Here is a 288,358-nt window from a genome sequence, read left to right as displayed (position 1 = left end):
GAATCCATGGGAATCCTTGGGCATTGCCAAAAGGACAAGACTAGCTCTGTCCTCACAGTGTCTAAACAAGCAGAGTGAATACATGATTTTTTCTTCTGGCTCTATTGCCAATATCTAGGTGTGAGGGAACAAAGCTTGCAGGCACAGTTCTAGGTGGGGTGGACAGTTTCCATTGGCTTGAGGTTTGGTTTTGCTGCAGAAATAAATGGAACCAGGACTTAATTTGGAAGAAGTTTTCAGGAATTTCCAGGGGGGTTCAGAGAATTGTTAAGACCAAAGGAACCGATTATGCTTCCTACAGTGTTTAAAGCCTCCAAAAGGCAAAAAGGTGAGGGGCAAAATTTGGGATACTCCATTCTGAAGGTCCTAAAAGATATGCAAGTGCATGCCATACTGTAAGCTGGCTTACAGTTTTTAATCCCTTCTGCTCTAAATAATTAGAAGCATTCAGGAATCTCTGTGCAAGTAGCATTCAGACTGTGTAAAAGATCCAGTGCAAATCCAATATGTGTGGAAGCCCATTTTCACTTTCCTTTCCAGAGACAGAATCATGATCAAAGAGCTTAGTACAATGATGGCGAACCTTTTAGAGACCAAGTGCCCAAACTGCAACCCAAAACCCATTTGTTATCCTCGGGTGCTGGGTAGGTGTGGCCCATTGGGTGGGTGTGGCCAATTGGGTGGGCATGGCTGTGGTGGTAACAGCAGACTTGGTGGGACTAAAAAGTTCAATCAATTCCAACTTTGCAAGATCTTTTTTTCCCCACAAGAAATTGAAATTGACTGATTGATTGAACTGTTTTTTGTTTGTTTGTTTGTTTTGTACACAGCAGCGGAGGCCTAAAGCAAAAAGGTTTTATAAAACCTAGCTGAAGGCCTAGGACTGGGGCGATGGCGTACGTGCCCACAGAGAGGGCTCTGAGTGCCGCCTCTGGCACCCGTGCCATAGGTTCGCCACCACTGGCTTAGTACTATGCCAAGGAATAGACCAGATATTTATTTGTATGTCCTGACATATGCAATAAGCGTAACATATTCACCACAAGCTGGGAAGCCCATAAACTGGACTGAGTTGATAACAATGAATGTGACAGCACCCTTTCTCTCATGCTCAACAACTGGAATATAGATGCATGCTGCCTCTAACTGCAGAGATACCACTGTCTACGATGACCATCAATTTGTGAAATCCGCTTTTAATTTTTTTTTACTTTGGTGGTCTTTGCTGTATACTGAGGAAATAAATTCCACAGTAACTAACAATTGTCTGCCATGTTACTCTTGCCAAATGTTACTCTCTGCCAAATGTCACTTCCTTTTTTGTGTTCAAGAGAGATGGTGGGATTCAAATATGTGAACAACCAGTTCTCTGTGTGGATGCCACTTCCAGAAGTCCATTCTGGGCCTGGGCAACAAAAAATTAGCTACCGTTTCTGCTGAAGTGGTGCGAATCAGCTGAATCCTACCACTGAGTTCCCATTATCTCAAAGATCCTGTCTCTTCCTTGGGCTTCTATTATTCTAACTATGGACTTATTCTATAAGTTCCCTAACACCTCCTGGATGATACCTTACCATTCCTTAAGCACATATCCTTGCCATATAGCTTTCATCTTATACCCACACATAGCTTAGACCAGTGTTTCCCAAACTTGACAATTTTAAGGCATGTGGACTTCAACTCCCAGAATTCCACTCGCTGGCTGTGGAATTCTGGGAGTTGAAGTCCTCATGCCTTAAGATTGTCAAGTTTGGGAAACACTGGCTTAGACCATTTAATTTCATATTTTACTAATCCAGTTTTAAAGTGATGTTTCACATTTTTTTTCCTGACATGAGCCTTCCTATTTCTTGCACTCCAGGAACATACGAGGTGATCATGCACTGAAGAATTGAGATTTGGCCAGCGTCTATTGGTCACTTTCTACTGCAACGTATGTACTTCTTTCTCTCTGGTTGTGGATTACTGTCCTTCATAATAGTTCTGCTTTGTGCTGCTGAAGTACATAACACCTGGCTTCTTCAGGCATGAATCCGGTCCTATGTAGGTGCTTTCTTAACCCACGTTCCCCACTTTTGTGAAAAACCTCAAACCTCTCTTTAATAATAGGCATAGAAAAGCAACACCATCAAGATCACAATGAAGATTGACAACAAGACAACTTGAAAAGTGGCACAGGACATTTATTTAGCTTTAAATATGAGTGTTAAACTGTCAGTAAGGCTATAATAGCTTCTGGAAGAAAGAGAGTGCCAGGTCCCTGATTTGCAGGCTCCTGTCATCAAATCCTGCTATACTGCAGTGCTAAGGAGAATGACTGGAGATTATAGTTCTACCCTAGTAGGCAGGAGTGGAAATGAAACAGACAGGGAGAGACAACCACCAATTGCTGCCCTTGTCACATTATTCATCAGCCTATGCCATGTCAGGAGACAGAACATTCAAGCAGCTGTATGAATGAGTCTTGAATGTTTTCTAATTACTCTAGTCCTTAGCTCAGCATTGCTACAGCAAAGGATCTTCTCCCTGTATCTTTGTATATGCATCTTCTGCTGTAATGTTTCATACTGTCTGATTTGCCCATTTGAACTACCCCCATGCTCCTGTCCACATCTTCTGCATACTTGAAATTAAAGAATTGCATTCCCTCCATTTTTGCCTCTTCCAATAAGGTTTAAGCAATCCATCAAAGCTTGGCCAGTCTCACCTGGACTCTTTTCTCACATGCCCCAGACATTTTCCATTAGAATCCCTCTGCTTCAGCCAAGTGATATGGGAACCATCTCCTGTTTTGGGAAGAATCTTTTATTACAAAAGCCAAAGTTTTTTGGTTTGCATTTTTGAAGTCTTCATTTTTTTGCCTTCAGGGTCTACTTTGTGTGGGTCTCATGTTTTCAAACAATCAGAATAGAGCTGGAAGGGATCTTGGAGGTCTTCTAGTCCAACCCCCTGCTCAAGCAGGAGATCCTATACCATTTCAGATAGGTGACTGTCCAGTCTTTTTTTAAAAACCTCCAGAGAAGGGGCGTTGTCTTACCTGAACACCTTTTCTCAGCATGATGATGGATAATCCACAGATTGGGGTTTGGGTTTCCTGAAGTCCCTTCTACCCTTCTGAAGTCTGAGAGTTAGCCACACCTCCTGCTGGGCCGTGCTGCCCCAGTTCTGACAAAGGCAAAGCAGCAGACAAAGTCCGACACATTGGTCCCCCTACCCCTGACACAGGACCTGACAGTCACCAAAGAGGTGGGAGTGGATTATCCATCATCATGCTGAGAAAAGGCGTTCACGTAAGACAACGACCCTTCTCCAGCATGAGGATGGATAATCCATGGATTGGGACATACCAAAGCCTACACTGTCCCTATGGGGGGGGAACAATCAGGGCATGTGTCCCTCTGGACGGCACCACACATTTTAGCACCCTCCGGCCAAAGGAGGCATCAGCGAAGGCAAATTTATCAATTTTGTAATGCCTGATAAACGGGGAGGGAGACGACCAAGTCGCCACCCTACAAATCTCACCAATGGGCTCATGAGTCACCCAAGCCACTGAAGTTGCCACACTGTGGGTGGAAAGAGCAGTGATACGGTGAGGAATGGACAAGGACTGGGATTGGTAAGCCTTGGCTATACAGGCCTTGATCCACCTGCCAATGGTGGTCGATGAGACCTTCTGCCCCATGGAAGAGGGCTGGAAGGAAATGAAAAGTGCCTCCGATTTGCGGAAGGCAGAGATCTGCTTGATGTATCGTCTTAATGCTCTGCACACATCCAAGATGTGCCACTGGCGCTCCAGGTTGTGAGATGGACGAGGACAAAAACTCGGTAGTATGAGTTCTTGTGATCTATGGAACAAGGAGTTTACCTTAGGAATGAACATTGGGTCCTCACGAAAAACGCATAGATCCTCCCTGACAGAGAGTGCTGCCAGCTCGGAAATGCATCTGGCTGATGTTACTGCCACCAGAAAGGCTACTTTCATTGACAAAAAACTCAAATCACAAGACTTAAGTGGCTCGAATGGTGGTGTGGTAAGAGCATGTAAAAGATCCCATGAGGGGTATCTATGGACCATGGATGGTTTTGTGTTGGTCGCCCTCTTAATGAAGGAGCAAATCATCAGGTGATGTGCTAGAGAGGAAGAATCATCACATGCCAGCACCGTAGCCAGACCTGCTACTTGTCTTTTGATGGTATTCAGCGACAGACTTTTGTCAAGCCCCTCCAGCAAATATTCCAAAATATTTGGGACAGTGACAGATGACATGTCAATTTTATTCCTGGTACACCAGGTGGAAAAATTCCTCCAAGTGGAGTCATCAATCCTGTTGGTAGACAGGCATCTGGAAGCCTGAATCATGTTGATCACTCTCGGTGGGTAATACTCCTGAGTCAGGCATTGCTGCTTAAGTGCCAGGCAGTTAGCTGGAGCCATTGCGGGTCCAGGTGTTGGAGAGCTCCCTGGCTGAGTGCAATGAGATCTGGAGGGATCCTCCACGGGGACGAGATGGAAAGGCTCACGAGGTCAGCAAACCACGGACGCCTCAGCCAGTGTGGAGCAATGAGGATGACCTCTGCCCTCTCCTGCAATATTTTGCATATGACCACCGACATTAGAGAAAGAGGGGGAAAAGCATACAGAAGATCCCCAGGCCACGGACTGCAAAGAGCATCCATTCCTTCTGTCCCTGAAGACAGGAAACAGGAGAAGAACCATGGGAGTTGTGAATTCTCTGGAGACGCGAACAGATCCAGAGCCGGGCATCCAAACCTCTCCGATATCTCTGTGAATAGAGCTGGAAGCAGATGCCACTCGCAGAGGTCTATCATTGCTCTGCTCAAGGCATCCGCCTCCCTGTTTGTCTCTCCCAAAATGTGAGCCGCCTTGATGGAGGAGGGGTTGGTCTCTGCCCAGAAACATAGTCACCTGGCCTCTGTCGTGAGTGACTGGGACCGGGTTTCTCCCTGCTGGTTCACGTGGGCTTTTGCCGCTATGTTGTCCATGAGGACTAGAACGTGCTGCCCCTTCACCTTGTGTCCAAAGTGCTGTAATGCTAGATGTATGGCTTTGAGCTCCAACCAGTTTATGTTGTGCTTCAGGTCTCATCAGGACCATCATCCCTGAGCCAACTGGGATTGAAGATGAGCTCCCCAGCCAAATAGGCTGGCATCCGTGGTGAGAGTGAGTCATGCTGGTTCCTTGAAATTTGCACTTCCAGCTACCGTTTGGGAAGTCCACCAGCTGAGTGACTTCAATATTTGAGGTAGCACCCATACTTTCCTGTTGGAAGATGTGAGTTACCACCTTTGAAAGGGAGGAGAAACGACTGTAGGGCCCTGGAGTGCAGCCTGGCCCAAGGCACTATGGAGATGCACGGGATCATTTTCCCTAATAGTTGGGAGAGGGTAATCAGGGGAACCACATGGTCATGTTGCACCTGATGTACCAGTGTCCAGATACTGACCTGGCGGTCCGGTGACAAGTAGAACATGCACTCTTCCATATCTATGACCACCCCCAAATGAAGAAGATGAGTGGAGGGAACTAACTGGCTCTTTAGGAAGTTCACAGAGAACCCGTGGTTCTGAAGTACCTTGATGGTGAGGGCTACATCCGCCCTTGCTGTCTAAACTGACATAGACTGTATGAGAATGTCGTCCAGGTAGCACTGGATCTGTATTGGAACCAGCCTCAGGTGGGCGGCTAGAACCATCAAGATCTTTGTGAATACCCTCGGAGCAGATGACAGGCCAAATGGCAGAGCTCTGTACTGATAATGACAGGATTTGTAACAGAATCTGAGAAATCTGCGATATTTGAGAAGGATTGGGACATGTAAGTATGCTTCTGTGAGGTCGATAGACATCAGGAAGTCGTGCCTCCTGATGCTGTCCAGGATGGATTGTAAAGTCTGCATCTTGAATTTTTTGTACAATAGGTAAGTATTTAGTTTCTTTAGATCGAGAATGGCTCTCCATCCTCCCGAGGCCTTCGGCACTACAAAGAGGATGGAGTAAAAATCTTTCCCTATCTGTTCGGCTGGGACTGGCTCCACGGCCTTTATTTCCAAGAGATAATTTATAGCCTCGTTCATGAGGTTTCTCTTGGTTGGGTTTAAGGAAGTTGGGCACTGGAGGAATCGATCCAGTGGTCTGGATAGGAACTTCAATGACATACCATTTTCTATGGTAGATAGAACCCAAACGTCTGTGGTGGTTGCTTCCCAGCTGGGAATAAAGAGGGAAAGCCTGCCAGGGGGTCCCTCCCTGGAGTCATTTATTCCTCCTAAAGGGCCGGCCCCCCGCACCTCGAAAGGGCCGTTTTGATTGAACTTGTTGTCTGGATTTGGGTCCAAACCGGTCCAATTGATGCTCAACCTTGGGGGGGAGGAGCGGGGTGGTTGAGACCACTCTGTCCCCGAAGTGTTGCGAAAAGTCTGTTTTTGATAATATGGGCTGGCTTTCCTGTCCACCCGTCTGGCCTGGTGTACTAACACCTTCTTCTTGTCCTGGTTTTCCACCAAGTATGGATCGAGAGCTTTCCCAAACAGATGACCCCCAGTGTAAGGTGTGGTGGCCAGACGCCATTTGGACTTTAAGTCCGCCCGCCATTGTTTCAGCCAGAGCAGCCTGGCTCTCATACTGACAATTTACTGGCTTTCATATACCGATTTGCTTATATCTTTATACATGGTTAGCATGATCTAACAACTGAAACACCACCATCCCCTCAGTTCTTTTCTTTTCTGTTTCCTGAATGTCTTATATACTGTGAAGCTCTTCAGCCTCTGAATGCAAACATCTCCAACACCTCCTTTCATTATGAGCATTCTACACTTTAGTTTATGTTCAGAAAATAAGCTACGGTTCTCTGTGTGTGTCTCTCTCACACACACAAACACACACACACACACATTCTCTCTCTCTATTTCTCACCAAGTTTGGCACCTACTTCTTTTTTAAAAAATTTCCTTTCTATCATAATGGCATTTCAATTTTCCTTTTCCATCTCTTTTTTTCCCTCCCTTGGTCGTAAATTCAATTCTTTCAAACATTGTCCCCATAGTAAGTTGCTCAGTTCTCATTTTTATGGTGTCACGACACTTCTTTCCGATTCCTTCTTTTTTTAGCTGAAAAACTTTCTTCTATCATGCCTTCAAAGTGGTCTCAACTTTTCAATTATCTCCCGTTAGTTTGCCAATTAATTCCAGAAAATGTCTTCACAGCTCTTTTCACAGAACCTTTACAAGCAGAATGTCTTTTGCTGGATCACTAGATTTATGACACACCACAGCTTCCTGTGCATGTGGAGCAGTGTTTTTCTTGAGAATTGTCATCTTTCATGTTTTTGGCTCTTCAAAAAAAAAAAAACTAGACAACAACATTGAAGCCTTTTGTCTTCCTCCCTCCTGCCTTCTGTCCTCATCTCCACTGATCTTGTTTTATGTCAATTTTCCCGGCTCTGGACAGAATTGTAGCATCAGAATTTGTATGGCCTGACTTCATGCTATTGATTAGGCTGCAATTTCATTCCATCTGCTTCCCTCTCGATGAGATTTACAGTCTGCATAATTTCCTCACTGAATGAAAAGTGCATCATCGTCATCATCAATAGATCCAGGCAAATATTTATGGCTCTGGGGAAATCTGAATTGGCACAGGCAATGCAAGTTACTGATTTTGGGGGAAAAAAAGGACCACATCATGAATGCATTTAATGTTATCTATTATAAACACCTTTGCACAGCAATGAAGGCATTTTTTAGCATGATTGCAAAAGCTAGAAGTGCAGGAACATCTCTCAAATATCAGCACAAACAAGAGAGATTATGTCCCTTTTGCCTCCAGTTGCACCTATGGATTGGGGACAATAGAGATGAAAAGCAAAAATGCTTAATCGGGACGGCTGAAACAAGAATGCTAAAGATCAGAACTAAGAAAAAAGTAAAGGTAATCACTGAGCCAAGTTGATTTCTTAAAACAACAACAAAAATAATGTTCTATTCATTTTGTTTTGTAGGGCTTCAAGTTTCAGTTGTATGGGTGGCTCAGTTGATTGTAGGATGAATAAAAAATAAAATTAAAAATTGTGTGATTTGGATAGAAATGTATCATAGACTAGCTAGCACTATGAGAGCTGTGATTGAAGTGCTTTGCAGCTGACTTCCTCCATATATTGCCGTACAGTTGCACGTCACAATTTAGATAGATGATTGATAGCTAGCTAACTAGATGGATAGATAGATAGATAGATAGATAGATAGATAGATAGATAGATAGATAGATAGATAGATAGATAGACAGACAGACAGACAGACAGACAGAGATAGATAGCTAGATAGATGATAGCTAGATAGATGATAGCTAGATAGCTAGATGATAGCTAGATAGCTAGATGATAGATAGACAGACAGAAAGACAGACAGACAGACAGACAGATAGATATCATATCTCTCTCACACACATACTCAAATTTGTATGCTGCATCTCATCAAAGGTGATTTTAGGCATCATACTGACATTGAATAAAATGCGGAATAAAACATTAAAACAATAAATAAAAGATCTTAAATTTAAAAATTCAATTAAAATAAAACTAATCAGGAGGTAGAGAGAGGGAACAAAGTGTGCATAGAGAGGAAGCAGGATGTTCTTTTCTCCATTAACCACCACCAATGTGACACACCCATGTAGCACCCCAGGCTAGTTGACATAGCTATTCCTTTAAGGCCTTTTGGAAAATCAGAAAGATGGGAGTAAATCTGAACTGAACCCATCTATAGCATTATCGTGATCATTTATTCTAGAGAAAGCTAATTTCAGAAGAGTATAACTCTACATTTTTTTTAATTTAATAGTGCTTGCAATACTTTCTGTAACTTCAGAGTTACAAGAACATTTATGAAATATTTTCTTTAAACATAATGCGCAGTCATACACAACAGATTCTATAGCCGAGCCCTCTCTGTGGGCACGCACCGTCGCTCCAGTCCTAGGCCTTCAGCTGGGTTTTATAAAACCTTTTCACTTTAGGCTTCCGCCGCTGTGTTCAAAAAAAAAAAGGTTCAATCAATCAATTAATTTCAATTTCTCGCAGGGAAAAGAAAGATCTCACAAAGTTGAAATTGATTGATTGAACTTTTTAGTCCCACCCAGTCTGCCATTACCACTGCACCCATGCCCACCTAATGGGCCACACCCACCCAATAGGCCATGCCCACCTGGCACCTGACAATACATAAGTGGGTTTTGGGTTGCAGTTTGGGCACTCGGTCTCTAAAAGGTTCGCCATCACTGTTCTATAGCATCACAATGGAAATGTCAATCCCACTGACCATGTTACCATATATTCAGCTATTGTCGAGCAAAGCGATACTCATTTATCTACTCACAGTTGCCCACTTTTGAACTGCTGGTCAGCAGGAGCTGAAGTTTGTGATGGGAGCTCACCCTGTACTCCAGCAGCAATCTAGTTTCAAACATGACCTGGCCAATTGTCAGCCCAGCATCCTAACCTCATGAGCTACCACGCCACAAGGCCAACAAGAAACGTCAACCTCATCACAGATGCTGGCTGAACTACAACTTCATTCTCTATTCTATCCTTCACATTCTTTTCCTATGTTTCATACAAAACTCCCAAATGAGAATTTTCAGCACATCAGTTCACACTTTCAAATAAGATCCGTCAAATGAGGAAAGAAAAATGTCACAAGGTATAGTAGTAATGAACATTTCTTTTGATTAACAATCATTTTTGCACCATTTTTTTTGCACCCTGCTGCAAATTATCTCTTCATTTGCCAATTAATTCCATAAAATGGCCATACAGTTCTTTTCTCATTACTTTTCTAGGCAGAATGCCTTTCTAGATTGTCCTGGATTTCTGTCATGCTGAAAGCACTGGTCAGTGGTACACCTTGATAGGCGCAATATGAAATGCAGGAATATCCTGATCTCCAAACTTTCTGAGTTTTGTAGCCAGAACGTCATGGTGAATTTTAAATTATATCACCACAATAGCGTGTTCAGTAAATGTCTGTTAAAAATCAGGCAAAACAATGAGTACTCTAAAAAGGATGTTCCATGGTGTATTATTGGCATTGATGAAAACTCTTTATGGAATTACAATTTTAACTTAACTACAACAATGCCAGGCAAAGCTGAATAAGTAGGCTAGGAAAGAGGAGTTGCTTTACTTCCTTTAAATTTGGTTGCTCCCTAATTCTGTTTTAAATATTTAAAACAGCACTAGAGAGCAAAAATGAAACCCAACAATGATAACTTACTTCTCTGCAAATGTTAAATGTTTATGCATCGCATCTGCTTTTCTAAACTTTCTGCAAGACTTCAATTGGACAAGATAAGATGGGTTTTGGTCCCATCTTATCTCCATGACAACTTAAAACAAATTAAATTAAATGCATGAAACAATGTTAGTCTCTACATAATGAGTGTTATGACCCAGGCTTGGCGTGCAAGCAACACAGGCATTGCGGGGGATTGTCCACCTTTATTTAACCAACTTTTCCCCCAAAATCCCCACAGTTCACCCTTCAGTCAAGGAGCAAGGCTTGAATACGCACACACCTCAGGCAGTTTCTCGATACTAGAAGTCCAAGGGAGCAGCACTACTCCTGGAGAAAAACAAGCTCTGCAACTTGGCAACGTGGGTCTTCACAGTACAGAGAGTTCGGCCGCGTCGCTGCGCACCCACAAACCCACAAGGCAAGGGAGCAAATTGTTGGCAACAGCAAGGATTCTGAAAGTGTGGAAAGTGTTGCTGAAAATTACAACACTTGTTCCCAACAAAAGTCCCTCCCCACAGCATCTCTCTAAATCCTATTCCCCAGGTGAGCCTTGTGAGGAGGGACAGGGCGCCCTCTTCCCGACCCAAGTAGTCAGGTTTCCCTGCATTGACTCCACCTCTTCTCCATTCTCCACGCTTAGGAATCGGGCAGGGGAGGCAATTGCTCTGCTCCATTGCCTGCCTTTTCCATCTCCTCCCCCTTCACTTGGTCATCCTGCACTCTCTCTTCCTCTGTGCCTACTCTTCCAAAGCCCAAGGCACCGGGGACTGCCTCATCCTCCTCCCCAGGTTGTTCCTCCTGGGCCCTAGGGACTGCGCCATCCCCCAGCTCCATCTCCTCCTCCTCAGATCAAATCTCTGATGGGGCCATGGCAATGAGTAAGAATGGGGGTTAAAAATATAGTTCTTCTATTTCCTTTTCCACCTTCCTCTTTTTTTTTCTTCAGAATTCATAATCATGGGAGGAAGCAGCTCAACCCAACTGCAACCAAAATGTTTCAACCAAATGAATGTTGCAGTTAAAAGTAGAATTTCTTGAATATTCCAAATTCTCGTCTGTGACTATAATAAAAGATTGTTTTAGTGAATATTTTTAATTTTTGATCAGACAGACAAGTCCTGCTCTATACAGGATTAACACAGGACTACTTCTTTTTTTAAAAAAAATCTTATTTAAATTTTTAATACATATAATACTTTCCATACATTATATATAAAACTAAAAAAAGAGAAAAATACCTTTAAAATAAGACCTTAGGTGTCGCTCGTCTATCTCCCCCCGACTGCATCCGCCCTCTCAGCCTTCCTTCCTTACTTCCCTATTCCCTCTCTCCTCTCCTCTCCTCTCCTCTCTCCCCTCACCCCTTCCTCCCATCCAACTTCCTTCCTTCCCTCCTCCTCCTCCCCTCTTATCCCTCTTCGAATACAGTTCAGGGGAAACACCCGAGCGGCACCTCCCTCTAAATTACTCCATCTATTTCATACTTTAATATTTCTATATATACTTAATCCCACCCCTCCCCTCCCCCCTACCCCCCTCACTTCCCAGAGCAAAATACAGGGTTATTATAAACAAGACTAACACAATATATAACTTTAAAAAAAAATTCTATACAATAAACAAATTCATACATTACCCTTAACTCTCTCTAAACTTAAATATATATATATATATAAACAAATCTACTATAAATCAAATATTATCAGAATCTATAAATAGTAATTATAACCTCAAGAAAAAAATTAATCATAAAATAAGTGGAACTTTAAAGTTCCATATTTGTTCTGAATATTATCTATCCACCTTCTCCACATTATAATAATTTTTTCTTGTGTATGGTCCTTTAAATAAGCAGAAATTTTTGCCATTTCCGCTAAAATAGAAACCTTAAGTATGCATTCTTCTAAAGTAGGCAGCAAATCCTTCTTCCAGTATAAACCTACAAGTAATCTTGCTGCAGTTATTAAATTCAACATTAAAATAGTTTCATTAACATCTAAATCCATAAAAATATCTAAATCCATAAAAAACATAGGACTACTTCTTTAAATGGTTCCAATTTGACAAATCATCCCTGCTAATTCCCCTCTGTCCTTTCAGCGTTATCTTGCCATCCAAAATAATTTTAATAGTTCAACATAAAATTCATGCCAAAATACTCTTAGTTGAACACATCACTGCTTTATGATTGCTGAATCATAGCTTGAGGTAGATCTGGGGTATGCTCAACAGCTGATAAAAAGTTTTAAGGATTGCCTTTCATAGAGAACCAGGCACAAGCAAAATGGGGTTGAAAATGTCAGGATTGCTCAAGTGACATTAATAATTCCTCATCTATTTAACCATTTTGAACACTTTATCAAGGTTGATACAGTAGGCTGTGCCAAAGAAAAATTTATGGAACCACAATCAAAGCCACAGTAACATTTGCGGGTTTTTGTTGGTTGGATTTTAGGGGTGATTAGCTTCATAATATAAAAGAATAAAAATAAATGGAGGACAAAGTATGCTAAGTGAAGGGAGGGGAGAACGCTCAAATCTCCCTTTCTCACTCCCGAAGTCACATGAAGAAACGGGATAGAAAGGGCAGCAAATGTTAAGTGACTATTTATAGCTGAAGTGGATTTTGAGAGTCAGAATCAGGTCGGGGGGGGGAAAGTCGTGTCAAAAAACATCTACGTTCAAGAGAAAAATATGGAGAATTTTCCATTGTTTTAATAGTACCCTTCAATATTCTTCCCATTTTTTCCCCCCAGACAGAAGGGAAGGATAACATGTGCCATGACTGCTCAGTTGCAGGAGAGTAAAACTGTTCTTAAGTGTAGCACCACTGGGTAACTGCCAAGGGCTTCTGCTTTTGTTCTTTCCCATCCCCATTTTTCATTTATTTTTACAAAATACATATTATAACTTAATAAAGTTTAAAAGAAGATTTTAAAATACTGCTAATATAAGTTTAAAAGAATTTTAAAATAAATGATACAGATATTTTAAAAAGCCAATATAAGCTTTTTTTTAAAGCTTTTAAAGCTTGGAGTATTTGACTCTCCTGTTATTCCCTGGTTTCTTTTGCACTTTATGAGTATAGAAGCTGTAACAGATTGTTCTGCTTCTTGGCAAGCATAGATATAGGTTTCAAATCGGGGAGGGGAGGTGTCGGGTGAATTGGCACCAGCGACAAAATAAGGAGAAAAGCCCATTAAGACCCATTAAGAAGGAATCGTGCCTATTTCTTTCTCCTGGCCCCCAAACAGTATTGTAGGGTATCACTCTCTATATAATCATTGTCAGCTATATGAACATTCCAGTGAACTAACAAGACAAGATAATATTGTACTTCATCCTATGGCCTCATTGAAAAGGAGATAAAAAATATGCTTGCACGGAAAGACAGAATACATATGCATCTTCTCAAGGAGGACAAATCACTTAGAATTTTTCTCAAATTCTAAATTCTCAAAGGCTCAAATGCATTGACTAATAGAAGATTAATAGAAGACTATTAGTCTTCCCATAGAAAAGAGCATATGCCGTTCAAGGTTGAATTGTAGAATCCTGAGTGTTCTCTGAGCTTGATCATTTGCTTGCAGATATTTCATTATCAGATTAGGTAATGCCAGAATCTATTGTCTCCAACAGCCTACATTTAGATCAGCAGGAATTAACACCAGACAAACAACCAAGCAGAAAATAATGCCTTAATCAAGAAACTACCAAGGAGAAACTCACATCCCCACCAATACTGGCAGCTACTATATATAAACAGGTATAATGGAGTAGTGAGAATATTTCTATGTATGCAGGGATAGAAATGGCACCTGCAGGGACACATACATTAATGAGCAAGTGGGTCACTGAGGTGGCAACTAGCATGTGGTCTAGGAACTGGAGAATGATGCAAATGCTGGCTGTTTCTAGGGAAAGGATTTAGCATACATGAGCCTGGATACTTCAGGATTAATGTAGAATGTAGAAAGGAAGCTCCGGTCAGGATTTTTTCAGCAAGATGAACTGGAAAAATATAAAGAGGCAACTCAAGATGGGGTGTTATCAAGAATGAAATCATTTCTGGGGGGAAAAAGTGTCCTTAATGGGGAAATCTAATGACATCATTTTCCTTTGGGCAGTGCCATCTAGAATACAACACAGATTAAATGCACAAATATCATTTTGGGCTTGGGAAGAAAGAGGTTTCAGAGTCTTTGCAAATACTGCTGCAGAAAGGTCAAAGACCTGTTCTTGAACAATATCAACCAGTGAAATGAAAAATTGAAATTGGTCTCATGGTGATCCGGTAAAAGAGTCATGTAAATTTCAGTATATCAACCAATACAGGCCAGCATAAAAGTAATTTATGGTACAAACCTATATAAGATACAAAATATTTTAAAACACTAAGAAAAAAACTAATATTTTCCTTGTATGAGTGGTGGGCAACGGCAAGTAAGTAAAAGTATTAATTTTAGATTCAGGGAATTTTTTTAGTGAGTTTGTTAAAAAGGGAGGGAGGGAGGGAGGGAGGGAGGGACGAAGGAAGGAAGGAAGGAAGGAAGGAAGGAAGGAAGGAAGGAAGGAAGGAAGGAAGGAAGGAAGGAAGAAGGAAGGAAGGAAGGAAGGAAGGAAGGATTATTTGCTGTAGATCTGACAACAACCTGAGGCTTGTAAACTTTTTTTAAAATGCCCATATTTAATCAGAAATATTGTGAAGGGTGAGATTTTCTCCTCCACCCACCTTAAAAGCATCTCAGAAAAACAGACGCACTCCTCCGACCTAGAAGCTATCAGTATCTGGTAATGTGTCCTCCTCCTTAGAGGGAGGCCACTTCTCCTAAAGAAATAAATGTGCATGACTACAGCAACAAATGAAATATATGAGCCCATATTTTCCTGCAGAATTAAATACATGAAACAGCAAGCAAAGAAGGCAGCATCCTTACTGCAACAATTTGTATTCATGTATCTGCTTAGGTCAGTTTCTATTTTCTTCTCGTGACCAGATTCTGTCAGAAATTCCCCAGCTGACAAATACTTAGTTTGGTTGAATAATAAAGGGCATATTAAAGTTCCTCTTCAATGGAAACATTGAATACTTTCATCTGTACCAATTTGCATCACTTTTGCTTGTAATACGGCAATTCTCCTTTAACTCCGAATACACAAACTTTAGATTATCTAATGTATCATCCAGACATTTTAATATGGATCTTGATTTTCCATGCTGTGCAATATTGGCAAAAGTTTCCATCAAGCTCTTCTTGGTACAAGTGAATGCCAATCATTAAACACATCTATCCTCTCTCCTGCACTCCTCGGCATCACCTCTGCTTGTATTTCCATTTGATATCTTGTAATGGCTAAGAAAATCATAAACATAAACCTCTCCAGAATTCTATTTCCCCTCCAAAACAGACATCACTTATTGCTTACATCCATTTTGTTTTGTTCTAAATTAACTGCTTCAGAGATGACACATTATTTGCTGTGTAAAATAAAATGGCAAGAGATGGTCAGGTAAAGAAGGCAAATTACAGGAATAAAATATCTGTTGCCATGCTCAACTTGCAATAAACCCACGAAGCCTAGTACAAGTTACTGATGAAAAATGATGCGGATGTTGGTGATATTTCCTATATTAATAAAGAAGCAAAGAAAGAAGCAAAGAAAAGAGTGACTAGATTCACACATTATCCTAAGCTATCATGCAGTTATTGCATTAAGCATAATATTCACAATAAATCCAGCCATTGTGGTTTGTAATCCATGATTATGAATCATTCAGTATATCATGGTTGAACAAACCATGGCCTAGGGTGTACTCTGAAATAAATTACTGTATTCAGGGCAACATCTTTTTTTTCCCCTCACTGGCTAACTAGCTCCCCAGAGAAGCCAACACAGGACACAAAGACAAAATCTTTCTTTTGGGCCACTGCTCCTAATGGAATTTGGGCTAGGCAGTATTCGGGCTTAGAATCCTTTGAAATGACAGAAGATGATTTCCTGGAATCATCTGGCAGCTCTGTAGCACTCTTCTGAGTTTTTAGGTTTACACCAAGTTTCAAAAAGGCTGGGATCTTTTGGTACTTTTGTTTACTTGCTCAAAGGACTGAGCTATAGTTCTGACAAACAACAAGTACTGCCTGGAATAATGTTTTCCAGGAACTTCCATCTTGAGATAGTAATAGGAATAGCACTTATATACCGCTTCATAGTGCTTTACAGCCCTCTTTAAGCAGGTTACGGAGTCAGCATATTGCTCCCAACAAGTGGGACAGGATCAAACAACTCACAGTGGGCAGAGTTAGCCTGCAATACTGCATCCTAATCACTGCGCCACCTTGGCTCAAGATAGCTCTTAATGTATTAAGTGCCTCACTTGTTCTAGATTGTAATTAATTTATTGACTTAGTAACAGGAGAAATTGTTCCCTAGTTACTTACAGGCTCAAACTGTAAGAGATTGGTGCAAGATATGAGATCCTGTTTTAGATTCACAGTGTGGTCCATTTTCAACACAACTGTCAGGATCTGTCATGGAAAACTATGAAAGGCAACAGCACAATGGGGGCACTTAGATCCATGGGATATACATGTGTAACATATATATCAACAATCAATAGAATAGCCACAGTGCAATTATAAAGAATTAAAAGAATGTTACATGTGTGAAGCAAACCCCAAATAAACAGACAATCACCATATTAAATAAGACATCCCAATGCTTGGGAAACGTCCCAGGTTTTTAAAGATAGTTCTTGTTTAGTAACCCAAATTGGGACTGGCAACTCAATCATTAAGTGAAACAATCGCCAAGTGTCTGCTTTCTAGAGCTGTGAAAATTGTAAATGCAAGAATTGGTCATAAAGTTATTTCTCCATCATTGTTGTGACTGCAAACAATCACTAAACAAGGCAGTTGTTAAACAAGGACTACCTATAGAAAAGGCCAGATTGTACTGCTGAAGTTCATGACAAGTAGCTAAAACCTGGAGGCAGAGTTTCTACCATAAATATATAAAAAAATAAGATGTGATAGGGCCATCTTAATATGTTTTTAAAATAAGGAAGGACCTCCTTGTGTGAAGCTATATTCCTCAAGAATTCCTGTTTGCAGTTTTCTTGGAAACATTACCCAACTGGTTTGTCTTTGCCCTCTTTGGGATGTCGTTCAACATATCACTTTAGCCAATGTAGGCCTGAGTTAAATTAAAATAGACAACTTCTGAAAAATTGCCCCCCCCGTTTTGTGTGACATCATGAAATCAAGTCTCTTGCATACTATACCCATGCCTACCAAAAACATAACTATAAAAGCACAGCCCACTGGTTTAGGAAACATGTTTTAGCTCTATCCTTTGAAGTGTTATCTCTAAGAGAAAGGTGTAACATAACTGCTGAAGCTCATAGTCTGCGGAATAAGAAGAGTCTTGTTGTTTTTAATATTACACTCCTCCAATTTTCATTGCCTGCTCAAGCATGACAAAAAGAACACTGCTTTTTCTTGAAAAAGAAATGCATCTCTTCTATGGTATGAGTTATTCTCTATAGCAAAAGCTGTGTTAGAAAAACAGAAATTATTGTTATCTTGTGCTCACTACATTTAACTAGTCTCAGCATTTTTATCTTCATTTCTCTCTTCTTTCTCCCCCCCCACCTCTTGAATCAATTCCCTCTGAAAGAATTACACCCTCTTCATTTAAATAAACATGCATTTTACTTACTGTTCAAAAAACACCAATGTGTGCAAGGAGATAGGAATTGTACTATGAAAGGTGGGGGGGAAGGGGCAATAAAAAACAGAAGTTAAAAAAGTATTCCAAAACCTGTAATCACCAAGGGACTGTTTAACTTATGCAAATTAAGAAAATACAATTAACCCTCCCCCTATGTATGCATTCTTTTACTTATTGAAATATTTGTAAGAACCACAACTCGGACCAGCAACTCCATCAATAAGCAATATGGTCATGAAGCAAGACATCAAGTGATCATGATGGACTTACAACTTCACTTCTGCTGCAGTTGTTAAGTGACTCAGCAGATAGATAGATAGATAGATAGATAGATAGATAGATAGATAGATAGATAGATAGATAGATAGATAGATGATGGATGATTATTTAATTATGCCATAGTTGGGATCTATATATCCTAGCTTTATCATACCATTATTGCAGAAATATCTAAGGTGCATACCTCCCTGCTGCTTTCAAGTGCCATCTACAACATACGATGTTGTCAGATTCTGCCAAGCAGCATTTAAAATCCATCACATAATGACTTGTGCCATAAGCTAGGGCATCTACTTCATTATACCAGAGTGCTCTGTAATTTGAGAGACATAGACTGCCACATACTAAGCTTTACACTTCCTTATAACTATTTAATGTTCTTAATTCTCCCTTTAGATTTTTGCATATGAATAAAATTATTATTTTAGACTATGATGTGTCTTTTATTTTTTAATTATTTGTACTGCACCTTCTTTGTGCTGGTCTATGACCATAATAACTTTGACTACATAACTTTCAATTTTGTTTCTATTTTTTTCTAGTCATAAAACCCATACATAATAATTTCATTTTTTAATTTTGTTTTGTTCAAAAAGCTTGGAAGAAATTTCCAACTGGCATTAAACTTAATTAGTATCTTTTCTCTAATCAAGGCTGTCAGTTTAGCCATCTGTGCAAGCTCCATCATCTTCAGCATCTACTCTTCCATTCTGGGTAACATCAAATCTTTCCATCGTTGTGTATATAAGAGTCTTGCTGTAGTTATCATATATAAAAACAGGTTCTGTGAGTGTTTTCAATGTTTTGTCAATAAGATTCCAAAGAAACACATGTAGCTTCAGCTATATAGTAATATTAAAAATCTTCTGAATTAATGTATGTATTTGAATCCAATTTTTTAGCTTTTTTCCACATGCACCAAGCATGACAAAAAGTCCCCTCTTGTTGCTCATATTTTAAACATTTTTTTTCCTGGTGACAAAAACCAACGAGACATCATGTTATAAAACTTCTTTTTTAGAAGCACCCCAAATCTCATTCATGTGACTGCAGGGACACTGCAATGGTCATACATATTACTTTTTCAGCAACATCATAATTTTGAACAGTTGCTAAGCAGGCCAGTCATTAATAAAGGACTATCTGTATAGCCCAGTGGTGGCGAACCTATGGCATGCGTGCCAGAGGCGGCATTCGGAGCCCTCTCTGTGGGCACGCATGCCGTCGTCCCAGCCCCACCTCCCCCCATGGCCCCCTCCTCACCAGCAGCCTCCCCGAGGAGAGTTGCCCCCAGACACGGCCTGCACAGAGCAGAGCAGCCAAGCACATGGCAGCAGGGACAAGACTCTGTCCTCGTGCCCTGTCGCGTGCAGATGATGCTGCAGGGCACGGGTGGAAGGTGTGGCCGCCATGGTGCTTCAGGGCCACTGGGCAATCTGTGGCAGGCTGTGAAGGTGGAGGGTGGCCCTGCAAGGCCGGGTGGGTGGGGCCGGGCAGGCCTGGGGCAGAGCAGCGGGACCAGGCAGTTTTGGGGCACTCGGTCTCTAAAAGTTTTGCCATCACTGGTATAGCCATTCATCTTTTGATACATAATCCTGGGTAGTTCACAATAATAAAACAAAAATAAAAAAACATTAAGCAGACACCAATCAAAACATTCCTGGCATCCAAAACAAAATACATCCTCATACATATCCAGGCAAACTATAGAGATTCCTTGGACTTCAACCTTATAGTTTGAAGTGGGGAAAGCCAGGTCTTCACATCTTTTTGGAAGATCAGGAGGTGATGGACCCATGCTGGATCTCAGAGGAAAAGGTGTTCAAAGGGAAGGGGATGCCATTGAGCAGGTATGCCACCTAGGTCCTGGTAGCTAACAACATTTTAGGGAAGGGACCTGTAGTCTGTCCATCCTGTTAGACCTAGTTGAGTGGATGGATACCTTCATAATGAGGCAGTTCCACAAGTACCTGGACCTGTGCCATGTAGGACTATAAAGGGGATCACCAGCATTTTGAATTGCACCTGGAAGGAAACTGGAAGCCAGTGCAGCTCCTGCAGCGAATGTGAAACATGGACAAACACCCAAACTTGTGCAAGGCATTGGCTTCTGCAGTAATGATAATTTCTGGATGGTCTTCAAGAACAGCCCTGTGTGACTTAGACCAACCTTGTCAACAACAATTAACAGTTAACAAGTTAACCTTCAATTTAGTGCAACCATCTGGTGTCTTCACAGCAGCCTGGACACTTCATACTCTACCAAACAGAAACGGGTACCTGATGAACATCTGACACCCAAAACTGCTGTCCTGTTTCCTGAGTTGTCATTGTGGTTGCGTAATTTCCAAACCCAACTCCATCAATCTCATTTGAACCCCATGATTCTAAAACCAGGAATCATTGACTGTTCTGCCCAAATGGCTGTTTAATCTCTCTGAACAGTTACTGTACAGCATACAAAATGGGTTCTTATACCCAAGGAGGCAGAACCACCATCAAAATTTTTATTCTTCATGTATACATATACACATGCACACATAATTAAGTTCACTGGACATTGTATCAAACTTCTGCAACTTGATAAAAATGTTATATACTAAGACCACAAAACCACCAGACTATTCCAGACTTGTCATGGGGTAAGCTATACTTAAATATGCATGTACTGCTGGGCCAGCTGGCAATATCAAATGTGTGACACTGTGAAATCAATTCCAGCTACAAATGTGATTGACAGTTGAAGGAAACTAGGCTCATATATCTACAATGGCAATGAAGTACTTTTGGGGAATAAGAAACTCCAGAATCTGTTGCACCTGAAATAACTCCATATAAAACAAGGGTAGGAAACAATGGCCCTTTTATGACTTTTGGACTTCAACTCCCAGAATTCCTGAGCCAGTATGGCAAGCTGCTTCAAGTGCATGTGCCACTGAAGACTTCAACCAAGCAATTTATTCAATGGATTGAAGATTTGATTATACAATACTTGCTACTTATGAACAGATTGCCTATAGATAAAAGCTTCACATGGATATGTATATGAAACTCATTTATACAAAAAAACAATATGTTAAAAAACATGATAGTTACATAAGTCTATTAGAAATGTATGTACATGCATGTTGTTTTTATTAGATAATTATATAGAAAAATATAAATGTATAGTGTAATAGCATGTTACGCCTCATATTATTTTGCGGAGGTTTTCTGTTGTATTTTTTCAATCATTTTAAAGTACTTGTATCGTACTTCTAAAATTATGTATGTATTTTTGTGTTTTGTTCCTTTTGTTTTCCTTAATCTTCTGTTAATTATTTTAAAGGCAAAAAAAATACTTTAAAAAAGATTTCATCAAAGCAAATTAACCTATCAGAGAAAAACAGAACTGCTTGAGCATTCTCTAGCTCACGGGTGTCAAGCTCGATCATGGGTGTCAAACTCGATCGCATGACGTGACATATTGTGATGTATCGTGACAGTTTTTGCCTTTGTGGTGCCGGGTGGGCGTGGCCTGTGTGTGATGCATCCGGCCTGTGGGCCACCAGTTTGACACCCCTGCTCTAGATGGTTGGGCAGACATTTAAGCTCTGCAAACTATTCCTTTACCTGTAATAAATAACCATGTGGAGACAAAGTCTTTTAACAGCAGTTTCCTGTTTGTCATTAATATGGTATTAATGGTACAAGAGCTTGATACATTTCTTCTCTCCTGTCATCATCTCCTATATCTAGTGGGAGGATACAATACTTCAAGCTGCTCTCTATCTACTGCAGGCAAACGGACATGAATTTCCCTGACACACATGAAAGCATTTTCATATTAGAAGCAAAACCTAAATTAAAAAATATTCTTGCTTGACTAGTTTCTTCAGCAACCTTACTGGGAAAAAATTATCCTGCCAAGTGGGTTTTTAAATAGTTATTTCACTCAGAACCTCTTCTTGTGAAACATGATTTTTCTTTGAAAATAAAACACTTACTTTCCTCAAACACAGTGTGCCAAAATAATTCTCTTAGCAAGCGTAGCCAAGAGGATGTAGGAATTTAAATTACAATTTATCAGAATATAACTTGTATACTAAATCAATAAATATTGAAACAGCAGTATAATTCAGGAGTAACAGAAATCATCCACAAATATTGTAAATAACAAATTTCTTGGAGATAAGCTGTACGAAAGCGTGAGCAATGCCATGCCTGAAGTGCAGTACATGCCATCCTTCAAATTACTCCAATGTAGTTAAAATAAGAAAATACAGAAATAACTGTTGATGGAGCATGAACCCTTACTATAGTTACACATCTAAACATCGGTAGGTAAAAGATGCCCTGATAGCTCCCAGTTTCCTTTTACCTTAATGCTATAAGACACTAACTCATCTCTTGCTACTATGAAATCTAATTCAAACAGTATAAGAACATAATTTTTACATCTAGGGAGCCAGAAATATCACACAAAAAATTATGCAACTTGCCATCTATATTGGAAACGTTTAAAATGTACTAAAATATTTTTAGAAAACCTTTGTAAGGTACGGCTATATTCAGCCTACACTGTTGTCTTGCAGATTTTAGGCCCAGCATATAAATACCTAGAGCATAAGGGCAAAGATTTTTTCTCCATAGGAACCTAAGATCCATGAATCAAGGCAAGCTAGACGTAGTCAAAAAAGAGATGACAAGACTGAACATCGACATCTTAGGAATCAGCGAACTAAAATGGACAGGAATGGGTGAATTTAACTCAGATGACCATCAGGTATACTACTGTGGGCAAGAATCCCTCAGAAGAAATGGAGTAGCCTTCATAGTCAATAAAAGAATAGGAAAAGCAATACTGGGATACAATCCTCAAAATGACAGAATGATCTCAATTCGAATCCAAGGCAAACCATTCAATATCACAGTAGTCCAAATCTATGCCCCAACCACTGGTGCTGAAGAGGATGAAATTGACCGGTTCTATGAAGCCCTACAGCACCTTATAGAATTAACACCAAAAAATGATGTCCTTATCATCATGGGGGATTGGAATGCTAAGGTAGGAAGCCAAAAGATAACCGGAATAACAGGCAAGTTTGGCCTTGGAGTACAAAATGAAGCAGGGCACAGGCTAATAGAATTTTGTCAAGAGAATACGATGGTCATAACAAACACTCTTTTCCAACAACCCAAGAGACGGCTCTACACATGGACATCACCAGACGGTCAACATAGAAATCAGATTGACTATGTGCTCTGCAGCCAAAGATGGAGAAGCTCTATACAGTCAGTAAAAACAAGACCAGGAGCTGACTGTGGCTCAGATCATGAGCTTCTCGTTGCAAAATTTAGGCTTAAATTGAAAAAAGTAGGGAAAAGCACTAGGCCACTCAGGTATGAACTAAATCATATTCCTGATGAATATACAGTAGAGGTGACAAATAGATTTAAGGAACTGGATCTGATAGACAGAGTGCCTGAAGAACTATGGATGGAAGTTCGCAACATTGTACAAGAGGTAGCAACTAAAACCATCCCAAAGAAAAAGAAATGCAAGAAAGCAAAATGGCTGTCTGAGGAAGTTTTGCAAATAGCTGAGGAAAGAAGGGAAGCGAAAGGCAAAGGAGAAAGAGAAAGATACACCCAATTGAATGCAGAATTCCAGAGAGTAGCTAGAAGAGATAAGAATGCCTTCTTAAATGAACAGTGCAAAGAAATAGAAGAAAACAACAGAATAGGGAGGACCAGAGATCTCTTCAAGAAAATTGGAGATATGAAGGGAACGTTTCATGCAAAGATGGGCATGATAAAGGACCAAAATGGCAGAGACCTAACAGAGGCAGAAGAGATTAAGAAGAGATGGCAAAACTACACAGAAGAACTATACAAGAATGAGCTTAACATCCCAGATAACCACAATGAGATGGTCATTGACCTCGAACCAGACATCCTAGAATGTGAAGTGAAATGGGCCTTAGAAAATCTGAGCAACAACAAAGCTAGTGGAGGTGACAGTATTCCAGCTGAGCTATTCAAAATTTTAAAAGACGATGCAGTAAAAGTGCTACACTCAATTTGCCAGCAAATTTGGAAAACTCAACAGTGGCCACAGGATTGGAAAAGGTCAGTTTACATTCCAATTCCAAAGAAAGGCAATGTCAAAGAATGTTCAAACTATCGCACCATTGCACTCATTTCACATGCTAGTAAAGTTATGCTTAAAATCCTACAAGCTAGACTCCAGCAGTATGTGGATCGAGAACTACCAGAAGTACAGGCAGGATTTCGAAGAGGCAGAGGAACTAGAGATCAAATTGCCAACATACGCTGGATCATGGAGAAAGCTAGGGAGTTCCAGAAAAACATCTACTTCTGCTTCATTGACTATGCAAAAGCCTTTGATTGTGTGGATCACAACAAATTGTGGCAAGTTCTTAAAGAGATGGGAGTACCAGACCATCTCATTTGTCTCTTGAGAAACCTATATGCGGGTCAAGAAGCAACAGTGAGAACCGAACACGGAACCACTGATTGGTTCAAAATTGGAAAAGGAGTCCGGCAAGGCTGTATACTGTCGCCCTGCCTATTTAACTTATATGCAGAGCACATCATGAGAAAGGCAGGGCTAGATGAATCAAAAGTTGGAATTAAGATTGCCGGGAGAAATATCAACAACCTAAGATATGCAGATGATACCACTCTAATGGCAGAAAGTGAAGAGGAACTAAAGAGCCTCTTGATGCGGGTGAAGAAGGAGAGTGCAAAAGTTGGCTTGAAACTCAACATTAAGAAAACCAAAATCATGGCATCCGGCCCTCTCAATTCCTGGCAAATAGATGGGGAAGAAATGGAGGTAGTGACAGATTTTATTTTTCTGGGCTCCAAGATCACCTCAGATGGGGACTGCAGCCAAGAAATTAAAAGACGCTTGCTCCTGGGGAGGAAAGCTATGGCAAATCTAGACAGCATTCTAAAAAGCAGAGACATCACCCTGCCAACAAAAGTGCGTATAGTCCAGGCCATGGTTTTCCCAGTTGCAATGTATGGCTGTGAAAGTTGGACCATAAGAAAGGCTGAGCGCCAAAGAATTGAGGCCTTTGAACTATGGTGCTGGAGAAGACTCCTGCGAGTCCCTTGGACTGCAAGGCGTTCAAACCGGTTGGTCCTAGAAGAGATCAATCCCGACTGCTCTTTAGAAGGCCAGATCCTGAAGTTGAAACTCAAGTACTTTGGCCACCTAATGAGAAGGAAGGATTCACTGGAGAAGAGCCTAATGCTGGGAAAGATTGAGGGCAATAGAAGAAGGGGACGACAGAGAATGAGATGGCTGGATGGAGTCACTGAAGCAGTAGGTGTGAATTTAAATGGACTCCAGAAGATGGTAGAGGACAGGAAGACCTGGAGGAACGTTGTCCATGGGGTCGCGATGGGTCGGACACGACTTCGCAATTAACAACAACAACAAGGGCAAATGAAAAGCATTTGAGTTGGGGAACAAAAGGGCACCAAGACAGATTCCAGTCCAGCTGGCAAAAAAATTGATTGGTGGTTAGTTTACTTACTTAAAATGCCCGTATATTAGTTATTACAGGTTATTGGAGTTTCGACATTGTTGAAAACATTCTTTTTGAGTCTGCCATTGATATCTCTCCTGTAACTGAGATAGAGAGATATGGGCAGTGCAGAATTAATAATTTTGTGTTTGACAGTTTGCATGTCTGAGATTCAGATTAGAGTATAGCAGGAAGCAAGGGGGAAAAAAATAATGTTGTCATGCTTTCCCAGTCATGGGATCTGCTATAAATATCAAAACAGGATTATACCAATTAAATAGTGAAATCATTTGACTTGAGAAACCTATGGTTTGCCAGATGTTGTTAGATTATAACACTGCCCTTGATAAATTCTTGATGAGATTTGGGTTCTAACAACATGTGAAGGAAATACACACAAATTGAGTATTTATCAGAGTAGGAAAACATTCTGGGCTCTCCATTTTTCCACAGAAGCAAAGTGAAGAGAAAATGCTCATCCAATTCTTGAACAACTGGAAATCTTAAGCCACTTTAAATTAAATAATTTATTGCATGACCTTGATATGAGCAGTTCGGTGACCTAAAGGCTGAGTTCTTGCCTCACAATCAGAAGGCTGTGAGTTCAATTCTAGGTAGCAGCAGATATTTTTCTCTCTGGGCACAATGAGTAATTGTCTGCTGTGAACTCCACATAGACATCAGGAAGGGCATCCAGCCAGTAAACGCTCAGCTCCAATCAGTCCCCTGATTCCACCTCAATGCAAGGGATTACAGAGCCATTAAAAGAAAAAAAAATGCATCCCCTTGGTGTCATAAATATAAGCCTCATCCACATCATCTCACGCTGAAGTTGATTTTCACGTTCATCTAACTGGAGTAGGCCACAATTTCCCAAATAATAATAAATTCTATCTGAGTTTTTCAGTGGTAAAGCAACTTTTGATCTGAAGGGTAAGAAAGTAATATTAAGATTCATTGCAAGATAAAGAGCTGAGATAGTAATAGTAGTAGTAGTAGTAGTAGTAGTAGTAGTAGTAGTAGTAGTAGTAGTAGTAGTAGTAATAGTAATAATAATAAAGTTGAAAGGGACTTTGGAAGTCATCTAGTCCAACCCCCTGCTCAGGCAGGAAAGCCGATACCATTTCAGACAAATGGTTGTTCAGTCTCTTCTTAAAAATTTACAGTGTTTAAGAAGAGATGTTTCAGCATTTTTTTTCTTTTTTTGCATTTTTAAGTTTTTAAAATATTTAATTTTTTTTAGGAAAGTTAAACTTACTGGTGGCTGAACTCACCCATTTGCAAGAAATTGTGGTACTGTCATTTGATAGTTTGGTAGCATTATCTTCAGAGCATGTAAGGCTAGGACTAAAGGTGTAAGCAGAAACAGACAGGAATATTTTGGTTTAATCATAATTAATCAGTTTTTGGAAAGAATATGATAATGAATTAAGAAAGCTACTATTAATATAGCAGTTCTTTATTACAGATTTTGGGCCTCGGCTGTTTTATACTGAGACAATTAGTGGAAACCAGAGAGTATCACAGATTCTCTTTTGCTACAATTCCATTAACTCTATAAATTTTCTGACATCTAGACTTGATCCTATCACAATGATACATACAGTACATAAAAATGAAAGCCATGCAACTCAATACTAAAAGTATTTTTAAAACCCTGAAGTGTATATTAGACTGTGATGCAAAAAATGTCTTTATGTGCAGTGGCTGTTCAGTCAGTATTATTTTTTTTTTTTAAAAAAGGCCTCAGTTAATTTTTATAACTTGCTTTTCAACTCTGTTTTATTATTTTAATGTGCTTTGATAAATAATCATTGATTCCAAAGCAGTCTAGGACTATTTTTCCCTCAACCTTTTCCTTTTTAAAAAATTCCCTGTACTCCTATTTATTTTTATTTAAAGAAACAATTGAAGTAGCTCCTTTATGATATTATTGAACATCTACTCTATGTATCACATTATGTAGAAAAATGTATAGGCATCTGTTTTATTTCTAGTCTCTTAGGACTGCTGATCATTATAGACTTTACCATAGCTGGATAGCAAAGACTTCAAAAAGAGTTTTGTAAGAAACTTTTCACTATTTTAATTTGAGGTGAAATTTGAAGGGCAGTTTTAGAAGATGAAACAAAATTTGACAGGTATGTGAATTAACTTTTTGTAGAAAGTGCCCCAAGTGAAATTTATTAATTCTTTAAGGAAATATTAAGTTCTCCCTCACCTTAAAAAAATTAAAAACCAGCATGTCTGTATAAACATCAGGCTGAAAAAAAAAGTGATATAAATGGTCTCTCTTTGGATTTAAGTGAGATGGGCAGTATATAACTTTAATAAATAAGCAAAACCTTTTTCTTGTTAAAGTTAACTTTTGTTCAGCAAAAGCCACTATCACGTGAAACCATATAAGGGTGAAAAGGTGAGAAAGGCATACATTATGGAACAGTTTGTTAGTTGCAAAAGGTGCTACCAGACGCCTCCCCTCAGCTGGAAAAGATGCTGATTTTATGCTTCTATCTTTTAAGAAAAACCTTCTGCAAGTGAATCCCCTCTGTAGTTTCCAATCAACTCCTATCTTTTACATAAGGGTTATGTAAGACCACTTGCTCGTTTTCCTGTGGGATGTAAGAATGCACCTGGTGTGGGTTAAAAAAGAGTTTGAACATTATTTAAACAAAGCACAAGCAAGATCCCAACAGTTTTTTGGACTGTTGTATGAATTAATTGTTATTACAATCTGCTAAAACCTTTGGAATGTCTTTCCTCTTGTTCTCTATTTTTTATTGCAGATGTAAGAGGAAAGATTTCAATTTGAGTTAAGACTTTTCTTTCAGGAAATATCTTGGACACGCCGGCTGTGTGGCCTACAGCTGTTCACCATCCTCTCTTCCTTTTAACAGTGTGCAGCAGAAACTTCAATAAGTAAGGACTAGACTTTAATCTTACCTATTACAGTTGCTAAGTAACTGTTATAATTAGAATGGAAATGAACAGGAAGGTCTGCTTCTTCCGATTCTCTGGAATTATGATGAGTACTTATAGCCCCATCCTGTCCTTGTTATCTCTGCTTCCATATTACAAGGTCTTATTTTATAATAGGGTGATGATCCCACATTTTGCATGCTTGGTGGAACTGTGTTTGATTGCTTTTCTTAGCAAATGTAACCCAGATTAGTTTGTTACAAGATTTTAGCCTCTCATAGCAGCTCAGTTGTTAGAAGTGAACTTTACCATATAGATGAAGTTCGGCTTGACCTGCAAGAAATGTAGCTTGAGGCAGCTTTTCATATTCTCCTGCCTGCAACTCAAAGAGTCTCAGAAATCAAATCCTCTTCTGACGTTCTATGCAATTACTGATAATAATGTCCTAGGTTATCAGGAGGAAATGGAGAAAATAGGAAAATCTCATACATCTCCTAGCAATGAACTATATTTTATGCATCGTCATGCCAACCAAAATATTTTGTTCTCAGTGAGGCCCAGTCAGCTTAAGCTTCTTACCAGATAAACCGTACAATATAAAAGCTCAAAAGATGTCTTATAATGTGTACAGTGCTTGAAGCTGAAAAAAGCAGCCATTCTTCTCTTTCCTCATCATCTATTTAATGTCTAATCAGGCTCTCCATAAGCACCCAAATTATCCTCAACTGCCTAAACAGCTTTCATGGATAGAACTATACTGCCAATAAAAATGTTTGTCCACCATACATGGGTAACATCTAAGTCAGGGGCAGGGATAAATGTGTCCTCAACTCAAGGAGATGTCCATACTCTGCATAATACTTCAGGAAGATTAATGTCAGTATAACTGATGTCTCACTTTCATCCTGTTTAATTGGTAGATGTGGGAAGATAGCAAACAGAATAGCACCCTATCCTGGATTTTCATCAGCCCTGGACCCCTTGGCATTTAATTTTTTTTTCTACCAATGGTCCGGAATGTCGAGGCATAGTGGAAAATTAATATGATGTATTGAAGTAGCCTGAAGCATTTCTCCTATTTAGTCCATATCTGGGGGTTAATCAGAATAGTCTGTTTCAGGGGTTAGAGTAATTGGGCAGAATAGCTGAAAAACAATGAAGGGTGTTTTATGAAACTCTCTGCTGATGGACAAACCAAGGTGTGGAATAGTAGCTTTGGAACCAATTACAGTGTGTTCAAATATTTCTTTCTTTTTCCCTGATGAATTATAAGATTCAACCTGCTACTATTTTGTTTTCTATCTTTGGGGATGTTTTATTGTGTCTCTTTTTTATTTGAGTCCTCCTCCCAACAGCAAAACAAAAAACAGTGCTAAATCACCCAACCTCAGTGATTAAGGAAGATATATGGGAGACTTTGACATACCCAAGATGAATCTCATAGCTGAAATCCAGGAATCCACTGTCAATGACAACAATCTACTGTCATTTGTTTGCCCAAATGATAAGCAAGATAATCATAGATAGCAATATCAATAGCACTTAGACTTATGTACCACTTTACAGTGCTTTTATATAGCCCTCTCTAAGCAGTTTACAGAGCCAGCATATTGCCCCCAACAATCTGGGTCCTCATTTTACTGATCTCAGAAGGATGCAGGCTGAGTCAACCTTGAGCCAGGATCGAACTGCTGGCAGTGAACAGTGACTTAGCCTGCAATACTGCATTGTAACCACTGTGCCAGAAATATAGAAATATTTTTTATAACCACCTATCTCAACAAGTGTCTCTGGGCAGTGTATATCATAAAAACATGAAACAATTAAAATAATACAGAATAAATGTATACTTTATGGTTGCTGAATAAAACTATTGCCATAGATGTTGATAATACCTAAGAAATGAATCCTTTAACAAACTTGGGGAACCCAGATTTGGGCACATAACATGTCTTCAGATCATCCTGATCTCCTAAGGGAAACTATTCCAGAGGCAGGGCCTGTTGCAAAGAAGTCACATCTCCTAGTCCCAGTCTAGGAATGGGTACAATTAGTGCACAATCCAGAGGTTTGCAAAAGCCTTTCTATTCACAGCTGCCACCTCTCTTCTAGCAGGAGTTGTGATTTCAGAAGAAATTTTGCATCAGGTCCATCTGGGACAGTGTCATCCTATCCAAGAACAGAAGAACCTTGTCACCAGAAGACCCAAATATACTATTGAATCTTACCTGAGTCAATCTGAAGCCCATTACACCCCATCCAGGACATTCAGAGCATTGCTCAGGCATCCCGGGGTAGAAATATAAATCTGCATATCATCCCAAAGGTGCTTTCTTCAAAAGACAACTGGACTTCTTGTTTTTCCTTGAAAATATTTTGCTTCTCATCCCAGAAGCTTTTTCAGTTCTCCAGACAACCATACCTGGATGACTGAGAATCTCCATAGGTATCGGAGTATCATATTGATATTTTGTTGTATATTAAATACCTCACACCAAACTGTTGCATCACCTCATTCGGCAGTCTCTTGTAGATGTTAAATGGAAGATGAGAGAGTACTAAGGCACTGCATAAAGCAGGGGCCCAGGGCTGGATTGCTCCACTATCAACCCTCCCGCTATATTTTAAAAGACCTGTAGCTGTGGATGCAGCTGGCTAGCACTTTTGACAGTGTACATAACATCATTTCTGTTTGAACCTGTGGGTGGATTCTTTCTTTGTTTGTGTCAGAACCACATTCAAATTATAAACATGGAGCATTCAACACTGAGCAAATAATATAGGTATAAAATAAGTCATAAAAATATAGCACATGTTTTAATTATTATTTTTTTTTCTTCTCCTTTTTCTTTTTCTTTTTTGAACTCCTTTTTTTATTTATTTTTATTTTATCATAATGATTCCCTCTTGAAGGATTTTTTTTTTTGAATTTATGGAGCTAATTTCTTATTTTTCTTGCTTAATTCTTGCAATTTTTAAGAAGGAGTAAAGTTTTTTTTTAAGATGGCTCCAAATCGTCCAGTAATCTCTACAGCTTCCAAGGTGACTTCTTCTTCGGTGTTATCATCAGGGCAACAATCTAAATTAATAGTTTCACCTTCTTCCTTGCCACAGTCAACAATGGTGAAGGACTTGCAAGATATGATGGGAGATGCTATACTTCAAATTAGGGGAGAAATGAAAGAGATTTTAGAGGAAAATAATAAGACTTTGAAGCAAGAGATAGTTTTGACTTTAAAAGGAGTTGCCTCTGTTCTTGAAAAGTTGAATTCTCGCGTAGAAGAGGTAGTAGAAAAATTGGAATTGATGGAGGAAAAATTTGAAAGTATGGAAAAAGAGATGAAAAACTTTCAAGATGAGATTCTTATGCTTCAATATAAACAAATGGAATATGCCTTAAGAATCAGAGGTTTACATGAGTCTGTGCAAGGAGATTTGAGAGAGATGGTGGCAAAGGACTTTGCTGTGATTCTGAATAGAGAAGAAGAGGAAATACTTAGTGGAATTGATCAGACATTTAGAGTTAACTCTGTGGTGGCAGAGCAAAAGAATTTGCCAAGAGATGTGGTAATTTACTTTGGGGAAAAGATCCCTGCGCAATGAAATTATACAAGCCTTTTATAAGAAGAGGTTCCAAATTGCTTCACAAGATGTTATAATTTTAAAGGAGATCCCACCAAAAATTTTAAGAAGAAGAAAGGAGTTTGCTTTTTTAGCAGACGAACTTAAAAAGAGACAAATTTTGTTTAGATGGGATGTTCCGACTGGAATGGTGGTGAGCTACCTGGGGATACGTTATAGTCTTAATACTGTTTCTAAAGCAAAAGATTTTTATACTTCGGTCCTGGGGGTATGCTCATCGTCACCTACTACGCTTAAAGCTTTGGAAGAAAAAAAGGCAGAATTGCAGTTTGAGGGGCCCCAACAAGTAGAGATGGAGGAGCAGAAGACAACCTGTGCAACATATAATTGTAAAGAAAAGAATCAACAGAAGAAGTTTAAGGAAGTTCCACAAGTATTGGTTTTTGAATCTGAGGGAGAAGTAGGATTTATAAATTCTTTGGAGCAACCTTTAATGCCAGAATTGCAGTCTGAAGAGTCTATATTAATTAAAAATGGGAGGCCTCAACAAGTAGAGATGGACGAGCAGAAGATAACCTATGCAATATATAACTGTAAAGAAAAGGATCAACAGAAGAAGCTCAAGGAAGTTCCACAAGAGATGAAAGACCAGAAGACAACTTGTCCAACATATAAACGTAAAGAAAAGGAGGTTGAGGAAGCTTCACAGGTATTGGTTCCTGAGACTTGTGTAACGTATAAATGTAAAGAAAAAGTAACATATAAACGTAAAGAGAAAGACCAACAGAAGAAGGAGGTTGAGGAAGCTTCACAGGTATTGGTTCCTGAGTTTGTGGGAGAACCAGGACTTACAAATTTTTTGGAGCAATCTTCAAGGGCAGATTTTAACGCATTTCTTTCGATGCTTATGGGCAAGAGAGACTGATAAGGATTGTGTTTATAGTGGACGTAACCGGTTATTGGACAGAAGATTATGGAGACTGAATGAAAATTTTAGATAAGAAGTTTAAGTTTAAGTAATAGGTTTGGAGGGAGTTTATAAAGAATGATGGAATATAAGTATGACATGAAAAGGTTTAGAGTATATTATAACGTGTTTAATGATTGGATTTTTTAATTATTATTGTTATTATTATTATTTTTAAGAGAAGATAATTTGTTTAAAGTTTAAGTTTAAGTATTTAGCTTAAGTATTCAAAGAGTGTTTTGTTTCAATGGTATAATGAAGGTTTATATGTTTATTTTTTTGTTTTATGATAAAGAAAGAGGGAGAGATTAGATTTATATAGATGTATAGATGTTCAAAGAAAGTAACGTTTAAATTTGTGTCTTGGAGGGAGTTTATACAGAATGATGAATAATATTATAAGTATGATGTTAGAAAATGTTTAGAGTATATTATAATGTGTTTAAGGACTGTAATTATTATTTTTTTAGAGAAGATAACCTATTTAATTTAAGGTATTTAGATTTGTTTAGGATTTATATGTGTTTTAAGTTTTTCTTTTCTTTTTTTTGAAAAATTTTAACTAAGCCTGTACTCAACTCTGGGAAGGTTGGGGGAGGGTTTGGGAGGTTTGGGGAGGGGGGGAGGGTATGGGAGGGTGGGGGGGTTTCGGGGAGGGGATTTGTTTTGTAAAATTTAAAAAATTTTCAATAAAAAAAAATATAGCACATGTAAAAAGTATATACATTAATAATGATTAAAACTAAATAATTAAATGACATTATTGGCCCATGTTGACAGCATTTTCTCTCACCAGCATGAAATCTTCTTCTGTACATGTTGAAGGACATCGTATACACCAGAGGTCCCCAACCTTTCTGGATTGGCAGCCCGGAGGGAAAGGGAGGGGCTGGCACCTTTATGCACATAGGTGCACATGCAAACAGGGCTGTGAGCAAGCACACAGCGCAAACAGGGCTGCGAGCACCTGAGCAAGCTTGCGGTGACACTAGAGCCCTCATGATGCTTGCAGCACCCATGCGATGCTTGCAGCAACACTAGTGTGAGTGGGGGGTGAGTGCGTGCATGCGCGCACGCGCACACACACACACACTCTGGCCAGCCACTCATGTGACCTGGTAGCCAATAGGCCACAGCTAGGTAGTGGGTCGTGGCCCACAGATTGGGGACCCCTGATATACACCATAGCATATGTGAAATAGATTGTTCTTCTCCATAGTCACACAGATATCTTCTATTGGGAAGCCGCATTTTCTTACATTGTTCTTTGATCTTCCTAACCCAACGCATAGTCTATTTAGCAATTTCCGTACAGACCAAGATTGTTCTTGTCCATGTGGCAGAAAGTCATGTGGTTGTGCCCAGTTGCCTTCCATACTTGCGTACTTCCTTACTTGCCTTCCATTGTTCCAGGGTAGTATGTGGTGGCCAATTACTAGGAGGGCTGGAAGTTTTAAGGAAGCTGTTTCTCAATCTCACCCAATACAATTTGGGCTGAGTTTAATAATCCTAGCCAATATTAATTGTACTTTGGTTCAAATGATACGTGCAAATTGGCCTGTCTTAAAAAGGCAAAATTGTAGAGAGGGAGGGGCTTGCCATAAGAAGCTACTCTAATTTAAGCTTCATTTAAGACCAGTCCTCTATTACAGCTTAACATTTCATACAGAAAGAGGTACAGTAACAAGGAAAGGAGCTGAATAAATGCTTGTTTTCGTTTTCAGCACATAGAGCCAGGAAACCAGCTGTCCAAAAAATAATAGGGAACTTGATGCCAGTTGTTAATGGAGAAACTGTGCTTTCTGTAGGTGAGGAGAATCTGCTAAAGCTGTAGCCAGAAAACAGATGGATTGCTAAAAAGTTCTCCCATCAGGACCACAATTCCAACATATTCAAATTATTTGTTTTAATACAATAGTGTCTTATAACACTGGGTTGCAGACTACATCCTGCTAGGAGTTTTTAATTACAAATATTTTAGGGATGTTGAAGAACGTCGGAGTTTTGGTTGCAAGCTTGGCAATGAAGGGCTGGATACCGAGCTACCAGAATAGGAGATTTCAATGCAGGGTTTGTGTACGCTGGAATGGTCTAGATTGCAGAGATTATGACTGCAGGGAATAGATGGAGTAATAATAATACTGAGAAAGGAATTGCAAGAGCGGGGGTCAGGACAAAATTGCAATGGGGATGGTTGGGAGTTACTTGTGCTTGATGGACTGCCTTTTATTTTAAACAGACTCCAGAGACCGGCAGCCATAGTGCTATTGTAAAATGCAGCTCACACAGATGTTGCTGGATCCACCTATTATACAGGGCAAGATGTAATAGCAAGTGAGAAAGGCCTTGGGAAAAAGGGCAAAGAGATGCCACCTAGAGAAAGGTCAGAAAGGAGACAGAATAGCCTGCAGCTCGATAGTAGGCAGTGCAAGAGGCTCAAAAGTGACCCTCCCTCGTTTCTTGGGCAATAAAGGGGATGGCGGGGGCAGGGCAGGCAGGGAGAAGTACTTCAGGCTTGCTAGATTCTGTCAATGTAGCTTTACAGTAAAGTAGAATTAGCTTATCTGGTCATGAGGTGGCGCAGCAGTTAGAGTGCAGTACTGCGGGCCACTTTAGCTGACTGTGTTCAGCAGGTCAGCGGTTCAAATCTCACCGGCTCAAGGTTGACTCAGCCTTCCATCCTTCCGGGGTAGGTAAAATGAGGACCCAAATTGTTGGGGGCAATTTAAATATATATATACATTGCTTACTGGTGTACACCAGTAAGTGTACACCAGTAAGCAAGTGCTTGCACTACTGCTTAGAAAGTGCTTGCACTTAAAGCGGTATATAAGTCTCATAAATAAATAAATGTTTCCCAGCTTGTCTACCTGATAAAGGTGACACATGGGCTTGCCCTGGCTTCCAATAAACTTAAATTTAAATTCCTGGCTTTCTGCTATAAAGGTTTGTGTATCTTTAGTACCCAAATATCTTCACAATCACAATTTCTAGATAGAATCAGTCCAACCAAATCCATTGTCCTGGGAGAAAGTGTTGGTAATGCTCAGACATGCTTCTTTTTCAGTGATAGTAATACCTGGTTATTTGGCATGGCCTGCTGGTTGAATGTAAACTGGTGAACTGCAGTGATTCACTATGCCCTCCCCACAAAATTCACAGTTTCCATTATTTATCCTTTTCACCTAGTAATTGTCATAAGCAAATTCTGTTAATACAAGAAGCATTTCAGAGACATCATCGACATAAATTACACTCTGATTCTGGTGATCTTTAAATGCTACAGCATTTATTCTAGCAAAGACTGTAGCTCCCTTTTTCAGATATCTAGAGCATTATCTTGAGAAAGGGAAAATTATATTCACATGGTTGAGATTGGTGCAGACAATTATATCAGAAGAAAATGAAATTGGTGTTGTTCAGCAAATGTCTGATTTCGACTCCTTATCTTGGGTCATTCCGGACCCACTTTGTCCATTGAACAGCTGTCCTATATAACAGAGTGTGTCTCAAAAAGAGCCAAAAGTAGAATAAAAAGCTTCTTTGGATTCTGTTTACTGAGGGTGGAGGTTCGTTCTCTGCCCTCATCCTACACCCAAGCTACAGATATTCACCACTATCGCAAATTCTGTTTACTCAGTATGTATCTCTTGTGCTCCTTCAATTTCTGTGCAAGACACGTTAGCATGCTATGATAGGCAAGGCTTTTCTACACAAGTTAATATCTTGAAGTTTGTCTATAATTTTAAATAAGGTTACTTATAACCCCCACAATCCAGGTTTCTGATATCTGTGGAGGTGTTAGAGCAGAGGTCCCCAATCTTTTGAGCAGCAGGGACCAGTTCCATGGAAAGAGGGTTTTTTGTGGACCGGAGGGAGTGTGATTTCATGTATTGCCTGCATCCCGCAGATGGGGCTTTACTTGTTTGCACAAACCGGTTTCTGGCATGCCACGGCCCAGTGCTGGTCCACGAAACAGGGGTTGGGGACCCGTGTATCAAGGGCCAATATCTGTGATTATGTTGCTATATAAATCCTCCTACATCCTAAATGTATTCACATTTAGAATTTCCCGGAACATTGGCTAAAAAATGTTATTTCAGTGTGTTTCTTTAGCTAGAAATAGAAAGACAAATTGGCATCTTTTCTTGCCCAGCAGTTCTAATACTCCAACCATCTATCTACTGAGTTTATAAAGACTTGGAGACATTGTTTCTATTTTTCTTCCCTTAACTGTAATCAATCTGTGAAGAATTCTGCATAATGAATGAGAAGTCACATATCTTATGTGGATTTTTTTTTTTCTGGAATAGCAATCTTCCCCAGAACAGTGCAAATCCGATAATATTCAGTTCAAATAATTGGTATAGTTTAGATTTAAGATCCAATTCAACTTAGACTTCTAAATCAATTGGGAAATCAGTATGATTCACACATCCAAATTGTTTCAGTCTGATTCAGACTTTGAACTGATCTTTAACAATGTTTTTCCCCAAGCGTATAAATTGTCAAAATCATTTGGAATCATCAGGTTCCATTTGATGAACTGAGTCTTTGAATTACATACTGCGAGCAACAACAGAAGAGAAGGAGAGGCTGGTCGTTGCTGCTTTGGAGACTAGTGGCCATCTGAACTTTGATTATTGCTACTTCTGCAAGTTTTAGATATTGTGGGGGAGCTGCCCTGAGGGACGAGCTGTCACTGCAGAATGCTGGCTGCCTTTGTTCGTGTTCCTATCACTGCCTGGAGCCGGGGTTTTCCCCACCCCATTTGTTTCCAAACAGTCACTGGGACATCATTGACTATTGCTGCTATGACTGCCTGGGGCTGTTAAACACCATTATGTATTGACCAGGGGCTAGGGACTGGTCATCTTTGTTCCTGAAAGCCCCCCTTTTGATGACAAGAGTCTGCCACCCCCTCACTTCGCGTGAGCTTCTGCCAGAAGAGACATTTTACCAACACCTTGAGAGCACAGCTGCAGAGCGTGACACAGGGGAGCGGAACTGGAAGGGCCTGGGATTTGGCGGCCTTTGAGGGGGTAATGCTACATACATATTTGAATTACATATCTGGCATCTCCTGAATAGGATAGGATGGCAACTCCCAGAATTCCCAACATGATGTAATTGGGGGAATAACAGATTGAGAAAGCTATTTATTTATTCAGTGTTATGCTGCCCAGCTCCAAACAACGCTGGGTGGCTCATAAAACACCAAAACAATATATGAGAAGCAAACAAAGCCAAAAGAAAGACAAGGAAAAAAATAGAAGAGCAAAATAGGATCCTGGCAAATATCATAACATCCTACCAACAATTAACATCCAACTAACGGGGCACCAACCACTCTAGCCGAGGACAACAGCCAGTTCTTTATGGACCACTAATGGGGCATAAAGATCTCAAAGGAACCTCATTCCACAGAGCAGATGCTGCAATGAAGAACAAAAGAGCTCCATGACATTGTTTAATCAAAATAGCCCATCGTGTGCTAACCTTGTCGCCTCAAATCAACTGGGCAGTCATCACAGAAAATAGGTGGACCCTCAATGATACAGATATTATGCCTCTTGTATGTAAGTTTACAATGTTCCATATGCACACAAATATGTGCTGTATTAAATGACTATATATAGTGGTGCACAAAGAGCTGTGATGGCACAATGGTTAGAATGCAGTATTGCCAGCTAACTCTACCCAATGTCAGGAGTTTGATCTTGACTTACTCAAGGTTGACTCAGCCATCCATCCGAGGTCAGTAAAATGAGGACAAAGATTGTTGGGGGCAATATGCTGACTCTGTAAACTGCTTAGAGAGGGCTGTAAAGCACTATGAAGTGGTATATAAGTCTAATTGCTATTGCTATTGCTATTCCATGTATACAGTATGTACCCTCTAATGTTCCAGTTAAGTTAGAAATAATGTAAACAAGTGTACTACTCTTATTCAGACCAGACATATACTCAGAGTGGCTCTGCTGAATCTAAATAGGATTGAACTGTAAATCCACAATTACTAGTTTATAAGGCACCATGGAACGGTTTACAGTTGAAGTAGACTGAAGACGTTTCCCATTGATTTGCATTAAAAGTCTTTGTAAATAGGATCAGCCAATCTCTGAAGTAAACCTTTCAAATGACATATTCATTACCAAAAGCAAAAATGGCAAGAAGCCAAAGCCTGTATTATTATGTTTCTTAACTATCACTCTTTAATAGAATATTTCTCTGTGGAATGAGCTGTACGAAATCTGAAGAAAGGATTTCATGGAACACACTGGCTACTTCCTAAAGGTGATAAAAACCTTGTTCTCACCAAAGTTTCTGGATCAATTTAATTGTGTAAATAACTGAGGCCCTAAGATTCCCCCACACACAGACACACTAAAGGTGTTTCTTTAATTATTATCAGACCACTCCAGTATCCTCAGAGCGAGACTTGTATGCTCACTGTATGAAAAACCAGCCATGGAGGAGATTCTCCGCCAAATTCAAAGAAATAAAATAATAACCCTGCTTCAAGGAGCAAATAAAATAATGCTGGTTTTCCTTGCTTTCTATTTTTTTTATCATTTAGCAGATAAATGATTTAAAAAAAATATTTCCCTTTTCTTCAGGGCAGTAAAGTACACAGTTAAGCCAAGTTTCTGTCACCTTTCCATACTTGTTAATAGCAACTACAGAATAGTCACAGGAGACTATTCCGGTTTCATAGCCAACCCTGTTGACTAATGGAGACTGTTATAACATCATCACACTTGTGATGCAGTCTAGCTATTGAATTGACAGCAGGAGCCAATGCCATCTGAAACAGTTTCTCTGAACAAAAATGGTAACAATCGATGTCAAGCTGTCACCTCAATTGGGCATTGCTGTTTGGTCTTGTCATTGCTAGACTCTCCCCATAATATCCTCACATTCTGTTTTGCATTTCCTTTCCCAGAACTGAGCCATATGTTGACTATATACAGTAATCCCTCTTATACTAAAAGTTATATTTAGCCAACTTAGCAAGAGAAGTCTGGGCTGACTAAAAGGATCATGGAAAAGGCTGTGGATCTTTCTCCACTAACAGGAATTGACTGCTCTCTCCTTCTACAAGAGAGAGCTTTTTTTAACCCATAGTATTAAGTTCCACCTCAGAGGAATGTGGCACAAAATTAAAAAACCTTTCCTAAGATTCAGGCCCTGTGAAAGCTTCATAAGAAGCCTGGATAAGTGAGGGGCTTCTTATACAGGTAGCCCTTGACTTACGACCACAATTGAGCCCAACATTTTTGTTAAGTGAATTTTGCCCCATTTTGCAACCTTTCCTGCCAGAGTTTGTTAAGTGAATCACTGCAGTTGTTAAGTTAGTGACATAATTGTTAAATGAATCTGGTTTTCTCATTGACTTTCTTCTCAGAAGTTCAGAAAAGGTGATCACATGACCCTGGGACACTCCAACCATCATATATATGAACCAGTTGCCAGGCATCCAAATTTTGATCATGTGACCATGGGGAGGCTACAATGGTCTTAAGTATGAAAAACAGTCATAAATAACTTTTTTCAGTGCCATCGTAAATTCAAACAGTCACTAAATGAACTGTTGTAAGTCAAGGACTACCTGTGGTAGGTTAAGCATTCAGATCCATGCTGTGGACAACGCTTGATGATTTCCAAGTCTAACTGTGAACCCTGTTAATTTCTAACCTACTTGTTTAAAGTGGCCCTAGGAAATATCCAGAGTCTGTTACGAACTCTTCCACAAATATACCTGAAAGTACAAACAAACCTTAATCGAAAGATGCTTTTTCACGAGGCAACTGGACTTTCTTGTTTCTGAAGAAGCTTCTTGGATGAGAAGCAAAACATCTTCAACGAAAAACAAGAAAGTCCAGTTGCCTCATGAAAAAGCATATTTGGGATGACTATGACCTGGATGACTGAGAATCTCCATAGACAAACAAACCTTAAGATTCCAAAAGCTTAAACTGACTAGTACCAGTGCTTTTTTTGAAAAAAAAAGAAGTGTCGGAACTCACACATGTCATACAATCCGCCTTGCCTATCCTACAAGGTTCCATCCAAAAAAAGTGCTGGAACTCCATTCTGGGTGTTCTGTGACAAAAAAAGCCCTGACTAGTACTGAATTATAATGGTTTATGTTGGTGTCTTGCCTTTTTTAGAGGTTTGGATGAAGTCTCCCTTAATTTTATACCCACATCAACTCTGTGGGGGAGGTAGGCTAGAAATGGAAGTCTGCTTCACTTCAACACAGATCAAAATCAAGATTTAGAAAAATGAAGCTTCCTACATCTTCCTGAGCTGCAAAAGCTAATCCACAAGGATAGCACCTTTTGTTTCTCCTTAATGCACCTAGATGAAATTTGAGTAGTCATTTTTCTGCAGCTGCATCTTTAGAGCTCTGTTAATTTTGCTTTTAGATGCACTTTAAAAACCAATTTTGTTTTAATACATCTTGGCTTGCATCAATTTCACTTTTTCTGTGCAGTTTCTTGTACCCTCCAAGGATTATTCTAACAAATTAGAATTATGTAAAGTTGTAGGTGAAATGAAAACCAAAAAACCATAATAAGAAGTTCTCTTCATTCAAACAATTCCTGCAAATTGAATGAGCAAGTCTGCATTTTTTTTTCTTTTTATGACTCAGTAATCCCTTTATTATTAGGGTAGAGTCAGGGTGACTGACTGGAGCTGAGCATTGACTGGCTGGATCCCCTTCCTGATGCCTATGCGAAGTTCGTAGCAGATATTTTCTTTTTGCACTCTGATATAAAAACACCTGTCACTGCCTAGGATTGAACTCTCAGACTCCCAAGTGCGAGATTAGTGTCTTCACCTCTAGGCCACCACACCACTTAAATGAGAAACTCTGCAAAATGTTTAAAATCTCATATTACAAATAAGAAAAGGCCTTCTTTAAATTCTTACTCAGCTATGAAGGTTACTAGATGAGTTGTGGTCAGTCACTATCATTCAATTTAACCTATTTCCAAGACTGTTGTGAAGATGAAATGGGGGAGAATCACGAATGCAACCTTGAGCTTCATGCAGAAAAGGTAGATACAAATGTAAAACATAATAAATATAACTTACATAAAATGCAAAGTAGTTTGCAATTCTCCCTGTAAGAGAATTTAAGACCAAGCAAAACCATTTTGCTAAAGGTTGCTAAGTATATATACAAAACTCGACATCAGATTCATATTCCTTCACTGGATTGTATTAAGCAATTTCCCATTAGACATGAATAAAGAACATTTGAAGGGCTGCAATTGGCTTTTTTTTTTTTCTTTTGGAAGACCAGGCAATGGTGCATGTCATTCCCCAGCATATACAGGTAGTCGAGGTACGAACCTAATGGAGCCTGCCCATTAAGATTGTAAGTCAAAAAATTTGTCAAATGAATCAGACTCAATTTTACACATTTTTAAAATCAAATTCATTAATTGAATCAAATGGGTGGTTAAATGAACAAAGATCTGACATTATTTCCCCCAATTTGTTAATTGATCGATGCCATGTTAACTGAACTGAGAGGTTGCCCATCAGCTGTTTCCAGTGCAGCCGGCTGAGGAACTAAATTGTCTCTAAGCAGGGCTTGCAGCCATTGCAGCTGCTTTTTTTTAAAAAAAAAAAAAAACCTGCTGCTAGTCAGTTCAAGCATCTTCAGCTACCCAGAGAAATGGGTGGGGGAGTTGCTTTAAAAAAAAAAAACACTTGCCACTAATTAGCTTAAGAGTCTCCAGCCAGGCACTCAGAGGGAGATGGGGGAGGGATCTGCAGAACTCTCAGCTTGCAACAGTAACAGAAATGGAAGGGACCTTGATGTCATCTAGTCCAACCCACTGCTCTCACAAGAAAGCATTTCTGATAAATGCCTATCCAGTCTCTTCTTAAAAGCTTCCAGTGATAGGGCATCCACAACTTCTGGAGGCAATTTAAATTTAAAACTTACAAACTACAGTAATATACACTAATCTCCAAAATAAAAGCAAGGAAACAGAACCGTTAGAGAATGCTTTGTGTAGATCCTAGCTAGCATTTCTACAAGCAGTTTCAAGGCAAACGTAAACAAACTTGATCGCTGCAAAGTGTAGTATTTAAAAAGCAGAGCAGTTCCCAAAGAGAAACTCCCCCAAAAATATTTTAAAATACTTACAAAAGCAGTTGTAGCATTCCAGTCCAGGCAGCAGCACATCCTCCACCAACACAGAAAAAACCAAAAACAAACTTGGTCCAGCTGCAAAAATCACCTGCTCTTCTTTGGCCATGTGACCAGGGGCAAAAAAACCCTTCTGGCTTCAGGAAATGGCATTTGTAACCCAAAGGGCCCAGACAAGTCATAGAATTAAACATGGCCACCGCTGCAGCAGTGACTGAATCCAAGTCACATGGCTACAGAGGCCTCTTACAGTTTTTAATTTCTAATATAAGTACCCTTTCTGAATAAATTTGTTGTTGTGAAAACTCACTAAAGGAACATTGATACCTGGGGGATTACCTGTAATTTGTGTATATACTGTTGTTGCTCCCTAACTCCATATTTCTATTTTTCCCAGTTTTACCCATCTGGTTCCTTTAATAAAGTATCCAGATTTATGCACATGGTCTGTTTTATTGGAGGATAGGTGGGTTTAGCTGCATGTCAAGCTGCACATAGAGTAATGTGTAGTGAGGACAGAGTAATGTGTAGTGAGGACAGAACAGTGCAGATGGGTGAACCTGTATTTCCCATGTGGGTAAGGGAAATGTTCTTTTTATATTTTCCTTTTGTTTCTTTTTAATTATAACTAATCTATTTTAAGGCCTATGCAACAGTTTTCAGAAAAAAACTGCTGATAATTTTGGGATATTATAGTTGTTTGGGCCTTCATCAAACAAAAAATTGCAGTAATAAATTGAGGTGATTTTGAGACACCAGGCTGCCCAATTTTAGAAAAACCTACATATGCCTCCCTTCCCCCTTCTTTTATCATTTGTCTTGCGCTACCAACAACAAAATCCATTAAAGGTGCCACCAGACAAAGCAATTACACCTTTCCTTTTTCCTCTGCAAAGCAAATTATAGATGAGATAAAGAAACAGGAGAGGTTTACAAGGAATTCAGGTAACACTGTCATTCAGATAAAATTCCATGACTAATATGCATAAATGTCATCAACACAGAATAAATGTTGATCGTTAGCAGAAGAGTTGAAAGCACTTTTAGAAATGGAAAGCAATCCCCTTTGGATCTTGGACTCCGCTCTAACCATGCCACTATATTTCAGTTATACAATTTCCTAACTGAGATGGAGTCCTCGTAGCCCGAAGAGGTAGACCTGATCTTGTCAGCTTGGAAAGCTACACAGGTGATGCAGCTCCAAGAGACAGATGGGGCTTGGCTCAGCAGCAGATGGAGAGCAACTCAAAACAATGAGAGGCCAAATCTTGATGTGGTGCCAGGCTCAAGAATATGCCAACAGCTAAAGAGGGCAGAGCGAATGCACTCGGTCATCTCAAGAGGAAAGGACGGCATATCTCCTAATTAAACCATGCCCGGCAACTTGGAACACAAGCAAAAGATTTTTCTTTTGCCTTTATGTCCTGCAAAAATGCCTGCAACAGAAAATGCCACTGTTCGGATGGGATTATGCCAACCTCTAGGCCAGTGGTTCTCAACCTGTGGGTCGGGACCCCATTTGGGGTCGAACGACCATTTCACAGGGGTCGCCAAACAACACAGTCCGCCATTTTTTCCCCTTTTCCTTAGCTGTGCTACTCCCTTTTATTCTATTGGCTTTTGAAAGCCAATAGAATAGACTCTCTTGAATAGAGTCTAATTCTATTGGCTTTCAAAAGCCAATAGGAATTGTCCAGGCTGTCTCTGCCCTGCTGAGCCCGCCAAAAGTCCCATTCTGCAAACAGTGCTGCACCAGTTGAGTAGTCCTCGACTTACGATGGGTTGAGTAGTCCTCGACTTACGACCGGTTGGGGGTCGCGGCATTAAAAAGGTTGAGAACCACTGCTCTAAATAAATGCAGAATACATTCCAGTAAAGACCCACTCTGGACCTTATCCATTTTTGCATCCCTAATTCAGCAAGAAAGCTCTTGGCTGAGGAAATACACTTTCAGAATAGAAGATGTGAGGACCACCAATTTCTTGATGTGGTCCCAATTACACCCACCCGTAATAAATATATTTTGGATTCCCAAAGTATCTCGAGTCTGAGCTATAAACCTCATGATTGTAATATTAGTGAAGCTAATTTTTCATCCTTTTAGTGTTTCCCTATCCCTTGTATTTTCTAATATCCTACCTGAGGATCACATGAGGTAGAACTACATAGTCAACCTTGGCTGATCTCCGAAAAACTAACCAAGAATGGACCTGGTTACTGCCAGGAAGGAAAATCACATTTTCTTGAGAAAATTTTCAATCTAGAAAAAGAAGGAGGGGAATATAAAATCAATATATCAATATAAAAGTCAGGGGAAAAGAAGTGGAAGGAAATGAACCTTCTCTCCCTTGCATTTTAAACAAACCCTCCACATAGCAAAGGGTTTTTTTCCCCTCAAAGTGAAAGTATTTGTTTGAGTGCCAGACAGCAGAGTATAAACTCTGACATTTTTTCTAACTGTTCCCTTGTTCCTTAAAATTGCATTTCTTGTGAATGAATTACAGAGCTTCCATAAATTAATAAATATCTTTCTACCTTCCATCACAAAAACAAGGATGCTTCTAAGATTCTCCTACATAACATACACCTACGCACGTCACATTATTTGTCTTCTGCCTTGCTGTTGGATACATTGGTTTTGTGGTTTTCAGGATATTTTCTTCCCAGAAAGGTATTACAAAGATGGCTGCAAAGAAAAAAATATATATTCTTTAAACCATTAATGGAAGAACAATTACAGAGCTGCCAAGAGGAGCCTTTGAAGCAAATGGAGGATAAAATCACTCACATTCTCTCAGAGCTGGATGCCAGCTGAGCAAGTCCTATGGAAGTGATTAAGTCTACTTCTTGGGTGGTTATCTGAAATGAACTTGAACTAATTACTCCTGAGAAAGTGGACAGACTTCTGCATGACATCAGCTTGGCCTGCATCCCTGTCTTTCCTGAGGGATGAGTTCTTCCAGAAAAACAACAGGAAGCTGGGTCGGGCCAGTATCAAATGCATAATTGAGAAGGTACAGTACTTCATGTCTGCCCTGAGACCTACACCGGATACCGGTTTGTTCCAGGTACAATTCAAGATGCTTTAGAAACCCAGCAGATCTGAGGCCCTGGGTACTTTCAACCACGTTATCTCATAGGGTTGTCCTTGTGGGGAAAATAGGAGGAGGAAAATACGTCGGATATGTTCACTGCCTTGAGTTATTTGTAAAAGTAATAAAGATCGGAATACAAATAAATATATAGGCCCAAATAAATATAAATTTTCAGGAGTCCTTTCCTCCCATTACTTCTGCCTGTCCGATAATTCTCCTGATAAGATCAGGAGAAAAGGATGCCTTTGGGTTCCATCAATCAGGGAAAGCCATCGTCAGGCCTACAGAGGTGGGACCTGTTGTTGTTTTTTTAATTACAATTACAAAAATAAAACTAATGCTACCTTTAAAAAAGAATAAAAATTAAAAGTGCCGGAAAGAATATAAAAAATAGAAAAGAGAGGAAAAAATAAGATTAAAGAAAAAGAAAAGAAACATATAAAGAAATTACTTCCCCCTTCATCACAACAACTGTAAACAAATTTTGTAACTTATTATCACCTTCTCTTAAAATACTATAAATTATACCTTCCCATTTCCATCTCTTATCTATAAATGAATCCTTCAAGCCTCGTCGTTTCAGTCCTAATATCAGCAAAAAGGCTATTAAAGGTTACTAGAGATATAAAACATACCTATTTTAACCTCAATCAGATAAACCAACTTTATATTCCTTTTTTTTTTACTTTTTACAATCTTGAATAATGTCCTGGAATTTGATTTCTTCCCCAACCCCTTTGCTCCTTTTCAATTTCTCCTGCCCCCCCCCCAAAGAAAATCTAGTCCCCTGACAACCACACAGCTACAACTTTGCAAGACTTTAAAAAGGCAATTAAAACTTGAGTTTTCCAACAGGCCTTGAGGGAAAGATATGTTATAAAGTGTTCTTTCTTGTTCTGTTTGAACTGAGTTTTATTGTCCCTGGCATAGAATGCTGAGTTATCTGAAACGTCTTTGGAAGTTTTCTATGCTTTTTTAACCTTATCTTCCAGAACAGAATATATAAGCTGTTCAGAGTTGGTTACAGCTGAAGCAGAATATAATCCAAGTAAAAAAATAAATCAATGTACCGAGAAGACGGAAAAGCTGACGGTACCTGATCTGCACTGCTGAGTATCTCTGTAAAGGTAGCATTGTAGTGAGCTTTGTGAAATGTGGCTTCCCAACAATTCCTGGGACAGTAGCACATCAGCAAAGCAGTATGCAAAGGATTTTCTTGCCAATAGAGATCACAGTAGCAAGTAACCAAACTGGGCTAAACAAATTGTTTCCCAGGAGTAGAATCTCCAATAGTCAAACAAATACCCAGAAGCTCAAACTCCTAGTGAAATTCTCATCTTGGAATTGGTTTTTTTTTTAATGAAATGCTGAAGAACTAGAGTTTTAAAACTGGGAATTTATCTCCAGTTCTGCTTGCTCAAAAGCAACATGATGCAATTGGGGGAAATGCATGCCAGTCCAATCCAGCTTAGAATTCAAGTGGTAGATCTCCTTATTTCAGATGCTAAAATACATTTTTATAATTATTATTATTATTTCCAAAGCTCATGAATTATAATCCTGGGTTTATTTAAAACATTATCTGAACGTATGCATGTGTTATTTCCAAATGATGCATACATTCTATTTCAATCAAAAAAGTAACTAGAAGCAGGCATTGTTGTTCCTTATGGTTTCCTATTTAAAATATTGCTAGTTTCTTGATACATTCCCACCATAAAACTTAACAGAGCAGTAACCTTTATTAAAATATATAGTTTGTAAGCTACCCAGAGTCACTGTGTATGAGGTGGGAGGCCATATAAATTTAAATATAGTAGCAATCTATATTAAAATAACTATAATATTAAATATATTATAAAATATATTAATAATATAGTTAATGAGCTATAATATAGAGTATGTAACCTGCTACTTTAGAGTTCAGTGGCTCCTCCTGAAGCCACAGCTTGATCAAACCTATTCCTCCTGTCCTTGCTGTTATTGATCATTAGACTCTACTCTGAATCTATTGATTGAAGAAAACAGGAAACCTCAAAAGGAACACTTTAAGTTGCTAAAAATGACTTTCCAGTTTGCAAGAATATGTCACATGATTAGTGTTCTTTTGATGCATATATTTTTGTAGACATTTTTTCCTAGTAACTGCATGACCAAAAAATTATATCAAAATGAGTGGTTTTAGGTTTTTTGTTTTTGTCTTTCCTAGGAGATATTTCTAGGGCATTTTTCTTCAAGAAAAAGGAATGCAGGTTTCTTCACCTAGTCTTCTCGCTTTTCTGAAAGTTCTTCTGTTAGTCACTGGGTATTGGGAAAGTTAGGAATGAAGTAGTAATTTTCCCAGACATGTCCCATGTTATAAGAGATGTATTGGACATATTGCTGCCCAGCAAGCTTGCTACTCCAGAGGTCTGGAATAGTCATTTGAGTCTGTCTGCTTGTCCATTCAAAATAAACCTTGTTGGTGGTTTCAGAAACTGAAGATTAAATGCCAAGCAAATTGCAAGCAAATTAAAAATTGTCAGGAGAAAAAACACTGCTTCTCACAAGGCACGGATTCCTCAGTTACTTCTCATTGCTGCAGGAGAAATGAAACAAATTATTTACTCCTACAGTTGAGAGTGAATCTGGTTTCAAAATGTCTTCAGTTTAAATCCTATCAAACCAAAACCAAACCAAGTACTGAGCCCAACAGCACCAGAATTGTGGTTGGTCCTCAGTTATAACTGCAAAGTAAGAAACAGTAATATAATAAAAGAATTACCCTCATATTTGTAGGAGAAGGAATGGCAGAGCAGGAGTGGGGAGCAAAAAGAAAAATCAGTTTAGAATCGTTTTGTAGCCACAAACGAAGTCCAATACTCCCTTGAGTGCCCTTGACTCTTAACTAAATCCAACCAGGTACTGATCATTTGTTGAGAAGATTCCTGTACATAGGCTGTTAGCAATAAATCATTTAAGTTGAACCTTCATGTGTGAATCTGGTTCTCCATGCCCAACAATAAGACTCTTATGTTTTAAATAGAATGGTTTAAAACTAGGATTAGAAATCCAGTGCAGCGGTGATGTTAGATTAGCACTATGGCCTAAGTGACCCATTTAGATCAATCAGTCACCTATAGCACAAACTATCTCATCGGATTGCTCATATAGGGGAAATGGTATGCTCCATTGAGCAGCTGAAGGAAAGGCAGGATTGAATTATAACAAACAAATAAAATAAAATACATAAAAGCAAGACAACTTGTTCGTCTGCTGTTGAACTTTCCCTGTCTTTCCTCTCACCACTGAGGTTTAAATCTTCTTTGTAGCATTCCCAAACCACTAAAGAAGGTCTTATTCTGTCAGTTGATAAACTGGAGACGATACAAACCAAAAGGTTTTATGGATTTAACGACAACCTGAAATATGGGGCATCTGATACTTTTAAAAGCTACATTTGACGATTTCAGGTACAGTACTTCTCCAAACTTATCCTTTTGAAAATGAAGAAAATGCAGGATCTAATTTGGGTCAGTCACCAGGACCAGAGGTTTAGTCTTCACAACCAGGCACCATATAAGTAACACTACAGAGAATAGCCCAAAGCACACACTCTGCTAGAGAGGCGTTCCCTGAGGATGGGTTCCAGCACAAGTCCAAAAGCTCAGAAGACTAAACCTCTGGTTCTGGTAACCGATCCGGATTGGATCCTGCAACATTTGCCTTCATTCATGAAGAAAATGATTCAGTATATGACTGATCATTGATCACACAAACGGCTTTTAAGTTTCATCAGATTTAAAATGTTGTAGTCCATGGGGGTTCATGCTCGTAATTTCATAGCTAAATTCTGGGAAGGTGTATTAACTATTCCTTTCCAGAATTAAGCTGTGGGATTAAGTTATTTCCTAGTTTGGGGACAGGCAGTACCTATCTAGATCTCCAGTTAAAAGGGTATTTCATAAAAAAGATCTACCACGTTGAAGGTGCCCTATCTTAAGAAGGCTGACAATTTCATTTCATGAAACAGCCCCTTTATTATAGAGCAAAATATATTCAGAATAGATGAAGATGCTCAAACTTATCCTCTCTTCCTCATTCATTCCTAGAGCCAACTTTGAACTTTCTACTTGGATAAACAAAGTTCATTCTTGATCTCTGATTCGAGGAGATGCCATTTCATAACTGTAATGGTTTGAGATGGTGACTTGATTTCTTTAAAACTGTGTTTATTTAAAGGTTACTACGGATGAGAGATGCTCAGCACGTGCAAAAGAGATTTGCTATTAGGCGATTAGCTCCATGGTAGGCTTGCATGAGGCCATTTATCTAGGTAGATTTCCCTGTCAATTCTGCATTTTCTGTTTGCAGTAGCACAAAAGAGGTGGCAAAGTGACTGACACCTAGTTTGGTGTATGAAGCAATTTTCCAGTGGCTGACAGCCTAAAGACATGGTTTCACCGAAGTGTTTTCTTTCACAGAGCTCCAGAGGAAATTTAGTGAGATTAGGAAAGACACGGTGAACCCATTTTTTTTAGGATAAGTGCATATTGTAAACAAGAGTGACATCTTATGGACCTAGGCAAATTTTGATTGAGCAATTGAGCTTGTCTTTCCAGAAGGGAAGGTTAAAATGGGGCTACAATAGTGCTGGTACACGTCATCAGCAGTTACAGTGGGGGTTTAGATGTGTCATTATTAGTGTCAATTATTAAATATTCATTTTTTGTAAAAAGTGGAACATGAGGAAATTAAATTTCAACATGTACAAGGGAAGCATCTTTCTCTGTCTTCCAATAATATAGGTGGGCATAAACATTTATGTGTATAAATAGGTAACTCGTAAGTGAACTGATTTCATGGGTAAGTATCAAGCAGTGACAAAGGCAAATTGATATCAAAGTTCTTCTTCTCTCTCTCTCTCTCTCTCTCTCTCTCTCTCTCTCTCTTTCTCATAAACACATATCTATACCACCATAGATTCTTTCTACCTTGGTACACCTCCAACCCTATGAGGTATTCTCAAAGATGGGGACTTTTTCATTCCCTGAGTGTACTTAGGGAAAGGTTAACCTAGAAAACCATTGTGTGTCTATTATGTAAACCAGGACTGGCAGCAAATTTCCAAGACCTCCTTAGAAGTCTTCCTTTTTTTTCTTTTTCTTTTAAGGACCTGTATCCCAGGCTTCGGGTTGGAGTCAATGGAGCTGGGCATTTACTGGCCGGATGCCCTTCCCGACACCTATGCGGAGCTCACAGCAGATATTCTCTGCACCTAGAGAGAGAAATATCTGCCACTACCTAGGATCAAACTCATAGCCTCCTGATTGTGAGACGAGAGCTCCATCTCTAGGCCACCACACCGCTCCCCTTAGGAGTCTTCCTTAATTAAGTGAAATCTTTCTGCATGTGAGCAGGTGCTCTGCCTGGAAAGGCAAATGGAAATCCCTTCATCCTGGGGACATACATCTTCATGTTTTTAATGTTCCGCATTAAAAGAATAATGCACTATGAACTATAGCCAACCTTCTAATTGTTTTAAATGTATGATGGCCCTTATATTGCTTTTAGCTCTGCATTTTCTAATGAAGGCATCCATCCCGGGAAGAGGGGCTTTCCCTCCTGCCTCTCCAAGTAAAGCTGAGTCATTTATTTGTGGTGTTCAAATAAATGGAAATGACTCTTCAACCTGCTATTTATTATGCAATGAACATAAGCACATTAGCTATGGCAAAATATAATAACTTCCAGACTTTATTCTATTTTATATTGTAACAGAATATAAAAAAGCTCTAAACAAACTAAACTAAAAGCTATAAACTAAACTAGGAGCTTTAAGCAGAAATTTGTACTTAATAGATTAACTTATTTCAATTTGCTATAACTAGAAGAACATCTTCAATACAGTTGCCAAGTTCCTATTTTCTCACATCTAATAGCACATAGCAAGATAGCTTCCAATCATAATAACTGATAGGCAGCAAACAAGAATGCAAGAGAATTAAGATTAAGGTTTGAAATTTTATTTTGAAGCCTTTGAACCCCCCAGAATTGTTTTATTATGATTCCTACCAAAATACATCCAAAGACTACAAACAAAGTCAACATTAGTGTCCTTATCAGGTTTAATATTTTCCAATCACATTCTGTTTTGTTTTCATTCTGTTTATTGAATCCTCTGACAATGTTTAAATGGAAAAATAGGGACTGCTCTTTTTAACTAGACAACACTCCCTTTTTATCACCCCATGCACAAGCTGAAGAAAGAAATGATACAAAAAAGCAGCTTATCCTACAGATGCTGTATATCGTAAATGAACAGATGCACCATTGATGCAAGCTGCATGTAATGATTTTGGCTCCTCATTCCTTGCTATTGATAAGTATCAACATGATTTCCATCTGTGGCACTGCAGTTACTTATACTTTGCTATTCCAGCCTCGACCTTTAGCCTAAGCAGCAATTCTTGTGCAGCCAATTTCTAACAACTAGGGCAGCTGCCTGTGCACATTCATCCTGAACCCATAGGAATTGCTGTGGAAGAAGGAAACATGATTGATTCTGCTCCAGAATTAACTCACTGGGATCATCTGCATAAACGGGTTGGCATGCCTGGCTTTTATTTTTTACTTCAAGGCTGCATGATGCAATTTCCTGCATTTTCCTAATCCTGCTTTCTGTTATCTATCAGCCTCTATTTTGCATTGGCCAATTTGTTTTCCTTACCCCCAAATACGGTTGCAGATTCCATATATGTAGGCTCTGTTGCTTTTGATTCAGCAGACGTAGCTGTCTCTTTTTCTGTGGCATTTTTCTTCAGGACCCAGGGAGGTATTTTGCACTCAGAAAAGAGTTTGTGCAGAAGATTGTTCTTGTTGGTCTATTCCACTGATTACTTTAGGGACTGTTTTCCTTCTGAGCTCAATTTAAAGTGTTGGTATTAACTTGAACCAGGTCCTTTGAAAACAGACATGGCCCTCTAAATGTTGGTGAATGACAGGTCCCAGAAGCCCTGACCTACATGTCAGTAGAAAGGCATGCCAGGAATTGGAGCTCAGCAGTCTCTTAATGATCAGAGAATCCTTTCCCCTATTCAAGCTACCTTGAACTTAAAACTAAGGGACTGCTGGCCTGGGCTTTAAGATCTGCACTGCCAGAATTATTCAATTGTACATTTGTGACAAGTATATTATATTCAGAAGTAAAGCCTAATTTTACCAAAAGTGTGATTATACTATAATACCTTCCAAGCTAATAACTTGTTAGTGATATCCCATCAAGTAGGTCCGTGGTGGTGAATCTATGGCATATGCGCCACAAGCAGCATACAGAGCCCTCTCTGTAGGCATGCACACCATCGCCCCAGTCCTAGGCCTTCAGTCCTAGGCCCCGTCCTAAGCCATGAGCACCTGCACCAAAATCTCTCCAGGCAAGTGGCTTTTTAAGCTGGGTTTTATAAAACCTTTCTGCTTTAGGCCTCTGCCACCATGTGCAAAAAAAAAAAAAAAAGTTCAATCAATCAATCAATTTCAACTTCTCGCGTGTTATGTATTGGTTTGAAAAGTTATGGTTGTTATGAACAGTTGTTGTTTTATATTTGAAAGAGTCTCCAACTGTTTTGGAGGGAAACTGCAGCTTGAAAATAGGCAGGAAAATATCCTTTAAACTGATTGGCTTTTTTTCCTTATCTGACTCCCAGCCCCATGCCATTTCTCTTTCGCAATCCGCCACTGCGTGCAAGGAAACAAAGGAAAGTTTTTTGGGGAAAAAAGGTCAATCAATCAATTCCAACTTCAGGATGAAGTCATAAGTGAGGTAAATATTTTGTCTGTTTCTATACTGCACCCAATTCATAAATAATTATTTTGGGGAGAAACTCTGTCTTCTGACAGGTTCAAGCATATATATCAGTTTGCCAGACAGGTACTCCACTGGATGGAAAATGGCGGTATGTTCTTGCTGGTCAAATGAAATAAATCCTGGATCCTTTTTCTATTTTTTTCCCACAAATCTTTGTCTTATTCTTTATTGTGAGTTAGCCTATCAATCAAACCAAATTGCAGCCAAATTTACATGGAGAAGGAAGGAAGGAAGGAAGGAAGGAAGGAAGGAAGGAAGGAAGGAAGGAAGGAAGGAAGGAAGGAAGGAAGGAAGGAAGGAAGGAAGGAAGGAAGGAAGGAATCACTCTTTTTAAGGAAAATTTTCTCAACCTAATATACATCATGGGTTTATACTGGTGGTCCATTGAATAGGGAAATGCATATGTGAAAATAATGCCACATTTTGACAAAGAACAGGATAACAATTAAGCCTCTTCTACCTTTATTCACTATCTTAAGGGAATATCTTGCTCTGGTTTACTTGATAACTGTTTATAAGGATATCAAAGTTTCTGTATCCTGTTTGCACTTCTCTTTTCCCCAGCTAATTTAAGTGTTGTAAATTCCATAAACCTCTGTCTATTTCTCTGAAACATTTTCAGCTTCTATTTTCCCAAGGTATTTTACCTAGCAGCGACCAGATATAATGGAATTTGGTCCTTTTAATGTATCAATTCATTTTCTGTAGCTTAGTCTCTTCTGAATAGGCAGTAGCCATCTACAGAATCATTGAACGAATGACAATTACTTTTGAAGTTGGGGAGAAAATATAAGACAGAAAATTTGAGTGTGTTTTTAATAGCATCAGAGATATAGTGATAATACAGTCACTTAGGTGAGATAGTTGATATAGAAATGTGATGAATAAATAAATAAACAATCACATTAATAATAAAAATTATCAAGATGTAGTAACATTTTGGAAAGTACTATTAAGTATCGGTTGCTGGTATTTAACTTCATTAAAGAATTATATCTAGCCACTGTCACTTTCATTCTATATTATTAAAATTTGCAAACAAAATAAAATAAAGTGCACCGGTTTTCATATCCAAAAGTAAAAACATGAACTTATGCGGCTTCAGCCTCCTAAAAGCTTACTTCATTTGTTTTTAGCTTTTTAAAAATTGTGCAGATTCAAGTTACAATTTCTTGATATAGAAGTTGTATCCAGCGAAGGCCAAATGGTTCTAGGCTGCAAAAATCTAGATAATTGTGTGATTGATTAATTGATTGATTGATTATATAGATTTATACAACTGCCCAACATGTGACTCTAGGTGACTAACAATCAAGAAAATAACCACAACGATCACAACAAATAAAGTTGCCACAGTAATATTTTTTTAAAAATTGCAAATTGAAGGAGAGGTGGCTTTCTGGACCTGTGTAACCCAGATGTGATAGCCCTAATGCAAGGCATAATGATTGTAAATGGGATTCAGCTACCTACATAATTTAACTTTACACAAAACTGAGAAACAAGCTGTCACTTGGAAAATATAAAATCAAGGTCCCACTTCTGGTATGTGCCAGCAATCCAAAAAGCTGCTTTGTGGCAGTATCTTGTTGGATTATTTATTGGTTCACATATCATTAGTCCCACTAAACCCAGATATAGGTCTTTTACTTTTAAAAACAAAAACACCATCAAACTTTTCCTGTGATCCAAACTCTATCCCTGCACTCCATAGTTCTTAATTCAGAAAGACAGGCATGCAATTAACCCCCAGTTATTTCTGCAGTCCACAGTCAACTGAAAGCTTCTCCAGTTTGCCAAGCAACTTGAAATCCAAGGGGAGATAAACAGCATCTAACGCTTAATTAATAGTTTAGTTGATTTGTTAAAGCTGGGATTTGTTCAGAATTAAAACTAATATATTTTGATAGATGCAATTTGGTAAAAGGGCTTTGCACAAAGTTCCATATATATATGTGTGTGTGTGTGTGTGTGTGTGTGTGTGTGTGTGTGTGTGTGTGTATGCTCCTAGAAGCACGAAGCCAAAAGCACCAGCCTGAAGATGACGAATGAGACTTCGTCGAAACTTTGCCAAGACACTTCCAATTTTACGTGGGAGAAAACCCGAATAACCAAAAACAATACAAACACCCGCGAAAACCTCAGACATATACACATATGTCTTTGGTTATTCGGGTTTTCTCCCTCGTCAAATTGGAAGTGTCTTGGCGACGTTTCGACGAAGTCTCATTCGTCATCTTCAGGCTGGTGTTTTTGGCTTCGTGCTTCTAGGAGCATCGTGCATCAGAAAGAGCTTTCTTGCTTCCTAGATTATGGGGATGTACATCTTCCTGGAACAAAGCCTATACATCAGGAATTATCTTGAGAACATAACAGTACTGTCTGCTGATAAACAATCACTTTGAACTGGGACTCTTTTAATCAAGGTCTTCTAATGACAGGGTGATTAGAATCTTAGGAGAGGTGACATATAAATCAATGTATAAATCAATAAAAATAAATAGAGGACAAGGCACTTTGTTTTGCTAAAGACGGGACCAGCCAACACTTGTGAACATGGAGATCAAGATGGATCACTGTCACATGTGGCTTTCTTTCTAAATAAAAGAAGACCTGTGATGTGGTGATGTGATATTTTTCCCCTTTTAAACAAGGTAAAAGTAGTAGCACTCCCTTTCTAAATAAGTAATTTGAGCAAGGGAAAAAAAGGCAAAGAAGAGGGAAATTTGAAGGAGCAGGGGAAAGAAAGAGAGGAAAGTTAAATCATGAAGACAACAGAACACAGGAACATGGGATATTATGCATCCACTATATTAATATTTGGCATTAACAAGTGATACATACAGAGAGGGAGAAAGATAAGCAATGATGGGAAATCTATATATTTCCTTCCATAATCAAAACAAGATTTATGGTAAACTCTTGTTATCATACTTATTCTATGGGTCTATGTATTTGTGTCTTTAACATTTACAAGACTTACAGTACATGAACACCTGTTCTATACAATGACCCTCAGCGACTCACAACAATCCATAAAAAACATTGTTAAAAATCCATATCTTCTGGAAAGTTTCCATATAGTGCTAGCTTTATTTCTTTAAATATAGATGTCTCTGCTGATAAAGGTTGGCAAGAGTACAGTCAGGTCCTGGGGAGACAACTGCAACTTTCTTTTTGCCATCCTACAAATCCAACTGAATTGTATATACATGATGACAAGGATAAAGCTCAGAGGACAAAACGGACTTTGATTCTGCTGATAAGTTCTGCAGCACAAGCTATACTTCCCCTGTGTCTGTATCTGTGCAGAAGTGAAAATTCTACAAGAAAAGAAAGATAAATCTCTGTTAGAATAATTACATAGCCATATGCTGTGTGGTCCGCTTTTGCCCTGGGCCCTAATGTTACAATCAAGTGATGACCTAAAAGAATGAGAATTTCACACTATTCTGTCTTGAGAAGCTATGACCTACTTGAGCATTGATGCTAGGAGCTAACCTTAACACTTATTTTTAATGAAGAGTCAGATTCATTTATCACAACCAGAATAAGAGCATTCTTTAGATTGACAGCCCACAAAGGCTTCAGGGGAAAGATACTGCTATTCACACTTTCAAATCCCAGCTCACTGTGTGACTCAGATACCACTCTCTCAGACTTCATCTCTACTTCCTATTGTTAGCATTTGAGCTCTGAGCCATTTTACCTACTGCAGCATTTAATTTGCATAATGTTTGTTTCTTCGATTCATGTATGTGTACTGTGTAGCCTGTCTCTTGTTCTTAATGTTCCTTTCCTTTCATTGATGTCCTCAGTCAGACTTCATATTATTTCATGACTTGCAATCCTATTCGGTAGAGATGGGAAACCTACAGCTCTTCAAGTGTTGCTAATGTTCAACTCCTGGAATTCCTCAGAATAACAGAGTTGGAAGGGACCTTGGAGGTTTTCTAGTCCAACCCCTTACTCAAGCAGGAAAGCCTATACCATTTCAGAAAAATGGTGGTCCAAACTCTTCTGAAAAACCTCCAGTGTTGAAGCACCCACAACTTCTGGAGGCAGGTTTTCCCACTGGTTAATTGTTCTAACTGTCAGGAAATTTCTCCTTAGTTCTAGGTTGCTTTTCTCCTTGATTAGTTTCCATCCATTGCTTCTTGTCCTGCCTTCAAGTGCTTTGGAGAATAGGTTGCCCCCCTCTTCTTTGTAGCAACCCCTTAGATATTGGAATACTGCTATCATATCACCCCTAGTCCTTCCTTTCATTAAACTAGAAATGTCCAATTCCTGCAACCACCTCCAGCCCCTAATCATCTTTGTTGCTCTTCTCTGCACTCTTTCTAGAGTTGTGTTTATTGTAGCTGCTGGGAGTTGTAGCTGAGTAGCTTTTGGATGGTCATAGGTTATCTACCCCTGAGATTTGCCCATGTACAAACCACACAGAACTCAAGTAGATGCAGACATCCAGGACAAGTCCAGATGACAGGACAACAGGTTGCAACCCCTATGCAAACTATAAAGAATAATGCTAAAGAAGAATATATATTAGCTTTGCAAACAAAAGGATTCATAGTAGTGCTACTTAAGAAGCTGCCTTTCAGTGTCAGGTATAAATGGAGTAGATCTTATTGGTTAAGAAATGGTTCTTCTCTTTCCAAAAAGAGCTTATTCTCGTTACTATTCAGAAAATAGTATTCGTTATTTTCCCTAAAAATAAGACCTGGTCTTATTTTTTAAAAAAATTGCCTCCAAAAGAGGCACCAGGTCTTATTTTTGGAGGATGTCTTACTCACCTCCAACAGCTCACCCAGCTGACCCACCTCTGCGGCCGAAGGAGCAGCTTCATTCTGCAGCTGAGAATGGAGCTCAGGTCTGCATTTGGCAGTCAAAGGTTTTTCCAGAAGGCCAAGAACCAAGCCAAGAACCAAGCTATGGATTCAATCCATAGCTCAATTCTCGGCTGCAGAGGCCTTGCAGAACCGAGCTATGGTTTCAATCCATAGCTCAGTTCACAGCTGTAATGGCCTTCCGGAAAGGCCTCTGACTGTGAAATGTAGACCTGGGGATACTGCAGAAGAAGTGGCCTGGCGAGGAGAAACCTGGCTGCCAGGTAAGTAGGTGCGGGGCACCTGGGGCAGCTCCACCCCCACCCTAGCTTGATTTTTAGATGTTTTGTTTCGCCCTAAAACTAGGGCTTATTTTCGGGGTAGGTCTTACTTTTGAGGAAACACAGTAGAACTGCCCATTTATCAAAAAGAACTATCAGATTAAATTTGTTCTACCTAATTCCACACTGAACTGTTTAATTATTAGGTCTCCTTCAATATAGTATTATGCTCTTCAGTGCTGATTCTGCAGCAGTTCTCCTTTTTTTTCTGCCATGAAAAGAACATCTTCCTGGACAATATAAGTGTGCTCATTGGAGGAAGAAAGCATGGATTTTCTTTCTAGGTGGCATTCTGCTGAACAACTGCAAGTGTTACACCCCAATCTTGCTAGAGACAGCCATTCAAACTTTTACAGTTGAAAAACAGGACCAGCTCAGCAGCGATCAGAACAAATGGCTGAATTCACTCCTTAATCTAACACTATTGCCCTGAGGTTCATTTGTTTCTTTCCTTTCCATATGATTCCACCACAGGCTTCTAAAAGGGACAAATTAGCAGCAGCAAAGCTGTACTCAGTGTTGAGGGTAATTGATGTTTAGGATCAATTTCTTAAAAAGACCAAGTACAGTATGGCAGGTCAAACAAAAGCTCAAGACATTTCTGTAACCTATCAATTTGACAGGTAGGAGAACAATTTGATCATTTCAGTAGATGGGAATTGTTCACCTTCAAACCTGTACTAACAAGGACATGGTTGTCTTCTAATGGTTCAGCATAATAACAGCAGAAGAAAAACAGTGGTATCCGAGGATATATGTTGAAAAGAGAATCCTGTGATTTTTAGATATTGCCAGACTGTAATGCCCAATAATCCAACTATGCCCTATTCTTGGTTTATGGAAAGACAGGGAAATCTTTTGGGGGGAGTTGAGGAAGAATTTTAAAGTTTTGAGGCCCCAGCAGAATAAATCAATAATGTTAAGGGGGTAATTCTTTTTATTTTCAGGTATTTCTGATCTTTTATTTGCATTTATCTAATACCTAATACACTTCCTCCTCCTATTTCCCCACAACAACAACACTGTGAGGTGAGCTGGGTTAGAGACAGTGACTGGCCAAAGTCACCCAGCCAGCTTTCATGGCTAGAACTCATAATGTCCTGGTTTATAGCCTGGTGCCTTAACCAGTAAACCAGTTGGCTCTCTACTTAGCCTGTCTAAACTATCTTCCAGTAGAAATAGTAAGAAATTACATCAGTTTGGGGTGATTTGCTGTGGAAAACTCAATGCTGTAATCTTGAGGAGCTCTGGGTAAGTGGGTGTGGTACAAACAAGGATGTGGTTTCCACATGGTCCATCTATGCATTGCCATTTCTAATCCATAGGAATCAAGGAAAACTGATTTTTCATGATTTGTTTCCTTCCATTGAATCATGTCCAGTTTTTGGAGACTGCAGTTTTCTTGGTAAGCTTTTTCTGTTTTAGGCTCCTGCAAAGGCTGGGGTCAGCCTAAGCTGTCTTTGTACATTTAATCATACAGCAACACAACTGAACGAGACAAGTTTGCAAAAACTTGTCTTTCTAACTGAACCTGCTTTTCCACTGACCCAACATATGTACAAATGAGCAGAAAAGTTTTAAGCCTGATCCTAATTACAGGGGGGTGGTGCTCATCTCCATTTCATAGCCAAGGGAGCCAGCATTGTCCAAATGTGTTTCTGTGATCATATGGCCAGCATGACATCAGGCTGCAGTCCAGGGGGTATGGTGAAACATGGGAAAATGTTACCTTCCCACCAAAGTGATACCTATTTATCTATTACTATTTCCATGCTTTCCAACTGCTAGATGGGCAGGAGCTGGGGCAAGCATGGGAACTCACCCCATCGCGTGGTGCTCGGGTCTTGAACCCAGGCTGTCAGGTTTCCAGCTAACAAACTCAGCTTCTTAACCACTGAGCCATCGCACACCCCAGATAAATTATTATACACTTGTAATTCTTATATAAGAATAGGAGATTTGTCTCATAATATTTGGTTTTTTATTTTCCAAAACATAGTTATAACAACTTAGGTATGTGAGGCTTCTCTTCCTTCCTTTCAGAAATTTCCCACTTTCCCTTTTTAAATATTTCCAACAAAGCAGGTTCAACACTCAAGTGATTTACAGTCACTTAACCTCACCCTGAGCACACAAATATTGAGACCTTTAAAGAAGAGCAGTTTCTCCTTTCCAAGATGTTCTTTCAAAAGCAAAACAATACCTCAGTAAATATGCACACCCAGCGTATTGGCACATGAGTAAGATCACTTCCCAGGCTTAGCAGAAAGGCTAAATCACCTCAGATTCCTAATTCACTATTTTAATAAAGAATTCAGTCAAGAGGAGTCTGAAACATTTGCCATTTCATATAAAACAAAGCACAGGTTCAGTACCAAAACTTAATAGGAAGCTTAATTTTCAAGGATGCTTACACATTAGTTTTCTGGGAAGCCTCAGCAGGATGAGGCCTTCACACCCTGCCAGCTTAGAAGACAAAGCAGGGTCACTCAACAGGGACTTCTTTGTGAAGGATATGAAAGTTACTTTGGGAGGGAAATTTAGACTGAGCAATCAGAGCTTTGAGTGACTTGATCAGATATCTCTCAAAATAATAGCATACAGTTGAATCATAAGAAATTTAGCCTGGAAAGTGTAATCAGAGAAGTTTTGGTCTGATTATGTACTGATATGTCCTTTGGTTAGGTCTAACAGTTGAGAGGAAGAGTTTAGAGCTGTCCTATCGATATAAATATTTTTATCTATATACCCAGAATCAACTAGCACAGATAGTAATCTTTGTCCTACAGATTGATAAATACTAAACAACTCATGCCCCAACATCATTTCAAAACTATTTCTTTACCTAAACAAAGAAGCTGAATGACATGGGTGGGCAAAAAAGCAGTGAGTCTGGGAGCAATTTCTGATTTCCTACCGGCTTCCCCATTGACTTTCCTTGTGGGACACTAGCAGGGAGCAATGGAAATCTTCCTTCCTTCTTTCTCACTTTCCATCCCTAGAATTCTTGTCAGTTTCCCCATTTACTTTGCTTATGGGAAGCTTGCAAGAGAATGCCAGTGGGAGAGACAGCAGGAAGTTGCAATTCGAAGACCAACAAGCAGGTAAGTGTCTGCTGACAGGTGGGGGAGGGAGCAAGGCAGCACAGTAGAGGAAAGGTACATAGGAGTGCGAAAAGGTGCTGCATGAGTTGGGAAGGGTACATGGATACACACAAGAAATGCTGTGTGGGTTGGGGAGGGCATACAAGGGTGCTGCAGTAAGGGAAGGCAAATGGGGTGGTAGAATGGACCAGGAAGGATGTGTGACAGTTCCTTCCTCCCTGTTGCTCTGTCCCTCCATTTACTTCCTGTCAACACATTCCATTCCACTTCCCTTCCCTTCCCTTCCTTTCCCAGCAGGCAAGTAAGTCACTGCTGCTGAGGGAAGGAGGGAGGGAGGGAGCAAGGGATTGTGAAAGTGGCTGGGAAACTGTTAACCGATTGTTTAAAATGAAGATCACGTGTCTGCAGCAGCAGCCTTGCAGCTGAAGCAGCCATAATTTTGGAAGCAGCCATTCCCGAAATTTCATTCCATTGGGAGAACTGGACCCTGGAATTTGAATGCATTAGCCCATTTAAGGTACCTTGCTTCAAAAATTGTTGCCCTAGGATGCACAGTTTCACTCAGTTATAGAAACAAGAGTTTTAGTGGTATATAAAAAGATGTATGTTTGTGTGTGCATGCATCCATATGCATGATTTACCTATATTAGTCTTGCACTTAAATAAAGCCCCAGCTGTGATTTTGTGATGTTGGGCCTGATAATCAGCTTTATATTTCCATGTATTTGAACATATCTTCTCTACTGTAGAAATAATAGCAAGAGCTCCCCCTGTTGAATTAATGTAATTCTTCTTTGCACTTATTTGATATAATCCAGAAAATATAGATCAAAAGATAATGCTAACAAGACTTTTCATTTTATCAAGGAAATCAATCAATCATTCAATCAATCAATCAATCAATTTTCAGCTTTGAAAATTCTGTAACATAACTTTTGAAACATTTGCTGGGTCTTATTTATGAATCATAGGTGAAATGTGACTTGGAAATTGAATAAATTAAAGATTGCATGTTAACAGGGAGGCAGAATTTAGATATGATGACTTGCATGCAAAAATGTGTACTTCAGGGAGAGAAAAAATACTGGATTCACACAAAATACCATTATTAAAGGATACTGTACTAGTACAGTATAGGATGTTTTATTATTGTTATTTTACTCCATTACCAATTGCTAAATGGACAGTTCATTCGTTCTTCAAATATTGTGAGAAATTGAATGATCAGATTGGATCATTTTTCAGTATTTAATGGCAATGTTATCTGACCTCTCCCTGGTTACATCTACCCAATCCCATTAGATCTGTCAGAAAAGGCACGTTAAGGGTCTGTCTATTAAAGAGCATCGTCTGACAGAACTTAGGACAACCTTTTCTGCTGCAGTGACCACCTTTTGTAACATCAATTCCTCCCTGAGGTACACTGGCCCTGATCCAGCTTTTTTTCTGAAAGGCTTTAAAAGCATGGATGTCAATGTGTCTGGGGATCCAACATTGCCAAGTGATAGATTGATTGATCCATGATTTTCACTTGTCTGCTTCTTTTGTTTCTCAGATTTAATTTTGGTTATTAATTGGGTATTTAATTTGGATTTTAAGGGAGCTTATTGTGTTTTATTGATTTTTGTATTGTGTTTATTGGTTGTTTTAAATTATATGAACTGCCCAGAGTGGCAAATGTGAGATGAACATTGAATAAATAAGCATTTGAAATGTGGATTTACAGGCGGCTGTTACGTATAAGCTGGGTTGACAAGATCAGAAATGAGGAGGTGATACGCCGCCTGGGAAAGCCAAGGGAAATCATCAAAACAATTAAAAAACAAAAATTAGAATATTTGGGACAAGTGATGCGACACCCAGAAAAATATGGCATACTCCATTTAATCCTCCAGGCAAAGATTGAAGGCAAACGAGGTCCAGGCAGAAGAAGAACATCATGGCTTCAAAATCTAAGAGATTGGTTTGGACAAAACTCAGCAGCACTTTTTTGTGCAGCTGCTGATAAAAACAGGATCGCCAACATGATTGCCAACGTCCGATAACAGATATGGCACAACAAGAAGAAGAAGATACATACATAAATGATGGAAAGCTCAACAATTTTGGGAAATGATTGGTAACTGAGTGAAACAGTGTTTAAAAGCTGGATTTTTCCATTAAATATTGCTAAATCTTACATTCCTACCAAATTCTTTTGCACAGGAATAGATAATATAAAATCATTAAAACCAATCTCCCATATTTTTCTTAGCCTTCTTCTTTCTAGAGATTCTTTTATGGCTTTTCCCAATGCTGGACTTTCTTCTGCCACACCTTTAGGGAAAATATCTGGGTATCTTTCTACAATTCCTCATCCTTTCTTCCTTTTTCACTTCTATTTGTATTGCTACAATATGCAGAAACAGAAAGAAAAAGAAGAAGGAGGAGGAATTCAAGGATGTACAAAAGAAAATGTATTTTTTAAAAAAGGAGAGAAACCTCCAAGCAGCAGCAACAGCCCTTTCCCAAAGTTGGATTGAGGGTTGAAAGCAATTCTCCTCAGTTCCTCAACCTTTCTTCAGAGTTTCAGCCTGCCTATAATACAGTACATGCAAATTCCAGGTTAGATAGTAAAGGAAGAATGAATTTTCTGGAACTCGTTGAACGAATCACTGCAGCTATTAAGTGAATCGTGCAGTTCTTAAAGCAAATCTGGCTTCTGCAATTGACTTTACTTCTGAGAAGCTGACTGGAAAGGTTGTGAACATGAACTGGATGGTCCAACCATTGTAAATACATGCTGAATAGCACCTGAATTTTGATCATGCTACCATGGAATGCTATGACCATCATATATGCAAGAACCAACTATAAGTCACTTTTTTCAGTGCTGTTGTAACTTTGAGCAGTTGCTAAAAGATTGGTTCTGAGGACTACATGTATCTAGTTACCCCAGGAATTAATCTAAGGCTAGCAGATCTCAACTGCAAACAGACACAGAAAAATCCAAGTTTACTGTGATCTAGTAATTAGATTAGATCCAGCTGTTTTGCAGGTCAAATGAGTAAACTTTGTCATTTCTCCTGATGCAGCAGCACGTATGAAGAACTTCTTGCTTGGTTAGAGTACAGTAACAACCACAATAAAATGGCATTCTTTCCTACTTTATGGAGAACAACCATTTGTTAGAAGACATCCTTTCAATAGCCCAGCCCACAACTAATTTGAGGATAAAGACACATGGTGGGAAAGGTCTTAGACCTAATGCCTAGATAGCAAAAAAACCCAAAAACAAATATACATCTCCTGGTTTTTGTCTTCTATGATACTAAACAATGTGTTATATTCAAGAATGCATCCCTGTATATAAGTTAATATTTGCATATTTTGACTGAGTGCTTAATTATCCAACCATTGCTTCCCTCACCTGCTTTTTAACATCTGTAAGATGAGTAGAGGTAGGTCCCCCATATTTGGACTGCAAAAATGCAGGCAACTATTAAATGGCTGCAAAAAGATACTGAAAACTCTAAATTACCCATGAGGGAGATTTTTAAATTTAACATTAACATTTCATTTCCTTTTAGTTATCCTACAGATTAAGTTCAGCTAGAGAGTATCGGCCCTCCCATATTTTTTTTCATGAGGTGGCAGTTCTTCACTTCATTCTATAATGTCATAAAAGGACAGACATCAAGAATGTATCAACTGCATACATTCAAGGTATATCTTCTGAAATGCATATGTCAGGCATACTGAGACATAGGGATTTTGTTTTGTTTTGTGTTGTGTTTTTTAAAGGACATAATTGTTGCACAGAGTTGCTGTTGTTAGGTCTAATCTAAAACTAAATTCCTAAAATTAATTTTAAACCTCTACTTCTTACTGTAAGAAACAATTTCCTTTGGATAAATCCTTTGTCCTGTCTCTCATCTCCTTCTACTCTACTAGTGTATTATTCCAAGTCCTTTCCCATCCATCTCATAACACAATGCTGACTTTTTTAATAGCAGCTGCAGAAGAGGAATGACACAATAGCTATTTAATCTAGCTGAACCAGGAATCTGTTTTTTCCTCAAGAACAAAAGGAGTTGTGATGAACATAAAATACACCTTTTTCCCCAATTCCTTTCCCTTCCCATCTCACTATCCTCCTCCCCCAATTTTATTTTATTATTCATATCCATATGCCTAATGGAACAATTCTTGAAAAAGTAATATTACCAAGCTAACATAAATCTAAGTTCACTTAAGAATGAAATGGCAATTCTTGCTGAGCCGCCTCTGTTCTTTTGATCAAGAAAGTAGTATTATTCTTATTAAGTAGCATTTAACAGATTGCTATATGTTTAAAATGTGTAGACATTATCTTAATAATTTAGATTTCAATATAAGATGGTATTTATTTGTTTATTATTTGTACGGCTGTCCCTCTGGGCGATGTACAGAATTTAGGATTAAAACAACAGGATAAATAACCGTAAAAACGTACAACACTTAATGGTAATCCACTCATACTTCACTAACTTCCTGACCCCAATGCCTAAGCAGACAGACAAATCTGAAGTCCTTTCTGAAAAGCCAGTTAAGAGCTAATCCATCTTTAGATGATAAGATGTCCCAAAGGGCAGGCAGGCACCACAGCTGAAAAAACATGCTTCCTGGTTGCTGCAAGAAGACTTTCTTTCATTGATGGCACCAAAGCATGCATCTCCTGACACATCTCACACAACAATAATACAATTAGAGAAAGGCAGTCCTTTAAGTATCTTGCACCTAAGCCAGGAAGGGCTTTATAGATAAACAAAGCCAGCACTATATATTGCTCGTGTAAGCCTATTGGGACTTGGGGCAATTTGTGCAGCAAAGATTTAACATGGCCAAATTAAAAAAAACTTTCATTGCCTGTGCCCCCACATTTTGAACCAACTGCAACTTACAGATGGTATTCAGTGTCAGACCCATTTAAAGCATACCGCAGTAGTCCATCCAACTGAGTGACTGATTGATTGATTCAGTGATTGATTGGTTGACTGTGTACTATGAAGTCATTTTTGACTCCTGGCAACCACAGATATTAGTTCTTCTCCGTGATCATCTATCCTTAACTTCTTCTTTCAAGTCTCCCAACTGTGCTCCCATTGCCATTGAAAATAATCAACCACCTTACTGCTGGTCTTCCTTTTCATCTCTTTTCTCCTCTCTTTCCCAGCATTTGCAGAAAGCTGGGTCTTCTCATAATGTGTCTAAAGCAGGATAATTTAAGCCTTGTCATTTGGGCCTTGAGTGAGAACTCTGGGTCACTTCATTCAATGATCCATCAATTTGTTTTCTTGGCTGTCCACAGCCTGTGTATGTTATTCTTTACCTGAATTGGGGACTGAACATCATTTGGTAGTAGGTCAAAAGCAGCAAAAAGTCTGAAGCCAGCCCAAAATTTATTGTGCCTTTCTGGTCATTAATCTTTTTTAGTGTTGTGTTCTCCAAATGGGTTGAGATTACAATTCCCAAACATAACGTGGCCTAAAATAGTTTTCTATTCTTATTTTATTTTTATTTTTAGCTGCATTTGGACCATAGACCATGCTATGCGAATGACTCATAAACTTGTGCATTTCCATTCTAGCATGTCTACAGTAGATTGGAAATATTAACTTCTCCTTTATTTTCATCCAAGCCAGGACACATTATGGTTATTTAAATAATGATCTACTCAAACAAAGCAGTAATCCAGGCAAAACAACTTTTTTTTATTTTTAACAACTCATTTATTCATTAAAAGCATTAAAACTCAGATCAGTTTTTGTATGAAGCGATTAGCCACAGTTATATTAAAATAAAAAGAATACTGCCTCTGAAGATTTGGATAGAGGGATATTCATGAATATATTAATGTATGATTTAGAGTTATATTCAGACCAGGCTATTATGTTAGGCAAGGATCACTTAACTAGTTGAGCCAAACAACCTTGTCTTATTTGATAAATCATGGGGTTATTGAAAGCTGTAACCCACAATTTATGGTTTATAAACTGCAGTCATTGGAATCACAAATGAACAAACTATTCAATGGCAAAATGCAATGTGAAAACTCAAGCAGGACATATATGTTAGCAAACAGAACACTATACAAACATTGCTCAAAGGGTATGTCTATATATCAGAAGTTCCATGAGGAATTTGCAAAATAATTTCAAATTGATGTCACAGCACAAAATTAAGGAATTTTGTGATATGAGTAGAGAGCACGATCAATAGATGTTATTTTCTTCCCTCTGTATATTGTTTCTTCCTAAGGATTACATTTATGACAGTCTCAACAATCCAACACTTAAGAGCCCCTCACTTCAAAATAAGCTCCATTGAACTCTTTGAGCCTCCTGATGAGAGATGTTTAAAGGAGCTGCACAGCATGTCATATGTTAAAGATCTCCCATTAAGTTTCCCTTTTTCTTTTCCATGAGTGTGACTTTGGCACTAGCAAAACATTACTTTATTCTTTGACAATGAGATAAAGGCTGACAAGCATTACCCACACTCCGGAATCACCTAGCTCATGTAGGAATGACAGCTTGCAATTACAATGCAGCAATTGTCAGAAGGAAATTGTAATGCAAAGAAATGCCTTCATGTAGCAATTACAGAGGCTCAAAAGGAAGCATAATTAACAGCCTTCTTAAAAGTTCAATTTAGTACATCAGATACGGTTGTTGTTTTACCAACCTGAACAGGAAACAGGCTAATAGACATCCCTCTCAATTGCCCTTTTGTGAGGGATGTAGTTCCTTTAATGATGAACACTTCCTCTGAAAGGTTAAAAAGTTCGCTGTGCAGATAAAATGCAGTGTTCATGCGGCAAAGTGAGCACTAAGGACTATGTATCTCCTCTAAAGTTTACTAATAAGGGAAACCTGTCTGTTCAAAAATGTTGCAACCTGATCCTTAGCTCAGAGAATAGCCCAACCAACTATAGAATCATATATGGAGAAAAAATAAAGTCCTCTTTGAGTGTTAAGCTCATCTCCCAATGACTTATGTAGATGCATCAATGTCATTTTCTGGCATGATATGGAATGCTTGGTTCCAGTTTTCTGTTTTTTTGTTTTTACTCATCTATTAATCTACCAACTGTGGGTTTCCCAGATGGTTCCTCATCAATATACTAAGCATGGTTAACCCTGTTTAACTTTCTAATTTGATTAAAGCCAGCTAGATTCTCAACTCATTCTGAAGAGTTATTTGTGAAAGATTGAGGTCTACATTCCTATGGTTTATTATGGAAAAAAATATAAATACAATCTAATATCTATTACTTTCAATTTTCAACCTAGAGCTGCTTCTGCTTTTAATAAAGGGAACATATGCTAAAATATAAAGTGTACTTTACACATTATGTTTTAACATACTAATGATATGCTACATTAAGTATACTTTGTAGCATGCTAAAAGCAAATCACATTATGTGTTAGTATGGTTTCAAAGAAGGCTATTACTTTAAACTATAATGAGTTGTGTTTTGGCTTGGCATTTTGTGTGAACACATTCTTTCTCAGAAGTTAACTATGTTTTATGAACTAGTGTGTTATGTGACCATAGCTAGAATAATGTATCTCAAATAAATACATCTATGCATATATATTATATATGTATGCATGTACACTTCCAAAATTATTACAGACCCTTTGTTTCAAGATGGATACAGAGATGACTTCCACAACTTTCAAATGAGCTCTATCAAAATAGAGACAGCTTGTTGTTCTGATGAAGCATTTCATAAATTAATTAAATGGAAATTTTGGTCAACTGAAGTTTGAACAATGAAGACCAATCAGGCGAGAGTCTTAATAGCTTCAAAGAGATTGTGCATATATTACTATTGTAATTATGGAAATTGAATCTACAACAACATGAATAAACAACTGCCAACATAATATAATTTCCTAATTTCTTTTTCCTTGTTCCTCCATCTCAAAGATTAGCTTTGGAGAGTGAGATAATGGTGCAATGAGTTGGTTTTTTGCACATTTTGGATCCAACCCTAGATCTGTTGTGATATTATAGAATGTAAATCCATTTTGTCACTTATAGTGGCAAAAGGCTGTTTGAGCAATTTATTGGAAGGAAAGAAGGAAGGAAAAAAGGAAGGAAGGAAGGAAGGAAGGAAGGAAAGAAGGAGACAAATGCAGCCATCTCTGACTCTAGATTTTCCAGAGATGTCAAGCCTTAACAATTAATTATATTGTCATGCTCAAGAAGGTCAAATATTAAATCCTACCACAGTTAGCAAAGTAATTCTTTATTACTTTTTTATTTTCAAAGAAACCATTATTTTTGGTATGACTCACTGAGATGTTTCAAGCTGCTTGGACCTTAATTCAAATGTCTGGGTAATCCTTATTCTCTCTTTCTCTCACTCTCATACACACACACACCACTCCTCCTCCTCATCTTTGGTTGCTTCACCATGAGTCTGGTTGCCACACTCACATTTTAAAATATAATTAATGCATCACCACCCAAAATGTATGCAGAGTTTAGACAGCACACAGAAAATACAGGTTTGCCAAATGAGTAATTAAAGCAATGTCTCTGTGTTATCTTATAGTGGTGGGAACTATATACTGCTTGTGCATGCATTACTATTGATAATGTGTGAAATAACTTCTTAAAATATGTCTAAAGCAGACATGTCAAACTCACAATGTCACCATTGCCGGCAATGGGGTGGGCGCGGCTCTGGTATGATAAAACCGGCCCACGGGCCAGCAGTTTAACACCCCTGGTCTAAAAGCAAGAGCATGACAAGTAGATGTATAAACTTATAGGGATTCAGAAGGATCTCATTCCAAGAACTGACCCAATCCACATTTTGTGAATTAATCCTTTGAGTGTTTTACCTCTTCACATTCAGTAATGCTGTTCTTAACTCAAAAACTGTATCAGAATGCATACATTAATTGCATATTTCAGGGTAAAATATTTTAAACTGCATGTAGGATGGCAAAATCAATTCAGAATTATGTATTTTAGTATTCAGTGTACCACTAGCCCAAGATACATTATAAAACAATCTTAAGATTTTCTGTCCATTTGAAAAAAAGATGGGATCATATTGAAGTTGTACAATTGACAAACAATGATACGATTACTTTCTGAAAACCAGTGCATACTTCACCCGATGCCTCCAACAAGTTGGACTACAGCTTCCATCACTAAACTCAAAACAGTCTGGGCACGCTGCCCAGGGAACCTATGAGTTACCATTGCCAAGACTGATAGGCTCAAGACAGTATCATTAATAAAGGAATTTAGCATTACCCTTATCTGAAACACTGACTTTCTGAATTCTTTTAAGTTTAATACTCTAATATTCTGTCAACACAGAACTTTTATTGCCAAGCACTTCATTTTTATCTTGACACTGTTGCTTCAAGCTTTCTGGTATTTTCATTAAAATGGGATTTAGATGACTATATAAACCCTTTTTTTATGAACATCACTAGCTGTGTATAAAATCAAATATGGCCTTAACCAGAGTACCATCCTACTTACGATCAAATAATTTTCCAGGGAGTAAGGTTGGGAAGGGACAGGAGAGGGCTTTCTAAAAATAGCTGTAACATTCTAGTATATTTCCCAGTAGACAACTTAATGTAATCCAACCAGAATCAATTTGTCTGAAAATCCCTTAAAAGTTGGAGAGTAGCATTTGAATCAGACCCTTTATACCCCCAAAAAAGCTATATAGAACAGCTTTAATATGTAAAACTATCACATTTTTTTTTCTTCCTGGGCTTTGCTAGTCCACTCCTTTACAGAGGAAGCCCACTAATACCACTGAGCTTAGCTATGTCCAGTGCATTTTTTCTTTAAAAAAAAAAAAGGTGCTGAAACTCACACGTGTCATACAACCCGCCTTGCCTACCCTACAAGGTTCCATCCAAAAAAGGTGCCGGAACTCTGTTCTGGGCGTTCTATGAGAAAAAAAGCCCTGGCTATGTCATTACCAACTACATTGTCAGCTTTTTTAATTTATATAATAGCAGATATGGGGAAGTTCAGTTTTTATCTGAAGCACATATTTCAATCTTAAATATTTCGTATCTCGTACATTAATAAAGATGGGGACTTTAAAAAGATAAGTTGAGATTGGCCCCCTGGACAAAGGCAGCATGATAGTGATAATTGTATCAAGGAGCACTATGGTACTTCAATTTTATTGCTCTGATAATAACAAATTTGGCTTATTCTCAATTTGAACCATTAAATAACCATGATTTGGACATTTCTTATCCATAAGCAATACCAGTGGCAACTAAGAATATTCTGATTCTAAAAACTGTTCTGATTTTTTTTTTCTCCCTGAATTCTCTGCAGCTTCAGATTATCCTCTGGAATGTGAGAATACTGAACTAAAAAGGAAGCCAGGGGCTTTACTCTAAGAAACTAAGCTTCTTACATGCAGTGCAACATCTTTATATATGCCATTGCTCTGGAGCTCAAAAATACACTTTGTCCAATTTGTTCTACACTTCTCAGTGTTCAACCTTCTAGAATGAGTATCTTGCAAAGGAAGAGCAATTACTTTTTTAACACATAGCCTCTTCCAACTGGGAGCTTTGTTTCTTCTAACTATAAAAGCTGCAAGAAATTAAAATTACTGACAGATTCCAGGTAATGTACTATTCTACATCTGATATAGAAAACTATGGCAGCAAAACCACAATCATTTTTTTCAAAACAGAACAATCTGGAAAATAGTTGCATTAAGTATCTGCAATGGCCTGAATTCATCATGAATGCAGGCATTCCGTCTGGCAATTCCATCATCACCATCGTCATCAAATTTATAACTTCCCCCTCCAATCGGGCTTCTCCAAGAGCAGATTTCCTTCAATGCCAATTGGAAACCAGGGTACAGCAGAAACTTCCCACTCATGGAATGAATGGGTATCCATTCTTGCCCATTCCCATTTCACTTTAGCTCTATCCCATCATCTCTCCATAATATTAGGAGAAACTTGACAGTTGCTTTCTTGGTTATACATTTTAAGCACCAGCTTTACCATTCAGCTGGTTGAGATAACTGTCTGACACAGGAGATCTGGGGCATCATGAAAAAAATAGCATTTTTGCCATGTGATTTGTTATACTATAGTAATATTTTTATTACCAAGAATGAAAATAAAACCTTGTTGGGTTTTTTGCCTCATGAACCTTTACTGCATCTTCTCAGGGATATTTTAGGTGGCCACAACACTGGAAACTTTAAAAAGATAAACATCAGAAGTTTTCTTCCAGTTTGAGCAGAACTCCATATTCCGTTGAGTATGACAACCATGTCTTTTCTTACTTTTTTGTCCAGGGTTCTGTTATCTTGCTTTTCTTTCATCAGCTATTAAGCCTGACACCAGAACACAACAGATAGTACAGAAGTTGTACATTGTTTTCTAGGTATGTGACAAGAGACTTCCTTGGGAAAAAAAAATCATTCTGAAAGCTGGCTCTTTGCTTCACAGCATGCTAAATTCCCATTTAATTCATTTGTTAATTAAAATAAAGTGTGTGTATGTGAGAGAGTATGTTTATTTAGCAAACTAGGACAAGCAGCCGGGAGAGCACCAAAGAAAGTGACAGCAGGCATTTTGATGTCTGCAGGCACCATGTTGCCTAATCCTATTATGTAGAAAACTGAAAGTGTCACTTTTTTGTAGCCAGTTCTTGTGGGCAGTTCTTTTGAACGAAGAACGGTATAATATGAACTTTATACAGAGCATGAGTTTTGAGGAATAAAATGGTCTTTGCAGTGTTATTTGTTTGAAATCTGTGGCTTTGTATCAGGAGCATGTTTGATCCCAAAAATGTGAGTTGCCTCTTTGCAGTTTGTGAATGCTTTTTTCATTTTTAATTTTCCTGCTTGGGAAATTGGAAAGGCTCCCCTGATGCAGCTTTTGCCCAACAATACACAAAAGAATTTTCTTCTTATGCCCTGTCAGCCATTTTCAGGCCATATGCTAAAATAGGTACATACAATCTTTAACAGACTTTACTTAACATTTGAATCTCACCCTGGCACAAGCGGGGCCAGGAAGAAATAAAAACTGAATTTCATTTCAAGTATACATTTAACCATAATTTTCATTTTAATTGTAAAAAATAAATGTTTCCTCTCTATGTATTTAATAAGTTACGTATTTATTTGCACCAACATTATTACTGAGACCAGTTGTTATTACTGAGGTGAAGGCTGAAAGTAGCTGTGTTGCAGTTTCTGAGGACCTAGAAGAAGTGGACCTCTTTCAGTCAGGGCTCAGGCAGCATTGATTGCATTCTTGGATGACCTCTGGCAAGCACAGGATGTCATTACTCTTTTTGATCTCTCAGCAGCCTTGGATGCCCTCATTCATGGTATCTTTCTGAAACAGCTTGGAGGGATGGAGGCAGTGGTGGAATGAGGTTGTGCTGGTTCTCCTACCTTTTGTGATGTTTCCAATTGGTAGTGTTGGAGAGAAAGGTCCAGCCCGTGCTGCCACCTTGTGGGATGCCACAGGTTTGGTACTTTCTCCACTCCACATGAAGCCACTGGGTGAGGTCATCCAACAGTGTGAGGTATCATTAGCATGCTGATGATACTCATCTTCCTATCTCCACCCCAGGCCTGAGTGACAGTGTGGAAGTTCTGTCTCAGTCACTGGAAGCTGTGAGAGTATCTGGTTGAGGCACAACAGGCTTTGGTTCATCCCAAGCAAGACCAAGTGTCTCTTGGTTTTTAGATTTGGCTTTTGGTTTTCAAACTTCCCATCTTCGGTTCTGGAAGGGGTGTCACTGCCCCTGACAGACCCAGTGAAGTGGGGGTCTGGGAGTCTAGCTGGATCTGCAGCTCCTGACTGAGGATTATGGGGGCCTTTGTACAACTTTGGGTTTCTCCCTTTCCTGAACTAAGGGGCCCTGTTCTCAGTTTTTCATGACATTTAGACTAGACTATTGCATTGCACTGTACATGGGGTGCCTTTGAAGAGCGTTCAGAAGCTCCAGCTGGTGCAGAATGCACAGGGGGTTAATTATGCTGGTTATTCAACACATATGATGCCACTAGTCTGAAAGCTGCATTTGGCTCCCAGTGTGTTTCCAGCTGCAAGTCAAGATGCTGGTAGTCACCTTTAAAGCCATTCATGGCTTGAGATCGGGCTATTTGTGGAAACTTCTACTCTACCTGTGTTATCCAGTTCAACAGGAGGGGCATGCTCTAGCTGCTGTTGGTTAGGAGTATCAGATGGCAAAGCTGAGGAGATACTTTTCTGCCAGGATGCACACCCTTTGGAACTTCATTGCCTCTGAGATTATATTACCCCTGACCCTGCTACAACTATTAACAATGTACATAATCAGTGCTGTTTCGGTTCCATGACTAGATCTGAATCCCAACTGAAAGGATTCAGATAATCTTCTGCTTCCAGAGTAAATACTGGACAAAAAAAATCCAATGCAGTTAGTGCCAGTGATGGTTTCTTGAGGAGTGGGTAAGCCAACACCAATTTATGAGACAGCAACACCAAAGAAAACTTGCAGCTGGCAATAGATAGTTCAACTGCAAAATGCTTTACTAGCTGTGGTCAGAAAAATGCTCACTTAAATAAGGAGTCAAAATGTCCGGAGATGGAAAGAACAAAAGACTTTTTATTGGGATACACAGCTACAGTGATCACTGGCTAAATGAAGGCAAAAGAGCTCTGAACTAAACAAAGTTACAGATTACATACCTCAAGAAATGTTAGATACGAGTGATAATGAAACCAAAATAAACCATAGTGTGACTTTTACAACCAGAATGTAATATCTCATAATACTATGGGATGACTTTCCCATATGGCTATCCCAATAATTCTACATTTTTTTCTACTAATCAGGTTCGAATATGTCCTAATTACAGGTATATGCCCCCCACCTTCACATCAAAGAAAGACAACCATCTAGTTTCTCTTATCTGTCTCTTCTGTCTCCAGGAAACAGTTGGCTTTAGTTTGTCTGCTCCTTTATATTTCTATGCTTGTCCTCATGCTTATGTCATATACAAGCTATCATACATGCCAGCCCTCCAGAACTCCATTGTAATAATGGAATCTGAAGGAGAACTGGAGTGGTCCATACAGGATCAGACTATCAGTAGCTACAAATATAGCTTTTTCTTTCCCCAAACACAACTTCCCATAATACTGAATGCTGGGTATCTGTGGAAGAACTTTTGCACTTTAGCCAAAGTTCATGAGATTTCAAAGCATCGGTTGGCCATTGGGTAATGATAGAATAGATGGCTTAATCCAGTTGGTTTCTTATGGCCTTGGATCCACCCCACGCAAATACTAGGCAACTGCTTTCTGCATCATTTCCAGCTTTTGGACCATCTTCAAGTGTACAACTGGATAGAGAGCATTGCAAAGAATCCCATTTTGAGTTTATTGGAGCAAGCCACCTCAGTACAGATTAGGTTGTAATTGTTCAATCTAACCATTAAAACTAGGCATAGGTTGTCTTTGCTCTAAAATCACCACTATCTCAAGAGGCAGAATTAATTCTTTTCACTGGAAATAACCAACACAGTCTTTGCGGTACATTTACTCAATAGAGTAGCTGAAGTTTCATTCACTTTCTTTATTTCTTCTTTATTGCTGCAATTCTACAAAAGTGAAGAAATGAAGGGGAAAAAAGAAAAAAATACTGTAAGAGGCAAAACAAGATACTCAAAACAAAGCAAATTCAGAAAGGGTAAAGGAAAAGAAAAAATGGGGGAAACCAACAAATGACATTACACTAGAGATATAAGAAGAAGTGTTTTTAAACTACGAATTAAATCTTGTCCACAAAGAAACACTCTGATGATTTTTTTCAGTTACATCAAACAAGAGCCATTATAAAGGCCTAAAGAACATATTTCTTTGCTGGTTTCTTTCCAATAATGTACATTAGTGTGTTTTCTCTCTCTCTCTCTCTCTCTCTCTCTCTCTCTCTCTCTCTCTCTCTCTCTCTCTCTCTCCCTCTCTCTCTCTCTCTCTCTCTCTCTCTCTCTCTCTCTCACACACACACACACACACACACACACACACACACGGATACATATATGCATATATATGATTCACTCAGAGACAAAGGAATGCTGATTCATACAGGAAAAGATAGTAAATGTGTTGGGAAATACAGTAAGGATAACACATAGAAAAGAAACAAACACTATTTGTCAGCCTTAACAGATAGAAAGCATGACCAGATAATTCTACTTTATTATAAAATTACATTGCAAGTCTGAAAGTACAATTCTCTTAGTGTCTCTTTTACAGCCTAAGGAGGGTCCCTTCTGAGCCTCTTGCCCGACCCACTATCTCTGGGGTGTCAAACTGCTGGCCCGCGGGCTGGATGCATCACGCAGCAGCCACGCCCACCTCAGCTCCGGCAAGGGGAAAAAAGTCACAATACATTGTGACATGTCACATGACGCGGAGAGTTTGACACCTCTGCACTATCCAGATGTGAACTATGTGGATCTCTTATCTGATTGTTCCCTAGGAAGCATCTCCTAGGCCAGGGGTAGGCAACCTTGGCTCTTTTATGACTCGTGGACTTCAACTCCCAGAATTCCTGAGCCAGCATGGCTCAGCTTAGAAACTCTCACTTTCCCCTCAGTGTGGCGGGCTCAAGAATTCTGGGAGTTGAAGTCCACGAGTCATAAAAGAGCCAAGGTTGCCTACCCCTGCCCTAGGTCATTCCCTCAAGGTCTTTCCCACGTACCATTATATTATTAAATTGTCTAGTTCAGCTCTAGAGAAGCCATTATGTTCTCCCCCACCAACTTTGATTCTACCTTATTAATGTGTACAATTGTAATGCAATAAATTAAGTGCCAGTCTGATTAAGTGTATACTGTAGTGTAATCCATACACAAGAGTAGCATATGAACCCCCTTAATCTCATCCTTCTGCTTCTGGTAATGTAACAAGCTAATTTGTGATTCAGTGAAATTATGTGCTAATCTCCAGTTCTAAACAAACTCCTGGAAATTCTCCCAGAACTGCAAATTATTTGAAAAACAAGCACAGATTTGTCACAGAGGAAAAAGTTCAGATATTAAGTAAGTTCCATGTGTTGGATGTAATTTTCCCCAAATAACCTTTCTTTAAACCTGGCTTTCTTAAATTTCTAAAACATAACTTTCTTAAATCTTATACATTTGTTTCTTGAAGCACTCTACATAAGGTCTCTAAATTTACTTTTTTAAATAATATTTTGAGATGGACACAAATCAAATTGGTAATAATGAAACCATTGTATACCGGATTCTGTTTCGACAAACACACCATTTCCCTTTAAACCAGTGGTTCTCAACCTTTTTAATGCCGTGACTCCCAACCAGTCGTAAGTCGAGGACTACCCAACCGGTTGTAAGTCAAGAACTATCCAACCAGTCGTAAGTTGAGGACTTTCGCTGCCCAGGAGTGCCATGCATGTGTGGTGCCGCCCCCTGCACCAGCCGAGGCGTAGCTGGCAAGCGGATGAGACGGCACAGGCCGACCACCGGCTGGGCCACCAGCTGGCCCAGCCCAAGGGAGGTAAGGCACCCGCCAGGCCCCACGCACACCAGCAACCCTCCCTCCACCCGCCAGCCTCCCACCTCCCACCCCTGGCCATCTTTTACTTACATATTTAGTAGTTGTTCAGCAGGGAGGGGTGGAAACTTCCAGACAGCTCACCTTCGCTGCAGACAACTTGCAGCACCGTTTACAGACTGGGGCTTTTGGCAGGCTCAGCAGGGCAGAGACAGCCTGGACAATTCCTATTGGCTTTTGAAAGCCAATAGAAATAGACTCTATTCAAGCTAAGGAAAAGGGAGAAAAAATGGCGGACTGCGTTGTTTGGCGACCCTCATGAAATGGTCGTTCGACCCCAAATGGCGTCCCGACCCACAGGTTGAGAACCGTTGCTTTAAACCAAATCCCCCTTCTTTATGCCTATGGCACATCAGGCCATTTCACTGACAGAAAGAATTTTCTACCCAGCAATGTGTAATAGGAAAAGCATCAGTATAAATGCTCAAGAGTAAGACTGGAAATACTTGTTTGGATTCCAATTTTTTCTTTAAATCCTTCCTGAAGAATATTTGTAGCCTTGCCTCCACTTTTCATATAATTAGATAAAAAAAGAGAAAGAGAGAGATAATGAGATCCTCAGAAATAAAGGATCTCTTCTTTTCTTTCCTCCCTCTTCTTCTTTTTTCTCCTCCTCCCCCCCCCCTTTTTTTTTTTTTTTTTTTTTTGTCAAGGAGACCAGTTTGCTTGGCAATCAAATCCTAGCCCAGGGCAATGTAGCACTATGTTCATTGTTCTCACCTTGTAATAGATTAGGATGAGACATAATGCATTCTTTCCACCAAAGCTGGGGCCTTCTCACATTCTTGAATCATTGAAATTGGTGGCTCAGAAGTTTCTTTAAAAAAGAAAGAGCTGGTCTAAGACATATTTTTTAAAAACCGTGACAGCCAACCAAGGTTATGTGCTTCTGCTATTAAGTTTTGATGCATTTTATTTACTCGTAAGCATGGCCTTGTTGGATAAATTGTTAACAATATTTCCATAGTTTTGAACATAAATATTTGCTTGATGTAGCATTCACTGGAACCGGAGATTAGAATGCCAAAAGGCCACGTAAGGTGTGATGTAAAAATGCAATGTTTTTATGCTATAGAAGTCAATGGAAGAATCCCCTCAAATACAAAATAAGTATCTCTAATACCAGTAGGAAATAAAATAAATTTCCAGACCAGAGTATTTTATTCTTTCCACATAAGGAAGATTGACTTCTGCATGTGGCAGTGGAGATCAGAAATAGGCCTATTAACCAGACAACTGAATTTGGTCAGCTGAAATTCAGAAAATGGGTTTAGAGTAAAACTTGGTCAGTTTGTAATTTCACAACTGGAGGGACTTAAATGAAAAATTACCACTGACCTTTGGATCTCTCTAAATCTACTCGTCCATATATAAATAAATGAAGCCATGTAGTGTTATTCTTCTGAATTTGGTGCCAAACAATATATGTAAAATTGGGTCTAGCATACCAACTGTAATTTGTTAGATTACTCCAGAGGATTCCCCAATGGTTAGGAAAATGATTGGGATCACCCAGGTTTACAATTTTTTTTCTTACTAGGACAAAATCCTTATTTCCATGTGCTCTGATAGCTAGAATCAAAAGAATCTCTGTTCTGATGTGCCAGTCAAAACAGGCTTAAGAAATGTGACTATCTGAAATAGAATAGAAAGGGGCATTCACCATGTCAAAAATATTTAATATCTTTCCTTAATCATATTATTGTGGCATCCAAAGCATAAAACACTGCAAGACATCATATATTTTTAAGCAATGGTTCTTAACCTTTTTAATGCCGCAACCCCCAACCGGTCGTAAATCGAGGACTACTCAACCGGTCATAAGTCGAGGACTACTCAACTGGTGCAGCACCGTTTGCAGAATGGGACTTTTGGTGGGCTCGGTAGGGCAGAGACAGCCTGGACAATTCCTATTGGCTTTTGAAAGCCAATAGAATTAGACTCTATTCAAGAGAGTCTATTCTATTGGCTTTCAAAAGCCAATAGAATAAAAGGAAGTAGCACAGCTAAGGAAAAGGGGGAAAAAAATGGCGGACTGCGTTGTTTGGCGACCCCTGTGAAATGGTCGTTCGACCCCAAATGGGGTCCCGACCCACAGGTTGAGAACCACTGTTTTAAAGGGAGGAGGAGGAGGAGCAGGAGGAGGAGGAGGAGGAGAGAACAGCTTTCTGAATCACAAGGGGGGATCCTATATGATACGGTAGGTAGCCAATAATTGCAGATAATAATGAAGGAGGAAGAGGTTCCTGAACTATTAAAGGAGGAGAAAGGATATTTCTCAGTCCTGGTAAAGCGGACAGCATGAATAGAAAAATGTTTTTATCTGGTATAAAATGGGGAAGTGTGAAATGCTGACAGGCTTTAAATATTTTGCTATTCTACTTACAATAATAAAGCATCTTCCTGGAATCCTTGCTATTTCCTTAGCGCTCAGAAACCATTATTTCATAAATAACTAACCTAGAAGAGCCATCAAGCAATCCTTCATTGGCAGAACTCTTGCTTTGTGTAGAGCAGTGGTTCTCAACCTGTGGGTCGGGACCCCATTTGAGGTCGAACAACCATTTCACGGGGGTCGCCAAACAACGCAGTCCGCCATTTTTTCCCCCCTTTTCCTTAGCTGGGCTACTCCCTTTTATTCTATTGGCTTTTGAAAGCCAATAGAATAGACTGTCTTGAATGGAGTCTAATTCTATTGGCTTTCAAAAGCCAATAGGAATTGTCCAGGCTGTCTCTGCCTGCTGAGCCCACCAAAAGTCCCATTCTGCAAACGGTGCTGCACCAGTTGAGTAGTCCTCGACTTACGACCGGTTGAGTAGTCCTCGACTTACGACCAGTTGAGTAGTCCTCGACTTACGACCGGTTGGGGGTCACGGCATTAAAAAGGTTGAGAACCACTGGTGTAGAGAAAGTCCCAAGTTGAATCTCTGGCATCTCCAGATAAGGCTGGAGAAATCCTGCAGAACCATTTCCAGTCAACTTTGCTAAGACTGGTTTAGGTGTACTCTAGATCTTGCTCCCAGATTCCTAACTTAAGCTTGTGCTCAAATGATTTTAAGTACCATTTGTTAATGTAGGGATTAGTCTGCTTTGCACGTGTTTCTGTCCTCCAACCACATGTGTTTCTATTTTGTATGTAATGAAAACAAACTAGGGAAACACACTTCCTCATGCAAGTGATGTCCCTTTCTGCCAGTCTGATCTTTCACTGCAATCCTCATTTATTGTCTCTCAATGAAGAATGCAACTGGATGAGAGCCAGAATTAATGCCTGACATAATTAATAATACTGTATTGTAGTATTTATTTACAACAAGCTCAACCACATTCATCTTTCAGAATTATTTTTCCAGATGATCTAAATAAATATTGTTTGCACTGTTGACATTTGAAAGAAACAAATCAAATGAGAGCCACTTAATTAGATTTAAATACCACAAATCAAGAATGGACATATTATTAATAGATATATTGTAGTCCAGTTTTAGATGAGTGAAAGGTATGAGCAACATGGCCTGAGGAAAAATTAGACAATGAGTGGGTTAGTGTAACTCATTTTTAACAGTTTAAGAATAGCAAAACAGAATAACAGAGTTGGAAGGGACCTTGGAGGTCTTCTAGTCTGGCTTCCTGCTCAACCAATGGACCCTATACCATTTCAGATAAATGGTTGTCCAATCTCTTCTTTAAAACCTCTAGTTTTAGAGCACCCACAATTTCTGGAGGCAAATTGTTCCACAGATTAATTGTTCTGTCAGGAAATGTCTGCTTAGTTCCATATTGGTTCTCTCCTTGATTAGTGTCCATCCATTGCTTTTTGTTCTACCTTCAGGTGCTTTAGAGAATAAGTTGTGACAGACCCTCAAACCTTCTTTGTGACAAACCCTCAAACCTTCTTTGTGACAGACCCTCAAACATTGGGAAACTGCTATTGTATCACCCCTAGTCTTTGTTTTCATTAGATTAGACATATCCAATTCCTGCAACCATTTTTCATATGTTTTAGCCTCCATTTCCCTAATCATCTTTGTTGCTGTTCACTGCATTCTTTCTAGTGTCTTAACTCTGGAAACAGTTTCATTATTAATATAATATTTACATCTAGATATATATCAGAAGTTAAAAATACATTAAATTGGGATACCAAAATTGGCCTAATACAATAAAGCTGTCAGAAATCAGCTTTATTAGATAATCCTTATAGGTGTATAAATTCTGTATCTATTTGATCAGCTACATCTGGCACCCCCAGCTACTTCTTAATTTTTATTTTCCTGTTTGAGAACAAGGGTGTAGAGGCAAGGATAAAGGGCAGCCAGTGAATTGGCTTCTGAAAACTTTTCAGGAAATTGAACAAAAACACAGAAGTTGCATTTGAACAAAGTGTCCCAGTGATGTCTACTCATTTAAAGGGTTTACACAAATTAGTAGAAAAAATGTCTATATTTCTTTGTCTTTGAGTGACCTCCTCAAGTATTGCAGTTTTCAAATTACTGACAACATGATCGTCACCAGCTCTACTTCTTTATCATCAAACTGCTTGACTGATATTTTTATTTGATTGTTGTATGTGTCCACGACACTTTATCTTTTCTCCCAAGTTCTCCTCTTCTCATTCCACACATCCAATGACAATGCTTTCATCAAACCTATTCAGCAGACACAAAGCCCTGGTTTTATCACGAATGCCTCTCTTTCGTTTGTTCCCCACTGCCCACTCAAATTGTGTCATTTCTCCCTTTAAATAACAACAGTGCTCCTTTTTGTCTGATCTTTCGGCAAAATCTTCCCTTGTGCTCCAGCACTCTGCACTTGAATACAACAATCTCTTTCACTTGTTCTTTGTTGTTCCAGTGCAAAACCATCATCTCTGTCTAAAATTCTCATTAATCTGATCATTTGGTACCATTTGTTAAAGAAGCTCAGACTTAGTAGAGGCTTTCATATATCTTGGTATTTTTTGTTGTTGTTGTTGTTGTTGTTGTTGTTGTTTGCTTGACATTACTCAGAAAACCTCGGTTCAGAGTTTCCATTTTCTTTTATATGTTGAAAAATAGCCTAGCTGATGGAACATAAAGAAAGAAAGGTGGTTCTTGTTATCTGTATACCTCTATGAATGATAAAGTTAAAGAAGGAAGTTATTCCTGTGTAAATTTAATTAATAAGGATGCTGTCAAAAAGGAGCAGCAGAATGTTGTGCTATTTAATTAATGGCCACAACCATATTGGGTAAACACATAAGGCCATGGTAGAAAAATACCCAAGATAACAAAATGGATCACACTTCTATTAAGTTGCAAAGTCATAATATATTAATATTTTTGTTTTTAAGAATCTGCCTTTGGTAGAGGAAGGGTAGAAGGAGGATGATAGTTAATTAAGTTAATTAAGAGTGTTGACAATAAAAGGAAAAAAGAAGCTTTAGAAAAATTATGCATTATAAAAATAATATATAGGTAGCCCTCAATTTATAATCACAACTGGGACCATAATTTATGTTGCTTAGCAAAGTGGTTGTTATATGAATTGTGCCTGATTTTACAACCTTTTCTGTCATGATTGTTAAGCGAATCACTGTAGTTTTGAAGTGAATCACATAGTCATTAAATGGATCTGGCTTCCACCATTGACTTTGCTTGTCAGAAGTCTGCTGGGAAGATTGCAATTGGTGATCACATGACTCTGGGGTGCTGCAGCCATCTTAAATACATTCTGGTTGCCAAGCACCCAAATTTTGATCCTAGGACCATGAGAATGCTGCAACAATTGTAAGTGTGAGAACCTGAGTTGTGTGTCACTTTTTCAGTGCCACTGTATCTTTGAACAATTACTAAATCATAAGTCATAAGTTGAGAATTATCCATATAACAATTTTTCAGAAAGTTATTCTTGAAAAATATTATTCTTTAAAAGTTTTAACCAAATTATATGCTGACCTGAAATTTTGTTCTTATGGCTGTGTGGAAAAACTAGGAAAGATACCCACCAATGTGAACTTGTTAAATACAGCTTGCATTTTGGTGCAAAATATTAGAAGAAGGGGTTATCTGTTATAGCAGACTAGCCTTGAAATATTTGGCAAACCTTAGTGATGAGAAAAATTATTCCTTGCAAAGGATTTAGGCAGAAGAGAAGTTTACAGAAAGCTGGAGATTATTTTTGATGTGCTGCAACAAAATTAAACCATATGACAGTGTTTGCCAAGAAATAAAAATTCTGTGATAAGAGTTTTCAGCTACAACTTTTCAGAAAATGTTCTTTCATGAGCATATTTCTTAAATGGTGTGCTGAGTCTATGAAAATTCTCTGGTCAAATTGAGCCTCATAGAACAATAAGGGTGTTAATGCACTCAGGGAAATTCTAAGTCACCATCAAAGAAAGAAAGAAAGAAAGAAAGAAAGAAAGAAAGAAAGAAAGAAAGAAAGAAAGAAAGAAAGAAAGAAAGAAAGAAAGAAAGAAAGAAAGAAAGAAAGAATAGTATACTCTGTAATGCATACAGAGAGAGAGATGGTTGCTGAGTATGTCATCAAAGAGCACAAGAAATAGTTAAAAGATTAAATTTTTATGAAAATTTTAAAAAATATTTTCTGAAAGTGTTGAAGAAGGCTAAATAAAGATGAATGAAATTAAAATTGAGAATGATGATTTACAGTTTTTTAAATTTTTTTGTAGTGAAATATAACAAAAAATGTATCAGTCATTGTACAAAAAAGTATAAACTTTTCAGTGAATATAAAACTGGAGGAAGAAGCTAGGAAAAGAGAAAAATAGAATTCATGTAAGTATAATTCAATATTTAAACTTAGCATTTAAACCATATCATATAGCAACTTACTGTTCCCTTTTCTCATACCTTGAATCCATCACCCAACTTTTTAAAAAATATTACAGGTCATCCTGGAATTACAGCAGTTCATTTACTGACCTCAAAGTTACAACAGCACTGGAAAAAAGTGTTTTATGACCGTTTTTCACATTTTATGACCAATTGCAGCATCCCCATGGTCACGTAATCATATATTTATGATGGTTGCAATATCCTGAGGTCCCCTTTTGTGACTTTCTGACAAGCAAAGTTATTGAAGAAGCCAGATTCACTTAACAACCATGTTACTAACTTAACAATGACAATGATTTGCTTAATAACTGTGGCAAGAAAGATTGTAAAAATGGGTCAAAATTCACTTAACAAATGTATCGCTTAGCAACAGAAATTCTGGACTCAGTTGAGGTTGTATATCAAGGACTACTGTATTTTAATTATGAAATAATATTTCTGATGAATACTTCTAATTTTATTCTTAAAGCTCAGAAGTATATGGAATGAGGAACTGAAATGAGCAAAGCTGGAAGGAAAATTTTAGAGATTTGTAAGGGAAAGATACTGAGATATTGAATCATGGAACAAATATTGTCCAAATATGTTAAGAATAAAAATAATGAAAAAGAAGTTGAAAGTATGCAAGAAACAGTATAACTGAACAAAAGGTAAAATGAAAATTCAGTTTGCTTATTTATGGGGAGTGTCAATGATTTGTTCAATGTGTGTGAAGACTGCATGTGACTGAAGAATATATTGCTTGACAGAGTTCCAACTGAAAAGTGACAGTGGAAAAAATGTGAGAGGTGAAATGATTTTATGTCAGGCAAGCCAGATTTTTGCTCTTCAGGAGGTCACTAAGAAATGCATGAATTTAAGAATAAATATTTGTCATGGTTTTTTTTTTATTTAGAGAAAGTTTATGAATAAAAGTAGGTTTTAATGTTGGAACGTTTTACATGAATGTGGAACTGAAAGTTGTTTGCTGAATCTGAACACATTTTGTATAATGGGAGTAAAGAATAAATGGAAATAAATGAATGCTTACTAGATGGTTCACCAGTGAGCAAGAATTAAGATGAAGATATGTGGTATCTCCTTAGTTGTTAAATTTATTTATGAATGATCTTGGCTGAAGCCATGAATGTATGTGTATTATATGCAGATGATCCCTTGTTATGGCTCCCACAGTATGGAACAGCTTCCCCCATCCCTCCTTCAGAGATGAGGATAGCACACACACACACACACACACACACACACACACACACATACACACTCCTGGGTTTCTGGAAAACTCTGAAAATCTCTCTATGATCCCAGGCCTTGAGCTGAAGTTTATTATTATTGGTTCAATGGTCCCCTGTTTTGTTTTGTTGATTTTGTTGTTTATTGGAGAATTTTAGTCTGGGATATTTTTATTTTTTTAATATTGTATGTTGCTCATAGACCACTGGAGTTCAGTGGCCAATAAATTTTAAACAAACAAATGTTGTTTGGTTAAGAACCTGAAATGATTTCCAGCAACTGTCAGATAAATTGAATGATAAAATGGCAAACCTCTAGCTGAAAACTGATGCATCAAAGACCAAAGTAGTTGCATTTGACAGGGAAAATTGAGTGAATGATTTCAAGTTATAGCTAAACAGTAAAAACCTAGAGGAAGCAGGTGGCTTCAAAAATGGGGAAATAGATGGGAACAAAATATAAGATGTGCAATTACAGGTAGAAAGATAAAAGACAGTAGTATGTAGCTTGTGAGGAATGCATGTTTGTTGAGAGAAGAGAAAATGAAAATTGTTGAGCTCTTTTGCTCCTTTGATGAGAATGGATAAGGATGAGTTGGAAAACCAATATGTGAAGGAAAAATGCCTTGGTTGAGGGGAAGAGGCAAACCAAGACAGTCACATCCACATGGAATTTATGAGATAATTTTAAGGAGCAAAAAGCAATGTATGAAGTGATGGGTGGACCTGGTGATAGCAAGGATGATTGGTAAGATTGTATAGAGAAGCACAATGAAGGATGTTGTGCAAACTAGTTTTAGCTCTCTTTCCGTCAACTCAGCTTCTAACTTTTTTGATTATTTTTACTGATTTTTTTTTCATGCTTAACATGTTGCTTACCCACAAGATAAAACAGCATGATAGGTATGTATTTAATTACTATATTTCCACATCTCTGACTCCTCTATAGCATGCTTGACTTGCGACAGCGTAAAAGTCTTAACAGTTTCCTGCAATGCAACAAATACTTTTTCTCAAGGCCAAAACCTCTGAAATAATAATAGTTCAGGACTGCCATCTGCTGGTACGTGGGGCAGTTTTCAGGAAGACAATCTAATGAAGAAGACATAACTTTTGGATAAACTGGAAAAATAATACTTGAGATCCCTTAGAACAGGCATATCAAACTGCCAGACCGCAGGCCAGATGCGTCACGCCAAAACTGTGCCCACCTCATTGCCGGCACTGGGGGGAAAGTCACGATATATCGCGAGTTTGACATGCCTGCCTTAAAATATTATTCTTTTCATAATGTTTATATGATTTATTTACTCATACTTTTTGTTATAAGAGTAATCTCTATTATGTTTAAAGTGGGGGGGTTTCGGACCAAATGCATCCATGCATATCTGTAGACTGCATAAATATCATAGTAAGTTTAATCATTATGAAAACATTTCTTTTTATTAATAAAAAGGAAGAAAGACTATGTTTTTTTAAAAAAAAAACTTTGTTAAATCTTATGCCCTAAAAACAGCAGTACAAATTAGCTTATATTTAATTCCTAGAGAAAAAGACAAGTCTATGATTAATATAGAAAGTTTTAATAATATGCAGACCCCACCTGTGCTGTGCAGATCAATCATGCAGAGCTTATGAAAATTCTTACACTTCACTGGCAGTTTTAGACTAACTAAAAGTAACACGTAACACGCAACCTATTTATAGTAAATGCATTCCTTCCCTGGTGCTATTAATGATGTTTCTTGTCAATTGAAGAATTCCTTCCTCTGTCTCAAACCCTCCCAGGAATCTTATCCCATAAATATACAGATAGTCCTCAACTTACAATAGTTCATTTAGTGACCGTTCAAAGTTATAGCAGCACTGAAAAAAGTGACTTATGACCATTTTTCACAGTTATGACCTTTGCAGCATCCCCATGATCATGGGATCAAAATTCAGATGCTTAGCAACTGGTTCATATTTATGATCTCAAAGTCATGTGATCCCCTTTTGCCATCTTCTAACAAACACAGTAATTGGGGAAGCCAGATTCACTTAACAACTGGGTTTCTAATTTATCAACTGCAGTGATTCACTTAACAACTGTGGCATGAAAGATTGTAAAATGGGGCAAAATTCACTTAACACATGTCTCACTTAACAACAGAAATTTTGGGCTCAATTGTGGTTGTAAATAGAGGACTATCTATATTTGTGTTCACCATGGACGTTTCCAACCACACAACTGCCAAATAAACAAAGCCAAAGAGAAGTAGTTGCTATTAGATCTAACACATCCTTTGGGTTTTCACTTGGTGACACTCACATAGCAGAAATTATCTGTGGAGTGTGAGCTTACCATTTTCGGGGTGGACAGCTGCTGCACCTCTCTGAAACACAATGTGGGGATGGGCCTGCAAACATCAGTTTGAACTTGTGCAAGGCTCATGGCACCAGAGCTCACAAAACACAACTATCACTTTCCATAATTGCCAAACAGCTTTCAAGAGTAGGTGCGTGGGAAGCTTCAGGCTGGCTTCTTGAAGTAATCCAAATGAAACCCATTGTGCATGGTTGACAATGACCACGAAACTGCTGCTAGACTTCAATGGTCACCAATAGATGAAATCTAATTATAAATAATTTAAAAGTGTTCTAGGGTCCAAAGCTGAGATCAGCTACTCAGTGTTCTGATATATATACATTACCTACATTAATTGTGCACACTGACTTACTGATTACATAAAATTATTATGGTCAGTCACACAGTCAGACAGATGTTTAAACTGGATTTGCCATTTTTGTCCATTAATCAAATCCTTCCCAAGCACCAGGTAGATATTGTTGTTTGACGGTGTTAAATGTATTGTGGTAGAATATAAGCTCCAGGTAGAGCTGCCTTTTGCAATTGACTGAGGATAACTTTATCAATGCTGATGGTGTTTAAGTGCTGCTCCAGATGTTTTTGGATTACTCCCAAGACACCTATTACTATTGGTAGTATATTTGTTTCTACTTCTATTTGCGGATCTTTGTATTTCTTGGATTCTTTCTCTTCTATTTTGCGGTGTCCAGCTACTGCCACATTCACTATCCTGACTTTTATTTTAATCTTCTTATTGTGATATGGCAGGGACATGTTTGTTTGAATCTTGAAGTCCCAGAGAACTTTAGCTTCTTCGTTTTCTATTATTTTGTTTAGTTTGAGGTATCACCAGTTCTTGCTTGCAGGCAAATGATATTTCTTGCAGATATTACAATGCACTATTGTTCTACTTTGCCATGCCATTGTTTGTAATCAGTTTGTGTGATCTTCTTGTAGACACTAATTAGATGGTCCACTGTCATCTGCTTTGTCTGTTATTATTTTAATGTACTGGTCATGTAATACTTTACCTTGCCATATCTTTTTTTCTACTCTTACAAGATTTTGATCTGTCTTGTAAGGTAGTTTGGTTTCTCCAGTATTCAGTAAACCTTCATGATTCATTAGCTTCAGTGCATCTTCTTCAGTATTCTTCAGAATTCTTCTGATGTCCTTTTTTCTTCAACTGTCTGATGTATTTGCAACAATCCATGCTCACCTATGCTCCTTGGTAAGTAGAGACTGTCAACATCACTGCAAGGATGAAGGGCATGATTTGTCATTATTTTTCTGGGTCTCCCTATGCAGGGTCTTTAGTGATGTATGAGTCCAGTCTACTCTTCCAGCTGTGTATCTGATACCTGGAATTGGCTAAGTGTTGATTGCTTAGATGGTGTTTCCCCCATTGAGTTTGGATTTTAAGATCTTCTTCACTGTCATGATTTATTCACTTCTAATTTTCTTCTTTCTTCTGTCTGCTTGAGGTTATTAGCTAAAGGGATGTCCATTTTTCACCAAATATCAAGGAACTTCAAAAATCTACTGCGGTTGTTGTTGACCCAGGTGCTGACTGATCGGGTATGGGTTTCTATAAATTACAACTCTCTATATTTTTTATAGTGGAGGCATATTTTCCATCTTCTTCAGAGCACACAAGCACCACAACTTGTCAAAATAGTGCAGTTTTATTATTAATGCTATGCAATGAACCCAGCTTCTAGATATTTTTAAGTCCACATGCCTTACAATTGTCAAGGTTGAGAAACACTGCACTAGAGCCAGAATATGAGGGGACCCAATCTCTCTCTCTGTGTGTGTGTGTGTGTGTGTATCTTCAGAAAATGTTATGTGGTGCCCTCAGTTCTTACTTGTTTTAAATTTGAACTACTTTGTTTTAATGAATTATAGATTTTCATATAGTCTTTGTATGTATTATTCTAAAGGAAGTTATTTTATTATTCATTCACTTAGTTATTGCAAAAAAAAATCCAGATGATATTACAAATAAGCCATTGTGTTTTCTGTATTACCCAACTTTACTTTTAGGGTTGCCCTTTCTTTTCTGTGTACAGGCATCCAGCTGAAATGTTAGCTTATTCATGTTGGTTGACCATAGTGGCTTTGCAATAGGTAGTGCAAGGAGATGGTGTGATCTCCACAGCTTTGTCTTGCTCCATCACTTGCTATTTATTTCCTTGCTGCACGCCATTATCGTGCATTGCCTTCATAAACACTGTGTTGTTTGTTTCCTTTCATTTATTTTAAACTCTCATTTTATCTTTGCACAAATGGGATTTCAAAACAAAACATGGTTTTGCTCCGGTTCAAGTATAAGAATAAAATAAATGACAAGCAAATTGGGAAGGTGGATAGTTATGGCCACCTGGAGAAATTGTGCAATTAATGGTCTGATTTCATTAATGCTGGTGACTAGAAGGGAAAGAGTTCAAGAAATGATTAATAAAAGGGCCACGCACAGGGATGTCAATAGCTCATAAAAAAAAAGAGCTGCTTTAAACTCTAAACAGCCTGCAGAACCTTTATAAACTAAGGGCAGGGACTGTAGGCACACTTTCTAGAATAAAGTGGAAATTATTTAGGAAGAAACAGATGTAGGCTCTTGGCAAGCTCTGCTACAGTGCTAACAGGAACACTAACACCATGTTCTGTGTAGAATAGTAAGTGTTCATTCCATGTTCAATCAATTTCAGGACAGCAAGCCCTTTGCCCCTCTAAAGTAACGTTACGCTAAAACCTGACTCTAGTTTCTTTTTTCTGCACACATAGATTTCATTTTTGTACCTAGTTCTCGGATAGCTTTGGGATTTTTAAGAATTTTTTTCTGCATTTATTTTTATGTTATAAAATGGTAGAGAAGCTTGAGATTTTGTTATGTTTTACTGTTATGTATGTATTCTCTTGGGTTTGCATAGAAGGCTGTTGCAGACTACTGGATGGCGATCACACACTGAAAAAAGAAGATTTTCACATCAGCTGCTATTTCACCAAAAGTGAAGTCCTACATTTGATATATACAGTATGAGTCCAAAAAATATATCCTCTTTCAGGCATGAAGGAAAGGAAAGCAAGTTTTCCTCCACCAAACAGACTGGGAATGATGATAGGAAAACACATAAGGAATGTTTCAGACAGTACTATTCTAAAAGGTCAGAGTGTAAAAATGACCATAATAACCCAGGAAATTAAAAATGAAATGTACATTCTAAATCATGGTGATGGTGCACATGAGATAAAGATGGAAATCTGCCCAAGCATAGCGATGTTACAGACTAGAAATGAACAAAAAGAAAAGGCTGCTATGAAAGTTCCAATTGGTGTTTTTAAAATAAGACACATTAATGTAACTGAATAAATCATTTTAAAGTAGAACACACAGCTGGTGATTACTCTTGCCCATTTGAATCATAAAAACTTGGATTTGAGCAGGGGAAAAAAGCTTAGATAGGAGCTGTGAATTTCCCTTTAATATCTAAGATGCAAAGTTAAAGTATTATCTACAAAGAGATTTTTTTTAAAAAAAATGTGACCATATCCTTTTGGTTTAAATTAACTTCATTTCCACTTCATAAAAATGCTATATATTCATTTAATGATCAATAATGGTGTGTATATTCTTTGGCCACATTTCACAACAAGTTACTTTGAAAAGTCACCCACTGTATCAAAATTTTTAAATAATCTTAATTAAGAGACAGAGAAAGGGTATCTTAGAGGAACAAATATTAACATTTTCATTCTTTATCATGATGTAAGCAATCCAAGCTTAATTCCAAAAACTATAAATTATTTCATATCTGCTTTAAAAGCCAAAGCTAGACATGCTCTTTATCTGTAAAGATTTTGGAATGCACAGATCCCATAAACCATGGATGGACTTAGCATGAAGTGATGATGTGCTGGAGATGCTGTATGACTATGAGACTTGTAAGCTTGGTATATTCTCCCTATTAATCTATCCAATGCGTGATGGTTGAGAAAATAAATGGGGAAGAGCTGATCACATTTGACCCATTGACCAGAGGCATGGTTCCATCTGGTTCATGGAATTAAGATATCATATTTTCCAGCATATAAGATGACTTTCTAAACCATGAAAATCTTCTCAAAAGTCAGGGGTCATCTTATACACCCAGTCGTCTTATACGCCAGAAAATACGGTATTTTGCCTCCTTGGACTATTATAGTAAATGCTATTCTGCCACCAGCAGTGAAACAAGAGAAACAAGGCCAATTGGACTCTTTAGCTAGAACTAATTACATGTTACTTTATACCTACAAATGCATAATTAGCATTCCCTTTCTGGTAAACAACATGTGCAGACTAGGAATAAGAAATAACAAACAAAATGAAAAAAAAATATATGAAAGGAATGAGATTAAAATACAGCTAAATCAAGTTTTGAATATACCTCTAAATACCTCTTTTTGTCAATGCAAACCAACCTCTTTACTATCATATCCATGTAATGATTCATACAGTGGCTATGACTCCACAGATCCATTATGACCTAAGATTTGTCTAGTAAGAGCAGCTAATTCATGCTTACTACCCCACATATCTTTAATATCTTTTCCAAACTCTAAGATTTGTTTCTTCTCATCTTTTCAGAGTGACCTCTCCCCTATCATCCGATTCCAATGTCCTTGCAGGCTCTACTTTCTCTGCCAACGAGCCTCTTATCTCATGCTGTAGTCTGAGCTGTCAGTAGCATCACTGTTCACTCTCTCTCCCAACAGTCCCAGCCTTTTATTTCTACAATTGCAAGATTTTGTGCACATTTTTTGTGCATAATAGAAAGTGCTCAACAACACTGTGGACTGATCATCAGAAAGGGGTGCTCAGTTCATTTCCCATATAGGTCTGAAAGCTTATATTATCAGTAAGAGTAGAGCAACATAGGTGGCCCCCAAAAGCCTTTCTGTGTTTCCCAATGGTCTTCTAATTTTTAATTAGGAGACAGGTACAACCAGGGCTTTTTTTCTCATGGAACGCCCAGAACGGAGTTCTGGCACCTTTTTTGGATGGAACCTTGTATGGTAGGCAAGGCGGCTTGTATGACGCGTGTGAGTTCTGGCACCTTTTTTTTTTTTTTTAAGAAAAAAAGCACTGGGTACAACCTTCTGCCACAAATTCAATTGTAAAGAAAGAAACAACTTGTGATAAAGCAAATACTGGGACCAACCAGATTTCTACTCCAATTCTACTCTTGAAATAAATATAAAATTAAAATCAGAAGTTTTCGTTTTAGGTTTGATGGACAAGGAAGTTGAAAGAAAATTTGGAACTTCCTTATTATATATGTTGACAGCAGCAAGAATCCTATAGGCACAAAGATGGAAAGACACATTAATTCCCACAATGAAAGAGTAGATGGTAAAGGTGATGGAGTTATGGTGAGACAATTTGAATTAAAGAGAAAGTCGTATCACATGTTGTAATGTAGAAAAAAGATAGTCCGCAGTAAAATATTGTAACTCCTTTTTCATTTTTCATTTTTTATATATATAAAATCAGATTCTGTAACATAATATTACAGTCAGGTGCCAGCTAGGCAGAAATCTTCTCTTCTGTGACAGCTAGTATGATATAACAGTGAATATGTTGGATAAGACAATAAGATCCACGTTCAAGGCCATCTTTAGTCATGGAAGTTCACTAAATCAGGGGTCCCCAACCCCTGGTTCATGGACCAGTACTGGGCCACGGCATGCCAGCAACCAGTACACACAAATAAGCAAAGTCCCATCCATGGGATGCAGGCAGCACACAAAACCACGCACCCTCTGGTCCGCAGAAAAACCTCTCTCCATGGAACCGGTCCCTGGTGCCCAAAAGGTTAGGGACCTCTGCACTAAATGACTGGAATTCTCAGCCAACTTGCCTTATAAGATTGGTGGTGAAGGGGAATGGAGGAAAATATTTTACTTATGGGTCCTGAAAGCTTCTAGAGAAAATGTGGTACATAAGTCTAACAAACAACAACCATCTTTTCCAGTGCTGACTGTTGGTCTGTAATTGTCTGGTCATTGAGCACGTTCACTCCTCAGCTTTGGAAAGGATTTTGTCCCTTTCTCTTTTTTTCTTCATTTTTCCATTTCTCTTTTCTTTCATTGATTAGATTCTCCTGACAATACAAGTTCCTCTCTTTTTTGCATGAGCAATGCTATTTTAGTTATCCAGGTATTCTGACAGACAATAAGTACACTGTAAGTTTATAAGATGCTGCATTTCTGTCTGAACAAAAGTATTGCATAATAGCAGAATATTTTCCATTAGATCATAGATGGACAATCTTTTTATCCATGAGAGCTATGTGGGAAGTTACTTTGGGAATTGAGGATGTATCTGAGCATTTAACTCTCATCCTCTCCGATTCCCTCTCACCAAGCTTCCCGCTGCTTTTTTCTAATTGTCATATGAGAGAACCAGAGTAGCAAAACTAAATTCAATAATCCTGTCCTATTGGACACTGTTGATGGATTACTAGGGAAGGTATTTTGAGCTATCCACCTTCATCCCAAAGGCTTGCCAAAAAATGTGTTACTGTGCCAGAAAACAAATTATTTGTAAGCAAAATCCAATACACAATTAAAATTTCATTTTCCAATGATTTTCTCTGGCCATTCAGAATGATGCAATGCATTGCAATGGACATTTGGTGTTCTTTTTGGTACATTCATATTCCTGAAAACACTTACATCTCATCCATTAGAGTAGAAGAGAATTGAGGTTTTGCTGGTACAATTCCTGACATCCAAGTGTCTCATTAACATGGAAAAAATAGTAAAGGGTTTAACATAGTACCACTTTAAAAGCCATCCACCATCTCTGCTTTACCAAAAGACACACTGAGCCATTCTCTGTGATTCTTCTTCTTGTTGTTGTGCCATATCCATTATCGGACGTTGGCAAAAACGATCCTGTTTTTATCAGTAGCCGCACAAAAAAGTGCTGCTAAGCTTTGTCCAAACCAGTCCCTTAGATTTTGAAGCCATGATGTTCTTCTTCTGCCTGGACCTCGTTTGCCTTCAATCTTTCCCTGGAGGATTAAATGGAGTATGCCGTATTTTTCTGGATGTCGCATCACATGTCTGAAATATTCTAATTTTTGTTTTTTAATTGTTTTGATGATTTCCCTTGGCTTTCCCAGGCGGCTTATCACCTCCTCATTTCTGATCTTGTCAGCCCAGCTTATATGTAACAGCCACCTGTAAATCCACATTTCAAATGCTTCTAGTCTCTTCAGACCAATTCTCTAGTCCATAGAGCAGGATAGAAAAAATTTGTGTGATTAGGACTTGTAAATCACTTGATTTCACTTCTCAAACTACGTAGCTGCTTTTAAAGATCAAGCACATGATTCGATCAATCTGAAGCAGTCTGAATTGCCAAATCATTTCCAAATCTTTTAAAGCTTCATTTTGGTGCTTCATAGCGATTCTGCATCACACATTGGTCTAAATCAGCCTGCTTAAAAACTTTAATGGGAATTTAGTTGAACATGATGCAAAACCCTAATTATTTCTAAGGATCTTCCAAGAAAATATTTCTTGTCACAAAACAGTTAATTCATACCAAAATGTTGGATCATGCAACTGGCTTAAATATTTTGCACTAAAATTTCCAGCTTTTACATTATTTTCCCATACGCTGAGCAATGCATAAATATCCAGATACTATAACACCTTCTTTTTTTCTCCTGGCATCATTCATAATGGTAGTCATTTGCTTTTCAAACAAGCCCCAAGAAGGAAAACACATTAAACTGATCACAATGAAGCTGCTAGAGTAATATTGTTACCATTGGAATATCAAAGAACTTTGCAAGCACCAAGGATTTATTATCATGTGAAAACATTCAAATGTTAATGATACAAAACTGCACTAGGATACTCTTCCTTTGATTAGATGCCATGCATCAATCTGACACCCTTAATACTTTTCAGTTAGACTGAGAAATGAAATCAATTTTAAATTACATTGCACAGTATGCCTGCTGCTTAATTTAGAAATAAAATTATTTCCTTATAAATCTTACGATTATCAGCTAGGCAAGTGTAAATAGCCTAAAGGAAAGTTTCTCGGGAGGACTGCACTTTTCGAGTTGGCTTTCTCTAGAAAGCCCATGAGTTTAGAACAGGATTATAGGATATGTGTGGCTACAACCGAAATAAATTTTCAACATCTTGTCTTCCTCTCTTCCTATACTATCTAGCAATATACACAGTAGTGGGATACAGCCAGTTCGCACTACTTCGGCAGAACCGGTAGCTAATTTTTTGTTGCCCAGGCCTAGAATGGACTTCCAGAAGCGGCATCCACACAGAGAACCAGTTGTTCACATATTTGAATCTCACCACTGAGTATGTGGCATGAGATAACTAAAAAACGAATGGAGGCAAATATACATGACCCAGGATAATGTTGCAGGATCTGATCTGGTTCGGCCACCAGGACCAGAAATTTAGTCTTCCGAGCTTTTGGACATGTGCTGGAGCCCATCCTCAGGGAACTTCTCTCTCTACATTCCAGTAAAGAGAAGTTCCCTGAGGATGAGCTCCAGCACATGTCCAAAAACTTGGAAGATTGAACCTCTGGTCCTAGTGACTGACCCAGATTATATATATATTTCTCTGACATTGTTTATTTTATTGGTTATTATTACAAGAAATGGGGGACTCTGCACATTTTGCACTGCTGGATATGATGGGGAGACAAAAATGAGAAAATTTGGCTGTGACCTTTGGTAATGTCCATGTACCATACTTTCTGGCGTATAAGTCGACTTTTGCAAGCGTTATACGCCGAGTCGTCTTATACGTCAGAAATTACAGTAGTTTCCGGCATATAAGACGACTTTCTAGGCATGTGACTCAGCGCCAAAGACAGGGGTCATCTTATATGCCAAGTTGCCTTATACGCTGGAATATAAGGTACCTGTGTTGCTGGAATTACATAAGGATGTTCCTCTCCCCCTTGGCAATTCTACCTATAGAACCCTTACATATCCCTGCTGGGACCACATATTCAGAATGGGTTTATCTCCATTGTTCATACATCACAGTTCAGAGGCATTCCACAGAATCCAAGAAAAACAAAACAAGCAGTGTATTGTTCCTTAATTATATGGCATGTACAAAAAGGGATAGAACTGCATCATGACACCAATGTCATTGTTTGCTGAGTCTACCTTCCCCACCCAATTTGGATGCCATGCCTTAATTGACACCTCCCTGAACATTTTATGTGGAAATGATTTTCTGACACATCTTTGGCTATTGGAATTAGCACGTATAGGTCACCTTTGGCTCTGCCATCCTATTTGAAATGTTATACTTCCCATAATTCCCTTAGAATAGATATGGAGAACCTCTGGCCTGCTTTGTTGGCCAAGTCAGACCATAGAGCAGGGATCTTCAAGCTTGGCCCTTTTATGACTTATGGACTTCAACTCCCAGAATTCCTCAGCCAACCATGCTGGCTGAGGAATTCTGGGAGTTGAAGTCCATAAGTCATAAAAGGGCTAAGTTTGAAGACTCCTGCCATGGAGTCTTCTAGAAACTACTTCCCCTGCCTCACACCGAACCTCACTTCAAGATTTACAAACTATGATGGTAGGAGCTCTAACTGGAACAATAGAAAAAGTAGCATATATGAACCAGATGATCGATAAAAATCAGAAAACATTAAAATATAACCTAAGATCAGCTAATGATAAAACAGAAAGCATTAGCTTCACCTGCCTATATTGGAAGAAAAATATGTAGTTCCTGCAAGACTATGAGAAGAAAGTTTAGAAAATAAGAGGTGTAACCTCTGGGCTTCAACTCCAAGACAAATATAACAATCTATTTAAAACAGTTTTTTAAAAAACCTGGACTAGAAGAGTAATCAGAAAAGCCCCGATGATAAAAGCTTCCCATCATGACATATCAAGAACAGAAACAAGTGGTAAATCTCATGTCATGGTACTTTGACTCCTCAGTCAAATGTGATTACATGACACACAAATTATAATGAAGCAGGATGTTCATCATAAAAGTTATATTGATCTAATGAAATATTTATGACTATATGTTATTTTCATATAGTCCAATGCCTTAGAATTGATGATGAGAAGCAGCAACATTAGGTCTCAAAAGTAAAAGGTGGGGGAAGAATCTTGACGTTATTTTTTCCCACTAAATTATTATCTAAAATCATTTTATGAAGATCAACATGACCTGTACATCAGGGCTCATTGAAGGAAGACTTAATCCTGTTGACTGAAATAATTTGTGGAATCAGGCACATTTTGCTCTCCTGCAAATGGTTTTCCCATCCTGTTATCTTGAGATTTAGAATCAGTTCCAATAGCCCAGTTTTATTGTCTAGCTAAAATGGCTGCTATACAATTGGTATTCCCTATTTAGCTAGCAAAACCATCAGAACAACTCGATAACAAGATCAAAAGAATAAAGCAAGAATAATATCTCTATGATAAAGATTATAACAACTCCATAACACTTCCAGAAACTATATAGCGCTGATACCCCTTTATTATAACAAGATTTAGTCAACCAAATCCATTCTATAAGTTATGTCTGCCATCAAACAAAATTGTTCTAAGTTTGTTTTCTGATTCTTTTGTTATAGCTTATAAGTGATAGATAGGAAGAAAGTGGGTTTTTTGCCCTGAGATAGCAATTTTAAGACTAATTAGGCCATCTTCCCAATTTTTAATTCTTAAACAATAAGAAAAAAATAAAACTGATAATTATGCCTCTTACCCCACCTCCAAAACAGGAAGTAGCTGTGACAATTAAAAAAGGCTGCCCAAAAGAGCAATTAAGGTCTTCATCACTGATGCAAATTTATAAGTAACAATACAGATGAAATTTACAAGAGGAATGCTATTTGCTAAGTGAGATTTGCCTATTTCCAAGATTATAGGAGAATCTTGACTGTAAAAAAGGAGAGGGCTGGATGATATTTAATATTTATAGCAAAAATACTTCCATTAATTTCTGCTTTGAGATCACTGGGGAAAAATAAATGGCTCAGCAGTGGTAAATGGCTCTAATATGGAACCATCTATTATCTGCGGAGTCCCAATCTAGATATTGGGAAGAAGGCAGCAGCATATGCTTTAAATGTGCTAAAGTGAACTTAAAGACTGGCCCATGGCCAACTTCAATTAGTTTGAGCACAAACCCAAATGGGTAACTGTCATTCTTCATCATCTTCCTAAACATTTGTTACATAGTTAATCAAAAGCCACACACTGTGCTGATTCATATAAAATCCTAATATAATTCAAGATCCTATCTATGAACTAATAAATCACAGCCCCAAATTCAAGGTTAAAAAGGAACTCCAGGGCTTGCAATTATCTATCCTTGTAATTATATGTCTATCTCTATCTATCTATCTATCTATCTATCTATCTATCTATCTATCTATCTCTATCTATTCCAAAGGGATTGGAAAATAATTTATTTTTGGAAATACTATAATGATCTTAGAAATATACACTCATGCCCTGACCATTTTTTTTTGTCCCCATTGTCACAAATTTTCTTTAAATTCCAATACAATAATCTTATATCCCTGAACAATATGCTTCATTAAAGATGTCATAACAATATCATAAGAAACAAAGGATTAAAAAAGAAAAAATGTAAACAAACAAGAAGGCTGTGAGAATTCAAACAAGAAATAAAAAAAAAAGCACAGGGAAAGTGAATTGGGAAATGCCCACTAAAATAACATGCATTAAGACTCAGTATGTATGCATTTCCTCAAACTCCTCATTTCTTTACATTGCAAGATCCCCAATCATGTATGCAGGGGTCCTATCTCAACATGAGAGAAAAATATGACAATCTGAACTGTTGAACTATAACTCCCAACGTTTAACCCCATAATTCTTGCTGAGTAGGATGACTGAGAATTTCAAGTTCAATAATATCAAGAACTAGTAAAATGATCCTTCATGTTTTCCACTTTCCTAACATTGATTGGAAGTACATTTATACATCTTAGGTGATTTCTTGAGTGTCATATACCAATGGTACATCATTTTACAAAACCTCTCTTAAATTATAACACAATATGAATTCTAATCCTTTTAACAATTTTCTTTCCCATTGGAAAAGTATTATAATCAAAACTCTTAGCCCATTTGATCATGCACTCTTTAACCTGTTCTTCCTTTTCAAGACTCACCCATTTTTTCATTCAAACCAAACAGCAGGCTTCAAAGTACAATTTAAAGTCAGGTAACCTAATCCTGCTTGTTTGTTTGCATCCTGGAGAAATTTATATTTAACCCTTGTTTTTTTCCCATGTCATATAAATCTAGATACATCTCTTGGCATAGTTTAAAAGGTGTGTCATTTGTAAAAACAGGTATTGCTTAGAATAAAAGAATCATTGTACAGAGTACATTCACTATACCCAGTGGTGGGATTCAGCCAGTTTGCACCAGTTCGGCAGAACCGATAACTAATTTTTTGTTGTCCAGGCCCAGAATGGACTTCTGGAAGCAGCATCCACACAGAGAACTGGTTGTTCACATATTTGAATCCCACCACTGACTATACCACAGAAAAATGAAAGCTGTACCTTTTCCTCTCTTAGTGCATCCTTCTTAATTTAATTCCAAACCTTTACATATTTATTTTGAAATAACATACAATTCTTATTATATTTAAACTATGTAAAATTACATTGTAATATGCAGATATTTTGAGAGCCAGTTTGAGATATCAGGCTGGAAATTAGAAGGTTTAGTCCGATGTCAGGCACAAAACCGGTGGATAATCTTGGGCCAGTCACTCCCTCTCAGCCCCAGGAAGGAGGCAATGGCAAACTACTTCTGAAAAAAACTTGTGAAGAAAACTGCGAGATTTGTCCAAACATTATCTGAAAATCAAAGACAAGTGAGCAAAAAGCCAAAATGGTATTTTATTATCTGAAAACGATTTTGAACAGTTAATTCTTTTTGATTTTCCATATTTTTAAAAAATCTGCATTTTTTTCCTTGTCCATTAACCTCTATATTTCTTCTAGAGAGTTTTTCAGAATTAAAACCAAATTATCTGCAAATGCTGTTAGGTTATATACTTTTTTTAACTTTCACCCCAGCAATTCTCTCATCCTATCTCACATCTCTATTCAAAAGCTCAAGAGCTAGGATGAATGACAATAGCGAAAGGGGGCATTGTCCCTTTGTATATATCACCAGGTTTTATCAATTCCCCAAAGACTCTAATATTTCTCAATAAATGAAATATATTTTTTCTATTCAACATACTCAAGCTCCAGTTAAAGTATTGGAATATTGCTGTATTTGTTAGTTTTTGAAATAAAAAGAATTAAAAATAAGCTCTGAAACATTGTATTGCTACTTGGAGCAGATGTCGACTGCCATCTGCTGCTAAGCTTGAAAACTTCTGCATGTCCAACCAGCTCCGATAAGGTTTTTTCAGCCTAATAAAATGCAGGAATATTGTATGATTTCAGATTTCAGGTGGAAGGTAGGCTGAATATTCCATCACTACCATCACCATCACGTAAATTAGCACATCCTAAAGAAAAGTTTAGTCCTTATGTGTACCTAATCATTTACTTCATATAAAAGGTAAAATCTGTCTCAAGTCAAGCTCAATTCCTGATAACTACGTGGACATAGTTGCTATATACGTCTCAGCTGTAGGTGTTTGTTTCTTATTTTCTTCAAAATTAATGTATGTTTGTATGTATGTATCTATGTATCAAAATAGAATGAATTCTATCTCAAAAAGTCAACTCTCAGCCTGGGAATTACAGTACCAAATTATCTACCATTTAAACCAGGGAAGTTGTGTAACCTGCTTCCATAGGTTTAGTAGGCTAGCAAGTAGAAACTATATTAATTGTCATTCAGGGATTCAAGGCTGAATTTAGAATGTAAGCACTAAATAGTAGCACAATTGAAGAAATGATGCTCAGCAAATTTTATGAAAAGAAAGGAAGACAGTCTAAAAGACATGCAAAATCTCATATAAATGCCCTAACATTTGGGGTAATTAGAATGTCAGAGTCCTGTTTCAGCAACCTTTCCTCTGATATGAATGTTCTCATGTCTACTATGTTTAATAAACAAACACACAACATCCCTTAGACCCTTATAGAAAAGCCTTTTCTGTCATGGCCTCTGCTCTTTGGAATATCTCCCTGCCTGAGGTAAGGCCTGTTGGCCTTCCGGAAGGGTATCAAAACCAGTGGTGGGATTTAGCGGTTCGCACCACTTCAGCAGAACCAGTAGCTAATATTTTTTGCTGCCCAGGCCCAAAATGGACTTCTGCAAGTGGCATCCACACAAAGAACTGGTTGTTCACATATTTGAATCCCACCGATTAAAACCTGTCTCTGCCAGATAGCCTGGGATCTTGACAGGGGCACTCATTGCTGAAGGTGGTTGGTAGATTAACTGAGGAGAGGTTGCCCTAGTACTGATCTTGACCTTTTTTTCCTCTTGCCTTTGTATTTAATGCTTTAAATATTTTGTATATTTAGTGATCTTAATTGTAAGCCACTCAAGAATCACTTTTCAGAGTGGGATGGGCAGCATGTGAATAAAATAAATCAATAAAGTCTTACATAGATTTCTAAAAGCCATCAGTCAGGGCCATACTGATCCGGATTACAGATGAAATGCAATAAGATTTGTAGGCTTGACACACAGCTCTATCTCTACCCATTTTTTTAATGTGTTCAATTTAAATAGTTTAAATAAGTTTTTATGTTATTTTAATTTTTAATGGGGAACCACCCAGAGTTCCTTATAAGATGAGAAGCTATATAAATGTTTTAAATGAATAAGTAAACGCTGCAAAGAGAGGATGTTCATAGCTGCTAATTTGGGAGGGTGGAAGCTTGAATCTGAGTTTCTTTACAAGCAAGTCCTTTTACAGGCTGAGGAGGGAAGAAACTAAAATGCTACTATGACTCCTATATATATATATATATATATATATATATATATATATATATATATATATATATATATATATATATATATATAAAGATTTGATCTGATAATGAGTCTTGTGGTTTGCATCTTACTCTGATTCCAGAATCTTCCTACCATTTTTGAATAAGGAAGAACAGCTCTGTCACCATCAATATCTCTAATATTTTTCCCTTAAAAAAAGAGATCAATCAAATACAGAAATGTCCCCCAGGGGAGGGGGGCAAGAAACAACAGTACTACTTCAAAGGAAAGTATGTATTTAAATGTATAAGCAGATATTTAAACACCATTACAATTCTGGGTTGCATACAAAACAATTAAAACAATTTACATGAAGTACAAAAAAAAGAACCACCAATTCTTTACAGACAACCCACAAGGTGGGGAGTGGGGGTCAGCTTCCCATTCTAGCCCAAAGCCTGGGAAGAACCAGGTCTTAAGGAGTGAGCTAAAAGTTGGAGCATATAAGTCTCTGGAGGAATCTCATTCCAGTGGACAGACATCAGAAAAGTCCATTTTCTCAATCCCATCAGGCTGAGCATTGTTTAATCAATGGGGCCCAGAGCCTGATAGATTGTTTAGCATGAACAGAAACTACAGAAGACAGACAGTAACCAAGCCCTAATACTCATTATATTTACTGAAGCCCACAGGATTTGGGTTATTGTATCATTTAAACAACCTTTGTTGCTACAGTAGTTTTTGGAAGAAAGCCAAATATCTTTCTACATCAGTTTTATGAAGCAAAAAATGGGAAACAAATAATGAGTCAGGAGCAGAGTTCAAAATTTGTGGAGCCAAAATATCCTCCCGCTGGCATTAAGTAGCTTGTCTGAATTCCAAAATCAGAAGTATCTGAAACACAGAAGAATGTGAAATCACACTGTTTATGTAGCTCAATCGAGTTTTTGAATTTATCTTTTAACACAACAAAAAACATACTACGCTCGCCGGTACTCTTGTACTTTAGGGTGCAGCAATCTCGACGGAGATCTTTACAAAGGGAGATTCATGAAGGAGCCTCTGGTGTAATATAGGTTTATTATTTTGTTGGCTGCCTCCCACATACATAACGATATATGAATGGAAACGACATTACGGTATACACTCCAATAAGGATTAATTAAGGATCTTGCTACTTTCGAAAATCTAGGCAAATTTAGTTATAAGGTGACCAACTTTTTTACAATGAGAAGGAGGACATAAATAAATTGAAGAAAAAAATATCGTAAATAAAAGAAACATTTTATTCATTGCAACAATAATACAGAATACACTATACTATGATAAATGCATATTTGTAACAATAACATTTTATATTGTAATTATGTTTACATGCCTATTAATTATTATTTAAATGAGTACTTTTCCATTGAACGAATATTTTTTGTCAATGTATCATCTTCTAACAATATATTGGAAATATCTGAACAAGAAATATCCTTCATATTGAATTTTACGGCAAGTGCTGCAACTAAAGTATCAACATTCAATCTCGATTTCTCACTTTTCCAAAAATCATTAGCAACTGAAAAAACCCTTTCAACTGCTGCATTAGTTCCAGGGCAGCACAACGTAAATTGAACAAGAATAAATAAAATTTCACATGGAATATGTTCATTTTTGAAATGGTTGAATATTTCCACCTATCTTTTATCAATTTCAACATGTTTATTTTCCCATTGTATTAATTTTTCAGAATTTAAAAATACATTCTATCTTCTAATTTCTTCAAAGAGACAACTATCATCTATTTTAATATCTGGCATTTCTTTAGATAAAAACTCAACACAAGATTCAATATCTGTCCAATATACTTGCAATGAAGTCCAAAAACACCATTGAAAACTGTTATTTCCTGTGATGTTTGTTTCAGACCATTCTTCGATATATTGAAAACATACTTGGTAAAAATTCTGCACTTCTTTGATAAACTTTTCCGTTATGCCTGGATTTGATTCCTCTAAGTCTGACAATTTTCTTTTTATAACTAAAGTAAGAAATTTTTCTTCAAATCGAGTTTTATATTGAAGGATAAAGTCATTCAAAATAACACTACTTCTGTAGCTGAAATGTGTTCACCTTCAATCTTTTGAATCATTTTGTGAAAAATAAATGCTTGATTATGTACAAAATATATTAATATCTCAGATATTTCATTATTGAAAAATGATTCCAGGATTTTAGGACATTTGTCTAAACTTAAAAAATATGAATGGAGAGGCTCAAATAATTGTAGAACATGCTCTATAGCAGTGCAAGCCATCTAACTTTTGAATATCCTAAAACTTCCTTCACAAAATTGTTTTAAAGTAGCCACACGAACAGTAAAATGACTAAAATACAAATAAATTGTAATTATTACTTCTACATCAATTGGCATGGCACATGATGCCGTGTTGATTGCATTTGACAAAATATGTGCATTACAAACTATTCCTAGTATTTTCTTTTGGAGTAAATCTTGTAATTTTACATACACATTATCAGTGCTTTTTTTGTAAAAAAAAAAAAAAAAAAGTGCCGGAACTCACACACATCATACAATCCGCCTTGCCTACCCTACAAGGTTCCATCCAAAAAAGGTGCCAGAACTCCATTCTGTGCATTCTATGACAAAAAAAGCCCTGCCCATTATTCACCCCTTTGCATCTTCACCCACCAAAATTTGTGTTTGTATTAACAGCTGTTAGTCCAACAATTTTGGATTTCAAATTGTTTTCATTTATTATTCTGTATAGATGGTTTGACAAAATTTCAGCAGTTTCGCCCTCAATGGATTCTAAATTTAAAATTTTTACTTGAATGCCCTTGGTAACATTAAAATATCTTACTAGTATTGGATACAATTTAGTTTCATTATGATTGGATGCATCTGATAAATATACATCAATATGATAAATCTTCAGAGACAATGGAAACTAATTGAATAAGAAAAATACAGATGGTGAGAGTCAGGAAGAGATTAAGGAAGTAAGATAAGGCAAAAATAGTTGGGTCTGAGAAAGGAAGAAGAGAAGCTATAAAAATATAAAGGAAATGGCTAGCCAGGAAGGTTGAATGGAGAATAAGGAAAATAAGCTGAATAAGATAAGAAGAGAGGCACATTGAATTGAAAAGCAGGAAAAGAACTTATTGTTTAAAATGGGGACATAAATATACTGAGTTTAAAATAACCATTTAAATGTCTATTTTTTCTTATTCTTATTGTATATGTGAATATGATTTAGTATGTTATCAGGAAATGTGTATAGGCGGACGGAAAGAGTGTAACCTCATACTACCTCAGCCAATGGGGAAAGAGGAAGGCTGTAGCGGCCGGTGATAGGGATGAATAAAAGAAGGAGATATTTTGGGTTAAAACTTTGGAGAGAACCAAGCTTTGATAGCTTCTCTCCCCGCTTATTGCAATAAACGAAACAAAAGGCCTTCACTGTGTCTTGGCTGGTTATTGGTCAGTGAGCTTGCCTCTGGTCACGAAGGAAAGTAGCCAGGAGCACATAACACATCAGATAAAACCGTTACAAATGCTGCAGTTTCCAAGTTCTCTGTAAGTATTTTGTCACAGTAATTTTTAAATACTGATTTAATAATAGCCTCGCATTTTGTCCTGGCACATGAAAATTTAGCATCGTGAAACTTTTTCAATAATTTAGTTGTACAATCCATACCAAAAACTTTGATTGTGAATTATGGTATGTAATGCAAATGTTCCCTCCATTGCAGCTAACTGTTTTTCATCTTCAGAATAATTTGAAGTTTTAAAAAAACTTGTTACTTTACAACTGGAAGCAGATGCATCTGATGATTGCTTATGTTTCTTGGTGGTCAAGTGTTACGTAATAGCTGCTCTGCTCCTAACTGCAATACAAAATTCTCTGCTGCAAATATTGCAGAAACCAATGTTATCCTTCTTTGATATGAGGAATGGAAATTCCTTATTCAATTTATTGTTGAAATGGCATTTCCTCTTTTTTTATTTTTCCATCCATAAATGAAATTTAAAATTAAAAATAAAATATAGAGCTATACGAACGATGCAAGCACATTCATTATGAATAAATAAAATTATTAAAACTGAAACAATAACATAAGCAAATAAACTTGTAAATAAAATTATACATATTTGGAAATTATTAAATAGATAATGAATTAATAAAACATGAATTATTGTGCTCACCTGTGTATGATTGAATATTCACTGACAAAGAAATGAGTCTAATGCATGTGTATACCATGTCATGTTTTAGTAAGAAGTAAACAAAGCCTCTTGCATGCGGCGCACTCTTGTGCGCAACGCACTCTCAAAACAATTTTCCTGTGCCGAGCGCATGCCTCTCATTATCGCATCTCACTGCACTGTACTGAGCCTTGACAAATCATCATGTCAAATACAAATACGCCACATCACACGCAACAGATCGGATGAGAATTGATCAAACACGGAGATTTACAGATTAGTCTTCAGATATTGAAAAGGAGGACATGTAGGAGGGCACTTTTCAAGAGGACAGAACTTACAAAAGAAGGACTGTCCTCCCTAGAGGAGGACAATTGGTCACCTTACCAGTTAGGATTTGAACATAAAGTTGGAGAAGTTATAATAATAAAATAAAACAAAATAAAATAAAAATAATACAGATCTGCCTATCCCAGGTTTTTGGTAAGAACTTATTTTGTTAGGTAAACAAAAATGCCAAACCCAGTCTGAACATCTGGATGATCGTGTGATGATTAATAATAATAATAATAATAGTAGTAACAACGATGATGATGACCCAGAAGGCAATAGGAAATCCTTTTTTGCCGGCCCAGCTATAAACGTTGTAGGTATCGAGACTTCCCTGAAAGGCAGGCGTGAATACGGCACGCGTCGCCCTTTCAATCTCGCCCTAATCCCGCCCCCTCTTCCTCCCTCCTCGCCTGATTTCGCAATCCGAAGAACCCCGTGACGTAATACACAAAGAGCGAATTCTTCCACAGCCCCTCCCTTCGTTTCCCCCCCCCAACCCTCACGAAATGCATTGTGGGCGTTGCGATCTGCCGCCGCCGCCGCTTCCACGTCTGCGCAGGCTCGCATCCGTCTTGTGTTTCCTGCCGCTTTCTTCACTGACGGCCTGTCGCAAATCCGGGGCATTTCTTCCGGCCGAGCTCCCTCCCTCCCTCTCGTTTCGTCACTTCACTCGTTGTCGCCCCTTACCGCTTCTCACTTGCCGTTAAGCCAAAGCGAGCGGCTCCTCTCTCGCTCTCTCTCCCCCTCAGGGCTTCTTCCCCTCTCTTTCCCCCGCCCCGAAATGCCCCCGAAGAAACAGCCCGCGCCAGCGGCAGCGGGGAATAAAAAAGCGGATCAGAAGAAGAAGGAGAAGATAATTGAGGTGAGTCTCGGGCCTGAGTCCTCTTCAGCGGGGGGAGGCTTCACGCGTTGGTCCCGGTTGTTCCTGCCTTGCTGCCTGTGGCAAAATAGCATTGACGGAGAAAAGAGCGAAACGGGGCTTCTCCTCCTCTCCCTGACATGCCAATTTTCCGAGTTTCCGTCTGGAGAAGTTTAAATGGAGAGTGGTCCGGACCCAAATAGCTTTGCCTCCTCCTTGGGATTTAGACCACTTTTAGTAGAAAAAGTGTAGAGAGGAAGCCGTCTCTTCTCTTTGCGCGTTTGGCCTTCCTTAGGGGGGCGGGAACCAGTTTTAGAAAACTGACAAGGTACATGTTGAAACTGAAATTAGGGTCTAACATCTTTATTGTCGTGCCATTAACTAGTGAGATTTGGCTAGGCATCAAGACTTTTGTGGGTTCCATTATTAAGATTAAAAAATTGTAGGTAGATAACTTTTTAAGTAACAATTTAGAAAATGCAACAGATTGTATGTTTGTCACTACAGAGACTTTCAGGGGCCTTGTTTTCTTAGTCTTAATTTGAAGACTGGGATAATGAAAAAAAGGCATGTAAAGAAGGCAAGGCATCTGTTGACATTTGTAACTGATGCTGGAATTAATTTTGGACTCTTATGAAAATGTTCCTAATTGTAGGTAGCTTTCTCAGAATCGTTCTATATCTGGCTAGTATTATGGATTTATTACCCATATATCTCAGGTTTGGTTTGTTTAGGTACTAAAAAGAGTGGCATGTATGGGAATCTCTCCTAATTAGATTCTTATAATGACAGTCCTGTGTGGCCAGTGAAGCTGAGAGAGGAGGACTTGTGCAAAGTCACCCAGTGAACTTTGTGAGTGAAGGCCAAGGCCTCCCTGGTTCTCCATATTGGCTGACTGAAATTACAAGGATTTATGAAAGGTGGTGGTTCACAAGCCCCAGTGGATCTTTTTGTAGAAGTTAAAAATTAAAAAAAACATTTTAAAAAGATTTTTAATATGCTGATGCTAAAAACTTCAACTCTGTTAATAGCAACAAAGCCATAAGTCCTGAGTACAGCTGGAGTGCTTCTACAAAGACATGGATGTAATTTCAAGGAATTAACATCACCAATTAAAGTATCAAGCTTAAAGTTCTGTTTTGTACCTGTATACAAGAGAATGCACATTGGAGTTGGCTGTAAAAGTATATTAATTATGTGGAGTAACAGTTTTCCTTCCATGGATAGATTTGTACTGTGTGGGGGGGGGGTTTCGTGGGATTCTTTGACATAGTTAATGCAATTCATTTCTGTGAAGTAATTTGCACTGGCTTTATAAAAAGCTGGGACCAGTGCTGTAGGATACAGCATGCGCTGAAGCAACATTTCCTGGAAGATATTTGGTATGTACCTAAGGGGTTCCAGGCCTTATGGCTCTGTTGCTTACTGCAGTGTTCTACTAAGACCGCCTCAGCCTAGCCCTAGAAATACTTGGATGAGTGGTGAAGGAAGAAGACTCTTCTCAGTCTTCTCCTATAGAACTTGTGCTGGAGCAGTTTGCCTTGAAGAGGGCTGCAAAGCAGTTTTCAGGGAAACTGTGCCTAAATCTTTGAAATGAGCCATCTCTTTAAAGCATTACCCAACCTTCTATAATAATCATATGAAGCCAAATTATTTTGAATGATTTTATGATTTATACTGTTAATTTATGATGTTATGAGAGGGAATAATGTATGAAGCCTCTAAAAAGTTTCAGTGGTGTAATAGTTCAGTTGCTATGTCATCTTGAATCTTGGGATAAAACTGATAGGACTTGATTTTGAGCAAAAACAAATTCTGTTAAGGTTTGTTGGAATAATAACCAAGGATAGTATAGTCTACCAAAATGAACATTGAATACAGTAATGTTTTAAGACTACAGGCTATTCTATGGGCATGGATGTATTAAGTTACTCTATAGAGCTGTGTAAGTGAATGATGCTTAACTAATAAAATATCTCAGAAGTCCATTTTTCAAAGGATTTAAAATCTAAAATAGAGACATTGAAACTACCGAGGAAAAGAACTGGAGGCATGGGAAGAATATAGGATTATTTCAATTATCTTATATTTTAGCAAAATAAGATTTGAAGGACTAATTTTAAAAGATTCAAAAAAGAAAAGACTATTATGTGACTATTATCTCTAAGAGGGAGTAGTAGAGGAAGAGTAATATAGTGAAAAGGAATGAAACATTGGAAAAAAGTGTGGTTTGATTCTGTAATAGTTAAAATCTTAATGTAAGGATTTACATCAGTCGGCATACTCAGGCTTTTTGGGAATAATTCACATATTAATGCAGATCTTTAGCTATTGCAAAAATGCTTTGAATCACTTTATATCTGATAAAATAATTTCCTACTTTGATGATGGCAGTGTTAGACATGAAAGGCTAATGATCATGCTACTAATTTGTTAAAACTGATGTACAGTTTCAGATTAATTTACTAGGAAGAAAATGTTCCTTTTACTCAAATTTTAATAGTTCTCCAGTAAAGTCTAAGGTATCATTTTTGCTTCTGTCTCTCTTGTTAATTTGTTTATAAGGTATTATACAAAATATTTGCAAAATATTTTGTTTATTATTTGTTTATAAGGTATTATATAAAATATTTGCAAAATGTTTAAACCTCAGAATAAGGCAAAGATAAAGAAATAATTAAACCACATAGTGCTATGGATATAATAATAAAAACAAGAGAGTGAGAAATTTATCTTACTTTCTTCTAACAGGCTTTGAAAAGTTTGAATATCTTACTAAAATAGAAATGGATAACTTGATTGTTGTCAAAGAAGGATTAGAGACAGTTTTGGAAAGAATAATACATGGCGTCCTTTTAGCTACTAAGGAATATATTTTTTTGCTTTATTACAGGACTGGTATCTTAAAATTGTATATCATTTGCACTCAATCCTAACAAGAATGTCATATGTAATATCCTATCTAATCAGTAGTGGGATTCAGTTAATTTACACAAGATCAGCAGAACCGGTAGCTATTTTTTTATTGCCCAGGCCCAGAATGGACTTCCAGAAGCAGCATCCACACAGAGAACTGGTTGTTCACATATTTGAATCCCACCACTGTATCTAATGTATCTTTGGCATGGATCATTTAGAACAGACATGTCAAACTCGTGATGTCATGTGACATTGCGTGACGTATCGGGACTGTTTTGGCATTGCCGGAAATGGGGTAGGCGTGGCCAGCAGTTTGACACCCCTGATTTAGAAAAAGTAAAAGTTAATACCCAGTTCACCTTATTGATAAACAATTTGTGGCTTGTTTAATATTGTCAGTTTATGCCTGGCTCTGTAGGGATTAGGGGAGACACTGTAGAGAACCACTATAATATAGTTATTAATAGCAAAAACAGCTCTTAACCAAAAATGTGGGTACAAACAACTCTCCTTTTTCCGAAAATATATAAGATTTGTTGAATCATTTGGAGTGAAACCTAACCTACAAAATGTAGGATTTAACTGGCTTACCTGTAACACTGTAGCAGAGAAAAAACAAAGAGGTATTCAGCTATATTTAAGGCTCTCTATTATGTTTTATGAGGGGAAAATAAAAATGCTTGAAGGCTTCCATCCTAATTATGCTCAAATAAATAATTATATAATGCTCCATCTACTTTAATAGCCTGATATATTGCTGTTTATAGAATTATAGGATATATACGCAGAGTTCTGTTTCATATATTTTCAGTTTTACTGTCACCTAAGCATGTTTATCTTAACCCTGAGTCTGCAGGGCTTTGAATTAAAATCTTTCAATTATTTAAATCAATTTAAAACCTCCAAATTTTATTTATGGTCCAAGACCAAACACAATAACCAATTTTATTTATATGGCTACAATCACCAGACATTGTGTCTGGACAGAAAATTGAATATATATTGCAAAAAATTGGACCGATGGATAAGGAAGAACTAAGTCTACATGTTTTCTTTTGATTGGCATTTCTTATAAAAATGATGTTTTATTATTTAAGTGGACATATTTTTGAATATAAATGTATTCTAATAAAGCAAAAAAAATGTTATAGTTTATGTACTAAAGATAAATTTCAAAAACTGGATTGTTTTACATGAATTTTGTAAAATGCAATGCTAACTCATGCAAATGTTTCAAATTTAGGATAAAACGTTCGGCTTAAAGAATAAGAAAGGAGCAAAACAACAAAAGTTTATCAAGGCAGTGACCCACCAAGTCAAATTTGGTCAACAAAACCCACGGCAGGTAAGTAAATATTTTCTAGGCTTTCTTCTTTTCCCTTTGCACATATCGTGATTTGATTGCTTTTTTGTTATACCTATGGCTATAGCCAAATGGCTATGGGTAGTATTATAATTCTATAATACTAATGGCTATAAATTATGTATATTAATGATGATATGTTCTACTAGGCTGCTCAAACAGATGCTGACAAAAAAGGAAAGAAAGACGATAAGAAGAAAGAATTGCAAGAATTGAATGAGCTTTTCAAACCTGTAGTTGCAGCCCAAAAAATAAGCAAAGGTAGTTTACTTTCTGCATTTTTTTAGTGTTGCATTTCAGGTTTATTTATTTAATCTGAAAAAAAAATACTAAACTGTGTGCAAAATTTTACAGGAGCGGATCCAAAATCAGTAGTCTGTGCCTTTTTCAAGCAAGGGCAGTGCACAAAAGGAGACAAGTGCAAATTCTCTCATGACTTGTCTTTAGAGAGGAAGTGTGAAAAGAGAAGTGTCTACATTGATGCACGAGATGAGGAGCTTGAAAAAGGTAGGTTATTTCTGTAAAATAGGTTTAAGTTAAGTTCTGTAAATTAATATAAATAATATTTATTAGGGAAAGTATTCTTCTCTTAGATGAAGTTTTGTAAGTAGCAGTGAGATCTGTTTTCTACCATTTTAACAAGATATTTCTTGGCTACCTGTTTTCAGGACAATTACAATAAAAATAATAAATAATTAAAAACTAATATTGGTGTTAAAGGCCTTCATAATAACACAAACAGTGTTGTAGTGTTATAAGTGCATCTTATTAAGCATGGGATGGTGCTTTTTGTTTATTTTTTAGATATGTTTGTAAGGAGATCAAAAACATTGGATTTTTCTTTTCATGAGACATTTTGCTGTTCTGTCTAGATACAATGGATAACTGGGATGAAAAAAAGCTGGAGGAGGTAGTGAACAAGAAGCATGGGGAGGCTGAAAAGAAAAAACCTAAAACACAAATCGTATGTATTTTTGGTTTTTAAAGAATTTGTACTAGAATTCCTTTATGTAGATTTTACATATTATTTCATTGTATATTCTTTCTGTGTAGAAGAGAAAGCCACTGATAAAATGAACTGAAATACTCACTGTGTGCTATGGAAGGCTAGTGTAATAATAGCTGATTCCATGATTCAAAAGTATAGTTTGTTTTAGCCTGGACAAATTAAGCTCAGTAATGGCATATTAACATAATACAATGGAGGGAAATATGGAATCCATAGAATTAGAACTATCTCAGGCATATAATTATTTTGCCATAGATTATTTAATGATTTCTGGATGTAATTCCAACTTTGTTTTTACTACTTCTATTTTAGACATGAAAGGCATGAAGGTGGGCTGAGATTTATATAGAGAAAACAAATCCTGTTTCAAGGAATGATACTTACATGTGTCAGTATAAAGGAATAATTTTGGAAATTTAGGTACTGTATAAACTACCTTTTCCCAATCATAAATTAAAGAGCTACTTCAGATCTGTTCGGGATTATATAGTTACTAAGTAACTATGGATATACTAATATGAACAGAAAATGAGATAACAAATGTAGTAATATCATCTGAAGGGATTGGGGTCAAATACAAAAATAACTAAGAGCATTTTAAATAAGAGAATTGTATCTCAGAGAAAAATGAATGTAGACACTTTATTCTGTGCAAATAAAGCAAACATTGACGTATTACCTTCTCAACCTGCTTTGATATTGCTCCGGGTGAATTCATATGTTTGCATTTTGTCCCCAGGAATAAGAAGCATTCTCTTGTGGGTATAAAATAGAAAACAGAATTTGATGCTAAATGTTTAATGCAGGTGTGCAAGTATTTCCTTGATGCTATTGAAAACAATAAATACGGCTGGTTTTGGGTCTGTCCCGGTGGAGGTGACAATTGCATGTACCGCCATGCACTTCCTCCTGGCTTTGTGCTCAAAAAAGACAAAAAGAAAGAAGAAAAAGAAGAAGAGATTTCTTTGGAAGATCTAATAGAAAAAGAGGTAATGTAGCCACTTACCCTGAAATAGATAGAGTGGGGGAAGGAATGCAGTTATTTGGGCAATGAGAGGATCCCATTAATTGAGCAAAGCTGAGAATGTTAAATTTAGAGATATTGTTAAATTGCAATTATATTTTTTTAATTATTGAGAAAGATTTATAGAGTTGCACGCAGTATTCTATTAGCTTACTTTAAAAAAATTTAAGCTTTTTAATTTCTGCAACATTAGACATTATGAAAATAATACTAGTATTTGCCTCCAGGGGGCACCCATTTATACTGAATATCTTTATGATAATGAATTTGTCTTGTATATGTCATTGGATAGTAATAAATAATATGAAATTAATATAGATGGAGGTTTTTTTGACCTTAATTTTAATTTATATATTATATTTCCAACTGCTTGTAGGTTCTGGAACGTACAATTTAAAAACATGGAAGTCCTGTCTTTGGTTCCAAATAAGCTAGAAATTCAAGGGATCTAAGCCATATATACTCACAATCTTGCTGAAAAGATTTATGATAGATTTCAATTTTAATGTACTAGAGAATGCGAAAGGGGTGAAAAGAAAGTCTTTTAAGATCCCGCAAAGTGATTATTTTTTATCTTGCAGCGTTCTGCCTTAGGACCAAATGTTACTAAAATTACTTTAGAGTCTTTTCTTGCATGGAAGAAAAGAAAAAGACAAGAAAAAATTAATAAGGCTGAGCAAGATATGGAAAGAAGGAAAGCAGACTTTAAAGCTGGTAAAGCATTGGTGGTATGTTCTGCTTTTTTATATAGCAAAATTATGCCATACTTTTATTAATGCAAGTTGTCTTGAAATCCATCTGTCCATAATACATTTCTGCTTAATGTTGGTCCTTTTCTCCATGGCTAGATCAGCGGGCGTGAAGTGTTTGAGTTCCGTCCAGAACTAGTTGATGCAGATGATGAAGAAGCAGATGACACCCATTATATTCAAGGGACAGAAGATGATGAGGTAAAGCAGCTGCAAGAGCAATGAGTACCGTATTTTCCGGGGTATAAGACAATCCCCGACTTCGGAGCCGATTTGCATGCTTTAGAAAGTCGTCTTATATGCTGGAAAATACGGTATGTGATACTGAGAAAAAAAATGCCCTTCACAATTAAAAAATCCTATAGTTAAATGCACATGCTAAATTCCTCCATCAGTACTTGCTTTAAGGTTGTAGTCCAGTGCACAGGCAATTGAACAAAAATATTAGATACAGAGTTAATTAATTTTTATGTATTTATTTATTTATTGCTATAAGCAAGATTAGAAAGGCTAATTACGGGAAACCATGTTTCTTCTACTTCAGGTTAATGAACTTGTTGATGTAAATGATATCGACTTGAATCTTTATGTTCCAAAAGCTGTGGATGAGACTGGAATTACTGTAGCTAGTCTGGAACGATTTAGCACATACGCTTCCGCTGAGAAGGATGGTAAGGCATTTAAAAACCTGTTTTATGCTAATGGGGAAGATTTTGGTAATTTTTAGATTCTGAATATTATCCTATATTTAACAGTGAATCCCAAAATATGACTCCTTTTGCAAGTATGATTTGTTTTGATAATTGAGTTTCTTAACTTATCCCGAATAACATAAAAATAGGTGCAAAAACATGATAAAATTGTTTCCAAGTGGGAGAGTCAAAACCTCCTCTTGAAAATAAAGCTAAAGTCCTAAATCTGCCTCCTCATAAGGAACTTTTTGCATCTTTTGCAATACATAAATTTGTCTAGAAGGTGAAGTAGTAGATTTCTGATTTCTGAGAAGTTTATTTCTAAATATAATGCTTTGATGGTTTTACTTTGTAGTTCCTCAGCTTTGATGTATTTTTCAGGTACATCAGTCACGTTTAATGATATTAAATATGATTGATGCATAAATAGGTACAACTTTGTATAGCGATCAAGCCGCTGGCTTAGAAACTGAGACCTTGAGTTTGAATCCCACCTTACGCAGAAAGCCAGTTTGGGGATGTTGGGCTAGTCACACACTCTCAGCCTAGGAAGCAAACAAGGGAAACACCATTGCCAAAATTTAGCCAAGGAAATTGCAGGGACTACTATAGGCAGTAGCCAGAAGTTAAGAGGGACTGAAAGACACACACACATACACAAATAAGAAATGTTTTATTTTTCAGACAACAAGTTAAGTGAAGCTTCAGGGGGTGGACTTGAAAACGGAGAGCAAAGTGATTTAGATTCTGACAGTGACATGGAAGGCAACCCAGAAAACGGTGTAATTGATGCTGTACCTGTTGATGAAAATCTATTTACTGGCGAGGACTTGGAAGAACTAGAAGAAGAACTAAACACACTTGATTTAGAAGAATGAACAAGAAAATCAAACATTGTCTTCAACTGGTTTATCTAAAATTCTTAAATGGAGTATTCTTGGTTCCTCATGTGATTCTGGAAAGAACGTTAAAGCAGAAACATTTCGCCAATTTTTCTGAATCAGTCTTAACCAGTTTCATAATAAACTATTCATGTAATACACTGAAAAGATTCCTTTAATATGCAGGGATATTGTAATGAAATCAAAAATAGAAGACTAATTTTCCACAGAATATAAAGTTGAATGTTGCTGTCAGGTCCTTGAGGAGATCAAAGCACAACTGCATCTATGTTAAGTGTGTTTGAATGATTTAAGTTTAAGATATATTGTATAATGATAACAGATTGAAATGGCTGTTCTCTGTGCTGAAATTGATCAGAAAGTTTAAAGCAAATATTGCTCATGGTGGAGACTCATGAAGTGACACACTAGTATGGGGCTCTATTTTCCATATTAAACATAACTGACTGACAAAAGTGTAAAATAAAGGCTATCTGGTTGAAAATATTGATCCCAGTATACATGCATGTTTTGCAGGGAACAGTAGATTTGAACAAAAGCAGTTTTGCAGATGGATGCAGTTTATGCCATAATCTCGAGGTAGTGATTCTGAATGCAAATGCATATTCCTTCCTTTTGTTGATCCAAAAACCAAACCAAAAATCCACAACTTTATTCTTGTATCAATATCTACTGTAAATTTTGTGATAGCTTAGATTTCTGCTTTGAATCATCTGTTTTAGTGGAAGACTCTAGCATTCTTTATTATCTAGAAGTAAAGTAAAAACAAGTTGCACATAATTGAAAAATGAGTTACTGTATTACAGTGGCATTCAGATAAAAATGTATGAGCCAGGTGGATTAACATTAAATATTTGCTTTGCATTTTGTTTTGACATTAAGAAGCTATCCTAACATTTGATTGCAAAGCAATGATGTAAGAAGGGTTGTCTGACTAATGTGAGCTTTGATGTGTCTTAGAAATCAGGCTTTTGTATTCATTTCAAAAGTGTTGTTTGTGTCTAGCTTGAAATCAACAGCCTATGTACAAATCCAAGAACTTATTATTTGCAAAGAGGATTATGATCACTGGGAATTAAAAATAATTTCATTGCCTGATCTAGCTGGTAAAAGGCAACTCCTTGCCCCATATCCAGAGAAGTGTGTACTATCTTTTTCATGTAAATTGATATTTGAATGTAAAATAGAAGGTTGTAGATTAGTAAATCAAATCTTCCTGGAATTCTACTGGTTTCCAATTGGATTAAGGAAAGAAAACTGATACAATGTATAGTGAAATGGCTCTTCAAGATTGCCATTATTTTTATACTTAATGTATAAATTATACATAAATCCAAATCCAGTTTCTTTGTCAGTCCTTTTTTAGATTATTCCTCTTGGGGTTTTTTGGCCTTAATTTACCAACTCTGCAGACACTTATGGACTTAAGCTTACGTTTATTTTTTATATATGTTTTTTAACATGGCATACCTGTTTGCAAAGGGAATGGGATTTTAATGTAATTGGACATCTTAATATTTCTCCTTTTAAAAAAGTTTGGAAGAATCTTCACAAAAAAGTAAACATTCAATAAGCCTATTAATGTTATTTATAGAGAATGAATTGTGATGGCTCTATTTACTTTCCTAGAGTTGTTCATTTTTGCTACATCAAACAAACTATAATGAAATATAAACTCATTTATTTTTTTAAGAGATTTGATTTTTTTGACTAATAGTTGAAGTTATGCTTTTTTTTCCAGGAATCTAAATATTCAGCTCCATTTCTGCATATATGGTAATATATTAAGCAGGTTTTCATAGATTACTAAACAGTGATTGCCTATAAAATTCTTATCTATGGTTTCGGAAGGAATATATCAAATTTGGCAAATCACAGTATCTTGCTAAATTTGATAATGCCCGAAATCTGAAAAATAAGCTCTTGAATTAAAGATAAGACAATTTTGGGTTGTAGCTAAAATCACATTTGTCACATTCGTCATTTTCATGAACAAAACTCTTCCAATGAGCCTTAGGATTCCTTGAAATATTGCTTGACAAGTGTTTAATAGAATTATTAAAATATCTATTGAAATAGATCCAGATTGTCAAGATGGAAACCATGTAAATGGTTTAAACTTTAGTGAAATAGTTTGTATTTCTAGTAAAGGAATTTACTGACAAAGCAATTTGGTCTATTTGGTACTATGAGATGGTCCTACGGCAAATACATTTTATAATGATATTTCTTAAATTAAGAGTACCTTTCAGAGTCACACAGGAGCCTGAAACAGATTGAGTTGTTTTAATGTATATAACAGAAAGAGGCTGTAGTTTTGGAAGGCTCCAAGTAATACTTCTGAATTGTTTTTGAATCATGCACAGCCCTCCAAATACTTCTGGTGTAGTCATAGAGAGACTCTTTATTTGCATGTGATTTGTTGACTTGTTTCTAATTAGTTTTCATAGTATTTCCATATGATTTCAAAAGAGGTCTTCAGGTTCTAGCTTGTAATGTCAGCACAGAAATGGAATTCCATCCATGAATCTTTGCTTACTACAGCAACCTTCAGTTTCTATAAGATCATATGGATTTGATGTTTCACCAGGGCTGACATACAGAAATATAGAAGACAGACAGAGAGAGGCTAAATTGAAAATGGTTGAAAAGTTCTTCAAAAGTCAGAACATTTTTGAAAAGGTAAGTGCATAGGCCCTTAATTTTGTATGATGTCAGGATTGTAAATAATGTACTACCTGATATAATTATTTTAGAATGCCAGAAGAAATATTAGTAACTTCATGTCTACAGTATTATTCAAGGTGACTGAAAATGTGTCCCTATTGTATGAACCTTGCACTCTTAAACATATGCATTTTTTTAGCATAGCAAGACTTAATGTAGACATAATAAATATATGGAGGCTTTTATGTCAGGAAATAATGTACATGATTTTTATTGTGAAACAAAAAACAAAAAAAAATTCCATTGAAATATTTCCTTTTATTTTTTCATGTCTGATTTGTATCCATTCTCTGATTCTTCTTTTGTCTTCCAGTTTGCTATTGGCAATTGTTGACATGTTTATAGATATGTACACCCATGTACTTACTTTGGTGCCAGTAATATATATATGTATATGTATATGTACATATAAAATAGGAATATTATTAAATAGGAAAGTTTCCTTTTATACATTTTAATGATAGTTCTAAAAGTTACTTTTTTAAAAAAAAATAATGTAATCTAGCCTAATACAAACTTAAATGTGTAATTAATGTCTGTTCATATGTACCAATGACTCAGTCCTCACTGGAATGCTGGCGTGGAGAGTATCAACTTTAATTGATCGAAATATCAACCTCGATTAGTCTCTTTACATTTAAAATGTACATTTTCCCAAACAAAGCTAATTCCACCTAAAAATACAGCAGTAACGGACTAGATATTTTTAGCATGTAATCTAAAGAAAAACAATGTGCTTTGGTCCTAAATTGGCACAAATTGTTTTCAAGATAATACGTTCACTTTAAATTAACATATGTTTGTGGTTTCAGGGGGTATATTCAATACACATATATGTGCATATTGACTAAGTAGATTTTGTGGCACTAGTGAAAACAGTCATGAAAAAGTATTGTGAAAAATTAGTTAAAACTTGTCTCATTTACCTGAACAGCTTATACTATGTTAATATTAACTTATATAGCACTTCTTCTCAAAGCTATAGTGTATATGCAAATCAGATACTTTACACGGTAAAGTACAGGATAAGGAAGATGTTTTCTAATTCCAGCATGATGTTCATAAAACTGACTTATTTCTCCCTGAAATTTCTATCCCCTAAGCTAGCTCAATCCCTGGATCTGCCTATAGTGTAGTGATGGCAAACCTTTTTGAGACCGAGTGCCCAAACTGCAACCCAAAACCCACTTATGTATCATCGGGTGCCGGGTGAGCATGGCCCATTGGGTGGGCGTGGCTGTGGTGGTAATGGCAGCCTGGATGGGACTAAAAAGTTCAATCAATCAATTCCAACTTTGCGAAATCTTTTTTTTTCCCGCAAGAAGTTGAAATTGATTGAACCTTTTTTTTTTTTTTGCAAACGGCTGAGGCCTAAAGCAAAAAGGTTTTATAAAATCCAGCTGAAGGCCTAGGACGGCGTGCATGCCCACAGAGAGGGCTCTGTGTGCCACCTGTGGCATGCATTCGCCACCACGGCTATAGGGCATATTGTACTTGCAACAGAGAAAAATGCTTTGAATAAAATATAGTAATTAACTCTATATTTTTCATATTTACTAAGAGCTTTTTCTGTAACCAGTATAGTGCAGAAAAATAAGAACATGATCCATTACTATTCTGCTGATTTTACTCCAATTGCCATTTTAGTGGCATGCACGCTGATGTGCAAAATATTTCCTTCATTTTAATTATTGCTTATTAGTCATTACACTGGAACCCAAGAAATCTAAGTATGAGGATTTATCCCATAGACATTTGTTGCTGTTGTAAGAAATATTGTAAATAATTAATGAAATACTGGAGAATGTGGCTTTGGATGTAGAATACCTTCCCTGCTTCCATGTTGTTTAAACATTGTAGAGGGAGGAAAGTTAGTGTTGCTGTTTTGCATCCCCATTGCAAGCTTGTAAAATCTAAGCATGCTAATTGATATCTTTTTTTTTTAAAAAAAAGAAAGCAATAAGATTCAGGCTCAATGAAAGATCTTAATATAAGCCTTATGATCCTATTACTGTCTACTCAAGCAATGATCCTCCCCTTGCCTCCCAAATACTACTTGGTGATTGGTAGGCCTTTTGTTAAAACAATTCAAAACAGCTGCAAACATTTCATAAGGAACTTCTAATTATTATGGGCATTCTATTATGTAAATCTATAGTATTTCAGGTATGTTTGTGCTAAAAATCTATAAAGATATATAAAATTCTGGTCAAGTGTAGTTTTCAGATCATTAGCTTCACTTTTATAGAGAACTATAGTGAAGAAGGGGGTTCTGAATTGATAGGAAACTGACTTCATCAAATCGGAGCATAATTCCATTTTGTTTAACATAGGCTACCTTACCAGCAGACCTCCAGGATTTACAAACGGGTATATTTCCTATCCATAATGTCATAGCGGACATTATTTAAAGCTGCTTTTAAAAATAAATTCCACAAAAATGGATTCACAATAGATGTCAATAAATTCATCATAATACATTGTTCAAATATAACAAATGGAGTGAACTACGGATTTTAGCATATGAGCCATGCTTTGCTTAGAAAGGGTTTTATTTTATACACTTTTACCAGATTTGAGTGCATAATTGTGGAAGGGAGAATAAAGAAGAAACTGAAAATAGCAAAGTCCATATATATTAATATGTATGCAAATTAGATTAAAATATATGGCACATTGGAGAATTTTTAAGGTATTGATTCCACTGATGTAGCTTGTTCGGTGTCCAAACTCAAGAGAGATAGTTTATTGATCATTTTGGATGCAAACCTATAATAGATTTTAACTGGGATATTATAGTTTGAATAAATATTTTCTGCTGTACTTTATGTAATATATTTATTTTTATGCCTTCTTGTATGCGAAATACATAGAAAAAGAATCTATGTATTATATTAAAATGACTGGTAATTGAGTATTTGCAAATTTGGATAAGCCTTATATGTACTGTTATGAATCCCTCACTATATTCTCCTGGTTTCAAAAAAATCAAAAATCTGTTTTCTCTGTAAGATAAATTATTATGCAAGAATACAGTAAGCTACACTATGCAAAATATATTAATTTGATAATTCTCTTGATAAAACAGCATTAATGATGGAAATACTGCCTGTGGGATATTGGTAGGCGTGTTAGGCAGTTTTTATGACAGAAAAATGAAAATCTACTTCAGGTTAAAAGTGAAACTAACTCACATATCATTTTCTATTCATGCAAAAGTCCATGTTTGGACTTGATCTCACAATATCTATATTTTTCATATTGATTATATTAACTGCTTTTTTCAAGAAAAAACTAAAAATAGCAAACAGATTTTAATCCTGTGTATGATTTGACTGAATCATACCCATACAAATATATGAAGATTTTTTTTCTGTAAATAACCAAAGGTTCTATATAACAAATATGTCAAGCATCTGTCAGTATTTTCCCCTCCTAACACTCTTGCTGTTAACTTATATTATTTTACATACTATTTTTAGACAATTGCAGGAAAACACCTAACTGTATCTTGTGGATATTTGGACATTTCCTGAGGGAAAATAAGCTTAAGGGTCATGAGTTCTGATACAGATCTAATATAACAGAGCAGAGTCACTGTTCCATTTTAGAAGACAATGGAATTGCATGTGAGTCTGATTCCCGATTCTCGTCTTTGATGAAGTTTTGATGAATCATTTATTACTGAAATTAGAACAAGGAAAGGAAAGAAAGCAGGCAATACACAATTGGTTCTTCTCAGTCCAGTAAATGAACAGGAATCAAAGCAGGTGTCACAATGCAAGATAGAGCAGAAATGTGTGGCACATAGACTTTGGGTTATTGGGGAGGGGGCTATATTTGAATGATTCTGTAGAAATCACAATCCTCTTTTCCTGTACTGTTCGGAAATGCCACAACTCATCTACATAATATATGGCCTTTTCATTCTTGTGCCTAATCATAGCAAGAACATGTCCAGATGACCTCTTTTTCTGCCACGTCCTCATTATTTTGCCTTCATCTTGTTCCCAATCCATATCTGAAATAGCAGTTTTTTTCATGGGCATAATCTGGTATTTCACCAACCATTCAGGGAGCATCGGAGTCAGATGATCCTTGGGAGAAAGGTAGCTAGTAGCGCCTTAGGCTAGTAAGGGCAGACTTTCCTCTTCGGTCTTTGGGCATTGTTTTGGCAGGGCCATTCTACTTTGAGTGTTGGAGAAGCTGGCATCTTTCAAGCCAGATGTGAGAGATTGAAGAAACTGAGAAAGTTAAGTGTAAGAAATCTAGACATAAACAATCAACAGATGGCAGAGTTGTTAGTGGCTTTTCCAATAAGTAGCAGCTCAGTCCTGGTTGCAGGACAAAGAAATTCTAAACTTTCAAACAGAGTCTACTTTAATGAATTCGGTAATGAAACTGAAATAAGCTACATTTTCCAAGATTTGATACGTTGTTTCCAATTTTTGCATTTAAAATTTTTAAAATCAAAATCTCTTTGATTTTTGCTTGTTTGATGGTGGCCTGATGAAAGGGACTTGAGGTTGGGCTGACTTTGAGCTGATCCTTGGTTCAGAAATCCAGGTCCTTTGGAGCAGCAGCTGACCAATGACTGGAGGTACACCTGAGGGTGAGAGTGACCCTCTTTTCTGTGCTTCCTGATGTGACTCTCCCCCACTTATCACAATTGCTCTATATACTTTTGAACATGGATTTACTCTCTTCTGGGAGAGTGTTAAATCCATGATCAAAAGGTCATCATCTGATAATTCCAGACTGTTTGAATGCACCCACAAGCAAGTTTTGATAGATGGCTAAATCTGGTAGCCTTAACAAGCCCTCTTCGAAGAATGACTGTAGGCGGTTTACCTGCTGGCTGGTAATGCTTGGTGGGAGATAAGGGAAAGCCTTGATGGAACACCTTTTCCCATTGAGTATGGTACTTAATTTCCTGCATAGGATTCTAAGACTTGGATTAGCAATCCCATCAACAAAATATGTTTAGGCAGGACCTTGGAGTGCCCCATCATCAGTGTTTTTTCCTGCTTCCTTTCTTTGCTTTTACTGGTTCTTGAGGAATAGGGAATTACTGAGTTCACTCTTCAGTACTGAACTAAGCAGTCCTACTCATCACTTACTCTCCCCTTTGCATTTGTAAATTCCCTAATTCAGATGTGATTGACACCCTTATAATAACGTAACTAACTGTAAATGAAAGATGCATCAGTTAAGGCTGCACAGACCAACACTCGGGGCTACATTCTGAAATATGAGAAACTACTGTAGAAAAATGTCTTCTAGAGATTAGTCACAATTAAATATCCTGCCAAAGTAATGACATTTGACATAAAGGTTGGCAGATAGTTGTAACACTTCCAATTCTTTCCAAGGGCAGCTTGTCTGAGCATAATGGAAAGTTCCAAATAAGTTCCAGCTATTTGGATGCCCACATATATTTCCGGGGAATAAATATGGTTGTCCAGCCAGCCTGAGGGTGTTTTTTTTTTGTTTTTTTTGTAAATCATAATTTAAGGAGGGGGAAGACAGGCCCAGAGGGAGACATCTAGGAATGCTTTTATGCTTGTCGGCCAAAGTTTTGAGACAACATTGGTACTTCGGAAAAAAGAAGAATGAGCCTTAATTTCCAACTTTTAGGACATGAAACCGAATGTGTATCTGCCTCATGTTATCTCCACAACAACAACCCTGTGAGGTGCGTTGTGCTGAGACTGGCTGGCCCAAAGTCACCCAGACAACTTTCATGCCCAAAAGGGCTAGAACTTACAGTCTCCCAGTTTCTGGTCCAGCACCTTAACCACAACAGAAACTGGTTTTGTTTTTCAGTAGTGGAATCAGTACTTTGTTTCCAAATTGTTTGAAATCTGTTCTCTTATTTAAATAAACCTGCTGGTCTTGAGAAGGAAGAAACCAACAGCTATGGTCCACCATAATTCCTCAAAAGAATGGCATTAAGATTATAACTAATACAAATACAAAGGCTGCTTTCTATTCAGATGATTCCTGGGTCTGTCTCACATGATGCATGGCTATCCATGATAATCTCCCATTATCAAGCTTCCTACAAAGAAATCAGTGATTTTGAAGAAACTAGTGGAGCAGTTATACTACTGAGCTGGCAATTGCCTTTGCTAATCTGGTCACACAGACTTCTGTAGCTGTTTTTAAATAAAGAATAAAGTGAATACATTTTCATCTGTTACTTAAACATGAATTCATCTAATAAGAAACATTTGAGTTTTCTGCCAGTCTTGCTTCCTACTCTTTCATACAGCTTTGTTACTCTTTTTCCTCCCACATACTAAAAACAGAAATGGCATTATAAAATAAAAGAGAGAGAAAAATGGCAGCAACTACTGATAATTCTTGGCAGGATTTTTAATATATTTATTTTCAACATTCTTAGTGTTAGGTCAGTTTATACAATAGTGTGAACAGGTGTAATGATTATGTGCCATCAATGGTGTTGATTCTTAGCAATCATGCAGATTTCTTCCATATTTTTTCCCTAATCTAATTGATCAGGTCTGAAGGTATCCAATTCTAATCCATGTCAGTTCATTGATGCCTAAGTGACTGAGGGACCCATTGCAGTTCCAAAGGCAATTGGAAATTGTTCCTGAAGTTTTGCTATATAGCCCTACTCAGACCTTGGCAACTGCTTAGAATAAGGATATTGTGCCTCTGCAAACTATCTTGCCTTATCTCCAGTGGTTTACAGAGGAGTTGAGGGAGCTGAAAAGGATCAAGAGACATCTAGAGCAGGGGTGTCAAAACTGCCGGCCCTTGGGCTGGATCCGTCATGCCGAAACTGTGCCCACCCCATTGCCGGCAATGGAGAAAAAGTTGTGATACGTCGCAACACGTCATGTGATGTTGCACGTTTGACACCCCTGATCTAGACTAGAGCATCACTGGAGGAGGACAAGGGGCTAACCTGATCAATTACCAGTTACAGCTGCTATTAAGTCTACCTCATAGCAATAAGTGACAAAATATCAAACAGCCCTGTTTAGGGTTACCCAATCCTTTCTGAATAAAGGGACTTTGAGGTTCATCTTCAGGATCATGCTGAGAAATTTTCAGTACACCTGGTGAATAAAATTACTTGGATCTGTACTCAGTTGGAAGCCCAAGTATGCATGTCCTTTAGAGATTCCTGGGGAAGTGATAACTGGGAACAGTTTGATCTGGTTGGACCAAAGAAAGTGGACAGGATCCTCAGGACTATAAGCATATTCAACTATGATTTGGATCCATGCCTCTCCTGTTTGGTCAAGACCACCTGGGAGTGATGTGTAGGTCCTAAGTGATGGTTAATTCATCCTTCAGATGAGGTATTACCAGCACCATTTAGAGTGCACCCTCTTCTCAAACCATTGCTAGACCTTTCCCTCCAGTCTCCCACCTTCTCATTTTAGAGAAGGTGATTGAAAAGGTGGTTGCACTGCAGCTTCAGAGGATCCTTGGTAAGGAGGTTTATCTGGATCCTTTCCAGTCATGTTTAAGGCCCAGATAAGGGACAGAAACAGCATCAGTCATGCTTTTGGATATTACTTCTGGTGGCCTCTGCCAACTGGGAAACACAACACAGAACAAATATAAATATCTCAGCACATTTTATTGTCGGGAAGGAGATTCCAACCATGTTGCTTCCTCATTTTGTAGCCATGCTCGGCCACAAAGCAAATTACACTAGAAGTGTGATTTTACAACTATTTCTCTGTGATATAGAAATGGTTGCTCACAAGAGCTGTACTTAACCACAAATTGTTTTTGTCTGTCCAGACTGAAACAGGTATTACTAATATTTTGTTAGTCACTTATCTGTCAGATTTAGTTAATCACTCTCCAAACCCAGGCAGGATGACAAGCATTAATTTACACAAAAGCAAAGGATAAGAAGTAAATTGTTACCCTGTTTGTCTAGACAGGAGTGTGCAGTTTCCCTCAGTTGGAGGGGCCACACCAGGCTTTGCATGGCATGGAGGGGCTATATTTTAAAAGTGATTCTCTAGTGCAGTGGTTCTCAACCTGTGGGTCGGGACCCCATTTGGGGTCGAACGACCATTTCACGGGGGTCGCCAAACAAGGCTGTCCGCCATTTTTCCCCCCTTTTCTTTGGCCATGCCCCTGGCACCTGGTGATGTATAAGTGGTTGGGGGTCACCACAACATGGGGAACTGTATTATGGGGTCGCGGCATTAGAAAGGTTGAGAACCACTGCTCTAGTGGGAATGGAAGGGAAAAAACTGGTGCCTTACATACACGTTTCTAAGGCTGAAGGCAACCTGTTTGCTTCTTCACCACCATCACCCAAACTCACAAAATGCAGTAATATAGCCAAAAATCTCTGGATTCCCACAATGTGAAGTTTTTTTAGGAATAGCAAGGGATGTTGGTGAGCTGCATAAACCCTGACCAATCCCGAATTTTTCCACTCCAGGCTTGGGATCATTCTTTGTTAGACACAGATTCTCAGCAATGTGTATAGTAGCAAAAATAAAAGGATCCCTGGCCCCCAATGGGGGGTAGTTTAGGTAATTCCTTTGCCAAAAGCCAATTCAGCATTTACTTTTTTAGAAATACAACCTCTTTAGTTAGGTTATACCCCATTAGGATATACTGGCAGTGTTTGCCATACTTAAACATGGTAGCTTTTAAGACCTGATTCATACAATTCACTAAGCTACAATGAAAGATTTGGGGCTTACGGTTAGAGGTCATTTTTGGTAGTTTCAAATGCAGAAAAAAAACACTTGATATAATATTAGTCAAAAAATAAACTGTTATGAGATTTTCATCAGATTTCTTATTAGTGTGATTGTTTTCACACATTATGTTAAGTCAGAATGTCTTTACCTGGTTTTTAATTTAATTTTTATTTTATTTTATTTAACATATGAACCCAACCAAATGGGTAATTTGGTCAATAAAAACATGACTTAAGCAAGACATTGCATAAAAACATGATTTAAGCAAGTCATTGCTTAGCATGATTAGGGATTATAGATAAAGAGTTTTGAAATATTAGGTTGGGCAGACATAACCACACAGGACTGGTTGGCTCAAAGCCAAACAGACGGCTACAATATTTTTACAAGAAGTGTAAGAAGTCCATACAGTAACAGTTCTATAATTTCTTTTCCAGAGTAATAGTGACTAAATCGGGTGGGAGATGAGTGGGAAGTGGTTTTATTGACTCAGCAAACAACTGCTTTAATGAAATCAGCTGTTTGTGACAAGTATCAAAAGATAAGTAAGTAGGGAAAATAATGTTTGCAAAGAAAACCCAGAAAGGAAAAACAATAGTAAACCTCTCTAATCTTCAGTGCTTAAAATCTTTTCAAATCTAGTATGCTTTGTTTATTTCAAGAAACATGTCTCTGAACAAATTGCACAAATAAGCAGCTGCTTGACAAAGCACTACAGTAGTTCAAACTGAAAGTAAATTCCTCAAAACTCAAGCCTTCTCACTAAGTTTGATGCAGATTTAAACAGATATATATATATAAGATCATTCAATAACATATGGTCCAGAGACTTTTGGGCTTAATGGACAAACAAATCTTATCGAACCTTGCTTTTATGTATGATAACAGAAGTGAGACTTTTATATCCACAAAGGTGGAAGGATCTACTAATATCTAAAATGGAAAAATGGATGGTGAAGCCGATGGAATAGGCAGAGATGGCAAAACTGACAGCTTTGATTAAGGAAAAGATCTGGAATAATTTTGTTTCTACTGGGAAATCGCTTTTGGATTTTTAACAAGAAACTTTAAAAAATGAAGTGTTAATTTTAGGATTTGATGAGACATATATGGGACTATAGAAATAATATAGATAAATGTTAACCTTAGAGTAAGAGTTCGGTGTACTTTTTTTTAATTCATATCTGTTCCAAAGAAAGTCAAGAGTCATTTTTTTTTTAATTCATATCTGTTCCAAAGAAAGTCAAGAGTCATTTTTTCTTGTCTTTTTGCACCTCTTTTTTCTTTCTTTATCTTTTTTTTTTTCATTCATAAAATTTTTCTTTCTTGTCAGTTTATCTTTTAAATTTGTTTTTGGAGATCAATAAAGTTTAAAAGAAGATCACTGTGGCATAGTTCTCAACTCAAGGATTCAAGTTTATAAACATTTTATTTTTCATTCTGTTGCAAGCAGTGTAATTCCTCCTTTTAGATTTACTGTTATCTGGGTCTCCTTTTCCTGAAGCCATTGAACATGCTCCTGTGTGCATCCATATAACCTGATTTCCTTAAATAAAAGGACTCCTAGTATTCAATGTTTCATCGATTGCCTAGCATTGAATCTACTGAGAGGATGACTGCATTTGCTTTTTACTCAAATTCCTAATTTACCACAAGAGTTGGAAAACTTCTTTCAACTGCCATTTCTTTGCACAGGAAAACCCTCTCTTAATTTTAGGATTTTCTAAGTACATAACATTTTCTTATACACATTTACACAAGCAATGTACATTTCACTTAGTAGTCTAGTGATTTAGTCCCCTTCTTCCTCCTATATTCTCCACAACAGCAATCCTGTGAGGTGAATTGGACTGAGAGAGATTGACTGGCCCAAGGTCACTCAGCTGGATTTCATGATGCCAGGCATAGGGCTATCTAGCCAATGTTAGTACACATCTAGCAAATGAAGCCTACCACTTCTGTCAATAATTGGGTTTCAACAATAAATTGCACTGATTATTAGGGCTATTTCTTCTAGAATTCAGTATCTGCTTTCCTGTAGTTCCATTCTATTATTCCTTGTTCTGAACTCTGGAATAAGAGACAATAAAATTTGATCTTTTTTTTCTGTGGCAGACAAGTAATTTTAAGAATGCTATCATATGTCCCCTAAGTCATATTTTTCCAGGCTAAACATGCTCATCTCCTGTCTTTCTTCACATGACTTAGTATCTAGTTTTCTAGTCTAATCACCCTTGTTGCCCTTCTTTGAATCTTTCCAATTTCTCTGAATCTTCTTAAAGTGTAGTGTACAATACTTCAGATGGAGTGTAACCGAAGAAGAATGAAGTGATTTGGAAAACATACTTTTGTTGATACAGCCTAAAATTTCATCTTCCTTTTGTTTTTTGCAACCCTATCACACAGCTGATTTATATTCAGTTTGAACTCACTTGAGTGCCCATCACTCAAAGGCAGAAAAGCACCAATAATATCATGTTTTATATGCTATTCTCTTGTTCCTCTAAGGGAGCTCAGAGCTCTTTCCCTCACTTTTATCTTTACCATTGTTCTATGAGACATTGATAGTTGTCATGGTGCTAAAGCTGTTTGTTTAATTATAATTAATCCAATCAAACCACATTATAATTAGCATGATGTGTGAACTAGCCAATGACTAGCTGAAGGTAAGGTTTACAAGGCTATATAATAATCTGCAATCAGATCTTCATACTCCAAACTAGTATTGGTTCATGTGATTGGATGATGTCAGTATGTGATGACCTACACATAGGAAATATTCAACAACAACAAAAAACCCACCCCAGACCATTTCACTACATACCCTATTTCCACACACTGCTATTCCATACACTTTATCTCCAACATTACTTCACTGGATATTATTGGAATTACAATCCAAAACATATAGAGGATACCAAGTTGGATAAGTGTGTTTATTTAAATTTAAATGGTCCTCATTCAAATGAAACTTAGACCCAGTACTAAATAAGTTAATTAGGAGGTGATAGACTAGAGATCAGGTAAAGCACATTCTCAGCAAGTAGAAAATCCCTGGCATTTCCACTTAAAAGAATTTTATGTAATTGATAGAAAAAAAAGACGTTTGCCTGTTTTGCCCAAAGTTGCAGGGTGTCAAAATAGGCAACACTGAAAGGAATGACTGGCCTGTGCTATAGCAGTTTCCTATGCTGAGTGAGAAGTAAATTCCACTGAACTCCATTGGATTTATTTAGGCTAGGTCTCAGGAAAGTATGATTAAGAGAATTCCTATGTTCTCACTTATCCCAAAGATAGGAAGTGCATGAGGGGTAGTTGCATGGCCTTGGATTGGAGATAGTAGGATGGCTTTTGACCCTTGGTACATATTATCACATTTCCTAGCAAACAATGTGTGAAAAGGCATTTTGGTAATAAGTGTATTTTCAGTTTCAACTTATAAAAAGAACCTCACCAATATGCAGGAATAATTCACTATGGAGAATTATGCATAACAGGTAGCTCATCAGAACAAAACTATAGATAGTTCTCGATTTATGACGCTACTGAGCCCAAAATTTTTGTTGCTAAGTGAAACATTTGTTAAGTGGATTTTGCCCCATTTTAGGACCTTTCTTGCCACAGTTGTTAAGTGAATCTGGCTTCCTCGTCTTTGCTTGTCAGAAGGTCTCAAAAGGTAATCACATGAACCTGGGATACTGCAACTGTCATAAATATGTGTCCGTTGCCAAGCATCCATATTTTGTTCACGTGACCCTGGGGATGCTGCAATGGTTGTAAATGTGGAAAAAACTGTCATAAGTCACTTTTTTCAGTGCTGTTGTAATTTTGAACAGTCGTTAAATGAACTGTGGTCATTTAGGACTAGCTGTAATTGCAAAAAAGTCTAAGCAGCTTTCTTCATAAAAAATGATACCATTTTTGGCCACACTTTAAATATTTAAGCTACTGATGAAAAGTTACTACTCTTACGAGTCACCATTTCATGTAGACGTTTGGGGGGGGGGGGAATCACCTGAATAATTTACCAAAGACCCCGATTTAAACCCTGCTTGTTGGGTAACGAAAAGGAACTCACCCCGGCGAACGGTAGGAAGGCACAAGTGACCACTATATTTCCTTGCGAATTGTCAATTTTGCCTTCCCCGCGTACGGCCTTTGCGCACATAGAGGTCGTGTGAAAGGTTCAGGATTAACGAAAGAAGCAATCCAGGAGACTCATCGTCCCCAACGCACTTCGAAGGGCGATGGGACGTCCAGGAACTATCCCCGTCTGTGGGGTGGCTGAGGATCGAGGGCACAGCGTTTCTTCCTCCCCTCCTCCTCCATGTAGACCACCCTGGGACTCTACAGCCGATCCAATTCGGTATGCTCATTTTCCCGATGGACAGCCGTGGGTTGCCCTGCGCATGCCCAGATCGTGCGCATAATCTTACTCTTCCCAGTTGCAACTCTCGAATTATTATTACGAATCCTATTAATAGCATTGTTTAAAAGCGTGCAGCTCTCGGCCCAGCCATCCTGGAGACTTCCTCGAGCTACCTAAGGTCAAACCCTAGTCAAACGACCGCCTATTCCCGGAGTTTAAAAAAAAAAAAAAAGGACCTCAGGATAACCCCAGCCAGTTCTCCCCACCCCCACCCCCTGCTCCGGCACCAGCGCGCGCCCGTCCCCGTTCAGCGCCCGCAGAGCCCGCGACGCGACGCTTTTCGTTCCTTCGCTTTCTTTTCCTCTCCCCCTCTTCCTCCTCCTCCTCTCTTTGGAAACGAAAGGGGCGGATCGACCTCGCTTAGGCTGGCGACGGAGGTTACTGATTTCTCCGCCCACGTCCTCGTACCCGTCCTGGGGAAATAGGGAACAAAACAAAAAGGAAGTGCTGAGCTCCCCGCCGGCTAGGAGTCTTTTGCAGTCCATCGGAGGACACGTCGGGTGATTGTGGGTTTTTTTTTTTTTAATTTTATTTTTCTTTCCCTCCGCCGCCACTGCTCGGCGTTGCCGCGGCGCTTTGCTGCTGGGCATCGGATAGGAGGAGGGGGAACGGCGGCGGCAATCAGAAATCCGGGAAGATCCGCCTCCTCCTCTCTCTCTTTTTTTTTCTCTCCCTCTCTCCCTCCACGGTTCCCTGGGGCATCCGCTGGGCATTCCTGGGCTAACTATGGTCGCGCTCTGTCTGTTACTCTTCGCCGGTCTCCTGCTAGCGCCGGGGTACGCCTTCAACCTGGACGCGGAGAGCCCGACTGTATACTCGGGTTCCGACGGCAGCTACTTCGGCTTCGCGGTGGATTTCTTCGCCCCCGACCAGTCTTCGTAAGTCCCTTGTCAGGCGCCGCTTTTGCAAGACGTTGAAAATCTCCGCCGCTTCCCAGAGCTCCTTCTTAGTAGTAGGCGGTGGACGCTAGAAACTCCTTTGGCGAAATCCCAGGAAAGTTCTTCAAACAGAACCGAACCTGGGTCCGCTTCGGTCCCTATTTGGAGCGCAGCTACGCTTGGGAAGGATCCCACTTTTGAAAGGAATTGCCGGGGGAACTTCGGAGCAAGTGTCTATCCGGCTAGTGGGACTTAAGATTCTCGATTTGCCATTCTTCCCTGCCCTCCTTGCCAAACCGGATTAACCTTTTGTTACGTTTCATTAAAATCCTCGCTTGCATTTTGAGCAGAACGTATTTCAGCCTTAAGGAGAAGTACTGCTCTGTTTGGGAGGGAAGATAATCCTGTCGATTTCAATGGAGTTTACTCCTAGGTAAATGGTATGGGGATGCAGGCTTCCCTTCCCTTTTTACCGGAGAAGCACAAATAAGAGGATTTGGTAAAATCCAAATACTCTCTTCTTTTTTTGTAGATTGAAGTCTTCTCATCCAATCTATAGATTTGTAGTAGGGAAAGATAGCTGTGCTTAGGTGAAGAGTTATTGGATGCTATATAAAACATGTAGAAGAAAAATAGAGGGCTAATGTTTTGCTTTACTGCCTTTAGGACTTACATTTAAAAGCACTTTTTCTTCCTAACAATGTGTATCTAATTTACTTACTCTGTGCTTTGAGATGTGGCAACAAATCCTATATACATGTAAACTGTATATGGATAGATAGATAGATAGATAGATAGATAGATAGATAGATAGATAGATAGATAGATAGACCCTTTCAGTTTATAAAGCCAGTACTTTCAGTTTATAAAACTGGTGTCTCACTGAGCATTGTTTTCACTCAAAGCACTCTCATCCAGTAAATTTAATTTATCTGACAGTGCTTCATTTTGATTATGGTGGCAAAAAGTTCAAAGTGCTGGGAAGTGGGGAAGAGGATGCCCCAGGAATAAATATAAATAGATATTTTCCTTAGGCTTCTGTTTCCATAATTACAGCTAACTTCTTAGAGTATTCTTTTGATTTGAATAGAACTTTCTTCCTAGTTCAGTGTTTGAGGTGGAGACTTTAACTCTGAGCAATATTTTGAATGTAATTATGTTTCTGTATGCAATGACTACATCTGCTGGTGAGATCATACAATATGATTTGCTGTTCTATATTCCCCCCCAAAAAATATCCTAAGAGTAACTTTTAGCCTAAAACTACATTTCTAAGAGTTTTTCCTGGTTGTTAAGTCCAAGTAGTCTTTAATCAGAAAAAAAAAAATGACAGCAGCCCAACAACTATTTTCTCCATTGCTGAGTCCTATCCTGTCTGTGTTTCAAAGTCATGCAGTCACCTGACTTCTCTCCAAGGCAATAGGTGACAAAGCCTATATCTTAAAGCTTCCCTAGGACCTTGACAGTATAACAAGAAGATACTGTTTATCCAGCTGAACATCTTATTCATGGGTTGGGAATGGAATGTAGACATTCCTCAGAGATATGGCAGAAAAAAGATGTTGCCAGTCATGTTTGTGCCATTATTAAATGAAAGTGAGGGAAAGTCATAAATACAATATTAGATTTAAATCCTACTGATCCTAGGGGATTTACCTTTGTTTTATATATTTTCAGAAAATGAACATTAAAAATGAAAACAGTGAGATACATTAACTATAAATACAATCCTTGCCTATAGAGATTCTCAATCATCTAAGACATGGTTGGCCCAAAGTTGTTTTTTCCAAAAGGCAACCAGACTTTCTTGGTGTTTTCTTTGATAGATAAAATCAAAATGTTATTACCAATGGATAACTGGGCCTCTGGTTCAAACATGCATTGATAACAGAAATAAGTGCTAGGTTCACACACATATTAAAACAGAATTAAACACAATTAAGTCTGACTTATCAAGCACATTAAGCCATAAACCAAAATGACTGGGTTCAGACAACCCAGTGAACTATTATGTAGCTGTTGCTTTATTAAGTATTATTATACCTGTATTCAGGTAGCATACCAGAAGAAATAATAAATGTATTAGGACAGGGGTCCCCAATCCCTGGTCCGTGGACCGGTACCGGGCCACGTCATGCCAGCAACTGGGTTGCACAAACAAGCAAAGCCCCATCTGCAGGATGCAGGCAGCACACAAAACCACGCCCCTTCCTGTCCCCTCTCTCCACACAACCAGTCTGGTGTCCCAAAGTTTGGGAACCTCTGTATTAAGGGAACTAAGCTCACTCCACTAAAAAAAAACCTTTCCCAGATTACTTTAAGTTAGCCTGTCACCACCTTAGAATACTCTCATATTGCCTGTCTTTAAAGTTCAACTCCTAAAGGAGCTGAAATATTTTGCTCCCTAAGATGTAGGAAAGCATGGTCCCCGTATACATAGTCTAAAAGATCTGGGACATGACTCTTTGGTGCTGACCAAAATATACTCCCCTCCCTTTATAACTACTTCAGCGGCTCCCAACCTTTTCTATATCCCGCACCCCTAGAATGCTCCTGATATATTCTCATACCCTTACAAAAGTTTGTAATAACAGCAACAAATTATGCATAAGCACTATAATTTTGAAAAACTAAGTTTTCGCACCCCCTGGAATATCGTCTCGCGCCCCCAGGGGGTATGAGCACTCCTGGTTGGGAACCCCTGATCTATAGATAAATAGTGAAGGCCCTGAGAAGAGAAAAGCTAGCTGGCTACCATTTCTGTGGTAGTCTTACTAAGCCTAATAATGAAATGACTCTATCACAGATCCAATTGGCTTACTTATGCCAAGTGTGGTCCCAGGAAGGGATCAGCTTTTTCCTTCAGAAGCAGAAAATGTCTGGCCCTGCTCTTGTTCCTGGTGATAGAAATATAATAATAAATGAAGTAATTAACCAGTGCCTTCACTGGTAGTTCAGAGGTGCTGAGATATGAACTATCCAACCATTTTCAGTGGTCATATTGGAGTGTCTTTGCTTCTTTCCCAATCCCAGTGGGCTCAAAAGCTTGCATGCTGTTTTGTGACCTTATGGCTTGTTCTAACAAAGGCATGGCTCATTAAAAAAAAAAAATCTCTGAAGGTTTTGCTGTTTCGTCGCAGGGTAACATTTTTTGCTTTTTATGGTTTAATTCTGGCAGCCAGATTCACTGAGATAGTCTAGTCAATATTTTCTCCTTAACTTTTGACATAATACCTCTAAACATAGGGATTCTGTGCATGGTAATTATTGTAGAAACACTGTATTGTGAAAGGATTTAACACAAAGCAAAAAGTATGAGCCAATCCTTCAGTAAAAGCTGTAAAGACCAACATCCCCATTATGTGGATATGGGCCCATATCTACCATATCTATATACTTATAACATCCAGATGCACCTTTCTGTGTGATGGGCAGCATATAAACAAACAAACAAACAAACAAAATATCTAGCCCTTGAATGCCCTTTGTTTGGCCTCAGAAATTATGTCTCCAAAAGAGTAGAATTCCTTATTATCTGCAGCAGGAAATGGAAAAAGAGAAGTGTGGTAAATGACCACATAAGTTATCCAAACCTTTAAAGACATTTTAAAAATCATTGAAAAATCCATAAAACTATAGAAAATGCTAGCTGTAAATTTCTGCCCCATCCAGTAGTGAAGTAACATCATGTTGGTTGTTATGGCGTTTGTCCTCCGAAACACTGAGTGGTTTGTCCCCTAACTATTTAATAGCTAATTGTTTCTGTTCTCTTCTGATTATTTCTTATTTTATTTATCAAACTAGTTTTACGGCTAACTATCCAACAACTCCAGGCAGCATAACTACAATATATGTAAAATATTCAGAAATACGAGTATCCGATGATCTGGAATGTTATATAATTAAATAAGTATTTATTTATAGTTATATGAAAATCCTTGTTTCATTTTTATGAACACATTTATTTGAAATGGCTTACAAAGCACTACAGTGCATCATTAAGTTGTTTAAAATACAACTGCAATTGTGTAATAAACCTAGTGAGAGCGTTATTATTATATATCTCATTAAAGTCAATTAAGGCTATATTCCTCTTTGAAGTGAATCTCAATTATGATATTCAAAATTATAAACCAGCAATGGATTCCACCCTAATCTGAACACTATTAAATACAGTGGGTTTATCTTCACATATCTTTTATCTTCATCGGTTTTATGTTATAAAATTATGCATACAGGTAGTCCTCGACTTATAACAGTTTGTTTAGTGACCGTTCAAAGTTACAAAGGCACTGAAAAAAGTGACTTATAACCATTTTTCACATGACTGTTGCAGCCTCCCCATGGTCACGTGATGAAAATTTATGATTATTGTGGCATCCAAGGGTCATGTGATCGACCTTCTAACAAAGTCAGTGGAGAAACCAGATTCACTTAACAGCCATGTCACTAACTTAACAATTGCAGTGATTCACTTACCAAATATGGCAAGAAAGGTTGTAAAATGGGGCATAATTTACTTAACAAACGCCTTACTTAGCAACAGAAATTTTGGGTTCGGTTGTGGTTGTAAGTCAAGGACTACCTGTATATTTATGTATAATCCAATATTAAAATTCTCTGGATAGTGCACTACATATTTATGTGTTTTTACTCCTTATCAAAAATAGAAATATAAACATTATAGGAAAGATTGAGCTTTATTTATCTTGAGTGCTTTTAAGATGCTTTTATCATGTCTCTATTGCAGGGATAGGCAACCTCGGCTCTTTTTATGACTCGTGGACTTCAACTCCCAGCATGGCTGGCTCAGGAATTCTGGGAGTTGAAGTCCACGAGTAATAAAAGAGCCAAGATTGCCTACCCCTGCTCTATTGTAATTGTAACATTCTTGTTAGATGTCTTATTAGAAAAGATACATTTTGTGTGTTTTAATGCTCTTATACTGACCATTGAATACATTGTTATACCTTATTTGTTCCCCACTCAAAAGTTATCTTTGGTCTTGTTCGATACATACAGTTGCCTGTTGTGGTTATTCCCGTTTTCACATATCTGTAATTGAATGAACTTTCACATGAATGAACATATATAGGATTGTACTCTTAGAATAGGCCCATACATTTCCATTTCGTTTAATTGATTTGTAATATGTAATAGTAGTAAAGTTGGAAGGGACCTTGGAGGTCATCTAGTCCAACCCTCTGCTCAGGCAGGAAACCCTACACCATTTCGGACAAATGGCTGTCCAGTCTCTTCTTAAAAACTTCCAGTGTTGGAGCATTTACTGCTTCTGGAGGCAGGCTGTTCCACTGATTAATTGTTCTCACTGTCAGGAAGTTTCTCCTTAGTTCTAGGTTGTTTCTCTCCTTGATTAGTTTCCACCCGTTGCTCCTTGTCCTGCCTTCTTGTCCTGCCTACAAACTTGATATAATGTCTGGTTATTCTATAAATTATGGTAAATCAGAATTAATTCTATTTGATGTCAATAACAATTTTGACAAGTTTAAGGGTTGGGGATTTGGATCTTGTTCTGCTTCCTTTGTCTACCCTAATATGAAGACTTGTACAAATTTTCTCACTGGGTAAATTTGAATTTGTGTTCAAAGGAAAAGAAAAAAAAGAAAGAAAATGGTCCAGATCCTCTTTTAACATTTTTTTTTTTTTGAGAAAGATAAGGATAATATGGTTTTTTTTTACTTTGAGGTAGATTTATATTATAAAAGACCTTACTGTTTTATTCTTTCTCATTATTTTATGCAGACTTTTATATAATGTCACATATATTTCACAGGGACATCTTTTTAAGGATTCCGTAGCATAAATTCAATTACATGATCAGAGAAGAGGACTTAATTTTTCACACCTTCAGGCCTGTCACTGGGTATTTATTTTAGTTTTGGTCACTGATTGGAACAAAAAAATTTGGAACTTAGTTCCTATGTGGAATCAGCTTGAAAATTACTTGACCCACTGAAATGCTGATATTCTTATTTATATGAGGATTATTATTAATGCCTGCACTTACTGGTCCCTTTTTTCATTGGAAAATATGGGACTGTATATACCCCTGGTATATACAATGTTGATTGTAAGTTTACATTATGGGATTATCTTAGTTTTGAAACAGCTGGTGCAGAGGCACCACTGAGTTAGTAATATGGAAACAAAATAATATGGAAAGCTAAACTTCTCAAATTACCTTTCCAAGAAAGTTTCCTGCCTCTGAGGTGAGACCTTCATATTGCCTGCTCCCATCATTGCTTTCAAGGAGGCACCTCACCTGGCATTTCCCCTTAAGGCCAGTGTATAAGAGAAATGAGATTCCCCAAACTTGGGCTGCTTTACTGGCAATTGAAACATTAATTTCTATAGCACCATTTCTTAACCCCATAATGTCAAGGGATGCAGCAAATGAAATCAGCCACTCTTTCAACTTTATGAGAGAGATCTCACCAGAGAGAAATAAAATTAAACCTTTAAAAAAAGATAAATGTAACAAGTCCTTTTATCTTTAAATAAGAAAATGCAAGCAGTAACTGTTAAGAGAAAGAACTAGAGCTGCCACAATAAAGCTTCTTAGTAAAATAAGAACAGTTTATATTTTTCATAACTAATTTAAATATAATTGACAGTAATAGGCTCCCCGCTAGCATAAAACTGAAGATCTGAATAGTGCATGTTTTAAAATATACTATAAAGCTTTTTTCATTTTTGATTCCTAGTGACTGCATGGTCAAGTCCTTGCAATTTTCTTGGGAAGATTTCAGAAGCGGTTTGCCCTTTCCTCTTTGCTAGGGCTGAGAGAGAGTGGCTGGCCTAAGTCCCACCCATTTGGCTTATGTCTAAGGCAGGACTAGAATTTATGATTTCCTTGTTTCTAATCTGATGCCTTAATGACTACACCATACTCAGTCATGCCATAAAGTATGCATGACCATATTGTAAAGGGATGCAGCAAATTTAAGATTAATAAAGAGGAAAGCTCATAAAATAGCTTGTACCATAACAGCTCTGTGCAAATTGCATGGAACAATTTTCCAGGACCTAACAGTAAAAGGAATTTGATGGAATCCACAAAATCTTAGTTGTTTGGGTATTAACTTCTGCTGGAACCCACACCCTGCATTACCACAGACCTGGGTTACATGAAAGCCATTGCAAACACAAAGATTTTTGGGGGAGAAACTTCATTTAAATGATATGTGTGGGAAGTGGTTATTTGGAGCCATCTCATGATGTGAACTTCTGATTTAATGTTGTTTAAACAAGGTTTTATTTACATTAAAATTCCTCTTAGGTTTTCATCCTGTAAAATGTGAGAGTTCTGTTAATAAATTTAATCTTACTTGTGGTTTGTATACATAGTTGAGGACTGCTAACTGCAGTTTGAAATGTTATCTAATAAATTTGATTTGAACTGCGCTTTAGTTGAATGAAATAGAATATACTAGGAACATACATAAATAATTGCTGAAGGATTCTCAGTTCTTTTACTACCTTTGAAAAATCCTGGGAAATAGGTGAAATCTTCACAACTACAGAAGAAGGGGAGGAAAATGCAGGAAACTCAGTCTTAAAATGTACTGATGAGTAAATGCTAATACAGATTTGTCAAAAATAAATAGTGCCATATTAAACTTTTTTAAAAAATGTATTTATGGATTATGGTAATTCTGTGGCATAATTTCTCCAGTGAAAGGTGAAGTCTGCATTATATTTTAGATAACAAGTTTATAATTGACTTTAATGGCTGGGTCAGCTTTTAGGTGGGTTTTAAGGTTAGCAGTAGCCTTTCTGCCGTATTAAGTGTGGGTTGCCTGATTGATTAATTTTAGAGTTAAAATTTCTTTAGGATTTCATGTAAAGCCACTTTGTCAAAATCAAATACGTTCAATGAGGTTTTTTCCTAAAAATACCAGGGCACTAGAGAAGGAGCAGCACCAGTTGCTTTGTTTAGTAATGGTTTATTGGTTTTTTTTTTAAAAAAAATGATAAATTGGTGTTTGGTAGCTTATTTTCTTGATTTTGACTCACTGGAGACTTCTGCACAGATGTTGGGAGAGAGCTTTAGTTTAATAGGTCTTATATTGGTGGACTTGTGACAAACCATTGTTTACTAAGCCTCAGTGGGCTGGGTTTCATAGATAATGCTATGCTTTGAATAATGTGTTATAAAACCACAGTGACTAGATTCAGATATAAACCAATGAAACCTCATTATATAACATAATATATGATTTATCTGCTTGGTCCTGATTTTACCAGGGGTGGGGTAACATTTCTTTTCCCCCAGATCTCAGGCTGTTCTTCAATATTTTTATCCTGAATATATGTAAGATGAACATGGCTCATCAGCATAGTATAATATATAAATAAGGCCTTATAAGAGTTCCTTTTGTTTTCATTTTGCGCTTGAGACAGCAAAGCCAGGGGAATGGCCAATACCTGGCAGGCCACTGTAGAATATTTTTGGCTTGGTAGATTGCAAATTATGTTGGCCTAGTTTTAATCAACACACATACTGTATTTATACTCATTTTGTACTCTACTAAAACCTTTGCTGTAACAGTTTTTGAAATTTGATGAGCCATTACAAGATAAAAAAAGTTTTTGGAAAACCTCAGTGCAATTTTTGCACAATTGTTTCAGTCTGCTTGCTGGATTGTATTGCTCCCCTGAATTATTGGAAGATTTCACTTTAACTGTATTGCTTAGATCAGTGGTTCTCAACCTTTTTAATGCCGCGACCCCCAATCGGTCGTAAGTTGAGGACTACTCAACCGGTCGTAAGTCGAGGACTACTCAACTGGTGCAGCACCGTTTGCAGAATGGGACTTTTGGCGGGCTCAGCAGGGCAGAGACAGCCTGGACAATTCCTATTGGCTTTTGAAAGCCAATAGAATTAGACTCTATTCAAGAGAGTCTATTCTATTGGCTTTCAAAAGCCAATAGAATAAAAGGGAGTAGCACAGCTAAGGAAAAGGGGGGGAAAATGGCGGACTGCGTTGTTTGGCGACCCCCGTGAAATGGTCGTTCGAGCCCAAATGGGGTCCCGACCCACAGGTTGAGAACCACTGGCTTAGATTAATTATGCTCCAGGCACATCAAATCCATATTCAGAGAACTATTTTCTCTATGGTTACTTTTAATAGTAGAAGTTGTATTTCAGGTGTATATTTCCTGGATTCTGAGGCCAGGAAATGAAGACTTGTTCAAATAACTGATTACCGTCTGAAAAGACTAGGATCTATTAAAACATAGGACAGTTTTATATGCCCAGGCCAGGCAACTTTTATCAGCAAAAAGAGTTTTTGAAAGATGGCCAGAAAGTAATACTGGATGAGTTGAAAATTCAGTAGGTGAGCCATTTATTCATGTTTAACATCTGGTGTTGAGATTTCAAAGTGCCGCATTGGATTACAGAGAATAGTTATACTGTTGCATTTTTACACAGTTTTTGCATTCTTTTCAACATGGTTTATGCAGCGAGATTGACTGATGAGTTTTGTCTTGCGGATCACTCCTACAGTGACATCAAAGCTGTGTTGTCTGAGGCATCACAGCCACGGCTCGTTGCTTTATGATAACAGTATGGTTGTTTGGATTGAAAGAAGTCCTTTACTTATAAAATATTTGGCAGTAGCCCAAACACTTAGTTTCATTTAGTTTTACTCGCTCTGGGCATTTTCTTTGGCTTTTAGCCTTTGTTGATTAATTAGTGAAAGTGAGAGAAGGATGTGCACTTGTCTCTTTGACTTTTTCCAGCATTAGGAATCCCTGGTGCTGATGTTGCTTAAAGAGTATGGAGCGGTAGATAAGCTAAAACAGCTAAGTATCTGAAAATTGTCCATAATCTCCAGCTATTCATCATATAGAACAAAGGTCCCCAACATTTTGGACACTGGGGACCGGTTACGTGGAGAGAGGTTTTTCCGCGGATCGGAAGGTGCGTGGTTTTGTGTGCTGCCTGCATCCCACGGATGGGGCTTTGCTTGTTTGTGTGGCCTGGTACCAGTCCATGGACCGGGGTTGGGGATCCCTGATATAGAACATTTAGGATAGCTCTAAAGCTCATTAAAACGAGTTCACTGTTTTAAGAAAAATAATAATAATAGCAAGGGCTGGTTCTTTCTATAGGTCTGACCATCACTCTGTAAGACATTGGTTTGACTAAACATTCCAATTTAAATCCACTATACCAGTGATTTATTTATTTATTTATGAGATTTATATACCGCTTTAAGTGCAAGCACTCTCTAAGCGGTGTACACCAGTAAGCACTGTGTGTGTGTGTGTGTGTGTGTGTGTGTGTGTGTGTGTGTATATGTGTGTGTGTGTGTGTTTTCTGAGGTTTTCGCGGGTGTTTGTATGTAGGTCTTTGGTTGTTCGGGTTTTCTCCCGCGTAAAATTGGAAGTGTCTTGGCGACACCACTTGTCCCACCACATACATCGGACAAACCAACAGAAGAATAAGTGCACGCATTGAAGAACATAAGAACTCAGTCAAAAAAGAGGAACCAACATCTTCCCTGGTCCAACACCTTAAAGCCACAGGACATGAAATTGACTTTAAAAATACCAGAACCATTGCCAAAAGTGAACATTTTAATAACAGAATAATCAGAGAAGCCATCGAGATAGAAAAACGCCCACACAGCATGAACAAGCGAGATGATACCTCCCGCCTACCAGCCATTTGGAAACCCGCCCTTATTGACAAACGACTCCCTAACACAAAAAATGATACCAGACCCACACTCACAAAAACCACACAGGATGTCACCACCACACATCCACGCAAAAAGCAAACCCAAAGCCACACCGATGATGAGGCACGACCACAAACCAGAAGCCAGACCAGAGCTGCATCATTAGCCACTTTAAAGCCCTCCAATCCATACATGAAGCAAACTGACACCCTCCATGAAAATGAGGCACGACCACAAACGCGAAGCCAAAAAATAGCAAGGCAGCCCAAAATCTTAAACCCCTCTGCAACTCAGACTAACCTGAGCACAACCAAACAGAACACTCCCCCAGCCAATCAGAGCACAGCCAACCCCCCAGCCAATCAGAGCACAGCCAAGCCCCTAACCAATCAGAACACACCTCCACCCAATCAGAACACAGCCAAGCTCCCACCCAATCAGTTCATACCCCCACTGGCAGTTAAAAGGAAGAAACAGCTAAGACCACACATTGCTGCTCGAAGCACGAAGCTGAAAACACCAGCCTGAAGATGACGAATGGGACTTCGTCGAAACGTCGCCAAGACACTTCCAATTTTACGCGGGAGAAAACCCGAACAACCAAAGACCTACATATATATATATATATATATATATATATATATATATATATTAACAACCAAAGACATATATATATATATATATATATATATATATATATATATATATATATATATATTTACATTGCCCCCAACAATCTGGTGAACCTTTTAGAGACCAAGTGCCCAAACTGCAACCCAAAACCCACTTATTTATTGCAAAGTGCCAGGGCTGCATCAGCATTGTGGTGCCCTTGGGGGGGGCAGGGATACACCTCTGAGTGCCGCCTCTGGCATGCAAAAACCGGGGGTGCAAAAATGGACCACCATGCTGCAAGGTGCAAAAACGGCTGCCGCTGCACCACAGGATGCAGATACAAGGCGCTGCACCACACCAGAATGGGGCAGGGCTAGAGAGTATCACACAGGCACTAGCCCTGCCCCATTTGCAGTATGTGCGTGCTCGTGACCCCATGTGCGCATGGACGCATGTAAAATGCTAGTCGGCGCTTCGCCTCCTTTGTGCTAGGTGGGGTTCCTGCTCCAGGTGGCGGTGGCAGCCTGATGGACCTGCTGTTGGTGGTGGTGGTGCACGTGCCAACAGAGAGGGCTCTGAGCCATAAGTTTGCCACTACTGCACTATGCTCTGTTTTTTTAATGGCTAAATGAATTACACTATATCACTAAAATAAATAATAGAGTGTGATTCAGGATTTTATTTATGCAATTATTTGATTTATACAATTGCCCAACTCAAAATTCCTGACTTTTATTCCCATTTAATTCTTGCTGCTGCTTTGTATCACCCTCTTCCCACATTCACTCAGTATTTCATAACTCCAAACAACATGCAGTCTATACTACTATTATTCCATTCCCAACTGTCACAGTCTTTCCTAAAATACATGGAAGATACTTCTAAACACATGAAGTTTGCCAGGACATCATCCCTTTTCATATGTGACTGTATAATCAATCATACTTGCCAGACTTTATTTTTTTTAAGGAATTGCTTTGTCATGAATGGTTAGTTCATAACGTTCTCTCAGTGATAACAGCAACTTTTCTGCCAAGACATTTTAAAAATGCAATAATCAAGATTTAAGATAAGGCAGCAATCCAAAGAAACAAGATGCACGTATGGCTGAAATTCTTTTGGTAGTTGCACACATAGAAACTACGTTTTCAGTTTTTTTCTTTCAGCATTTATTTAGGAGATTGTTTCTTTAAATATGGTCCTAGGACACTGCAGATCTCCCAAGGCTTTCTCAATGCTCCTCAAAATCAAAATTATTTGGCAACCTATGTTGAGAAATAATGCAATATTAAAACTCTATCAAAACAATAGTGAGAAATGATAGCAGCAGCCAATGCATTGATTTTAATTTATAATATGAAAAATATAACCCATAAGCTTTTGGGGGGGTTCTCCATAATTTGTTTATGGTAGAAAGTAGTCCTGAGAGAAAAATGTTTAAGAAACACTGATTTAGAATATCATTATTCCAAGTTCACAGAAGAAGAAGCTTATATGGTCAAAAACTCTTCAATAATTTATTCTAGGATAATGAGGAATAAACATATATTTAAAATCTGCTATGGGTTCCTAAGGGATGGATAAACACATCTTAAATTAAAATATAATAAAGAAAAAAAATAGAACTAATGAGCATTTGATAGCAGCACAGATGTGGATACCATTTTCAAAGACAATAACAGAAATGGTATAAGTGAAATATCTTCCTTCCTCAGATTTTTAAGAAAAGAAAAAGAAAAAAAACACCCTCATTTCTGTTGGATATATGATCCTCTTACAGTGATACAATATATGCCACAGTCTCTTAATTTATCCAGCAGCATCAGCAAGCAGCAGTCTCATTCATATATTGGATCCAATCCATACATTGGCCTGCATCATTGTCCCTTAGCAGAATATTCTGACATGACGTGCTATACTATGTTGGGTAAAACATATATTAGGTAATTTGCATTTTTTTCTGGCATTAGAATGAGGGTAGAACAAATATTTTGACTCTTTGTGCTCTAATTTTTTTAAGACCCAGTTTGGTATAATATAGATCGGGGTCCCCAACCCCTGGTCCGTGGACCAGCAGCGGGCTGCAGCATGCCAGCAACCAGTCCGCACAAACAAGCAAAGCCCCATCCATGGGATGCAGGCAGCACACAAAACCACACACTCTCTGGTCTGTGGAAAAACCTTTCTCCACGGAACTTGTCCCTGGTGCCCAAAAGGCTGGGGACCTCTGGGAAAGATAGTCTTCAACTTACGACTACAGTTGAGACCAGAATTTCAGTTGCTAACCGATGCAGCTGTCAAGCAAGTCATCACTTGATAGGACCCAATTTTACAACCATTTTTACCACAGTCATTAAGTGTATCACCACAATCATCAAGTAAATGCCAATTGACTTTGCCTGTCAGAAGCCAACTGGGAAGGTCATAAATCACAATTAGATGACCATAAGATGCTACAACTCTCATAAATGTGAGTTAGTTGCCAAGTGCCCAGATTGCAATCACATGACTGTGGGAGCGGTGTCATGGACATAACTTTGAGGACAGCTTGCAAGTAACTTTCATTGACATTGTAAATTCAAACTGTCATTAAATGAATAATTGTAAGCTGAGGACTACCTATACTTAAGACATCAGGGTAGAAACCAGGACACTGGTGCAATGTGCAGACACGCAGGAGGGAAGGAGTCTTTTCCGAAGAGCTAAAAGACAAATCAACCTGGAATGCTTGATATGTAGGAAGAGGCCCAATGTGGACCCACCCTAACCCTTTCAATCTAATAGTTAATGCAGGTTACCCTTTCGTCTGGCAAGATTCCTGTCTATGGGCAAGCAGCAATAAAGAAATTCATCCGAGTAAATCACCTTGTCATTTTTGGTTTCTCTAGTCTGACGGACACTATAAGTTTTAGTCTTACTTTAGACACAGGCTAACTCAGGGGTAGGCAACTTTGGCTCTTTTATGACTCGTGGACTTCAGCTCCCAGAATTCCTGAGCCAGCCTTGCTGAGGGGAAAGAGAGAGGTTTCCAAGCTGAGCCATGCTGGCTCAGGAATTCTGGGAGTTGAAGTCCACGAGTCATAAAAGAGCCAAGGTTGCCTACCCCTGAGCTAGCTGAATGACCTTAGGCTAGTCACTCTCTCCCAGCTTTAGGCAGAAGGAATGTCTCCAGGCAGTCACCAGGAGTCAAAATAGATTTGAAGGCACACTTTTCCTTTTTTTTAAATTTTTCCAATTTAAACTATTATAACTTGGGTTCATTGAAACAAAATATTAGAATTGTGTATGAGTTAATGGCTGAAATGTTATTTCTGTGGAATATTATGGACAATAGTATTGTGAATGAAGGAAAATATACCCAGTGTTTTACAAGCATAATATTTTATAGAGGAAACACCACAAAGAGCATGGTTTAAGCTAATAGTTGCCAAAAGCCACTTATTTTTGTTTGAATTTAAGTGTAATTTTCTGGCTGAGGAGGCTAGACAATTTTGATGTATCAAATTCAATAAAATTTAGTTCTCACGAGGCTACAAAACTACAAAACAATACCAGTTGCTTACTCAAATATGGCTCTTGGAACTATTTTGTTTTTTTCAAATGACCCAACAATCAGGCAAAATTCTCCTTGGTATTTCTTTTCTTTCAGTCTTGCAGCTCAGTTTTATTAAATTGCTGTCTTTGTGTACACGGAGTCCATTTGAGCAGCTAATAGTTTTTAGGTAGGCTGGCTAGTATTAAGACTTCTGGGAAATAATTTCCATTTGTTTGGAAGGCATATAAGTACTGAATAAGTCACAAACTGAGCCAAATGTTACATTAGAAAGATCAATCACTTAGGATTTTAAAATATCATGTAAGAGGAAGAGGGACTTTCTACTACTATACCTGTTTATACTTACATCTCAACATTTAGCATGTGGACAATATACAGACCTTCCAGATCCTAGCCACTATGGAATCAAGGTCAGCTGCAGTTGTTAGGTATTCTAGTATTCCAATTTGGAAGGCGTGATCTGCATATGTTTTTTAAAAAAATTGCATTTGCATTTGAAATGGTTGACAAATATGCTTTGTCATATGCATTAGATGTTTAAAACGTACAATTCTCCTTTCATCTTTTGTTCTTTTGGGAGGGGATGATATATTTCACAGGTTGGGGGAGGCAAAGTATAAACGGAGAGCTTAGTTATGTTTTTCCAACAATTCCTGCTTCTTGATGTCATACTTATGGTGGCATAGAAAGCCTTTTGGGATAACAATGCAGTTCTGTTATAGCCAAACTCCTCAGGAGAAAAATGAAATGTAAAAAGAAAAGCAGGAGGCTAAAAGGGGGATCGGGGCCTTCTGCCCTGCCCATGAGGGTCCCAATCAGTTGAGTATCCACAAGTCTTTCCCAGAGAAAATCAAAGGAAATAGCGATATGTAATTTATCTGAGCAACTACTTTAACCCTCGGTCAAGCAGCAAAACAGGATATTTAATGAATCTCTATTGGGCTGGATTCTCAGATGCAGCTGGTGAATTACAATGACGTGCTAGAACTGAAGTCATGCATTCAGCAAATCTGCTTGCATGGAGGAAAATAGGTGGTCAGAAATACTAAGTCCTTCTTCTTCTTCTTTACTTCCTCTTATAAAATGGCCATTAGTGTTTTGGCCCTTTCATTACATTTGCTTTCCTCCTCTTTTTTATTATTATCACTGCATTTACATGAGGAATCTACTACATCCTGTCTCAGATTAGCCTGTTTCAGGTTGAAATGATCAGATTTCTCACTCGTTGTTTCTCCCGGCAGGATGTTTCTCCTCGTGGGTGCTCCAAAGGCCAACACTACTCAGCCTGGGATTGTAGAAGGAGGCCAGGTGCTCAAGTGTAACTGGAATTCTAATCAAAAGTGTCAGCCCATCATATTTGATGCTAGAGGTACTGTTTAATCTTTTAAGATACGTTTTTATCCATTGAGATCTGAATGAATTGCAGAGATGAAAGCAGTCTTCCACTCGTTAAATATTTGGTGCTGATGAGGAATACTTTAAACAAGTATTGCTTGCTATGACCATTTTATGGCATTGACATCAAATAATGCCATCTTTGCAGGCTAGAGGATTTTATGGTATGAATTAAGTTAGATTTGTATGATAGGCACCTAAGTGACTGTGGACTGCAGAAGGCCATGACTTTGTTGGGTGGCATTTAAACCTGACCTGACCTGACTATTCTTGCATTCCTCTGATCTAGGGTGCTTTCTGGCAGTCATTAAAGAATCCTATAATCCCAGGAGATAGAATTACTCTTAGAAGAAATAAAGGGAATTTGTGTTATGCAAAGGAACAAGTTTAGGCCCGTGATGAAAGATTATACCGTATATGAGCCAAGTTAAAACAAATCTCCAAACCCAACTACTTATTATAGCCCGTATGAACTGATGTTGCCTGTCTGCTTGGGCTGAAGTTTCTGACAATAAATATATAACATGTATAAGCAATGTTTACTAATTGTGCATTGAATATTTAAAGACATGTATAAGATATTCACATTTTAGATGCCTGTGTGGGAAATACTAGCATAACTCAGTGCATTTAATTTCCACTATCCCTTCCAACTATTATTATTATTATTATTATTATTATTATTATTATTATTATTATTATTATTGATAGATTGTCCTTTCATTTGCATTAGTTTTCATGTGGTTTACAAAAATTAAATATAGACATTCAGGATAAAAGGAAAGAGTAATAGAAAACAGATGTAAGATGAAATAACCATGCTTACAATGTCCAAGAGAAGGAGGAAAGGGATTTAGCCTAATTTAGAAACCAAGGATACTTGTACTAGGTGTTACCCCCGAATGTTCAAATCCTATAGTTGGAAGGACCAGTTATGTCATCATGTCCAACACTTTGTTCAGGGCAGCAATCAGGCATCCTTAAAAAAAGGCTGTCTAGCTTTTATTTAAGTCAATTTAAAGTGACGAGTGATTGGTTCTGCTCTTCTTACTGTTAGGAAGATTTATCCATCAGTCAATCAGAATCTAACTTCCTGAAATTGTTCCATAGCACATATATAATAAAATCCCCAAATTCTCTTCCTCCCTATCTCAGTCAGTTTTCAAGTCTCTCACTGCTTAGAAATGGGTATGAGTAGAGGAAGACTCATATAGTATTTTAAAAAATAACAGCCATGAAATTCTATATTTTCAGGCTACATCCTGTCCAGGAAAAGTACACGGATGTTTCTTCTCTCCTTAAAGAATCTTAAGCCAGACTTTCCTCACCTACCCTCCCTACAAATCAAGATCTGTTTTTACTTGTTTTTGTTCAAAGGATTGCTGTTTTGGATACAGTGTTTTTCAAGCTTTCCAACCAAAATATTTGCAATTGGGAATGGAAGAATTCCTCACCCCTAGTTACTGAGTCAGAAAGATTAATGTTTTTAATACTCAAATCCATCATGAGTAGAAAAGGGGAGGGTGAGAATGTATTTTTCCTCCATTTCTAGTGCTGATGTTGCTTACTAGAAAACGAACAGGGCAAATTTGGAGCAAAATGTCCTGCTGCAAATGGTTACGAACTAATAGCATCTTTGAGAAGGGATCAAAATCTGCAAAAAAGTGGGTGTGATATCATGATCAAAGCTGTGTTCTTTTTGTATGTACAGCAATACTGCCACACCCTCTCTCTTGCAGATTGGGCATTTCAAAGATGGGAATAACAGCTGCTTGATTCTGAGAAATGACTTTATCCCATTTCCATTCTTGTTGGCCATCCCAAGAAAAATCAGGCTTGCTGAAAAAGGCTTGTTTTGCCACTCAAATTCAATATCATAATCTTGGATGCTAGGTAGCCACAAATGGAGTGTTGGAAAGTAGTTGTGGCCTGCGTGACATCTTCCCCTATTTATCCTGTGTGGTATAAATGCAATTTATGTCCTTGACACCTCCAGTGATGGACTTGTTTGTGCTGCTGAAACCCAACTCTTAGCTCATTTTAAGCCAGCATGTGGAATGGCCTTTATAGATCATGTGAGGATGATTAGTAGGATTTTTTTTATGTAGACAGCCCTTTGTCTGATTTCATTTTGCTTTAAGATGTTGTGACATGATGCAGGTATTCTTAGTTGTTGGCTGAATTTACTCTGGCTTGCTTAGCTAATGTGTCTAATCTGAGGACCTAGGCTATTTTTAAGCAGGTTTGCTGGTTAGAGTATTTTAAAGTTTTATGTTGCAGCTTTATTGATTTTCTGTGGGCCTGTATTTCTGTTCTCATATACCAGCACCTGGTATCTTTTAAGTAAGAATAGTATGTTGTTAAAAGGAATTAAAAACTCTCCTTATTTTAATATCCCTCCCTTAGGTTTTTGGATTGTTCCTTTTCTACTTCAGGTCTATAAGTCTAATGCTGGGTCTCTGGCTGAAGCAGTTCATGCCAGCCTCCTCCACACTCTGGAGAACATGCATTTATTTTTGAACACAGGCTCTCATCTCATGACATAGAAAGAGGTCCAACAGGCTTTTCATCCAGTCTCATCTTATGGAGTTGTTAGACAGTGAGTAATATCCGTGCATTAGTCAAGTTGTAGCTTGTTTTATATGTGAATGGGAAGAGATTGTTTAGGACTAGGAGTGACATGATAACAGTATTCCAATATCTAAGGGGCTGCCACAAAGAAGAGAGGGTCAACCTATTTTCCAAAGTACCTGAATGCAGTACAAGAACCAATAGATGGAAAATAATCAAGGAGAGAAGCAACCTAGATCTAAGGAGAAATTTCCTAACAGTTAGAACAATTAATCAGTGGAACCACCTGCCTCCAGAAATTATAGGTGCTCCAACACTGCAGGTTTTTAAGAAGAAATTGGACAACCATTTGTCTGAAATGGAATAGGGTTTCCTGCTTGATCAGGGGGGTGGACTAGAAGACCTCCAAGGTCCCTTCCAATTCTATTATTCTGTTCTATTCTCTTATACATTCTATGGAGAGCAGTAAAAGTGGCTTTCAGCAGTCTTAGGTGGCTAACTCTTCCTTGCCTCCTAAAGACATAGAAATTCAGAATTCATTGGGGGCATCCAATTTGGAACTAGTACATACGTTCCTAACCGAGTGCACCTCCAAATGGTGCCATCACCATATTTTGGGAACCAAATGGTTACTTTTGGAAATATTTTTGTTTTGTTTTGCCACTTTTACCAAAAATCCTGGCTGATAAGAGATATTTTAAACTTTTTCAAGGTGAAGTATCTATTTTACCCATTAATATCTACCTTCCCCTAACCTGGATGATCCTAGATACTGTTGGCATTGACTCAATGACATCACCACATCATCAGAAGTATTCCCAGAGCCAGGAAAAAGAAAATTAAAGTAAATTTTCTTCATTATTTCTTTTAAAAGTCAAATAAATAAGTATCCCTGATTTAGAATATGTTTTAACATTTCCATAGTCATTTTTTTTTCAAATAAATGTTTCAGGTGAAATTTTGTCCTTTATGTTCATAGCAATGTATTATTTGGGTTAAATTAAAAAATGCCTTATTCCTTCTATTATTTTCCAAAATGAATATGCAGAAATACAGAATGGATTCCCCCTTACCTTCCTCTTTAAATTGCATAACATAAAGCTATGTCACCTGGCATATAAATGTAACATCCACTCCCTTCCAAAAAAAGAATTGGTTAAGTTCACATGTTGCCCTAAGCTATAATATAGTTGGCTGGTCTGGGGGATTATATACCAGGGCCAGTTTAAAGAAATTGCAGGGCGCAGTGCTAAACCAATTTCAAGGACTTATCTGATACACATACTCCTAGATCAGTGGTTCTCAACCTTTTTAATGCCGCGACCCCCAACCGGTCGTAAGTCGAGGACTGCTCAACCGGTCGTAAGTCGAGGACTACTCAACTGGTGCAGCACCGTTTGCAGAATGGGACTTTTGGCGGGCTCAGCAGGGCAGAGACAGCCTGGATTATTCCTATTGGCTTTTGAAAGCCAATAGAATTAGACTCTATTCAAGAGAGTCTATTCTATTGGCTTTCAAAAGCCAATAGAATAAAAGGGAGTAGCACAGCTAAGGAAAAGGGGAAAAAAATGGCGGACTGCGTTGTTTGGCAACACCCGTGAAATGGTCGTTCGACCCCAAATGGGGTCCCGACCCACAGGTGAGAACCACTGTCCTAGATTAACACTGCAGAATATATTCATGCTATGATTGTACTAGCACTTAGACATATATACCACTCCTTAGTGCTTCACAGGACTCTCTAAACGGTTTACAGAGTCAGCTTATTACCCCAACAACCTGGGTCCTCACTTTACTGACCTCAGAAGGATGGAAAGCTGAGTCAACCTTGAGCCCATCAGGATCAAACTCCCGGCAGTGGGCAGAGTTAGTCTGCAACACTGCATTCTAACCATGGCGCCACCAAGGTATTGTATATTGTGTATATAAAACGGAATACTGAGATAACTTAGCTAAAAAGTACATAGAGAAAGGATCAAAATCTAAATATAGATTACTTTTTATTTTTTTTAAAAAAAATCAAATTATGCTTTTTTTTAAAGAGAGACAGACATTTCCCTTGGCAGAAAGAGAGAGAGAGAGAAACTATTATTGTTTTAAATACTATTTTCTTTGCTTTCTATCCTCCACACTTCTACAAAACAGCTGTAACTGTTCCTGTATTTCAGTCATATGGTTCACTCTGTCTGAGTTGTCCTCACTGCAGTCTAAGGCTGGCTATGGTGACCAGATGTTCAGAGTTATGTCTGATAATCTGAAGCTCTTATGCTTTTCAACCACCAACATTAGTGCCCTGCTCTTCCTTTCTTGCCTACTTGTTTTTGTGCATTCGGGCAGTGCAGGGAAGGAGTTAGGAGCATATCCAGGAACATTGGCACAAGCATTGGCGGCAGTCTCCTGTCTGTGACAGGAGATGTAAAGAGTGGTGGGAGAGTCCCTTCTTAGAAGACCACACATTTCTGGGACCCAATGAAGATGCATACCTGTAATCCCCTTAACCCTAGTATGAACCCAATTTTTGTAATTCATACAATTGTTTATTTACCCCTGTTTATTTCTTAGTACCCTGTTTATTTCTTAGAACCATAGTGTCAGAAGAGCTGTTTAGGCTGTTGCGTAAAAGTTCTTAATGCTGTGCCCAGTCCCCTAAAACAGAGGTCCCCAACCTTTGGGCCATCAGGGACTAGTTCCGTGGAGAAAGGTTTTTTCACAGACCAGAGAGTGTGTGGTTTTGTGTGCTGCCTGCATCCCACAGATGGGGCTTTGCTTGTTCATGCAGCCCAGTTGCTGACATGCCGCTGCCTGGTACCGGTCCACAGACTGGGAGCCCGTGCCTTAAAACTATGACTAAGTACACTGTGGCTGAATGTATTGTTTGAATCCTGTCATTCAGTGGACAGAGGTTGAGTAGATCCCCGTGTAATGTAAATCCTCCCCCCCCCTTTTTTTGAATACCTTGGCTGGATGTATTCAGGACAAGCAACTCTACTGCTCAAATTCCCATTTAACGTGTGTAAATCAGCGTTTAAAATAAGGGTTTCCTTTATGCGGCAACACAGCTCAGTTCTCATTGAACTGTTGAGAGCACTGTTGATCACAGCGACAGACTGAGCTGACAATAGACAGCTTTGTGGGGGGGGCAGGGGGGATGACGCAGGCAGGTAGGCAGGCAGGCAGGCATAGATATTTCTGTAACCCATTTAGTGGGTGGCAATTTTTAAAGGGGCACCATCTTTTCAACTTTCTCCATCTCAGGAATTGTGCTGATGCTTTTAAGAAGTCATGCAGAAAATGTGTGGCAGAGGGCTGGGGAAGGGGAAATTGGTGAAGAGTTGCTTCCCCTGCCCCCATCATGAAGACTGACAGAAATGTGGTTGAACTAATGCAGAGTGGGTGGTTTAATTTGGTTTAGTACTGTTTTGGGAGCAGAGGGAAAAGATAGTCACAGGAACTATTTTTTTATAGTTCATCATAAAAATGTTTTCCCACCAACATGAGCCTCACATCACGTTCTTGTGGGGATAATCAGCAAATTAAAATAGAAAATATGATGATTCAGAGAAGACATTTATAGCATAAAAACTGCAAAAGGCTTAAAAGTCTTATTTTTTTTAATATGACTGATATGTTTATTGCTTTTAAACTTTTTTTTTTTTTTGCTATACGCTGCTCAGGGTCACTTCTTGTGAAATGGGTAAATTTGATAAATAAGTAAAAAGAGTACACTGGTTTGGATAATTTTGCTAAAATACTGTTAGGAACAGCTGATTCAGCTGAAAAATCTTCCTCTGTTGATATATCTATTTATTTGTGGCTTTCCCCAAAGCTCTTGCTGAAATAGACAAGCTTTTTCAAGATTGTATATTCACTCTAGAGAAGAATTCTCAATTATGCTCTCCATAGCTTGAAAGTTGATACCACTCAAAAAGCAGTATAGTGTGTAAATCTCTGAAAGCCTTGAGGGATCAGAATTTAACTAATAGAAAGAGGACAGCATGGCAAAATTCAAAAACAGCTTAGCTCCACGCTCACTTTTTTTAAGTTAAGAAGAATTGGGGCAGTCAGAAAAAGTTTTAAGGTTCCCCCCCCCCCATGCACCTTGCATGCTTATAAAAATGAAACATTTTCATTGGAAATAAATAATAAAATCCTACCGTTTTTTTTTTAACCATCATTTTTAACAGAAAGATGAACTTGCTTTATTATGTATAATTCCTGAAGTCTGAGTTTTCCTTTTGAGACAGCTGCTTGCAAATGGGTGGGTGCAGCTTGCCAGGTGTGAGCCATAAGATTTGCATGGGTAAAATTGGAGCCCTGTCAGACTACGCTGAGAACTTTTGTCTCTGCTTTGCTTAGACAAACGGGCAGCCGGCTTGTCCAGGCAGAATAGAAACAAGTTTCTGGTGTTTATGTGCCTACAGCTCCAAATTTGCAACCTTTTCATGTTTGCTGATGCCAACTTGGAGGTTGCAGTCTATCTGAGAACTCTTCATGCAATCATATGCATGGTTTTTCAGAAACACTCCGTTCTATGTTCAATACTGCTGTCTGGTATGTTCTGTTAATATTCCATTAAAAAAAAAAGCTTAAAAAAGAGTTAGTGTTAAGATCAGAGTTGCTTGACATTTGAGAAGCAATTTATAGCGAAAGACATACATCTAAAATGTATACAGGGATAAACTTTTTTTCTAAAAGTCTCAAGTTGTCAGGTGCAAGAAATCAGGAACCATAATAAGAGTTCACAAGTACTGCAAGTTTATTTCATGCTACCTATAGGCAAGAATCTGAATTACAAACAGTCAAGTCAGATTGGCACCAGATAAGAGTCAATGGACTTCAACGGGGATTGGATTTAGGACTCTTATGGGAGTGTAGAGGTTCCAAACTGATGATGCATATGACCCCACCCTCAAGCTCAGCCTGGTAACCACTTATACAAATATTTTGAAAGTTCTATTAAAACTTAATATCTAAAGTTGACTTCAATTTTCAGGATGTCTTAGACAAATTTTCTCCCCCAAATCAGTATAGTCAATTAAAGATTGATTAAAATGGTAAATTGATAAATTTGAAATATTGGTTCCTTTTTTCAAATTGTTTTTGGAATTGTTTGTATGGGATGTTGGCAAGAATGCATCTTTTGTCTTAATCTGGCTAGATTTATTTATCCCATGTTCTGTTAAGATGTGTAAAGAATGTTCTATTAAGATGTTCTACTGTCATCCTTCCATTATATTCCCAAAGCAGAAATAAATACTATTTACAAAAGATATAAAAGGTTGGAAGTATATTGGGGAGCAGTTTATATCTCAGTGTTGTCTAGAGCTTTGGGAGGACTTCCAATCTTGTGATGATGCTATCAGAAAACACAAAGCTGATTTAGGGGAAGGGGCACTTGTCTAGCTGTGTTTTGTTTGAAGAAAGGGTAGAGGAACAGAAGCCTAGCTGAATTTTAACATCTGAGGAATTTAAATAAATTTTTGCCCAGCCTTAAACTGAAAGGTCAAGTCATTCTTTTAAAACAAAAGCATCAACATCTCAGGAAGGTAAAAATAATTAAAGAGAGCATTGCAAGTATAACTTATTTAAAAGTAATTTTATGCAGTCTCTGTGATTTTAGTTTCTACACCCTAATTGGCACTAGCTTAAAAGTGGCTACTTTATAAGATATGGTTCACTAGATGCTACATTTATCTTGTGAAGTAAGCAGATGCTGTGTTCTGCTTACATATTTCAATAATGATTGAAAGCAATCCTTGCCAAAATTGGATGTGTATAGGTAGCACGCCAAGGAAAATAATTGATCTTGTCCAATAAAAGCTGTTTTTTTTTTCAATGTATCTTTCCTTCAATTTTTTATCTTCTCTGCATGCTGAAGCCAACACTGATATTCTTGCTAAGAGACAATGATGTCATAAAAAGAAAATGGTTATGAGTGTCTCTCATTGACTTGCAGTAACACAGTAATATTTACTATTCTTTAGTAAAGTACTTTTTTTTTTGTTTTGGTTCAGCTTGCCCAAACATAAAGTGATGAATTTTTTATTTTATTTTATATTGATTAAAATATTACAATCCGGCCCTAATTGAATCCAAAATTTATCAGACAAACTCGTTAAGACATAATGGTTATCTTTCTTTCATTTCCACTATAATGTATGATATTTGATACTGTTTTATTGTTTGATTAGTGCACACATTATATACATTATTGCCTAGGATTATTTTAATGGCTTAATGGGGTCATTATTATATGTGGCGAAGTTCCTGAAATGTCAGTAACTGTACCTTGCCCACTGTCCACTTTATTAAATCAGAAGCTTTCTATTTTTCAGTGAAGGCTAATTCATATTCGGTGTTCAGCTTATGCTGGAAAAAAGTTTGTGTCACGTGATATCACCACCCCAAATTGTTGAGAAATAAATTATGAAAAATGTAAATCTAGTACCTTACCTGTATATAATTATTATTATGGTTGATCGCAGGAGCCAACCAGATGTTTAGACTGTATTTGACATTTTTATTCAGTATCACTATCAAGGACCTGAGATAGGCAGATATTATTGTTTGATGGTATAAAAGGTATTGTCACAGGATATATAATTTGTTCAAAGTGAAGCTGCTTTTTGCAATGGATTGTGTTTTTGTCAATGCTGACGGTGTTCAAGCAGTGCTGCAGGCATTTTGGCATTACACCCAAAGCACCTACGGTATTATCATCCTTGTTTCCTTTTGTCACAATACTTCTATTTGCAGATTTGTATTTTGTCGTTTACTCCACTTCTTCCTTTTGTAATCTGCTGTCTCCAGGTACTGCAAAATCTATTATCCAGATTTTTCTTCTCTTTTTTTAATCAACATTAAGTGTAGTATGTTATATGCTTGTCTGTTTGAATTCTAAAGTTCTGAAGTATTTTAGTTTTGTCATTTTCTGTTACTTTGTCTATTTTGAGATACCACCAGTTCTTGCTTGCAGGCAAATGGAGGTTTTTCAGAACATCCAGTGTACTTTTGTTGCTACTTTTTCATGCTGTTGTTTGTAATTAGTCTGTATAATCTTGTGGCAACTAGCTAGGTTGACAACTCCTTCTTCAGTTTCTTTGCAGAGATGACATTTGCTGCCTTGTCAATTCTGGCTTTATATGTATTTGTTCTTAAGGCTGGGTCTTATGCAATCAGAATTAGCTCCTCTGCCTCTTTCTTTAATTTTCTTGCTCTTAAGGTTTGCCCAGTCTTGAAATTACCTGCTTTGCCTGTCAGTTTTTTTATGTACTGGCCATGTAACATTTTGCTGTGCCATGTCTCTTTTCTATTCTTTATTTGGTCTTTCTTGTAGGCCAATTTGGTATTTCTGGCATTCAGTAAGCCTTCATAATGAACTAATTTCAATGCATATTCTTCACTGTCCATCAAATATCCTTCCAATTCCTTTTTTTTTTTTTCTAATTCAACTGTCTGGTGTATTTACAATATTCCACACCCAGTTATTTTCCTTGGTAAGTAGAGTCTATCAACATTGCTTGTTGGATGAAGGGCATAATTCATTGCCATTAATTTTCTGATCTTCCTATCCATGGCTTTTAGTCCTGCTTGAGTCCAGTCTACTATTCCAGCTGTAAACTAATGAATGGAGTTCCGCAGATGTTAACTGCCCCTAGATGATATTTGCTCCACTGAGTTTGGACGTTAAGATCTTCTTCATTCTCATGATGTGTTCACTTCTAACCTACCTCTTGACTTGTGTTTGATGCTGTCAGCTTGAAGGATGCCCAGGTATTTGTAGTTGCAGACTTCATCTGATGCTATTTCTAAAGGCATCTTGATTCCTTCAGTTTTCAATGTTTTCCCCTGTTGATTAGTGAGGGTGCCATATTTGTAAAATCCAACATTCATTACAATATCTTTTGTCAACTTTCCCACTGGAATCTTGAAGAAAAGAAAACACTATATACACAGACAATGTTGAATATTAATTTTATTTCAGAGTTTTTCCATGCACTTCAGATCATCCAAGTAAAGAAGGCAGCCTGTCAAAGGTTTTTAACATTTGATAACCATGACCTGACTTGTTCAGTATTGTTGACAGAGGAATCTATTACTATTATTATTATTATTATTATTATTATTATTATTATTATTATTATTATTCAAAAGTGTATAGCAGCTCATCTCACCAAAAGGAACTCTGAAGATTGACTTGAACAGGATATCTAGCTCACTACCAGGCCCAGGGCAATTACAGATGCAAACTAGGCCACTGTCTGGTCTATTGATATTTCCAGGTCATTCAGAGAGAGAATCTCTGTCTTAAATTTTTAGGGCAGAAACAGAGAAACTGTAGCTGATTGGCCAGGGGAATTGCATTTCAATGGGCATTCTTGAGAGCTGTTTACCTTTCCATTTTCTTCTTCAGACCTTGACATGATCCTGAAGAAAAAAATCAAATAAAAAAGTTAGTTTATTGTTTGAAATATTTTCCTTCCTTCCTTCCTTCCTTCCTTCCTTCCTTCCTTCCTTCCTTCCTTCCTTCCTTCCTTCCTTCCTTCCTTCCTTCCTTCCTTCTTCTTCCCCCAAATATATATTTTATCCTAACTATATTTACTTCTGTTATTAAAGCCTACCTAGGAAAATTGAGTTCTTAGCATCATGTGGAGAAATCAGTGTTCTTAATATAGTCATAAACCTCTTTTTGCTTTCACTTCCTACTTTATATTTGATTAGGCTTGTCCCCTATTTAAAGATGCAGGACTACTTTACCAAATGTCATTTGATTCTAAGTGGTCAAACTGCTTTATTTTGTGTAATTGTGATAATAATGTTGCAAAACAATATATTCATGCTGGAAGCATTTTAAATAAGGTGCTGCTTTCTTTTTTTCTTGACAAAAGTGCAGGTCTCTGCAAATGAACGATCTGAATAAAATGGTAAAAAAAATCTTATCATTTGTGATGGGATTTCTCCTTCTTTTTGAGCATTTCCTCCTTGATTTTCCATTCACGCTGAATGTTTGGTTGTTGTTGTTCTATTCTAATGCTTTTCAGTAGTGTCAGAATACTGTGGTTTAGTAAAGGCAAGTTTAGATGATAAATAGATAACCTTTATTTTCATTTTTTACTGTGGGCACAATGGCACACACTGTGACTGAATCTGGATGTTCTGCTTCGGATACCATGAAGTCTTCTCCCAGAAGATAACAAGGAAAACAGATTGTGAAGAGGATGTGTAGTGTTCCAGAGAATCACTGCAGCTGTTAAGTTAGTAACACGATTAAGTGAATCTGGCTTCCCCATTGACTTTGCTTGTCAGAAGATTGCAAAAGGTGATCACATGACCCCGGGACACTGCAACTGTCATAAGTATGAGTCAGTTGCCAAGTGTCCAAATTTTGATCATGTGACTATGGAATGCTGCAAGTGTGAAAAATGGTCAAAAGTCACTTTTTTTCAGTGCCATTGTAATTTTGACCAGTCACTAAATTATGTTGTAAGTTGAGGACTATCTGTATTGCTAGCACTGGCTTCTAAACCTGATGAGTGCAGACGACTGCTATCTGGTTGAAAAATAGTTATTGCTGTTCATGATCTGTTTGAGAGGGCTCCCCACAGACATCCAGTTGTCCACTCTCAGAACTGAGGTGCTGGAATATTGTAGATCAGGGCTTTTCAACCTTTTCACCCATTGTACCACTTTTAAGATATGGCAATATCCGTGTGCCACCAGTCGCCTAGCAAGGTGTCAAAAACTTGATGACCAAAAAAAAAAAAGAAGGAAAAAAGTGATAAAGTACAGGTAGTCCTCGACTTACAACAGTTCGCTTAGTGATTGTTCGAAGTTACAATGGCACTGAAAAAAGTGCTCCTCAAGCCACAGCTAAACAAGACAGCGCCTAGCGGCGCTCTTCCTCCTGTCCAAGGTTTTCATTGTTGTGAACATTTCTGTTGAGGATTGGCAGTAGGGGTGGGGTGGGGAGTGTTTGGTTTATATTTCCCCCATCTGCTGGGTGGTTGCGGCAGGTTTTGGTCACTTCACATGACCCTGGGACACTGTGACCGTCATAAATATGAATCAGTTGCCAAGCATCTGAATGTAAATCACAAGACCCTGGAGATGCTGCAACATTCCAGCTGATCGGAGCTTCTTCTGGGTTCAGCAGAAGTGCCAGGATCAGTGCTGCTTTCCAGCTGATTGGTGCTTCTTCAGGGCCCAGCAGAAGCGCCAGGATCAGCGCCGAGCTCCAGCGGACAGCCTTGCAGCTCCAGCCATCTCTCGCTCAGGCTTGTGCGGTGCTGCCGCTGGTTCAGCTCATTCCCCTCCCCCGCTACTTTTCTAGGATGGTCACGTACCACCTGCTAGGTGCCAATGTACAACAGATGGTACCCGTACCACTGGTTGAAAAGCCCTGCTGTAGATAAATTTCTGGTCTGAAATAGTAGGACTGTTCTTATGGTCTCCTTAACATTTGTCCTAGAACAGGATTAGGCAACCTTTAGTGCCCTAAATATTTCTGAGTTGCAACTCCCAGTGCCTCTTAGAAATATAACTGATGATGAGGAAGACTGTGTATTTTATTTAGCAACATTTAGAATACAGTGAAACCTTTGCCCTAAAACGTATTTTTGCAGTCTGGAATGGAGATGGCATTTTCAAAGTTTTATCAAAAAGTTAACTAATTTTGAAAAGTGCTTCCTGAAGTTGTAAAATGTGAACGTTACTATAATAGATGGTTTCCCTCATCTTTAGTTTATAGTAGGGTTCAGCTGTGGCTCTGATAAGTTGCTGGCTTTGTGTATTGAGATTTGTGCAGTGAAATGTTACTGTATTTGGAGATAAATGAAACCCAGTTTTTGAAGTTCTGTTTTAAATACTTACATCTATAGGGAAATGAGCCTTAAGAAAAGCATGGAATCTCAAAGATTAACTGATGTGGCAACGAATGTGGCATATGAATTTGTAACTGTCAGCAACTGGTTGTGGATCTCTGCTAATATGAGAATACACTAAGACAGACTTTCTGGAATCCCTCTGATCAAGTTGTGAAAATTCTGTGTGTCATTTCTTGTTGTGGAAGTCTTAAAATACAGTAGGCTTAGGGTGTGGATTGGGTTTCCAATCCAGACCATTATGGTAACCCATAATAAGAACGCAATTATGTTTCTTCCCAGAAATTTTTCACAATTGACAATGCAGAAAATTACGGTAAGTGGTAGAATTTCTACTATCCTATACTACATGAGTATAAATCACTGATAAGATTTTTGGGTATGGGAAAAATGGATAAATTTTATACAATTTAAATTGGATATGAAAAAATACCATTTAGCTTTTTTATAACTTGTATAAAAACTCTACTTTTTCTTTTTCTTTTCTTTGCTTTTCTTTTTTAAATACCTTTTCTTTTTAAGGTTTATAATTCTTTTTTCATATATATTTTATTTTTAATTATCTTATAATTTTGTTAATTTCTTTTAATTAAGCCTATATTCTGCTCTGGGAAGCTCGGGGGGGAGGGAGGGGGTGGTTTGGGAGGGGTTGGGGGAGGGTTGTATTGTTTTGCTTTTTGTTGTTGTTATTGTTTTTTTTCTGTTTTTGTAAAAGTTTTTAAAAATTTTCAATAAAAAAAAAATTAAATCAGCTGTTCTTTGTTTTGGCTGCTGGCAAAAACAGCCATTTCTTTGGGATTTCCCCAACAGGAAGTAATAATATGCCTAAAGAGGCAGCGATTTCCTTACATGGTGGATAGAGTACAAAAAAGTTTTGATTCATAGCCAGCAGTCTACCAAGTTAACAGAGGAGCTGCTGACTCACAGGAAAGAGGACTTTTAATCATTACCGTCTATGCTTAATGAGAGCATTGTTTAGCTGGTATAAACTTTGGAGGTAGCCTGAGTTGCTTTCCAACAGTAGTTAGTGGATAAATAAATATAAAACTTGGGGATGCTTCAGTGAACTCATTGGATCATAGTGATGAATGAGTAAAGCTTGAATCATGCAATATGAACAGACTGGCCATTTTCAGTAAGGTTAAAGATTGGGTGGTAATGTCTCAGAGCAATCTTGAATGTCCTTGACTATTTTAATCACGTTCCTGAGCGGTAACTTAGACAGAAGCTTTTGTGATTGTCCTAGTAGATTATTTACTTCAGGAGAGAGATGGATAGACTGCATTTTTAAAATATATTTTGGGATTTTCATAGCTTGGAATACCATCTACTATGATGTCTTTCTGACTTGTTTCTGATTGGATGTTGTTTCTGATTGGATGATTATGAAGTACCTCAAGGTTCCATCTTGGGCTTTCTTGCCTTTTAGCATCAACATGAATCCACAGAAGAAGTTCTCAGCATGAAGATAATACATAGCTTGATGTATGTTTTTCATTATTTTATCACAGGGGAATGGAATTGCTTAGTAAGTTCTTGAAACGGTTTGGAAATGGATGAGTGAACCCAAGCTGAGGATTAGTCCTCATCCCATAGAAATATGGATTGAACATATGCCTTAATCAGTGAAGAATTATGTGATAGTGGGAAATATCACTAGCATAGGTAAATAATAAATCGGTTTATATAAAGGAAGACGTTGCTAGCTCAGTTATATCTCATATCAAAATCTGGTATTCATAATGTATTACATTGATATGATATCAGTTTCACTAGTTGTCAGTTTGTTTCCAACAGTTTAAATTGGCCTTATTCTTTAAAACTCTGAAAAATATAAAGAATTTCTCTACCAACGTGGATTTCTCTAGTGCTGAAGTTCTGCTTCCTGACCTGCCATCAGGATCCATCTGGTAGATAGTGTTTCTCTGGTGTCTACATTACTCATTAGGGCATCTGTACTAATCTTTAAATGGATTTCTTGTTTCAGTTTGCATTTCTGAAGTGTTATAAATATAGAATTATTTGAACAATTTTTAAAAATAGTATGGCCTGCATCAGTTTATACCAATTTCAGGAATGGCTGATAAATTTGCTGTCCAAAAGCAAGAAGAGTTCAGTTTGAGAACCTGATTATTCTAAGTTGCTGAATTACTGCAAGTCACTTTTTGCTGATAGCCTTCCTATCTCTAGAGTGGATGACTTTTGTCATCTAGTTTTCTGCCTATCCTTTACTTCCAAACATAATACAATTTGGGACCAGGAACCATATTCACATTTTGAGCTTGCTAACATTTGTCATATAAACTCCATTTGCACCCTTCTTTCCTTCTGTCTGTATCTTTTGCATGATTACATCATTCATGCAGCATCACTGTGGTTTGCACTGACCACCTGTGGTAAAGAAATTAGTTTTTTTTATTATTAAAAAGTTTTATAAATTTTACAAAAAGAGCAAAACAATACAATAACAAAAAACCACATATACAAAGAGAAAAAAAACTAAACATTACACAACAAAACCCCCCTCCCCCCACCCCCACCCAAACACCCCCCCTTCCCCCCCCTGAGCTTCCCAGAGCAGGATATAGGCTTAATTAAAAAACAGTTAAAAAATTATATTTATAGAAAGAAAGAAAGAAAAAGAAAAAAAATATAACATTAACATATATATGTATATATATAAAAATAAAAATTATGAAAAAGCTATATGATATTTTTTATATCCAATTTAAATTGTATAAATTTTATCCATTTATCCCAAACAGCAAGAAATTTCTCTTGCGTTTGTTCCTTTAAAAAAGCCGAAATCTTTGCCATTTCCGCCAAATAAGACACTTTAAGAAACCATTCCTGCAATGTAGGCAAAGATTCCTTCTTCCAATATTGTCCTACTAACAGCCTCGCGGCTGTAATCAAATTTAACATCAATATAACCTCCTTTGTATCACAATCAGTAACTATACCCAACAAAAATAATTGCGGAGTAAATTTTACCCTCCTTCTAAAAATTCTCTGGATATTCCACCATATCTTAATCCAAAATGCTTTTATCTCTCTACACGACCACCAAATATGATAATAGGTAGCATCCATACAACCACATCTCCAACATTTAGGTTGTAAGTCAGGGTACATAAGAGACATTTTTTGTGGATCAAGGTGCCATCTATAAAACATTTTATAAAAATTCTCCCTAAGGTTCTGTGCTTGTGTAAATTTGACATTTCTCACCCAAATGGTTTCCCAAGTGTCCAATGGAACTGGCTCACCAAAATTCTGCGCTCATCTGATCATACAATCTTTAATTAGTTCCGTTTCTGAATCCAACTCAACTAAAACCCCATAAATCCTCTTAATGTGGGTTTGTCTTTGATCCTTCACTTGCTTAATAAGATTTTCATCTTCTCTAAGAAGACCCACCTTAAAATCCACCTTCCATCTATCTACTAGTTGCCTATATTGGAACCAAGAATAAATAATATTTTCTTGTGCTAACTCTTCCCGTGATTTTAACTGCCAGTTTTGTCCATCCCATCTAAGTAACTGTCTATAAGATACCATATCCATTTTAGCACCTGTAAAGAAATTAGTTTAATAGGTATTTCCTAATTATCAGGGAGAAATGGCTTTTAAAGTGCGTGTTCCACCTCAGAACATCTGTCTGCAATTATTTGCAGATGATACTCAGTGGACACTGGTGTACATAACAGGCAATCAGAGCTCTCTCTGTGGGCACGTGTGCCATTGCCCCAGCCCCGCCTCCCCCTACTGCCCCCTCCTCACCAGCAGCTCCCCCAAAGGAAACTTGCTCCCAGGCGCGGTCCACGCAGAGCAGCGCAGCAAGCACATGGCAGCTGGGCAGCAGGGACAAGACTCTGCCCTTGCGCCCCGTCGCACGCAGATGATGCTGCAGGGCACGGGTGGAGGGCATGACCACTATGGCGCTGCTGGGCCACCTGGGCGATCTGCTGTGGTAGGCCGTGGAGGCGGGTGTGGTCCTGTAGGCGGGTGGGGGCGGTTTTTGGGCACTTGGTTTCTAAGGTTCGCCATCCTTGGTGTATAATGTTATGCCATCTGAAAGTTGTGGTAGGATAGGAGCTCCTAATCACACCAGTCACTTGGGTTTCCAAGGGCAGTGAGGACTCAAGAACTACACTCAAACTATGCTACCTCCTCCATTGCCCCATTTACAATGAAATCAGAGGGAAATTATAGTTGGTAAGTTTCAAGGGCTTGGACAATTGAACTCTCTTCTTGCAGACTTGTTTCTAACTTAGGAATCAAGTTGCTACTCTTGCTCTGCTGTCATTTAAATTTAGAAAGAAATGTTTCAAGTTCTTAATTGTAGTTCTGGCTTTGGGGTCCTGGTGGTAGTAGAGACCAATATGTATCTTCTTGGGAGTTAGTTATGCAGTACTTCAGTTATTTTTATGATTATTTTTAATTGTATTTTTTGATAGTGTTTTATCACATTGTTTTTCTCTCATGTATTGATTGTTGTTGTTGTTAACTGCAAAGTCATGTCCGACCCATCGCGACCCCATGGACAATGTTCCTCCAGGTCTTCCTGTCCTCTACCATCTTCTGGAGTCCATTTAAGTTCACCCCTACTGCTTCAGTGACTCCATCCAGCCATCTCATTCTCTGTCGTCCCCTTCTTCTATTGCCCTCAATCTTTCCCAGCATTAGGCTCTTCTCCAGTGAGTCCTTCCTTCTCATTAGGTGGCCAAAGTATTTGAGTTTCAACTTCAGGATCTGGCCTTCTAAAGAGCAGTCGGGGTTGATCTCTTCTAGGACTGACCGGTTTGAACGCCTTGCAGTCCAAGGGACTCGCAGGAGTCTTCTCCAGCACCTAAATTTTCTAAATATTTATTTATTTTTTTAAAAAAAAAATGGTGACACATAGCTCCAAGGTCCTTAATGGACACCCCAATGATTTTATGTGGTTATTAAATAGCACTGAAGGCAGAACATTGCCTTATGGCGCCCCACATCATACCTTCCAAGATATGGAAACAAGGCTGATAGAAAGTCACTAAGCAGCAGGGAAGCCAATACAGAAGCAGCAATCCCTTCTATTTCCTAGGTACCAACTTCACAGAGTCTCATATCTGGTTATCTGCAGAACAGCATCTCATAAAGCCACAACGGTCTCCTGAATAACAAAAGTAATTCTCCTAGCACTAGGCTAAAACTGATGCCACATGTGAAACCCAAATGGATACATTGCCAAGAGGGGTCACAAACACCCCCAAGTCCGTTCATCAACACAATAATAAATATCAAATCATATTATAGAGCTTAAGTTAGCATGGGGTAAAGCAGAGAGTATCTTCCATACAATCAGGCCAGATAAACCTAAATCTGGACTCAAGGGTCTATTGGATATGATATATATAGTATATTAAAAACTAATATTTGATATGAATACTAGCAATTTTATCATATTGTTTTGCATATTTGTTGCCTAAGGTCTCTGAGGGGTTTAACATTGTTTTTTCTAGGTCAAACAACAATAAATAATAGCCTATAGGCCTTCACAATTTAAGGATTAATATTATAGCTTAGGCTGTGTTCTTGTTTACGTGCAATTGATAGATTGGCTGCCAAATTATGAGTTCAACATAAATTTTATTTGTTATTATTTTATTCTAGAAATTTTAACTAGATACTCTTTGAGTAGTTTTAAATGCACTGATTTTGATTGTAATAATAAATATTTGAAATAAATAACAGTCCTTGCGTGACAATTGCAGAATTGATTCCTTTATTCATTTGTGAGATTTATACCTTACTCAGCAATGGTTGAGAGTCCACTGAAATCTAGACTGCCCATTCACAATTAAATGTGTTAAATTCTATGTCATACTGGCCTCTTATTTTCCAATTAAATATGTAGACCCTCTGTAGTTAGAAGGCCTGAATTTTCTATCCTTGCATTTCTTTACTAATATTTTGCTTTATTGTCATAAAATATAATTAGGTTTTATGTACCAAATCTACCTTTCCTTGTGTATAATTTAAATATTAGGCTTCTGATTTTTTGCATACTTTTTCCATGTCTTTCCATGGGAAGGAAGGAAGGAAGGAACTCCATTTCAGTTACTTGACACAGTGAACATATCACATAATCACATACTTTTAAATTTATGAGGAGAATATATGTACTTCAGTCATTTTCTAATGAACTTTGATCCTTATCAAGTCCCAGAGAAATGTATCTCAGAGTCTGTGATGAGACAGTGTTCAAGCCTTTGCAGGCAAGCAGGCTGATAATGGCTTATATTACTTTTGAAGAATGTGCTCTTTGCAAATGAGTCATTCTGGATTAGTCTCTTCAGATACAACATTTACTATGTCACATTATCTCAGTCGCAGGATCTTTCAGTGGCATCAGTTCGTAAGCTCAGCTTTGAAGTTATCAACTTGTCAAGTGATGAAAAAACTAGTGATATTTGGGTGTACTTCTATTATTACTTCAGCGAGTTTGATATTCATGAAAAAGTTAGGATGTTGTCACATTCCAAGGTCATGTTCATAGAATTCTGCCTAAATATTTTGTCTTCTAGGCAACAGAGAATTTGCTGTAGATGATCTTTTGGAATTCAAATCACATCAATGGTTTGGGGCGTCTGTAAGATCTAAAGAAAATAAAATTTTGGTAAGTCTTCATTTGAAGGCTTGTCACATATTACTACCATCAATGCATAAAGTGAAATATAAAATACAAACCAATAAAAACATTTAGGGAATATTAATGTATGTTTTAAAGGCTAAAACATATGATAATAAAAATGAATCTAGCAGCAAAAAAAAAAACCCCACAACACATTAAATAAAAAAAGAACCACAAAAAAACCCAGTGTCTAATCTAAAAGCAATCATAACATGCTTAAGGGACTAAAGAAATATTCAATTGCTGTGCCAAAATTAATCACTACAATAATCCGAACATAACTTCTGAAAAGGGGAAAAAAAGTTCTTCCTTACAGGTCACTTCATTAGTCAGAGCCATAGATGGCTTTAACATCCAGTAGATAAATATAGCTTTGTTAATTCGGGCCAAAATCAATTAGAGCTACAAGGTTTAAAAGCAACATTTTAAATCGAGTCTGGGGATGGATTGGATTTGTGGACTTCAACTCCCAGAATTCTCCAGTCAGCATGCATAAAGGGTTGGCTTGGTTTGTACTGAAATCTTAGTTCTATGAACTGTTAACTCTAATAAGTCGGCATACTGTCTCTCAGCTTGAATGCCAGAGATCAGCATAATAGCTCATCTACTAATTGGGGATAGCAGATTCAGCAATTTAGCACCCAGTCAGTGGTTTCTTCAATGGTTACTGATTGGTTTCTGAGACCAATTCAAAGTGCTAGTTTTCCCCATTAAAGCATTTCATGGCTTAATGCATCTTCTGAGAGAAGATATGATAAAGGTCTCCATCCCATGTGAGATGAGAAGAATGAGAGCTTGATCATATACCTTCTCTGTAGCTCCTGGGCTCTTTGTAATACCCTCCCCCTTAAGATAAGGAATCTCAAGGAAGGTCTTATATATATAGCTATGTTAGCAACCCAGAGTTGATGTTGCAAGAATGTGTGTGTGTGTGTGTGTGTGTGTGTGTGTGTGTGTGTGTGTACTTTCTTGCAACATCAACTCTGGGTTGCTAACATAGCTTAAAAAGAACAGGGCATTAAAAAATAATAATAAAATATAAAATGGCATAGGGTTGATAAGGTAACCATATCATTGTCTGTAAAAATTTCAGTGATACTTTATGGATAATCTTTGACTTAGAACCACAATTGAGATTGAAATCTCGTGCCATTAAGTGGGATGTCCACATGATTGTCTCACTCAACGATCTCAAGTTCTCCTATACGCAGGGAAGGGAACTCCTGCAGCAGGCTTCAGGAATGGAATTTGGGATTCCCACTTTATTACTCCAGCTGGCACAGGAGTTCCTCTCCCCTCTGTGATCAGAAGTATACACTTATGCGCCGGGCTGGAGAAACAAAATGGGGAATCACAAAGTTCCCTTCTCTGGTTTCTCCAGCCCAGCACATGAGTTTCTCTCCCTTTGTGTACAGAAAGGAACTTGAACAGTAGGATGGAGAAATGAAGTGGGAATCGCAAAGATCCTGGTTTCGTTTCTAGAGTCCAATGAAAGATTTTCATCCCGCTCCCCCCCCTATGCATAAAAGAAGGGAAAATCATTTGACAGGTAGCAGCAGTTTGCAACCTTCCATGCCAGCTTCCTCACTGATTCCAGCAGAGAAGATTGCAAATAGCAATCGTGTTTTACTTTTTCAGGGTATGAATATCAACCATTTATGCAATGCGGAAGAGAGAAAATATATTATTTGGACTATATTGGGAGGTTTCTTCTTATCCCTTGAGATGTACCCAAACTTCTGAATCTGTTTCTTAGAAGGCGCTGCCATTAAACCATGAAGTGTATTTCTCAGTCATACTTTATGGGAACAAACTGCCTTTTAGATACATGGAGATTCTCTCAGCTTTATTGCACATCAGCATAACAATGATATACAAGCTCTTCCCCCTGAATTTTCTTGGCTCATTTGAACACATGCATGAAGCCACAGCTTAACTGAATTGCAAAATACATTACATCAACTCCTCCCACTTCATAGTTTAGCAATGTAGCAAACTCATAGTAGGGCTGATTGCAAATTTAACATGCTTTTTTTTGGTGGTGAGGGGGGGAAGATCTGCATCTTGGTTCTTTTAAAAAGCACATCATGTATCTTATTTGAAAAGCGCATCCAGTATGTACATAGCCATTTGTTCAGAGGCTGCTTGCTGTTCATAACCATTCTTTTCCCTTGATTTTTCTCACGGCCATGTCCCTTTTTAAAGAGCTTTCTGAATACTTCCATCTGCAGGCATGTGCTCCTTTGTACCACTGGAGAACTGAACAGAAAGCGCAGAGGGAACCTGTGGGAACTTGTTATCTTTACGATGGGTCTAAAGCTGTTGAATATGCTCCTTGCAGGTCAAGTATGTAGAGAATGTCTTGTTAAAATTACAGCGCAAATTCTGTTTTCTATGTACCATCATCTTTCATGCATTGTTTGAAGGAATGTGCCTTAAACCCCCATATTTCCCGTATTGTTCCTTCATGACTCGTTACAATCATTTGGGGGAGATCCTTAACAGAGAACACAATTGAGAGAGGGCAAATCTATCTTTTTAGCGTTTTCTCTAGAGTTGGATTTCATAGAAAACACTATGAAGCTCTGAATCTGGAAATAAATGGAAGAGGGTAATGGGAGTATGATTATTTGGATTTGCTTGTTCTGTACCCCCACCACCCCCACCGCAGTCTCTGTGATTTCACAAATCTATATCTAACCACGATGATGCCAAAATGATAAAACTCAGATTGTGACATCAGAACGCAAGCTCTGTCCTTTCATACTTGCCCCTCAAAAAAGGAGTCCTTTTTTTCAACTGAGCAGGAATAAGCTCATCCGTTAGGAGATTTGGGAAAAATAATGCAGCAAATTCAAATTATGTATGAACTGGAGTGCATGTGGCCCATTCTGACTAGGATTCAAAAGAAGTCAGTGAACCATTTTGGAGTTGGCTGGACATCTGTTTAAAGGATAAAACTAAAAGAAAGGCCAAGATCCAGTGAGCAAACAAATGAAAAGATTGTTTTGTGAAGCTTTATAGTCAGAGGATTAACCATGTCATAAAGAGCTTTTTGGACTCTTTCCTAGCCTTCAAGAGGAATGCCTTTTCCTTCTTTAAATGCAAACTGTATTTCTTTGCTATTTCTGGCCATAACTGCATTGTAAATATAGAAGAAAAGAGCAATTTGTCATTCGAGAGAATGTTTATCTTTCACATTTTTATTTTGAAACAGGCAGTATTTTAAGCCAATGGTGTTTGTAATAACTCAGAACAAACCCTTTTTTCATTAGTTCAGTATGACTGTAGATCATACCTGCACAATATAGGATTGACAAAGCCCTATGAAATCCTCTCAACTGATGTCAGAAGGATGGTGGCTAACAATTGTGCTTTCAGTGCCTGAGTTCACCCTCAGAAATGTGGCAGAACAGAATACATGGATGGCTGTGCTTCTCCTAGCAGGTTGCCAACTATGTGGTTTTATTGGAGCTGTAGGAAGTACAAGGTTACTTGTCCCTGAAATGCATTCTCAAAAGCAGCTGGTGAGCTGATCCCCTTGTTACTGGCCTACATCACCTTAAAATGTAAGTGAGGACTGAATACTCCCTCTTATCATCTTCTTCTCCCCCCAAGAAGTCCTTGTGGACTAAAAAATAGGGAGGAGGTAAGAATGAATTATGGGCTCCCCACAGTGATGTGGGGAAATGGAATTGAACAACAAAAACGTTTCTAAGAAGGTAGAGTAAGAAGACCTTAGCACCCTTTAACATGAGTCTATCCAGAAAAGTTACAGCCTCCAAAGATATTTCCTATAAGAACTGAGTTTTCCTACGAGTGTTATTTTGAAAAAAAGGAAAGGATTAGGATTAGCGCTGTCCCTCTGTTCCTCTCCTCTTCTGAAGATTTTGAGATTCCATAAGAGATCCAGGTTGCAGAACACTGATTATTCATTCCATATTTTATTCATTCAAGCCATTCTTCCCAGAAATAAAGTTGGTGGGTTTTTTTGCCTTTTCCTTGCCCTCAAAGCAGCTCTCCTAGACTCCTCAGTTTGCACCCTAGCTTTTCTTACGTCGCGTAGAAATTTTGTATTACACAACTTTACAATCATTTCCATTCTTTCTTATTGCCATAGCAAGCACTGATGCTGAAGGACAGGGCTTTTGTCAAGGTGGATTCAGCATTGATTTTACTCAGGTATGGAAGTTATTTCTACATGTTTCCTTCAATCTCAGAACTCCACAGTAGAGGGCAAAGTATCTGTAAAACCCAGCCCTGGGCAGGGAAATCTACCAGAGGAACTCTACAAGCCACAGTTTATTATTTCATTCCTATGACCTTAAATACATACTTTGGTAAAGTTGCTGTGAACCATTGGCATCCTCAGGAGATGTGGGAGGGTTTGGATTAAAAAAGGCAAAATGGGCTTGTGACCATGCCATCAAAGCCCCTCCCTTTTTCCACCTGTATTGATACTGCATGCATGTGTAAAAGGGGGGAGAGTTTGATGGCACGACCATGCTCCTATCTTGTCTTTTTTGATGAAATTGTTTATTTTGTCCAGGATTGCATGGGAGGAAATCAGCAAAGAAAATAAATGGCTAAAAAGAGAAATGATGTTAAACCATTACTGGATCTTGTTCCTTTACACTTAGATGAGAACTTGGTTTAAAAAAATTCTCTTTGCTTTCATATTTTAAGCCATCTTCAGTTATTTTATTTTTGAAATTTTAATTTAAACTGCTGTGATACGTAAGAGATATTTACATATACAGGGAGACAGTGTGCATATATTCTTCCATATGTACACACATTTGTCATTATAGTAACAGAAAATGTGTCCATCATAGACAGAAGCAGTGAATTTCAATGACCTAATACTGGAAAAAAAAGAGAAGAAGGAAGAATAGGATGTCATTTCTGTAAGCTCAGCTTGCCCTGTCCAAGGCAAAGAACTGCATTTGATATGCACAGAAAATCTATATCCTCCTTTGTAGTAAATGCATTAATTGAGGAATTGGGATTGTTAAGTAAACAATTGGCACGGTTGGGATATGTTTCCTACAAATTTAGAATTATATGAATGAGCCTTAGTGTTACCTTGGCTCATGTTCACTTCTTGTTTCTAACAGCGAGGAGCCCTTGAAAGATTTTTGCTTGCGTGCATCTGTGACTAATCTTAACTATGTGTTAGCCTGGAACACGCAAGGTTTATTCAAGTCATAGCTTATTTAATCGCAGCATCCAAATAAAACTAAAACGTTCAAACCAGAAATTAAATTTCGTAAAAGTGTGGCCTGATAAAACAAACTAGCATCTGGAACCAATGTGATCTTGACTTTTTTGATTAAACTTTACCATCCTCAAGGATAGGCATCCATAGAGGCTTGCTGCTTTTACCAAAATGATGAAAGCAATGTTACGCCACAAGTTCCATTCGTTTCAAATGTGTGTGCAACATCATGACATATGTACGAAAGGAGCAGCCTTTGCATTGTTTTTCTCTTTCTGCCTACTTTCACCGTTCTCCATGCCACAGCTGCCACTGACAATCGTTGGTGTAAACCTAGAAGTTGATGCTTCCAGTCTTTTTCATCTCCTAATTATTTCCTGGTAGAGCAGTGGTTCTCAACCTTTCTAATGCCGCGACCCCATAATACAGTTCCCCATGTTGTGGTGACCCCAACCACTTATATATCACCGGGCGTGGCCAAAGAAAAGGGGAAAAAATGGTGGACAGCCTTGTTTGGCGACCCCCGTGAAATGGTCGTTCGACCCCAAATGGGGTCCCGACCCACAGGTTGAGAACCACTGTGGTAGAGAATAGAAAAGGCAGGGCACTCACTTCTGGGCTTCAGCAAACTCATGTTCACACCCCTAAATTATGGCTTAGCTTTGCAACTAATGCACACCATTAGTGTCTTAAACCATTCTGTATGGTGGGTGAGAATTATTTTTGAGAAGATTGAGAAGGGAAAAATACATTTGCCTAACAGTGTCTATTCAATCAATGGGTAGCAATGAGATTTAAATGAGATGTGTTATGCAACATTTCCTAGATTTTTTTTTTGAATAATCACAGAACATTACAGAAATGTGAAACAAGGAAGTTGAAATACCACAAAATATGAATACACTTAACAATACAATGGGAAATAAAAACCAAAGTACTAGTATTAGATTGGCCAGAATTCTCTGTGAAGGGGATTATATGAAGTTCAAGTCATGTCTGAAAAAGCAAAAAAAAATTATCTTTGATCAGACAAAGTGAAGCAATCTTCAGTCATTGAATGTTGTAACAATTTCAGCTTAGCCTAGGTACTTATTTTTAGATATTACATTACAATAAAGGAACCTCTTTTTCTTTCTGTCTTTCCTCTCTAGAAAGACAGAGTTCTACTTGGAGGACCTGGAAGTTTTTATTGGCAAGGTAAAACATGGGATTTGGTGAATAAAATGACAGTTAAACTAAATTGTTTACTTTTGGCCTTATATAAAACAAAAATGATTTTTTTTTATTCCACAGAAAAAGTTACTGCAAGTTCAAAGTAGCTGAAATAGAGATGTTATGAGCATGTTTAGTCTTTTTCCTATTGATCTTTCTCTGCTGTTTTTCTCCTGTGAGGTGCCTAGTCCTCATAAGGCTATAAACTGCTGGAGAAGGGAAAATGCATTAACTTTAGTGGATTCCTTGTTGTAAAGCAGAAATATCTTTTTGAGGCACCTGAATATTACAGAAATCCCAATATAAAATAACATTCCCTGGTGACAGGCAGTGGCCTAAACATATGATATGTAAGCAGTGATTATATTATTTACACATTCCTGAAATAGCTCAATTTTTCAAATAGTAATGACCATTTACATTTAAATCAAATTATATGGCTACACTATCTGGGCTACCAGACTTCAAATAGTTATCAGGAGACAGCAAACTCTTTATTTCCATTACATTGTTATCTGTTTTTTTCAATCCAGAGATCCCCCCCCCATAGTTAACTATTAAACTAAGCTGTTGCTCTGCTCAAAATTTGAAAATGACTTTTCTGGGTAGGAGAAGTTGTAGAGATTCAGTTATGCACATATGCATGTTAGGCTTTGATCCTGATGCTTCTGGTAAATTAAAATCCTGGGTACAAAAGCAGCAATGAATATGATCTGTCTTTATTGCTGTTTTTCTACCACAGAATACTTTTGTGGAGATTAATTAGAGTAAGTTTTTCATGCTAATTGCTATCAAGTTGTAGGTTTATCCAGAATCTTCAGCTTAGGAATTAAATATAAGTGCATTTGCTGAATTTTGAGCTACTCAACAAGGTACCTAAATAATGATACAGGTCACTCTGTTAAATCTATACTAATAAACTATCTAAGAACTTCTGTTAAGGACTTACAGGTCATAACTTAATTGTCACATAGGATCATGCTATCTTTATCCCCTTTTGTCTGGCCAAAGATATGCTTGGTTAAATTCTTTACTGAAGTGAACCAAAATATTGTTATTTTATTTCCAGACTTAGTTTGGCTTTCCTCTGTAGTCCTATTCACAATTACCTAGTACAGTGATGGCGAACCTTTTAGACATTGAGTGCCCCAAAAATGCCCTGCCCCCGCTTGCTCTGCCCCCTGCCCCACCCGCATGCAGGGCCACCTACCACTTCCACGACCCGCTGCAGATCACTCAGGTGGCCCTGCAGCACCATGGCAGCCAAGCCCTCTACCCGCACCCCGCAGCATCATCTGTGATGAGGTGCGAGGGTGGAGTCTTGTCCCTGCTGCCCATTTGCCTTGTCCTTGGCCGCGCTGCTCCGTGTGGGCCACGGCAGAGGCAACTTTCCTCTGGGGAGGCTGCTGGTGAGGAGGGGGCTGTGGGGGAAGGCGGGGCTGGGGCAACAGTGCACATGCCCACAGAAAGGGCTCTGAGTGCCGCTTCTGGCACCCGTGCCATAGGTTCGCCACCACTGACCTAGTAACAAGCCTGAATCGGATTAGTTTCTAAGCTGATATTATAGAATTGCATTTTATAATAAGACAATAAATATCTGCTCAGAACTGTATTATTTCAAGGTATTCCCTTTTGCTTTTCTCCAGGCCAGCTAATCTCTGATCAAGTGGCTGAGATTGTGTCAAAATACAGCGCTACAGTCTACACAACCAAATACGATCACCAGTTAGCAACACGTTCAGCTAGTGCTACTTTTGATGACAGTTATTTGGGTGGGTACTTGACTCTGAAACAGGGAATATTTTAAATTTCGCTGGGATGAAGCTTCCCAATGAGATCAGTGAAAGTATATTTGCTTTTTATGTTTCTGAAAGAAGAACCATCCTAAATATAGCCAAATTAAAAAAAATATGACTGGCACATATTTACTGGAGAGTTTTCACTTGCCTTCTTCAAGTAATTATTTAAAGAATGCAGTCTGTACTTAAGCTGTATTGGATAGAGAATTCTAATTCTGCAACTGTATATTCAGTTTTTTCCAATTTTGAAAGAGAAATAGCACCCCCTATTAGTCAACAGGGAGAATGATTTCAGCAACTCCATGAACAGGTTTATTTAAAAATAGATGTCTAAAAATGTTTTTGGGTGCATCTCATATTAAGAGTATCTCCATGCATTATTGAAATATTAATTCTTGAATTCTCATTTTCATGCTTGATAGGTTATTCAGTTGCCGTAGGGGATTTCAACGGTGATGGCGTAGAAGGTATGTCTTGTTCATGTTTGCATAAAATGTCCAGAAACTAATGAATTTTGAATACAGGGAAAAGATTTGAGGAAGTTCTAGGAAATAAATCATCCAGATGACCTGTTGAAATCTGTATTAACTTTTGCATGTCTGAGTCTATTTATTTCAGCTATTGTATCTTTCCTTGAGGCTATGAAAGAATAAAGATCAGAGAAAATTCTTTCTGCTTTCATTGCAGGTGTAGTAAGAGGTTTATGAGCCACATTAGACATTGTGAAAATAGAAGACTGTTGTTGACTTGTTAGTGTCATTTCAATATATTCTGTCTCTCAGAAGTGATGGCAAAATGTAACCTCACAATGTAATACCTGTTTTTTTTCCTGTGTTTTCATTACAACAACACATGCAAATACATGAGGGACAGAATTTATGTTGCAGTGAAAACAAATGTTTTATCATTCCCCTCTCTCTTTTCTCCATGGATGCCTATAGTCTTGATGCACATACTTTTAAGAGCTGTGGTGGTGCAGTGGTTAGAATGCAGTATTGCAGACTAACTGCTGACTGCCAGCAATTTGATCCTGTTCAGCTCAAGATTGACTCAGCCTTCCATCCTTCTGAGGTTGGTAAAATGAGGACCCAGATTGTTGGGGGCCATAGGCTGATTCTGTAAACTGCTTAGAGAGGGCTGTAAAGCACTATGAAGCGGTATATAAGTCTAAGCGCTATTCTTTTGTTATTAAGGAGGCATAATTGGTGCTTACCTTTGAAAGATTCTCTGGAGCCCTGAAGGAGCATGATGTCAATATAGGATAATTTCCTTCATGATATAATTCTGCAATTCAACTTTGTTTGAGCAAAATGGAATCAAGTCACTCCAAAAAGGTAGTTATATACAGTGGTGGGATTCAAATATGTGAACAACCGGTTTTCTGTGTGGATGCCACTTCTGGAAATCGATTCTGGACCTGGACAACCAAAAATTAGCTACCGATTCTGCCAAACTGGTGTGAACTGGCTGAGTCCCACCACTGGTTGTATACTTGGGTGAATTGGAATGAATAGGACCTGCGGAAATGTGCAGCCAACCCTGTTCTTCCATCTGTGGAATGGGTGTCATGGGTGAAGTGGACTCACAGTCTCTCTCCCATTTCATACATCTCTAAAAGACTCCAAATTCCTGTTGAAGATTGGGAACGTTCCAGAAGAAAAAAGACTAGGCCCAGGGGTGAAAAAGAAATAGCGTAACTATCCAGAAATGACCTATGCCACTGGTGCAAATCCTCTGGAAAAAAATTAGAGGAAAAGGAGACAGCATTTTTAAAAGGAATTCCTGTGTAAAGAGAATTAGCTATGCATATTCTTGTTCCCCCAGTCTTGCAAGAATTCTCCCAGTCTTATTACCATTACTTACTGTCAATATATCATATCTTTTGTCTTTATTGTTTTGTAATATCTTTGCCAACCTGTAAGTACTTAATTAATCTGTTCATTCTAGTTAAAATAGTCCTCTTATTGCTAATGAACAGACAGACAGTTTGGTGTAGTGGTTAGGACACCAACTAGAAACCAGGAGACTGTGAGTTCTAGCCCCACCTTAGGCACAAAGCCAGCTTGGGCCAGTCACTCCCTCTCCGCCCTAGGAAGGAGGCAAACCAATTTTGAAACCCTTGCCAAAAAAACTGCAGGGACTTGGTCAGGCATACTCTGAGATATGATTGAACAGAGGGGGAAAAAACTAATGGATAAAATTAATAAGATAAACCTTTGTGAAACTAAGAATAGCATTGTGAACTACATGGGAAAACTTTCTGAAGGCCATTGATTCTATCTGCACAGGTGATGGAAAATTCTTTTTCTGTTTTCAGATTTTGTGTCGGGTGTCCCAAGAGCAGCAAAAACTTTGGGCATGGTAAGGAAAACAAGCTAGTGTTAAATAATTAATTTATTCTTTTTAGCAACCATTCAAATATGCAATGGTATAGAATTTTATTTATATATATTGTGCAGGTATCCATTTACAATGGGAAAAGCATGGCATCCATGTATAACTTCACTGGAGAACAGGTATGGCTTGGTTTCTATAAGAGGAAAATATTTGTATGTTTATGTCTTTTTTTTTTAACCAGGGTAGGAATGTTGGTCGTATAATATACAAAATAAGTGAGGAAACAATAGGAAAGAAAAGTATTTAAGAAAGAAAATGTGGTCATAAGTCAGCTGTAATAATCAAATTCAAACATCGTGGCTACTGTGTATCGCAATTTTGAGAAAAGGTGTTCTTTCTGGTGATTTTGGCTAAGCTGATGGAAGATGCCTTCCCAGTTTAATGTTCCCTTTGATTCTAGCAAGTGGAATAACCGACAGAAGAAGAGCCAATTATTAAGAAGAGCCTAAACAGGCCAATGGCAACCCCCCCTTTTTTTCATTTCTTACAAATTTAAAGCATATGGCATCTGATGTAATCACCTGTTCACTGCTAGATTTAAAATATCCACATCTGATATCCCTTGGAGATAGCTGATTAGATTGTTCTTCCCGCAAAAGAGAACCCAGTGTCTTCTAAAGCAGTCTGTTCCATGGTTGGCAATTTCTTACGTCTGAATTTTATCTTAAAGCTTAGTCAAAATCTGCAGCTTTCCAATTTCAAGCCTGTTCTGATCCTCCTCATATATCTATGAAGAGGATACGTCCTTTGCTCTTTGAAGACAGCCATCCTGTCTCCACAATCTATTCTTCCCCAGGCTCTTAGGGGTTTTTAACTGTGGAGCCTTATGTTCTGGGGAGTTGAGAACAAATGCTGCAGGAAGGAGAGAATAGGATATAAATTCAAAGATGGATCTTTGTCAGATGCTCCATCTAGTCAAAGTGATAACAAAGTCAAGATTTTCTATAGGTTGCTGCTATAAAGAGAATGGCCCGTCCAAATTAAACGTGGAACAAGAAATAAGAGTGGTGGTCTCAGAAATAAAACTCAGACTTTGGGAATTACAAGTTCATTCTCCCCATTAGAAGTATGGCTTTAAATTTTATTTACATTAAAAATTAATTATTGAAACAATACCGTATGTCTTATCTACCTCTAACCTCCGTTAAGTTGTTATCCAAGGGAAGGATGGAATCACAACCATTCATTTATCTTTTTAGGAGGTCCCACAAAGTTGAAAAACTCTGCTTGAAGGCATCCATGTTGAACTTCAGTCCCAATGGAGCAGCCTTACTATTTATAAATATTTCTTATACCTCTTAAAATTGAAATTCTATGAGTAGTTATGTGGGTGGAGAATATCCAGTGATGTGCTTCTCTTCACATTACTATTAATAAAATAAAAAGAATAAAATGAGATCTGTGTGCTTTCTATAACAACGGAAAAAATTCTAACAAATACGCAGAAATAACTAGGGAAAAAAGGATATACTTCTAGACTTTGAAATATGCATGGCAAGAAAGCTTTTAGCAGATGTAAAATACCTCTCTAACTCCTAGTTATTTCTGTTTAATGCAGCATTTCTTTTGTTCAACTTTGTTACCCAGATAGCTGCTTATTTTGGATATTCTGTAGCTGCCACAGATATCAATGGAGATCAGTAAGTTATGCTTTTGTTTCATACTTCTTGAAAAGGAAAAAAAAATCTGGTTTTCTAAAATCTTGCCTAAGGTAAAAATAAAATGTTTGAAAGAAAAATGGAAACCTGTTAGCATGCATATTTAACTCTCTTCCCCTCCCACTTTTGGGAGTTTCTTCTGTTAAGATTGCTTGATATAGTTCTCCAAACATTTCACAAACACCATATATAATCACAGATAAGCTTGTCCACAGATAAGCCAATCCTCAAAATTTCAGCCAAAATACCATGAAAAATGCATCATCTGTGAATAAGCCGACACTTGAATTTTTAACTGCAACGATAAATGGAAAAACTGCAATGTCTTACATTGTTATTTGTACATATCACATGATTTTAAGCCCATGATAAATAGATCCCAATTTTTTGGGTGGTATTTTGGAGCCTAACATTCTCGGCTTATTCATGAGTATATGCAGTATATTATCTTTTGAATCTTCCCTGGTAGAGCTTCAAATCCTGTGAGGGCAGAAATCATTCTTTTTGATTGTATGTCCAGCCTTAATCTTCTCTCATCAGCCTTTTCAGGTGGTCCTCATTTAGCAACTGCCTCATTTGGTGATCGTTCTTAGTTATGACAGTGACGAAAAAGTAACTTTATAATCAACCCTTACATTTACGACCTTCGCCGGTTTGCCAAGCAAAGGAAAACTGAAGAAAGATCTTAAGCATAGTCACCGTTTCACTTAGCAACCGCTTATCAACCAAGTTGCTGATCCCAGTTGTGGTAGCTAAACGAAGATGACCTGTACTTCTATCCAGCACTACACTTTTCTCTAGTTCTCCTAGTCGTCAACTTCCTTTCTTCCCTTTTTTCTTTCCCCACTCACTCCTGGCTGCTGCATTTTATGACTAAACAATATCTATGGGTGGGTTTTGTTGTGTTTTTTTGCGTAATGAATTATACTCCCAATATAATTACATGCAATCCTAAGCACGTTAAGCCTCTAGTCAGCCTGTTATGATTGTAACCTTGTTTATTTTATAATTCTTTAGGCTGCAAGAGATAGAACCTGGGATTCAATTCCAGTCATACCCAGCTGCTTGTATTCTTGGGCTATTCATTCTCTCCTCCTTCTCCCCATCGCTGTATACTCCATGAAGCATAATAATGGGCTACAATGATGTACATAACAGAGGCAATCTTTGTGTTGAATGAACATTTTTCTCTCCGTTTCTCTCTGCCTCTGCCCCCAACTTTAGCTATGCAGATGTGCTTGTAGGTGCCCCACTCTTTATGGATCGTGGTTCAGATGGCAAGCTTCTGGAAGTGGGCCAGGTGTCTCTTTACCTCCAACAAGCCTCTGGAGGGTTTCAAAGTTCAGCCATAAAGTTGAATGGCTTTGAAGTCTTTGCAAGATTCAGCAGTTCAATTGCCCCTTTGGGAGACCTTGACCAGGATGGCTTCAATGGTAATGCATTCAGGCATTGTCGTCGTCGTTACTGTTGTGTTGATATAAACTTTTTCGCACTGTAGGGATTTTAAACTTTTTAGTTATAACTTGATTAAACCCTGCGGTTTGGTTCAAAATGGGGTTTTGTTTGTTTGTTATTTTAATGCTTTGATAGGCCTTGCTCTAATCTAGCAAGCAAATGTTGTTTGAGTTAATGTATCTTTTTAAAATATGAAGCTTTGAAAAAGTACTGCACAAATAAAGAATAACACATTGCATTTACTTTAACTGCGGAATGACCTCTACTTCTGTATCAAGTACTACCTTACGTAACGTTATCTCTAATTAATAGGATTAGTGCTAAATTCCTTTACACTTTGAATTTGAAAATATATCTTTAAACTGGATAGTTCTCAACTTATAACGACAAGTGGGACTAGAAGGTCTGTTGCTAAGCAATGTGGTTGTAAAGCGTGACAACATTGCTTAGTGACGGCAATCTCTGCATTCCTTCCTTGCTGTAGTTAACCAACTCCCACAGTTGTTAGGCAAGGCAACTTCCTGCCAGCTTCCCACAGATAAAGTCAATGGAGAAGCTGGCTGGAAGTTCAAGAGCTAGGCTCCCAGGCAGGTAAGTGACTGCTGCCAGCTGGGAGAGGGAGCGAGGGGGTGTGCAGGTTGGGGAGGGTGCAAGGGGTGTATGAGAGGTACAGGTCAGGGAGAGTGTGATGGAGTGTGTGAAGGGATGAGGGGATGCTTGAGGATGCGAGGGAGACAGGGCAAGGTCAGAAAGGGCGTGTGCACGAGCGTAAGAGGGGCTTGGAGAGGAGACTTACTTTAGCAACTTGCAACCTTTCCCGCCATCTTCCCCATTGATTTTCTGGAGAAACCGGCAGGGAAGGTCACAAATGCAGTCATGTGATTATGGGACAAGGCAACTGATTGTAAGTCTGAACAGATTGCCAAATGCCCCAGTTGCAATCACATGACTGTGGAGGTGCTGGGACAGCTGGAACTCGGGAGCAGCACCATTGTAACTTCAAGCAGTCACTGAACAAGTGAGCATAAGTCAAGGACTACCGTTACACTACTAATTTGAAAATATATCTATCAGATTGAATTGGCTGTAATCCATGCTTAAAAGAAAACCCACTGTTCTTGCTGACTTAAATGGTTTATGGCAGGACCGCTTGAAATGTAGATTGGCTTAGTCTAAATTAATCCATGGACCTTCATTCCATAGCCCCTGTACTTGTTCATATTTAGAGATGCTAGACATTTTTCACTTTGCTTGCAGACATAGCAGTTGCAGCACCTTATGGTGGAGAAGACAAGAAAGGATTGGTTTATATCTACAATGGGAGAGCCACAGGATTGAATGGAATGCCATCTCAGGTCCTTGAAGGACAATGGGCCTCTGAAGCAATGCCACCAAGTTTTGGATATGCCTTGAAAGGAGCCATTGATGTAGACAAAAATGGCTACCCAGGTGATTTTTCTATAGCGATAATGCCTTATGTTTAGTAGATTGCAAATATATTAGCATTTGTGCAATGGATCTTTCTCTCTTTCTATTCCCAACTCACCCCCTTGTACCCCCCCAAATCTTTTCTAGAATGTTCTCTGCTATGTAGAAGAAGGCTGAAGAATGTATAGACTCTATTTTGCATTCCATTGTAGATAGTGGACACAACTGAATATAATACAATGCAAGATTGTATGATTACAGTAGTATTTAATCCAGGGAAAGCCCTATTTTATTTTATTTAGTTCTAAAATATTAATAATCATGGTGATAAGTTTTCAACTGTAGACAAATATCCAATCTAAAAATCTGCATATGTTTTTTCTGCTTCCAGATTTGATTGTAGGAGCTTTTGGTGTTGACCGAGTTGCTTTATACAGGTAAGTTTTCAGAAGAATATTAGTAGAGAAGTCCAGTTCTTGTAAGCAACTAGAAAAGAAAAAAAAATAGCTCTTATTAAATGGCAGGCATGCTTTAAACTAATCAAGGAGAGAAGCAACCTAGAACTAAGGAGAAACTTCCTGACAGTTAGAACAATTAACCAGTGGAACAACCTGCCTCCAGAAGTGGTGAATGTTCCAACACTGGAAGTTTTTAAGAAGAGACTGGACAGCCATTTGTCCGAAATGGTATAGGGTTTCCTGCCTGAACAGGGGGTTGGTCCCTTCCAACTTTATTATTATTATAAACCAGACCTTAGTCACAACCACTTGTCTCTGCAATTACTTAGCAATCTTTATTGAGGAACATGCTGTCTCTGATTTAGAAGCCATTGTGACTTGAAAATTTATTTGTCATGAATTTGATTCTTTTTCTTTAAAGCCATCCAAGTTGCTAGCTATTCCTGTATCTTATTGGATTAAATTCACCAATTCTGACTATGTGCTGGGAGGAAAATATTAAAAATACTAATTTCCCTGGTATTTCTCTCCATTCAACTTTATTAGCTGATTTTAAGTCCCTGTACTATGAAAACAGGAGAAAATGTCTCTTCATTCTCTTTGTCTGTTCCACACATAATTTTCTACAGCTTTGTGGATACCTAAGCCAAAAAAAGCCCCCAATTCTCATAGCAGAGTTGTCCAAATCCCTTGATTAGGTTGGTGACTATTTCTATTTAAAATTGTTGTCCAAAATATTTTCCCGCTCGCTGTTTTCTACTTCCTTCTTCAAATCCTTTGTATATACAGCTTCACCTTTTACTGTCTAGCGATTTATGCAGATGCTCCTTTCTAGTTTTCCTTTGTTTCTTTTCAAAGAGCCCGGCCAGTCATTACTGTGAACACTGGATTAGAAGTTACCCCAACAATTTTAAATCCAGAGAAAAAAATCTGTGAAGAAAATGGTCAAAAGGTTTCTTGGTAAGTTCAATAGATTCCCCATTAAGTGTTTGCAATTAACATTGTAAGTCAAAGTAAGGAACCAGGAACATGTGTAGCTGTTGAAAGTGAATAATGCAAGGGCGAGTGTCTTTCCTTTCACCGTGCTTCCTAGTCTTATCGCAGGATTTAAATGCATGATTTTCATTGCAGAAGGTTGCTTCCTTATATTTGATTCTCAGTTTCCTTTCTTCGAAAGCAGTGGACTATGTCGAAATCCTTCTTCATGTTTATAACACTGTAAAAGGCTGTTCCAAATGGGAAAGGAATTAGATTCATTGTATAGGATGTAAAGCCCCATTTGAGTTGTGCTGAATTCCATGAATCTGAATTCTAAGCTTTTTCTTGAATGGTTAAGAACAAAACTGAAGGCTAACTCAACTCAGAAAAGTAATTCACTGTTGAATGGTGTAAATTTGCCCATGCCTTTGTTTAATCATTCCATCCCCAATCTTTCAATGAGACTTACAACTATGTGAAAAGTTTCTTGAGCTTCGTCTTTCAGTCTCAAATATACAGCACATCTTAGACTCCTCAAAGTTGATTGAAATTAAGCATCTAAAATTGCTCTGTACATATGGAACTGATCAGTTAATCTAGTAATAACATACATTTAATAATTGCAAATTGAAGAAGTGGTAAAGGCTTATTTTAAAACTAAATTTAATGACTCTTGGGATCAAGAATCTTGCACTGGACTTGGATCCTAGTCCCAGTTCTGAAACTTTGGCCTGAGAGCACATGAGAATGCATACTCTTTCAATATTCATAGGTTTACATCTTGCACTTGGCCTGTCTCATCTCAAAAAAAAAAATTATTGTCTTTTAATTATTCTTTAATTCTCTCAATAGTTTTAAAGTAAAGTTCTGCTTAAAAGCTGACGGCAAAGGGAATCTGCCCACGGAACTCAGTAAGTTCTGTAGATTTGTTTTACTGCACATGTAAAATAATAGCTTAACATACTGCACTTGTGTGTTCATACTATAAATTGACAGTCCTTAAACTTTGGGAGCTAGTCCAAGCTCCACCAGTGTAAGACATAAACAAAGCTGCTCTGTACTACCTAGAACAGTGATGGCGAACCTTTTAGAGACTGAGTGCCCAAACTGTAACCCAAAACCCACTTATGCATTGTCGGGTGCCGGGTGGGTGTGGCCCATTGGCTGGGTGTGGCCAATTAGGTGGGTGTGGCCCATTGGCTGGGTGTGGCTGCGGTGGTAACGGCAGACTGGGTGGGACTAAAAAGTTCAATCAATCAATTCCAACTTTGCAAGATCTTTTTTTTCCCTGCGAGAAGTTGAAATTGACTGATTGAACCTTTTTTTTTTTTTTTTTTTTGCACGCAGCTGTGGAGGCCTAAAGCGAAAAGGTTTTATGAAACCCAGTTGAAGGCCTAGGACTGGGGCGACAGTGTGCGTGCCCACAGAGAGGGCTCTGCGTGCCACCTCTGGCACCCGTGCCATAGGTTCGCCACCACTGACCTAGAATGTGGCTGATGGGTTTGTGCTGATTGCTGACCAGAAACAGATTTACTTTAGAAGCAGCTTGAGCTTTCTGGCAGACAACATCCATCTGGCCTCTGATATTGAAAGCTCAGGATTAATTATTTATCAGACCGTGAACATAAGGATTGAGGGCACACAAAATAGCTCAGTGCCCTGGTCATCCAGTTGCTGCAAATATCTGCCAAGATGAGAATGTGAATACATTTGCATATGAAGTTCATGATAGAACATAGTTCTTAAACTTACAGGTAACATAGGGTCCTCTAGCACATTTTCAGAGCTGAATCCATCCCACCTTTATATATCATACAAAATATAGCGTATATAGCCAAAACATATAAAGAACAGTTGCTGGAATTGGGTATGTCTAATAAAAAGAAGGACTCAGGGTGACATGATAGCAATCTTCCATTATCTGAAGGGCTGTCACAAGGAAGAGGGGCAAAGCACTTGAAGGCAGGACAAGAAGCAATGGATGGAAACTAATCAAGAAGAGAAGCAACCTAGAACTAAGGAGAAATTTCCCAACCGTTAGAACAATCAATCAGTGGAACTAATCCAGAAGTTTTGGGTGCTCCAACATTTGAAGTTTTTAAGAAGAGATTGGACAATCATTTGTCTGAAATGGTTTAGGTCTTCCTGCCTGAGCAGGAGGTTGGACTAGAAGACCTCCAGGACCTCTTCCAATTCTGTCATCCTGTTATTATTTTACAGCACGTGTTTGTTTGTTTACTCAGAGAGGCTCATTCTTAGTCTTTCCATCCAAGGAAGCTTGAGGGCTTTCCGTGGGAAGGGTTGGGCAAGCAGGTACTGCCCCATTTCTTCCTGAATCAACTTTTATGAGCCCAGCTAGGATATGTCACTAGGACAGAGTAGGTGAGGAAGAACCTGGGGGGTCAGGCATGGTGCCAAATTCAACAACTGTCAACTCAAATAGCCTCTTTGAGGCTGCCATCCTCATAATGTTGCTTAATTGCTACACCTACCATCTCTTATCTTTAGCTGGAACTGCTACGGATGGTGGAAAGTATGATTCAGCATCTTCTGTCGGGCTATATATATAATAGAGTAATGATTAAAAATAAGTAGCATTTGTATAAATGAATGAAAAGTCTGTTGCAGCCTTTAGGCTAATGAACTAGTCCACATGGGCTCCTCATAATAATTTGAGACCTCTGCACTAGAGTATACGCCTCCTATTTCACTTTGAGAACAAAGCATCAAAGTAGGCGTCTAAAAAAGTCCTCTAAGATATCTAATATAAAGGGCAAGAGCAGTTGCCCACATATTTGCATTCTGCAACCCTTGTTACCTCCTATTATGAATGGTGTTGGATCTCCCTGGAATGCTTCTCAGTGACAGCCTTTCTAACTTCTGAGAAAAACACCTTACCAATGGTTGCTGCAGGGAACACACAAATCTAAAGGCTGTGTTACTAAAATGTTTTTGTGTTTGGTGATAGCTTTCCATGTGGAGCTCCTGTTGGACAAACTTAAACAAAAAGGTGCCATAAGGCGAGCTCTGTTTCTCCACAACAGACAACCTGGTCACTCAAAGAACATGACAGTCTCCAAAGGAGGTCGAAAGAGTTGTGAAGAACTTGATGCTTTTTTAAGGGTAAAAATACACAACTGTACTTTGCCCTGGCTTACTTTTTCTTTTTGTGGGGTATGGTTTATCTTAGCAGGTTCCAGTGTCAAGAGCCAACTTAATGATTTGCATATTATCTAGTTCAAGGGTAGGCAACCTTGGCTCTTTTATGACTCATGGACTTCAACTCCCAGAATTCCTGAGCCAGCCAGGAGTCCATGAGTCATAAAAGAGCCAAGATTGTCTACCCCAATCTAGTTTTACCGTAGATATCTTCTCCCTATATTTTTAAATGGAATGGCCGTGTCCATGCAAAAAGTCCAAATGTGTCCAGCTGTAAATAAAATGAAATATGAGCCATGTGGATGGTCACATTTCTTGGTGTTTGGAATCAAACATTTTCTTTGGAATTGCCTCAATTCCACACAATGATGGAGAAAACTAATCATAAAGAAATGAAACACTTTACCTATCCACTGATCTCAGTAGTGCTTTGACTCTTTTATCCTGCTCAAACTTGTCAGAATTTTTAAGCTGATTATTTTTCTCTTTACCACTAGCCCAATGCATATAGATAATTGCAAATATTTGTGGTAGAGCCTTGTAAAGAGCAATAGAAATGACTGGAAAAACTAGACAGAAATAACATCTGCAAAAACATGCTTTCCTCACAGGAAACAGAAAGTGTGGCAAGCAAATACAGACTGACTCCTTTCTAATTCAGCAGAGTGCAAGAGGGAGATAGGGAGGAGGAAGGAAAAAAATCAGTCAGGCTTTCAGCTTTCTGTTACTATATTTTATATCAATAAAGTAGAGTTCGGTCAGACTTGTGATGTCTGTTTTCTGACCCTATCTCCCTCAAACAACATTTTACAGAAGTCATAGTCGCCAAATTCTGCAGTTCTGATTTTTGTTTTATTTTAAAACATACACCACCACCCCCCATTTTCTCTCTTCTAGGATGAATCTGAATTTCGAGATAAGCTTACTCCAATTACTATATTCATGGAATATCAACTGGATTACAAAACTGCTTTGGATTCTACTGGTTTACAGCCCATCCTCAACCAGTTCACTCCTGCAAATATTAGCAGACAGGTATAAAGCTGGGAAATGTAATATGCTTTTATTTTTTTTTTTCAACCGATAATTTTTAAATGTTAATGATATTTTTTAAAAATATAAATATTTTAACAAATTCATTGTATTTATTCTGTGGGTGTTGTATTAGAGAAAGAAAGGATATTAATCACCCCCCTTTTTGGGGTTAGTTTTTCTAACCAAATTGTATAGATTTCTCTTTTAAAAGAAATAGTAGTTCTTTAATGTTATTCTCCCTTTTCTGAGTTGGAGAAGAACACTGTTTCTTGAGCCAAGGATGCAAGCACCAAGTCGATATTTTGCTATTCATCAGTATTGTAAAATTTATTCCCACAAGAAAAGTTTTTTATATTATTATTTGGCTTAGTGCCAAAATAAAATGAAAGTGAGTTACATCCGTCTTCAGTAATCTGACAAAGCAAGAAAAACAGTCAGGGATTTGTGGTTTAATTTTAATTTTTCTTAAATTTTGACTCATAGTCTTTTGGATTGTGGAGAAGATAATATCTGTCACCCAGATTTAAAAGTTACTGCATTTGGGATTTAATTTTAATTTTTCTCAAATTTAGGCTCATATTCTTTTGGATTGTGGGGAAGATAATATCTGCCGCCCAGATTTAAAAGTGACTGTTGACAGGTAAATTCTGGTTGATTCTTGATTCTGGAGGTATATAAATATGATTAACAAATGAGTAAATAAGCACAAATGTAAAGACGGGATAAAAAACAGATATTGGCAAGGCAGGGCCTAGTGCAGGGGTAGGCAACCTTGGCTCTTTTATGACTCGTGGACTTGGAGCATGGCTGGCTCAGGAATTCTGGGAGTTGAAGTCCACAAGTCATAAAAGAGCCACAGTTGCCTACCCCTGGCCTAGTGGTTCTCAAGACAGAGCTATTAGGTACATGTGTCTCGGCAATTGAACATCAAGCAATCAGCCAAGTATCTAATAATTTGGAAGAATGAAAGGAAGAAACCCAGAGAATAGATTCTAAGGTCTCTGACTTCTCCCCACTGCAGTGGGCAATCAGTTGCATTGAAGAGGCTTCATTCTTGTATGCAGTATTTATTCTGATCTAGCTAAATCATATCTGGGAAACTTCTGCCAAGCTAGCTAAATGCTAAATTAATGGTGAAATTTTGAAGTTTTGTGATTTTTATGCCCATCTTGATTTGCCAACAACGTTGACTCAATTCAGCATATCATACCTCACTTTTTAAGGTAGGAAATGAAAGATCTTTAGCCCATGCCTGCAGCCCTTTCACTTTTGCCTCACGTGAGTAATATTAAATATGATATTCTATTTGTTTACCCTGAGAAAATCTGCTGACTACCTGCTAATTGCCTCGCTAATAAACAAGGCAGAATATCACTTCCACAAAAATTCATGATGTTAAATCATAGAGTTAACCACAATTTCCTGCTTTAGATAGCCTGGAAACTGTGGTTAGAGACTTTGCCATTTAAATTATATTAAAAGAAATTAAATGAATTTAAACATATTTGTATATTAGTTTTTTTAAGACAGAGTTCAGTCCTCCAAATATGCAACTATTGTAGAGTTTTTAAACTACACCTGTTGAAATGCAAAAGATCAAATGAATTTGAGACTGAACTTCAGAGAGACAACAAAGTATATTTAATGAAAGTACCATTTTAAAGAAAAATGACCAACAGAGACAAGTTCTACTGGAAACTTATTTTTTCTCCTCCATGTTGCCTTTAATGTAGCTTTTAATGTACCTATATAAAATATGAATTAACCACCACAAACAGAAATCTTGACTCTGCAAGAAGAAGATACAAAGAAGAGGCAACATTTGCGATATGAGAAGCAATTAAAGAGTTATCTTCCTCCTGTCATTTCTCTAATCTACATTCATTTATCCTGAATTGCCTTAGCTTATAAAACCAATAAAAGGGGCAAAATGTCTTGGGGCTCAAACATGACCTTGTGAATGATATAACTTTATTAATTGTCCCTAAGCATAAAGATAAAGCCCAGAATAGTATTGTTTGTATGGTAATGCTTGGTAGAACAGCCATGAAGACCTTCGACAAGATATTCAAATGCTGTGAAGGGTCTAACCTACAACGATTAAAACAGTGTAGGCAATAATATTCCCTGTGAGACTGGATGGAAGTGAAAGTTGGACTTGAAGAAGTCAGACAAAAAAAATATTGACACTTTTGAACTTTGGTGTTTGAGAAGATTCCTGGGAATACTGTGGACAGCCAAGAAAACAAACAAATGGATCATTAAACAAATCAATCCATAGTTCTCACTCAAGGCACATGTAACCAGGTACAGATTAACCTACTTCAGATACATTGTGCATAGCTCTCTAAAGACAGCTCTAATGCTGGGAAAGGTGGAAGGAAAGAGAAGAGGACAACCAGAACAAGATGGACGGACTTAATCGCCATGGTGATGGATACACCACTGGAGGATTTGAAAGACCCGGTTAGGTATAGAATCTATGTTTTCACTAAGAGTTGAAACTGGCCAATCAATCAATCATGCCTAGGATCGTTAACTCAGGACAGCAGAATTCAGAGGTCTTGCATGGTTCAGATTCCCTCTTCTATAGCAAAGGATAGTTGTGCTTTTACTTCCTGGGGAGCTTTCAGAAAATCCTAATTGCCTGTCATGGTAATAGAAACAGAAAAGAAAAAAAAAACTCCTTATCTTCTCTCATTGCTACTGATTGTCAATGTATAGGAATTTACTATATAAATGCCTGTGATTTTTGCATTTGTATTGGATAAAAATCTAATCTGCTTCTCTGCTTCAAAATACTTCTAAAAAGAACTCCATAGAGGTAGGGACAGCAGTTTCCCATCCTGACATTGAACTACAGGTCTTATTTGGAAAAAAATATATATTTTTAAGTTTTTATTGAGTACAAAGAAAAAAAAGGATTAAAAACATTGAACATGGTAAATCGTCTTTAACTGACATCTTAGTCCATATTGTACATTATTTACATATAATATATCTATATACAAGCTATACATTTCTGGTCTCTATCTTAACTTATCTCTTTATTTGTGACCTCCATTTTTTTCCCTCCATCTATAAAATTTATTCCATATTTGATAAAATTCTGTTTCATCCTGATTTTTTAATCTTTTAGTTATCCTATCTAGTTCTGCGCAATACATAATTTTCTTTATTAATACTTCCTCATGGGTACTTCCATTGCTTTCCACTTTTGAGCAAATAGTATCCTTGCTGCCGTAACCATGTGAATAATTAAATATGTGTCCTCTTTATTTACATTTTTCTCTAGTATTCCTAATAGTAATGCCTCAGGTTTGTATAGAATGTTTTGCCTAGTCATTTCTATTGCCCATTCCCAGACCAAATGCCAATACACCTGTGCTTCTCTACATGTCCACCATACATGAAAAAAGGTGCCCTTTTCTTTTTTACATTTCCAACACATAGATGAATATATGTTATACATTTTGGCTAATCTGGCCGGAGGGAGATGCCATCTTTAAACCATCTTATACAGGTTTTCTTTATATGATGTCGCCAATGTGATTTTGTTATTTCGCTCCCATACTTGCTGCCATTGATCCATATTTATATTATATCCTAGATCTATTGCCCACGTCACCATTGTTTCTTTAACCTGCTCCTCATATAGCTTATGTTCCAACAGGTGTTTATAAATATTTTTATTTGTTTTTTCTCCGGGCCTAGCAGTGTTTTATCTAACCCCATATCTTGTCTGTTAATACCCCATTCTTGCTTATCCTTCATGTATCTTGCTTGTATCTGGAGATAAGACCACCATTCCATGTCTATTCCTTGTTGTTTTAGCTCTTGTTTTTGTTTTAAATAGCCTTCTTCTGTCAAGATATCTTTATATATAATAGCCTTGTCTTTTCTCTACAAATTGGAATATGTGACTGCCTCCAATGGCGATAGCCAAGCCGGAATCTTTGTGTAATATTGACGTTTAACGATATTCCAGCTTTTTATTAATTCTTGCCGAACCTTATGTCTTAAAAAATATTGGTGGTTTCTGCTTTGCCCCATCCATATGTGAGCATGCCAACCCTGCTGGAGGTCATAACCCTCTAAGTGTAAACATCTTTTATTTTCTAAAGTTATCCAGTCTCTAATTCACGTTAGGGCCGCTGCTTGGTAATATAGCTCTCAATCTGGGAAACCTAAACCTCCCCTTTCTTTGGCATCCTGTAATGCCTTTAATTTTATTCTTGCCTTCTTACTGGACCACAGAAATTCTAAGATTAATTTATTCAGCTCCTTGAAAAATTTCTTGTCTAATTGAATTGGGATATTCTGAAACAGGAATATCATTTTAGGTAACATGTTCATTTTCACTGTAGCAATTCTCCCAAGTAATAAAAGATGCAAATTTTTCCAACGGTCTAAATCTACTTTTATATTCGTTACAATTTGCCAAAATTGTCTTCTTTACTTGATGAGCAGTGTGCTGAAATAACTATCCCTAGATATTTTAATTTGGAAACTACTTGTATACCTAATTTTGCCTTGAGGTTTCCTTTTTGTATGTTAGTCAAGTTTTTTGTTATAATCTTTGTTTTGTTTCTATTTATTTTCAAACCTGCCAGATCCCCATACTCTTCCAATATTTTGAATAGTTTCTGCCCTGATTGTTCTGGGTCTTCTAATATAAATGCTAAGTCGTCTGCATAAGCTTGAAGTTTGTATGTTTCTTTCTTAATCTTAAATCCTTTAATCTGCTCTTCTTGTCTTATTACTCTAGCAAGAATTTCTAATGTATATATAAATTACAATGGCGAGAGAGGACATCCTTGTCTTGTACCTTTCTATATGTTGAATTTATCAGTGGCCTCTCCATTTATTATGATCTGGGCCTTTTGTTCGGAATATATTGCGGTTATCACGTTTAAAAATTTTTCCCCACCATCCATTAATTTTAGTTGTTGGATCATAAATTGCCAATTGACATTGTCAAAAGCCTTCTGTGCATCAAGGAACAGAAGTGCCACTTGACGATCACTATGCGATTCATAAAATTCGAGAATATCTAAGATTGTTCTTATATTCCGCTTAGTCTGTCTGTTTGGTAAAAACCCATTTTGATCTGAATGTATGAATTCAGTTAGGTACTTTTTGAATCTCTCTGCCATTATTGAGGCAAAAATTTTATAATCAGAATTCAGTAATGATATAGGTCTATAATTTTGTATCCGTGTTTTTTCCGCTGCTTCTTTTGGAATCAATATTATATTTGCCTCTGACCAGGACTTAGGTATTTTAGCATCGGTTAATACAGTGTTGAAAACTTCTAGTAGGTATTGATTGAGTGCACTTTGTTGTTCTTTATATAGTTCCACTGGTATTCCATCTGGGCCAGTCGCCTTATTGATCTTTTGTTTATTTACAGCCCTGATTATTTTAGCCTTTCTTATTTCCTCATTTAACATAGATTTTATTTCCTCCAGAATCTTCGGTATGTCTGCCTTCTCTAAGTATTCTATTATCCTTTCTGCATTTTTTCCCTCATTTCTCTTATATAGTTTTTCATAGTATCTTTGGGCGATTCCCCTTTTTATAGTCTCCTTCCCCTGAATCTCTCCTTTCTCATCTTCCAAATTAATGATCCGTAGCTTCTCTTTCTGCCTTCTTAGTTTATACGCTAGCCATCTTCCCGGTTTATTTGCATGTTCAAAGTTATTTTGCTTAGCTGCCTGTAATTTTTGTGCTAACTTTTCTGAATCCTCTATACATAGTTTATGTTTAATTAAATCCATTTTGTTTTTCAATCCTTTGTTTTCAGGATCTCTCTGAAATTGTGTTTCGGCCTTTTTGTATTCATCCTCTAGCCTCATTCTATATTGTTTTTTCTCTTTGTTTCTCTTGGCCATGTACAAAATTGTTATATCCCTCAAGTATGCTTTTGCCGTATCCCAAATGTTCTTCAAGGATATATCCTCATTGTCATTCACTTGAAAGAAAAGGTGCATCTCTTTCTCCATTCTTTCCTTAAATTCTTTTTCTTTAAGAATCACTCTTTGGAAAGTCCATCTTGGCCTGCTCCTTTGTCCTTTCAAGCGAAAACATATCGGATTATGGTCTGCCCAGAGGCTAGGTTTGATATCAATTTCTTGAATTTCCGAGGCTAATTCTTTTGTAAACCATAGCATGTCTATCCTAGTCCATGATCTGTGTCTATTACAAAAGTATGTGTATTCCCTCTTATCATAATTCCTTTCCCTCCAGTCTTCTCTCTCATTTCTCCAGTAACATTCCTAACTACTTCTAGTTCCGTTTTGATTTCCTTATGGTTCTTCATCATGACTTCCTGGATTGCCTGCATCATTGCCTGCAATTCGTTAAGTGGATTGGAACATTCTCTTTGAAGCATGTCATCTAACAATCTTTGGCTCATAGGGCTGGAACCTTGTGTTACGTTTCCCCCCTCCCCCCACCAATCTTAGCTAAATTTGGATTGCTTGCCATTTTAAATAAACTTTCCCACCACTTACTCTTCTTACAAAATATCCACTCTCTACTTCCCTCTTTTCGTTCTTCCATTTTCTCCCCCTTTACGTTATTCCCCTTCCAGGTGTTTAAACAACAATATCGCTGGTATATTCCATCTATGTAACTCTATCAATATAATGCTAATGCAAGTACAAGTTCTAACAGTTCAATCTCAGCTGTTAACTTTAAGCTTTCCCAGCGTTTTCCTTTTTTCTTTATATAATCCAATAAACCCTTCAATCTCTCTTTAATATCCTTTCTCTTTTGTTCTTTCTTCTGTCTCACCCTATACCGTTCTATACGTCCATATAGTCACCTGGTATCTCCTCAGCAACACTTTCCAAAGTTGTCAGTCTCTATATCATTCCAGTTCCTTCTATCATGCAATCTCTATCTCTTTCTGGGGAGAAGAAAAAAAAAAACACTAAAAGAAAGAGATCAGACACCTTTCTGCTGGCCAATCCACTCAGCAGACAAAGGCAAAAGCCCGAGGCCATAAGACAAGGTTCTTAGCTTAAATGAAGCTAAAAGCCACACACACAAAAATATTTTGATGAAGAGGGATCACTTTTATTTTGTCTTGTTTTTTTGCAGTGATCAGAAGCAAATCTACATTGGAGACGACAATCCATTAACCCTAATTGTCAACACTCAGAACTTAGGCGAGGGAGCCTATGAAGCTGAACTCTTTGTAACCATCCCACCACAAGCAGACTTCATTGGTATAGTTCGCAACAATGAGGTACGTTGAGGACCTGGGTGAATGATCTTATTGCTACTCATTAGAGTAGTAGCTCAAAGCTTCAGCTTCAGCTTTCGGTGCAAAAAGTCTCAGGATCAGTTCCCAATCCAGCTATTCTTCTGTATCTTCTGTGAGAGCTGGTAATAGATCAGTCCATCACCCAAATACAAATGGAAACCAGGTCTCCTTCCCCAAAGAGAGGACCATGAAGCCCATTACATTGTTTGGGCAGAAGAAAGGTACATCTTTTGGTCTTGATTTCACTAAACATTGGTCTCATGATATACCACAGTTGCTAGAATTGTTCTGTAATGGTTTCTTAACAAAAAAGTATTTATTTCAGCTTTTCTGCCTTTGAAAAGCTATTACTTGATTTTGTTCAGTTACAGTTTTACATTGTCAACCAAGGAAAATTGTAATGTATTGGAATTTCTGTGAGTTTTTGGTACTAGGCGTCTGGATAGCCATAAAAAGAATATAATGTAGCAAAACCTAAATGTATCGTGGAATGTTTAGGGGAAGTGGTACCTGTTATTTCTGAATGTCTGTTTAATCCAAATTTATGACATTGGAATCTGTTTACAAAATTTTGCATCATATGCCTAATGATGTTATTATAATGATGGTTGTTGCTTGGAAAAATGTAAGTATAAGTGAAAAATTTAGACTACGGACTTAATTCACTCTTTCAGGAGAAAGTGCAGATGCATTTTTTGTTGCTGTTTTGCATCTGATGACCAGTAAATTAAGCCAAATAATTTATTATTTTAAGTGTAATGATTATTTTATGATGTATCTGAGCACTTTACCTGGTGTACCAAACAAACTATTGTACCTTGGCTATTTAATTTTGAAAAAAAAAATGTATTCATTGCAGGCTCTTGCAAGACTTTCATGTGCATTTAAGACCGAGAATCAAACTCGGTTGGTTGTCTGTGATCTTGGAAATCCTATGAAAGCAGGAACAAAGGTAAGAATGAATTCATCTCTTTGTTTGCTGTCTTTGGAAGAAAGAAGGGGAGAACCCCTCCATAGAGCAGGGCTTGCTAGAATGGGATAGAGAGACAGCGTCACACTTTGATTCAGAGCTACAGTAGTATCCAAGCTTGAGTCTCTTTCTGAATGTTGCCTATTAAAATCTGTATATTTTCTCTTGTGTTAAAGCTCTCAGCTGGTCTTCATTTTAGTGTTCATCAACAATCTGAGATGGATACTTCTGTCAAGTTTGATCTACAGATCCGTAGGTAAGGAACACATACATAATGTGTTTTTGTTATAAAATATGATTATCTGGTACTAATTATGTTACTTTTAATACTTTAAAATATGGAAAACCTTGTGTAAGATGAAAATATAGGAGCGTAGTATTTTAGTCTATACAAAGGCAATTCGGAAATAAACCTCCATTTGGTTATCAATGACAGATACTCACAAATACAGAGCTTTTATTATACATATTAGAAAACTACAACATTACATTATTTTTTGACATAATTGTCATTCAAATTGAGGCACTTGTCATAAAGTCTTGTAAGGTTTGAAATTCCTTAGTAGTAGTTGCTCGTTGCCAAATCTAGACTATTTGGGGGGGGGGGGTCAAAAATATCCCAATGGAATGCTTCAAAAGTTCTTGGGTGCATCTAGTAATGTGCGAGCGAGCATTATCGTGAACCATACACCACATTGGAACTGGTGCCATAGAAAATCCCGCCAAATGTGAAGATGCCAAAGAAGTTCTGCTAGTGAAATTCATGGACCATGGTTCAACCATCAATTCAGAAGTCTACTGTGAAATGTTACAAAAACTCAGATGAGCCATCCATAACAAGTGTTCGGGCATGCTGGCTTCCGGTGTGGTGTTGGTTCATGATAATGCTCACCCGCACATGTCGAAAAGTAATATAATATTGTAGTTTTCTAATGTGTATAATAAAAGTTCTGTATCTGCGAGTGTCTGTCATTGATAACCAGACAGAAGTTTATTTCCAAATTGCCCTCGTATATAGTTCCAATTTCATTTCATTAAGTTTCATTTCTAGCCTTTTGGGCCATTAGTATCTGAACTGGAATATTTCAAAGTGTCCTTTTACTTAATAAATTTGGTGGTCCTTGTATTTAAAGAATTGTTTTGTTCTAAACCAGGGGTAGGCAACCTTGGCTCTTTTATGACTCATGGACTTCAACTCCCAGAATTCCTGAGTTGAAGTCCATGAGTCATAAAAGAGCCGAGGTTGCCTACCCCTGTTCTAAACCAACTCTGTTCTAAACCTTTTTTAAGATGGCACCCAAAGTAATTGTTGTTAACTACAAAATTAGTAGTTAGGTATTTTAGTACAAGTAATCGCCGAATTATGAGTATTCACTTAACGCTTGTTTGAAGTTACGTGATGAGCGCCTCCTAGTGTTTACGAGCAAGTCCCATTACGAATATTGCAGCACCACAGCAGTCGTTCGTCCTTGTGAGCAACTTCAGTGGCACTGCAACATTCACCCTTTTCCCTCCTTATCCAACACTTTAGGAAGTTTAGACAAAAAGACTCCAAATAACTGACCTTACAAATGCAACTATGAAAAGAAGAGTAGTTTTGTCATCCTTAGTGGGCCCCTAGGAGCCTGGGATTTTTCACACTACCTCCTTTGAGGAGAGTATTCCATTTATAAATTTCCTCTTTGATGTTCTGCAGAGTAGCAGAAGGGAACTCTTACACACATTTTTAAAAGATTGTAAAAAAAAAGATAGAAAGGAACAGGAAAAATAAGCTCCCGAATAGAATTCAGTGCTTCATCTCTGGTATAGCCAAACTTCTGAATCTGATGGTATTTCAAAACTTGAACCTTACCATATAACTGTATTATTCTACAGCTCCAATTTGTTTAACAACCTAAGCCCAGTGATCTCATATCAAGTGGACCTGGCCATTTCAGCTGCTGTAGAAATTAGAGGGTGAGTGCTGATCTTTTCACAACCTCTGCCTTGATTTGAGGGTTCTGCTCCATGTACCATGTCCATTCATTCCTGTTTTTCCTCATCCAATTTAGGGTCTCCTCTCCTGATCATATTTTCCTCCCAATTCCAAACTGGCAACCAAAAGAAAATCCAGAAACAGAGGATGACATAGGACCTTTAGTTCAACACATCTATGAGGTATGTTGATGCTCAGAACAATAAATAATAATCATAGATCCTGAAGACACAGAATGCTTTTTTTTTTCACCATTACTTCTTGTTGTATCAGTAAGCTGAACAGATAACCCTGTGGGTGCTTTACTGATTTCCAAAGTAAAAGCCAAATATCTCCTTCAGGCACTCTTTTACTCCTGCTTTCTTTAAACTTTTGTCTTCTGCAGCTACTGGATTTCAACTCCAACATGTCCCAGCCAGCATGGCCAGTTCAACACATATGTGGAATATTGCAGCCTTCTATAACCTTGCATTTACCAGAATCAAGGCGATTTAATCTGATCTTCTCTATCCTAGGCCTATTTTGGTCTCATTAAGTTAAATGAAGTTCATACATTGCCATATTCTATGGGTTGATCTGCATGACCAACCATGTGCATGTGATACATATTATTTCTCAGGGAAGGAATGTGTCATGTCATTTTCTATCCACCCTAAGCCCACTATGGAACAATCTTCACCTTATTTGTTTATTTATTTGTCATATTGCTAAAGCCGACCAACTCCATAGCAACACCATGAGTGGTGTTTGTTAATTTACACTGGCACAAGCACTTCAGTCCATTTCATCTGCTGTGTTTTATTTCATAGAAGGGAAATGAAATTTCCTCTGATTACTGTGCTTTGTGTCAAGAACATTTTGTCCCTCTTGTCACTGATTACTGCCCTGCACAGTTACTTTGTCCTGAGCTTCAAACTGTCTGCCTCCTTCTGGAAAAAATCTCCCTCTGATGGATTTTTTTCCCTTTTATTTCACTATTGGGCTGTCCAGCTGCTTTTCTGTGACCATTTCTTCCTGTCAGCTCTACCCCATTCAGCCATTTGGTCATGATGTGATTAAATGAGTAGAAAAAGAGCTAAAAATAGAAGGAAAGAGATGGGCACAATGTGAAATTGGTGAAATAGTAAAAGGCTAGACTTTTTTTTAAAGAAGTTCACTGATAAGGAAATGAAACATGTACCTTTTAAATGAAATTGACAGGAGTTCTCCACAAATTGTGCACAAAGTAAAATATTGATATTTCTTTTTCCAGTCCACTGGTAGGTGTATCAAATTGTCAAGTATATGGGGGAATCAACAGAACAGCTCATGCAAAAGGTTATTGGTGTTCTCAAAGATTATGTTTGATGCTTGCTTTCCTGGTATGGGTGGGATGGATCAAAAGCAAGGGATTCTGCTAATCAGAACTATTTTAATTATGCCTCGTGATAGCCCTGGCAAAGGAGGCAGAAAAGGTTGAAATCCCAAAAGGGTTTCTTACACTAGTTCCATTTCTAGCCAGTTTATGCACTTCTAGCCAGTTTATGCACTTCTAGTCAGTTTATGCCTTGCCCAATCTGTGCAAGACTGCTTTGGAAGCTGACTGATTCACTGAATATGGTTCCTATTAAACTGATTCCTTTTCCACTTCTTTGTTAGCTCAGAAACAACGGTCCAAGTACCTTCAGCAAGCTGATGCTCAATCTTCAGTGGCCATATAAATACAACAATAATACTCTTTTATATATTATGAAATATGAAATTGAAGGACCCATGAACTGTACATCTGATATGGAGATTAACCCACTAAAAATTAAGGTAAAAGGAAGCCTATTCAGACTCTCTGAATACCAAGCTAACTATCTGTCTATGTGTTAAATTGTATGGATTATTGTCAATAATTACAGCAATAATGAATGTTTGGCATTAGCAATGGAAAAAAATAAACAATTTTAATGGGATAGTAGAGCCACCTATACTAAGTAGATAAATATGACCTATGAAAATAGCTGGAAGAAGCAGCTTCATCTCCTAGTTTAAAAATCCTTTTTTTCCATGAAGGATCCTATCTTCAATCAGTTGGTTTTCATATCATAGAGTTAATGCCTGAAATATTCTGCAATATTATAGGTGTTCCACAATATTCTCTATGATGTAGCTTATCATTTTGGGGTTTGTGCATTCATTTCATTCATCCCAGGGCTGCTCCTGGCTTCCTCATTGCGGATTGACTCTTTGATGTTGTACGTGGGTAGGGGAACAGCCTGTTGCAGTGGATCACACATTGTTATATCTACAAATAAATATGGATTAACAGCATTTAGAGTTTGTCCAGGAAATGTGCCAGTAATCAAACCTATCTTGATTATACAGGTATCAACTTCTCAGCAAGATGAAAGGAATGAAACGCTTAGCGGAGAAGATATCCGCAATCACCAAATCCATCGGAGAGATCTAAGTGTTCCAGAGGAAGATGTACAAACTTTGGTAAAATCTATGTGCTAACTGCTTTACAAACAGTCCTTTTGTCAATATTTTAGAAGAAAGTTCAGATGTTTAGGAATATTTAAATTTTTTGTGAAGCAAATACTGGAAACAATTTATTGCTCTAATTCAGGGGTCTTCAAACTTGGCCCTTTTATGACTTGTAGACTTCAACTCCCAGAATTCCTCAGCCAGGCATGTTGGCTGAGGAATTCTGGGAGTTGAAGTCTACAAGTCATAAAAGGGCCAAGTTTGAAGACCCCTGCTCTAGTTGGTCAGAGTATGGTTGGGCTATGGATAAAGTAAGACACAAAAAAATAAGGCCTGCTACTGAGCAAGTTGGTAGTACAGTTGTTTTTTTAGTTTTTCTCTGTTTTTCTCTGATCCCTAGACTTCATTGACTGAACAACTTCTTTTCTTTGTCAGACAATCATAGGGAATCTATCTGCCTGCTTGCTTACCTGTTTGCCTACTTATTTCTCTGTCTCCGTCTCCGACTCCCTCTCTATCTGTATAGAATTTTTAAACTATTTCAATCTTTTAAGACTGTAAGTGGAATTGAAATTGTCTGGATGTTTTTCAATGAATAATTCAAACTATCAATATTGATGAAAGATTAATAAAATGTGGTATGTTCAAAGCAGTTCACATCTTCAACAGACATTTGTTTAGAGAGGTCTCAGGTACAAATATAGGAAAATATTTGAAAAATCAAACTAAGTTCAATGACTTAAGAATCTGGTAAATTTTAGCTGGTAGAAATATAAATTAGGATCAGGGCCAAATAACAGCCGAATACACCAGGACATACTGGAGAGTAATACGTGGAATACATGCAGGCAGCAGGCTCTAAACAGAAGAAAAACCAAAATCAGAAAGCAAACCTTTGGCTTCACACTGTTACTCAGCCTTATAAGCAATACATTTTTAATTTTAAGTTGTTCAAACCAATTTCATCTTAGTGTATATATTTTTTGATATTACGGTATCATTAAATGGAAAACCAGTCTCTAAATTGTTAATCCTTGACTCAAGTTTGAGTTAGAGAAGTTTGGGAGCTGCACTTAGGAACAGTTGTTTGGAAGCTTGGTTAATGTCTGACTTCTGGTGGAAGAAGAGAGGCTTGAAGGAACTCCTTTCTCTGTTGCATCCAGCTCATCGTTTCTCCTTATGGTATATTCTCCAGCAGGGGCAAGTTGAAGTATAGCGTGAAGTATATGGAGAAGTTCTTATCGCAATACCTCAGCCACCGCAGTGTTAAAGAAGTTGGATCTCAGTGGTCCTTAGTAGGGATGATTTAATGCTGCCTCCTCACTGCACTTCATGCTCCTTTGATGTGTGAAGTGCAAGCTGCTGCAACATATTTGCCAGCTGAATCATTTTTTATAAAAAAAAAATCATTTTTCCAGACATTCCTGGGAACACTGGAGTTCTTAAAAGATTGTACCACGGACTTCTTTACAGTTGCTTATTTCAAGGGTGATGGCACCATATTTTTAAAAGTGCTTCATTCTAAAGATGCAATGAAAGGAAAGGCAGTGAAAAGAGGGACTTTTGTTCCTTTTTCTTAATTTTGCATGAAGTATTACGTGCACAAGATCACATCATATAAATGTCAACTAAAAATGTAAAATTTTGGTTTTTGGTATTACAATCCTGACTTATAAATCAAATAATACAGAGGTTCAGAAACCAGAAAAGCCTAGTTAAAATGGATATTTTCCTTCAATTATTTCTCCCATCTTTTTTTTCCCCCTCAGTAAATTTCTTTAGAAGGAAATGGCACACCAGCTGTACAATATAACTTTATGAGTATTACCAGAGCATCCATGGGTCAAAAAAATCAAGACAGAAACCACAACCGTGCAATTGAAATTCTGCCCCCTTTCTGCGTGGAATTTTGCGTGATTGTGTGATTGTATCATCAGTCTTGGGCTAGAAAATAACAATCTGTAAATTAAATCTAACAAGTAGTTGCGTAACTAAATAAAATCAACTGTTCTCTTCATCCTCCTTTTTTTTTAAAAATGCCAGGGTTGTGGAAACGCAGATTGTTTAAAAATATTTTGCCAAGTTGGTCGCCTAGAGAGGGGAAAAACTGCAATTCTCTATTTGAAATCTCGCCTGTGGGCTCAGACTTTCATGACTGTAAGTATCTGGTGCTATTCTTGCAGTTTCACTCTGCTCCCGAGTACAGATAATAACTGATTGTAATATGATACTTCTCTGTCATTATCCCCATGACAGAAAGAAAACCAAAACCACTCCTATTCTCTCAAGTCATCAGCTTCCTTCAATGTCATCGAGTTCCCCTATAAGAATCTTTCCTTTCCTGAAGATGTCCACAATTCTACAATAGTAAGTTGTTTGATAATCAAAATTAGATTTGACATTGTCAGTGTAATTAATAGGAAATGAAACAATAATCTGATCGGCTTCTGCTCTTTTTGCTAGGCAATCTTACACGGCTGGTAGTTAGATTTATACTATCTGATTACATGCTGCTTAAGTGTTTATTAAATTTGAGCCTTTTTAAGGGCTTTGGAAGTGATCTAAAGACTGCTGTCCGATTTGGACTCACTTGTTGAAGGGGGCGGGGGAAGCAGCTGTTACACGTGCAGTTTTCTATTTAGGAAGAAAAAAAATCTAGTTTTGACCAGGCAGTCTTATTCGATAGTGCAGTTTAGAATGGTCTTGGCTTGGCAAACATGGGGTGAATTTAATTTAGTTCCATAAAAGACAATGAAATTAAGCCAGAAAACTTTAAAGGGCTTCAGTTTTAACCTTTATAATATGATGTGCAAAGTTCCTAAGATCCCTGTGCATTTGACTTTCAGCTGGATGGAGAATCTCAAGCAGAAGACAGAGTGGGAGATAAGCAGCCGTAAGGCTCTGTCTCCATCCCTTTGTTTAAGTTGTGTCTCCCTATCTTCTGAATTCCAGTTCCTTAGTCTTTCAAACATATCCTTGTTGTCTTAGAAACCTGTACATTTTTTATTTCTATGAAATCTTTTAGACAGCTTGATTCTTCAGATTCTATTGCAGCCAAGAAAACATCCATAGGTTTTCAATCATAAGCCAATAAGACCTTCTTCTGTGACCTTCATTGTGGAATGTATAGTTCAGCCTATCAGACTCAGGTGGTGAAAATCTTGCCCCGTGTTATGAAGTTCCTATTTATATCCCTGACCCAGTTTATCTTACTCATTTTTTTCAGTAAAATATGTTGACATTTCTTTCCTTTTTAGGTTACCACAAACATCTTGTGGGGTATTCAGCCAGCACCAATGACAGTACAAGTATGGGTAATCATACTGGCTGTCTTAGCAGGATTATTACTTTTGGCCCTTCTCGTTTTTATAATGCACAAGGTAAGTGAATATTTAATCAAATCCTGTCCATTTTTGTTTAAAAAATTAAATATTTGAAATACTTTATGATTTTAATCCAGTGTGAAGACCAGAAAGTTCCATTAACTATTATCTGGGGAAGTATTGCCTTTGTTAGATTGAAATAAATAGATGGGCTCTCCTTGGGATTGAGAAACCTCACTTTTTGGGAAGCCCAGCAAAAGGTAATGGGTGTGGTTCAAGATGCTATCTATCACCTATAAAGACCTTCATACCCATTAAAACCTAGTTATCGAGGGGAAGCCTCTCTCTGACTTTTTGGTCCTTCCAGGAAGATCAAGGATAGTTGAGATACTACAGGTCCTCTCAATTACACTATGGAGTCTAAGAAGCTTGCTTTCTCCATGCCTGCCCCTGCCTTGTGGAATACTTTCCCCCCAGGTTCCAGTAGGACCCTACCTTTCTGCCTTTTCAAAAGGCCATAAAGAGCTGGCTCTTCCCCCAAGTTATGGGCTAAACTGTGACTTCGGCTCAGTAAAAGTGAATGTTCAGGTATGCAGGATTCATATTTGGGGGTACCTAGAGTTATTTTGATGCTGGTTGTATGCTTCTTCAGTTGTGTTTCTGTGAGCCACTCAGGATTACTACAGTATATGTAAGATGGGGTAGTCATATAAGACTTTTTAAAATAAATAAATGACAATGAGACTCTTTTCCTTTCCATGGCTTGAAAAGGGACATAAATCGGGGATGGGTGGTACAAAGAAATGTGTCTCCATCCTTATTTTTATCATGTCAGCAAGGAGAGGAGATCAGTGGCTCTAAAGTTGGAACACTTTAACTTGCAGACAAGATTGTCCTGTAAAAATATTGTCCATGGCCATTTGCTACAATTTTTTTTTTTCTGGTAAGGAGAGGAAGCTGGAAATTAAATTGGAAAATAGTTGCTCTTTTGGCCAACTCAGACTATTGCTTGAAGGTTCTCTGTGGAAATGATACAAAATGGCATGTATAAATTCATGCAAATACGCATGTTCTGTGTAAGAGGATTATACTAGCACGGTGTATCAATTTTTTCCAACTTATCTGATACAATACCATTAATCCACATGCTCACTTGCCTCAAGGTTTATATGGAGAGAAAAGTTTGTTAATAATTGCTATATATCTGTGGTGGAATCATCAGCTAAAGGAGTAAAAAGGTGTTCCAGCACAGAGTTGTTTCATGAGAGGAAACGGCAGAGGCAAGACTATTGAAGCTTTTATCTATGGATTCTCGAGAGAATGCAGTCAGTCTGGTGAGATTCTTATAAATAGGTTTTATATGTATCGACAACAAAGGTGCTTTATCGACAATCAAGAAACTGCTTTGGCCTATTCATGGAGTTATTCTGGTTGCTAGCACCTGAATTATCTCACTCCTTACTATAATGTCTTCTCTACATTATAGGTGGGTTTCTTCAAACGTGTGCGGCCACCTCAGGAAGAACAAGAAAGAGAACAACTTCAGCCTCATGAAAACGGAGAAGGGACCTCAGAAGCTTAAGCAGTATTTTAACTGCATCTTTTACCAAAAGATTTAGAGCGATTGCCAACTTCCTTTAGAAATATGCATTTTGATCCTTGAGGACTGCATAGCAAATGCCTTTTTTTTGCTATTGGCAAAATTAACTGGGAACTGAAAGTGACATGTGCTTGTTTCCCTCTTATTAATCAAGTTCACATTTGTGACTAATACAGATGCACTGACTAATATATTTTAGTGCCACAATTTTGCTTACTGATGTCCAAAAGGCAAAGTGAGGAGATGGGGTTTGGTTGGTGTTTCATTTGTTTTTTAAAAAAATTATTGGTACAACTTGATCTGCTCCACTACTTCCAAACTTGTAACAACTACAGCTGTCTAGAGAACATGAACATAAACTGAAGACCTGCTCCTGAACTTTTTAACTGGACATTCCCAAGGTACTCACCAGTTTCTGAAGAATTTCTTCACCATTTCTAACTTGGAGATATTAATGGCAAGAAGCATTGAGTGAAATAACTGACAGATTTACTTCAATTGACTATTTAGGGATAACTTCTGTATAGAAGAGGACCTTACTGTCACCGTGATGTGTTTCCATTTAAGGAATTGCTGTCCATTTTATGGAATCTTTCATCTGGAAAGATGTACTTTGGTTGTATGGAAGATCATAGATCGCATTTATCAGTTCCGCTACCCAGTTTTATGTAGCATCATGAAATTGACTGATTCATGCAATCTTTTTCTGATTCCCTTTTTTAATTTTCTGTGGTTTTTTTACATTAAAAAAAAATCAAAATCTGTGCCAAGTTGTCCACATTCTACATTTAGGATAAATAATTCTAAGATTTTCCTGTATAATTTAATTTTGTTTTGAAGCTCCAGGTTTACAAATAGTTTGGAATGATTTCTGGTTAAAAGTTAGACCTTGAAAGACTTCAGGAATTATAAAACAATAAAACCCATATTGATTTCAGTAAGCTCTCTGCTATTCCTATAGAGCTTCTTCATTATATTACATTACAGATTTCAACTCTACTTTTCACATAGAAATTTAAAAATTTCCTTTAAACTTATTAATAGTTTTAATAATAATTTTAAAGGAAATCATCATTTTTATCTCAGAAAGTAAATCAAGCCTGGGTCCTACGTTCATAATTATCATAAAGGAGTAAATAAATTATAGATGGGCAACTTGAGCTCCCCAGCTTACAACTGAGCCCCTTTCCTAACCGTCTTTGAGAAATGATTGCTGAATACTGACAGTCATTTCCTACTATTCTGAGATGGAAAGCCTGTAGAAACTCTAGTTTAAGCCCTCAAAAAGGGCTATCATGATTAAAAAATAAAAGTAATATCCCCAACATTCTCTCAAGATCTGTCCTGCTTACCTGTGAGGTAAGACCCCAATGATCTGTGGCCTTCAGATCCCCTCCTCCAAATGTTAAATGCAAATGTGGCCAACGAAAATTCTTGTGTTCCCAAACTAAATACACTCCCAGCTATAAACCTAAGGAGAGACATTGATTGTTTTAGTGGTTAACTAGTAATGATACTGAGGAACAATGTGGTTTTTAATGGCGCGCATCTAGCCTTTCCCCAATTTCATGGCCAGAAGACACTTTCCATTCCACAGCTTTTGCAATACATTTGCTACATTCCAGCCAGCAACATCAGAGTATGGCATCAGATAAAAGTTTCTTGAATTTCAGGACAGGATTGTAAATTCAGGGCAAGCTATATAAATCTTATCAATAAACAAACATGCTGATGTCGGACAAGAAAAGACCTCAGCCCAGGCACCCATCGTTAGCTACAATGGTACCAAAATGACAAAACTATGTATAGCATATAATGCACCGTCTTTTGGTCCTTGCGTCACAAAATTACACATAGGTACATAAATAATTGAGTTTGTGTCACATATTTTGTTCCTTGTCTCCTCATCCACCCATTCCTTTTAAATACCCATGAGCTTTAAAGATCTCTTTTAGACCACTGGAATGAATGGAACTTCTTTTTGAGATTTTCTGGGATCCTGGCAGGGATTTTCAGTACACACTTAAACATATATTTCAGTTAAGAAAGTTGATAAAAAAATGCAAGGGCTTATATGAAGAGTTCGTTTATGGAGATCACTGAGGCCAAGTACATAAAGCCACTGTAAAACTAAATTCTGAAGCTTCATTTTAAACATTTTTTCTTTACTTTTGGTTTTAATGAATCTCTTTTGGGGGGGAATGTAAGGGTATGATTTAGTTGAGAAATAAAAGAATGTATTTCTTTTATTACTATACTGTATTATACTCTTACTGTGATTTCTTTGGTTACTATAAAGACAAACATGTCCCACGTGTAAGAGCTGTCAAAGCTTATATGTTCAACCACTGATAAAAATTATAAAGCTTTCAATGACTGAGAAATGTTATTACTAGTTTTCCTAATATTTTTCTTCAGCTTTGCTGAACAGCAAAATCTAAATAGGCTGAGTTGCAGTGTTTCATCTACTGTAGGGTCTGGTTCACATATACATGTACATTGATTTTTTTATTATTACTTTATTCTTGCTGACCAGCAGTGGCATTTATGTACCAGTGAGAAACAGTAAGTCTGAAGCAATATGAGGAAAGAAAAGAAATCTTGAAAAAATGGAAGAGGTGTGGGTGTGTGCGTGCTACTTGTGATTAGACTTGTATTACTGAATGAACACTATCTGAATAAATAAAGTTTTGAATGTAAGAAGCTGCAAGCACCTTACATTCATATCCTGTATGTACAAAATTTTACTCACTTGATCTCCTTCCCAAATAGCTTTACTTGTATAGAACTGTTTTTGTATAGAACTTACATTTTTTTTTTCCCACAATGAATGGTTGGGCTATTGTGGCAGTGCTCCAGTGAAACATGAAGTTTTCTTACAAACTTTTCTGCCCAGATTAATCAATGGCCAACCTGGATGAGCAGAATTAGTCCAAGATGTTGTGTTCAGTACTTCTGAATGAACAGAATCAGTGCAGATCCGTTTAGCATAATTTCTGTATTATGAGAGCATGGATCATATTAACAGTAAGAAACTAATTTTTTTAGAAACTATTTCTTTTTTGAAGTTTTTCCCTCCTTAAATAAGGTTTTAGATGATTATTTCTCTGGTATAATTTTGGGCTCCAGCGAGCTGGTATAACTTCACTATTAATCAGGGACTCAGTAAAGTGAAGTTTCCCTCTTTTTTAATAAATGTTTGCTATTATTGTGTGGGCAACTTATGTCTACCTTGCTCATTTATATGCAGATCTCTGTGCAACAGATATTACTCTACAGAGCCATTGAAGATGGCCCAATGATGAAAACAACACGGCACAAGTGTGGTTTAGTGTGGTTTATGCCCTTTTGTAATGTATAATGATGTTTACACATTAGTTATTAAATTAATTTTTGCTTCCATGCCCTTCAACCTCTTGAAGAATTCCTGGTGTTTCACCAGTTTACTCTGGAGTAGTTCCAACATTCTGGAGAACAACATTGTACAGTGAAAAATATGGCACTTTTCATACTTTTATACAAAATTGTGGCTGCACTTATAAGGACAGAGAGAGTGGAGGCCAAATACAAACTCCACTGGAGAGAATACCTGTTATAACTTCGGACAACTATGAGAGAGGAGAGTCCCATTTTATAATATATTTTAAATCAATTAATACACCTCAGTCTAAATACTAACATAGAGACTGCATCTCCAAAAGAAGGCCCATTCCCCCAAGCTTTCCTTTTCTTTCTTAAATAATACTGTAAGAGGAAGGCACATTGTCTAAAACTTTTCTTTCTTAAATAACACTGTATCTATTGAGTTGTGTACAGCAGTTTGACAGGCAAGGTAATTCCTAAAATTACTATTCTAATTTTCAGTTCAGTAAATGAAATTAAGAACTTTCATTACCGACTGCAAATATTCCTACAATCAAAACTTGCCCTATTTGCTGCCATCTAGTAACAGTTGAGATTTTTTTCTAGTAGCCCTATTGAAGAATAAATTAGAAAGAAGACAGAAATAGTCAATTGCCCCCCCCAAAAAAACACAATATTTACTTAGGGGCATTTCCCTAGGAACCCTTGGCATGGTGTGGAATGTAATGCCCCTTAGGCAAAACAAATTCACCCAAGGGAAGGTTTCTTGGAGAGACCTCTACCTTACCTAGCTCTTCCTGACTTTAAATAAGGGAAACACATTCAACCTATACCAGGGGTAGGCAACTGTGGCTCTTTTATGACTCGTGGACTTCAACTCCCAGAATTCCTGAGCCAGCATGGCTCAGCTTGGAAACTTCTCCCTTTCCCCTCAGCATGGCTGGCTCAGGAATTCTGGGAATTGAAGTCCACGGGTCATAAGAGAGCCAAGGTTGCCTACCCCTGGCCTATACATAGCTACTGATCATCTCCCTTAACAATAAGTTGAGATCTACCCTAACAAAAATTATATATGTAGGTGACAGCAAGTTTGTCTACATATTTGGAAATCCAAAAGAGTAGGACAAATATTTAGTAAGGCTACATGTGTGGACAACCTTGGGGAACAAGGGGAAGAGATGCTGCATAGGAAACAGACAAAGAGAGGCAGGAACCCCCAGTGGCTTAAAACTTAGGAAGAACCCAGCCTAATTGACCAGACTGTTAAAAGTAGCAGCAAGATGTTCAGGCTTGCAAGATTCTGTTAATGCAGCTTTACAGTAAGGTAGAATTAGCTCATCTAGTCATATTTCTAGTCTGGATTACCTGGAAGAACTGACGGTCCCTTATTTAAAGTTTAGAAAAGGGACTCAAGTCAAGGTGAATCCTATCAACTTTGTCCACAAACAATGATACCATTTGCACACAGTCACTAACTAATTTGGTTCCCTCTCTCTACTGCTTTGGCTAAAGAACTGCTGCCTAATACAGAAAAACAATATGGAATCAGAGTTATAGGCATGCGAAACAAGATAAAACAACGTAAAGTTATGAAAAGCATTATAACTTTGTTGTGCAAATAATCCAATTATATAATTGGGTGGTGATATTTGATACAAATATCTATTGTACGTCATGTCATTTATATTACGACACATATATAATAATTTCCCTCCCCCTGGGCCTTGCAATTATGTGACTCACTATATAAAGAAAATAGATGAGGTCCAATATATGTCCCAGCCATTTCTAAAACTGGTTAGAAATATATTATATATTCTGCTCTATGGTTTGACCAAAGGCTAAATCTAGAATGTTACTATCTACCGATATACTGTATATCAGGAATGAAACATGCCTTAAGATAAGTATAGCTATACTATTCCTTGCAGCATATTGTATTATTAGAAATCACATTTGTTACTGTTGAGTTTCTACTTTCTTATTATTATTGCAACTTCTACTTGTACAGTTGAATTGTTTCTGACAAAAAAGTTGGGATGTTGTGTCAATTACAACTGTCCAATTTGAAACAAATCCAGAAAATTCAAATTGGTGATACAATTGAGTATAACACAGGAATAGAAGTTTCTGTCACCAAGAAAAAGTGAATACTAATTAATTCAAGTTTCCATTACAGGACATAGATTTATAATTCTCAGCTCCAAATGCAATTTCTTCTATTCAGTGCCCATCAAACTACATGGTTCAGTATGGATGAACCTTCAAATGAACTCTACCATAACATTCCTATTAAATTCTGAATCAATTAGAAGTGACTTGTTTCATTATATTTCATATTTAAATGACTAGTGGATAACAAAGCTCATAATAAAGGACCCATACAGGTGATTTTGAAACTACAACTGTAGCATGTTTTTTAACAATTTAATTCACTAAACAATTACCCTTTTAAGTTCTGAAAAGTAGAATGTAATAATACGAAGTGCTTTTGTTTAGCCTTGTATTATCTCTTTTGGGCACACAATCTAATGAAATCCTTGTTATCCATGAAGTCTCTCTCACACATAAGAGTAACATAAATGCGTACAACTGTAAATAAATGGTTATCCTTCTATTTTCTTTTATTTTTATCATGATACCTGATATACTTTTGGGAAGGGAAGTGGAATCATGGAGAATTATGGGCATTACAAAATGTGTTTGCTTTCTATTATTTAGTTGCCTTTTAAGCCATATAATAGAAAGACTGATAAATATCACCAAGTATAACCAACATTTATAATCTGTTTAAAACATATTATATGCAATATGCACTTTTTGATATATATGTTTTCTTTCTTTCTTTCCCTCAAATATAATGAAAATTTTCCTAATGTAGTACAGAAATGAAGTACAGGCATACATTAAAGCTTTTTTAGTTACTTGAGTTTTGTTTAACCAAACTCTTTTTAAAAAAAAAAAAACCCGCAGAAATAAGAATATTAGAGCTTTTCTGGTTATTGAAGTTTTAGCAAATAAATTTATTTAAAAAAACTGGGTTATATATAATACAGTACAGAAATAGAGTATAGGTATACAGAGCTTTTTTAGTTACTGGAATGTTTGTTTAAAAACATTTTAGCAGGGAGAAAAAATCATCAACTTTTGCTAGTTTACAGAATAACAGAGCTGGAAGGGACCTTGGAGATCTAGTCCAAATCCCTGCTCAAACAGGAAACCCTATGCCATCTCAAGCAAATGGTTGTCCAATCTCTTCTTAAAAACCAGGTAGCTATGTAGCCTTTTCCATAAAAAGATGCTGTGTGCCATTTAAAGGACCAACAAAATTATTGTGGTATATGGAGATGTATATATACTCAAGATTGCATCAAACACTGCAAGCTATAGTGAGTTTCCTACCTGTCGGCAACATTTGATGTCCTTGGACACATGCACATGATCTCCAAGAGAGCTATTTTATATCAAGCAATAACAACATAGTCATTTTTTGCTAAATAATTTCAGTGGAATATCTTTTTTTATGCTTTCTTGGAAACAAAAATTAAATGCTTTCTATGGATAATAAAATACACAAAACACTGGTTTAAAATTAATAGGAAATCTCTTTGGCAAACATTGATCACTGCACCTATTTTCCCCCCCACATATTGGCTTATGTGATGGTGAGAGATTTATTTTTTAAAGTTGTATTCTAATGCTTCCAGCAAAGCCAGCTTGCAACAGCTGATGATGATTATTAGATTAATAAAAGCCTGCTTGAGTTTGCTGGTGGGGATCAGCCTGCTGTCCCATTAACCCAATGAATTATAAGGGAGTGTAAGTTCCTCATGGTGTGCACTTCAGACCATGACAACAGCAATCTTCCTCAACCCTTTACTTTCTAGAAGTATTGGCTGTTTACCAGAAAAAAGTAGGTCCATATGAAATATTATGATTATTACACATATCTTGTCATTAAGATCGTAAGGTTGCACACATTCTGAGAAAACCCTATTTTTAACTATTGTAATGCACAAAATCTGCCTCAAAATGCTCCTAAACTGAAGGATATTCCAACTATGTCTTTTGAAGGTCAAAAGAGAAATATCATGGGAAATTAATATTTCCAAAAAGTTCAAAAATTGGCACAATTAATGATGGCATAAGCAACTATAGGTCATATTGCATTTTGTGGAAGTGACCTAGCCTTGAAAATGGCTGTATCATGGCACAATGGTCTGTTTCAGTCTAGCATGTCATATAAATGGAGAATTCAATCGGAGGAATTCAAGAAGTTTACAAGCATGGAGTAGAACAGCATCCTCCAAAATTTCTGGCTCAGCAGACTGGCAAAGATGGCAGCGGGGGAGAGGGGATGTTTTTGCGCGTGCCCACCACTTCCATGGCCTGGTTCTGAATGGGCTGTAGCCCGGACAATGGACCGAGGGTTGGGGACCCCTGGAGTAGAAAGCAATAGCACTCTTCCACATATCACTAGCTGGCCTATGAAGCGTGCTGTCTGTGATTCATGCTGGAGCAAATAGCCATCTCTAAACAGCCTGATTCTTTCTATGTTTGTCTAGTCCAGAATTTCTGACTTAATCACATATGATGGCAGCAGATTTCACAGCTTAATAATGTATTGTGTAAAATTAAGGTGACCAACCGTCCTCCTTTAGGGAGGACAGTCCTCCTTTTGTAAGTTCTGTTCTCCCTCAAAAAGTGTCCTCCTTCATGTCTTCCTTTTCGATATTTGAAGACTAATCTGCAGGGCTTTTTTCCCCCCTCATAGAACGCTCAGAACGGCGTTCCGGCACCTTTTTTTCATTGTTTTTTTTTTCAACTTTTGCATGAGCTGTGCTACTCCCACTATTGGCTTTCGAAAGCCAATAGGAATTGCTGCTGAGCACGCCAAAACACCCGGCTGGCAAACTTTGCACATGCAAGTTATCTATATTATTGTTGCAATGAAAAAAATGTTTCTTTTATTTACGATATTTTTTTCTTCAATTTATTTGTGTCCTCCTTTTCATTGTAAAAAAGTTGGTCACCTTAGTAAAATGTTTTCCTCTACTGTTTCTGAATTGCTTGCATTGGTTTTTAATAGATGAGTCAGAGTTCTAATAGTATGAGGGCAGGGGGCAAGGCATATCCACGATCTACATTTTCTGTAATATGTATGATATACATCTACCATGTCTACTTTTCTTAGTTTTGTTTCAAGTTAAAAGCAACCATTCATCCAGCTTGAAGTGTTTCTTTAGGAACTCATTGCAATTCTTATGTTATTTACTACCCAGGGCACTATGGAATTATTAGCCAACACACTCAATTCATTGTTCACTCTTTATTATAGCTGATTTGCAAATATATATATTTAAAATCATCCTGAAAAGCCCAGGCTTGTATTAGTCATGTGGAACACCTCTTCAGTTTGAAATTGTTAATTTATCCCTGTCTTCTGCTTCCCTGTTTTAGGTGCTTGTCCTTTTATTCCAAGGCTGCTGTATTTGTTCAGAAGTCTTTGAAGAATGATTTTTATCTTTTTTATAAAGTCCAAATATACAGTCTTGATAAAAATTTTGTGCCCAAGTATATATGTTGATTTTTTAAAAAATGTAGATCACAAGGCAAGAAAAAGCTAAATTGGTCCCTTCTCTGCAAAGCTAATTTTAAAAGAAACTGTATTTTTTTAAGAAGATCACTAATTTTACTTTTTAATTAAGAATCCTCAGATGATTGTTACAATAGAATATTTTATCTCTAATTTGTCATTTTTTAATCTTTATTTGTTTTGGTACATCTTATTTTTCTCTTGCAATCATGGCATTGTTTCCAGTTCAATAACTTCTAAGTTATGGACAAGATCAATCTATATGTAATCATAAATCCAAAGGCTTTTCTGTGTCCTTGTAATGCAAAATAAATAAATAAATGTGAATCTTGGTCAGGGATTTAACATTTAAAGTGAAATTTGTTGCTTAAAATATAGCATAAGCTTCGGAGATATATTTAAAAAGCTTAGAGTGAGTAAGCTGGGTCGGGGATGGTGTGGCAGGCAGAAGGGATTACCTATGATAACTTAAATAGATAAATGTTGTAGACTGAACTGTGCTGAAGACATTATCTTCATGACCTGTAGATCAAGGGAACAAATTAATAGGGCATTAATGAGTGCCCTACTTCTGGAACTGCAGGCAGCAGACCTGAAATATCGGCTGTAAAGAGGAGCATAAAGGATTTGGCATAAGGGAAAAGGTAATTTTCAGTGGTTTCTGGTGGATCCAAAATAAAATAAACATTATGTATCACTATAGAGCCAAAAGTTACCAAAGTCATGATTTATCTCCTTATGCCTATTGAGAAAGCCAGCCTGTGAAAACTATCTATGACAGGGATGTCAAACCGCTGGCACATGGACCGGATGCGTCATGTGGAAGCCGCGCCCATCCCAGCTCCAGCAAGGGGAAGTTGCAATACATCGCGACACGTCACGGGACGTGGCGAGTTTGACATGCCTGATCTATGAGGATCCTTGCCTCAAATCAAACCACTTTCATTATAACAATGTTAGAATTCTCAGATCTGTACTTCTGATGGCTGGTTGCTGCCAAAATTGTGATCTGTGTTTTCACAGAGGTTTCAGGAGAATCTGATCCACATTTTATGCCACACTGATGTCAAAAGTTTCCAGCTGCCAGTTATCTGAAACTTGTTTAAATGTGTAAATTTTTGTGAGTCAAAGGATATATAAATCTCCAGGGTTGTGTCATAGTGATGTCATCAACTGTCGGATTGTGGTGACTTTGCAAACCCAGCTTTTGATTTGAAGATTTCATGTGAATGCCTCCTTCAGTTAACAGGATCTGTACTTGGACCCATTTTTGCATCATGGCAGAGCTAACAATGATTAGATCCAATAGTTAGAATAAAACTCATATGAACAGACATCATCTATTATTTGATTTTAAGAGCTGGGGTGGCACAGTGGTTAGAATGCAGTATTGCAGACTAATTCTGCTGACTGCCACTAGTTTGATTCTCACCAGCTTAAGGTTGACTCAGCCTTCCATCCTTCCAGGGTCAGTAAAATGAGGACCCAGATTGTTGGGGGCCATAGGCTGACTCTGTAAAGCGCTTAGAGAGGGCTATAAAGCACTGTTAAGCTGGTATATAAGTCTAAGTGCTACTGCTATTACTACAATTCCAGGGGAATTTCCTGTTAAAATGGTATGAAGTCAGTATGTTCCTCCTTGATCTTTGATGCCCCAACCTTACTCCCTTTAGGCATGTATGCATCTTGGCCAGGGAAGGGGAACCCAGATGCCATTTCTGGACAAGATATTTGCCAAGGGCCAAGAGAAATGACAGCAGGCTGCCTCAAATACAGCAGACAGATACACACAAATCCAAATGGGGCTTCCAGACACTTTAAACTACGGTACAACTTCCAGTATCTCGCCTTGTCTGGAACTGTGCTAGGTGTTGACTTGCAAACCATCTGGAAGGCACCAGGTGGCCTCGGGGTATCTCCCAAAACCAAATGATGCACAGGTGTGAGGGTCGATAAACAAGACCTGGGGGGAGGGAAATCGCCTTCCCTCTGCCGCCTCCATCTCTGTCACGTGGTTGTGAGGAGAGCCGCCTCCTGCCCCCTGCGCGGAGGCGCGTGCGGGGAGTCGGGAGCTGCTCCTTCGCGTCGCAGCCGCTCAGCTGCGGCCGGGGAGCTGAGCTCCCGCGTTTGGCCGCTCTTCCTCGCCCGCAATATGCCTCCGCTGCCTTCCGGCTGGTCGCCATGCCTGGGATTCGCGGGCGTCCGCCGGCCTCCTCGCTGCTGGGATTGGCCGCCGTGTCGCTTTTCCTCCTCTTTTTGCTGAAGAGCCGCCCGGGCTCCGCAGCCGCCACCGGCGCCTTCACCAGACGGCCTCAGCAGCGGCAGCAGCAGCGAGCCGGGTTGTCGACACCCTCTTCCTCCATGGCTGCTCCAGGTAGGTACCCTAGATTTGCGGTTGGCAAAGATTTCTTCCGGCGACCCAAATGCCGGGCTTTGAATGGCATCCTCGGCGTCCCATGGCACCTTTCGACGCCTGTGGGGGGGGGACCGCGAGGGATACTTCTCCTCCCTCCCGGTTTTCGGTCATCCAGAGACCAGCCATTCCCTTTCCTTTGGATCGGCTTCCGTCCGTCCTTTTCTCTTCATTTTATTCCTCGGCATGGAGCACTTCGCGCTTCCTTTTTTTCGCCCGCAGTAGGATTTGGCCGGCTTTCCTCTCTAGGATGGCAGATGGCTGCGGCGGATTTCTGTCTGGCGCTTGGAAGGCTGGATGCGTGGAGGAAAGAGCATCTACTCGTTCCTCGGGCCCGCTGCGCCGAAATGCTGTTGCCGCCTCCCTCCCCCGCAATTATGTAAATGGCCTCCTTGTTTTCTCACCGAGTCTGCGGCCACCTTGGCCCCGCTTCCTTTCCCCGTCGTTTTCTCCCTCGCTTTTGCAATCAGATCCGTCTCACTTGATTTGCCTTCAGGTGGACGGGTAAAAGCCAGGAGGAATGGATTTTTTTCCTCGGTTAACAAAACAGAAAAGCAATCAAGCCCGGGAAGGGCAACCTTCATCAAAAGTTTCCTCGATGTTTAATGAGGAGGAGTGAAAGGTTGGTTTTCCCTAGGGAAATGAGGTTGGCTTCCTCCAGTGGGAGGATTGTAATGGTGTGATAGCATAAACCTTCTCCTGTCCCAAATGCGCTCTGTCTGGAGAATGTGGTCTGCCTCTTATTTATCCACCACCTTACTTTTTATCTCTTATAGGTTAAACCCTCCCCTCCCTTTAGCTTGCTTCCATCCCCTCAAATTGTGCCCGAATTATCATATAACACAGTATTTCTCAACCTTGACAATTTTAAGGCATGTGGACTTCAACTCCCAGAATTCCACAGCCAGCAATACTGGCTGTGGAATTCTGGGAGTTGAAGTCCACATGCCTTAAAATTGTCAAGTTTGGGAAACACTGATATAACAGTATTTTCATTATTTTCTTCCTGGAACAATAACCTGCAAATTTCAGAAACTACTGTAGCTCAACTGTGTATCAACAAATCCGTCTGTTCCTGGCCTGTCAGTTTCACATTTGGAGGCTATAATAAATTCATTCGATTTTAGTAGCACATTGAATTTTTAAAAAAAAATCCCCAAGGATTTCCCCCAGGTAGTAGGTGAGGTGCCTTCCCTTTGATGCCTTAGCTTTTCCTTTAAGTCTAGCAGACTCCCCTTTTCTCAGGGGGATTAGGCTAGACCACATGTGTCACTTGTTATTTATGGATAGCGCTGCTGGGGAAAGGTCTTGACCACTGTGTGCTTAATGAAGCGGCTTCCTTGCCTCTTGGGAGGTGTGAATTAGTCCTCCAGTTGCTCTTCCTTCCCCACTATGGGGTTTAATTGCTCTGGAAGAGCAGCTGCAGCTCTACTTTAAAGCGAATATGAAAGCAGTTCCTTTGGCATATGGCGACTTGATTGTCTTTCACAATTACCCTGTAACCACAGAAAGGAAAATATTTTATTCTTACTTGTACAAGACATCTGTGATCTGTAGGCCCGGGACCATAATTTAAGCAGAAGAGAGTTTTGGATTCTTTGTGCATTTTGTCTGTGTAAGTGCACATGTGTATTCAGTATATATCTAGATGTCATTCACACTTCTACATTAGTGCAAATGCTAATGTACAAATGTGCTGTTGAGCAATTCCATTTTCTGCTTTCATTGGGTTCAAATAATGCCATGTATGAAACATCCAGCCAGGAGTGTAGATATCTAGTGATCTGTGACTGCATCTTTGGTGGTTTAATTTATGGTTTAATTTACAAAAGAAGTGTTGGCTTGTGACATTGCCTATAATTTTTAATGACAAAGAAAAGTGTTTTTTTACCACATTTTTCTTCCTGTACTTTGCTGGCTCCTTTTCTCTTAAATCTTCAAATGTTATATCATTTTGTGTTATCCTTTTAAGGATAAGTATTGGCTTTGCAGTATATTCTGTATTCCACTTAAAAGTGGTCTTTAGTTTGCTATGAGCTCATTTGTTTGGAGAGCACACTTCTGCCGCGCGTGCGTGTGTGTGTGTGTGTGTGTGTGTGTGTGTGTGTGTGTATGTATGTGTATATATATATATATATATATATATATATATATATATATATATATATATATTCAATAATGATGGTGAAAATGCGACTCCCGGGCATAATTATAAATAGAATGAATAAAGCGCGTTCACCAGGAGAGTTTAAAGTTAAAATACTTTAATTAAAGTATTTTACTATATTAAAAGGTTGCCAAGATGTTGGGGAGTTTTCCCAACGAAAGCTTGGCAACCTTTTAATATAGTAAAATACTTTAATTAAAATATTTTAACTTTAAACTCTCCTGGTGAACGCGCATTATATATATATATTCTCCTACATTAATAGTTATGTTATGAAACAGTTGGTACTCATAGTTGTATTATGAAGCCTTATTTTTAATGTTTGGATCAGGACTACTTGAAATTAGCAGCTTATCATTTATGTCTTAAGCCTCATCATGTTAATTCATTGTAGCTTGAATTTCTCTCCAGTGAGAGAGTCAAGAATACATTATTCTTTATGGAGAAGTGATTCTATAGTAGATTAAGTAGCATCCATGTGAAAGATATAGTGATATGACAAAACGAACCTGGGTTTTTTAATAAGATTAAGAGTGGGAGATAATTTTGATCCACATTTTTATGCAACCTGAGCTTATTTGCATTTATCTGATAATAGGTAGACCATAGCATATTTATGATTTAGGTTGTGTATTCCTCTGAATTTTCCAATACAGTTAGTGCTTCAATAGCTGAATAATAAGTGAGGAATAGCTTATTATTCAATAGTTAAATAATAAGTGAGGATTTAAAACATATTATGGAAAATGTCATGGAAATAACTGCAAATATTTTGTGAGGCTTTTTTAAAAATTCAGTGTGTTACTAAAACTGAATGAATTTATTATGGCCTGAATGTAAGCTGACAGACCAAGAACAGACTGATTTATTGATCCATAGCTGAGCTACATAGTTTCTGAAATTTGCACCTTACTGTTCCAGAGAGAAAATAATGAAAATTCTGCTACATGGGATTTCAGCCAACTAATTGCCATTTTAAATAATGGGAAATTTATTATTTTTCTTAAAATCAGATAAAACAGGAATCAAATCTAATTGTTTGCCATGTTTAAAACAATGACATCAAATATTTTACAGTGAGGAGTCATAAAACAGATATAAATACTTCAAAATTTGCTCAGTTTATAAAACATCTTGATTTTTATTTGGTTTGCATGAGACTCAGGATGAGGGACTATGGTGGAATAGGGGAATACTTGAAGATAATCTGAAACTAGTGCAACACAATTTTAGCTTGAATACATATATTTGGAAAGAGACAAGAAATCCAGAAGAATCCCAGTAGAGGTGAAATAAATGAATACATTTGTAAAAATTATGCATGCAATTGTTTATTGCAAGAATGTTTATAAATGTGTCATGTTTTATTCTGAAATGCTATTCAGAAAAGTAAAAGAAGGGAAGTAGTTTTTTATGGAAATAAAAATATCTGATCAAGAACCTTTTAAAATAGGATGTGAGGACACAGATTCTGATAAATAATTTTGGTATAATAATTATGTATTTAAATATATATCATAGAAGGTGTAGTATACAAGTCATGAATGCTTCAAGAAAGAACGGAAAACAAATATAAGAAAAATTGAGATCTCAAACAATAACCTGAAAAATGAATGAAGGCCTTGAAGTGTCATCATTGGAATCAAGAGAAGAAGTTCATTGGAGACTGAGAGAATTTTTGAACAATCTGGGGAAGACACTAAGAGAGGATCAATGTTCTAACAATGTATGGGATGGGAAGGGGAAGATGTGGATACAAAAACAGACAGGGTGCACAGAACCGGCACAAACATGTTTCAGGCAAAATATCTATGACAAGAGATCAAGTTATAGAATTCAACACTAAGTTAATTCTACCCAAAGAAGCTTCTATTAGAAGATATTTTATGAGGAAAGAATACAAAATTGTTTTGTTTGATCAGGGGTAAAATAAATACTTTTGTAAATGTTGAAAATCTTATATGACTTTTCTTCCTGAAAATAGTTAAAATGTCTTGAGTGATTTCTTAATTAAAAAGGATTGAATATAGGAAGAGAAGAAATGTGTATAAAAGCTGAAAGAGGAAGAGAGAAAATAAGGTTGCTTATGACCACTGTAAAGAAGACTGGAAGTTGTTCTTTCTTTTATAGGATCTTTTTCTTTCTTTCTTTTTCTTTTCTGCATTTTCTTTCATCTTTTTCCTTTTCCTTCTGTTTTATATTTTTTTCATTTTCTTTTATTCATCTAATTGTTTTTCAATAAAAAGTATAAGGAAAGAATGATTTACACAGGAATTCTGTATGTGAACAAATCTATTATCATACTAAATATCAGAATACATCTCTGTTTATATACAATAACAAGGAGGAAGAGAGAACTAGGCAGGGTGTGTAACTCTTGTTTGTACTTGTTTCCTTGCCTTAACCATGGTTTTACTAGAGGCACTCTATTTCTCCACCATATTCAGGCTCAAGAGATTAGTCTTGAGAATTGATCCTATAGAATAGGAGATTGCTTTACATTTTAAGAACAAAGAAAAATGTCATGGCCAAACTTCCTCAGTCTCAATCTGCAAAATTTAGAATAACGGAATAATAAATGAATAGTAATAACAAATAATAATAAAAATAATAAATTTCATGAATAATGGAAGGATTTGAACACAGGTGTCCTTGGTTAAAATTCAACATGTAGCTGGTCTCACTAGCTTTTATTGGATAGCAATTTATATAATACTCAACCCCAACTTGGGCATTCAAGTTGGTATGATGGTATATGTAGGGCCAACCATTTTAGATAGTTTGGGAAAGCTGATATAAGAATTGAATACTTTTTACTTTTTAATTGCATGGACCTTCGTGATTTCTTGATTATTTATGTGGAATTATTCTATAGAAATTGATCTTTTTGTTGAAATAATACATATTAGTCCACATTTCTTCATTATAATTTGAGGTATTTGAAAGTAATGACTTGGCATATGATACATTTTCTGTTAAATTCTTTTGTAAGAGAATTGATGCTATAAGGATTGTATAAGAGTGATGATTTATCTTAGCTCACTGGGCTTGTTAGTTCTCCGTCCTCATATTTGCCTCTATTGATTGCTTTTCTATGAAAAATTCAATGAACAAAGTTGGAAAAAATCCACTTTCCACAAATTAGCTTACCTTCATGTAAATATCAACTTTGCCCTCTAAATATTTTATCACATATATATTATTTATAAAAGTATTTAGCTTTTAAGTTTCATGAGCAGTGCCTGAATTAATTTGATAGCAGGTATTTGATACATTATCTTGAAGCAGAAAAGAAGGATGCCAAGTAATGGCACATATTTAAATACGTTGGATTCTGTAGTTATCTCTGATTATAAATAGTAACTTTAAGCATTGACAGCTCTAGCTACAAGCCAGTCCTACATAGGTAGGACAACTATGTAGTAACTGAATCTTGCAAGTTCAAATGAGTCTCTTTTTCTTCACTTTATCTTTGTGTGAACTAGGTAGAGGCCTGTCTGAGAGCTTTTCTCAAATTAATTTTCCTGGAAAGGGCTTAAGCCCCGCTTATCTGACCACTTCTTTGCTAACAGCTTTTCTTGCTGACCTTTAAGGCCATTCCCTATGCCCTCTATGAGCATTAGCAGAATGAAAAGTCGATTGATCCCATCATTATGCCCAATCCCTAAGAATACCAGGTATTGTGTAAGTTCCATCCATGTAACTAATGAAAGGATCTCAAAAGGTTGGTGGATAGCTGTCCAGTTTTTGTGTGTGTGAATTGTGATTATAACTATTGTAGTTGTTAGCTATTTTTACAAAGAATCCTAATCTAACACTTGGTTGAAGAAAATGTGATATTCTTCAGACAGAAATCCATACAACTAAACAGTACATGCCATTTGAACCTTTTAGCTTTTACAAAGAGGTGTTGAGTGTTCAGGGTATTTTTTTGTAATTTCAAATGAATCCGAAATTATAGGGCAGCGGCTCCCAACCTTTTCTATACCCCGCATCCCTAGAACGCTTCTGACATATTCTCGCATCCCTTACAAAAAATTGAAATAATGGCAATGAATTATGCATATACACTATAATTTTGAAAACCCAAATTTTTGCACCCCCCGGAATATCATATCACATCCCCAGGGGGGTGCAAGCACCCCGGTTGGGAACCCCTGTTATAAGGATTTTAGTGTGAGGAAATTAAATTACTCAAGTGTAACATCTTGCTGATAGTAATTTTTTCTGCGTTCTGGAGATAATTTTATGTGGGTTTTTTATTTTTCTTCTGTGGTAGCTACCCACATCTTTGTACTATTGTTGATTCAGAAACCAGTTTCTCTTGGTCATTAAGATGGTGTACAGAGGTTTCTAAAAAATACATTGAATGATAAAATGCTGAAAGTGGCTCCTTTTTTTAAAATTATGATGATAATGATTAAGACGTTTAATTCAGTTGTCTACATCAAAAATTCCTAAATTTTCTTAGTTTACTTGGTGACATAATTTTTTAATTGTGTCTCTAGGCCAAAAGAACCGTACTGTTTAGTTTTGTAAAGTTACATGCTTGAGATGGGAGGCCATATAAATTACATAAATAAAAATAAAATATCTGAATATCTAACAGTTACATCTATTAAATAGTTAGGTTCAAAGTTAAAATACCCTGTGGAAATCCTGTGAATTTGCTGCAGCATTCCAGGATACTCCAGCACACCATTTAGGAATTGCAGATTTACAGATGATGCTTGTGATGATCACATAAATTTTACTACTTGGCTGGATGTCTCTGTAATGGATGTGAGAATGACAGGAGGAGACAGCAGGGAGAGCCACAGCCTGGACAACTGCATGCAAGAGGAATGGCAGAAGGAAGGAGGTCTTGGAAAGGAAAAGCAAAGAAGGGGAGAAATAATTGCAAACTTACAGGATTCTGCTACTATATATTTACAATAGGTTTAGCTGCATGATTTGTGTGTCTTGTTTGGTATTACTTTGAAGAGCAGATAGTCTTGGGGAGTTAATGTTGTTCTTTGAGTCCTCTTTATCTGGATCAGAAAGTGATGTTATGGCTTACTGGTTTCCCCATCATATTTATAGTATAGCTTGAACATCTGGCGACTCCATGGCTGTAGTCTGCATTGGATGGTCCTAAGCAGGTTTTGTGTGTGTGTATAGGTGTGCTTATGTGTGGATTTAGAGATATTGTATGATAGTTTCCACACTATTGTGTTTCTTTTTGTTGGTATTTGTATTGACCTCTTCCAAGGCCCTTTTTCCAACTATTTGTCCATCAATCCCAAAAGAAAAATCTCTGATCCCAACTGTATATTAATCTTTAAAGTCCTCTGAACCAGTGAATATATTTGAATCCAAAATTTTCTAGCTTTTTCACATATCTATCAAGTATGATAAAATATCCCTTCTTATTGTTTACATTTCTAATATGAATTTGAATTGCCTTATACATTCTAATCTAGACCATTTATCTGATAACAAATCAACAGTACATCATTTTTATAAAAAATCCCTTTAAGATTTATAACGTAATATAAATTTCAATCCTTTCATCTGTTGATATCCACACATACAGGCTGTGGTGGGATTCAGCCAGTTCGCACCACTTCAGCAGAATCGGTAGCTAATTTTTTGTTGCCCAGGCCCAGAATGGACTTCCAAAAGCGGCATCCACACAGAGAACCAGTTGTTCACCACTGCATACAGGTATCATTTGGGTTATATAAAGACTGTTAGGAATTAAATCATTGGATTGGCAAAAATTGATAAATCATCCTTGTGCTTCATTTTGGCACAAGGTCATATAGTCCAACTATATTTTTGTTAATATTTCCAACTGTGGCATTCCATTTCCAACACTATACCACCACCACTAACATCCAAACATGGTAGCACAGTAGGACTTGGAGGCAATACATAATTTTTGCATGCATGAGGCATATATATAAAAGAAACAGCGAAATCACTTGCCCATAGAGGAAAAAATAAATCCTGGATAAGAAGGAACCATTATTGGTTATGTCTTTCCTGGCAATCACGTTATTAATAGTCCCTTTCATCACAGCTATTTAGCAAGATTGTCCAATATACAGAGGCAGCATAGTAATTAAGATCTACACTTGGACCCAGGGAGACCCAGGTTTAATTTTCCATTCAATCATAAAGCCTTTTCATGATTTTTAGATCAGCCATCTCTTTTTTCTAACCTGGTTTATAGGACTGTTGTAAGTCCTAGGACTATTGTCAGAATGACAAATCTACTGATCAACTCAAAAAGGTTTAATGACCCCATCCTCTATGACCAGCCCCATCTTTTTAAGGCATGTTTGTGTATCCTCCCACAAATAGTTAGGATGGGGTGGGGTTTTGGGGGTCATGAGAAAATACTGTCCAATACAATAGTGGCTGCTACATGGAACAGCTTTCTCCAAAGATATTGGCTTGGATTTCTTCCTGGTTTTATTTTTAAGATGTTCTTGTTGCAGTGTTTTAACTTTGGGGAAATAGGTATGAAATTTAAAGGCTGATCATTCCTGACTGCCTGCTGTTAGAGAAAAAATAATTGTTGATTGTTTTTTTTTTTTTAAAAAAGTATTATCTTATTATGTACATTGCCTTGGATGGTTTTGCTAAAAGAAAATGCAAGATTAAAAGTCTCCTTAATATTAAAAAGAATAACTATATTGACAAAGCTACTTTAGTACTCAGGACAAATGAAATTATTCTCTTGTTTGCGGACACAATTAATAGTGTATAAGAAGTGTAATAGCGGTAGGAAGAGTGCTCTTTAAAAGATTTATGAATCTCGATAGCGTAGCATTAAAAACAATTAAATCACTGTCCCTAGGATTATGCAGCTGATAAGCAGTCTAAGTGGGGATTGAGACTGAGAAATCAGCAAGGTTGGAGTTTATATCAAGACTATAAGTTCACCTGAGTTTTGGCATTCGAAACAAATCTGTTCTTATTTCTCAGAGTTCCCTAATTTGGAATGTGGCTATTTGAAAATAAAATAAAAGAGTTCTGTAGAATCTCAGCTTTGCCATGGAAACAACTATTTCCTGAGATAGTGTGCATACATTTGTGTATTTTTTTATCACCTTCAGCTTTAAATGATTTTCCAAAATGTGTATTTTGTACTTAGTTATAGCAAATAACTGTAAGAAATAGTTGTGGTTCCAGCATAGCCGTGTTTGTTTCCTATTTGCTACATACTCAGCTCCTCTTGCTTTCTGCAAATTTTTGCAGTGTTGGCTGGGGCATTCTGGGAGTTGAAGTCCACACATTTAAAGCCGTCAAGGTTGGCAGAGACTGGTGTAGACAAAGAGCAGATGGGCATTAAAACAATCCAGTTTATCAACCTTTGACATTTACTTTCAGCATATTGCTCAGAGGCTTCTTTGTTTCATAGATTTGTCTCTTATACAGATGATCCTTGACTTAAAACCATTTATTTAGCACTGAAAAAAGTGATTTCTGACCATTTTTCACCCTTACGAACATTGCAGCCTCCCCCAGGGTCACGTGATCAAAATTCGGAGGCTTGGCAACTGATTCATATTTATGACGGTTGCAGTGTCCTGAGGTCATGTGATCTTTGCGACCTTTTGACAAGCAAAGTCAATAGGGAAGCCAGATTTTAATTTAATTACTTGTTACTAATTTAACAACCACAGTGATTCACTTAACAATTGTATCAAGAAAGATTGTAAAATGGGGCAAAACTCACTTAACAATTGTTTAGCTACAGAAAATGAGAACTACCTGTACATCTCTAAAAACCTGCACAAATAGCATGTGGATCATACTGATCCAAGAGATGTGTTCAGACTTGAATGAACTGGAATATATTTATTTGCTGCTGCTTCTACAGATAAACTATTTGTTTTAGTCACAATTACTTAAAATGGATTTCACCAGATAGATGCAGATGCAGATACAGCAGAAGAAGGAAGGAGGAAGGAGAAGAAGAAGAAGAAAGAAGAAGTAGTTGTCCATTCAGTTGTGTCTGACTCTTGGCCATTCTATGGGCCAAGTCTCCCCACATCATCCAATCTGGTGGCACTATTTTGAGTTGCTCTATGCTCTAGGGCTGGTGTCATCTTTGATGGTGTCCTGCCACTGTATTCTTCGGTGGCCTGGTTTCCTTTTACTGCTAATTCTTCCAAACATAAGTGAACTCCCCTACATGGCAGGGCCAAAATAAATGAGGCACAGTTTTGTGATTTTACTTTCCAATGACACATCTGGTGTTATACTCTCCAGTACTTGTTAGTTAGTTATTTTTGCTGTCCAACAAATAACACAGGAGCTTTCTCTAGCATCACAGCTCAGATGTGTCAATTTTCTTTCTGTCACACATACAACACATTTGAATATAAAGCATTGTACTTTACCATTATACCAATTGTGGTTTATTTAGAACAGGGATGTCAAACTCACAACGTCATGTGATGTGTCGTGGCATATCACAACTTTTTTTCCATTGCCAGCAATTGGGTGGGCACGTTTTTGGCATGACGCATCTGGCCCACAGGCTGGCAGTTTGACCCCCCCCCCCGATTTAGAAGACCATCATTATGTGGAATAGAAGAGAATATTTGTAGCTGAGCGTTGAACTAGGAGTCCTTAGTGCTGTCTGAGCTTGGTTGTTTTCTCACAAACGTTTCATTAGCCAGCTAGGTAACATCATCAGTGCTAGAAGGGAGTAGCCTTAATTTTTGGAACCCATCAAAAATTCAAAGCCCTTTATTCATAATATAATTTGCTCATGGCCTTTGTCATGATATGGAGTTTAAAAAATACTATTTCCTGTTCTATTAATTTAAAGTATGATTTATTCACTGATCCAAGAGATGTGTTCAGACTTGAATGAACTGGAATACATTTATTTGCTGCTGCTTCTACAGATAAACTATTTGTTTTAGTCACAATTACTTAAAATGGATTTCACCAGATAGATGCAGATGCAGATATTTATTTATTTTAAGTTTTGGAATTAATATTTGAATATAAATGGTAATCAGTTTAAATGTCCTCTTTCTTGAAGTATTCATTATGAATTTTAAAAACGCACAGAACATATATAGTACAATTAAATGCAAATGTCAGTTTTTTCCCAGTTAACTTTGTTGTTTTTTTAAGACTATGGTGACAGCACAATAGCCATTCCTTTTCCTACAGCAACATCTTCCTAAGGGAAATTAAATTCCTATTCTCACCTTCCACTTATCAGTTCACTAGAAGAAAAAGTCTGTGTTTGTGTGCCTGGCCCACCTCCAGACCTGTGACAGACTCTTACAGATAGGCACAGCTTCCCCATGAGTTGTCATACTGGGGTGAGCTGACTCTATTAACTAATTTTATTGTTGGCCTTCTGCGATACTGGTGCATGCTGAGTTAATGTAGTAGGAAGACTGGTATCTTCAGCATAACAGATTTCTTCTTTATAGGTCAATGCACCTTTCATATCTCCAATACGTCTGAGCAGGAAATAGCATGAGTGAGACATGGAAAATGATGGTGTTCATTCAGCTATGACCAAATAAATCACCCTGCATGGGGGCTCTGAGATCCTTAGCAAGTGAGATGGAAATGCATATTGGAGACAGCTTCTGGAAAATCTGAAGCATGCATCAGGAATATTTGAAATAAGGCAAACTGAAAAGACAGTAAAAAGTTTTTGGGGCTGATTTAGTGCTGAGGAAGAGAATGTGAGAAACCCCCTCCCCCCCATCCTTTCCTTCCAATGCAAGCCAGGCCCTTGCCACTCAAAGTGGCAGATTCTCATCAGTCTGTCAGACAGTGGGAACAATGGTAGAATTCTAGGCCTTATTAAGGCACCCTTCTAGTCCCTGGCCTTGCCAGCTCTAATGACATTCTGTTGTGCTTATCAGTCCTCCTTACTTCTAGCAACCTGAACGGTGGCCCATAGCAACTGCCATTTCTGACAGCTCATGAAGTTGATTTGTATTGCATAGCATCGCAGCTGCCTTCCAGATCTTCACTTAGTTTTCCACCACCTTGCACTACTCTCCTTCTCATCACCCAATTTTTTCCAGATTTCCAGGGGCAGATGCCATGGTATGTAATTGTCTTTGTCACCTAATGATGCAGCGGCACCAAAGATCCCACCACCTGTCTCTTTTCACCACTCTCAACTCCTTGCTGACCACAGATGACTCTAGCAAAGGTTTTCAAACTTAATGAGACCCGAGAACCTGAGTTTTTAAGTCCTGCTTAAGAGGTGAAGCTCTAGTGATAGAAAATTGGCTGTTTGAAATGTTTTGTCCTTAGATTCTCAAGTAAATATATTAAGTTTTTATATAACCTAAACTTTGATGGAACATAGTTTGAAATACCCGGTTCTGTATTTATTAATGCTTACCTATAAGAGTAATATGCACAGTGGATTGAGTTAATTGTTATGTCCTCCCCTCTGTTAACTCCAGTGGGGTGACTAAAGAAGCAATACAGTATATGTTTGACATCTAGAATTGGCAAAACACATATTTCCAATAAGTAGCAATGCAAATTTGATTCAGTGACATTCAGTATGCTAGTGATTAGCAAATTTTTCCAAATATGATTTACAATTATTTTTTTAAAGTTTCTTTCAAAGACAAAAATATGCTTTTTAAAAAATTAAGTAATTTTAAAGGAAGGATTATGTATCATTTTCAAGGCTGCATATTTCCTAGATTAAAGAAAGATTCATTTATCTTCCTTCTTAAAATTACTAGCAGATAAGAGTTTAGGAAAAGGGTACGCAAGATGCATATAATGAAACATATATTCAAATTCAAATATAAAATCCAAGATTCTATTTGTACTTAAGAAGTACTCTTGGGGAAAAAAAATACTTTGGAAAGTGCTAGCCTCAGTAAGCATTTATTTTTGTATTTGGAAAACTAAGCTAAAGCATTTTATATCCCAAACCTGTATATTTAATTGATTGTAATTCCTTTACAGTTCAGTCCTTGGCTATAAGCATAGATTTGTGGAATTGAAGCTTTTATATGATACCATATATTCCTATATTTGAGAATACTGAGCAAAACTAGGTCACTAAATAGCTGTGGAGAGGATGATGCCCAGTTATTAGGAATTGAGGAAGTGAGATTTCTAAATAACAATAAATAAATGAACAACTTGTTATAGGAGAGCACTGTCTCCACATGTATTAAAGGACTGTCAGAATCTTGAACTTGTTTGTAAGCAAAACAGAAGTGGTTGCTACATGTATTTGTCCTTACATTAGCTATAGAAAATATTTAGGCCAGCCTTCATTGACAGTAATTCAAGTGGTAATCAATCACATCTGAAGGCATAGCGTCCAGGAATCCATTGCTGTCTCCATTGAGGAGCCTTGAAACATACATTATTTTAATATGTATTCACCCATTATTGATTACATTAATAAGTAGCACTAATAAATAAGTAAAAAGCACTTATAGTTTATTTCTGATCACCAGAACTGAGTGCTTGCTAGCATAGAGCCAAAATGGAAGCTGCCTTGCACAATAATGAATGTGTGCTAATAAACTTAAAAGTTTTGAATAAATTAGATTATTGCATTTTCATTCTATATTTCTTCTTGAAGCTCAAGATGGTCTAGTAGAGAGGGAGGATATCCTTTTGTATTATGGCCACATCAGCAAATCTATGAGGGGAATCAGGATGAGAAAAGACTGTCCTTAAAGACTTCCATTAAGTTCTGTAGTGAACTGGGGAATATAAATGTGAGTTTTCTTAGTTCTACAACAAATAATCAGTACAATACTTGGACTCGCCTGATTTTTTTAATTATTATTATTATTAATAATAATAATATTGGAAGGGATCTTGGAGTCATCTAGTCCAAACCCCTACTCAGGCAGGAAACCTTATACTATTTCGGACAAATGGCTGTCCAGTCTCTTCTTAAAGACTTCCAGCATTGAAGCATTCACGGCTTCTGGAGGCAGGTTGTTCCACTGGCTAATTGTTCTAACTGTCAGGAATTTCTCCTTAGTTCCAGGTTGCTTCTCTCTTTGGTTAGTTTCCATCCGTTGCTTCTTGTCTTGCCTTCAGGTGCTTAGAGAATAGCTTGACTCCCTCTTCTTTGTGGCAGCCTCTGAAATATTGGAACACTGCTATCATGTCCCCTCTCGTCCTTCTCTTCATTAAACTAGACCAGGGGCAGGCAACCCAAAACACTCAAAGAGCCACTTGGACCCGTTTCCCACCAAAAACAAAACACCGGGAGCCGCAAAACCCTTTTGATATCTAAAATTAAGATAACACTGCATATATCCTTTTTTACCTTTATTATAGGTGTGTGTGTGTGTATGTGTGTGTTTGTGTGTGTGTGTATGTATGTGTATATATATATACACACACACACACACACACACACACACTAAAAATAAATGTGTATGTAGGTCAGACAATATATTTGTTGTCTGACCTACATATGTGTGCGTGTGTGTGTGTGTGTATGTGTATGTATGTGTGTATATACACACACACACACACACACACACATTAAAAATAAAAATATGACTTTTGGGAATATCCATACTATTAAAACAATGATCACCAAGAGAATGCTTTAAGAGAATAAAATTACATACACACAAAGGTAAAAAAAGGATATATGCAGTGTTATCTTCATTTTAGATGTCAAAAGGGTCTCTCTCTTTCTCTGTGTCTCTCTCTCTCCCTCCCTCTCTATCTGCCCTTGGTCTGCCACTCTTCTTCCCCCACTCTCTTTCTTTCTCTCTCTCTTTCCTCTCTTTCTCTCTCTCTCTCTCCCTCCCTCCCTCCCTCCCTCTTTCTCCCCCCCCTCCTATCTGCTGCTCACCTGGCAAGCTTCAAGCTGTTGTCCAACAAGCTCAGGGGTAAGCAACCTCGTCTCTTTTATGACTCATGGATTTCAACTCCCAGAATTCCTGAGTCAGCCTAGCTGGGCTAGCTAGCTCTCTCCTGCCCTTCCTGCTTCCTGCTTCCTGCAGAGACGCAGCAAAGGGAGGAGCTCCGCTCAGTAAGCTTTTCAGCTCCTCGGAGAACACTGTGAGTGTACTCTCTTTTACACATACACACACAAACACACACACACACACAAAAACACACACACACAGAGTGAGAGAGAGAGAGAGAAGCAGGGAAGCGCAATTGCCTCTCTCTGTCTCTGTCTCTCTCTGCAAAGGCAGAGGAGGCTGGGAGCCGCAGGGGAAGGCTCAAAGAGCCGCATGCGGCTCCGGAGCCGCAGGTTGCCGACCTGTGAACTAGACATCCCCAATTCCTGCAGCCGTTCCTTATATGTTTTAGCCTCCAGTCCCCTAATCATCTTTGTTTCTCTTCTCTGTATCTTTCTAGAGTCTCAACATCTTTTTTACATCGTGGTGACCAAAACTGGATGCAGTATTTCATGTGTGGCCTTACCAAGGCATTATAAAGTGGTATTAACATTTCACGTGATCTTGATTCTATCCCTCTGTTAATGCATCCTAGCACTGTGTTGGCTTTTTTGGCAGCTGCAGCACACTGCTGGCTCATATTTAAGTGATTGTCCACTAGGACTCCGAGATCCCTCTCACAGTTACTACTATTGAGCAAGGTACCACCTATACTGTACCTATGCATTTGGTTTTTCTTGCCTAAATGTAGAACCTTACCTTTTTCACCATTTTACAAGAAGGACTATCTTCCAGTGCTTGAAAATGTCCATTGAAAGCAACAGCTTCGTTCCCCTTCCCTGCATCTTTCTAACTTCATTATCAGAAACGTGACTGGATGGCATGAGATGGGCCCAGCACCTCAGCCAACCCAGCCCAGCAACATGGTGCAAAGCCCCAGTTTCCCTCATTGCCCTATACTCCAAAGCATCTGTAGCTTCATGCTTTACTACTCCCATCACCCTACCAGACCTTCTCCATCTTCTTGCGTCCACTGCTGCTGAGGCAGGCCTAATCTGGCCCTTCATGAGGGAACTGCTGGCCACATGTAATTCTGTAATGTTATGAGGAAACCACCCCATGTGATCTTGGGAAAAAGACCTCATGCAGCCAGTAGTTGCTTATGAAAGGCCAGGCTGGGTATGCTTGTTCAGGGAGAATAAGAAGATAGCAAAGGACAGAAATCAGCAGAGTGCAGGGCAACAGAGGCTGTGAAGTGCAGGGGCCCAAAAGAGCAGAGATGGGGATATAGGCAGGTAGGGGGAGTTGTAGCAACCTTGCAGTAATAAGTGAGAATGAGCTGCCAAGTGCCCAAATATTGAGCACATGACCTCAGAGGCTCTGTAGCAGCTGTAACTTTGGGGATTGGGCATAAGTACTTTTTGTTTACCTTTGCCATAACTTGAAACGGTCGATGAAAAATTGGTTGCAACTGGAGGGCCATCAGTACAGTCCATCCAAGAATCATATTAATTACTAATGGTATTTTCTAACTGGTAATTGAGGAAATTGTGAGCCAAAGATAACATGTTTTATCTGAGTTAATCAATCTTTATTTAATCTCTATTCCAGAACATGAAAGTGCAGGTCTAAAGTGGTTAGAGCTGCAGCATTCTTCACTATCTGTAGTATGATCTTGTTCTCCTACTTGTGCTTCCATACTTGATATCTTCATTTTCCAATCAGGACCAATTCTGTCATGCATAAACATTATTTATCTTTCCTGATTCATGTTTCTAATCTTTGCATTTTTATTCCAGGGTAAATTTTTTTGGCCTTAAAATCAAAACCACAGCTAAAGAATTACAGCATTAGCTGTTGTAGTGAAATGGCATCTTCAGGAAAACAAGGTTTTTTGGGGGCATGGGAATTTACTTTTCAGGAACAAAATATTTCAGGAAAAATAGGATTTAAAATTCTCCACTATTTCAGGATGTGTAGGTGTAATTTGTCAGAGAACGTCAGCTTCTAAATTATATAAAACTTAGGTTTAGCTTCAGATGAGATAATCTTTTGATTGCTCTTGGTGTAACTGAATGTTTGTTAAAGAAAACTGTGAACTACCAGATACGAAATCAACCTATCTTGCATGGTGAAATGTATTTATTCTATTTCCTTTTCCATTTATGGCATTAATATCCAGAGGAACTTTATATTGATACTGTGCCATAGTTCACTTCACACTTTTTCTTCCTCTCCACTTTTTCACTTGAGGGTGGAAATATGCATGAAGCATCCTTATGGATATTGAAAATCAGGACACTCTTTATGGGATATAAGTAAGAAAATGCATAGATATATTTCTCTGTAGAAGTCTCAGCAATCCAGTAATATGAATTGTATTTTGCTTTCTCTCAAGTCATGAAACCTGCAAATATTTTTCTAGATGTTGAAAAGTGCATCCCCAAGAAATCAAAGACCCACTCTTTTTTTTGAAGTAATTAAAATAATTGAGATTTCTCTTTTCTTTTCTTTCTTTTAGGACCTATGTTTACCCTGAAAGTGCAAGTTAATGATATAATCAGTCATCAATATCTACACCAAGCTGTTGTAGACGTCTTTGTCAACTATACTAAAACAAATTCTACTCTAACTGGAAAAAATGGAGCAGTATTGATACAGGTTCCCTATCAGCTAGGTCTGAGCTTAACCATTGTTTCTTATAAAGATGGTTATATGTTAACATCTTTACCTTGGAAAACTGGGAGAATGCCAAGTAAGTAAACAAGCTACAATAAATATTTTCTTTAAACCAGTTTTTAGGTAAATTAGGGGGCATGTACTTTTCATCTAGCCTTTACTTTCTCCATTTTCCTTTTCCTTCTATTCATTTATCCTCCTTTTTTATTTGTTGTGATTCAGTTTTCATTTTTGCTGAGCAAAACAATTAATTCATTTATTTCATACTGGTCACTTATTTCTGTTTTTTTTTCTATATTCATCACTCTTTCAGTCTTCACCCAATTTCTTTTATTTATCATTTAACTAATCCATTTTCATTGCATTAAATTTACCTTTGTTCCTCCTAACATACCAAATCCTCACTTCCATATAATAAAATGAGTAGAAGCATGCTCTTACACACAGACATTTGTTGTTTTAATAAAACACTCATTTCTCACAACAGATCACATGTGATACACTATCTTTCTAGTAACCTTTGCACAATTACATTTTGTCAATCTGTTTTTTTCTCTTTACTAAATGTTCTACCATGGTACAAAATTTCATGTATTTGCTCTATTTTTTGCCTTTTATGTATAATTTGCATTCATTAGCTTTCCCAATGGCTTTTCCAGTGTTTTGGATTTCTATTTCTTGTTGTATCATCCGGTCTAATCTTTGTTGAGGATAACTTGTGTTTTCAACTAACAACATGGGACATTCTGCATACATAAATGGACATATATTCATTCTTCCTCCCATGGAAGAATACTAAAAGTATTCCTTACATATTTACTCATATAAAATCTAAAATAGATCATGCTCAGTTTAAACTGAAAAGGTGCACAGTCTTGAGATAGATATAAAATTAGTACCAAATAATCCAGTCAAATGGTTTTAAATATTAATAATAATAATAATAATAATAATAATAATAAACAACAACAACTTTATTGTCACTTTGAATGTACACCAATCGACATATATCAAAATGAAATTTCATTACATACAGCTCTCAAAGGGTCACCACCTGCAATATACACTCCTTGTTTGTGGCCAGCTCAAGTTTCAGAACATCCATTTTAGTCTCTAGGGAGTGAACAATGGCAAACAGGACAGATGGAAACGTTTTACACTTAATATACTATACACATATTAGATTACTTTAAAAAAATAGCACTTTTAGAGATGAAATGTAAACTTACAATCCATGTTGTTTGTCTGTTGGGAATGTATGTATTGAAAACTCCAATTTTTTATTAAGATACATATGAATAAAAAATCTGAATATATTCTTCATTCAAAAGGTAAAGAGCCTGTCTAGCAAAATTGCAAAGAATCGTGCTCAAAATGACATAAAGCTTCTATTTCCTTCTCCTCGAGGCAAGAAAAAAAGGAACACAAATCCTATCCTTATCTCTATAAAAATCAGATTCCTACTAGTACATCTATACTCCTAAATCTTAGCTGAAGTTACCTCCATACTTTTTCCACTGTTAATGCCATACATAAAATTTTCTATACAATCAAATGTATTAGGCCTGTACAAAAATCTATAAATTTCCATTATTTTTAAAATAAAGTATGGTAAGTGTATGAGTTGATTTATAGAAAAATATTAAAAAGTGTTGAGAAACTTAGGACTTTTCTCATACAATGATCATCCTATGAAAGTTTTATTATGAGAAAAACTTGATTTAGCAGAGCCCTGAGAAAAGTAACTTACCTGACTCTTCTTTACCAAGCAAGAGGTATCCTTTGTCCAAAATGAAAGGTGATCCCCTTGTATCCGAAGTCTGCTAAATGGAATTGAATCTCTGTGTTACTTAATCAAAATCAGTATAATCATTACATTTTTCAGAGGATATAGCCTTTTCTATCTAACTTTTACTATTCTTCATGGCAACAGTGTTATAATACATTCTTATGTAATATATTATTATTTTATCTCCCACAGTATATTCTTCTGTTACACTTTCATTGTTCCCCCAAAGCCAGGCAAATATATGGCTATTTGATGATACAGTTTTAATTACTGGGAAATTATCTGGTAAGTAGCAACAGAACATACCCATGTTTGCAAACCATTTCCTCTTAAGATATAGCCACGTGCTGAAGTCAGTATGGTTTCCAGCTTGTGTTTTTAAGCAGGGGCTGCCAGCAATAGATGCAAAGAGTTAGAGGCATTTTAATTATTTTATATTTTAGTAAAACAACAATTGTCGACTTCTATTGAATGCTTAATTTGCTAATTCGTGTTAGTGGATTTGTTGGCTGGACAGAAGATGCAGGTCTTTTCTGGCCTTATGTTGATCCTCTTGGAAGCTCAGTAATGGAGGTTAAGTTGAGAGGCAGTGACTGTTTCAAACACAAAAGAGAGAAATGACTAGAGCCTGAGAATTCTAAGCCCTAGTCGCACCCTTCTTTACCACAACATCATATGTACTCGTTTTAATGCCATTCTAGAATGTGTTCTCTTCAGCACTAAAATAGAGGTATTATTTCACTTCAGTGGTAACCCACAATGAATGGCTTATAGAACTGTTGGCGTTCATGCCTCTGTTTTGCTCCATCTATTTGTGTTGAAGATGGAAATTGTCTTCTTGAAGGATCTCTCTCTGCTACATGTGGCAAGCAAGGAAAAAGCTGTCTGAAAGCTGCCTTCGCACATTTTTATCAACACCTATCCTTTTCCATTCCTCTATCTAATGAGGGAATGTTAATGGGTCACTGCATATAAATTAAATTAATCCAGCTTCTCCAGGCTTGCTGTCTAAAACGCAAGATGCAAAATAAGAGGTATTTTGAAAAACATCTCTTGAGAAAAAAGGAACGAAAGGCTATTGTTGTTGCTGTTTTTATAACAATGTTATAAAAGATGTTCTTTCACCTGTGTCTTGTTTGAGAAGTAAAGGTGACTTAATTAGTGCTACCTCTTCTAGTTTTTTTAAAAAAAAATAATGTTTTTTTAGTATTTACACCATCTCCTAAGAGAAAAGAAAATGGACATTGGATATTGAGAAAAACAAGATCTTGCACTTGTGTCTTCTCTGACTAATTCAAATAATATATCCTCTTGAGTACAGCACTTAAATGCATATTATTCATTTATTGCTTTGGAAGAATAAATATTTCTCCAGCACTGGAGATGGATAATCCACCAATAGTTTGAGACTGTATTCCTGTCCAATCAGATCAGTCGGCCAAAGTTGCCACGCCTGTCCTGGACCACGAGATTCCCAGTCTTGACTGATCTCGCCCAGCGGCCAGACGTACAACTCTGTCTCTTTGATTCAATACTAATAAACAATTAGTTTTTTTTGTTAGAGTCAAGAAGTTTAAAATTAAATAGTAATAAGGAGTTAGAAGAAAATAATGAATTTAAAGCTAAGGGACTGAATCAAATGCAAGATTGCAAGGACAATTTTGTCCATGTTATATTTTTCACAGATGGTCCTCACATATCAACCATTTGTTCAGTGACCTTTGGAAAGTTAATGGCAGCACTTAATAAGAACACCTATGACCAATCCTTTTAAATTGTGGTTATTACAACATTCCCATGGTTGCATGATCACAGTTCAGGTGCTTGGCATTGTGCCAGCGTAACACTGATTTCAACATTTGAGCAAAAAACTCAGATCTTGTGGATGTGTTTATTCATTAAAATTTATTTGCCACTTATAATGAAATGACTCTGGGTGGCTGGCAGCCTAAAACATTAAAATCATAGCATATAAACTTCTCTAAAGCAATAAAATAAAAGTCCCAATCCAGATAAAATTATAATTAAAAGATGAGGGAGGGAAGGAACAGAAGGTGCAGCGGGGGGAAGGCAGGATTGCCTCTTAATTCATCAACCGCCTCCAGTGTGATGCTCCCCATTAGGGCCCCAAGCCATCTCGCAGAGCCAGGTCTTCGGGCTTCTGTGGAAGGTCAGGAGGGTGGGTGCTGATCTCATCTAAGGGGTCAAGATGTTCCAAAGGGCAGGAGCCATGGCAAAGAAGGTTCTTCTCTTAAACGCTGCCTGCCAAAATTTCTTAGCTGACGGGGGCTCCAGCGTGCCTCCTGTGTTGGCGTGGGTCTGGCGGGCCAGTCCCAGTGGGGTGTGGTGGTTCCTCAAGGAACATGGGCCATGCCCTGCAGGGCTTCAAAAGTAATAACCAACACCTTGAATTGCTCCCAGAAGTAGACCGGTAGCCAATGCACCTTGCAGAGCAGTGGTGTGACATGGGTCATCCTAGGGACCTCAAGAACTGCCCACTCCACTGCACTCTACGCCAGTTGAAGCTTCTGAATGCTCTTCAAGGGAAGCCTCATGTAGAGCATGTTGTAGTGGTCCAAACATGAGATGACTCCTGATCCCAGAAAAGTTTCATATAGCACACCGACCGAAGTTGTGCAAAAGCTGTCCTAACTGTAACTGCCACCCGCTCTTTGATTAGGAGTTATGAGTCCAGGGAAAAACCTCAAGTTGCAAACTGTGTCTTTCTGAGGTAGTGCAACCCCATCCAGAACTAGATAGGTTAAAGTCCCAGATCTTGGAGCTCTATGCACCTCAAGGCCATTTGGTCTTCTCAGGGTGCCATCCTGTTGCTCCCCATATAGGATGTGTTTAGATGTGGCACTTTAGAGCGAAAAGGTCTGACATGCTGTACTGTTACGCATTAGTATTTAATGTGCTACAGGAGATTTTTTGTTACTTACAGAAAAATTGCTGGTCGCAATTGAAGGAAAACAAATGTCAAATGAAAGCCGTAGACAATTCTTGCTTTGTATTGTTTGTCTTTTATTTACAGTTGAAAAAAGACTGGGGCAGATATTCTCTCTTGATTTTCCTGTCAAAATCTATTTCAGATTAGAATTAAAATATAAATGATGATGGAGCATTCTGAACTGGGATTAAAGAGGACAAAAACAGAACAAGAATGTTTTTGTTAGGAAGAACCTTTTTAATATATTTTTAGAAAGCTCTGTAAGCTCTGTTTGTATCACCTTTGTAATTGGGTACTGTATACATCGTTGCTTTGTCTTTTATGATGTCATCTTTTCTAATGTTAGCCTTCATGTAGCGTATTTCCAGAATATTTTCAAGTATATGTAATTGCTTGGAAAGAGTTAAAAAAATAACAAGTATTTCTTATTTGGTCATAAGATTATTTAAACAAAGCATTGCTCAATTCCTGGTTTAAAATTATACCTATTTTTCAGATGCGAAATCTCAGCCAAGTGTTCAGTTTCCAAAATACCTAATTAAACTTCCTGTGAACCACCATATCACTAATGTAACAGCGTATCTTACAGTGCCGCAACAGTTTTTAAAAGTGGAACATTTTTTCTATACAACAGGAATTCTTTTAAATAAATCAGGTAGGTCAGACTGATCGTTAATTCTTAAGGTTTTATCCTTCTTACCTCATCTTTAAAAGCTCTATGCCAGTATTTATCCCCTTATTGTGGGCCTTGAATGTAACCTTATAGATGAGTAATGGTCGACTGAGATATTTAGCAGACATAAGGAGCCATCCTTGAGTCTACAAGCTGATAAAATTATGTAGTGATGATATGCTTTATGTTACAGATTTACTGCAGTTCCAAAGCCAAAATGCCCAGCACATCCCTACTTAAAATTTTATGTTTATTTTTTCATTCTAATGAAACAGATATACATCAGCAATAGGGAAAAATGATAAAGACGATAAGTGGAATAGTAAAAAAAACAAACCAAAAAGAGAAGAAATGAAGTTTATATTAATTTGACAATAGATCATAGATGCATATATTATTTGAAGGAGAAATAAATTTTAGGCATCTGTACTCAATATTTCTGCTGCAGAAAAAGGTATTCTATACTTTATTAATGTAGCAACATAAAGGAGGAAAATGCGAATAAAGCAATGTTTAATTAAAATATTGCTCAGAGTTTCTGTGATTTGGTTGTTTTTTTAAATAAATCATGTATTCAGGGAAAAAAGATTTATCTTAGTTTTTCCGTGCTTTTGAGATAGTAACTTTAGTCAGCAGGAAAGTTTATTGCATAATTAATTGACATGTTAATAATACTCCCCCTTTTCCCTACCATTTTAGGAGGGAATATAGATAGTCCTCAATTTTCTACCATTCATTTAATGATGGTTCGAAGTTACAATAAATTTTGCACATTTGAAATAACATATATAGTATTGTTAAATTGCTGGTTAGTTTCTAGTTGCAATTGCAGCATTGCAACTTAAACAATAAACTTAACTTCTAAACAACCAGAACTGATACTGACTGAGGATCATGGTAGACGTGTGGGTGGAAGCTGCTTTACCTATGGCCAATATTTTGAGAATGATAATTCATGCTCCAAATGAAGACAAAGTTACTTTTTACAAAGAAATTATGACTAAATCAATGAACTTACCATATGAAAGTGGATGTTTAATGGGAGAGTGGAATGGAGTAATTTGTCCTCGAAAGGGCAGAGCCTCTGAAAAAGATATTAAAACAACCCAAGGGAAACTATCAAAAGTTCTTTTTGACGAGGTGGACAATTTAGATGCATGGAGATACAAAAACGGTGATGCAAAAAAATATACTTAACTTTTTTGAAAAGCACCATTTTTTTTAAAGAATTGATATGTTTGGGGTATCTAGGAATTTGGGTATGAAATGTGTGCAAATGAAAAATCGAGAGAGCTCCTACAATCCAGCAATTATGAGTATAGTAATAATGAAGTCTAGTATCAGCCATTACCTGGTAGGACTTGGGTGGTTGAGATACATCTGTCTAGTTTTTTTCATCTGTTCCAAGCTCCAGTACAGGGAGCTGAACATGGCTGGAATCAATAATACATAACTCCCCCTTTTGCATTTAAAGAACTAACTAACAGTACAGTTAGGGCATTCTGTTTTTCATCTTTAGATTATACTGAAATTTCTGGTGTTTCTTTCAAATAATTTATATGTGCATTAAAATATAAAAACAATTTCAATCCTAAGGGCATGCAGTAGTTTATGAGTGTTTTGGTGCTGGAGGGGCATTGCCGTGTGGCTGTCATTGTCTTTCAGCTTCATGTGGCCTGATTAATTAATTAGCTGCAATGCTCCCAAATAAGTGCAGACAGCACGGGTGTCAAACTTGCCATGTCACGTGACGTGTCGCGAGGTATCGCAACTCTTTTTGATTGCCGGCAGTGGGGTGGGTGCGGTTTCAGTATGATGAAACCAGCAATTTGACACTCCTAGCATACAGGGTATAGCTTTAAAATAGATTAAAGGAAGATGGCTAGTTTCTACCTCTGTTTTTTGTACCAAAGATTCATTTACTCCATACTCCATTTCTATTTTCAGGCAGATAGTTGATTGAAAGCAGTTCCTTGTATTGTTTGTTATTTTCCAGATTACTTTCTATGCATACAGCTTTGCAAATTCTTTAGGGGGAAAAAAGAGTATAGACAGCTTCCTCTTTATTTTTATATAAGTGTTTTAATCTATTAACCTTTTAGTACTTTTTTCTGTTTTCTATAAAACTTGTTGAAATAACATTTTTTAATCAATAAGAAAAATAATGTCAATTAAATCAGACTTCTGATTAAATGTGTATAAGACTGTGCTGCACATAGCCCTTCCATGCGACTGGTATCAGTACATTTATTTCTGTAACTTGTTCATGTAGTATAGCCTTGTACAAAAATGGAAATAAGATTACCTCATGAAGCATCTAATACTTCTCATTGATAGCAATTGTCTGAATATGTGGAAAGCTGTTGTATCCCAGCTTAGGCAATACTGAGGTAGATGTAAGGCGGATTTGTTATCCTTTGATAGTATCAAATGACCTCCCATGCAAAAGTCACTGTTCAAAATATCCTTGCACGATTGGCTTAGGTCATTTGGCTTGAAGGGAGTATTAGATCAATAAATTCAATCAAGGTGAGCCAATTTACAGTACTGCTTGTTTGGCTTGAATGCCTCCAGAGATAAAACTCTCTACAAATCAGAACTGGTGCTTGGTCCCTTTTGCTGTATCAATCCATTGGCAAGTATTCACATGCCAATATTCCTTGAAAAATAGGAATTCCACTTGCCAAAGCCTTCCTGGGTGGTGAATGGGATCTGTCACTTCTTAATCTCTCTCTTGGATTGGGTGTCATCTCAAACATGCTTTGATATTTAATTACGAACAGTTGGAAATGTAACTGCTTTTCTGTTTTTATCTCCATCTGGTGGTTAAGTTCAATATTGCCCACATTTCTAAACTCAAATGAAATGAAAAGCTCATGAGAGCATATGTTTATTTTTATTTTAGTGGGCTAATTTTACCTCCAATCTAATTTGATAATCAGATAATTAGAAAAATACAGGTGAAAGGAAAAGGGGGTTGCTCAGCAGAAAGTAGGCTATAGACGAGGATGACCATCTGCTTTTTTCAAAAAAGATACTAAAATCTTGACAGTACTCATTCTGTTTTTAAATTCACATATGATTACTTTAATCAACTACTACAGTAAATGTCACCTTTTTTTACAGTCATAACAATCTATGTATCTATCTGTTGATTGGAATGTAACAAAACATTAAATAAAACAAAGCTGGCATTTCCAGTATGCAATATGCAGAAGCACCTTTGCCTCTATTCCAGGATATTCCCAGGTTCAGATTAAATAGCTATAATAGTAGTTTGACAGGAGCCCATAGGACAGTGGTGGCGAATCTATGGCACGGATGTCAGAGGCAGCACTCCGAGCCCTTTCTGTGGGCACGCGCGCCGTCGCCCCAGTCCTAGGCCTTCAGCTGGGTTTTATAAAATCTTTTTGCTTTAGGCCTCCACCGCCGTGTGCAAAAAAAAAAAAGGTTCAATCAATCAATCAATTTCAACTTCTCGCCGGGAAAAAAAAGATCTTGCAAAGTTGGAATTGATTGATTGAACTTTTTAGTCCCACCCAGTCTGCCATTACCACCGCAGCCACGCCCACCCAATGGGCCATGCCCACCCAATTGACCACACCTAGCCAATGGGGCATACCCACCCAGCACCTGACGATGCGTAAGTGGGTTTTGGGTTGCAGTTTGGGCACTCAGTCTCTAAAAGGTTCGCCATCACTGCCATAGGAGATGGGGGAAAAAAAAAACATCTATGACTTGGAAATAGCACTCATTTTATGAAGGTGCCTCAAAACTATTATATGTTCCCATTATCAAGAAAGTAAGTTAACACCACCTTTTCTATATGTTTAGGTGTCAAAAGTATTGAATTGACTCCCCTTGCTGCAATATGCGTAAAGGTATTTTCAGGTGGGAAAGAACTACAGGTGGATGGCTCCATTCAGCTCACCTTACCTCTTCTGCCTACAAGTGAGGTAAAAGCAGGGGAACCTATCTCAGCCTGGACTTTTGATATGAAAACTGGTGAGTGCTTTCTTATAGCCAAATAGTATTGCTTATGATTGGAAAAAAGCTTAGTTTTTATCAGCTTCCTTTATTTGTAAAAAAAAAAAAATCCCGATTGAGATGATCCTAAATATGCTTTCTTAGATGCAAATCCAGCTGATCCAGGATGCTTATTTCCAGTTTTTGAGTACAGGTTCCAGTCTACAGATAGTCCTCAGTTTATGTCTCTTCATTCAGTGACTATTCAAAGCAGTGGCAGAGTTGAAAAAAATAAATGTACGACATTTTTTTCAAGTTGTAGCCGTTGCGGCATCCCCACATCCTCGTGATTGCAATCTGGCCACTCTGGTGTCCAACTTACAATTATGATGTTGTAGTGAGGGATGTCACGTGATCACCATTTGTGACCTTCCTGGCCAGTATCTCACAAACAAAGTCAAAGAGGAAGCCAGCAGGGAAAGTTACAGGTTCCCCAATAACAAGCTCTCACCACCTTTTTTTTGGGGGGGGGGAGAAGTCCATTGTGGAGTACCAGATCCCAGGGATCATAGTCTGTAGCACCTCCCGCCCAACTGCAGCACAATCCCGCCTGCCTGAAGCCTCTGCCTGCCCTCCCACACCGACCTATCTGAGGCCCCCTGAGACCTGTGCAAGCTCCCTAGCATCCATCTATAGCACTTTCCACTCACCCGCAGCAACCATACCCCCCCTCTACACTCTGCCTCCGCTGGCTCCTTGGAGGACCGGCCTAGTGGTTGCAGTGCTCAGACCCACCTGTGTTGCGTGGGCTGTGGATTCCCGACTGCCTTTTGGGGATGGGGGCTCCACGCCCTTCCTGTACATCAGGGCCGTCGCAGATGGGGTGGCGGGTGGGAGGCTCCTGCATGTGCAGTGAAGTTGGAGGATGATTTTGGATGGCGGGGGCCAAATGCAGGGGCCACAGCATGGCATTACCCCTACCCCGCCACGTGCCTCGCCTCACCAGCACATGCACAGGTGGCAAGCATGTGGGGGCCAACAATGTTGGGCAACAGAGGGCCTTGTGTTTGACAAGTCTGAGCTAAGGTCTACATTTTAATAATAAATGCTTAGCTGCTTTGAGGCATAACTTGGAATATAGGTAGCCCTCAATTTATGATCCTAATTGAGCCTGAAATTATGATTGTAAATCATTGTGGTCATAAGTGGAGACACCCATGTGATCAGAAGCAATTTTCCAGCCTTTTTTGTGGTGGTTAAGTAAATACTACAGTCGTAAAGCAAACCCATTCATTTGAAACCAGCAAAAAAAAGAGTCACGTGACCATGTAACACTGCAACTTGTCATAAAAGTGGCCTGCCCGAGACATGATCATGGGATGCCCGGGGGTACTTGATATGGCTATCCTAACTTTGTATAGTGGTAGAACCACCTGTTTTTAAATGAGGCCTACCTTGTTCTAGGTATTAAAGATAGAGCAGTACATCTTTAACTACTTTTAGAAAAACAATGCTGGACTAGATGGATCTGCCTCTAATACATTTATTATGATTATGTCACTATGAGTATAAAAGAGTTGCCTAAAGTTTGATTCATCCGTTTTTAGTTGAAAGTCTGAAAGAATACATGTCATATTTTTTTTTGTCTTACCAGGTGCTTGGATTAACCGTGGCTTGGGAATGGTAAAGAACATGGATGATCACTTAGTATGGACATATACTGCTGCAAGTCTGGGATATTGGATAGCAGCCCCATTGCCCGGAACTAGAGGTAAACTGGGGAAATGGAAATTATTTTATGTCTGTCTTAATTTTTATTACTTTCACAAAGTCAGAACACAAGACATAGAATTCTTCCCAAATTTAATTGGGATGATGGGATTTATCTGTTGTTTATGTTGAAAGTGGAGTTTCTTTAGGCTTATGAAATATGACTTTGGGTCATAATAAATTGGGGTCTTGCAATATCCTACCTAAATGATACCGAAGTAAGTGCAATTAGTATTACAAGATATGCACAGATTTATATTAGTAAACATCTAGCACACATGGTAATTCAGTTCCTAACAAGAGCCTAGGAAAGAGTTCCTAGAGCAGAGGTCTTCAAACTTGGCCCTTTTATAACTTGTGGACTTCAACTCCCAAAATTTCTCAGCCAGCATGCCTGGCTGAGGAATTCTGGGAGTTGAAGTCCACAAGTCATAAAAGGGCCAAGTTTGAAGACCCCTGTCCTAGAGTGAGGGAATATCCTATTTAGAGTACATGTTGTAAAATCTAATGAGGGGTCATTAGCTTCACTCCCATATGCAGTCTACTCAGGTTAGATATTAAATTTTTGCTTGAACGTGAATTTAAACCTTCAGCAGGGAGACAAGTGCATGTGCTTATAGTATGCCTTACTTGTGTAGTATGATCCAGATCTATGTATCTTGTTGGATGAATGCTCTCTCTATATAGGTAGTCCTCTGTTAACAATGTTTAAAGTTATGACAGTGCTGATTGAGAGGGATTTACAGCCATTCCTTGGCATTCCAGCCATTGTAGCATCCCCACAGTCACATGATTGTAGTCTGGGTGCCCGCCATCTGGCTTGCAATTATGACATTGCAGTGAGCCCACAGTCACATAATCATGATTTCTGACATTCCCTGCTGGTTTCCCCACAAGCAAAGTCAATGGGAAAGCCATCAGGTGTCAAATCATTACTGCTCCCACTGCCTTTGCTTCCACCAGCTTGCTTTCTATAATACCTGTCTGTGGCACCTCTCACCCAATGTGGCACTCGTACCCCCACGTGTGCTCTGTAACACCCAACTGTGGCACCCGCCCATGCGCAGGCCTAGGTGTTTACCTGTACTCCATAGTGCCTCCCAGCAGTGCCCCCCACTGAACCTACACACCTGCCTCCCTTCCCTAGTATTTGCCTGTTCATAGCTCTCATTTGCAGCTCTCACCCACTGGCTTCTTTGCCTCGAACTCCCACCTCTTCTCTGGGGTCTTAAAGGTACAACAGCAGCCAAATTCTTATCCCAATTGCTGTTATAACCTGCAACCTACTTGTAGGTATATTGCTTGAATGATTTTGACTGAGGTAGAACCAACATCAGTATAGACTAGAGACAATGAATGAAACTGATCTTAGGGCCTTCTGGGTATTATTGCGTACCATGGTGGCACAGAGGTTAGAATGCAGCATTGCAGGCTACTTCTGCTGAGTCCTGGCTGCCTGCAGTTTGGCAGTTCGATTCTCACCGGCTCAAGGTAGACTCAGCCTTCCATCCTTCCGAGGTGGGTAAAATGAGGACCCAGATTGTTGGAGGCAAGATGCTGGCTCTATAAACCGCTTAGAAAGGGCTATAAAGTACTGTGAAGCAGTATAAAAGTCTAAGTGCTGTTGCTATTAAACTGCTTCTATAATAAATAAATTGTGGATCTCATGCTCTCTGATGTGAACCTCTCTCTGTTCTGTCTTTGCTGGAGGCTTGTATCCATGTCTCCTTGTATGCTGAACGATCCAGTGTCAGAATGTAAAGGAAGAACAGTCAGGAAAGATAGGAATGCTTTCTGCGCTAGTACAAAACCAGTAACTTTTATTATCCTCTCTTCATCTCTCCCTGCATCTCCTTTCTCTGATTAAAAACACAGATTCCATTATTACAACGGTTACTAAAGATATCTCTGCCTACCACACAGTATTCCTCACAGCGATATTAGGAGGCACCGTCACCATCATTGCTGGGTTCTTTGCACTTCTGCTTTGCTATTGTGGGTAAGATGGAAAATGATGGTAATGCATTTTTTGCCATAACCAATTACAGTGTGCACTGTTTGAAAGCATGGGATTAGTGCTCAGGTTGATTCGCTTTCGAAAGATAATTGATTTACAATTTAATGCTCACTTTCTATGCCTAAAGGAAATGCTAATTTGTCCTACGCATTATGTAACACTCTTTTTTAATACTGGTTTTGAAGCTAAGAAACCTTGCTGAATGTATAATTATAGATAGATAGATAGATGCTACAGTATATCCATGCTCATTATCTTCCCTTTTGTCTCGCTTGCTCTATTCCTCTACCTTTTTCCTCTGCCTAGAGATGGAGATAGCTAGCTAGATAGCTACATAGCAAGATAGCAAGAGACATAGATAGATAGATAGATAGATAGATAGATAGATAGATAGATAGATAGATAGATAGATAGATAGATAGATAGATAGATAGATTTATTTATTTATTTATTTAGTGGTGGTGCTAGTCTGCTTCAAAGATAGGTACATATGATTTAGTAAAATCCAAAACTAAGTGCATGTTTTCTTCCTTTACAATATAGATAAGTTTATAAATTACATAAATAAACAAGCCTAGTGGTGTTAGACCAGGGGTAGGCAACCTTGGCTCTTTTATGACTCATGGACTTCAATTCCCAGAATTCCTGAGCCAGCCATGCTGAGGGGAAATGGTGAGGTTTCCAAACTGAGCCATACTGGCTGAGGAATTCTGGGAGTTGAAGTCCACAAGTCATAAAAGAGCCAAGGTTGCCTACCCTTGTGTTAGACTATTACTAATTGCATAGATATACATTAAAGCATAGTTTTAATATTTCTTTTTTTATTTTGCTTCTTTTTTTAGGGATAAATGTGGTCGTCCAAAAAAGAGAAAGAAAAGTCCAACTAAACTAGACATTTTAAAAAAAGACCAAACAACTTCAACAACTCACATGAATCATATCAGTGTAGCCAAAGGATCTTTGAAGCCAGAGGACAAATCTAGATTATATTCACCCAAAGTAACATCTTACAGCCCCCAGAGACAGGTTTCAGCTGAAGGTGAGGAGAGGAAAGCTCAAGACAATTTTAAAGTTTACACAGAAGGTACTCCGTACCAATTCTCTGGTAAAAATCTCCAACATAGGAGCTCACCTCAGCCCTTGGAAGTTAAAACAGATTTGAGACACCTTCCGCCAGTGAAACACCTCAAGGGAAGTCTTCCCCCTTCCCAAAATGCACAAGAGGAGAATCAGTATCTCCCAATGACCGAGGAGATTTATGGGCTCTCTTCCCTCCCAGAACAACTTATGCATCTTTATAGCCAGCCTGGTGCTATGCTTCAAACATCTGAGCTATTTCACTCCCAAGAGCAATTGCATGCTGCAAAGTCAGCTACTTTACCAAGAAAAGGACAGTTAGTCTACACCCCTGTGATGGAGAGTATGAGTCATGAAAATTATACCCAGACATTGCCCAAAATGCCAATGCACGTTCTCTTGCAGGAACCAACTTCCAGAGATGAAACAGTTGCTGTAGATAGGCAACAAGGCTTGTCCCCTCAGACTGCCAACTGGGGCCGCTACACTAGTAGCTTGCTGGAGTCGGTTTCTGTCCCAGGAACGTTAAATGAAGCTGTGGTGATGACACCATTTTCATCAGAACTTCAGGGCATTTCAGAGCAAACCTTATTGGAGCTTTCCAAAGGAAAACAGTGTCCACATCCAAGAGCATGGTTTGTGTCGCTAGATGGCAAACCAATAGCTCAAGTGAGGCATTCATTCATTGATCTCAAGAAGGGCAGGAAGACTGAGAGCAATGATACTAGCTTAGACTCAGGTGTGGACATGAATGAGCATAACCCAAGTCGAAAATTGGAGAGGGAGAAAACCTTTATTAAAAGCACGCAGCAATCTAAGATACTTTACCCAGAAGACTTGGATCTGAGTACCAGTGAATGTGGGACCAGGGTTTCAACCCCTGAGGATCAAGCTGTGAAGCATATGCCAGAAGGAGGTAATGACCCCATCATAAAGCAAGAGCTCCTGGAAGAGATGCCGAGAAGAAAAAACAAGGCAAAAAAGCATGAGGCCAGCCCTCCCCCTGGGAAGAAACAGGGAAGACCACGTCTAACTAAGACAGAAAGCAAAACAAATATCTGGAAAAAGAGAGAGGAGAGACCACTCATTCCAATAAATTAACATTACAGTGATGTCTATCTTCTGATTGTTTCATGTCCTGTAGACTGTACCTCCTCTGTCGTTTTATTTGTAAATTTGCACTGGTCATTTTCAGTGGGGCAGTCAGATTTAGGTGACATTGCTTTTTTAAGACACAGAGCAGATTACACCTTCATAAGGAGTATTGTTTTCTGAAAACCAGCTCATCTTGCTTTCAACAGTTGTTATAATTTCAGGACTTTAGTAAAACTATACCTGAAAAATTATTCTGTGGTGTATCTGCAAGGACATATATGCTTTCTCTAAAAGACACCAGTATGGTATCTCATTTAGCTGCTTTGAAATTAGACAACTGGCAAGGAATAGGATTTGTTGATACCAAATTGTGTTGGTTTAGGAAAAAAAGCATACATAGATAGCAAGTGTGTGTTATTTTTGCAACTATAGTATCTGATAATGGACATCGTCATAATATGGTTTGATATTGGGTAGTATAGTATTTTTCATCTAAATGCTGATAGGAGATCTTTTTATTTCGTATCTAACATAACATCCTGCCTCACCGTAATTCCTATGTAGCTCTTTCTGGTGGGGGAGGGAAAATTAAGGACTTGTTATCCAGAAGGTATTTCCAGTGTGAAGACTTCTGCCATTCCAATTTGTATTGAGCCAAATTGTGCTCCATTTTTAGGATAGCTGGATTTATATTATTGTAACAAAGGCAAAGTTTGGCCCTTTATGCTCACAATGTGTGCCATTGTAAACATGGCCAAAAAGATGCCTTTTTAGATATTTCCACCAGAAACAGCATTCTGTACTAGCCTTAAAAAGACAAAAGAAATGCGGTATTAACTTGATAATGTGCCTCCCTTTTCAGCTAGCTTTCTCATAAGTCATAAAAGTCAATTGTTGCTTATGAACTGTTGAAATCTGTTGGAATTAAATTTAGCCATATCTGTAATTTGTTAATGAAAAAATGGGGATGGTGGGACCTCTTCGTTATACCCAAATTTTCTAATCTGAGAGTAAATCTCTGAGGCAGACAAAATAAAGGGGAACACCATAGTTTCATAGTATGCAAAATGGAAAATTTTGGAAAGTTCCCTGGAGAAGGATTCCAACATGTATAGATAAGCCTTTCTTAATGAAAGTTATATGGATTTTGGAATCTACATGGAGACCTCTGAAATAAACATATTATAGCCCTAAATATAGTTACTTGGAAATAGGTTCTGTTGATTTCAGTGGAACTTGTTTCACATAAAAGCATCCACAATTAAAAGCTAAAAATGCATACATCTCTACCTGAAATTACAAGACATTTACATTTGATGAGTTAGGAGATACTTTTAAGTAGAAGAATTGGTGTAAAAATGGGAGGTGAACATATTTGGGGATGGAAGAAGGACTTAACAAATAGGCATTAGAATGGCCAAATGTTAAATGGCACTAGCCATTTCTGCAAATAGGGCAAAAGTAAAATTTCATGCCTGACAATTGTACATTATATCTTTGTAATAAACATAACAAGTGTACTTTATCAACTGACTTACCATTCACTAGAAGTATCTAACGTGTCCTAACTAGGTTGTGCACTATAAACATGTTCAGGGACTATCAATTGGGGCTTCTGTATATATATTGAACGGAAACTGGGATTTGGCCTGTAGGGTAACAGCCATCCTTAGGCATAGAATTCATTGTAAGAGTTAAAACACTGATTATATGAAGGATTGTATGAAATATAAAAGAAAGCACTCTAGAAGAAAGAAATGTACACAAACACACAAATGTTCATTTGTTTTTTGAATAATAAACGTGTTGCTGATAATTCATTTTTGGCTAAGAGAAAAATAGATATCCCTAAGTGAATTATCTTGCTAGAGAATCCTGTTAACCAAAGTATTTTTCCAGCATTTTGATTTTTGCAATCAGCTAGAAAATCTAACGATACTAATTTTGTTATCAGAAAGTTCCTCAAGTCAAAGTAAAATTAAACACGCCAACTAGGGGCTTTTCTTACGTCCTTTTCCATTCATCATCTCACCGTCATTTGAGGACTGGCTCATTTTTATTGCAGTAAGGTTGTAGCCTTTGAAATCAAGGTTGAAACGTTAGCCACCCTACTTTTTCAGTTCAAAACTCATTTGTCTCCTTCATATCGAAATAAATACAAAATCTGGATATCAGGAACTATAGGTTCATGGTGGACAGGTGGCACAGAAATCATGCTCCAACTTATAGCAAGGCAATGGTCTTTCTAAGCATGAACAGAAAATACCCTACCTTGCTAAATATCTAACATTAAATGTTAGAAGCTTCAGATTTATTAATGGACAGAGAATCACTTTTAATTATATATGATCATTAATAATATTTCCATAGAGCTCTTTTGTTCTGAAACAATATAGAGAAATGAATTATATAATTAATAAAAAGGCCTTCATAAATTTGTTACTATGGTTGGGAGGATAGTAACATTTTAATCAAAATCAAAGATTTGCCCAAACAAAAATGGAGTAGTTCTGAATGGCACAACTTTTATTGAAAGATTATAGTATGGAGCTGCACAATTACCTATGTTTTGGGTTTGCTTTTCTTAAAAAAAAAAGTGAGGAAAAAAATGGAACTTCAAAAGGCACAATGATACAGAAATAATGGATTTTGAGTAAAATATTCTAGTTGGTTTATCTTAACTTATGCGACTTGAATTTCTACTTATTTGCAGGCCATTGTGTATGAACTGATGGGAAAGAGATAAACAGATCCCCCAAGGATTTGGATCACTTTTACTGGACTAGTGTAATAATGCATACCATAATCTGCAGTAGTGGATTTTTAAAATGAAAATATGTATGTGCTTACAGAACATATGAGACAAGATGGACATTTTCTTCAGTTTGGAGATAAATTGAACCAATACTAATTGGCTGCCTAGAGATGATAAGCTCATTTGTTATCCTGTTCTTGCATTGAATCCTACAATAGTAGTATATCCAAAGGTTTTTTTTTTTAAATACTATTTACATTTTATATTCAAATGTTTTACTGTCTCATCTGCAGCTTGGTGATACAGATCAGAAAAATCTATCTCTTTAATTGTTCACTACATTATTGGTTCTTACCAGAGTGTGCATGAAACGGTAAGACTAATTTCAGATTTTAATCTAAGCACAAATGTCTCTCTGGGTATGTGGGAGATATATTAATGATTTAAATATAATGTAACTAAAAATATTTTTGGAAGTCAGTTTCAGAAAATAAGTGCATTTCCCTTCATATGTGACACATGCACTGAAATAGTACCAGACATTTTAAGCATTTTGGAATATTAAACAATTTTCAAACAAAAAATGTTTTTGCCATTTTATATTTTAACAGCACTGATAGAATTATGCCTGGTAAATTTTTGATGGTATTGTTCCCTTTAATCCCTAATCAGTATTTCTGAAATAATTGATTTTTAGCATTTTGTATCAATTAGTTGTATTGGCTGAAATTTAAACTAATTTTGAAAATTTTACAAAAAGAATTGTCAAATAATTGTACATTTCCCAATTGTAATACACTGTTCTTTAAAATATACTGGTGTGTAATTCTTCAGCATATATAGATTTTTTGTGTGTTTTTTTAAAAATGTATTTCTATGTCATATTGGTTCAGTTTTACCGTATTGCATGCATGTTAACAGAGCAGTTCTATGCATGCTTATTCAGAAGGAAATTCTTTATAGTTGAATGGAATTTCCTACTAAATAAGTAAATATACATATGCTTACAATCTTAAGAGTATAGTTTGTATTGGGAATCCCATTTTGTGAGCTGCAATGGCTAGAACAGTATCTGGAAATAGACATGGAAACAGTCACCACTGAAATTAGCCCTTTATGACATCTATTATTAAAAGTTGAGATATTCTCTAATAGAGGAACTGCTGAATATTCAGCAATTCCAACCCCATGTAATATTCAGCAATGTTATTTAGATAAATTTAGACTCTGGATTTACAAAATTGGCCATTAAGATTACAACATCATTTAGTTCAGTCTTGCTGCATTGGGGCCCACCTGTTCATCCTGCCAAGGAGAGGCCTGAAATTTGCCCCTCTTGCTATCATTCAATGCAATTGTTTTTACCCACCACCAAAGCAGGCAGCCCATTTTCCATTGTTGCTGTTTTAGAGACTAGCTTGATGCTTTCTCACACATGTGCTGTGCCGCTTTCATATTGCCGTAGTGCTTTGTGTTAAAGCAGTGTTTCCCAAACTTGACAATTTTAAGGCATGTGGACTTCAACTCCCAGAATTCCACAGCCAGCGTTGCTGGCTGTGGAATTCTGGGAGTTGAAGTCCTCATGCCTTAAAATTGTCAAGTTTGGGAAACACTGTGTTAAGGGAAAGAAATGCAGAGTGGTTTCTTTCAAAAGAAGCTCACAGTACTAATTAAGACTAGTCACTGAATCATGTAAAGTTGATAATCTAATCCACTGCAGAAATAGTCTAGTCTTTACTTACTCGATTTATGTTGTAAATAATAAGGACTCTTTTCTCACAGCATATTTTAAATTTGTTTTATGGTTTATTTGTGCTGATCCTTTTCATTTTATTTTTACATTTTCCTACCAGTAGCAGCTGTTCATGTCTGTGCAACTACTGCAGTGCCAATGGATTGTCTATAGCTTAAAATTTATAAGACACTGTTAAGTTTAATTAAAAAAAAAATCTTACCAATAACCTTGTGATTCTTGATTGTTTTAAAAAAACAAATTGATTATTGCGTCTCATGGAGTATGTGTTACAGCCATTCACTGCATGGCTATACAAGTGAATACCAGTATCAGGGACTCTTGAAAGGAACAGCTTGCAGAAATTGTTAAGATGCCATGCTTCAAGAAGTGAGCTAGGCAACATTACATAATACCTGGAGATGCCGCTTCTTCAGAATGACAAGCTTGGTAATAATGAATAATCTTAGGTTTAAAGGGTTGTGACAGGCTTGACAGTCATGCATGGTGAACCCATTATACTGAGAGTTGGAAATCTAGTCATATGGATGTTCTAGTATTAATTATAATCTTGGTTAGAAGATCAGCTCATGACATGAAATGGCACATATGAATGACTGGTTCAAGTATCCCCATTATTTTACTCTTTGTTCTATCATTGTTCAATGATCATGGTGACTTTGCAATTCTCTGTGTACACCCTGAACATATATGGTGTTTTCTCCATAAAAGAAAATATCTCTTTGAATATAGCATATGGTTCTTAAATGTGCATGGGTTACTAGTGCATCAGTTCAAATCCAACATTCTGATTTTCATCCATATTCTGAGGTTTTTTTTAAAAAAACATCCCAAATATTAAATTTAGTAATGACAGCACTTGAGCGATCCAAAATATGTACAGCTCTTTATTAACATGAATTGAAAGAAGTAACAGGATAATACTTAGGGCCTTTTACACAACTCAAGATTGGAATATGACAATGGAACAACAACTAGTGGCTTTTCTGCAAACAGGGAAAATATTTTTCCCAAGAATTCCAATCAAGTTCCTATATACAGGGATGTTTATATTTCTGTGTACCAGCTTTTTGTATTTTTAACATATTAATATGGGTGGCAGTTTTGTAAAACATTTGTTCCAGTTTGTAGACCATTGAAATTGTACATCCAAATTGTTTGGTCTATGTTTTGCTATACCTGCTATTTATTGTTCATATTATAAAAGCAATATTTCCTATTACATTAATTTGCTGGTTTATACTAGAGTTACCATTCATAATTAAATAAAACATTTTTTACAATGCCATTACAAGAGCAATTTATCTCTTTGTAGGATATTCCACTTCTATCAGCAAGAAAGAGTACCGTATATGCCGCCGTATTAGGCGACCCGGCGTATAAGACGACCCCCGTCTTTATAGCTGGGCCGCATTCCTAGAACGTCGTCTTATACGCCGGAAACTACCATTTACGGTAAATGTTTTTATTAATCATCTCTTTATCTTCTGAGGGACATAAACACTGAAGATGCTAATAAGTATAAACTTGGTTTAGATTAACATTATTAGTCATTTAAAGTCACCAAATGCAGCAAAAAAACAAAAAAATCCACAGAAATGTGTAGTTACAGTTTAATTAGAGTTTAAATCACTTAAGAAACATTTGGGACAAATAGGTGAATATATTTTATTTTATGTATTCAAAAGTGTAGTTTAGATATTTAGACTTAAAGAAAATTTGAATTTACTGGAGCCAAAAAAACCTCAAAAGACTTTTTATGGTGATAAACACTATTTTATGTAAAACTTTATTGACTATCAAACCAAGTAAAATAATTTTCACACTATTTTTTAAACATTTATATAAAAAACTAAAGCATCTGGATCCTTTGTACATCAAAATAACTACAATGTAATCTATTTTCTTAAAAAATCTGTAGCGTTCTAATTTTAATCTGTTTTATAATTTGCACATAATCTTAAATCAGTACCAACTACTTTATCTGTAAATTTATCAGCATGAGCCTTTGGAATAAGGACTAAACCCTTTATATGTCTAGAAAATTTCAAATGTTTTGGTTTTTGAGTGTTAAGCAAGCTAGAACCAGCATCTCTGGTAGAAGGATAGCTGAAACCATTCAATGTTAAATTTTGCTCAGTCGCTGCAGAATTTGTTTTCTTGTTACAGTTTCCTTGAAAACTACTTTGAGATACCTCCATGACATGGTGAGGCTTTATTTGTTTGATGGACAATCCAGTACCTGGTATAAAAAGATCCAGCCCAGACTGTTTTGCAAGGAAATGTTTTGCTTGAGACCCTAATTGATTTACTTTGTCTTTGCTTGTTGCCGTCTCCCAAGTTAATGGATTATATACAACATGGTCATCAATAGGACATGCATTTTCTTTCTGCAGCCAACGGTCAATGCATTTTCTGTGGAACTGAATAAAATACATAATGTATTAAGCTTTGGTAATTTTCTGCCAACATTATTTATGTATCTTGCACGAGTCAAATACTGCATGTGAAATGAAATCATACACCTGAACTGCCATTCAGTTCTTGAGACACTGAATGGTCTCTGAATGGCAGTTCAGGTGTATGAGACACTGAATTCAGTTCTTGAGACACTGAATTCCATGATTGAAGAGACATCTCTGATGTCTGCTAACATTCATATTATCTCTTGTGTCGTGCATTTTAAGATAATTGTTAGTTAAGGTCTATTGGACTTGCTAGGAAACAACCAGGAAGTTGTTGACTTACTTCCTTTGAAGCAATATAAATTGCCTTTTTATGTATTCAAAAGCTTAAAATGATCACCTGAAAATGAGTTCAGGTTACTGAGGGATGCTAAGAATAATAAAAGCTAATTTAGAAGGTTTTGAAATAAAGTTAGTAGTCACTGATCACTGTCTGTAGAACTGTTGTAAATACAATGGGTCTTAGATTCAGCAAAATACTATATAAATTATTCCAATAGGCTAGTTTAAGTATAGGTTGAATAACAAATGGATGCAAGGCTGAAATAAAAAACGTGTTGAAAGAGTGCAGAATATGGTCACATTCCTCAAATATCTGAAAAGTTATTTTCACTTACTCCTGACTGCAGGACACGAGATACTGGGTTTAACTTAGAGGGGGGCAGATTCTGAATGAAAAGCTTCCTAAAGGGAACCAGTCACTTTGAGAAGGAAAAGGCTCCATTCATTGGACGTGTTCAAGCAGGGGCTAGATTGCCATTTGTCTGGGATGCTTGAATTTGGATTCCTGCAAAGCCTATAATTGGACTAAATGACTTCTGCCAACTCTTTAATGATACTAAAAACATCTGAAAATAGAAAATAATAACTGAAAAATACGTAAGTAAATCTTGCTCATGTTAAGAATAGCCACACAGCCATAGCCAAGTTTATAATGGATTCTGAGGAAGTGAAGTAACAGCTGAATTTACTCCAATAAATATTTACTTATTTGATTTACATGGCTGCCCATCTTGCAAATGTGACTATGGGTGGCTAACATGTTTAAGATTTTTATTTTTTTTAAAAAAAGAAAAATATATTAAGGGGTGAACCCCCCCCCAACCTCTCAAAAAAGTAAAAGCCAACATTGGAGCACATCCAGTTCTTCAATGCTTTATGAAAGGTAGACAGGGATGGGCCAATCTAATGGGATTATGTCACAAGGTGCTGTGACAGAAAAGGCATTGTTCCAATCATAGTTTTTTTAACAGAAAGGACCTGAAGTATGTGCCTTTTGTTGAATCTAGTGGGATGGGTATATACTGTAGCTTCCCTATCTTGTCAGTTTAAGAGTTGCCAGTGGCTGGAGCTTTCCCAATCTATATATGTGCAGATATATCCTTACATGTACAGTATCACTGCGTTGTCTCTCCCCCCTCCCCCTGTGCCTTCCTAAACAGCACAAATAGGACAAAATAAGCATATATTAATGAATTAAAAATCCCTGTAAAATAAGGTAACTTATTTACAGAAATAATTGAGCCTGGCTTACATATTCCAACCATTTTCTCTCCTACATAAAATGGAATAGTATACAAATGCATATTTCGGTTTTTCCTTATAGCCAAAGTAGCAGAAAAACAAGAAAATGGTGATGGGAAAAGGGACCTATACTGAGAAAGGAAGAAAACAAAGAGAAAGAAGCAACAAAAACTGGATACAAAGGAAGATATAAAAATGCAGGAAAAAGAAAACTTAAGCTAATATTTAGACTAATCTTCAAAAACCACTGAGCATTTACAGCTATATCTGCAGAGACTAATGATTTTCATACCCAACCTGGCAGAGCATATGGGGATCCGCCATTGTATGCCCACAGCTGCTCTGTGACACAGGTTGGGATGAGAATGTGACTGTTCCAAACTCATCCAGTGAGTTTACATGGTTGAGGCAGGACTTGACTCACAGTCATGCATTGTACTAACCTGAATTTAGTAAAATCCAAAGTAGTTATCACAATACAGTATCTTAACACCAAAGGAATGTTTAGAAATTATAAATATTATCTGATTGTGAAAAAGGCGCTATTTTATCCTGAAGCACTATTCTGGGAGTTGTTGTGTCTCTAGTTCTAAAAATCGGGAATTGTGGTAGACAAGAGTCTTGATACTTCAACACTAAAGATCGAAACAGAATTTCTTGATTTCACAAATAAATGTTTCAGATACCAGACTCGACTCTGCTTGCTGACTCTATAGAGACTGTTTCAATGCAAAATAATAATCAAAAAGGTATACCACAGCAGCATGCAGGCTTTACATTTTATTATATTACACATTATATTACACATTTTATGTTTTTGCAATGGCTTGAAAAATCTTGCATCAGAAATTAACCTGGGTTTCAGAAAAACAACTAAGCTCCTGTTCAAGTGTATCTTCAGTTTACCTTGTGATTACATGGTAAGGTCCTTGAAACTTGACCAAGGCAGAATATCTTCAAACAGAGTCTACACTGTAAACCTGGATCAAGTAAAGGGCTGCCCTTCCTAATCACTATATTGGGCATTGAGTTCAGGACCTGCTGTGGTATGCAGCTGAATCTGAAAGAGAGGTAACAGAGTATCTATTCCATATGAATTTACCCATCTATCTGATTTTAAAATCTTATTTTAAAGAAACAATGCAAACAGTGCTGATTGTACAGGTAGTCCTTACTTACATTTGGTCACTTAGCAACCATTCAAAGTTACAGCAGACACCTCCAAAGGCTATTTACGACCTGGTCTGAAAGTTACGACCACTGCAGCCACTGCAGCGTTCCTGTGGTCATTCACCCTTACAACCAACTGCAGGGATGCTGCAGTATCTCTCACCTAACTCCCATCCACATCCCCCACTCTGGGTCCCCACACATCTTAGGCCTGCTTCCCACCCCTGTGGGTCCCACACGCTCCTCCTTACTTATGTTTCATTGATCTCCAAAGCTCAGGAGGTTGGGGAGGGAACAGAAAGATTTGCTTTGCTTCAGCAAAGCAAAGGAAGCCTCTCCATTGTTTGGATCCCACAAGGATCCATCTTTTTCCACATTGGCGCTTCTGCAATCACACAGCTGCAAATTGCTTTGGCTCAGCGATCTATGTGGCTACCAACGGGTGTGCCTTGTCCTCCTTTCCCACCCTAACCTCCTGAGCTCCAGAGTTCTTTGAAACGTAAGTATGCAATTGTGACGGAGAGTGGGGAAGAGGCCCCAGCCCTGCAGGGATATGAAGGGGAAAAGAAAGGCGTGCAGGGACGCGGGAAAGGGGAAGGAGGCCCAAGGGCTGTGGGGATCCCAGGGGGCAGGAAGTGGAGCACAGGGTGTCTCAGAGTGTGGAAGCCCTGGGGCAGGGGGCGCTTGTGCTAGGCCTCCCAGTGCCTCTGCTATCTGAGGCATCTTGTGCTCCAGTTCTCATCCTCTGTGGTCATTTAAAAACTGCATCAAGGAGAGCAGGGAGTGGGGATTGTTAAGCAAGATCATTTCACTTAATGGCCATCACCACTTGCGAGCATGATGAGCAAGTAAGCTCAGGGCTACCTTTAGTTAGAAAGAATTAAAATCATAAAAATGAAAGATTTCTAATGGATTTCATTATAAATACTCCAGGCTGATGCATAACAAAAAGTGTTATGTCAATAATAATACAGGAATGTTTGTTTCACTGCAACTGTGGAAGCCCATTGGGAATAAATTACAATTCTTTATAAATACCATGAAACATTAAAATAAAAGGGATTAAAATGTATAATTAATATCACTGCTTTCTTAAATCATACGTGTCCTTCCTTAAGTTTTTTTTAATTAAAAACCACTGAAGTGGATTTCATTCAATTTTTCATCTTACGGTTCCTTGTTTTTTTCTTCTTTAAACTTCTCTTCTGGATTAATCTTCAGGTTTTCTTCTGTTGTTGACAGTTGCACTTTTGGTTCAAATGATTTCCATCTCTGATTCCTTTTCTGAAGCAGAGATATAAAGAAACCAAGCAATAGGACAGATTGCTTAAAGGGAATTATTAACAATTATCATTTCAGTAAAATTGATAGCAGAAAAAATCATGAAAGATGATACTTGGGGGAAAAAAGCTGAATAATTGCTAATTTCTCAGATCGCTGCTGCACGTTTTGCTTAGAAGAGAAGAGAAAAACCAGCAACAATGTGAATGGACTCAGTTACAGTGATGATAAAGACCATGGGAAGATGCAAAAAGCCAAGTTGGGACAGATTATCCAGGAAAAGGTAGAGTGATCACACATTGTATGATCACTAAGTGTTGATACCAACTTGATGGCATAGGACAGTGGTGGCAAACCTATGGCACACGTGCCAGAGGCGGCACTCAGAGCCCTCTCTGTGGGCACGTGTGCCGTCGCCCCAGCTCCGACTCCCCCGTGGCCCCCTCCCCAACAGCCCCTTTGGAGGAAAGTTGTGCCTGGGCATGGCCCAGGCAGAGCAGCGCAACCAAGGACATGGCAGCCGGACAGTGGGGACAAGACTCCACCCTCGCGCCCCATCTCGTGCAGTTGATGCTGCGGGGCGCAGGCAGAGGGCGTGGCCACCATGGCGCTGCTGGGTCGCCTGGCTGATCTGCAGCTGACCATGGAGGCAGTGAGTGGCCCTGTAGGTGTGCGGGGGCGGAGTGGGGGTAGGACAGGTGGGGCCGGAGTGGGTGGGACCAGGGGCGGAGCGGGGGCCAGGGCGGGATGGGGCCGGTTTTTGGGCACTCAGTATCTAGAAGGTTCACCATCACTGGCATAGGCTAACAGTTTATCCTAATTAGTAAGTAGAACACAGGCTCTGAAAAAAGAAGGTCAAATAGGATGGCAGAATCCACTTTGTATAAATAATTCTGATTCAGGATTGTATTAGTAAGTTATAAACTTCATTTGGGCTGAGTCTGTTTGGGTCTCAGTATTCCTGACAGAAGAGAGGAAAAATTATGTATGTTACATGAGCAAATAAAACTGCACCAAGGCCTATCAAGACTATCAGTATTATAGGCAGGTTAAACAAGAGGTAAAAATCCCCAAGCAAAACAGTAAATAAATTCTACAAAGCTTTCATCAATTGAAGTCTTCAGGATGAAAAGCCAGCTTTTTTTTGAAATACTTTTACACATTTACGCACATATGACATATCTTTTGAACTAGATCAGGGGTGTCAAACTGCCGGCACGTGGGCCGGTTGCATAATACGGAGGCCACACCCACCCCAGCTCTGGCAATGCAAAAAAAGTTGTGATACGTCAAAATGTGTCACATGACGTGGCAAGTTTGACACTCGTGAACTAGATCAAATAGCTTATTTTATAAAGTTTCAGTTCCATTAATCCTTAGAATTATATTCTAGGATTCATGATTTTTAACATCTTCTGCCCATGAAGGAGTGATCAAACATAGATAACACTTTCTTCTCATCCTTACTTCCAGAGAAGCAGATAGAGAGGCATTTACGATGCATGACTTGAGAAGCTGCATTTCTACACAACCAACACCTTGCTTTTCCCAGAGAATTATAGAAAGCTACATCAACTGCCACAGAATATTTACTCTCATTTTAGGGAGAAGGTAGCAGGTCACAGGAGGAAGGATAATTGGGAAAATATTGTTTTTAAAAAAGCTATATTTCATCCCCATTGTGTTCATTAGAACGCCTTGTTTTCTTCAGAGGCTATGAATTCTCCACAACCAGTAGTGGGATGCTCAACTCAGGATTTGGGAGAGGTTGTACTGCTCAACACATACACTGAACTAGGCTAGTGGGCCACTGGTTAAATTAAAAGCACCACAGCTGTTAACCAAGGACCTGGTTGAAAGGAAACTCAATATTCTATCCAGAAAAGGAAAGCAGCTAAAAGAAGAAAGCTTCAAATTAACCTTGCTTGCTGTAGCATAACATCTCACATGCATATCAACTCAAATGTAAACACTCCTAACCAGAGAGATCCTTATTGGATTGACACAGTGCTTAGGATCTCATCTTTATTTTGATTTTTGGACTACAATACAGAATTAGTCATGACTGTTGAAAAAAAAGAAAATAAAATCACTGAATCATTCTTCAATAAAACTGATTTGCAGACAAGGCATGATAGAAAGAATTAAGTTTCCATTACCAATGCTTGCTTTTTAAATTGCTGTGTTAATTTTTTTTTTTTTTTAAAGGAAGGGAATTTATACTATACCTCTCGGAAAGCAAAAATATGTGACGGATGGCAAAAGCTTTGAAAACATCCATGGCATAGATGATAATTACTACATTCAGTACACCTTGAAATAATAATATTAATATTAATAATAACATTTATACAAATCTTATTTGATTTAAAGAAATGTTCTACTTTAAAATAAAATAGGCTAACAAGCTAAAATTTCTAATTAATAAGCATATGCATTTGCAGAGGGGCAACTGAGCGGAAAGTGAAGAAACCTGGCTCATGACGCCATGGCACCAATTTTATGACTTCTGTACTTGCACCAAATTGTCAGAATGCAATGACAATAGGATGAAATGGCCTCATTTTTTTCATGACTGTGGTCCATTGTGGACACCTGTGCTAAGATGGGAAGACTTGACTCTAAATGTACAATCTTGCATTACGTACTGAAATAGTGCAATGCCCACAGTAGTTTAGAAGCTTTTCATGCTCTTGGATGCTATCAATAAATTGATTTATATTTTCTTCAGATGAAATCAAGAAAATTGAAAAAAAAATATTCTCAAACAGACACTAGGTGGTGCAAAAGTCTTTTTTTCCTTCTGATTTAATTGGTATAATGTATATCAAAATTATTTTTCCTCAATGAATCAAGAGCAGGGGTGTCAAACTGCCGGTCCACAGGCCGGATGCATCACGAGGAAACCGCGCCCACCCCATTACCAGCAATGGGAGAAAAATTCCAATACGTCGTGTGACGTGAGTTTGACATGTCTGATCAAGAGTATCAATTAAATCAGAAGAAAAACACCACCTAGTGTCTGTCTGAGAATGGTTTGAGTGTCTGACAGTATGCTATTGTATAAATATATAATTAACATTAAAATTAATTGTACAACCAAATGTTTACATTTTTAGTGTCAACCATAGTTTTAAAGAAACTAGAGTCTAATCATTTCCTATTACAGAGCTTTAAAAAATAGTTACAAATGTCACATTGAATTTTAATATTCTTAATGGAAACCTCATCTAGCTAACTATATAAACTGAAATTATTAATGTGAATAAAACTTGAGCCCTATGATTCAAGATATATAGTCACAGATAAAGTAGAGTTTTGTTACACCTTTTTGCTAGGGAGCTAGTTGTTCTGGGTGCTACTAGGCAGTGAGTGAGCTTAAGATTTTCACCAATAAACTTTTCATAAAACAATTCTGAGATGTGGCATTATCTAAATATATAAGATGAAAATTTGAGCCAACAATTGACATATGGCTACTCATAATAATCACAAAGGTTACATCTTTGATTCCTTACAGAAAAAAATGTTTAAAACATTACAAATAAATTAATTCAGGTATAACTACTTAAATGTCTTAAATGCTTACTTGTAGCAATTTCCCTCAATGGGTAGTACTCTGCAATTATTGCAAGGGATTCCAAGGTGTTTGTTAAGACTTTGTTTTTCTGCTGCAGTAACAAGTTTTTTGCAGTTTCTGAATTCTTCCAAGATAAGCTTCAGTGGGGCAAAATTTTCCCTGCATAGAGGGCACTTCACTAAAGAATTTTTCTCTAAATCTCGCTGATGATCAATCCAAATTTTCATACACACTATATGTATGTTGTTCCCACAACTAAACCTGTGTACAAGAAATTTACTTCATTATTTTTTGAAATGTTACATAACTTAAATAGATTTAATAATTATTCTAATAAATTTAAATTTCATTAGAATTACGTTATTTTTCATTTGTTATCATGGAATTTTATGTATCAAATTCTTAATGACAAATTTTCTAAAACTAATGAAATTCAAGGTGATCCATTAGAAAAGGGATAGACAATGTTTTAACACTAGAAAACCACACTGGGACCGTGATGTGAAAGTTGTATGAAGCAAAAATAATCTCCAAATTAAAAATAAAATAAAAAGACAATTAAAAAAAGAAACTCCAAATCCTCAAAACATTGTAACTGATAAAAAAATATTTTAAAAATAGAATCTGCCATAAAAATATGATGGCATAATCTAGACCAGGCTCTAGAGAATACAAAATAAGGATTGAAGTCATAAGCAGCCTATGCGGACCAAGGGATTCCATCTTCAACTCTGCCAGTTATCTATAACATGATTTAGCAAAATTTGGTTAGCAATTTATTTTAGAAATCCTGTTTGTTTTGTATAAAAGCAAAAAGAAGATAACACAGTTTTATCAAAGATGCTTAAATGCTTTTTTTTATTTGTGTGTATTTGGTAACTAAAGAATCATAGACTGCTTCTAATGAAGAAAAGCTAAAAGTTTGAATTCCAAATAAAAAAGAATACTTTACCTATTTATCTACTTAGAAAAAGAAACAATTATTAATAGTGATGCAGGGTTTTCTCAGCCAGCATCAATTTGATAATCATGAGTTTTCAGGCTAATTTGAATAGAATTAGAAAATAGATCCTACAGCTATGGTGGGATTCAAATATGTGAACAACCAGTTTTCTGTGTGGATGCCGCTTCCGGAAGTCCATTTTGGGCCTGGGCAACAAAAAATTAGCTACCGGTTCTGCCAAAGTGGTGCAAACTGGCTGAATCCCACCACTGTCCTACAGTAACCTGAAAACCAACATGGATTGCTGTTTACATTTAAAAAAAAAAATCTAACCTGCAGGAAGAGAAATATCACTAAAACTCTCACAGAGAGTACTAGATGTATTTGTGAGCCTGAAAATTGTGTGTCCAAATATCAAGCAGCCTACCCAGGGATCAATTTGTGGTTTTCCAAATGTTGCTGCCAAACTCACAGCAGCAGTGCCTGCCAAACAAGGCCACTCTGAGGAGAGTTGCAAGTTTTTGCCCAGTGACAGATGGAAAACCTCTACTAGAGCAAAGTGGAATTATGGACATGAGTCCAAATGAAGCAGTGATATGCATCCTAAAACTCCTCCCAAACATGATCTCTTGCAAATGTATAAGAAAATGCCATCAGTCAAACTGCATGATTACAAATATGATACTATCTCCCAGCAATTAAAATCCAACAGGAATTCACCTGCAATAAGTGACAGGAAGCATTTTTTTGAGTAGCATATCCTGGCAAACAGGACATATATCCTCATTGTCAATACTTTTTTGTTTAACATACCCATCATCAACTGTTATCAATTTCTTAACAGAATGGGCAATTATTTTTACTTGGGGGACAACTTGTGGATTCTGAAGCAGATAGTTAATTTCTCGTTCTAACAAACCAATCTGTAAAGCATCTGTTGAAAAAGAAAAAAATAACGTTAATATGTATAATGAAGCCCTAAAATATACAATACATTTGTTTGTTGGAAATTCTTGCCCTCCCTCCCAGCAATCCTGGTTGCCCACTGCCAGCTATGGGATGACCATCTGAGTGACGGGGAATAGAGACAGGGTTTCTGGGGGATACAAATACAAAAACAAATGTTCCATGCAATGAGTTCCAAACAGAAAATAAAAGGACAAGATTAACCTATACCTACATTCATGGTCTCTTGGAAGTTTGAACTTTTTTAGTAATAACCTAAAAATAAAAGAACAAATTGAATACAATTTATTCAGTAACTTTACGATTTAAATGCAGTTGGCTTTTCAATTTTAAAGACATACAAACATAAGCTCAATTATGAAAAAATGCCAAACAGTTCCCTATATTCCTTAAAGTTGCATATCATCTGCATGAAATTTAGGAAAACGTATTTGCTTACAACTGTCATTCATATTTCTTATTGTATCTTGTAACCCATAGCAAACAAAGTGATGAATTATTTTGACCCTCATCCTCAACTTGTATTTGGTTTATGCTATCTTCTCTTTTCCCTGATGGACAGATTTAACTGAATTTCCAAACCAGATATTTCCTCTTTTGGTACATGCATACTCCCACATCCCTTTTTTAAATTAAAGAAAAATAAAAATGGAATATTGCAAAGTGCCAGACCTTCAATATTATCTTTATTTCCAAAAGTGCCTCTGAGTCCTGAATGAATCCCCTGAGCATTTCATCTTCCAATGCTAAAAAAAAATCAACCTAAAACTTTCTAGAAGAAAACTTTATAACTTGCCTCTATCTTCTTCATACTCATGTTTTTCTCATCTTTCAGCATCCTTTCCTTTCCTATCTTTTGTCCTTTTATCTATTTTGTCCTATCTTGATTCCTCCCTCCCTGGTGGCAGAATAATATCTGACTTTTAAAAAGATGAATAACATTAAGAGGCACTGCAGAATGCACACCAAATATAGAATGATATTTTTTTTTATCATTTTACATTTTAATAAAAATAATTTACCAGCAGATATGTTTACAAAGGTCCTTCTCTTTCAGAAATACTGAGCAGCTGCATGAATGAGGGTTCCCCAGGGAAACCTTATACCAAAACAATAGAAAACATATTTAATAATTATGCCATTTATAAAATGGAGAACAATGAAAACTAAGATGCAGAAAGACAGTATTTACTAAAATCATGTCTATTTTACTCACAGTGTATCTAAAATAGTACTAGAAAACAGAAATAATAGTGCTAGAAATAGTGTAACAATTATTATTTATCTTCTAATGGACTATTTCTCAGAAAAAAATCTATTTATATTCACATACTTTCAAATATATGATGGTATCAACATCTATCATTCAATGAAACAGAAGAAAAAGATAATGGGAGTCCATTAATGACATCAAAATGCACTTCTGAAAAGCTATAAGCAATAGCACTTAGATTTATACACTGCTTTACAGCCATCTCTAAGCGGTTTACAGAGTCAGCATTGCCCCCAACAATCTGAGTCCTTATTTTACTGACCTCGGAAGGATGGAGGACTGAGTCAACTTTGAGCCTAGTGAAAAGTGAACTGCCAAACTGCGGGTAATTAGCAGTCAGCAGAATTAGCCTGCAGTACTGCATTCTAACCAATGCGCAACCACGGCCCTTATAAGAATACATACATACATACATACATACATACATACATACATACATACATACACATACATACATACACAGGTTTGTTTCAATGATTAGGGTGTGCACTCCACATTATGAATCATAGGTTTAACTATTAAAGTGTAACAATAAAATCAGATCAGATTGATCAGATACTCCCATCAGCAAGGGAAATTTTTCCTCGAGACTAGAAATGTTGTGACATATATCAAATTCCCATTTGAAAAGCATTGTTCATTGTCTCACTTTTGCTCTGTGTGTATTATATAGAAGACGTACACTATTTCTATTCTTTTTCTTTCAACTTTTAAATCATTTTATATTGCAAGTAGGGAATATATATAGTACCTTGCAACTTAAGTTTTTAATCTCATACAGGTAGTCCTTGACTTACAACGACAGTGGAGCCTGCCCATCAAGGTTTAAGTTGTAAGTCATAAAACAGGTCGGTCATGTTACCAACCCAATTTTATGACCTTTTTTGGGATAGTCAAGTTAACACATCTGTTAAGCGAATCAACAGATGTAAATGACAGTTTTAACAAAACTGATGTAAAATGCACTCATGAGACCGGGGACACTGCAAATGATTACGGTTATGTGGCTTAACTGCTGAATGCCAAAATTTGGTCATGTGAAGTGGGGAGTGTGACTGCCGAAACTTCAAATCCAGGTCATAACTAGCCACCAGGTAGGTCTGTCATAACTTTGAATGGTCACTATCTGGCCAGTTGTAAAATGAGAACTATCTGTGTTAACAGAATTTCAAAATGTGAGTTGAAGCTGCTCATCGAGAAGGAAACCGGAATATGCCTAATGGAGAAAATGTGAATTATATTTTTAATACTTTTAAAATTGGTTAAGCCTATACTTGAGAAGTTTGATATATGACTAAAGTTTTATGACACAAGATGTGTAGCTTTATCCCTTGCGAGTATGGAGAATAGAGCAACTAGTACTGTCCCTGAAGAGAAACTGGCAGCAGAAAACTGTTTATATCTACCAAAAAAAGAAAAAGAACTCACAAAAATAATGTGATAGGATCCCAGTAGGCACCTTAACTTGCAGCATGATAAAAAGAAATGAGCAGATTTGCTACAAAGTACAATGCAAGAAGTCCAATAGGGAGTTTTCCTTTCAACTACTAGCAGGTGCTTGTTTCTGCATGGAGCAGCATTCTCTCACTAAATGGGGTAATAGATACATGATGATGAGAGGATATTAAAAGCAAGGAGATTTATGGAATGATTATACAGTGATAAATACTACTTGTCAAGTGACAGGGCTTCAGTGAAAAGAAAAATATTTGTGGCTCATGCACGTGAAAGCAAACAGCAGTAATTGCACATGAGTAATCAATTAGTTTTACATATAGCCAACCTTATTTTAATTTAATCAGATCAAGATCAAATCAGCAGTATTGCTTGGCTATAGTAACCCTTCTCTAGTAGTAATACTGCTATAATGCAACCCTAAACCAATGAAAGTGAGCATATAATCATTATTTCTCTTGATTTATGAGCTGTCTGTATGAGTATGCAAAAGGAAAACACTGACACTCATTCAATTAATCCTTTTTAAAAAATTGTCTTTACCCTGCCTTTTGTTTGGTAGGATGTGATTTCTAGTAGGGATAGATATGTACGCATAGGCAGGCACATCCAAACACATGGGAATCAAATGCACACATTTATTAAGAAAGCAAGCAATCTCCAGAGATGGTTTCAGCCACAGCAGGCAACCTTGGGTTAATAAGGTAGCAATTTCAGAGAGGTCCCCCCTCCCATTTTTATTTTATTAATCATTTGCTTTTCCTGGAATGGTTGGACTAAACTTATTTTTAAATCAGTTGAATTAAATTATACAGTTAAATGTTGAACTGTATAACACAGTCAAACATCAGCACGTAAAATGTTTCTAACCTTTTGTATTATGTCATAATTACTTTATGATGTTTCTATAATAAAATGTTTTATAAAATTTGCGAGATTTCAAATCCATGGGTGTCCTGGATACCGGATTTTGGACACTTGAAGTACTTAGGTTCAGAAAATTTTTTCCCATGGTGCATCATTTCACCAGTTAAAGTTGACAGGAATCAGTGTTTTAATAGTATGTGGAACAGATAAAGAGATGCTGCAAAGATGACCACCTCCTGGAAGGAAAAGTCCAGAACAGATTGGTGGATATAGGAATACATCCCAGGGAGAGAAAACATCTTCAGAACAATAAAACAAGATCAAATCAGCAGTATTGCCAGTGCAAACAGAATTGGCCATAGGCTTATACAGGTAGTCCTCAACTTACAACAGTTCATTTAGTGACCGTTCAAAGTTACAACAGCACTGAAAAAAGTGACTTACAACTGTTTTTCACACTTACAACCGTTGCAGCATCCTCATTCACATGATCAGAATTCAGACACTAGGCAACTGGTTCATATTTATGACGGTTGCAGTGTCCCAGGATCATGTCAGCACTTTTTGCGACCTTCTGACAAGCAAAATCAATGGAGAAGCCAGATTCACTTAACAACTGCAGTGATTCACTTGACAACTGTGGTAAGAGAGGTCGTAAATTGGGTCAAAACTCATTTAACAAATTTTTCACTTAGCAACAGAAATTTTGGGCTCGGTTGTGGTTCTAAAAAGACTATAGTATCCCTTCTCTAATATCACTATAATCCATCCGTACATCAACAAAAGTGAGCATATAATCACTATTTCACTTGGTTTATGAACTTCCTGTATGAGTATGAAAAAGGAAAACACTGACACTCTTAAATGCAAAAAAATAAAATAAATGAATTGCAGTGTTTGGGCAGAACATCCTTTTCTTCACTTTCAAGCATTCAGGCTTTTCTAAGGGAAGGGAACATGTTGAACTGAGATGTGAACTCTACAGGAGCAAAAGGCACTTTCTACATGTTCAGAAGTATGTTTTTAGTTTCAAAATTAATTGTGAAGCTAAAAGCGGGGAAGGGTGTGGGGGGGAGAAGAGTCAGGTTCGCCATGCAAGAGATAAGTACATAATCTGGCACCCACACCCACACGAGCGAGCGTGCCATCCCCGGCTGTGAAAACGGGAACGAGGGTCCCGTTTCTTTGCCCTCCGCCTCCCTCTCCCCTCTTCTACCCTGAGCTCCGCCGCCCTCTGGTCTTCCTCCTGCAGGACGAAAGCGGTAGGGCCCAGCTCCCGCACGATACGCATGGTTGTGCCCAGCGCCTGATCCTGCCGCCAGCTCAGCTCCGGGCTGGCGGAGACGCGCCTTCGCGACATGAACGCCACCGCCGCGGCCGCCCCTGAAACCAAACCGTCTCCCTGGGAAGCGGAGCCGCCTGGCGAGTGGAGCGCGGGTCTCTGAGAAACGGGAGCAAACCGCGCGCGGATGGCCTCACGCGACTGAAGGAAGAACGGTCGCTCGCCCCCCTCCCCACCCTTCCTCCACCGCCGCCGCCGCCGCCTTCTTCTTCTGAGGGACGCGAAAGAGCTGAGAAGTGCGCGTCTGGTTTCCATGGAGACGGGCGCCCGGGCGTGGACTCAAAGTGACGGGAAAGGGAGCCGTGGTTTCTCTCATGCTCCTCCAGCCTACATTTGAACTTTGTCCTTGAGTTCTGATTCGTTGAAAGTTGCTACAGTATATCTGTGCTCATTATCTTCCCTTTTGTCTCCCTTGCTCTATTCCTCTACCTTTTTCCTCCGCCTAGAGATAGAGATAGCTACTAGATAGCTAGAGAGCAAGAGACATAGATAGATGGATGGATGGATGGATGGGTGGATGGATGGGTGGATGGGTGGATGGATGGATAGCAAGAGACATAGATAGATAGATAGATAGATAGATAGATAGATAGATAGATAGATAGATAGATAGATAGTAACAAGAAATAAATAGATAGATATAATAGATAGATAGATAGATAGATAGATAGATAGATAGATAGATAGCAAGAGACATAGATGATGATGATGATGATGACAGATAGATAGATAGATAGATAGCAAGAGACATAGATAGATGATGATAGATAGATAGATTGATGTATAGATAGCTAGATAGCAAGAGACATAAATAGATGACAGATGGATATTGAAAGATAGCTAGATGGATGGATAGCTATCTATCTATCTATCTAGATGGATGGATGGATGGATGGATAGATAGATAGATAGATAGATAGAGAGGATGGTGCAGATTAGTTTAAATGTATCCTGCTGCATAAAAAGAGGTGAAAGGAAGAAATACATTTTAAATATTCCTTGGTTAATTGGAAATGATGAAGTCTTATCAGCTCAGTTAATTTATTATAGACTCAGACCACTATCAGTGTTTTCACTTCATATATATTTATAATGCCTGCCTTCATTTTGAAGGGAAGCTTCCTTCCACAGGGATTGCCAGGGATCATCAGTTAACAGCACTTGTGGATAAGATAGCCAAGGCTTGAATGGCTTTGCCTGGATGTGGCCCAGTCACAGCTCTGCTGTGTTCAGAATCTCTCTGCTGTGACCTATATATGACTTTTCACTCTTAACTGCAACAGAAAAGGAAGTATGAGAGGGAGGCGGTCTTCTCCAGACAAGTCGGATTTCCTGTCTCATAATTTTCAGCCACACTTCTAGTAATGAATACATATATTTAATTTGACAGGTTTTTGGTGCAAGCTTCTGCCTATATGAAAACTAATGATTCATACTTAAGATCTTGACATGTTCAGATACTTATTAGAAAAATTATATTAGTTCCAGGCTGTTTCTCTCTTTGGTTAGTTTCCATCCATTGCTTCTTGTCCTGCCTTCAGGTGCTTTGGAAAATAGCTCGACTCTCTGTTCTTTGTGGCAACCCCTGAGATATGACTGCTATCATGTCCTCCCTCGCCCTTCTCTTCATTAAACTAGACATACCCAATTCTAGCAACCGTTCTTTATATGTTTTAGTCTCCAGTCCCCTAATCATCTTTGTTGCTCTCCTTTGTACTCTTTTTTTAAAAATATATTTTATTAGATTTTATATGGGTAGGGAAAAGGTGGGGTCGGGGTGGGTACAGGGAAATCAGGATAAAAGGGACAGGGTGTGGATAACTATAGTAAATACGTAATTCAGCGAACAAGCTGTCGTCCGGGTCTTCATATTGAGTATTATTGTTTATATAATACTAGACATTTATAAGAATAAATTGGTATAGTTACAACTCACATTTGGTAAAACAGTAATATTCCTTTAAATAAGTAACATAGTTGATAGCATAACAACTATTTGCAATCATCAAGCTTAATACTTAATATAATAAAGCTCTAAAATCTCTTCTTATTCTAACATGTTTCAACCACTAATAAAATTTTCCCCAGGTTTTATAGAAGATTGAATCCCCTTTCTCCTTCATCTCTAACGTTAATCTGCCCATTTCTGCACAATCTAGGATTTTCAAAATTATAATTATGTCTGGTGGTAGGTTTTCATTTTTCCAAAATTGGGCGAATACTATTCTTGCAGCTGTCAATACATGTAATATTAAATAATAATTTTCTTTGCCATAGATAGATCTTAATATACCTAACAGGAACAGTTCTGGTTTAAATTCTATCTGGATTTTCATCATCTTTTCTAACCATCTATGAATCTTAGACCAATATTTTTTTACAATAGAACATGTCCACCAGGCATGGTTTTTGCTTACATTTCCAACATGTATCCGATAAATTTTTAAACATTTTCGCTAAGCAAACTGGTGTCATATGCCATCTATAAAACATTTTATATAAGTTTTCTTTGTATGTTACTGCTTTAGTAAGTTTGATATTTTTATCCCACAGATTTTGCCAGTCTTCTAATTCTGTAGAATATCCAAAGTTCTTCGCCCATACTATCATTGTCTCTTTTACTTGTTCCTCTTCCATCTTCCAATTTAAGAAGTATTTATAAAGCTTCTTAATCAAATGTTCATCTGTTTTTAAAAGTATTTTATCAAGTGGAGTCACCTCTTTGTAAAATCCCATTATTTTTATGTCTTTTTCATATCTTGTTTGAATTTGCAAATAGGACCACCATGTTAAGTCAATACCTTGTTGTTGAAGGGCTTGCCTGTCTTTGAGTTTTCTGTCCTTATCCAAAATGTCTTTATAACTAACAAGTTTATCATAATCAGATTCGGATAAGCAAATGCTTCCATCATTGAAAGCCACTCAGGAATTTTCATATACATTTTGTGTCTAACTTTCTCCCATTCAGAGAGTAAAACACTTCTTATAGCATGGTTTTGAAAGTAATTATGTATTTTAGCTTTCTCATACCATAAAAAGGCATGCCAGCCTAGTTGAAGGTCATATCCCTCTAAATAGAGAATTTGCTTATTTCTCAGAGTAATCCATTCTTTAAGCCAAAGCAAAGTAGCTGCTTGATAATAAAGTCTCCAATCTGGAAGTCAAAAACCCCTCTCTCTTTCGAGTCTTGTAGAAGTTTACATTTAATTCTTGCTTTCTTTCTTTACCATATAAATCTTAATATCATTGCGTTTAAATTGTCAAAACATTTCTTACCCAGTTTTACAGGAACGGTTTGAAATAAAAAAATTAGCTTTGGTAAAATGTTCATTTTAACAGTTGCTATTCTTCCTAACAATGATAATTGGAGATTTTCCTATTTTTCCAGGTCAATTTTTATTTGTTTTATTAGTCTCTCATAGTTATCTTCTTTTAGTAATGAATATTTCGCCGTAAGATAGATACCTAAATATTTAACTTTTTTAGCTATTTGAAGATTTGTCTTTTTGGGGAGTTGAGTTTTCTGTTTATCAGTTAAATTTTTTGTTAACACTTTAGTTTTTTCCCTATTTATTTTCAATCCAGCCACTTCTCCAAATTTCTCAATTTTCTGCAAAAGTTTAGGGGCTGTTTCCAAAGGCTCCTCTAAGATAAAGACCAGATCATCCTCAAAAGCCTGTAATTTATATTTCTGGTCTTTAATCTCGTGACCTTTAATTTCTATGTCTTGGCTGATGCTTCTAGTCAATACCTCCAGAGTAAAAATAAATAGCAAGGGTGAGAGTGAACATCCCTGTCTCGTGCCTTTTTTGATATCAAAGCTCTCTGTATAGTCTCCATTTATAAGTATCCTTGCTGATTGTTTCTTGTAGATTGCTTGAATTGCTTTAATAAAGTTTTCACCAAAGTCCATTTCCTGTAGTTGTTGAAACATAAATTGCCAATTTAAATTATCAAATGCTTTTTGTGCGTCAAGAAATATGAGCACCATCTGGTTCCTTGGATGATTTTCATAATACTCTTTCTAGAGTCTACTTTACATCGTGATGACCAAAACTGGATGCAGTATTCCAAGTGTGGCCTTACCAAGGCATTATAAAGTGGTATTTACACTTCACGTGATTTTGATTCTATCCCTCTGTTAATGCATCCTAGCACTGTGTTGGCTTATTTGGCAGCTGCAGCACACTGCTGGCTCATATTTAAGTGATTGTCCACTAGAACTCCAAGATCACTCTCACAGTTACTACTATTGAGCAAGGTGCCACCTATACTGTACCTATGTATTTGGTTTTTCTTGCCTAAATGTAGAACCTTTTTTCACCATTGGATTTCATTTTGTTAGATAGTACCCAATGTTCAATTCTGTATCCTTCTGTATCCTTGTTAAAACCAAATAAATATAAAAAACAGATTTCACCTCTATATCCTGTTTAAGTTTTCAACTTCCTTCCCAATTTCAGGAACCTAGTAGTTAAGAGTCCAACAATTTCATTTTTATGAAGTTACGGAGAGTCACTATTGTATAGTCAACAAAGTAAAAATAGAATCCTATTCTAGTGATTTTATTTTTATCACAACCATTCTTCATCTGGGAAATACAGAAGCTTCAGGAATTATTTCGATTTCTGGTATATTTACAAAATACTGTAGAATTCACTGGCAAATATTTAGTTGATTTTCAGTGCTATATTTTTGCCAATTCAAATATAAATTATTTTTAGACATTTCCAAAATTATCTAATCATTTGATAATTTCAGTGACTTCTCTCTGTTGAAGCCTTCCTTCCTTCCTTCCTTCCTTCCCTCCCTCCCTCCCTCCCTCCCTCCCTCCCTCCCTCCCTCTCTCCCTCCCTTGCTCCCTCCCTTCCTACTTTTCATAGAATTAGAGTAAGAGTAATCCTTTATATCTTTAAGAATCCCAAAGAATTTCTCAGTCTGTAAAAAAGAGAAAATTAGAAAAATAACTCATAAGAACAATATATTTCATATAGTGGAAATCAATATATTTCATTTTGAAATCACACAAGCCATCACAAAGTAAATTTAAAGAATATAGATAATGTGTCGAGTAAAGTGTTTGCCTTGCTTCCCCCCCCATTCTGCAAAGTGCATTGTCTAGAAAGAGTAGACTCAAGTGTACAGAAAATGCTTGTCTAATGACAATTTAAAAAATGATTATTAGCAACGTAAGAAAAGTAACATTTCCTAAGTAGGGCGAACCCTCATTGTCTATTTCCTTAAGAAATATCTGGAAAGGATCTGATAAGACTCTGCAGTTTTCCCTGGGTCAGAGGGCATTGTCTTCTACTTTATTTCACCACCCAGTAATAAAGCCAGACATACATTAGTGTTGCCATACAGGAAATCCAGCATGGCCTTGTGCTTGGCAGAATACAAATGCAGGAAAAGAGTCAGGTTGGTCTGAAATTGAAGGCTGGTTTGTTGAAATTCACTCAGCTCATGACACAGTCTTGTACGTGTGATAAGATTTGACAACAAAGGCGCCAAGTAATGTACTTCAGCTGCCAGTACGTGGTAGAGAAAGCATAGTTGTCCTCATTGGATGTGGATCATTAGCAAGGAGCAGCAGGAGGCAGGACTCCTTAAATGGCCAAGTCCCCATTCTCCAACCTTTGAGGACCTGAAAAGGAATACAGGTGTGAATGCCTGTAATGTACATAGCTCTGCCTTGGGATTAGAAACCCTGCAGATGAGTTCGGCCATAGTTGGGCGCTTTCTGCTCCACCGGAAAAAAGTGTGGGAGCAGAAAGCGCCCAGAAAACTAGGGAAGTAAAGAGTGTGACTCTCTGCTTCTGCCCTGCCTTCTAGGTCTTCTGCAAGTGCCTGAGAACATTTGAGAAGAGATCATGTGCAACTGGTCAAGACCACAGCAAGACCTCTCTTTTATTTCTTGAAGTAGATATGAGCAAAATACTGTTTTATTTTAATGAATCTGAGCAGCACTTTTTTTTCAGGCTCCGGTGGAGTGAGAGTGGGATCAAGAAAGGCAATTTAGGAAATATAGGCATTTCCATTTCCAGCCCATTTCCATTTCAGTTCTTTTACTCTCTCAATATCATATAATTTCATTTGTTCTCTAGCATAAAACGAGATGGATTGAGGACATCAGCAAGTATTGCAGGCCCAATTGGCAAAGGAAAACTCAGGACCGTAGAGGTTGGAAACATGCAGAAGAGGCCTTCATCCTAGCAGTGGATAGACAAAGGCTAAAATAATGTTGATATATATTATATATCTCACACACACACACACATGTAGGGCAGAAGTATTAGGTATATTCACCTTCTGCAGTTATATATCATAATCTCATATTGATGATGATGATGACAATGATGTTGTTGATGATGGTGGTGTTGTTGTTGATGATGATGATTCTGGCCTTTATTTTTCCCACAGCAACAACCCTGTGAGGTGGCTTGGGCTGAGACAGAATGAATGGTGCCATGTCTTAGTATATACTATGAAAATACTTTCTAAAAGGCAATGAAAATGAACTCCTAGTGATCTAATTGAAAGAGAAAATTATAGGTAGAAAAACTTTTCTTTTTAAGTGTGTTGCTTTGAGTGTGTTGGTGATTTTACCATCTTCCATAGGAGATTTAGACAGAACAGTTGTACAGTATTTCTTGATAACAGAAATTGGTTTGTTATCAATTTATAGAAAAATATAAACTCATGTTACTAACATTGTGCTGCATTATATAATGCTGCACTGTATTACATTACATTAAATTATACTACAACAACCAATATAACTGTACTATATAATATGGCATAAGGGATCAAAACTTTGGCCACCTAATGAGAAGGAAGGACTCACTTGAGAAGAGCCTAATTCTTGGAAAGATTGAGGGCAATAGAAGAAGGGGATGACAGAGAATGAGGTAGCTGGATGGAGTCACTGAAGCAGTAGGGTAAGCTTAAATGGACTCCAGAAGATGGTAGAGGACAGGAAGGCCTAGAGGAACATTGTCCATGGGGTCACGATGGGTCAGACATGACTTCGCAGCTAACAATAACAACAACAACAACAACATGGGATCAAATATGGGACATGTCTGTACTCTACTTATTCATATCAGAATTGTGCATCCAAAATCTTTACCTTTGCCATTCTATGAAAGTGAAATGTAGGCTTTGAAGAAGTAGGATAGAAAGAGTAGTGACATTTTTTTTTTTTTGAACTATGGTTCCTGAGAAGACCTGTGAGAACATAATGAATAATGAAGAAAATTAGGAAATGGATCATAGAATAAATCAATCCCTTCTCACTCAAGGCAGAAATGGTCAGATTATTGTATTTTGGACACATTACATAAAAATTTATAGAATTAAGAACACTTATAATGCTGGAAAAGATGGAAGGTCAGAAGTGGATAACAATCAGCAGCAAGGTGGATGGACTCAAATACAATGGCAATGGGTATGCCATGGGAAGATCTGAAAGACTAAGGTTGGTTTAAAGTTTCCTGGACAAAATCAATGCATTTGATGAGTTGACATTGACTTGACAGCACATAATCAATTAGTGGGACCAATAAAAATCTCTTATAATGCACATAGAACAATACAAATGAAACTGATAAGCAAATTGGGGTATTATCTTCAATTCAAGAACATATATGCCTTCCTCACAAATATAGGTAAGATAATAATAACATAAAATTTTCAAATCTGATGCAACTTAGTTGTTATGAGTAACTTTTTTTTTTTTAACTTAGCTGACTATATCTATTTAATGTTACAGAGATGCCACAGAGTAATGATGACGGGCATTAGTTTCCCCAAGTAAGAATGTATAGATGCCAGTGGGGAAAAATATGTATGGGTGTGGTATCTTTCTGGACCATCTAGTGTGGTTAGGTTTTAGTGGCACTGTTTTGTAGTGACCGCCCTTAATTTGATTCAATATTTTTGTGCTGATTTTACTTTTATGTTTTGTTATGTTTAATTTGTTCTAATTATTGTAAGCTACAATGGTATTTATGTAAGCAGAAAGGCAGGTATGAAACACACACACACACATACACAGATACAGACACACATTTCATTCAATTATGTCCAATTTTCAAAAACTGCCTGGACAAGTCCCTGCAGTTTTCTTGGTAGGGTTTTTCAGACACGGTTGCCATTGCTTCTTTTCTAGTACTGAAGGGAAAGTCACCCAAGACCATTCATCTGGCTTTCTTTTATTTATACACATTTATACAAATACATACAAAAACACAAACACATATGCACATACATTACACATGCACAAACAGAAACAGTTTTCTCCCCAATAGATGACTACAATTAGGCTTCTATGACCTGTACAAAAAAAAGTGCATTTTCACTCCTGGTTAAACAGTCACAAGAGGGCAGCAGAAATCCATCTTTGTAGTTTTTGGAAGCATTGCTTTAATCAGAGTTGCAATAGTTTTCTTTCTTATTGATGAATGTATGAGTTAATCAAGACAGTTGCTATCACACTTGCTTCTTAATATAGTGCATTCACTGTTCTGTATTTACTTATTTATACTCCACATTGCCCACCATAGGGCAGATAATACCTAACAATAATATCAGTATGTTCATACAGATATTCGTGCAAATTCAAATAATGCAACATTCAGTTTAGTGTGAATTGTAAATTGATACCTGTTTAAGGTGAGTCAAAATCAATTAATCTGAGGGTAGTGCATGCACAGTTGCAATTGGGATTGTAGATGCTGCAAATTTCCTATATGCCAAATGGAGTAAAGCAGGGGTGTCAAACTCAATTTCATTGAGGGCCACATCAGCACTGCAGTTTCCCTCGGGGGCGGGTGTGTGGCCAGGGTGGGTGCAGCCTACTGGGTGAGTGTGGATGGAGTGGGTGTGGCCTATTGGGTGGGCATAGCCGGCTCTACATCATTCGTGTCAAGGGTGTCTGTGGGGGCCTGGGCAGGAGTGGGACAGATCTGAGGGTCTCTGGCAGAAGGGGGTGGGACCGGGGCAAGCGCCAAGGCATGGTCCATTTCTTCATTCCTCACAAAGGGTAACACCTCCCCAGCATGTATCCAGGGGGTGGGGGCGACACGGCAGGGGCTGGTTCCTCGCTATTTCTAGACGGCCTTGTGGAGCTAAGACTGAATGCCCTTCAGCATAGATGGCCACCACAAAATTGTACATTGGCTCCTGGCTGGCGGGCCTTGTGTTTGACATGTTTGGAGTAAAGGAAGATTCTGTCACCGGCAAGCAGTACAAAACTTGAAAAAGAAGAGTTTTATTGCATTAGAGCAAAAATCAGATGTATTTGACAGACATGAATGTGATCATAGCAATGTTAAAGTAGGATGAGATCTTGAATTGTCTGAGTTTTCAATAACCACATCTATTGGCTGCTGTTGGTTTTCTTTTCTTTTCTTTTTGTTAAGAGACTGTGTACTGGTGAGTAAATGGGAAATATGCTGCACATGCATTGTGCTGTGCTTTATTCTGTGGCCAAGTCAGGCAAAGACCTGCAGGTGCACTTGGTACAACATTAATATTTCAGATGCATTGTCAGTCTGTCTTGTATTTCTCTACAGCCAGCAGCCAGTATGTGCATTCAAAAGTGTCAACAAACGATGACACAGATGCTTATTCCTTGGTTTACCCCTGGCAGATCGGTGCAAAAAGGGGGGGGGAACCAAGAATGGATCAAATCGTTCGATGCAGTTAAATAGTTGGGCAGATGTACCTATGGAAAAATCAGAAGGTGATTTTTCTTAAAAGAAAGAAGTTAATAAAATCACATAAGAATGAAGAAATGCAATCTGTGCCTACTTGGATTGCTTATTTATTTTTAAGACTGCCCTTTTTTATTTTCACGCTGGGAAATGTGCTATCTAACCTTTAACCTGTTCATTAAAGTGGTTAGTGTTCTCTTAAATAAGGAGAAGGCTCAGGAGTGAGATGTTATATTTAAACAAATTAAAACAATGAAGGGGGATATTTGTAGCTCAGGGTTGAAATGAGGGGTCTTTGGCACTCTCTGAACTTGCTTGTTTTCTTGCAGACGTTCCATTACCCTAACTAGGTAACATCAATGCTAGCACTGGACCCCTCAAATTAAAACACTGGAGCACCAAGGACCCTTCAAATTAAAACAGCCTCTACCTATTTTCTCTTCTTGAGAAACAGAGAGGGTGGGGGAGAAAGAGACTGCTTGCAATAGATTCTAATCTAAACAGATTTTTCAGTAATTGAGAGGGGAGGTACGGTCCCATTGTTTTTGATGTGGATATATTTTCATTTTTTTAAAACACATGATTTAAAATGAGCCCCCTGGCCAACTCTCTCTCTCTCTCTCTCTCTCTCTCTCTCTCTCTCTCTCTCTCTCTCTCTATATATATATATATATATATATATATATATATATATATATATATATATATATATATATATATATATATATATATATGGTGAAAATATAAACTGAACACCAGGGTAATAAAAACTGTAAAAGTTTTTAATAAATTAAAACTATAAAAGTTTTAAAAAGCGCCAAGCTTTCGCCGTCACCTGCCGGCATCCTCAGGGCTGGCGCGCCAGAGAATGAGAAGGTCTTTTATAGGCGTGTCAAGGTTTGCGCCCGGCTCCTTGATCTTGTTATCGGGCCTAATTGGTTCAGCCGTGTGCAATTAACTTGTACTTCTTTTCTCTTTTTGGTTGCATTTTTATCCTCATCCATCTCCAATTCTCCCAACTCCGGATTAGCCAGATGGCAATTCCAGTTATTTTGGTTGCCTTTATGTTCTGACCTCCCCTCAGGCTCAGGTAGTGCAGATTCCACGTTCCTTTCTCCACCGTATCTTGTCCGGTTGTTACTTTTAGAATCGCATTCATTTCCGGTCTCAATACTTTCATTTTTAATGTGTCCGTCATCCTGATGATCTCGTAAGTTGCTATGGGTCCGGTGCAGCGTGGGGGGGTATTCCGCAAGGTGGAGGGGTCGTCTTTTATTCGTTGTCATGCCCAGCTGTCTTGCGCGTGTCCTACTCCGAGTACTCAGTCCAGGGGGTGTGTGTACAGCAATCAGGCCACGCCCCTCCTGGTTGTAGCACTCTTCCTCAGTTCTCCCCTTTTTTACGTTGTTAAAAGCATTCGCGTGTGTTCCATGGGAGTCCTCAGGATCGTCGGGTAGGGGGTGTGATGGCTCGATCTCCCGCACCCTGCCGCTCTCCGATCTTCCCTCCTCCTCTATAACGGTGTGCGAGAGTTCATCATCAACCACCTCCCGTGGTTTGTCCTCATTGGAGCTGATCGTTCCGGCTGCACGAGGGGGTCTTCTCCTCCTTTCCGGACCAACCGTGATGTTTCTTTTGATGTCTAGGCAGGCCGTTACGTTTGGCGGTTCACCCGCACTTCCACCTGCCGTATCTTCCCTCGTCTCCTCTTTGCTGTCAGGGGTCCGGACCTTGGTTCTTATCACCCCCCTGATCCTCTGGGATTGCAGCAGTCTCACTGGGGTGGTCGAGGTATCTCGCGATTGCTTTTCTTCCTCTGAATTGCACATGATTTGTTGGGTAGTTCGGGTGCTGCCCAAGTTGTTATTGGGCCATCGGGGGTGTTGCCGCTGATTATTGGCACTCCATGATCTTAAGGCCAAATAGGACGGACATAGGTCAATATGCCTGTTAATGGACTTGCTGTCCGAGAGCCATGCCTCTCTAAGAAGGCGGCCCCCTTTGGTACTATCATTTGCCAATACACTGACGCCACTAAAGTTAAACTTATGGCCCAGATCCACCGTGTGGGCCCATATTTGGGAGTGACAATCTCTCCTTCTCACTGCCCATTCGTGCTCATGGACCCTGGTCTTAATGCGTTTAGCAGTCTCCCCAATATAATTGCATTGGCAGTCCATGCAGTCAATCCTATAGACGGCTGCCGATCTTTCGATGCTGGGGAGCGGGTCCTTAGGGTGCATTATTGCCGCCCGCAGTGTTTGGTTGGGTCTATGGGCCACCTGTATTTTATATGGTGCCAGGATCCTAGCTTGACACGCCTATAAAAGACCTTCTCATTCTCTGGCGCGCCAGCCCTGAGGATGCCGGCAGGTGACGGCGAAAGCTTGGCGCTTTTTAAAACTTTTATAGTTTTAATTTATTAAAAACTTTTACAGTTTTTATTACC

General features: G+C 37.7%; 4 protein-coding genes across 5 annotated transcripts; 3 read left to right on the top strand and 1 right to left on the bottom strand.

Annotated features, from left to right (window-relative positions):
- The first annotated feature begins 109,957 nt into the window (after nt 1-109,957).
- On the top strand, nt 109,958-120,158 carry ZC3H15 (zinc finger CCCH-type containing 15). Its single transcript, XM_039349970.1, has 10 exons — nt 109,958-110,165; nt 114,325-114,426; nt 114,594-114,705; nt 114,799-114,951; nt 115,317-115,408; nt 116,260-116,442; nt 117,059-117,205; nt 117,326-117,427; nt 117,771-117,897; nt 118,603-120,158. The coding sequence occupies exons 1-10, from the start codon at nt 110,085-110,087 to the stop codon at nt 118,794-118,796; spliced, it is 1,293 nt and encodes a 430-aa protein (XP_039205904.1). The 5' UTR covers nt 109,958-110,084; the 3' UTR covers nt 118,797-120,158.
- A 14,913-nt stretch (nt 120,159-135,071) lies between these two features.
- On the top strand, nt 135,072-213,102 carry ITGAV (integrin subunit alpha V). 2 transcript variants are annotated; one of them, XM_039349969.1, is made up of 30 exons: nt 135,072-135,196; nt 151,693-151,820; nt 171,867-171,958; nt 174,205-174,319; nt 176,094-176,155; nt 178,343-178,388; nt 180,050-180,175; nt 180,625-180,669; nt 182,520-182,563; nt 182,662-182,718; nt 184,187-184,239; nt 185,482-185,690; nt 186,970-187,161; nt 187,532-187,577; nt 188,457-188,558; nt 189,429-189,487; nt 191,545-191,699; nt 192,633-192,770; nt 193,343-193,410; nt 199,878-200,025; nt 200,903-200,995; nt 201,190-201,269; nt 202,889-202,969; nt 203,065-203,170; nt 204,627-204,785; nt 205,341-205,454; nt 207,486-207,599; nt 207,699-207,809; nt 208,700-208,822; nt 210,252-213,102. In XM_039349969.1, exons 2-30 carry the CDS (start codon nt 151,694-151,696, stop codon nt 210,345-210,347), a joined length of 2,961 nt encoding a protein of 986 aa, XP_039205903.1. In that variant the 5' UTR covers nt 135,072-135,196; nt 151,693; the 3' UTR covers nt 210,348-213,102. The 2 variants fall into 2 exon arrangements, with proteins under 2 accessions (XP_039205903.1, XP_039205902.1); XM_039349968.1 differs by having other exon boundaries at nt 135,137-135,568.
- Nucleotides 213,103-220,847: 7,745 nt separating this feature from the next.
- FAM171B (family with sequence similarity 171 member B) lies at nt 220,848-257,415 on the top strand. The gene is made up of 8 exons (XM_039349966.1): nt 220,848-221,698; nt 239,325-239,558; nt 241,464-241,556; nt 244,718-244,876; nt 248,729-248,899; nt 250,515-250,631; nt 252,506-252,629; nt 253,490-257,415. Exons 1-8 carry the CDS (start codon nt 221,506-221,508, stop codon nt 254,823-254,825), a joined length of 2,427 nt encoding a protein of 808 aa, XP_039205900.1. The 5' UTR covers nt 220,848-221,505; the 3' UTR covers nt 254,826-257,415.
- A 392-nt stretch (nt 257,416-257,807) lies between these two features.
- On the bottom strand, nt 257,808-276,347 carry ZSWIM2 (zinc finger SWIM-type containing 2). The gene is made up of 9 exons (XM_039349967.1): nt 276,068-276,347; nt 272,279-272,355; nt 271,471-271,511; nt 271,011-271,224; nt 269,357-269,608; nt 267,996-268,080; nt 265,658-265,770; nt 264,223-264,376; nt 257,808-261,750 (listed from the first exon to the last, which is right to left on the bottom strand). Exons 1-9 carry the CDS (start codon nt 276,209-276,211, stop codon nt 261,259-261,261), a joined length of 1,572 nt encoding a protein of 523 aa, XP_039205901.1. The 5' UTR covers nt 276,212-276,347; the 3' UTR covers nt 257,808-261,258.
- Between the last annotated feature and the right edge of the window lie 12,011 nt (nt 276,348-288,358).

The sequence above is a fragment of the Crotalus tigris genome, unplaced genomic scaffold (genome assembly GCF_016545835.1).
Source record: "Crotalus tigris isolate CLP2741 ecotype Arizona unplaced genomic scaffold, ASM1654583v1 scf7180000018304.516572, whole genome shotgun sequence".
In the NCBI taxonomy this organism is placed as follows: domain Eukaryota; kingdom Metazoa; phylum Chordata; class Lepidosauria; order Squamata; family Viperidae; genus Crotalus; species Crotalus tigris.
This window is presented reverse-complemented; position numbering and strand designations above follow the sequence as displayed.

Bases quoted from the DNA above. Each gene is read 5' to 3' on its own strand.
- ZC3H15 (XM_039349970.1), top strand. From the start codon at position 110,085: ATGCCCCCGAAGAAACAGCCCGCGCCAGCGGCAGCGGGGAATAAAAAA. The intron at 110,166-114,324 runs GTGAGTCTCGGG...TTTCAAATTTAG, and splicing joins AGAAGGAGAAGATAATTGAG to GATAAAACGTTCGGCTTAAA. The intron at 117,898-118,602 runs GTAAGGCATTTA...TTTATTTTTCAG, and splicing joins CGCTTCCGCTGAGAAGGATG to ACAACAAGTTAAGTGAAGCT.
- ITGAV (XM_039349968.1), top strand. From the start codon at position 135,417: ATGGTCGCGCTCTGTCTGTTACTCTTCGCCGGTCTCCTGCTAGCGCCG. The intron at 135,569-151,692 runs GTAAGTCCCTTG...TTCTCCCGGCAG, and splicing joins TTCGCCCCCGACCAGTCTTC to GATGTTTCTCCTCGTGGGTG. The intron at 187,578-188,456 runs GTAAGTTTTCAG...TTCTTTTCAAAG, and splicing joins GACCGAGTTGCTTTATACAG to AGCCCGGCCAGTCATTACTG.
- FAM171B (XM_039349966.1), top strand. From the start codon at position 221,506: ATGCCTGGGATTCGCGGGCGTCCGCCGGCCTCCTCGCTGCTGGGATTG. The intron at 248,900-250,514 runs GTGAGTGCTTTC...TTGTCTTACCAG, and splicing joins GACTTTTGATATGAAAACTG to GTGCTTGGATTAACCGTGGC. The intron at 252,630-253,489 runs GTAAGATGGAAA...TTCTTTTTTTAG, and splicing joins CTTCTGCTTTGCTATTGTGG to GGATAAATGTGGTCGTCCAA.
- ZSWIM2 (XM_039349967.1), bottom strand. From the start codon at position 276,211: ATGTCGCGAAGGCGCGTCTCCGCCAGCCCGGAGCTGAGCTGGCGGCAG. The intron at 271,512-272,278 runs GTAAATTATTTT...TTTTATTTTTAG, and splicing joins CTTTGTAAACATATCTGCTG to GTTATTACTAAAAAAGTTCA. The intron at 268,081-269,356 runs GTAAGCATTTAA...TATTATTTCAAG, and splicing joins ATTGAGGGAAATTGCTACAA to GTGTACTGAATGTAGTAATT.